Source organism: Schistocerca nitens, chromosome 8 (genome assembly GCF_023898315.1).
Source record: "Schistocerca nitens isolate TAMUIC-IGC-003100 chromosome 8, iqSchNite1.1, whole genome shotgun sequence".
NCBI lineage: Eukaryota > Metazoa > Arthropoda > Insecta > Orthoptera > Acrididae > Schistocerca > Schistocerca nitens.
In genome coordinates this window covers 278,162,024-278,444,896 of record NC_064621.1, presented here as the reverse complement: position 1 = coordinate 278,444,896, position 282,873 = coordinate 278,162,024, and the positions used below count along the sequence as shown (strand labels likewise).

Below are 282,873 nucleotides of genomic sequence, written 5' to 3'. Positions count from 1 at the left end.
GTCCAGACTTAAGGCAACATGAAAGGCAATGCCAAATCGAGGAATACATTACAAACTCCATAATATGAACATACACAGCTGTAATTGGCAGTCAATATTTCAGTACTTCAGTACTTCATCTTTCTTTGATTTACTCTCAATCCATATTCTGTACTCCTTAGACTGTTCATTCCCTTCAGCATGTCATGTAATTCTTCTTAACTTTTCTCAGGGTAGCAATGTCATCAGCAAATCGTATCATTGATATCCTTTCAACTTGAATTTTAATTCCATTTCTGAACCTTTCTTTTATTTCCATCATTGCCTCGTAGATATATAGATTGAACAATAAGTAGGGGCGAAAGACTGCATCCCTGTTTTGCACCCTTTCTCATCTGAGCACTCTGTTCTTGGCTGTCCACTCTTGTTATTCCCTCTTGGCTCTCGTACACATTGTACATTACCCGTCTCTCCCTATATCTTACTGCTATTTTCCTTAGAATTTTAGGTTGTCAAACACTTTTTCCAGGTCGACAAATCATATGAAAGTGTGTTCATGTTTCTTTAGTCTTGCTTCCATTATCAACTGCAATGTCAGAATTGCCTCTCTGGTGCCTTAACCTTTCTTGAAGCCAAACTGATCACCACTAACACATTCTCAATTTTCTTTTCCATTCTTCTGTCTATTATTATTGTTAGCAACTTGGATGCATGAACTGTTAAGCTGACTGTGTGATAACTCTCTTACTTGTCAGCTTTTGCAGTCTTCGGAATTGTGTGGATGATATTTCTGTAAGAGTCAGGTGGTATGTCGCCAGACTCGTACGTTCTACATACCAACAAGAATAGTAAATTTGTTACCACTTCCCCTCAACGATTTTAGAAATTCTAACTGAATGTTATGTATCCCTTCTGACTTAGATCTTAAGTCTTCGAAAGCTCTCTTTGGATCCCCTATCTCCTCTCAATCGACTCCTGTTTCTTCTACTATCCCATCAGACAAATCTTCCTCATAGGGGCCTTCTATGTACTCTTTCCACCTATCTGCTCTCCTCTGCATCTAACAGTAGAATTACTGTTCCACTCTTAATGTTATCACCTCTATATCCTTTTCGATTTCTTCACATTTTTCGTGCAGCCATTTTATCTTAGCTTCCCTGCACTTCCTGAGAACTTAAACAGTATCTTTTAGTTGGTTACTGAGTCTTCTACTCATGGTCATTTCCCCTTTATCCGTCCCCTCCCAGAGGTCCAAATGGGGGACTATTCTGGAGTCGGTTGCCAATGGAGTGATCGTCATCACACTTTCTCAATTACAGGCCACATGCCCTGTGGATACATGTTATTTCCATTTCCTGCAGTGGTTTCCATTGCTTTCTGCATCCTCATGCCATTGATCATTGCTGATTGTTTTGCCTTTAGAGGCAGTTTCCTACCCCAAGGACAAGACAGTGGTCTGAACCTCTGTCTGCTCCTCTGCCCTCTCTGACAAGAACGATGGTGACTTTTTATGCCGGAAGTCTTCCGCCACCAATGCTGATTATTAATCAAAATTTAAGTGGTGGCGGGTTTTGAACCCTGGACCGAGGACATGTTGATTACTAATCAGACACTACCCCTAGACCATGGGTGGAGTGAACTATATTATAGATAAGCCACTCTTACCATTAAATATCAATTAATAAAATACGTGACATTTGACTTCAAGAGATTTTATGACAGCTAATGCACAATACAAAATTCAGACGAGTAAGATGCAATGTAATGGATAACATCGTAGTTAGCTGAGTGTGGGATTACACGTTCACAACTTTCTGCATGCTATTTTATTTATTTATTTATTTATTTATTTTTTCTTTCTTTCTCCTTCCACTCTTACCAGTGTTGTTTTTACATTCTGAAACTTTGTTGTGGTTGTAATACAGTATGTTCTGCAATATTTGATGTTATTTAACGTTTCTGTCTGATTAGAGGATAAAGGATGAAATAAATATTTGGCTGTTTATTTCCAAATGTGTTGTGATTTCAGTGTGTCGTTGGGCAGTAAATTAAGATTACAGCTTAAATTGCTGCCAGTAAACAACGAGCAATTCATTGACATCCTTCCATGTCACAAATATTTCACGTCACAAATATTTCACATGTTGTGCATACAGACACATATTCCCCTAAAGAGTACTTGCTGCAACTGTGATTTTCCTATGACTAAGACATCCATGAACATCAACTTCACACTGTAGCGATCGACAAATAGATAGCCTCATTCCTGGTCGCCCTCACAGTGCCGCCACTCTATGATCATGTCAGTTCCTGCAAAAAGTAGTGTGAAACCTACCAGCTCCCAAGGCACCATCTGACGGGCCTCTTGTGTGGGCCATATCCCATGGCTTCTAGTTTTCTCCCTCCAAAGCACAGGTTATGCATTTTTGTCTTCGACATACAGTACATCCTGATCCAGGACTTTATGTGGGCAACATGTTCCTCGATGTAGCGCAGTCCCATTTCTTTGGCCTTATTTTTGATAAAAAGTTGATGTGGCTGCCCCATATTCGCCTGATGCTCTCCATCTCCTGACACACACGTCCTGGGGTGCAGACCATGCTACTTTCTCCATCTGTGCTGTGCTCTGGTCTTGTCCAGATCAGATTATAGTTGTCAGGTTTATGGCTAAGCAGCTCCTTTCACTCTGCAAATACTAGACCCTGTTCACCATTGTGGGGTGCATCTGGCTAATGGTGCATTTTTCACTAGTCCTGTTGACAGTCTCCTCACAGAAACAGGGATTCTTCCTCTAGAAATACTATGGAGCCAAGTCCTGGTTTCTTATGCAATTGCCATTTGCCAATTGTCTGACCATCTCGTGTACCCATTGCCAACGAGGGATGTCTCCCTCCTGATAACTGTCCATGGGTGGGATTGCCAGTTGGAATGCATCGCACTTCTCTCTGTTGGGATCTCCATTTTCCCTCATTGGAACATGCCCCATGTATCTCCTCCCTCACCACCCACCTTCCCCTTGGATGTTACGTAGACCACAGATTAGGACCAACCCATTCCAGAATCCTAAGGTCTCTGTCGCCCATATGGTTTTTCAGCAACTTGTATGTGCCATCCTTGTAGAGTTCCAGGGTTGTACCATCTTCTACACTGATGGTTCTAACATGATAGATAAGGCGGGATACTATTTCACGTCTCCTACTGGCTTAGAACACAATTTATTGCCGGGATCATGTAGTGTGTTCACAGCAGAGCTGCTAGCCATTCACATAGCCCAACATTTTGTTTCTCAGGCCTCCCTCTACAGTGTTTCAGTTCGTACTGACTCAGTGAGCAGCCTGCAGGCTATTGACCAATGCTGTCCTTGGCACCATTTGGTTTCTGCTACTCGTGACCTTCTCTCTGCCCTAGAGCGTGCCACCTGCTCAGTTGTCTTTTTCTGGGTCCCACGCTATGTGGGCATCCCAGGGAATGAACTGACTAACTGTCTGGCTAGAGGAGCAGATACTTACCCCCTATTCCCTTTCATGAATCCAGCTGCAGATACGCAGATTTACATCATATCTCTCTTCGCCCATAAGTGGAATGACATGTGGTGCACTGATGCTCACAGTAATGAACTCAGCACAATCAAGGTGTCTACAGCAGTCTGGTGCTACTCCTTCTGCTTCTCTCAGAAGGAGTCCACTGTCTTATGCTTTTTACTCATTCGTCATGCTAGGCTCACTCGTTTTCCCCCCTTGTGTGATGAACCACCCCCCACAATGTGGTTGTGGAACCAGACTGATGGTATCTCTTATATTGGTGGAATGTCCTCTTCTTTTGGTCCTTCACCATAAGTATCGTCATCCAGATTCCTTAAATTTAATATTGGCAGACGATTCAAGAATGGTTGAACTTGCCCTCATTTACCTGCGTGGAAGTAGTTTTTGTTTTCAGACACAAAGTTTTGCTTTGTTTCTGGATCAGGGACAGGGTGGTTGTGGCTGGGGACACTCTTCATGTTTTCTTGGTCTGGGACCCATGACTACTACTCCCTGCTAAGACCGCTCTTTTATCCCTCTCTTTCCCAATTTTTTATATTTGGGCTATCCTTTTATCCCTTCTGCTGTGTGTGTTTTAACTTTCTCGTTTTATAGTTTGACTCCTCTCCACTTTTAGTGGACCCCTCTCTCTTCTGTGTATAACTTTGGAACTGCAGAATTGATGTCCTCACCATTTAGTTCTATGCCTCCTTAATCAATCAATCACCATCACCTTGTTGGTGATGGGCAGTGACCCACAGTGTGACTGGCTTTGGCCAGTTCACCTCCCATTTGGACCCCCTTTCTTTGCTTATTCAGTGGAACTGTAATGGATGCTACCGTCACCTTCTGTAGTTGCAATCCCTCACTTCCCTCTTTCCCTGTTCACCCCTCCTACTGTATTCTTTTTGCAGCTCCAGGATACTGCACACCTGCTGCCTTCCCTTGGGTGGGTTTACCAGTTGGGCTCTGCTTCACCTCTCTTCGCTGTGATTTCCATCCTCCCTCTTCATCCTGTTTCCCACATTTTTCTCCTGACCACCCCCACCCCTTTGTTTAGTTGCCTGGCCTGAATTCAGATGGATCTCTCATAGGGTCCAAAAGTCTCTACTATGATGATGATCATCCATTGCTTGTTCGACCTGCTTTTATGGGAGCTTCAGGATGCTGTTGATTTTTGCACCGATTGCTCTAAATCTGCCAATCACTTGGGGCGTGCCGTCATGTCTTCTGTTGGCACAGAATACCATCTCTTGCCTGCCACATGTGGGGTGTTCACTGCGAAACTGATGGCAATTTACCGGGCCCTTTTTTGTATTAAACGGTCATCCCTTATCCAAATTTTGTTATGTATGGACTCAGAGTGGCCCATTGTTCTCTGCCTTTCGTGAGCTTCTTGCTGATCTTGAAGTGCTGCTTTCTCAGTCAATTTCTTTTGGGTTCCCAGCCACATGATAATCCCAGGTAATGAGCTTGGTAATAGTCTAGCTGGGGACTGCCATCTACCCCCAATTCCTGGGGATTTGCAACTTAGCATCAAAGTCATTGCCCCCAGGGGGATCACCGTTCTTTGGTAGGTTCGTGCTTGGCTACCACAGGGATGCAGCCTTTGCAGCATCTTTTCCCTTCCATGCTACATGTCTATCCTCTTGCTATTCTATTATTTTTCCCCCCTCCCTTGGGGAACATTTCCTGGGATGTTGTTGGAAATGTGTCGTGCATATCAGTTGCCGATATCAGAACAGTCTCTCCAATGTCTTTTGTTCATTCTTTCTTTTTTTCATTCCCTGTCTCCTATCCTTCTTCTGCTTTGACTTTAGAGATTCCTCTTTTTCTTCTCCCTCCCTGTGTGCTCTTAAAGGCCAGCCCACGCGCCTGATGCATAACACGAAATTCCGAGCCCTGGTTTGACAGGTAGGGTTTGCATATAGCCTGTGGTACAGGCCAGGCCCGAGGAAGGGTGATTGCCTGAGTTGCCACCTTCCTAAATCGCCGATTGGTCCCTCTGTCTGGTCACCTAATGCTGATGCACCACCTTTTGAGGGGGTGGGGCAGTTGGAAGGAGCACACCATCAGAGACGCTGGCATCATGGGGGATTTTCTCGTGATGAGCCAATCATCTTCGCAATCAGTGTCTATGAATTGTAAACGTGATGAGGATAATGATTCAAAGACCCTTCCCGCTCTACCTCGGTTCCTCGTGTCTCTCATACTGAAGACAGTCAGTCCTTCACCACGGTAAATCCGTTTATTATACAGAAAGGTGTTGATGCAATTGCCAGTCCTGTGAAATCCTGCTCTCGTTTACGGAATGGCGCTTTGCTTTTGGAAACTTCTGATTCTCAAGCAAAACAACTACTTGCAGCTTCGCTCTTCCACAGCTATCTGTTCATGTCGAGACCCATCGAACACTGAATTCTTCCCATGGTGTTATTTATACTAGGCTGCCAATTGCTCTGACTGAGGCAAAAATCCAAATGTATCTCTCTGATCAGGGTGTCATTGCAGTCCATCAGATGATGAAAAAAGTAGACGCATCCTTAGTGCCTACAAGCACCCTTTGCTCATGTTTGATATGGTGCTTCTGTCAAAGATCAAAGCAGGCTATGAAGTTATCACAGTCTGACCGTACATGCCGAGCCTGATGTGCTGCTAGCAGTGTCATCATGACAATCACACTTAAAGGTCATGTTGACATGTTGTAGGGATGCTCATGAGGGCGATTGTCCGCCTCCTTCTCCCTGCTGTATCAACTGCAATGACAACAATGCCACCCCCTCCGTAGATTGTCCTGTGTATCTCAATGAGTGGGCTGCCTAGGAGATACATGTGAAGGAAAAAGTGCCTTACCTGGTCGGTCGCAAGTTGTTGGCTAGTGGAAAACTGTGCGTTCTACATCTGGCACCTACAGTACTGTTCTTTCTACATCTCAGTCCACAGAGGACATGGCCACGCAGACCTGAGACTTCAAATTTAGCATCCCCGTCTCCTCCTCCTCCTCCAGCTGTGCAACACTCCATCAAATTTTTGCCTCACGGGACGAAGTCATGTGTTACACAACCGAAAGGACAGAAGGAGTACTCCTGTGAAGACTTCCTACATCCCTTCAGCCAGCAAACAAGAAGTCAAACAATGGGAAACGGTCTTCCCCTTCACCGACTTGAAGAACTCTTAGACGGTTTTGTCCTGTCATACCCTCACCCATATGACCTTCTTATCACCGGTGCCCACCACCAACCGTTTTTCAGCCCTAGACTCCGTAGACCAACAGAAGGACAATATCAATGCTTCTGTAGACCTCACGGAGCAGGATCCTGCAGCCTTTGAGCCCTGTAGCAATGAGTCTTCAAAGGCTGGCACTCGGCAGCCACCAAGGTGACACCCTGTCATTCTTTCCTCGTCATGACTCTCCTCCAATGGAATGTTTATGGTCTTCAATCCAAGAAAGAGGCCTTGCAGCTGCTCTTAGAATTCCAGTGTCCGCTTGTACTCTGCCTCCAGGAAACAAAACTGCATCCTCCTGACCGCTTTGAGCTTGTGCATTTCCTCCCGGTCTGCTTTGACCTACCCCCTGAGGATGGCATTTCATGTCATGGAGGAGTCATGTTGCTCATCTGGGATGATATCGTAGTCAACCTATCTCGCTGACTACCTGGCTCCAAGTTGTTGCAGTTTGCATTTTCCTTCCTCACTTGATCTTTTCCCGTTGTACTGTATACATCTCTCCATCATTTGTTGTCATCAGGACAGATTTCCTTCAGCTTGTTGGGCAACTCCCTCACCCCTTTCTGCTGCACAACCGGAACCTGTCAGAGAGGTGCCCTCTTGGCGGACCTTAACCTCATCTGCCTCAACACAAGCACTCACGTTCTGTCCAGACTCCACTCAATCCATGTTCTGGTCTCTTGCCGGACTGAGGCGTGCCACGACGATGTGCTCTCCGTGTTTTTAAAAGTCATCCTACTGTGGCAAACTGCATTAGTTACAAACGGTTGCATGCACAGTGTTGTTGCGTTCTTCAGGATGTCAGAAAAGCTAACTGGATTTCCTTTACTAGTTCATTTAACCGTTCCATTCTTTCATCTGTCATGTTGGCCAATCTCTGTTAGCTGTCTGGGACAAAGGTCCTGTCTGACAGTAGCAGATGATGTCGTAGTGGACCCTACTGCTATCCCCAACACTTAGAGCCGCTATTTTGCAGAGATTTCGAGCTCCACCCACCATCACCCTGCCTTCCTCCATCGGAAATGAATGGAGGAGACTCAGGCGATACCCTTCTCTTCTCTGAATCGTGAGTGCTACAACGCTGCGTTTACTAGGAGGAAGCTAGATCATGCTCTCACTTCATCCTGACACTCCGCTCCAGGGCCAGACGATGTTCACATTCAGATTTTGAAGAACCTTTCCTTAATGTGCGAGCACTTTCTCCTTCACACGCACAATCGCATCTGGTCAGGGGGCATGTTTCCCGGAAGCTGTCATATCTGTACCATGCCTGGTAAGGACAAATGCCTTCCTTCTAATTATTGCCCCATTTGTCTCACCAGCTTTGTTCACAAGGTGATGGAACGTATGATTCATGCCTGGCTGGTGTGGTGGCTTTGCAGTTGACCATTTCATTACCTTGTCATGAATGGTTTTCTGTGGAAATACCATACTGTGGCCATGTTTTTTCAGTTTGGGGAAAGCCTATGACACTTGCTGGAGGACTGGCACCCTCTGTACTCTCTACACATGGGGCTTCCAAGGCTGCGTGCCCTGTTTCCTTTTGGAGTTTTAAAAGACCGAGTTTTCAAGATATGTGTGGGTTCTGCCTTGTCAGACACCTTTATCTAGGAAAACGGTGTACCTTGGGGTTACATCCTGAGCGTTGTCCTCTTTGATATTGCCATTAACCATATAATGTCCTGTCCTCTGCCAGGCATCTCCAGCTCCCTTTTTGTTGATGATTTTGCCATCTATTGCAGTTCTCCTCGGATTTGTCTCCATGGGCGACATCTCCAGCTATGTCTTGATCATATTTACTCATGGAGCATTGACAGTGGCTTTCGATTTTCCACTGACAAAGCTGTTTCTGTAAATTTCCAGCAGCACAGCTGGTTTCTTCCACCGTTTCCTTGATCAAGTTTCTCCTCTGTTCGTTGAAACCACAAAATTCCTGGGACTCATGCTCGATAGGAAACTTTGTTGGTCTTCCCATATGTCTTACCTGGCCACCAGCTGTATGTGGTCACTCAGTGTTCTATGTGCCCTGTGCTGTACTTCCTGGGGAGCTGATTGCCTCCATTTCTACCGGTCCCTCGTCCTTTCGAAACTCGACTATGGATGCTTTGTTTATGCGTCTGCACATCCATTCCTCTTATGCCGTCTCAACGCTATCCACCATCGTGACATCTGTTTGGCCACTGGCACCTTTTACACTAGCCCGGTTGAGAGTCTGTATGCTGAAGCTGCTGAACTGCCACTGTCCTACTACCATGACTTTTTCCTCAGCAAGTATGCATGCCATTTGTCTACCATGCATGGCCACCCATCCTGTGCCTCCTCCTTTGATGATTCCTTTGATCGCCAGTATGGGGGCGCATACCTCTTCTCTGTTACCTGCTGGAGTCCGCTTTCGGCACTTGCTACGGCAACTTAACTTCACACTACGTGCAACTTTCCTGGTGGGTCTGAACCCTTCACCACCTTGGCTTCGTAAAGTGGCCCATGTTAACCTTGGCCCTCATTCACTTCCTAAGGACACTACTCCAGCCTTGCTCTGTTGCCTTCAGTTTCACGACCTCCACATGGAACTTCACGATAGTACCTTTGTGTACACCGATGGCTCTGACTGACCGTGGTGTTGGGTGTGCATTACTCATTGGCACCAACTAGTTTCAGTATCGGCTTCCAGAGTACTGCTCAGTATTTACAGCAGAGCTCTTCACCCTGTATGAGGCCATGCTGCACATCTGGAGACAAAGGCTTTTCAGTGGCAACATCTGGTCGACACTCTGTGTCCTGTACACCATCCATCCCATAGTGCAATGGGTCCAGAAAAGCTGTCACTTGGTCACCCTCGATGGAGCCACTCTGATGTTTATGTGGGTTCCTGGTTATCTCTGACTGATGGGAAATGAGGCTGCTGACACTGCGTCTGAGGCTGCAGTCCTCGTACCTCGGCCCACTAGTTCTTCCATTACCTCTGATGATCTCTGTGTTGCTGCCTGTCAGCAGGTGGTGTAACTTTGGCATCACCACTGGCCCTCCCTTCATGGGAACAAGCTCTGGGGAATTAAGCCTTCTCCCATCGGCTTGGATAACCTCCTCTCAGCCCTATCGCCTTCAGGAGATCATTTCAGCTATGTTACATATTGGGCACTGTCTTTTAAGCCATCACCATTTGTTAAGTGGTGCTCCCCATCTATTATGTGTTCATTTCCCTAAACTTCTGACAATTCACCATTTCCTGATGGAATGCCCTTTTTTAACCACTTTCGTTCTCATTTATGTTTACCATCTGAGTTATCAGTTATTTTAGTGAATGACATGCATGCTGTTAACCACATTTTACTTTTTATTCAGTGTAGCAATATGGGGAAAGGAGGTGGCAGGGGTAAAATACAGGAAGCGAAAGTTTATTTACAATTTATACAGAAACCAGATGGCAGTTATAAGAGTCAAGGGACATGAAAGGGAAGCAGTGGTTGGGAAGGAAGTGAAACAGGGTTGTAGCCTCTCCCTGATGTTATTCAACCTTTATATTGAGCAAGCTGTGAAGGAAATAAAATAAAAATTCGGAGTAGGTATTAAAATCCATGGAGAAGAAATAAAAACTTTGAGGTTTGCCGATGATATTGTAATTCTGTCAGAGACGGAAAAGGAATTGGAAGAGCAGTTGAATGGAATGGATAGTGTCTTGAAAGGAGGATGTAAATGAACATCAACAAAAGCAAAATGAGGATAATGGAATGTAGTCGAATTAAGTTGGGTGATGCTGAGGGAATTAGATTAGGAAATGAGACACTTAATGTAGTAAAGGAGTTTCGCTATTTGGGGAGCAAAATAACTGATGATGGTTGAAGTAGAGAGCATATAAAATGTAGACTGGCAATGGCAAGGAAAGTGTTTCTGAAGAAGAGAAATTTGTTAACATCGAGTATAGATTTAAGTGTCAGGAAGTTGTTTCTGAAAGTATTTGTTTGGAGTGTAGCCATGTATGGAAGTGAAACATGGACAATAAATAGTTTGGACAAGAAGAGAATAGAAGCTTTCGAAATGTGGTGCTACAGAAGAATGCTGAAGATTAGATGGGTAGATCACATAACTAATGAGGAGTTATTGAATAGGATTGGGGAGAAGAGAAGTTTGTGACACAACTTGACTAGAAGAAGGGATCAGTTGGTAGGACTTGTTCTGAGGCATCAAGGGATCACCAATTTAGTATTGGAGGGCAGCGTGGAGGGTAAAAATCATAGAGGGAGACCAAGAGATGAATACTCTAAGCAGATTCAGAAGAGTGTAGGTTGCAGTAGGTAGTGGGAGATGAAGCAGCTTGTACAGGATAGAGTAGCATGGAGAGGTGCATCAAACCAGTCTCAGGACTGAAGACCACAACAACAACAATGGGGAAAGGACATTTAATCTTTAGTTAAAGACATCTGTTTGTCTGTGGCATATTTTAAGGTCCTTTCTCCAAGTCCATTTTTAATCTTTTTTTTTAAGTTTCCTCGACGGGGATGCACATGTACTCTTTTTTTAACTCCTTTTTTCTAAGTGTTCCACAATTCTGACATAGGTGTGTATGACCCTAGTTGGTTTTGTGCCCTCTTGGGAGGGGTCTAATAAACTGTGTGTGATTAAGGGTCCTCCTGTGTTGTTGTAATCTTCTTTCCACCTATCACAGTGGGGATCTACAATCTTCTGCTGTCTTTGTATCAGCCACACCAAGTTGACCCATAGTTGTTTACTCCATAATGAGCAACACCCCCCCCCCCCCCACCACCACCACCACCTTTGTAGCTGCTGCTTCTCCAGACAGAAATCCATATTTTGCTGTACCGCCCCTGCCTTTAGGCCATTCACATTAAATATGCCCTTCCACTCTCCTTTTGCCTATTGTTAGCAGACAGCTCTCATGTTGTTACTTTCACAATGAAAGTGGTTTACCCTCCAAGATCTAAGTACCTGAATTTCCTTGCAGAATTAGAGTCCCTCAGTTAACATTGGCATTCTTTGGGGAGGCGTTTGGAGTTGCATCCACATCAGCCAGGTGCCGTCGCTCCTCTTCCCCATGTTTTGTGTGGTCTTTCATGCCATTCTGTTGTCCCTTCTTTTGTGTCTTCTTCCTCTGATGTTGTTCTCATTGGCAGGCTCATGGTATGGTGTGGGGATTGGAATGGGTTGGCAGCAGTGCTGTTGTGCCCCATCTTGTGTAGTGCTCCTGTGGCAGCCTATGCTTTTGCCCCCCCCCCCCCCCTCCTGTTTTTTATTTGTCCTGCAGCCCCAACATTCCTACTGTCTCTTGTTCACCCATTTCCTTTTCCATCAGCTGGACTGTGCTATTGGTTTTGTTCCTCTCTTAGTTTCTGCCACCTTGGGATATTGCAATGATAACATCGCAGTTTGGCCCCCTCTTGACTATTTGGTAGGAAGTCTGCATCATATCTAACCCCTATGGATCTTCTGGACTATTGGAGAAAGCTTAGTTTTTGGAATTCACATATATTTTTGTGGAGATTTTGGTCATAACAAAGGAGTGTGAAATTTGTTGTAAAATTCTGCAACATGCTAATGTATGTAAGTATGCTAATTTCAATGATATTTGCCTATAACTGTGAGAGTCTGTCCAGAATGCCTCCTCAGAAACAAAAAATCAATTGTGCCTTTCCCAACCCGCAGAACCTTAATTGGTGCAGTTTGTCAGAAAACCTGGACACCACAAGACTAAATCAGTTGTTCACCTATGGCAGCCAATAAAACTGGCCACCCCTCAGAATTCAAAGTCTGGCTATAGGCACGATGTCATAACACTGTAGTGTCTGGAAAAAGTGTTGGCTTCTTCTTCAGCTTGTTATAACAGTGAAGACACTGGTAGCTGTGACCACAGCCCAGCCACTGAAACCATGCTGCAGTACATTGGTCGGTGCTCAGTAGACACAACTTTCACAGCCAGTGCTTCTGTGTGTCGACAAGAGGGACATCACACTTGACCAACCTGCCAGTTACACCACCCAGTGTCATTGAACCTACTCCAGATTATGACATGGTCTCTTAAACAGGGGTATTCCACAACTATTAGCATGTGGAAATGGGATTTACACCAATAGGACCAGGTCATCAGCAAGTCATCACAGCTGGGCCATCTGATGACCAACAGCCTGTGTCAGTCGTTGCTACATCTATGACGCTGCCTCCACTGGACCACAAACCAGTGACCACTGTCCAAGTGTCCGACTCCGGCATATTGACATATCCCCACTGCCGTGCCACCATGTAGCCACCATTCACTAACATGCTGTGGTAACTAAGCTGGCACTACGTTCTACAGGGAATGCTTGTGCAGGCACATCTGCAGCTGCACACTGGGGTCCAAGAATAATCTCCCATCATTTGCAGTCTGCCTGTTTTATATGTGCTGAACCTTAACTATTCATGTCCATCAACAAAGTGATCATTCTACTGAACTTTGCCTGCATTTCCTGCTCCACCACCAGCCTTTAGCAGAGAACCACTCACCCCCTCCTATCCTACAATATACACACATTTCAATATTGGCATCTAGCTGCTGGAAATAGTCGTCCAATGAAGCCTTGAAGAGAAGGCAGTACAGAAACAGTGGCATTCAGCACTAGTTTCCAAGTAAGTGCCAGCAACAAGTGTTTTATTTCAGGCCTGTCTCATTGTTCACCCCTTAGTATACCCAAATAGAAAGTATACATTTGTTGTTGTTGTGCTCAGCAAAATGGCGGTCCCATCCCAGAGAAAGCAGCAAACCAGAAGACAATTCAGCATCTACTAAATGAAGTGACTAAAGTTAGAGATGACACACAAGTGTTTTGTGTAGAGAAGTGATTAGTTTCAAGTGTGAAAGAATGGGTATCTGCAGGCATCTTCACTTATCCTTGATGCTGGTACAGCCTCATTGGTGGCACTGTTTTCCAGTAAATCTGGGGAAGATATTTTTATATTCATGGGTAAGTTGCATACATCTGCAGAATTAGGGAATTGGTTTGATGAACAATTAAGTTTGGCTCATTTAAAATTGGTAGGGGTGCCAGGACATACATCATGTACAGGAAGAACACCACCTCATGGAATTTTCTAGTTCAACTTTATGATGTAGCGCATTAGCAGGGAGTATAAATAGAGGGTTTTGTGGACAATAGCAGACAAATCAGTGACAATATGTATGAATTAACAAATGATGATCATACCAATAAAGCCATTTTCCAGAGAAAACAATAACCACTTGATGGGTTTTTGTGGGGCATGGCATCCAAAATCTCACAGAAAGTACACATGGAATTTACAAGAACCCTAGACAAGGCAATTGTAACTGCAGAAGCTTTACAGAGATCGGTTCAGTAACCAGACCTACCTTACGTTGAAGAACGATAACGGAAATAAAAGAAAGGTTCAAGAGAGGGATTAAAACTCTGAGTGAAAGGATATCAATGCTAAGATTTGCTGATGATATTGCTACCCTGAGTGAAAGTGAAGAATAGTTACAGGAGCTGTGGAATCGAATGAACAGTCTAACGACTACAGGATACGGGTTGAGAGTAGATTGGAGGCCAAAAGTAATGAGAAGAAATGTGAATAGCGAGACACTTAATGTCAGAATTGGGGGTCACGAAGGTGAGGAATTATGCTACCTGGGCAGCAAACTAATCCATGATGGACAGAGCAAGGAGGACATAAAAAGAAGACTAGCACAGGCAGAAAGGCATTCCTAGCAAGGAGAAGCCTTCGAGTATCAAACATGGGCATTGATTTGAGAAAGAAATTTATGAGACTGTACGTTTGGAGTACAGCATTGTTTGGTAGTGGAACAGGGACCCTTGGAAGATTTGAGAAGAGAAGCAGTTGAAATGTTGTGCTACAGAACAACGTTTAAAATTAGTTGGACTGATGATATAAGGAATGAGTAAGTTCTCCGGAGAAACGGCAAGAAAAGAAATATATGGAAAATGTGGAAAAGGAGGGACAGGCTGATAGAACATCTGCTAAGACATCCAGGAATAATTGCCATGGTACTAGAGGGAGCTGTAGGGGATAAAACCTGTAGAGGAAGACAGAGACTGGAATACAGCCAGCAAATAATAGCAGTTTCTACTCTGAGATGAAAAGGTTGGCACTGGAGAAGAATTCATGGCAGGCTGCATCAAACCAGTCAGAAGACTGATAACTCAAAAAAACCTAGACTAAAGGAGAAGTGGGTAGTGTTTAATATGGAGATTGTGTGATGTAGGCATGGTGCTCTGGGGCACATTCAACATTTCTGTGTAAAACTCGATATCAGAGGTGCGAGCAAGTGGGGCACTGTGTTCAGAAATGACCAATAGATGGGGTAATCAGTGTGACACTTGCTCCCCTGTGTTAAATGGTACAGGAAGCCGCGTGACCACTGTACAATGCTTCCAGTAAGTTTGAGTAATGAACACTTCAGTGCAAAATCAGTTGAAGACCTTTGTCTTTTTGGCTACATAAAGGAAAAGTCATGTAGTTTGCTGTTGGATTCAGGACCAAGGTATTCGTGGCTAACCAGAGTGTACTGAATACATTGAATTTGATCCTGCCATGATTTAGGTTTAGTGGTATGGGTAATAAAAGTGTGAATTTTCTGGGTTCCACATTGTAAGGTTTCTGAGTGAGAAGGAGAGTCTTCCAAATCTGTGTGGAAGTTCTGCCTTCTGTGGGTGTTAGTTATGTCCTTCTGGGTATGGACTTCTGATTAAACATCACACCAAAGTCAATCTGCAGCAGTGAATGGTAGAGCTGGATGGGATGTTGTTCAGTCTTGAATTTATGGCTGAAAGAGCCAAACACTTGTGGAGCACCGGAGACACTGGGTAAGCCAGTTAAACGGTGTATATAGTCCCTTAGACCCGACTTGTGATACAGTACCAAGAGGACAGGAACATAGGAACTGGTCCACTGATTAATACTGTATCTGTAGTGAGCGCTTGCTAGAGAAAGAGGTTCTGGACCAGGCGCAATGTTTTGTACAACATACTTCGTCATATGTGCAAGAGTTAGATAGTAGCAGAGTAGTGTCATCACTATAGGTAATTTTGGTTTAGAGGATGCGAGGCTATCAGAGTGAACACTGATAGTTAACTTAGAAGTTTCAGAGGATTTCTTAGAAAGGGATTTCATTGCAGAATAACAGAAGCCGAGACAGTCTGTCAATTAACTGCACTGAGGTTAAAGTGTCACATTCGAAAGAAAATGATAATGTAGATATGGGGGAGAATATAATGGTTTGGTGAACCCGCCTGGACCACTACGAGCTACATCACTGATACAACACAAAATTCCCACTGGGAACAAGTTGCCAGTATTCTTGTACAAGATACCATACCATGTCCCCCCCTATTTTCTACTGGTAATGGAGTTCATAGATGAACAGCTTCGGGATGGAATCATAGAAGGAAGTACTAGCCCCTGTTCAGTGTCAGTAGTAACTATACCCAAGAAGTCTGCAGATGGTTCTGCGATGATAACAATTACTAAATCAATGAACGATCACCAATGTGTACCCGTGCGTAATATCACAGTGACATTAGACAATCGGCGGCAATGCCATTATGTGATGACCTTAGATCTAGTAGTGGCTATCACTAGTTTGAAGTAGCAGTGGAAGCTCCACCTAAGACAGGGAGAAGGCAGTGGAGACAGTTAAAAACATTCATATCGTGTGTGGGGGGGGGGGGGGTGTGAGGGCTTTTGTGCAAAACAAGAGAAAAAGATTTTCTTGTTTGGAGAAAACTCGTTCTGCAATGAATGATTTTCCACATTCAACAAATATTGATAGCTGACATTTGTGATCAATTGTAACAATTTAACATTCATGGCATAGGTCATACTTAATCATTGTTTGCATTACGATCTGACTACTGATGGGTTTTTCTCATTTAATAATTAGGATTTCTTGGTATCCTGTCTATGATGATTTTTACTTTTACCTAACCGTCATCAACATTGGTTTTAGCGTATTATATTTTGGAGTGACGCTACCTTCATAAATTTCATATTAACATCTGTTAGAACTTCTTATGGTTATTTTGATCTGTTGTACTTACATTCTACCAGCAAACCTGAGAGTGCTTCATGTGTATGTGAAATGGGTGTATGTCCTAATCTCCATCTCCCCCATTCTCTGTTGATCACATCCTCCTCCCTCTCCCAGTCATTATTCTCCTCAACCTTTGAGTCTTGTTTATTGGTGTTGCAAATTGAAACTTGACTGGAAACTGAAATCGTGTAAAATGAGTGAGTAAATTGTTTGGAATTATTGGTACAGGGAAAGTTCCCATTTGCGCAGTTCAAAAAAGCTGGCGTCATGTTATCTACAAGCTAACCTGCAACCGTTGTGCTGTATTCTGTGTGGGCATGACAACCAACAAGCTGTGTGTCCGTATGAATGGCCACTTTCACAGCCTGTACCATATGGATCCTTCCCACCAACACCAGCTTTTCTGAATTACACGGTTGGGAACTTCCCCTGCAATATATCCTACATTCCTGTAACCCTCCTGGCCTCAGCCTTCGTTAGTCATTGTACTCTCCCATCCACCCCTTGCTCTGTTCCCATTGCAGCACTACATAGCTGTCATTCCACTGTCACACTCAGTCTCTTTACTTCTCCCCTCCCCTCCCCTCCCCTCCCCTCCCCGGATAAGCGGCTAATCCCAACTGTTAGCTGAAATAGGGTAGGAGGAACCAATGGTATGCCAAAAAGGCAGGGAAGTAAGAAATAAAAAGAAGTGAATTCAGAATTATTGCCGTTCTCAATTCAAAAGCATAATTTAACTCTGAGGAGGAAGTGAAAGAATATAGTGTCTATAGTTAATCATAATCAAGGTGAAAGATAAGATAAGAGTGAATGGATTACATATAGTAAAGCATGTGAGGATGAATGATAATGTTAGTACCATCAATCTCTGACAGTTATGGAAATAATTAAGAATATGTCAGTGTAACAGGTGTTGTGGGTATAGTTTACTAGAGGAGATTATTTATGCATTAAAGCCCATTTAGCCAACCTCTACTAAAGTAGTTTCTATTACTTTGTGATTCCTGCCTTTGAGCATTATGTGTAGGCAATCTTGTCAGCGACTACACCTGAAGTATAATATTTGCACATGGACCAGAGTTCATTGCATAAGAAATTGATGGTGCTAATCCAGGCAAGAACCCAAGCCGCTCCTTAGGGCTGGTATAATAAAGGAAGAGTAAGCAACCCACATTTTACATCACTGATACTATTAGAATACATATTATAAAGAATTTGGTCAAAGGTGCAGGACTAAGCAATACCTCCAAAATAGTACCCACTAAGATAATTAATCAAAAGCATCCCAACAAACCCATATTGTTTGTTGTAAAGGGACACATATTTTGAAGTTTTCTCAAGTAATCCTCAGTTAAAATGGAGAAAATAAATAAGAATAGATGTAAAGGTTGCTAAAAATGTAATCAGTGCTGGAAAACACTCAAATACACATGAAGAAACAGCCACTCGTATGTCCAGAGCATATTGTCAAAGCAGTTAATTTAAGGAAACTTTATCTCAAGATGTGGAGCTCCTAGTATTAAAGAAAAATAATGTAAAAAGAGCTTAATGGCAAAAGGAATGGAAATATACCGTATTTACTCAAATCTAAGCTGCACTCGAATCTAAGCCGCACCTGAAAAATGAGACTCGAAATAAAGGAAAAAAAAAAATAATTCATGAATCTAAGCCGCACGTGAAATTTGAGACTCAAAATTCAAAGGGAGAGAAAAGTTTCAGGCCACACCTCCAAATCGAAACAAAGTTGGTCCATTGTAATACGAGACACAATTTAGGTCGAATGAATGACGATACAGCTACAGTAGTTTCGTTCTAGTCTTAAGCTTAGCAATTAAGCTTTACCAGGTAGCCATTGCTATGCGTCAGGTGCTCCGTCCGTATTTATACGGGTACCCTTCCTTTTTCACGTGCTTCGTCTGGTTTGAATCGATTGCTTATTTTGCTTTGATCTGATCAGTGCCGTTCTCTTTGTTATAGGTGTTTACGTCACTCTAAGCTGAAAATGCATTACTGTACTGCGTCATGCATTGTTTGTCGCATTCTGATAGTGCGTGTTTACGGCCTGTCGTCGCTCGCGCCACCGCCACTTACAATTAAGAAAAAAGAGAGAGGAATCGTCTCATTAGCGAAACAATGGCAAGAGACTGCTATTTGTTGTTACTTACACTGCTGCTTTCTTCGATAATGATTAACAAGAACCAAATAATAGACTGCGTATGATAGAACATGTTTTGAATGAGAGTTAGGCGAAAATTTTTTTCCGTTTGAAAATCTTTGCGGCTGCTTCTTTAGTACATCAAATTCTGCACAGAAATTAGAGTCATCTTAGATTTAAAAATCTAGTCAGTTGCCGTGCTTCATTTCTGACTGTATCACTATTAGACATAAGAATAATACGAATATAAACATGACACGATATGTATATTCTTCCGCGTTTGCTGTTGTCTCACTCTAGTTTCGTAGTTTATTAGGCAGACAGGATTTAAATGAGATAGCAGCAAACACGAAAGACATGGCAAAATGTTTTTATTCGTATTCTTTCTTATGGTGAAGAGAATAATGCATGTGATTCACATTTTGTCAGGTTCCTATTAGCAACCATCTCTTCTCACAGGTAGAAAAAAATTCAGAACATAGAGTTGGCCATATTGACAAACATCCCAAACAGTCTTGCCAGTCGGATTTTCGTAGTACATTGAAATTCTGCTACATTCGAAGATGAACAATACGGAGTTTGTATTTACTTCGTTGGATAATGTATGAAAATGCAGTGGTCGAAACTCAGGGTGGAGAAAAAGAAGCTCGTCTTCCACTTCCCCCCCCCCCCCCCCCTCCCGCAGAGGTTTTGGCGCCAGTATATTTAAAGACCAAATATGTCTGCTTGTGTCTGTATATGTGTGGATGGATATGTGTGTGTGCGAGTGTATACCCGTCCTTTTTTCCCCCTAAGGTAAGTCTTTCCGCTCCCGGGATTGGAATGACTCCTTACCCTCTCCCTTAAAACCCACATCCTTTCGTCTTTCCCTCTCCTTCCCTCTTTCCTGATGAGGCAACAGTTTGTTGCGAAAGCTTGAATTTTGTGTGTATGTTTGTGTTTGTTTGTGTGTCTGTCGACCTGCCAGCACTTTCATTTGGTAAGTCACATCATCTTTGTTTTTATATTTACATTTACTTTTCTACACAAATTGTCTTTATCTTTTCCAGATCACTAAGCAAATTCAGTCATAAACTGGAAAGATACTCATTTCTGTCTTTTATTACACACCTGCACCTTGTCAGCTCAAGATTCATAATTATGAGTCGGAAGTTGAGTATTAACTTCAGATGCCTGATCACAAGTCTCTGACTTAGAGTTAACTATTATTAGATGTTTTCTCTGAGACCTTAGTAAGTAGTAACTTGTGCAACAGTAGCCTTATTATTATCCTAATACCTTATCTCAGTGAACTTAGTAATTAATTGCTAAGTTAACTCCACTTTTAGACCCTGATAATAATTAGATATTAATTTGGATATCTGATAAAATACTTGCTCAGTAAGAGCCTTATTAATGTTACTCACTTGCTTACAGAGTTGTTTAGACATTTTCTCAGAGTGTTCCCTTTCCAAATCTTTGCTGTTGTTGGGCATAGGCTCAGTGAAACCCTTTCTTCATTCTCTGTTTTCCTTTCACATCTCTCTCCAATTCTTCTCCAGGCACTCTCTTAATTCTTTAAGCAGTTGAATTATATCAGGTTCCATTCCTACTTAATGTACTGACTACTATACAATTAACAAGTAGGATAAATATCACACCCAAGTATATCCACCACTTACTGACAACTACACAACAAAATTGTGTTTCAGTAAACACTTCAGCAGTAAATATATTTATAGACAAGCTACTGCTGTGCTGAAAACCTGTCAATTTTGTATATCACCACTGCTGTTGAACTGCCACCTCAATGCAAATGACTGCTATACTGCAGACTCTGACTCACCACAGTTGCTACAGTGTGACAGATTGCCAGTGGCTGCTCTCTGTCAGCTGCCAAAGACTGTAGATGTTGACTTGTAGATGTTGACTTGTAGATGTTGACTTGTAGATGTTGACTTGTAGATGTTGACTTGTAGATGTTGACTTGTAGATGTTGACTTGTAGATGTTGACTTGTAGATGTTGACTTGTAGATGTCTCCTTGACTGCTGCTGAAAGACTGTTGGTATTGACTTGAAGATGCCTCCTGCCTGCACTAACATACTAGAAGATGTTGCTCAGACCCCATATGTGGACAGCTCAACTGCACCAGGACAAAGATTGCTTCCAAAGTAAGAGAATTCTCTCTCTCCACACATTTTCCAGTGAACTCAGTCTTCCCCTGACAACCTATCCCTCAATATTTCTTAGTCCTCTTCTCTTCTAGTGGCATCCTGTGCAATTTGGTGGCCACAATTAGATTTCCATCCCTTTATTTACTGTGATACTCTCTTCCACTGGCAACATGTTTTTCTCCTCAATACAGTCTTGATAATTAAGGGCGTACCTGTCTTCAGTAATTCAGAGCCAAGCCAGTGTTCACATTATGATAAAATGTAGTACTCTTTCCTCAGAAGTTAATTAAATTTCTTTCTTCAGAAGTTAATTAAATTTCTTCAAAGATGCCTTCCAATAACATAAATGACTGTCCTTATCAGGAGACTATATTTCATACTAAAATTTATTTGTATGGGATTTCATATCTTCTGTAACTAGAATTATATTCCTATTTTTCTTTACACATATAGATCAGATTCGTTTAGTTGCCTAGTTAAGAAGGGGCCGTCCAGTACATTTATAATAAATCAGGTTCTCATGTAAGAAGTGCTTTTCTGCTTCACTAAAACAGTGGCACATAAACTTGAAAAAACTCTGTTGACCAAGGATACTCTTTAACAGGTCTGCTGCATAAAGTTGAGACACACATCAAAAAAACTTTTCCATCACCTCTGTTCCGAGAGTTCCAGAACCTGTACAGAAAATTGGAATAGAGATCAACATAAACATCATTTCTGCCCTGTTTATTGCTCATGAAAACCACACATACCATATAGTGAGACCTTCAGAGATTGGTCCAGATTGCTGTACACACCTTGCTGGCCGCAGTGGCCGAGCGATTCTAGGCACTTCAGTCCAGAACCACGTGGCTGCTATGGTTGCAGGTTCCAATCATGCCTCGGGCATGGATGTGTGTGATGTCCTTAGGTTAGTTAGGTTTAAGTAGTTCTAAGTCTAGGTGACTGATGATCTCAGATGTTAAGTCCCATAGTGCTTAGAGCCATTTAAACCATGGCTCTAATGCCCAGTAGCACGTCGTCTTGCATTGGTGCATGCCTGTATTCATAGTGGCGTACCATCCACAAGTTCATCGAGTCACTGTTGGTCCAGATTGACCCACTCCTCAACGGCAATTCGGCGTAGATCCCTCACAGTGGTTTGTGGGTCATGTCATCCATAAGCAGCTCTTTTCAATCCATCCCAGCCATGTTCGATAGGGTTCATGTCTGGAGAACATGCTGGCCACTCTAGTCAAGCGATGTCATTATCCTGAAAGAAGTCATTCACAAGGTGTGCATGATGGGAGCATGAATTGTCTTCCATGAAGACGAATGCGATGTGGTTGCATTATGGGTTGGAGGATGGCATTCATGTATCGTTCAGCTGTTGTGGTACTTTCCATGACCACCACAGCATACGTCGGCCCCACATAATGCCACCCCAAATCAGCTGGAATGACTGGAACGGATTGGCTGTCTGAACCCCTCCATCTAATAGGCACTGCTCATGCATGGTTGTTTACATCTCTGGGCAGGTTTAGTGACATCTGTGAACAGTCAAAGGGACTGTATCTGTGATACAATATCCACAATCAATGTCTATCTTCAGGAGTTCTGGGAACTGGGCTGTTGCAAACTGTTTTTTGATGTGTGTGCATCATTTTCCATTACTTTCTTCTTAAATGTCAAGCAGTGACTTACAAGAAAATTTGTGAAATTGGTTGTGAGAGTCTCTAATCAATATCTTTGTGGACTAATGGACTTTCCATTCAGTTTTCTATTTTAAAAGTTTTAACATCTGTATGTAAATACCTGTTATACTGCATGAACAGCCAATCAGTTACAAGAAACTTTAAGAAGTAATAGTCTTTTAAATTCCTGTGTTCAATTTACTGTCAGACACATTTTAATCTAGAATTTTGATCACTGAGTTTCTTACATTTAGTGCAAGGTGAAAGTTCACATGAAGATAATGATTACTTGAATGACCTCCAAGATCAAATTTGAAGTCGAGCAATCAAATGAAACTATTTTTCTCTCTGCTCAGAGTTTGTCACTTTAATGAAAGTTACTGTTTCCTGTTGTGGAACACTTCCCAAATCTAACTCTGGCACTTAAATAAATTTGAAACCCTCTACTATGTATTCTGTCATGTGTTAATTTACAAAATTATCTTGTCAGTTAATAACTTTAAAACTGGTTTCAACAGTAACAAAGTAGAACATCTATCCTTCCAGATGCCTTCAAATATTCCAAGAAGTCCAACTCCAGTATCTTCTGTAGGGTTCAGTGGTACAATTGCTATGCTTATCAGTAGATGTAGTTGACACACATTTAGCTAACATACAGTTTATCTTACAAACATTGGTAACATACAATGGTCACACAAGCTCAAGGCATTATGTAGAACCAATACATTTTCATTTGTTCATTTCAAGCACCAGTTTTTAACAATGGACAATGGTGATGTTGACAACGATGACCTGATGTTCTCGCTGCCATGGACTGTTGTCAGTGCTCTTGTGATTAGTGACCTGCACTGCTGATTTGCTACATTGGTGGAACACTGAGGAACCACCTGCAAGGATCTCCTTCATGCAACATAAAACAGATGGAAAATGCCATTTTAGTACACTCTCATGCAAACACACCTTTTTTTATTTTTTATTTATCTTTTTTTTTATGCGACCCACCATGAATTCCTCTCCTGTGAAAACCACTTCATCTCAGAGTAGCACTTGCAACTAATGTCCTCAGTTACTTGCTGGATGTATTCCAGTCTCTGTCTTCTTCTAGGGTTTCACCCTCTGCAGCTCCCTCTAGTGGAAGTTATTGCATGACATTTTAACAGATATCCTAACAACCAGTACCTTCTTTATGTTGCCATTTCCCATGTATTCCTTTCCTCACTGATTCTATGGAGAACCTCTTCCTTCCTTACCTTATCAACATTCTTCTGTAGCAACCACATCTGTAATGCTTCAGCTCTCGTCACACAAATAAATTTACACAATTAAAGCATATAGTATTATGGTTTACTTTATACGGCTCAAGTGGAAAATAAGGACAGTGGTGCTCACTAAATTTGGAGCAACACAACCTGATACAAGAACCCTGCCTGCTGATAATTACCGTAAGCCACGTTAACCATAGGCCATTCTGCCCACCTGAAGCTGAAATCTGATGTTTAGAGTGTGGATTAACCAAAATGAAACATGTGAAAGGACTGGGCCAGAGTTTTAAGTACACATTTTCAATTGTCATTAAAAAAAGAAATGTATGTATTACAAGAAACAATTTCTGAGATCAGCAATAAATACATTCAACAGCAAGTTAAAAAAAAAAAAAAAAAAAAAAAAAAAAAAAAAGGGGGGGGGGGCAACACTTTGGATACCGGCAACAGTTATAAAATGATACAGGGGCTTTTATGAAATTAGAACTGTTCATAGACGAGTCTATAAAATTGGAAACTTCTAATGTCAAATTACAATCAAATGATGTTATTATTTAAACAACAGACTGTATATATTTTTAAAAAATGGCACAGCTTGGGAGAATGGTAAAGCAAGCACAAGGTACCCAAAGCCAGATTATAATATAATAAAATAATGGAATAGATGATAATAAAATGTTGTAATGCGTGGCTTTTTAAAATGTATTGAATTAATGAGATTAATTTTTTGGCATGAATGACAAGCACAATAAGCTGAGTTATGCCTGGAAATAAGTTCGTATTAGTTCATATTATTTTGTGGGGCAAAGTAGTTTCTTTCTCCACTGTAGATTTGTGCTTACCATTCTTTATAATGCTACATTTGGTCACTGTGTTCACCTTTGAAGTCTTGACCGTGTTCCCATTACGCTTATCGGATCTTCGTAATTTTCCAAAGTACACAGGTGGGCTTCAGTTCTTGTAATTATTGTACTATTTGAAGTAACAACTCACACGACCCTTCTGTTAATAAAACAATACAGTATTTTTCTAATCGGTGCACATATGAAATACATACTCCTCACTTATTCATAGCGACCCCAAAATGGCGGTCTACAATTACTCGCTAAAAATGGCGTGCTTCTCGCTCGTTCACTAGCTGAGCGCGAATCCTTCCTTCCTCCTGACGGTAGGCATAGGCTCTATATGGGCTACCGCTTCATCTTTTCTCTTTGGCCTTTAAAGAAGACGAAAACATAAAAGAAATGCAAAAGGTTTATCACAAGATGACATACCACACTGTCCGTGATGCTGGAACAGACTAAAGACATGTCTAAGTCTGGGCCATCACTGCACCCTCAACACTGTTGCATTTGTGCTGCTCACCGAGATGACTAAAACTGGGTAAATGTCTTACAATACACATTCACTGTGGGTATCACAAAGCAAGATGGTAGAATAGAAAAATAATTCCAAAAGTACTGCTGAGCATGGACTAAGAAACCTAAACAGCAAGAAATTTGCAGCTTGACTTGGCTCCTTTACAATTTACAAAGATAGTGGGAATGAGACAGTTGGAGCCGTGAGACTCTTACTAGACTGGAGCAATCGTGCTTACTTGCAAATATTTGATCTACCCACCTGCAGACAAGGAGAGGGTTTCTCAGAGCCAAAATTCACACTAGGTGAAGATGCAACAAGGGCACTTAATTCTGTGCCCAAGAATCAGCATCCAAGTGCAAGTAGATTACCACAAGGCAATCAATTTGGGATGACCTGAGTGAGCTCCATACTTAGAAAGTGCCTGACCCCAGAAAGCGTCGTACACTCACGAGCTTCCCCATGCCCAAAGTCAGTATTCCTCACCACAAATTCAAGCCTCATGACCCCCTTGACCCTGAGAGAGGAGGACATTGCCACCCAAGCACCGCCAATCTCAGCTCACCTCTCCCCTTGGCAATGCCTTACTTCCTGAACTGCGACACCACTACTATGCCCTAGGTGAAAAGCACACTCTATACCATGGCCACGAACTCATGCGGACGAGGTGGGAAATTTGTAAATAAGGGAGCTGATATGGCTCAGTTTCCTCCACCGAAACTAGTAAAGGGGGGGGGAGGGGTTGTTTAGTTCTTATATGATCTCACAGGGACCAAGGAAGTGCAGAGTACAAAGGATGGGTCCTATGTGATTGATAAAAAGTTTCTCCATAGGACAATCCTCCTTGGTCGAGTGCAAAAGCCTCTTATGTGACTTAAAATTGGGCTTAATGCTCTTGCAACATTCGCACTGCCCCACCAGTCTCCAAATATCCTTATAAAGGGTAGTGCTAGTAACATGTTCCTTAGCTTTAGGAATGGTTTTAAGAATACCCAAGTGGCCACTGATCATGGTGACTAGAAAGTAACGGAATACGGGACCGACAACTTCACTGGCAAACACCTTTTAGATTCATGTTTGCTGGAGTGACTATAACAATGTAGGCCTTTTTGCAGGCTATACACAGTGACCTGTCCCACTTGTAATAACCTCTGTTTAATCCTGGCAATTCTAGGGTCAAGATCTTGCTTTCCCTTCAATTTAGTGAAGAGTTCGGGGACCTCCCTCAACCTCCCTATTGCCCAATCTTCAAAAGATCCCATGCTCCTGGTTATTCTGCACCTCACCTTTGGCCATGTAGCTTATGGCACCTGCCATCTGATTGTCTGGCCCCTAGTATGACTGAACGTGAAACAAAAGTCGAAAATCTGAAGCACTCAGCATGCTATTTGCCCAATCTTCTGGGGATGTGCTGGAACCTAACTCAAGTCCCATATTCCATTACATGATACCATGGTGAGTGCCACTTGGGCATTTATAAAACCACTGCTAAGGTTATGGAATATGTTACTTGCTCTACCCTTTATAAAGATATTTGTTTATCCGTTTCTAGAAGAAACTGCATGTGCTCCAGATAAAACTTAAATTTCTTGAGGGTGAAGAACACTGCCAGTGCTTCCCATTCATTAACAAAATATTTAGTTTCAGGTTGTAACAACTTTCTAGAAGCATAAGCTATGGGACACTGCTCCCCATTTTGTTCTTGCAAGAGAATGACCACTATTCCACAAGTGGAAGCATCCATTTGGACAACAAATGTATGCTCAAAATTGGGAACAGCCAAAATGAAAGGATTACTAAGGACCTCTTCCATTGCCACAAAGGATGCCTGATGACTCTTGTCCCAGTCAAAAGCAACCCCTTCCTTATGGAGGTCATTAAGAGACCACGCTAACTGAGCAAAATTTGGAACAAAATAAAAAAAATTGCCATGCCAATAAACCAAACGTCAGCCTTTTTTTCCCTAGGCACAGGGAATCTTCACAAATTCCTAGCGCAATGTTGTTCAATCCTAATACCTTTGTCAGAAACTAAATGTCCAAGAAATGATATTTGCTGACGTGCCAATGTAATTTTGGACGATTTCATGGTGTACTTGGAAGGAGAGACAGCATTGGTCGTTTTTATTATTTTTTTCTTTTCTTTTCTTTTTTTTTTTTTTTTTAATGCAAAATCGATTTTTGGTCACTTAGTGACCATCTTCAGTGCTGTAATATATAATTTAAATTGGTAGGCACTGGTGTCAACAAGCTTACAGTGATAACATTTCAGGGTGAACGTTGGCTCCCTAAGACACTCCACAACTGCCTCTAAGTGTTTCAGATGATCTGCGAAGGTGGCACTATAAGCCACCACGTTGTTGAGAGAGATTTATATGCATTTAAACTTCTGATTATCCAAGCCACAATCTAAAATGGAGGACAAAACATCCACACCAGTGGACAACCAAAAAGAAACCCTGTTGAATTCATATAAGTTCCAGCCAGTACAGGAGGGGCTAATATGTTTAGACCACTCAGATACAGGGATCTTATAATATGCCTGATTAAGGTGAAGAACCAGATATAAGTTGGCCCCAGCACACCATATAAAACAATTCTGTAAGACAGGCAAGCGTATGGATTCGAAAACAACCTTTTGGCTAACTAATCTATAGTCAACCACTGGACGGAACTCCCCACTCTTGGCTTTAGGTACTATAAATATGGACAATGGAAAGGGTCTGATCACTCAATCATGTAACACACTACCTGTCAAGGAACATAAATTCTTTATTTTCAGAGGGAATAGCCTATATGGAACTTTCTGAACTGGCACCTCATGAGTAAGAATGGTTTTATACTGAATCTTATTTGTTATGCCCAGCTTCTCTGTTAAGACCTGTGCGGAAAGAATGAGAAGCTGTAAAAACCTATTGGCCTCATCTGGTCTGTTACAGGAACACAAGACAAACCTCTCAACAGAATGAAACTTGAAGTAAACAACTCTATCCTGATAATCCAACATTAATCCACTATTCTGGATAAAACTGCACCCTTAAATTGACAGAAAAGTTCTTGGCCATGAGTAAATTGATCAGCCCTGAAAAGTTAACCATGCTTAACTTGGCTCACAATTACCCAACCAGAGGCATCACTTGCCCATTAATAGCTCAACATTGGGAGGAAGGAAACAAGCATGGCAATCTACAGATAGACCTGTGTTCCAGGTTCCACTGGTAGTCAAGACAGGAAACTGAATTGCCAGAATAGGTTATTGGTTAATCTGAGTGCAAATATAAGGTATGGGCTCCCCTACCACAGCTGTAATGTGGTGACAGCATTTTGGGAGCAGGTATCCTATCTTCTTGTGTTTCTGATCGTGTCAGGTTTCCTAAAGTTAAACTTTCAAACCGGTGTAGAAACAACATCACTGGTCAGAAGGATGTCAAATTGCAACAGAATATTATCGGAGAAGGGTGAAAATGAATGGCGGAAGAAAAATAAGATAATTTAATAGTGGTCGATTACAAATGACAAATGAATCCTACAACAATGCTTAAGGTGTATGTTTGATGTTAAACAAACTGTACTACTCAGTGTACATGGGTGTACAGGTGTGATAATGTTAGCTACGTAAGCTTATCCACCGTGACAAGGTCATACCACATTGGATGGGAAAAATCGGTTTTTAATTGTCATGCGGCCAGAAACTGCATAAAAAGCACCAATCACATCAGTTTTTAATTGTCCTGAGGCCAAAAACCACATACAAAGCATCAATCAAAATCAAATTGGATTATTAATTTCCATGTGACTGGCGCAAGACATGTTCAATACGCTGTCCACTGTTTTCTACAACAAGATAAAATCGATAAACTGATTGTGTGTTGTTGGGGTCACGTTCAGAATGTGTTGCGCAATGTGTGCTTTCAATGTAGTTAAGTTTGCAATCGGAACACTGAACACATCTTTCAGATAGCTCCACAGCCAGAAGTCACATGGATTAAGATCAGGTGATTGGGACAGCCAGGCTGTAGGGAAATGGCAGCTGATAATTCTAGCATTTCCGAAATAGTGCTTCAGCAGCAGCTTAACTGTAATGTGCAGAGGTGTGCCATCTTGCATAAAAATGATCCCATCCATACTGTTGGAGAGCTGGAATGATGTGGCTGCACAAAAGACACTCACAGTGCTTACTCGTGACAGTACAGGTAACAGGACTGGAAGTACCTGTCTCTTCAAAAAAATATGCCCCCGTGACAAATGATGCCGTAAACCCACACCACAAAGTAATCTTTTCAGGATGAAGTACTGGTTGATTTGCATGTGGATTTTTCATTGCCCATATTCGACAATTCTGTGTATTGACATATCCTGTCAGATGGAAGTGGGCTTCGTCTGTTCACAAAATCTTCCACGGCCAGTCATTGCCCATTTCTATGCGAGAAAGAAATTCTAAAGCAGAGGTCCCTCTTGCTGGCAGGTCAACAGGAAGCAACTCGTGCGCATGGGTAATTTTGAATGGATAACAAAGAAGGATGTTTCCTAGGATATTATGCCCCGTGCTCATGGGTATGTCCAATGTTCGGGCAATTCTCCATGCACTACACGTTTGCACACCACCACTTGTCTCCTCCTGCATAGCTGTGGCCACTGCTCCCACCGACATCAAATAAGTTCGTTTCCTCCCTCTACCAGGTTGCACACCAAAAGACCCCACCTTTTCGAATTTCCGAACAATTTTCTCCAGACCCATGGGAGTCATCGGACCAATGCCTTTTTTCAAACCCTTTAGTGTCCGGAACATCCGCAGAGTGACATGTACACAGTTATCATTATTTTAATATAGCTTTACAAGCAGAGCGTGATCCGGCATTGAGACAATCATGGCAGACATTGCAGACACAAAAGGAGGAAAAGCTGTGTACCCGGTGCGTTTATATCAACTTCAGTGAGTCGTGCGCATGACAGGTGTCTTCATGTATGTATTCTAACACATACAGTGCCATCTGTTAATCAGTTTTCATACTATTTTTCTTCTTCTGCCATATGTTTTCCCCCTTCTTCGATAATATTGTGTTGCAATTTGACATCACTCTGACCAGTCGTGTTATTTCTACAGTGTTGTGAAAGTTTAACTTTAATTATAATCACCCTGTATTATCAAATATTTGGGTTTTGGTGACCTCTGATTCCAAGGCTGAGACTGTGGTCGAAATTTGCTCAATATACCTAGCCAGAGTTTCATTGGTGGCCTGAACCCGCCAAAAGTGATTTTATTTTAGTTCATTTGGGGCAAAGACTTAATCTCAAAAATACGCTTCCACAGACCCTTCAGACCCCCATTCTTTAGCAAAATTTTGGAAAATATATGGCTTAAAACCTCACGAGTCAAAGGATACAGTAATTGAAGTACAAACCGTGTGACATCCCCAAAGCATTAGCATGGAATTCAAATTTAACAATAAGCCACAAAACATATTCTACCTTGCTTTAGATTCTCCATCAAGAGTTTCTTAATTCTTTGGAGAAAAAGGCTTATATGGTGATGCATTTTACCAAAAACACCCCCAGCTGATTGCTGAAACCCACCTACCACCCGAACACTGTTTTTGAGCGCTACTTGTCCAGTTGAAGATTCCTGCTCACCACTCACCATTCCCATGTCTTTTGAACCAAAATGGCTTATACTAGCTTCTAAATCTTGCACCTCCACATGCAAGTCTTGAGTGAGTTTACCCTGTTCAGAACTAAGTTTAAACTGCTAAACATTGTTCAAATGGTTGTCGCTGTGAATTAGTGAGACTTTGATATTACAAATTTGTTTACGGGTGAGTTGGCTAGTTTCTAAGCAGTGTACATTTTGATGTAACGCTGGTATGGCTAGTTTCTAAGCAGTGTACATTTTGATGTAACGCTGGTATGGCAGTGCCGCAATCACGTAGTGCTCCATCTATGTTGCCTCAATGGCTGCCCAAGGCTGTGCGCAAATGAGCCACTAACTTAGTGACACTTCCATTAGACAGGAGTTGTCATACTCTGGCCTCATACACCAAATGAACTTTCTTAACAAAGGACTATAGTGTGATGCCATGCTTGGCAATACTCCTGCAAATAGGACAGAATTAATTACAATTACCAGTTATAATAAGCAAATAAAATAAAAGAAACAGCAGTGACTCAACAAAATAACTCAGGAAATGGCGAATGCTGCAATAGGGAAATTTCTCTATTTTAACTGAGAAAATCATGCTCTGAATGATCATTGAAATGACACCATGCAGAGTGCAACTTAACATGAAACAGGGCCTTTCATGAAATTATAGTTTTCATAGACAAGTCCATAAACTGGAAGCCCTTGATTTCAATCATGACCAAATTTTATTATAATTTAAACCACAGACTCTATATATTTTTACAAAAGGCACAGTTTGGGAGATCAGTAATGGATGCAAATAAATCAGGTACAATTTCCCATTACCTTTAACAAGAATATTACAAACTTGCCCCAATGGGCTGACTTAAAATTAAAAAAAAAAAAAAAAAAAACACAAAGCTAAGAACAAATATGAATTACCAGGACTGGGCACTGCCTCTACATCTTCAGTGAGAAAAACATTCCAGCACTGTAGCTAACCTCAGAATTCAGTGAGTGAAGAAAAAATTTTCATATTTGGCACTGTGGCCTTTTCTTTTTCCTTGTTTATTTTCCTTGCAAGATTGGTCACAGTTAACAACGCAGTTAAAATGTTTAGCAGAGATAAATTCCTTTAGCATGAGGTTTTTCCTCTTACAAGATTGACTAGTAACACCAAACACAACAAACAGAACCCAACTGAGTGATGGCCTGACAAAATAAGAAATAACTAAAAACAACCTGTTTGCATCTAGGCACCACACCTATGAAATCCAAACACAGCATGAGGTCCCTGAAGCCAGTGCCATTACATCACCCGACATTAAAAGAAAAAGTTTTTTTGGGGGGTGGGCTGCCACATTAAATAAACTAGAGATACTGTAAGTGAAGCTAATGTAACATAGTGACTAAAGCAACTGCAAACTACAAATAAACGAACTTGAGGTATTGAGGCTGAAGCTGAACTAAAACTATTGGAGATTTCAGTACTAATGGCTGGCTGTATGGCACTGCAGTGGATTGCAGATAGTTCACAGAAAAGAGGTCAGAACTTGCCACACTTGCTATAATTTAATGGGCTCTGTGAATCGGATAATCCATGCTAAGGCCATAAGATCGGAAAGTGGGTGCTGAATGATGTTACCCTGGAGTATAGTACCACTCTTGCCTACTAGTTCTCCATAGGCATTACGAGAGCTTGCAATATTATTTGCTTTGTAAACACACTATGTCCATCACCACCACTGGCCCCAGCCCCACCAACACCGTGCCACAGCCTGTGGCTGTCCACTGATCGATGCCGGGAGTGGCCACTGGATCCTGCAACCTGCAATATCATTGTTGCAGGGAGGGGAGGGGGGGGGTGCAATCTATGTGACAATGGACTACTACGTATTTGTGCAGACAGCGGCATGGTTTGCAGGTACACTTGGAGTGTCACATCACAAGGTTGGAGGGGGGGGGGGGGGTGTTGCACTGTGGTCACTGGGAACCATGCAGTGCGGGGAGGGGCCTGGCAGAGGGTGCAGAAGTGTGCTGGTGCTCAGGCAGTTTGTGCTCAGCAGGTGGCACATTGTGCCTGCCACCCAACTACTCTAACACATGACATTGCTCTGTAGCTGACGATGGCTATGGTTGGCATAATGCATACCGTCCTGTGAAGGCACCATAGGCACCTGCTGCTGCTGCCACTGCCTATTGCCGGTAAAGCAGATCACATAGTGCAGTGTAGGCATGTGCTGGTGGCAAGGGGTTGGTGTCAGGTTCTTCAGTGTCGAATCTGTGGCATTGGCACCTCGTGACTTGGGCCAGAGGACAGGTCCAGCAGTGGGAGCAAGGCAGCAGATGTTATAGGCTGATCTCCTCAGGCAGGCATTGGTGTGAACGGCAGGGCAGCCTCTGCACTTGGTTACCAAGTGCTGCCTGCAAGGTTAATGGCATCAGCCAGTGTACTATTATTGTTTCTCAGTGCTACCATGATTTTGATGACTGGTGCTGTACAAGGGCTGAGAGGCTGAGCGTGTATGCCAGCTTCATTCAGTTAATGGCTGCTGTGGTGGCAGCACTGCAAAGGTATACAGAAAAAGACTTCTCCAAGTGCTTCAGCACAAGGTGCATGTTTGTGTACTGTGAGTGGAGTGGTGGCTGTCTAGCGTCCACCCTGAGCATGGTATAATTGCACATGCAGAGGTCCTTCTGCACAAAGGACTTGCACTCGCCATGGTGCTGTTGGGATGCAGGCAGACCAGGCAGTCATGCAGCTGCTGTTCAAGAACCAGGATGCAGGTGGGGGCCAGCAGCTGCTGCAGGTTGATGAAGTTTTCTGGGAGAGCAAGTAGCTGATGTACACAACTTTGGCAGTGGATGCACCCAATTCCGTTTTGTGGGTTACTCGCAAGCCTAGGAGAACTGTCAGCAGAGTCGTAGACCAAGTTACAGATTGACAGGTAAGGGCGGCTTCTAGGGTCCTATGGAGTCTCTTGACCATAGCGTTAGCAGCAGGATGGTAACTAGTCATAAAATGGACAAGTGTACTACAGCTTCAGCGAGTGCTTTAAACAGGCAATATGTGAATTGTCATTCGTTGTTCATTGTCACAAGACCCAGTTGTCCATGAAAGCCTTTGCCACTGTGTCCACCAAATGGTGTCTGACAGAGGCATGGCTTCCAGCCATGAAGTGAACATATAGATGATGTTAAGGATGTAACAGTGGCTCTTTGATGATAGAAGCGGTCCTACAATGTCATTATGGACATGGGAAAAATTATGGTTCACTGGGAGGGGGGGGGAGAGGGAATGATAAGGACATTCACAGGACAGCACCTGGAGCACTGGTGCAGGAAGCAGGTACAGAAAGTGATGGGAGTTGGGAACACTTCTTGTAACATGCTTTAGGGAAAAACCTCTTGTGTTGTGGCAAAGAGCCACAAGGCAGACACAGCTACTATGTTTGGATGCATTCAGTTCCTGACGTAGTTTTTTGCTGGGTGACATGTCATGTGCTACAATGTGAGATCATCTGCTAGACAGACAGGTGGCAGGTGAGAACATACAGTAGTGCATGAGCATGTGGTTATTTAAAATGCCTCAGTTACTTGAAAATTGCACCCAGCGTGTAAAACATGCTGAGATTCATTTTGTGTCTGCAAAACGCCTGAAAGAAGTTGATATTCATCACCAGAATGTGAAGTTCACGAAGATCTTCGTTCATTACAAAGATATGTATTGCACTACATCTTTTTTAAGTAGAATCATATACTTTTTATTTGGCAGTCCATTTCCTCTCCTCAAGTATCAAAGTGCCACCATTCACGTAAAGCTGACATTATTAAAGCACTGTAACACTCTCCTGTACTAGCACATGGTGCCAATGACTGGTATAATGTAACTAGTCCATTTGCTAGAGTCTATAGTCAACAAATGTTAACACAAGAAACATGCATACTGATCATTCAGCGATCTTCAATTGAAGGTTCATATGAGTACACTGTCAGACAGACAGTAGAAATGCTACTCATTTGACATGGTCAAGATAAATGGGACTGCATATCCAGAGTGTATTTCCTTCTTTTTTCCATTTGTTTACTGTGAACTCCAGCAAGCAAACAAGTTACCTCAAGTACCTGCACTATGGTCAGTATGGGACAGTCAGTCAGTTGTGCTATTTTTTAATTATGAATTATGTGAATGGTACACTGTTAGATAGTTTCATGATCAATGGATCATAAATTGTAATGATGTGATATATTAATTTGCAAATATGGCTACATGCTGAACATCTATGTTTTTTTTAGTTAGTTTTTTTAGTTAGTTTTTTTTAGTTAGTAATTCCTTCCCACAACCTTTTACACATTATAGCAACAGAAATTCTTCCATAGAATGGACAGTGTTGCCAAGGAGAAACTTTTCCAATTTGTTTTCAAATTTTACTTTGCTGTCTGTCAAACATTTCACTTCACTGAGTATGTGATTAAAAATTTTAGATGCAGCATTGGACACCTGTTTTTTGCTAAAGAAACCTTAATACGGGGTAATGAATTCACTTTTCCTTCTGGTATTGTAATTATGCACATCATTTTTCCTTTTGAACAGCAATTGATTATTTAAAACAAACTTCATGAGCCAATAAATATACTGTGAAGCAGTGGTCAGAAAACCAAAATCTTTAAACAGATGTCTACAAGATAATCATGGGAGAGGACTGCACATTATTCTCACAGCATGTTTTTGAAAAATGAAGACTTCTTGCTGAAAGATGAGTTACCCCAGTACATTATGCCATATGACATTACTGAATAAAATATGCAAAATATGTCAACTTATTGATTTGTCTCTTCCCAAGATTTACAATTATTTTAAGTGCAAATTGGTTGAACAATGTTTTAGGAGTTCCAAAATGTGTTTATTGCAATTTAAATTCTCATCAGTATAGACACCTAATAATTTTGAAGTTTTCATGCTATTCATCATTTCCTCACCATATGCTACACTTACCACTCGTGTAATACCCCTAGATGTGTAGAACTGAATATGTTCTGTCTTTTAAAATTGATGGTGAGACATTTACAGAATGCCAGTCCATGATACTTTTAAGAACATTGTTTACCACCTCTGTTTCTATATGTATGCTTTTGGACTGATTAAAATACTAGTGTCATCTGCAAAAAGATCTAATTCAGCTTGTTGTATATTGGACAAAATTCTTTTACATATGTGATGAACAATATTGGACCTAACCATGAGCCTTGGGGAACCCCATACATGATTTCTCCCCAGCCAGATTTACACCCCTGGACTATATTGGCTGAATGATTAAGTACAGCTTTCTGCATCCATTTGGTTAGATATGAGATATCCATTTGTTGCTATACCACCAAATCCATAAAACTTTGTGGTGGTCATTGACCACCGGAATAGAGCGGAGTGGTATCTCTGCGCACTGACATGCTCTTAGGACGCAGGTCTTGGCGCGCGCATTAGTTCAGTGTGTGTTTACGTTTCAACCGGTGACGCTCGCCAGGCTTGTTTATGTGTGTATATGTGTAATTGTGCAGTTAGAATAAATATGAGTTTCATACAAGTGGTGTTCAGGTTATTATGGCAGTGACCTGATTCCCATAGTGGTGACCCCGGACTTTTTCGATATGACCGCGGTACGCGCATTTCTCATCTTTCCTCCTGCCACCGTTACGCACCGATGAACCACCACGTGATTTGTGACCCGGAGCTCGCCATGAGTTTGCCTACAATTTCATTCATGGACGAATTGCTGGTAATTCAGCCATCGACGGTTCCGACTACAGTGTTAAACCCATGTGCACAACATAACCCCACTAGTACAGTCGACACACGATGGCCCACACATGTTGCAGTGCAGTTTCCAGACTTCATACCGCAGGTGAAACAAGAACTTCCCTCACCACAGTGCTCAGCAACATCCCGTATGAATATGTTACATACCAGCCCGACACACAACCAGGTACTTTTGCCCGAAGCGCAGACCACTACGTTCCTGACATACCAACAGTATGCGACCGCGTTTGCAGCAGCCACGACGCCTGCGCCTACCGCATTTACTCCCGCACCATGTGTGTCGTGTGGTCAGAGGCCTAACTGCGCTACAGTACAGACACTCGACCCTATACCAGTTTCCGGGCCTCTGCTGCCCCCCCCCCCTCCCATCGCCATCTTCCAACAAAGCCACAGCAGCCACCTGTAGGGCGGTTTCCGAAGCTGCCACAACTACAGGAGGACACCGCTATATCATGGTTTGTGTTGGTGGACAATATTCTGGACATTCACGGAGTGTAGGGAGACGACGCACGTTTCATTTGTTTAATTACCCACCTCCATGACGAACTGGACCTGGTCAGTGACCTATTGCTCTCGCCACCAAGCCAGCCATTGCAGGAGCTCACATCATCGAGCGCTTATCGCGCCTTCCAGCAGAAGCCATCCACTGCATAATTCACGACGTGCCAATAGGGGACCGTACGCCTTCACAACTTTGGCGCCATTTAAGGGCCCAGGTGGGCAAGGAGCAACTCCCCGACCTTGCACTCTGGGCGTTGTGGCTTGTGAAATTACCGCCATACCTCCAACTACACCTGTTGGCTTACCAAAACGCCGCTCTGGAGGAAAAACTACGACTGGTGGACCAGGCATATTCCATCATCAAACATCGCCAGGTCGCGTCCTCCTGTTTTTCCGACACTCCGAATGTTGATGACACTGCCGTTACGTCTACTACGTTTCACCGGCCGGCCGGCAGAGGCCGGGCGCGCAGCTCGCAGCAGTAGAGAGCCTGTATAGGGAGAGAATGGCCAAACGGACGAAAACGAAACGGCGGCCATTTTTCTGCCAAACTGCTGGCGGGACTTTTGAATGGCCAGTAGTGGAGTACACACTCACCGAATCAAAAGCACAAGACAATATGGCGAAATCATTCGTTAAATGCCTTTCTTTACAGCTATAATATACTCATAGTAGCCTACTACGTACAGCACAGGAAAATTTGATACAGTGGCTGTAAAAATTATTCGTTACTTGCATTTATCTCCTTTAAAGTTCGTTTACTAGACATATTGCAATGAAAGTAACGTAAATAAAAAAATATATAGTGTATAGCATTTTTTTGTATCAGAAGTGCATAACGCTAAAGATTTAACGTACCTGTATTACATCAGATGAATGAAAGTCGTAAGCGATTGTTTACTTGTGACATGCAAAAAGTGTGAGACGTTTTAGTACTTCTTGTCACGTCTTCAAACTTTTCGCACAGTCAATTTACAGGTCTGTTTTCAAATTTAGCTATGTATATTGCAAGTTGTTTTATATGTAGTAAAAAGCAAAAACGACTTACTTCGCATAGATAAGACTACTTGGTTGGTATCCACAAAGCTCCTGTTTGATTTATGTCAGCCCTGTTGACTGCGACTGCCCACTGTTTACGTCTTTCTTCGTTGCGTGGAAATGCTGACATGCGAAATCCACCTTCGCCTCTATTGGAACAACCAAATGCAGCGCAACCTGGCATCGTTTACGAACGTCTGCAGAACGAATTACAGATGTCAAAAACAATACTGTACAATTACTAACGTGTTTACTTCAAACATGTAGGCCTACCGACTTCATCACAAAACGCTTCATTATTTCAACTCGTATTTAAGATCGCAAACGCTAATTACGAACTAAAAACGATATACAACTAAATCGAACATGCATGCACAACGCATAACAAGTCTCTCAATAATTAAAATACCTTTTAATCGTTTCCAAAAGTCCTATGAACTTCAATTCAACTCAAAAGCACGGCGAACATAGGAAGCGCGAGAGACGTTTGGCAGAAAAATGGCGCCAAAGCTAATCAACCAATCACAGACAACTTCACCTATGGCCACTCTCTCTGTATACAGGCTCTATACGCAGCAACAGCCGATGGAGCCCCCTATTGGCCAGACGGCCGTACTTGTTACGGTTCCTCGACCAGTTGCCCCGCCCACCTCCACGCGGGCGCAATAGAACATGCCACGTGACGTTGCCGGCTCCCCGGCTCAGGCACAACACCCACAATACCCACTATGCTGGTATCATATCACGTTCGGCGACGCTGCGCGTCCTTGTCGCGCACCCTGCAACCACCCAAGTGGAAAGCGCGAGTCAGAATAGGCGCTACGGCTCGCAGCGGCAGTTTAGTGCGCCAAAACAATTATCGACTGACTACCCTCGCTGCCCACCATGCCGGCAGACTACATCCACGACAGGACGAGCACACTCTACTTCCTCGTGGACACGGGCGCCGATACTAGCGTCATTCCTAAGTCGAGCGCCCCATCTTCGACATTGACGCCCACCGTGCCACTGCGAGCAGCCAATTCCGCAATTCGCGTCCACGGTTCCGCCGAACTCCAACTAAATCTCTCGCCTGATTTACGCTGCACCTGGACTTTCTGCGTCGCGGATGTCGACTGCCCCGCTATCGGTATGGATTTCCTGCATAACTTTAGGCTCTCGCCAGACCTCTAGGCAGCAGCCCTCCCGCATCACGCTTCCGGCAACAGGATACCAGGGATTTTCGCCACCTTCCCCCCGCCCCCTGCCACACACTGTGATACCTTGCCCACCGTGACAGCCGAACGCGCCCATCTCACGACAGCGCTCTCCGCCGTCCGGTCGCGCCTGGCAACCCAGCGCCTCGAGATCACCGACCTTCGCGCCGAAAACGCGCGCCTGCAACAGCTGATCACCGTCACGTCAGCCGAACTGTCCCGCGCACGGGAGGCAGCAGGGGACGCTTCCGCACCGCGGGGATACACCCACGAGAACTCTACCGAGGCGCAGATACCTCCACAACGATGCATTTTCCCGCGGGTCAGTGACATTCCTACCTCTAATGTAGTGCGTGTTACCCCACCTAGTCCCAGTGTGGTTCCCCAGGGTGTCCCGCAGGTGATAGGCGCGATTACTAACGGTACCTGTCACCGTTTGAACACCACAGAAGGCCCCCCAGTACGCAACAAGGCTCGATACCTTAATGCCACCAAATTACAGCATGCAAAAACCGCTGTACAGGAGCTGTTAGATTCAGGTATTGTCCGTCCATCCAACAGCAATTGGTCCTCGCCTATCCATCTAGTGTCCAAGAAGGACGGTTCATTTCGTTTGTGTGGCGACTACCGACATTTTAACGCCAGAACGATTTTAGACAACTACCCTATACCAAACATACAAGATTTCGCCCGACAACTCCACGGTGCACGCGTTTTCAGTGTACCTGATTGCCGAAAAGCATACCATCAGATCCCCATGTACCAGTACGACATCCCTAAAACAGCAATTATCACCCCTTTCGGACTGTACGAATACTGTTACATGCCGTACGGCCTCAAAAACGCCGCACAGACTTGGCAACGGTTTATCGACTCCATTCTTTTCTGACTCCCATACTGTTACGCGTATTTGGACGACATCCTCATTCATCGACTACCCTCGAGGAACACGAACAACACCTATCAACAGTTCTTAGTATTCTCGCCGAGAATGGAGTCCAAATCAACGACGATACATCTCAGTTGCGGTCCGCTAGTGTGACATTTTTGGGCTATGCTGTTTCCGCGGAAGGGACACGCCCCACGTCAGACAGAGTCGCCTTTATACGCGACCTCCTCCTGCCCGAGACTTAACGCGACCTACGTCGTTATTTGGGGATGATAATTTTTTTTCCGGCGGCACATCCCACACTCCGCATCCCTACAGGCTCCGTTGACCGACGCACTCATCGGAAAGAATACTTCAGGGCTCCGCAAGGTCCCGCGGGGCGACGACATGTGACGCGCGTTCGACGCAATAAAAACGGCACTAGCGATCGCTGTCACGCTCGCGCACCCGGTATCTGACGCCCCAGTATCAATCACAGCTGACGCAAGCGACGCTGCTATCGGCGCTGTGTTCCTGCAGCAGGTGGCAGGCTCCGCACAACCACTACGTTTCTTCTCGCGGAAGTTGTCAGCCTCCCAGCGTAAGTGGTCCACTTTCGACCGAAAACTCTGCTATTTACGAGGCAGTCCGGCATTTCAGAGAGCACATTGAGGTTAGGTCAGTGGCGATATATACAGACCACAAACCGTTGGCGGACGCTGTGCGTAATCCCACAACAGACGTCTGTTGTATCAAGGGTGAGGACAACGTTGTTGCTGACTACATGTCACGGGTCGGTACGATCTCGTTTTCTTGGGACTTCGACGACCTAGCTGCCCAGCAACAAGCGGATGACGACATTCAACAGTTACTGAATAGCGAGTCCACCTCGCTCTCAATTGAGCCCCGCGGAATTCCAGGTTCGGCCTTACCAGTCCTCTGTGACGTTTCCACAGGTACTGCCCGCCCCCTAGTACCGGCCGCCTTGCGCCGTAAGTTATTTGCCGTTATCCACGACCTAGCACATCCCAGTATTCGGGCTACGACATGCCTCATAACAGAGCGATTCGTATTGACTGGGGTTAGAGTAGACTGCAAAAACTGGACACGGGCATGCATACCTTGCCAACGCGCTAAGGTCGGCCGTCACGCATACCCACCGTTGCGCTCGTTTGGGGTACCGAAAGGCAGGTTCCGTCACGTCCATCTTGACCTGGTCGGACCGCTCCCTCCTTCCGAGGGTTTCCGATACATTTTATCTATCATCGACCGTATTAGTCCGAGGGTGGAGGCGATTCCAATAACAGACATTACCGGCGACTCTGTCGCACGGGCCTTTATCGCCTCCTGGATGGCGCGGTTCGGTTGCCCATCTTCGGTCACGACGGACCAAGGACGACAATTTGAAGCTGTGCTCTTTGGCAAATTATGCGATCTATGTGGTGCAAACAAATTACGGACAACCGCCTACCACCTGCAAAGCAATGGGTTGGTCGAGCGCTGGCACCGCACATTAAAAGCAGCGCTGATGTGCCACAACAGATCTTGCTCCGAAGCCCTCCCCTGGGTACTACTAGGTGTCCGTTCGGCTTACAAAGACGATTTGCAAGCCTCCCTAGCGGAATTGTTGTACGGGGAACCCCTTGTCCTCCCAGCACAATTCGTCGAGGATTCCGATCCTCCCCCGCAGTCAGAACTTCAGACGCTTGTAGACACTTCTCCGCGAATGTACGCCCCCCGCCCCCACGAGCACACACGGCCCCTCGTGTCTTCGTGCACAAAGACCTACACGTTTGCGATTACGTGATGCTGCGCGATGATACAGTACGACCTGCACTACACCCGCCCTACTCGGGCCCACACAAAATGATAAGCCGCTCGCCGTAGACCTTTGACATTCTGAGCAATGGTAGAATACAAACAGTGTCCGTCCCGCGCCTTAAACCAGCTTGGCGCATCAACGACGAGGCAACTTCAGAATACAACTTCCACCCCGACCACATTCTCGTGCCACCTTCCATCTCTAATACGTCAAACGCGCCGAACCCCCCCGCCGGTACCCGTGACGCGTGGGACGATGCGCGTGATGATGCGTGTGACACCAGTGGTTCGTGTTCTCTCCCCCAGTCAGGGGCTGCAGGAAAGGTCGCTTGTGAAGGTTTCACCCCTCCCTCCCCTCACCTTAGTGTTTCCGTCGACCGGCCATCGCAGACAGACGACGCCAGCGTCACCGTTTTCCACGTCGACGTGTCACCTTTTCCGGTCGAGGACCTGTCTCTCCAGCTACGAGATGGGACACTGTTCCTCCTGCACGTTCCCTCCCGCACATTGGACGATTCAGCCGCCCAGGTTACACTCCTACGCACGTTTGTGGTACCGACAGACGCGGAGGAGGCGGCAATCACCGCTTCTATCGACGAGGACGGTCACCTCTGCATTCGCGTGCCACTCACGGCACACCACGTCCCCACATCGCCGGGCCGCTTGATCCCAGTTTCCCGTTTCGGCCGCCAGCTACGCCCACCGGCGTGGCACCGCGACTTCATCACCACGAACCGATCACCACGCCAACCTACATCACCTCCTCTCACCGTGCTCCGCACTGGAAGGGGGAGAGGGGGGGGGCCTCTGTGGCGGTCATCGACAACCAGAATAGAGCAGAGTGGTATCACTGCGCACTGATACGCTCTTAGGACGCGGGTCTAGGCGCGCGCCTTAGTTCAGTGTGAGTTTACGTTTCGACCGGTGACGCTCGCCAGGCTTGTTTATGTGTGTATATGTGTAATTGTGCAGTTAGAATAAATACGAGTTTCATACAAGTGGTGTTCGGGTTATTACGGCAGCTAAGCGACTTGATTCCCATAACTTCAATTGATCTAGGAAAATACTGGGAGTCACACAATCAAATGCCTTGGATAGGTTGCAGAAAATACCAAGCAGCACTAGTTTATTATTTCATGCTTGTACGCAGGTTCGAATCCTGCCTCGGGCATGGATGTGTGTGATGTCCTTAGGTTAGTTAGGTTTAAGTCAGGCTGTTCCAACCGAGCTCCAGGGAGCCGGAGCGCTCACTGCGACAGCTCGGAGCCCGCGTGGAGGGGGAAAGCGAACTCACTGCCCCCTGGCCGCATGCAGCCGCAACTGACGCAATAATCCGTGTTCAATGACAGCTATGACTAGCCGCGAGGGCCCTATACTTTTCTATTCATTGAGAGGGATGGTCGTCCTCAGTGTCTTGTATGTCATAAAGTATTTAATTCTGGGAAGAGGTACAATATACAACAACATTATACACGTCTTCACGCAGTGTACTACGATCAGGTAGAAGGCGTTGCACGCAGAGAACTGGTAGCCAGGCTTAAGAACGGCATACCAGGAGACGTAAGATTAAAAACGGTTTCGTAATACGGAGGGTATCAAAACATGCAACATAGTTCGTGTTCTGTAATGCGTTTATAATATTCAGGTGAATGAGAGCGGAGAAAACACTACTGAATCTGCAATTCGAGCAAGCTACAGGGTTGCTCACATCACTGCGACGAGTGGCAAGCCGTTTTCGGTGGGACCACTCTTAAAATCGTGCATGGTAGCAGTTTGTTTGCAAGGGAGGTGCAAGCAATTGAAGGGGTTTGTCTGTGGAAGCAAACAATGTCTCGTCGAATCCTGGACATGGCAACGGATTTAGAGACACAGCTCAGGAAAAAGGCGAAGAGCTGTGTTGCATTTTCGCTAGCGCTTGACGAAAGCACCGACACATCGGACTGTGCTCAGATTACAGTCTTTGCGCGTGGTATCGACATGGAGCTGCAAGTAACTGAAGAACTGTTGGATGTGGTACCACTCGATTACACCGCAACAGGACGTGACATTTTTGAAGCTGTTTGTGAATCAGTGGACAATATGAATTTGCCGTGGGATAAGCTCCATTCTATAGCGACAGACGGTGCACCACAAATGATCGGGCGTCACAAAAGCTTTGCTTCTCGTTTGACAATAAACTCAGGGACGAATTTGGGAAAGACATTTTGATTCTTCATTGTTTTATTCACCAAGAGGTACTGTGTGCTGAAACAGTAGAGCTAGGTGGCGTAATGAAAGATGTCGTGAAGTGTGTGAATTTTAGCGGCGTCACGGTATGAATCATCGCCAATTCAAAGGATTCCTGAAAGATAGGGAAGCGGAGTATGGGGATATACCTTACCACAGTAGTGTTCGTGGGCTGAGTCGGGGAAAAGCTCTTGATGTTTTCTTTGCCATTCGTGAGAAAATATCCCTTTTTTGTCTGAAAGATATAAAATGGATATCAGACCTGGCGTTCCTAACTGACATAACTATGCATCTGAATAATTTAAATCAGTCTTTGCGGAGCATTGAAATGCACGACCAGATCAAAGCGTTCATGGAAAAGTTACGTTTATTTGAGAGGCAGATGAGTAATGGACATTTAACGTTCTTCAATGGTCTTGCTTCTTTAAAACTACCTGAAGGTACTACTTTCGGCGATTACCAAGCAAAGTTAAAGCAGCTCATCACGTCGTTTGAAACACGATTCCGAGACCCCACTAGTTTGGAAATAGAACTTAAGGTGTTCAGCACTCAGTTTTCAGTTTCCCCCGATGACTTGTCGTCGTCACTTCAATTGGAGATGATTCATTTGCAAAATTCACCTTTGTTGAAATAGAGGTACTACTACACGTTAGATTTGTCACGATGGTATCGTTCATTCCAGAAAAAAACGTTTCCCAAGCGTCACAACAATGCCGCTCAAATCATGTGCACGTTTGGATCTACATATCGTTGTGAGCAGCTTTTCTCAGCAATGAAAAGAGTAAAAAAGTAAGGAACGATCTTTCTTCAGGATACAACAATGAAGGCCATCCTCCGCATTAACGCTGCGAACACCTGATATTGCCCATCTTGTAATGAAAAGAAGATGTCAAGCTACAAAGGCCCAATAAATTTAGTATGCAATTTCTTGTAAAACAGTCGTATCTTATTTATTTCCTGGTGTAGCATGTCACCACGTCTTAGCAGCTAAGAGTATGAGGTTATCGAACTTGTAAGACGCAGCCGGCACATGAAAACGCTTGCCTTGCCGCCTGCCTCAGCCAGCCGTGCCACGTGCGGCGTGCCGGCCCACTTGAATGGTCACAGCGAGCGACGCGGCTCCCTGGAGCAGGGAGCGCTCCGCGGCTCACAACGGAGCCGACGAGCTGGAACAGCCTGGTTTAAGTAGTTCTAAGTTCTAGGGGACTGATGACCTCAGATGTTAAGTCCCATAGTGCTCAGAGCCATTTGATGCTTGTAAAATTTAGTAAATGGCATTCTCAGTAGAGAAACTCTTCTGAAACCCAAAGTGTGGTTTGCTGAGGATATTATTGTTGCTAAGGTGACATTGTAGAATATATCACCTTCTCAAAAATTTTGGAAAATGATGTCAGCAGTAATACAGTTTAATAATTATTGATGGCCCTCTTATAACCTTTCTTAAAGAGGATTTAACAATGCCAAATTTCACTCTCTCTGGAAAAATACCTCCGTGAATCTTTTAGAGTATAAAAGGTGTCTTGGAAGCTAAGAGCGATCAGTCTTCCGTGTGGTAGCGGATGTGCCAACATGGATTCCTCCAAAGTGCTTAACATCCCTAAGTTATTAGAGATGAAGATAAGGCCAACCAAAGAATGCTTTGGTTTGTGGTTATTGCTGGAGAACCTGAACAATTGTATTGCTGATGTTGGTAGTATAAATTATACCGAGAATGCCACACTCCCTAGCAAGATGAACTTAAGTGTGCTTACTCCCATTACAGGACTGTTCTACAATAGCATTACAGTTGTTAAAATCTGTAATCAAGTGGACTGTCAGGAGCAATTAGAGAAGGGGTGGTCTGTAATGTTGAAGAAGAAGATGTGTCGATCATTTAATTACTATCTACATAGTAATTCTCCAAGTTCGTCACTGTGAGACAGGATGTCAAGGTCAAACTGCGTTTTTCCTACAGTGTGATAACAAGTGGAATATTGGGAAAAGTCAGTAAGGAAGCACCAGACACCATTTCGAAGAAATATAAAAATCCTGTGGCTGTACCATAAAAATAGGAATTAGCTGACATTAAAATGGGTGCTGTGATGGAAGAGTTCCTGGGACACTGGAGCAGTTTAATGTGGACGACTGTTAGGTTTCGGATTTGGTCATAACGCAGGATTTTGCTGGGAATTTTAACAAAAGGCTGTGGCTAAGACATGTCTCCACAGTATCCTTTCTTCTAAGAGTGCTAGTTCTGAAACGTTTGCAGGAGATCCTCTGTGAAGTTTGGAAGGTAGGAGACGATGTACGGAATTAAAGCTGTGAGGATGGGTCTTGAGTTGTGCTTGGGTAGCTCGCTCGGTAGAGCACCTGCCCGCGAAAGGCAAAGGTTAATCTGCCAGGAAGTTTCATATCAGCGCACACTCCGCTGAGGAGAGGAAATTTCATTCTGGAAACAATAAGACAGTTTGGGGTGACTGTTTAATGTAGATGAGCACCAATTACAGAGTAAAGATACATAAAAAATTTATATGTCTGATCACAAGTGCAAGGGTCAACAGTTATCGGTAACCACCTTATTGATTTTAAAAAGTATCCAGATACGTGTGTACGAGGAACTCTAACGCCGTCCTTGGCTAAGGAGCGTGGTATTACCAGGCTGGCGGCTACATGATACAACTACAGAATAGACGTTTGTTCGACCTTATGCAAGGCTGTTTAAGTTTATTAGACTGTAGAAATAGTATCTACAATGTGAGCCACTGCGCTCTGTGCGAATCTCATCCATTGTGTTGTCAGCTAACTAATAACTTCAAGAACAGCTAGTGTGTGGTTTTTAACAATGATCTGCGGTGTGTGTACTGGGGTAAAAAGAATGCCCATAAATTGACAGGCGTAGAAATGGGTTTGCCAGACTCTCAAGACTGAGAAAAGCTTGTAAGTTATGTTCTGTCTGCATACATTTTTAATAATCTTCCTGTAAACTAAGTGGAGATTCTTAACACTGACTCAACAAAGATGGTATCAGTGTTGTACAGATGTTTTATATTAAAATAGGCGAAACATGGTTTTCCCAAAACACCATCAAATACAGATATTGCCGAACTGGGCCTGGTTCCCACAAACAACGTTACTACACAAGTCTTACGGAAAAGAGCCAATGTGTCAACAGACTTAAACCGTGTAACCTCCCCACAGAAATTTTGAAAAAATCAATACTTAATAGAAATGGGAGCCAAGCGTAACCTTCCCGCAAAAATATTAATGACAAAGACAATTAAATAATAATTAGCAATCTGACCGAAGTATAAGCTCCCATAAAATAATGAAACATGATCCCATGACAAAGAAAGTACAGTGTTAATCTAAAGTCAATTAAACCGAAATGTCGGTCTTTGGCCCTGTGCAAAAATCAGAATTAATTTCTTACCTTAATAAAACTGCATGTCAAAATTCTGCTCTTATTCTGGGCGCGGCTTGGAAGAAATGCATTGCAAGTATTTTGTAATCTGACTGAAATTTTTGTTTGAAGGAAATGGAAGGAAATCGAATAATTCTTTGTTAAAAATTGCTTTTAAATCAAAATTATTATTGGGGCGATTCTTTAAAGTTAATTACAATTGATTTACATTACTAGCTGAGCGCGATGCTGCTTAATAATATACCTTGTCCTGAATCTCGACCATTGCGGTGCCGACGCCCGCCGACTGCTCTGCGCTACCACTACTGACATACTCCTCTCCGCTACATAACTCGGCTACTGCTCCCAACAGACTACTGCGCTGCACTCTCGCGCTCTCTGGTCAGAGATTCTTTTATGCCTCACCACCGCTGCCTATGAAACGTACGCGTTTCATAACCCTCCACTGGGGGGGCAAAAATTTGGCAGCGATGGTGAGTCATTTGGACTTGCCATCGTAACAAATTTTTCCTTTAATTAATTAACATTTACAATTTACAAAATATTTAGCTGTACCACATGAATTAAATGTTGTGCGCATGCACCGATTACAAAACATTACAGACAAGACAAAATATAAGTACAATGAGTAGAGAGCGTATCAGCAAATCAGAAAAATGTATATACAAATTACTTGACAAATAACAAAGTGCACACGCACTGTAAGATTCTGTAGCATTTTTTTTTTTTAACAAAATCATGTTGACAAAGGACATGAGTGCACATGCACTGCAGTGGAGAATATATCAGCAAAAGACGAAATGTATATACAATGAGTAACAAATGACATAAAACATAACACGAAATCATAAAAGGTATACAGAATAAGCACAAATCATATTGAAAAATGAGAAAAGTGCACAGGCACTGAAGTTCAGTAGAAAACATATTCTCATAAGTGCACATGCACTGAAAAATTTTTGAACATTTTTATAACAAATAAACGCAAGGGTAGAAAAATCATCAAATCACAAAAAGTATATACAATATAGATGACAAGAGTGCACACATACTGCACTTCAGAACAAATCGAAAAAATGTCTTTAGCATTTACACAACAAATGGCAAAAAATCATGTTGACAAGTGACATAAGTGCTCATGCACTGAAGAATGCTTCAAGTTTTTTACAACAACAACAAAAATCATCGAATCATAAAAGGTATATACAATATAGATGACAAGAGTGCACACATACTGCACTTCAGAACAAATCGAAAAATATCTTTAGTATTTTCACAATAAATAGACATAATGGCAAAAAATCATGTCGACAGGTGACATAAGTGTACTCGCACTGGAGTTCAACAAATCGAGAAAAAATGTATAGGCCATGAACATAAATGGTGTTAGTTAAAAATGATTTTCACTATTAGGATAGGAAAGGAAAGGATTGCATCATGGTTGTAGCACTTTAGTTTGCACACAGCTGCACTGAAAGTCCATATCTTTCCACAGAATCACAACGCTAAGTGATACAATCTGCAGTTCCGTTCCCAGAAGTATTTATCAGCGTATCAAGACACTGAAACGTCGTAGTAATATTCCATGCTATCATTTGGCAGTACACCAGGTACACCAAACAGTGGGACCATAATAACGTCTTCATCGCTTACGGTGGTGGACAGCATGTCGTGTCAACACCACGCTCTTAAGAGGCACACCAACGTAGAATTAGTGCAAAAACCAAATATAGTGCTCCATGATAATGAGGATGGACAAGACAAATGGATGTTACAATAATTTCAGGTAGTTAGGTCAGAAGGTGAAGGACATTAACTAACACACAAGTCTTGATTAGTGATTACATAAGTAGTTTGCGGTATCCATACTCTAGTCATTGAACATTTCTGTACCATGTATTTTAATATTACAGAACATGTTCATAAAAAGTCTTAATTATAGGCACTCAGTGGCCAGCAAGTATTGAATAGTATAAAACATTAGTCATCATTCAGTATTATTCATATCATTAAGAAATCATCATTAGAAAAATGTTAATTACAATCATAGCATTAATAAGCATGGGCATTATAAGTAATTACATTAATTATGGGCACTCAGTGGCCAGCAAGTATTGAATAGTATAAAACATTATTCATCATTCAGTATTATTCATATCATTAAGAAATCATTATTAAAAAAATCAGTTAATTACAGTCATAGCATTAATAATCATGGGCATAATAAGTAATTACATTAATTATGGGCACTCAGTGGCCAGCAAGTATTGAATAGTATAAAACATTATTCATCATTCAGTATTATTCATATCATTAAGAAATCATTATTTAAAAAATCAGTTAATAGCATTAATAAGCATGGGCATAATAAGTACTCTCATTACAATAGACAGTGGCAATTATGTTTTGGTATCATTAAGAAGTCATTATTCAAGTGACATACTATTCAGAGCTGATCAGTATTATTCAGAATTATCATAAACTACTGACATTATATGGGACTGGTAATGCATTTTGTTTTTTTTTTGTGCTAGCAATGCATTGCTTTGGGTAATTATAATGGAAAGCAAGAAGAAATAAGAGAAAAAATTGCTTCTAGGTTGTTCCTATAAATGAAAAAAATGTGTAACGTCATTCGTCATGAGTCAGCTGTAGCAAGGTTATCACTTTATAAATGATAGACACAAATGGGTAAAAAAAATAAAATGCAAGTACTAGAACAGGTATAATAAGTAACAAGTTTAGTAAGTATCATGAAAAGCTTCTCCTGAAAAAAAAATACAAAATGGATTATTGAGCTGAAAGAAGAAACGCAGACTATGCTGAAAAGTAGTGAACTTCGAATTAACAGGTAGTGAAATGTGTATATAAAAAAATGTGTTCCATAGCTGTCCTTTCCAAAATCTTCAGTCATCCTACTATGCAATATAACACCTGCTGTCAAAGCAAACTGCAACAAATACTTAAATAACTACATAGCATAAATACATAACTTCAACATTATCCTCATCTGTAAAGAAAAACTTCATTATCCATATTATCATAACTTCATTATTATCATCACCTGTAAAGAAAAACTTCATTATCCATATTATTATATTCTTCATCATTATTCATCATCAGCATTCATTATCATCTGCAAAAAAAAAAAATCACTTCATTATTCATCACATAACTATTCCTTATACCTAGCATATTACATCACTTAAAACTAAGATGTGTAGTTCTGTCTGACAGCTTGCATCAATCGCTTCGTATTCTGAAAGAAAAAATTAGTTAAGATTGCTATTCTGCGATGTGTATAGTATATTCTTGTTAATGCTTGTTAATCCTAATCCATTTACTCTTCCTCATAAGGTTATTGCATCTTCTTTCGTTTATTCCGTAGGTGAAATTCCCATTTCTGTTTAATGATTTCCTTTACGCATCATTTCTTTCTGAAATTGATGAACAAAGATTAATGTCTTGCATTTAAATCAGATACCCATTAAATAATGACTGGTTAATGGTGACAAAATTAAGCATACAGCATAACATGACAGAAAACGTAATATGTCAAAGGCATAGACAGCGTTTAAAGGCAAAAAGTGTACAGACAATATCATAATGCAGCAGCAAAAAAAGGAAAATGTAAAACAGTCACGATGTTGAGATATAATAGGACAAAATGTCAAAGTCAAATGGTGTGTGTTATACCTTAACTAGTTCACAGTGCATACAAACAAAACATGAGAACAATCGTACATACATAAGAAAGACAAAATGTGACATTCGTTGTGCTCAGCTTGTATATGGTGTCGTTAATAGAAGCGATAATTAAAGACTTCAATGGAGAGACAATTTGATAAAATTAATGCGTCATTACAGCGAATTGCATAATTATTCATAAAATGCGTAAGTTCATCTGGAAAATATGCACGGTCTTGTGTGTAACGACAAGAAGAGCGACCTGCTAACCTTACCTTGCCGGGCACTTGCCAAGAAAAAATACGATAATCATCAATAAGTAGTCATGTGAATATAATTGCATAAGTGGTCATAAAAATGTGTAAGTTCATCTGGAAAATATGCACGGTCTGATGTGTAACGACAAGAAGAGCGACCTGCTAACTTTACCTTGCCGGGCACTTGCCAAGAAAAAATACGATAATCATCAATAAGTAGTCATGTGAATATAATTGCAGAATATTCATAAAAATTAGCAAATAGCATTACGGCGTGATAAATCATAAAGTATGTTCACCCAATAAAGGGTTTTATGTTTGACCAATGGTGGTTGCCTTTCGATTTCCTGGTTCTCAGAGTTTCGACGTGTACAACATTGGGGTGAGGAATGTTGCGAATCCGATATGGACCTGCGTACAGAAGTTCAAATTTACTGCACTTACCTTTAAATTTGCTGGATAAAAAGTGTGTACGTACTAATATCTTCTGTCCAACGTGAAAGTCTCGGCGTCTACAAACCTGTTTTTGCTGTCTTCTCCGGCGCTCTGCGGCACGTTTGATGTTGTTCAGCGCAATGTCAATTATTTCGTGGTGTCGTAATCGACGAGATGTAGGAAATGTTACTAATTCTTTAATTTTGTTTGGTGGTTCAACGTTTTTCAGTATTACAGACGGAGATATCATAGTGGATTCATTTGGAATGGAATTAATTACATCTTGGAATGAGTGTATGTGTGTGTCCCAATTAACATGTCTTTTGTGGCAGTATATTCTACACAGTTTACCAATTTCTTTCATTAATCGTTCACAAGGGTTCGAAGAAGCGTGGTACTTGGATATATAAATCGGAGAAATGTTTCTAGCTCGTAACATGCGTGTCCATATAGCAGAACGAAATTGTGATCCATTGTCAGAAATTACTTTCTTCACATGCCCTACATGAAATAGAAAATGCTTTACAAATGCTTTCGAAACAGTTTTAGCAGTAGCTTTGCGTAACGGAGTGAAAGTAACAAATTTTGAAGTGAGTTCAACGAGCGACAAAGATGTAGCAAAAACCTCTATTAGTTCTCGGAATTGGACCAAAAATGTCTACTGCGGCCATATGTCTTAATTTAACTGGTATAATGGGATATAATGGAGGAATGTGTGAAGTTGTGTCGGACTTAGCTTTCTGGCAAATTTTACATGACGCTAAAACTCGTCGTATACGTTTTTCCATATTTGTAAAATAACAGTTCTGTCTCAGTATAAGAAAACATTTTCTAGCTCCGTAATGTGCATAACTTAAATGAGTATACCAGATTAATTTGTTAATCAGTTCGTCAGGAATGCATAATAACCAATTGTTGCTGTCAGGATGAGAGCGGCGAAACAGAATGTCATTGCGTACAGTGTAGTGGTTCCTAATCGTAACATTATTCTTATCTTGCCAAAGGTGTTTAATTTCTTTCCACACGTTGTCTTTATTCTGCTCTCGTGCTATGTCTTGTAATGATGATGAAATAAAATTTTCAAATGCAACTTGCTGAATATACATGACGCTGAAATTTGCTTTGCAAAAGTTGGTTGCTACGTCTTGCTGATTGTTGCTGAGAGAACGGGATAATGCGTCTGCTATAACATTTTGTGTGCCGGGAATGTGAACTATTGTAAAATCAAATTCCTGCAAATAAAGTTTCCATCTACTTAATCTATAGTGAGTGAATTTAGCTGAAAGCAAAAATTGTATCGCTCTGTGGTCTGTGTATACGGTGGTATGTCTGCCATAAAGAAAATGCCTGAATCTCATAAAAGCCCAAACAACACATAATGTTTCCAATTCTGTGACGGAATAATTTCGTTCAGCAGGTGAAAGAATGCGACTTGCAAATGCGATGTTTTTAATTACTGTAGAACCATCTTCTTCAATTTCCTGAAAAATGTGTACGCCTAAAGCTGTGTTGGAACTGTCGGTGGCAATAGAAAAATTTCTGGTAAGATCTGGGTGCGATAAAAGTGGAGCATTCAACAAAGCATGTTTCAGGTTCACGAATTCAGAATGTGCCTGCTTATCCCATGACCAAATAGTGTTTTTACCTGTTAATTGGCATAATCTAGGTGTATCTAAAGCAGAGTGATGAATAAATTTGCGAAAAAAGTTAATTAAGCCCAAAAAACTGCGTAATTGTTTCTTAGTTGTGGGAACAGTAATGTCACGTAGAGCTTGAAGTTTTTCTGGATCAGGCGCGATGCCTTCTGCTGAAATTACGTGTCCAAGAAATTTTATAGAAGTTTTGCCAAAATGCGATTTACTGAGGTTAATTGTGAGTCCTTGTGTACGAAAAGTTTGCAACAGTCGTTCTAAAATCATATTGTGTTCGGACCAGTTAGCTTCTGCAATAAGAATGTCATCTACGTACGTCGTAATTCTGTCTTTAAGTTCTGTCGGAAGTATTGTGTTTAAGCCGCGAATAAAAGCTGCAGAAGAAATAGTTAAGCCGAATGGTAATTTACAAAACTGATAACAGTCACCAAAACAGAGAAATGCTGTGTACTTTCTGCAATTCGGATGAAGTTGAATTTGCCAAAATCCCGATTTCAAATCTAATGTAGAATAAATAGCTGTACCGTGAAATTTCTGTAGAAGTTCCTCTAATGTCTGTGGTCGATCTGTTTCATTAATAATAATGTCATTAATGTGACGTGAATCAAGTACGAGGCGAAGTGAGCCATCTTTTTTCTTAACAATATGCAGCGGGTTTATATACGGACTAACTGCTGGTTCAATAATTCCTTGGTCAAGCATATCCTGCAACTCTTTTTTAACTTGTTCTCTATGAATATACGGAATGGGATAATGCTTTGCTTTAAATGTGTCGTGCTGTTTCACCTGAAATTCATACATAAAGCCGGACATAGTACCAGGAATGTTGTCGAAAACTGGAGCTTGCTATAAAAGAATTTTGTGTAATTGCTTTCGTTCGTCGTCTGTATTTGCACTGCTTTGTTTAACTTTGTCGGAAATCATCTGCATTACGTCGTAGTCAGTTTCGTCTGGAGTATTATAGTTGTGTACGTACGTATCCGTGAACAATGTGGGATTACAGTCTATGTTACGTGTTGCGGAAATAACCTCTGTGCGATTAATTGTTTCCTCTTCTGTCGATAGTGAATGCTGAAATTCCAAAGCCAATTGCACATTTTCATCCTTCAACATTAAATAAGAATTTTGAAAATCGACCACTGCGTCGTGTTGTATGAGAAAATTAGTACCTAAAATAACGTCTGTTGTCAATAAGGGAACAATCCAAAAATTTGAGTGAAAAGTATGACCTCCAATACAAAATGATAAATGCATCTGAAATTTTACGTCCACTCCTTTACTCGATACTGCTCCTTTTACTTTCGTTTTGCCTAAAGGTAATGTGGGATAGGTATTCTCTTTGTTACACTCGTTAAAAGTTTCCTCATTAATGACTGACATAGGTGATCCGGAATCGATTACCGCTGAAAATTTCGATGAACCAATTTTAATTTCGATGACAGGATGTGAAATAGTTTTCTGAACAACTGGTCTTTCCTGCAAAAGAGTGTCTCTGATATCGTCAAAAGTAATTACATTTTCGCGAACAACATTTTGCGTGTCAAAAGTAGTGCTTGTGTTATTGGAAGATGTGATCTTTACAGTATCTAGTCAAATTCTATCTGACGTGTTACTATTATCAGGAGGATGCTGTGGCATTTCTACTATTCGAACAGTTCTATTACTTCTTCCAGACGTATTACGCTCTGGATGATACCTACTGTCGGGTTCATTCATGAGAATATGTTCTTGCGGATAATTCTGCTGTTGGTATGACCGACTGTTGTTAGATGTACGCTGAAAATTGTGCTCGTCACTTTTACGTCTGTCGTGATAGTCATTCCTATACGGTGCATTGCGATAGGAATTGAAATACTGTCTTCTCTGTACGTAGTTATTTTCTTGCTCCCGTGCGTTACTATTTGTTGGACCGGGGACTATACGTGCACGCGGCGAAGCATTAAAGCCTGGTTGACCTTGTGCATTCCATTGTTGGTTAGGTATGCTAACCGGCTGGTTTTGTCGCTGTTGTGAAAAACCTCTGTTGTTACTAAAATATGGCTCCTGTTGCTGAAAATTCTGACGATATTGATAATTAGAATCTTGTCTGTTATTAAAGTTTTGATGGTTGTCGGTCCTAAAGCGCCTGTTACCTCTCCTATTGAAATTACGTGTCTGATCATAATTGCTGTACGTTTGTTGGCCTTGGTTGTTATACGAAAAATTTTTGTTTACAAAAGAATAATCAGATTGCTGTACTTCCAAGAGTTGTAGCAAATCTCTGAATGCCGAAATATTTTCTTTTTGTTGGCCTGTTAAAAGTGACACTCTTAATGATCGTGGTAATTTAGAGATACATAATGGAATGAGTGCGGATTCACTATAGGGTTCACTTAAATACTGGTTTTGTTGCACCATGTGCTCAAAGAATTGCGTCACACTCGGAAAATTTGAGTTCTCATAATTCGGTAAACTAATTAACTGATCTTTAATTCCGCGCTGTGTCGTCTTTGACCAATACGCAGATAGAAACGCATTCTGAAACTCTTCTACTGAATAACATTGTCTCGCGATCGGTCTCATACGAGTTGCCGGTTCGCCTTCCAAAAAGCTACAAATAAATTCAAGTTTATGCGTAACGGGCCAAGTCGGTGGAAAAGCAAAGCTAAACTGTTGTATCCAATCCAGTGGGTGAATCTGTGTTCTGTCGTTTTTAAACACTTTAAACTTTCTCACTGACAGAAAATGTTTGTAATCGAAATTATCGTCTCTGTGTGATGGAACAGGTTCAGGATTGTAAGAGAATCTGTTGAACTGTGGTTGTTCGGAATCTAAGTCCCGTACTCTCTGTAGATTACCCAAATGATACGCGTTGCGCGAGTCTGACAAATGTTCGCAAAGTGGCGTCTGCTGTGATGTGTTATTAACTGAAATACTTTTTATCTCTGTTACTTCTTGTTATAAACTTGACAACTTTCTACGCAACGTGTTATTAGACGAATCGATCTCATTAATTGTCTGCTGTAAATTTTGAAATTCAGGTGTTTGATTAAATGAAACCGGTGAAGTATCGTCTGATTTACTATCATTATTAGTTTCAATAACGTCAATACGACTGGCCAATTCATCATATTTTTCAGTCAGTATTTTTACCTGATCATCGGTTTTAGTGTCAGTGGCATTAATCTGGTTTTGCAATTTACGTGTAGTTTCGTTCAGTTTTCTAACGTCAGCTTTGACGACATCGGAATCCTGTGTTAGTTCTAATTGTTCGAATCTGTCTGTCACTGTCTGAATATCTGCTGTGTGTGTATCAGTTTTTGATTTAAGGTCAGAAATCTCATGACGTAATTCCGCGTTCAACTGTTCAATGGTATTAATTTTGTCCGATACTGTAGTAATATTGTTGTCCACGTATGTTTTTGCTTTCGCAAACATCTTACGTTTGTCTTCCTGTCTCTGAGCAGTGATTGTTTCCATTACTTGACGTTTTACTTTATTTTGATCATCAATAAATTTGCGGAAACGCGTATCACTGTTTTCTATGTGAAGACTAAGACGTTCGTTAATTTGAGTATTCTGTTGTTCGAATTTCGCGTCAATCTTTTCATCCATTGAGCGCGAAAGTTCTGCTGTCATTGCTTTAAACTCGTCGCGTAATTGTGTAGCTTTTTCAGAGCATTGTTTAGCGACTCCGCTAATTTCGTCTCTGAGTGTTTCTGTTGCAGCTGTTTGCAATTCCCTTAATTCCTGAGCAACAGACTTAATTTCTTCGCTACTTTTTCGTGAACAAGCCTCAATTTCCTCGCGTAACTGTTCCTTAGTGTCATGGCACTGCGCGGCAACGGCTCTAATTTGTTCACTAAGCTGTCTGGAATTGTTGTCTAATTTTTCATTTAACTGTCTGGAATTGTTGTCTAATTTTTCATTAAGCTTGTCTTGTTTTTCGTTCTGTTGTTTGACCTGTTCACTAAGTTTGTCTTGTTTTTCATTAAAGTGTTCTTTAAGATTTTCACTGTGTTGTTGTAGCAATCTTGCCATAAATTGTTCCAGCCTATTATTACCTACACTATTCACTGTGCTGTTTAATGGTGGATCTGGAATTGTCTCGCTTTCTGTAACCATTTGGTTATTCTGTACTTTATAAAAAGGTTTATCAGTCGGATGTGCACTGTCAGACATTATTTCTGAATTAAATAAATCCGTCGTACTTTCAGTACACTGACCATTTTCATTAGAAAAATTTCTCTGCACGTTACTTGAATTTTCCAAACCGGGTGTGTTAACCTGGGCAGCGCTCATTACAATAGTGCGCCCCGCGTCATCAATTGTCGTCAAATTAACAGGGGAGACAATTGAGTTCGTTTGTTCATCAGTAAGATAAAAATCGTCATTAGTGGTTGGAACGCACTGATTGTCAGTGAACGCAGGATTGTCATCATTACACTGCGTGTCACTAGTACTATTGGTCACGTTGTTTAAGTCGGTAATTTCGTTCATAATGCCTCGCGATACACTATTCACTGTCTTTCGTGGCATTTTCACAATAGACACAAATGTTTACAAAAGAAATAAGCACAATGCAAAAGCAACACACAAATACAACAGTGCAACGAATTGCCGTTGACCTGTAGAAAGAAAGTCACAAATTAGTAAAAGCGTTGCGCCAAATGTTAATTATATTTAAACAAATAAGAGCAGATATCTGACTGTTTTTCAAAAAATTCTCACGAAATACGATCCTGGACTGGGTGTCGCCAAGTGTAACCTCCCCACAGAAATTTTGAAAAAAACAATACTTAATAGAAATGGGAGCCAAGCGTAACCTTCCCGCAAAAATATTAATGACAAAGACAATTAAATAATAATTAGCAATCTGACCCAAGTATAAGCTCCCATAAAATAATGAAACATGATCCCATGACAAAGAAAGTACAGTGTTAATCTAAAGTCAATTAAACCGAAATGTCGGTCTTTGGCCCTGTGCAAAAATCAGAATTAATTTCTTACCTTAATAAAACTGCATGTCAAAATTCTGCTCTTATTCTGGGCGCGGCTTGGAAGAAATGCATTGCAAGTATTTTGTAATCTGACTGAAATTTTTGTTTGAAGGAAATGGAAGGAAATCGAATAATTCTTTGTTAAAAATTGCTTTTAAATCAAAATTATTATTGGGGCGATTCTTTAAAGTTAATTACAATTGATTTACATTACTAGCTGAGCGCGATGCTGCTTAATAATATACCTTGTCCTGAATCTCGACCATTGCGGTGCCGACGCCCGCCGACTGCTCTGCGCTACCACTACTGACATACTCCTCTCCGCTACATAACTCGGCTACTGCTCCCAACAGACTACTGCGCTGCACTCTCGCGCTCTCTGGTCAGAGATTCTTTTATGCCTCACCACCGCTGCCTATGAAACGTACGCGTTTCAACCGATTCATATTAAGGAAATCACTCCCCTAAGTACGAGGGCTATTCCGAAAGTAAGGTCCGATCGGTCACGAAATGGAAACGACTATGAAAATCCGATAAAGCTTTGCACAGATGTGTTGGGTAGTGTCTCTAGTATAACCCCAGGTAGCATCACGTCGCTCTTCTCATTTCTGAGCTCGCAGTGAGTGCGTAAAGATGTCTGGAAAATAGTGTCTGCCGCCAAGTACGGGGGCCTGGTGAGAAATTTCCCCTGAAGCTATGCAGCTAACATTACATAACTGTCGTGCTGTTTCGTCTTCAAGACAATTCTCAGCCGCATTCTGCAGGGGCAATGAAGATGCTCCTGCATCGTTTTCAAATGGAAATGTGAGATTACCCACAATACAGCCCGTAATTGTCTCCCTCTGAGTTTCAGCTCAGGTCACATGAACCGCTGGTTATGAAGACAACATTTCGGCACAAGACAACGATCCGTAGGCCAGCGTAGAGAATTGGCGGAGAGCACTGGCGGCTGCCTTCTACAGCGAGGGTATGGGAAAGTTGGTACAACGCTACGATACACGTCTAAGTCGGGTCGGCGACTATGGAGATAAGTAGCTGCAAGGTGTATCTAACTGTTGCAAATAAAACATTTTTGATTTTTACCGTGGTTTCCATTTCGCGACCTATCGGACCTTACTTTCGGAATAGCCCTCGTACAAAGTGCTTCTGCACAAAAATGAAAACTGCAAATGGGGAACATCGAAGTCAAGAAACGAAATCTGGAATATACCGGTACGGCAAGGACAGATACCATAAATTAAAAATATGAACTACATTAAAAAAAGAAGAAGTAGCTATTGCAGATTTGCAATTAAGGTTTAAATATGGCTTTAAACACAGTATATGGAGAAATCGGGATACGATTGGGGGGACATAAGATATCTGCGTTAACAGTAAACGCCGGCCGGTGTGGCCGTGCGGTTCCAGGCGCGTCAGTGTGGAACCGCGTGACCGCTACGGTCGCAGGTTCGAATCCTGCCTCGGGCATGGATGTGTGTGGTGTCCTTAGGTTAGTTAGGTTTAAGTAGTTCTAAGTTCTAGGGGACTGATGACCACAGATGTTAAGTCCCATAGTGCTCAAAGCCATTTGAACCATTTACAGTAAACAGCAATGGAAACTGGTAATGTGTTGCAGTGCAGGTCGAACTTAATGGAATAGAATCTTTACTACGCTGAACGATACACGAAATATTGTTTTACAAAACTCCATCTCCATATGAACTGGCTTAAAAAGTGGTTATATTCCAACTAAATGAGGCGAACTTGATGTAGTGCACCTAGCAACAGAATAACTATTTGTAGAGTTTAAAATCGATGGAATGTCTACATTTAATGACATTCGTTTGCAGAAGTTGTAAAATTCAAGTTCTATACAGAAATTCCTCACGAATGTTTAGAAGAAGAGCTGTTGGCGCACACACAAAAAGATGTCGAGTGCTTTAACAGTTGTGTCATGGAGGAAATAAGGGGCAAAATCAAAGTTCCCGAATGTTCTTCAAAGACGCAGTTCTTAGAAGTAACAGGGCTAATTGTTAAAGTCTTAGAGGTTATGTTTTAGCGGAAGAAAACTGAGCATGTTCTAGAATTCGAGAACATACCTTCTTTGCACCCGTCAAATTACTGGCTGGAGGAAGAAATATCTGATTCGGATGTAGATCTAGGTCATGAGCTAAAAATTAAACTAGATGTTACTAAAACTACACTCACAAACATAAGGAAAGGGTTGTTCGTGTAAATTTACACTCCTGGAAATTGAAATAAGAACACCGTGAATTCATTGTCCCAGGAAGGGGAAACTTTATTGACACATTCCTAGGGTCAGATACATCACATGATCACACTGACAGAACCACAGGCACATAGACACAGGCAACAGAGCATGCAAAATGTCGGCACTAGTACAGTGTATATCCACCTTTCGCAGCAATGCAGGCTGCTATTCTCCCATGGAGACGATCGTAGAGATGCTGGATGTAGTCCTGTGGAACGGCTTGCCATGCCATTTCCACCTGGCGCCTCAGTTGGACCACCGTTCGTGCTGGACGTGCAGACCGCGTGAGACGACGCTTCATCCAGTCCCAAACATGCTCAATGGGGGACAGATCCGGAGATCTTGCTGGCCAGGGTAGTTGGCTTACACCTTCTAGAGCACGTTGGGTGGCACGGGATACATGCGGACGTGCATTGTCCTGTTGGAACAGCAAGTTCCCTTGCCGGTCTAGGAATGGTAGAACGATGGGTTCGATGACGGTTTGGATGTACCGTGCACTATTCAGTGTCCCCTCGACGATCACCAGTGGTGTACGGCCAGTGTAGGAGATCGCTCCCCACACCATGATGCCGGGTGTTGGCCCCGTGTGCCTCGGTCGTATGCAGTCCTGATTGTGGCGCTCACCTGCACGGCGCCAAACACGCATACGACCATCATTGGCACCAAGGCAGAAGCGACTCTCATCGCTGAAGACGACACGTCTCCATTCGTCCCTCCATTCACGCCTGTCGCGACACCACTGGAGGCGGGCTGCACGATGTTGGGGCGTGAGCGGAAGACGGCCTAACGGTGTGCGGGACCGTAGCCCAGCTTCATGGAGACGGTTGCGAATGGTCCTCGCCGATACCCCAGGAGCAACAGTGTCCCTAATTTGCTGGGAAGTCGCGGTGCGGTCCCCTACGGTACTGCGTAGGATCCTACGGTCTTGGCGTGCATCCGTGCGTCGCTGCGGTCCGGTCCCAGGTCGACGGGCACGTGCACCTTCCGCCGACCACTGGCGACAACATCGATGTACTGTGGAGACCTCACGCCCCACGTGTTGAGCAATTCGGCGGTACGTCCACCCGGCCTCCCGCATGCCCACTATACGCCCTCGCTCAAAGTCCGTCAACTGCACATACGGTTCACGTCCACGCTGTCGCGGCATGCTACCAGTGTTAAAGACTGCGATGGAGCTCCGTATGCCACGGCAAACCGGCTGACACTGACGGCGGCGGTGCACAAATGCTGCGCAGCTAGCGCCATTCGACGGCCAACACCGCGGTTCCTGGTGTGTCCGCTGTGCCGTGCGTGTGATCATTGCTTGTACAGCCCTCTCGCAGTGTCCGGAGCAAGTATGGTGGGTCTGACACACCGGTTTCAATGTGTTCTTTTTTCCATTTCCAGGAGTGTATATGCAGAAATGAATAAAGATTTTGTACAAGAATATTTGCTTGTCTAACTCGCCAACCTGCCAAGAGTCCTAAGAAATTTCCTATTTACAATGGTTTATGCCGTGGCGGATTTACATGTAGGTCCACTAGGCACAGGCCTAGGGTGGCACCTAAAGGGGGGGGGGGGCGGCATTTTTTGCTCTGTACTCATTTTAACCTTTTACGTTTTAAAATAACTGCGCTGACAAACGACAAAAATTTTTAATGTCGTTTAACAACTTGCTAATTTAAATAAGCCTTAAGAACGAAATTCGACAATACAAGCTGGGAAATATACGTAGTTTACTTGGCGACTGAATGGAAATTTAACACTGGGTTTCTGTCTGGTATCATCTTCATGAATGTTCAAAATATTTTGAAGTAAATTGTCAGGATGGCAATCTACAACACAATATTTGAAAAATTATTATTCTGAGAATGTTGGTGTCTTCTAATTAAACCTACCGTATTTTCCCCGTGAAAATGACAGGACCCCTGAAAAGCTGTGATAAACGAATCAGCAGTTTCTTAAATATTTTAACATGTGTGGGCCTAAGTATGTAAAACTCGACTTTACTTAAATTTCTTGTAGAAATTACGGGGAAGTATCAAGTCAACCCTCCATTACTGTAATTAATGTCACAGCTTTGTGGTCTTCAGTATCTGAGCTTTGATTTAATGACACCTGTTTAACGAAAGATGTTGATACTGGGAATGTTTTACTTGTTAAACACATGTTAATATGAAAAGAACATATGCAGAATATCTAATAACACGTGAAAAAAATACTTCACAACAGTTTGAAAATTTTATTTATCTATTTACTTAGTTTCTTTTTTTGGCGAAGAAAGAAGAAGAAACAAACTTCCGTTTGTCTCATTTATTGAGCTGCAGCCTGCACGATATCCAAGTTCCCACTCTGTGCAATCGAATGGAACGTGGCATTGCAAATTATATAAAACTTCTTAACTAAGCATTTTTTCTTCGAGGAAAGGTTATTTTTATTTTATGTAGGAACAAAAGGTGCATTTGCGTGTAGACATAACAGCAGTGTTCACACAAATGACAACACATCACATCAACTGCCAACAAGACTACTTAAACTTTGTAGTCTGTCTTCTCTGCCCACAGAAACCGCTTAAGTGTTATAAGAATAAGTGGGCTAAGAGTCGATCCAGCACACCTTGGTGCAATAAATTGAAAAATGATTTGCTTTTTAAATTAGAAAGACAGTGTCAACAATATTCAGAACACATTTGCGTCCCAGCTAAACTTCTAGCGACGCTGGAAACAGAAGACAAAAAAGGGACTGTCCCTTTTTCTTTACGAGACGAATTCCAGCCGGTAGGTATGCTTCTACCGTTTATTGCCAACACAGAAACACGTGACAATGAAATTAAATTATTCTGCATTGTTCGTTCTTTCATAGCACAGTTACGCCGAGTGATTCGAGTTGGTCAGTTCATCGCTCCGTGTTTAAAGGAAATATGTTTGTGCTCGTGTGCCATGTTTAAATTAAAAGATTTCTGCTCATGTGCGGTGTAGTACGGTTGCAACTGGATACAGGTTTTCGTTCTTTCCTTTTACAGTTTTTGTCCTTTGTTTTGACTGTTGGTTGACAATTTTGTAAGTGTCTTAATATGAATAACAGTGACGAAAGCAAACGTGCAGAATTAAAGTGGGGTGGCATTTCGGAAATTATCAAATGAGAGGCGAGAACCAATGTTCTAAAGATGCTAGGCAGAGTTGATAAATTTTTCGCAAAAAATGTTGCAGGTTCGACTTCAAGTCGTACGGATGATATTTCTGTTGTAAAAGAAGTAAATACAGATGAAACAAAAGTTAAAAATGAAGAAAAGCAAATTGTTCCTGATTTCGAGTTTCACGAAAAGCTAAGTGTCGAGATAGGCATTACAAAAAGAAATAGCCCCGTTAGTGATGATCCTGCAGAATGGTGTGTCAATGAACAACAATCGACATTCTCTTACAACGTGGCATTAATCAAAATTGTAACGGTGATTTTTATAATTCAAGAAGATAAAGAGGCGATAAAACCAGATATTTGAACAAAAATGTATTTTACCGTAAACTTTTAATCGGTGAATCAACTTTGCGTGATTTCCTAATATACCCCTTTAGCCCCGGCACGAATCCGCCTGGGGAATTAGTGTCGAGGTCCGGTGTACCGGCCAGCCTGTGGATGGTTTTTAAGGCGATTTTCCATCTGCCTCGGCGAATGCGGACTGGTTCCCTTATTCTGCCTCAGTTACACTATGTCGGCGAGTGCTGCGCAAACATTGTCTCCACGTACGCGTACGCCACAATTACCATGCAAACATTGGGGTTACACTCGTCTGGAATGAGACGCCGGCCGCGGTGGTCTCGCGGTTCTAGGCGCGCAGTCCGGAACCGTGCGACTGCTACGGTCGCAGGTTCGAATCCTGCCTCGGGCATGGATGTGTGTGATGTCCTTAGGTTAGTTAGGTTTAAGTAGTTCTAAGTTCTAGGGGACTGATGACCACAGCAGTTGAGTCCCATAGTGCTCAGAGCCATTTGAACCATTTGGAATGAAACGTTTCCGGGGGGCCCACTGGGGGTCGAACCGCACAATAACCCAGGATTCGGTGTGCGGCGGCGGTGTGGTGAGTAGACTGCTGTAGCCTGTTGTAGGGTTGTGTACCACTGAGGGCTACTGCAGAGATGAAGCCTCTCCGTCGTTTCTAGGTCCCCAGTTCAATGCATACATACATCCTCGTGTAGCACCCGTGCTGTTTTTTGTGTACCAAATAAATTGTTCGGAGGTAAGGCCGCGATTGTTATTAATGGTATTGCAGACTGGAAAAATGTTCCTAATATTTTATCTCATTATGATAATTCACTTGAAAACAAAAATTCTGAGATATCACTCTTAACAAGAAATAAGTCACTTGGAACAATAGGTAACCATTTCGGGTTATACGTTGAGGCAGGGGAAATGTACTGGCGAGTGTGCTGCAAAGGCTCTTTGCAGTAGTGACGAAGCTAACGAGTCGTGGACTTCCCCTACGTGGACACGTTGAAAGATTCCATTCATTATATAGTGGTCAATTTATGATGTCTCATGATCTTATAGCTTTGTTTGATCCTTTTCTCGCAGAGCACATTGAACGATATGGAATCCAGGGTAGGAACATACAAGTTATCTTTATTCAACAATCTGTGATGAAATAATAGAGCTTCTTTCTGAATGAATAAAAAGGATTATCATAAGTGAAATAAAACAGGCCAAATATTTCTCTATAATAGTAGATTCTGCTGCGGATATTTCACATACTGGTCAATTATCTTTCATACTAACATACAGGGTGTCCCAGCTATCCTGTCCACCCAAAATATCTCTGGAACAATAACAGCTACTGGAAAACGGCTTTCACCGGTATCAATGTAGGGCTGGGGCCCATGAATGTACATATTTGGAAACATTCTAAAACGAAAGCATATGTGTTTTTTAACACAAACTTATGTTTTTTTAAATGGACCTCCTATATTTTTTCTTCAGCAATCCGTAGCATGACAAAGCACATACACAATGTCGTTGATTGCATCGCAATATTCCCATTACATCCCGAGATATTGAGACGCGAAGTTGGCGCTTGAAACACCCGACATGCGCTGCTAGCGCACGTCCTGACCCTCAGGCGTGAACCCCATGCTGCCCGTAATCGCGATGTGATTTACATGTGTAATCACACCTCCATACTTATCAAGAGGGACACTTACAGACGTGACCGAAGGCGCCCGACAATACCAAACAATACCCGAAAATGACCCAGGCCGCTCGGCGCTGTACAGTCAAGTCATACTGATAGTATAGTATATTACAACTGATGCGTATTCTTGGCGACTGCTGAAATGTATAGTTATCGTGGAAATATACGTTATCGGAGAGTACGCTTAGATGAAAAAGTGTTAGTAAATAACGTAGTTCAGTTCTGTCGATAAATACGTAAAAGCTTTGCTAATACCGTTAAAAAGAGCTATGGTAAGAGCAGTAGCTGCAGTACAAAAATGTTCAGCCCTTACGTGGATTACAGGTATTGTGTATACTTATTATGCAGCATCTGGCTACACAGACTCTAATGCTTTACTTGTTAACTATTAGATTATAAAACAGATTTGACTTTTTCCACACGAGTCTGTAAAATAATGTAATAGCAAATCCACTTCTGTGTTTGTTCGTCTGTATGTAGTTATTAGTTCGCGCACCGAAATCTCTATTCATTTCCATTTCTTTCCGATAGATTTATGTATTAATACCGAACGTGTTTCTTTATCTGCTACAGATTAAAGTTATTAGATCGTAAAAAGACAGTTTAATTTTAATTTTGGACGCATCTCTGTAAAAGTGCGTATTAATTTCTAATGTATGACACGTTCGCTTCAATTTTTAGATCGTAACACAACGGTTTCGTGTTAAAGAACATATTAATGGTGAATGTATAACAAAAATTCGATGTCTCCTACACGCTCTGCTGAATTTTTAGGCCATAAAAGAGAAGTTATTTTCTTTATGTTCGTTCCTGTTGTCTATCGACAGAAGAATGTGTTAACACAATGCAGTTTTAACTTTGTTTTATCCGCTGCTGTACACCAAGTACATTTCAGGAACCATATTACATTTTGATTGAGCGTGATTAGACCTCTGACGCGTCCTTCAGAAGAACGGATGGCAGAGTACGGAAACAGCTCACAGCACTCTCATCCAAAACGACAATTGTGAAGTGATCGGGTAATAGTTATTATTTAAAACATGTTTTTCCTGGGGGGCGCATATAATATGGTGTGCCTAAGGGTGCAAAATTTTTAAATTCGCCACTAGGTTTACGTGTATATATTATGGGGGGGGGGGGGTGTAGTTGGATGATCTATGAAAAGTAGCCGAAACTACGTAGCTGAAAGCAGAGCGACCATATGTGATCGAAAGTGCTTCCATTTTTACTCAGAAGTTGTTTTCTATCATCGGTACAAGAAATTGTCAATCTTGTGTTTACCATACACATATAAAAGTTGACACATGAGGGAGAGAGAGATGGCAAATACTAAGACAGGTCGATGTGAAATCTAAAACACAATATTCCGGGGAGTTGTAGACGTTATGGGTGAGGTGTGAAGAGCCACATGTCCTGATAATGAGGTCGCATAATCGGTTACAGAACTGGATCCTTGTAGTTTTAATTCTTTAACATATAAACATGCATTCCAGGGGTTGACCTATACATCAACGACGAAGTGACAGATATACAAAATTACTAAGATTGACTGATGTGGAATCATCCAGTCCCCATACAGAGAATTAATTTAGATATTATTGGTGGATGCACATCCACTCCCACCAAACTGGATTGATAAAGCGTTACACAAAATATTAAACGGGATACTGACAGTAGTATTATGGCCTATATCTCGGTGGCGTTCGATATTGCACATCCAGACGACTGTCTGTTCGCCGTAAGGAAATTAGCATGGAAAATTCTACTGAGAGTGAATCTGAGACTGGAAAGAACAACTACGTATGTGATCCAGAGGATCTGGCTGGTTGTGATATAGAATAAATTATGACTTCCTGAAACATATGGGGGACATTGTTCATCGAGCAGACTTATTAAAATTATCGGATTCTTCCTGCAAATAGTGTGCTCGAGGTGAGTAGTACTAGCTCCGTTCGAAATGCTCATAACGTCATCTGTGATTATGACTCCTAAAATATTATATATATAGCTGGACACTTAAATATTGTGGATGTCTATAGTTTTAATGGAATATTCGGTAATAGTAGACTGCAATACCTTGATACTGTACTTAAAAAAGACAATCAAGACCTTTAATAGTGTATAAAAATGTGTCACAACGACAAAAGAGTCGCTGCTACGAAGTTGGTCAGCAACCTTATTAAGCACATTGGTTGATCATAGCTCTTCTTTCCTCTTCGTAGGAAACAGTGTATGAGTGTGTGTTGTGAAACATCTATCGTAATGTAACACTACATAAGTTATCAGAACGCGTTTTTATGAGCCCAATCACTATGGCAAACATGATTCAAATTACTGCACATTTCTGTCGGAACGTTCTCCTAGTAAATCTATTCTCGTCCACTGTTTCAATTGCCGCACAGCGACCGGAGGTGGTGCTAGTTATCAGACGAAGGCCATTGGAAAACAATTCTTTGGTGATTCCCTCATCTCTCAGTTTGCGTATGATTTTTCCCATGGTTATTTGGAGCCAAAGGGTTGGCTCTTCCTGTAGGACGTGCGCTAGCAAGGTGTTGCACGGCTGTCTGCAGGATCACAGTGGCTTCTGTAGGAGTTGCGGCCACACTTCTCGTCATAAATACGGTGGTGACTGCAGTGCTATCATATACGTAGAACGCGTTTTTTAAAACTCCCAATATGCGTGTGTCGTTCGTATATCTGAATCACATTGTAAACGGTCTTCGGAGAATCGGTTTATCGGTACACGGCGCTCAGTCTGAGGTCTCATGTTATACTATCGTGATTTCTGCGGGTCTATGACTTTGTATTTAGAAAGAGTCTATTTTTTTTCTGGTGCACCGTGACCATTTCTCTTCTCGTTAGTGTGTGGCAGTGTCGTACATGATTATTTCATCTATTTACGTGTCTCATAGTGATGTAATATTGCTAGATTTATATATGTGACAGATCTAACCAGTGTCGATATGAGCCTAGAAATGGTTTTGGTCGCTAATTTTTTTTCTTATTTTTTACCCAGTTTAGTAAAAAAACAAATATCGAAAAATACCAGTTATTCACAAATAAAATACGGGATTCTGGTACCAGTTTCAACCGGTGTGTTTTCCCATCCCCAGGAGAAAGCGAATGGAACAACAACCGATGGCGGCTACTAGTGCACATCCCTCTATCCAGCTTGAGAGTGACCGGGAACGCCGCAGAGATGGCGGTTTTCGCTGAAACAACCGGTTTCTGCTTATATCGGTTTTCTTCCATGCCAGTTTAGCCCCATTGTTAACACTGATCAAAACAAGCTGTTTCTGAAATAACTGATTTTGATTTTGTTTTCATACTATTTTCCATAACAAATGTAGAAATGGAACAAAGATTGAAAAAATTGGACTCACTGAGTTGCAAGACACACAGAATCAAAATATTAAATTCAGCAGACAAATAAAAGAAAACTTCAGTCCATCAACTGTTTGCTACTTTTCTCTAAAAGTTACAAGTGACTGAATACTGCAAAAAATCCCAGTATTCTCCTACTGATTCAGATTTTTTGAAACTTTACTAAAAATCGTGTTATAATCGAGCTCATACCACTATTTGGCTTTATCAATCGTCAGTGCTGAAGATTGAAAAATGAGGTTGAAGAACTTCCGAAAGCCCATATCGATGATGTTTCTTTGAATGGTTCGCACGTTGGCACTTGTTGATGGCCCAGCATTGAAATCTGCAGCAATTTTCGGGAGGGTTGCACTTGTGTCACATTGAACGATTCTCTTCAGTGGTTTTTTGGTCCCGTTTTGCAGTATCATTTCCCTGCCGCAGCGACGTCGGAGATGTGTTTTACCGGTTTCCTGATATTCACGGTACACTCGTAAAATGGTCGCACTGGTACGTCCCCACTTCATCGTTCCCTTGGAGATTCTGTGTCCCATCGCCTGTGTGCCGACTGTAACACCACGTTCAAACTCACTTAAATCTTGAAAACCTGCCATTGTCGCAGCAGTAACCGAGCTAACTGTGCCAGATACTTGTCATATAGGCGTTGCCGACCGCAGCGCCGTATTCTGCCTGTTTTCATATCTCTGTATTTGCATATGCATCCCTATAAAACCTCTTATAACCGAGACCAAATAAACGCCGAAAAATACCGGTTATACAGAATTAAAGTACCGGTATCGGTTTTAACCGATCGGTTTTTAACACTCCTTGAACACCGACCGAAAAACCGCCCACAGGGTGCACACCCCAATCTAGTGACGCAGACGCTGTCGTCGGTCGGCCAGAAGGGGGATCGCTCCGGGCGGCGTGATGGCAGTCCAGGGGGGGGGGGGGGGGGGGGGGGAGTGGCGCCGCGCGTCGGATCAGGTTGCAGGCAGTGATGGGAAACAACGCTCTGCTTCTGATGTGGTCCTTGGAATTGGAATTATCGCTGTCAAGAGTTTCACAGATTCGCTCAATGTATCACAAAGATTATTATCTGTTACGTAATGAAATTCATTGGGGGAAGTGGCAACAAAACGACTATTCACGTTGGTGTGTAGAATATACGAGTCTGGCGACATACCATCTGACTTTCGGAAAAGCATCATCCACACAATTCCGAAGAGGGCAAGAGCTGACAAGTGCGAGAATTATCGCACAATCAGCTTAACAGCTCATGCATCGAAGCTGCTTACAAGAATAATATACAGAAGAATGGAAAAGAAAATTAAGAATGCGCTAGGTGACGATCAGTTTGGCTTTAGGAAAAGTAAAGGGACGAGAGAGGCAATTCTGACGTTACGGCTAATAATGGAAGCAAGGCTAAAGAAAAATCAAGACACCTGGAAAAACCGTTCGACAATATAAAATGGTGCAAGCTGTTCGAGATCCTGAAAAAAGTAGGGGTAAGCTATAGGGAGAGACGGGTCATATACAATATGTACAACGACCAAGAGGGAATAATAAGAGTGGACGAACAAGAACGAAGTGCTCGTATTAAGAAGGGTGTAAGACAAGGCTGTAGCCTTTCGCCCCTACTCTTCAATCTGTACATCGAGGAAGCAATGATGGAAATAAAAGAAAGGTTCAGGAGTGGAATTAAAATACAAGGTGAAAGGATATCAATGATACGATGCGCTGATGACATTGCTATCCTGAGTGAAAGTGAAGATGAATTAAATGATCTGCTGAACGGAATGAACAGTCTAATGAGTACACAGTATGGTTTGAGAGTAAATCGGAGAAAGACGAAGGTAATGAGAAGTAGTAGAAATGAGAACAGCGAGAAACTTAACATCAGGATTGATGGTCACGAAGTCAATGAAGTTAAGGAATTCTGCTACCTAGACAGTAAAATAACCAATGGCGGACGGAGCAAGGAGGACATCAAAAGCAGACTCGCTATGGCAAAAAAGGCATTTCTGGCCAAGAGAAGTCTACTAATATCAAATACCGGCCTTAATTTGAGGAAGAACTCTCTGAGGATGTACGTCTGGAGTACAGCATTGTATGGTAGTGAAACGTGGACTGTGGGAAAACCGGAACAGAAGAGAATCGAAGCATTTGAGATGTGCTATAGACGAATGTTGAAAATTAGGTGGACTGAAAAGGTAAGGAATGAGGAGGTTCTATGCAGAATCGGAGAGGAAAGGAATATGTGGAAAACACTGATAAGGAGAAGGGACAGGATGATAGGACATCTGCTAAGACATGAGGGAATGACTTCCATGGTACTAGAGGGAGCTGTAGAGGGCAAAAACTGTAGAGGAAGACAGAGATTGGAATACGTCAAGCAAATAATTGAGGACGTAGGTTGCAAGTGCTAGTCTGAGATGAAGAGGTTAGCACAGGAAAGGAATTCGTGGCGGGCCGCATCAAACCAGTCAGTAGACGGATGAAAAAAAAAAAAAAGTAATGAAAAAAGCTCAAAGCTACACACATCCTTGAACTCCTCTCTTCTATAAACAGCAAAGGGTGCCGTTCGAAGTTTCTTTGCTTCCAAAGAAGAATAGCGTTCAATAGCAGTTCTGAAAGAATTTTCTCGAAACCTGGAAGAGTAAGATGCGCATTTCTCTGGTAGAGAAGAGAGGTTGCAACTAGGTGTCCAGCGAACCTGACTCTTTCTTTCGCCTCGTAACTTATAATATCACACACTCCTTCTGCTTCCTACACTACACCATTCCTCCGTCTTCATTTCTCCCTCTTCTATGATACTCGTGCAAATGTGTTCAGTTTTCATTTACTCCTTTCCTAAGGAGCAAGTTCATGCTCAAAAGCTGTCAGCTGATTTTGTGCATAAGTTGGGCCGATGTCTGTTCTCTGTATCCCTACACATCATAATTTTATGAGACAAAATCGATTTCTTGCTTACAATGGCAGAATTGTTTTGCATTGCTAAAATTCAGTTTAAGCACCACCATTATCTACCAGTTTCCCTTAACGGATGTGGATGTTTGCAACAGACATCTGCAGTCAGCGGTACTTCTCCAAAATTTGGCGAATTCGCTCCTCCATTTCAATAAGAGTTTAGTGCGATAAGATTTCTGTTTCGCTCATCCCTAGGGGAAGAAATCGCAGGGCATTATCCGCGGACAGAATATGCGAAGTGAAGTGGGACCCTGTCTTGCGTAAGAATTAGGTCCTTGTATTTGTCCCATGTGGATATAATACCGTGCACGTAATTTTCAAGCATGTCAAGGTACCATCCTGCGTTTTTTGGGCCCCGAATGAGATATGGCATCGCAACTTTCGCGGACGTCATACCGCACCACACTGTGGCCTTTGGGTGATGTTGACTTTACTCAACAACCACCGTAAGACGTGTATATTTCTATTGTCTATTGTCAAACCACAATTTATGAGAGATGTTTATATTTGATTAATAGGATTATGTAGGAATAATTAATATTTGTCATGTTGGAAATAATTGTAGTAGCAGGGAATGTCTGCACCAAAGTATTGTTGGCAAGAGACACCGCAAATTGATATAATTTAAAAAAGGGCGGGAGAGACCGCGTATGGATACATTTTAAGAAAAGAGCGGGAAAGACCGCGCATTGATACATTTTGTAATGGTAGCAGGGATTGTCTGCACCAGAAAGCATTGTTGGCAGGAGAGACCGCACTTCAGCGTTCGTAGGAAGTCAGTAGTAAGTAGTGATGGGTTAAACTGCGATTTTCTGATATCAGTGATTTCTGTGAATGCTACTTTTCAGTATCTGTTATTCTTAAGTGCGATTTGTCGCAGTTAAGGAACATAGGTCGTGTATCCCTCCGCCACTGCGATTTCTGCTACTTCCACGATTTCTGCGACTTCTGCTACTTCTGTGACTTCTGCGATTTCTGCTACTTCTGCGACTTCTGCTACTTCTGCGATTTCTGTGACTCCTGCGATTTCTGCGACTTACCACTGTATGAAAAAGTTACATCTGTCAACACAGAAAATTGCATCGCAACAAACCTGTCATTGGCAAGTATGTTTTACGTTTTTTCTTCCGTTGGCTTTAATTTTGTATTAAAGAAACAACTGTGAAAATATTAATAGGGTAATTAATATGTAAGTAGCCGTACAGTACCGTAATAGTTCGTATTTAGAAAATGAATTCTAACATATTGTTATGTTCACAGGTACCTGAACTACATTTCAGTCACTCAGTAAAGTGATAACTCAAAATATCATTGTCAACAGATCTGAAGAAATTGCCACTGCGTCTTTAGACCGTTTTCGTCAGACGAGAGGTTAGTTTCTAAGCGTTTCGATGGACTTAATTACTTCAGTGAGATCGTTCTTGCAAATGTGATATTCATTATAGCAAATATTAGCAATCTACACTGTCAATTATATTGCTAGTAATTAATGACAGCAAAAATTGTTTAATAATCCTTGTGTTTTTGCAGACACATTTCTGACTCTGATTACTGGTTGCTGTACGTATCTATCCACATCAAGGCTGTTGGGAGAGACTCGTGAAGATTCAAGACAGCTCTTAGAGGATTTGCAGTTTAAAAGTGAAATAATTGTGAAATAAGTGTGTGAATGATTAAACTGTGTTTTATTGAAGTTGTTGTGCGATTTTAAAGGAATAATAAATGTCAAATACAGTGAGTGAATAATAAAAATCTCATTTTCCACATGTTTAAGCCGTCCTATACCCATAATTTTCCGCCACTTACTTATTGGTAAACACTTGTTGGAGAGCGACATGCCCCCCCCCCCCCCCCCCGCCCTTTCTCCACAATCTTGGTGTGACACTGACCTGTAACATATCCCGAAGTCTACAATATGCATTTTGAGGCTGTTGATATGAAAGTGGGAAGTACAGATCTTCCAGTTAACTCAGGAATAGCTTAAGTGCATTACTTGAAAGTAACACAGGAAAAGCTTACTTATGTAGGTGGTAGTAGTGTCGGCAAAAAGTTCTTGTGTGTGAAGTTGCCATGTAGAACACCAGGTGTAAAACTTTTCTCCCGAGTCTTGAACTGTGTCGGAACAAAAGTGAGGCATTCATATGACTGTTTTCATTTCTCTACACTTATACAGATGTCTGAGTTCTTCTGTGTTAACACTGCAAAGTCCTGTAGGCATGTGGAGTATTAACCAAAACTGTCATATTGGAAGCAGAATCAAACACATTTGTTACGTTACTTGATATTTTCAGGAGAAAAGGGCAATGTTGCTTCTTATTAAATAATACATTCAGAGTCACAGCAGTATTTGACCAACCATAACTGATGCTGAATGTGCATGTCGTCATATAATATGAAAGGCTTATTTCAATAGTGGTACAAGTCCATTACCTCCACTTTTCTGTCTATAATGCTTCTGAAATTAGTGATCCAAACAAACATAAATAAAGGTTAATCTCTAGCAAGAAGCCATATGCTTGAATATTTCTGGTATCTCAACTGCAGATTTTTCAGCGCTCATTTAACTTTACGACTCTGTATCTCAAAATGAACAAAAATGGACTTGTACCACTATTGAAATAAGCCCATCATATGCACACACAGCACATCGATCTCGTGAGGCACAAGGCTCTCATAACGAAGTACGTACGTCGGTCAACAGATGCCACTAGGAAAAGTATGTTAACTGCGCTTTTTAGTTGCTACTTGCGACTCTTAGTTGCGATTTGTCACAGAAATCGCAGTTTGACTCGGTAGCGAATAGCGTAGTATGAACTTTGCTCAACAGATGGGAGTGCTAACTGCGCTTTTTAGTTGCTACTTGCGACTCTTAGTTGCGACTTGTCACGGAAATCGCAGTTGGACTCCATAGCGTACCGCAGAGATGGACGTAGTACGAACTTTGGCCAACAGATGCCACTGTTAACCGCACTTTTTAGATGCTACTTGCGACTCTTAGTTGCGACTTGTCACTGAAATCGCAGAAAGCAGTGCTAAATTCGACCAATAGATGGCTCACGTCTTTGAATGTGAAATACTTATTGCGACTGCTAACTGTGACTGAAATCGCAGTTAGATTCTGTAAAGTTGCTACTGTAATATCTGTGACTTCTCAGTCACTGTGATTTCTAACAGATACGCGGTTTCCTGCCCACCACTAGTAGTAAGCGAGATGTGAAGCGAGTCGGTAGCAGGTCTGAAGCGAGAGGTTGAGAGGAGCGGTGTGCCTGCCAGCCACCAGCTATGATTTACAACAGGTTATAAACAGATGTACATTATTATAAGAGGAACTAATGTTATTGAGTTATTTTCTTTGCGAAACTCAAGACTATCCCATTTGAACATTTGTAAAATCATTTCGTTACCAGCAGCAAATATTTGAAGAAATGTTTTCAGAATATAATTAATTTTTGCCAGCAATGTTGCATTACTGATTACAATCCATCCCAAAAAAACCATCAACGTAAAACATTGCAAAAATTTTATTGTTGTCAAGAAAAAGTTTAACTATGAATTACGTAACTTCAGTCAAATTAATTGAAGAATAACGTCAGCTTTGGTAATAAATACAGCCACTTATTATGACAGCCCACCACCAGCTAATAGAGTATAGTAAAACAGAGTAAGTATATTCATGTCACAGTTCGATGTAGCAGTCAGATGGCGATCCAGTAACAGTAAAAAAAGGTAAGGAACAGTTTTGGGTTATTGCAGATAACGACTGAGGGCCACGACGACGACACATTCTACGTTTCGTCGAAATAATCAGAAAATCACTTTTAATAAGCAGCAATTAAATTTGTATACGAAGATTGAGAAAGAGAATAAATTTCAAAGGGAAGATTTCATTTTTTATTATTAAGCAAGAGATAGAAATCCTAAGGAAAGGTTTCATAGGTTATTGTAGAAGGGAAAGTTTCGTAAAAAAAAAAGAGATATAGAGGATCCTCTATTGTCCAATAATAACTATGCCGGGTAACAAACCCCCCAACATGAAACGTTGCTGCATATTACCGAAAATCCGGACCAGTCTTCATACCAAGCAAGTACCGTCTCCCCATGTTCCAAAAATGATCACAGTATTCCGACGATAATTCGTGGCAGTAATGTGGTTTCCACTGACGAAAATTCAAATACTTCTTCAGAACAGTTCGGGTGTGTGTTGGGTTAAACCACTTTCGCGAGATGTCTGTCTTTGTCATTTCTGAGGATTTAGAGTGAACCACTTGCATATTTTCCTCCCTCCTGTATGTCAAGGACAGATACAGAACCTGTGCCTAAAAGTTTCCAAAGGCAACTCCTTATGATCTTTGCATATATCGAGGCATTACGTTCTTTCAAACTTCGCCACAGTCTCTGCACTTGTACCATGGATCGTTAAACTTCGTACGAGAATGTTATGTTAGCTGCGCACGTTCACGCAAGGTTAGAGTTGCGCCATTGTCCGCCCGAGATCTGAAATGACAAATGTGATATAATGTAATAAATTCTGCCACTATAAGGAACAAAATATATTTTGTTTCAACAAATAATTTAAGCATTAATAAAGCTATGAAAAATTTTCAATATGGAGTTAATTCTCGCTCACGCTGTAGTTTGTTTTTTGCATGCTACAGCTTGAAATGACACAATGAACATTTTGTGCCGGATGAGGATTTGGACCCAGACGCGCACCTTTAATGGGCACCTTCAGGAAATTGGAATCTTGGGTAAACAACAAAACGATCCAACTGCATCGTCCCAAAGAGATCAAATCCATCGAAACGGGGATCTGTGTTCCAATCCTATTCCAGCACCAATATTTTCAACATCTCAAGTTCAAATACATTGAGAAGTACGTGCCCTGTGACCTTACATGACGATTGACTCATTAATAAAATAAAATTTTGGGTGTTGGCCATACGCTGTTCAGCTGCCGTTACCAGCGGTGACCAGCGTTTTTTAGTGCTTGTTAAAAACTGTTACCTGATGTGTGAATCGAACCCAGAGCTTAAGTATTGTTCAAAGTAACGTCTTTTGTTGGCGGTCATCTCCAGTTTTCCTCCTTGACACCCCAACATTAATAAGTGCGCCGTCATTCTAGATTTTAGTCATTATACGTCGATAATGTCTTCCTTCATGTATGTATAATTTTCACCGTCTTGTCTTCTAGCTTGAAATCCGTATTCTCTGCGACATCAACTTCAGAGTGCGAATATTCAAACAAGCTGTAGTCTTATTCAGCATACGCTACAGTGTCTTCATCACTTTCACTACAGTTGCAAGTTATGCGACGAGCTGGCTTCTTTTTTAACTTGATACTTGTGTCAGCTTAGGGAGGGTTCAGCCCCGTTTGAAGATTTTGTAGCAGCAGACTCTATTGATGTGCTTCGCATATCAAGGACGGAGCTGCTCTCCCTGCGGGTGACGTTGACTCATTTCCCTCTTAATTTCTTTATCTCCGTCATGTAGGCTCCCTTTTTTGCTAGGTGCTATATGAAGCTGTCACTTTTCTTTGTAACCGTTCATTATCTTCTCGATTTAAGCGACCGCATAACCTAGTTCAGACATCCTCTCTGCCGTTTGGATTAATTCTGCATTTCTTAAATCCTACGCGCGGATTTTGACCATTATTATTTATTTATTGTTCCGTGGGACCAAATTAAGGAGAAGTCTCCATGGTCATGGAACGAGTCAATACATGAAATTATAACACGATATTAGAAACAGATAAAATGAAATATAAAAAGAACTTATTCAGGTGACAAGTCGTAAAATTAAATAAAGAATATCAACAATGTAACACTGGAATTTGCTTAATTTTTTAGCTCTTCCAGGAGCTCCTCGACAGAATAGAAGGAGTGAGCCATGAGGAAACTCTTCACTTTAGACTTAAAAGAGTTTAGGCTACTGCTAAGATTTTTGAGTTCTTGTGGTAGCCTATTGAAAATAGATGCAGCAGAATACTGCACTCCTTTTTGCACAAGAGTCAAGGAAGTGCATTCCACACGCAGATTGGATTTCTGCCTAGTATTAACTGAGTGAAAGCTGTTAACTCTTGGGAATAGGCTAATATTGCTAACAACAAACGACATTAAAGAAAATATATACTGTGAGGGCAATGTCAGAATTCCCGGACTATTGAATAGGGGTCGACAAGAGGTTCTCGAACTTACACCACATATAGCTCGAACAGCCCGCTTTTGAGCCAAAAATACCCTTTTTGAATCAGAAGAATTACCCCAAAAAATAATACCATACGACATAAGCGTATGAAAATATGCGAAGTAGACTACTTTTCGTGTTGAAGTGTCACTTATTTCAGATACTGTTCTAATGGTAAATAAAGCAGCAGTTAGTTTCTGAACAAGATCCTGGACATGGGTTTTCCACAACAGGTTACCATCTATCCGAACGCCTAGGAACTTGAACTGTTCCGTCTCGCTTATAATATGCCCATTCTGTCTGATCAAAATATCGGTTCTTGTTGAATTGTGAGTTAGAAACTGTAAAAACTGAGTCTTACTGTGATTTAGCATCAAATTATTTTCCACAAGCCACGAACTTATTTCATGAACTACATTATTTGATACTGTTTCAATATTACACACAAGATCCTTCACTATCAAGCTGGTGTCATCATCAAACAAAAATATTTTTGAATCACCTGTAATACTAGAAGGCATATCATTTATATAAATAAGAAACAGCAGTGGCCCCAGCACTGACCCTTGGGGAACACGCCACTTAACAGTGCCCCATTGGGACTGACATCACTACCACTCTCAATATTGCGGAGAATTACCTTCTGCTTTCTGTTCTTAAAGTAAGAGGCGAACCAATCGTAAGCTACTCCCCTTACTCCATAATGGTCCAACCTCTGCAGTAATATTTTGTGGTCAACACAGTCAAAAGCCTTTGTTAAATCAAAGAAAACACCTAGCGTTCGCAACCTTTTATTTAATCCCTCCAAAACCTCACAGAGAAAAGAGAATATAGCATTTTCAGTTGTTAAACCATTTCTAAAACCAAACTGAACATTTGACAGCAAATTATGTGAATTTAAATGCTCTAGTAATCTTGTATATACAACCTTCTCGATAATTTTAGCAAACGTCGATGGCATAGAAATAGGTCTATAATTGTCAACATTATCCCTGTCTCCCTTTTTATAAAGTGGCTTCACTACCGAGTACTTTAATCGGTCAGGAAACCGACCACTCCTAAAGGAAAAGTTACAGATATGGCTAAGTACTGGGCTAACATACATAGAACAATACTTCAGTATTCTGCTAGATACCCCGTCATATCCATGAGAGTTCTTGGTCTTTAGTGATTTAATTATTAACTAAATCTCCCTCTTGTCAGTATCATGGAGGAGCATTTCAGGTAACAGTCTCGGAATACTTTTTTCTAAGAGCGCTATATGATTCCCTGTTGGGACTAGGTTTTTATTTAGTTCACCTGCTATATTCAGAAAGTGATTATTAAATACTGTACATATATGCGACTTATCAGTAACACGGACATTCCCACTACCCACTGATTCTATATCCTCGACCTGTCTCTGCAGACCAGCCACTTCCTTTACGACTGACCATATGGTTTTAATTTTATCCTGAGACTATTGTATCAGCGCTATAAACATCTTGCCACTCTTGTTCCTTAATAAGGTTTACAAAGGTCTCTACAGCAACTGGATCAGCTTTCCTAAACAGCTGATGACTATATTTAACACGTGTTGCAGCACAAAAATCTTTTAGAGTTAAAATTTGTGCATCATGATCTGAAAGGCCATTCACCTTTTTGCTAACAGAATGCCCTTCTAGTAATGAGGAATGAACAAAAATGTTGTCTATGGTTGTTCTACTGTTCCCTTGCACTCTCATTGGAAAGAATACGGTTTGCATAAGATTATATGAATTAAGGAGGTCTACCAGCATCCTCTTCCTTGCACAATCACTTATACAATTAATATTGAAGTCACCACATGTAACTAACTTTTTGTATTTCCTATAAAGTGAACCAAGAACCTCCTCTAGCTTTAGCAAAAATGTTGTGAAATCGGAGTCTGGGGATCTATAAATAACAACAGTTAGAAGTTTAGCTCCGTTAAATTTAACCACACCTGCACAACGTTCAAACACCTATTCAGTGCAGTACTTTGAAACATCGATTGACTCAAATGGGATGCCGTTTTTCACATACATGGCTACTCCCCAACACCGCAAAGAGCTCCTCGAAAAGCTGCCAGCCAACCTGCATCCTGGTAAAGGAAGCCTCTGAATTATCTCCTTATTCAAGAAGTGTTCAGATATACCAATAATTTCAGAGTCAACATCTATAAGCAGTTCACTAACTTTATCTCTAATACCTTGTATATTTTGATGAAATATACTAATCCCTCATTACTCGGATACCTAAGCTTTGTCAAAAGTGGTTCCTTTGTTAGAGAGACTTCCTTTAAGCGGGAATACCTATCAGCTGACTTAAATCTAAAAAAGGTGCAGCTCTAACACCCACTACTGCAGGAATTTTCCCATGAGTGATCCCACCAACGCTACCTATGCTGTCACCTATAAGCTTTGCCAACCTCCCCTTCCCATACCTGTTGAGGTGCAGGCCATGTCCAGTGAAACCCGTCCTGCTGATAGACTCCACCGACACCACTGAAATGTTACCCATGCTTTCTGTCATCAGCACACCCCCAAGTCTCATGTTATTACGCCTGACGGCTGTATTAAGATGAGGCCGATCGTGACGCTGAAACAGTTCCACGAAATGCACATTCGTGTTGCCAGTCTGAGTGGCTATCTTTTCCAGGTCACCATCTATGTCATACTCCCCATCCCTATCAATACTATTACCAGCCCCACCCACAATCACTACCTGATCCTCTTTAGTAAAATCCCTACATAACCCCCCTAGGTTAACAGTCACCTGAGCCAATCCTGCATTAGGCTTCACAATGCTGGTGACCTGGTACTCACTCCCCAGCACTTCCTGCAACTGCTGGCCTACACCTCTGCAATGAGAACTACCTAACAGCAGATCCTTCTTCTTCCTCTTCGACTTTGCAACTGTTCTAGCCACCGCAACTACTGAGGTCTGCTGCATACTTCCTACATCTACAGCTACTAGAGATTCCTCTCCACTAGACTCTGACAGTTGGTCATATCTATTGTAAACACCAATAGTAAAACTATCTGAAAATCTTCTTCTCCTAGCAGATCTCTTGCCAACAGCCAGCTCCCATTCCCCAACCCCCTTCTCCCTCCTCATCCTATCTAGCTCCTCCTGTGCGTTTTTCAACTGCACCTGAAGGGCACAGATCTTACGCTCCTGCTCCTCTATCAACTTACTCTTGCTACATAACCTGCAGTTCCAGGAGAGGATCTCATCAGAATGCCCACTGGCTTCCCCACTGCATTCCCCCCAGTGAAAATACTTCGAACAGGTCTCACACCGCAATCCACTACTCACGAACCTACGGCAAAGCCCACACTTCTCACTCATGGTAAAATTTTACTTTTTCTAAGTTCCGCTACTACAATAAGATGATGTTAAAAACCTGACTACAGTAAACACAAACTACTATTATTAACAGTATTAATAAACAACAAATGTGAATACAACAAAAGACTAATACAGAAAGAGAATCAAACGTCTAATGACACAGTAACGAAGCTGAAAACAGTTCCCAAGAGGTTCTTCTGAAATTATTTCACCAGAAAACACAAAAAAACTCCGGTTGAAGACTACTAAAGTTCCTAAATAAACCACTATACACAAACAATTAATTAATACTTAGCTTTCGATGCGCCGATACAGCTGCAACTGGTCAGCGCGGAATGTAAACACAGGTAAGAGGCTACGTTGCTCGATACGAAACACTCACAAATATCAGGTCACAACACAAGAAAGGCAGAGGTGAATGAAGAAACCACTAATAAGTCACTTATGTTGTAAATATTATCACAAAAGCCGTTAAAATGTGTATCTGAAACCTAAAAATACACTCCTGGAAATGGAAAAAAGAACACATTGACACCGGTATGTCAGACCCACCATACTTGCTCCGGACACTGCGAGAGGGCTGTACAAGCAATGATCACACGCACGGCACAGCGGACACACCAGGAACCGCGGTGTTGGCCGTCGAATGGCGCTAGCTGCGCAGCATTTGTGCACCGCCGCCGTCAGTGTCAGCCAGTTTGCCGTGGCATACGGAGCTCCATCGCAGTCTTTAACACTGGTAGCATGCCGCGACAGCGTGGACGTGAACCGTATGTGCAGTTGACGGACTTTGAGCGAGGGCGTATAGTGGGCATGCGGGAGGCCGGGTGGACGTACCGCCGAATTGCTCAACACGTGGGGCGTGAGGTCTCCACAGTACATCGATGTTGTCGCCAGTGGTCGGCGGAAGGTGCACGTGCCCGTCGACCTGGGACCGGACCGCAGCGACGCACGGATGCACGCCAAGACCGTAGGATCCTACGCAGTGCCGTAGGGGACCGCACCGCCACTTCCCAGCAAATTAGGGACACTGTTGCTCCTGGGGTATCGGCGAGGACCATTCGCAACCGTCTCCATGAAGCTGGGCTACGGTCCCGCACACCGTTAGGCCGTCTTCCGCTCACGCCCCAACATCGTGCAGCCCGCCTCCAGTGGTGTCGCGACAGGCGTGAATGGAGGGACGAATGGAGACGTGTCGTCTTCAGCGATGAGAGTCGCTTCTGCCTTGGTGCCAATGATGGTCGTATGCGTGTTTGGCGCCGTGCAGGTGAGCGCCACAATCAGGACTGCATACGACCGAGGCACACAGGGCCAACACCCGGCATCATGGTGTGGGGAGCGATCTCCTACACTGGCCGTACACCACTGGTGATCGTCGAGGGGACACTGAATAGTGCACGGTACATCCAAACCGTCATCGAACCCATCGTTCTACCATTCCTAGACCGGCAAGGGAACTTGCTGTTCCAACAGGACAATGCACGTCCGCATGTATCCCGTGCCACCCAACGTGCTCTAGAAGGTGTAAGTCAACTACCCTGGCCAGCAAGATCTCCGGATCTGTCCCCCATTGAGCATGTTTGGGACTGGATGAAGCGTCGTCTCACGCGGTCTGCACGTCCAGCACGAACGCTGGTCCAACTGAGGCGCCAGGTGGAAATGGCATGGCAAGCCGTTCCACATGACTACATCCAGCATCTCTACGATCGTCTCCATGGGAGAATAGCAGCCTGCATTGCTGCGAAAGGTGGATATACACTGTACTAGTGCCGACATTGTGCATGCTCTGTTGCCTGTGTCTATGTGCCTGTGGTTCTGTCAGTGTGATCATGTGATGTATCTGACCCCAGGAATGTGTCAATAAAGTTTCCCCTTCCTGGGACAATGAATTCACGGTGTTCTTATTTCAATTTCCAGGAGTGTATATAAAAACTTGGAGAGCGATCTCACACGCAGTCACTCGCTTGTGACGTCACACCAAAGACCTCAACTATCGTCAACTTCCTCTAGAGTTTTTTCACCAATGCTGGGAACTCCTGTTTTAGGTACTGTTGCACACCTCATACCTACTGATGACTCTTTCCAGTCAGTCAAGATTGTTTTCCAGTGCCCCCTGAGCGGTCGTTAGAGTGCCGGATGCAGTGGCTGAAACGAGTGTGTAGCATTTGGTGGGAAAGCTATGTCACGGATATTCCTGGCACTGTCGAACAGCTTCATTGTCCAGGTGGGAGCTCAGACTGTTGCCAGTTGATACCTTTGTCCCTTCTTGTCTTGTCAGGATAGGAAGCAACAGCTTCATAATTTTTAAAAATATGCTATAGTTAATCCACCCTGATGAAGTACAGTTGTACGCAGCACACAAAAGCCCATCTTCAGTCCATGTGCTCCACAAATGCTTAGATTTGTAGTTAATGTGAACAGGAGCAAACTGACCATCAGCGTTTCCGCAGAACATAATGGAAGTACAGGCCTTGGTGGCATTCTTTATTTTCTCGGGATCTTTTATGCCCCTCTTTGTAACGATTTTCGTGGATCCAGCACCAACCACAAGATAAATCTCGTCGTAGTTCCAGATACTGGAACTTGGAATGCCTCCAAGTTCACGATAGAGATGATCAAAATATCTGTTTACAACATTTTCATTGACAGTTGCCCTAGCAATCGATATGTTCTGAAGAAATTTCTGAGTCAGGATACTATGGCGAGTCATAAATGCGTTTAGTCATTCGGTTCCAGGAAGATTATTTCTAAAAATTTCGACTTTTCTTCCCCGCCAGTAATATATGGCTCCACTGTACATCTCAGATCGAATCCGGTGACAGGAAAGCCAGAACTGGAAATTAATTTTCTCTTCTGTTTTAGATGATATGGTAGAATGACCTGGAGTCAAGCGATTTTTGTTTTTTAGGGTTCCGTGCCTCAATCGGTAAAAGCGGAACCCTTATAGGATTTCTTAGTTATCTGTCTGTATGTGTGCCTATTTGACTGTTAGAAACTCTTTTTCCGAGAAACATGTACACGTATCAGGTTTAAATTTGTGTCGCATACTGAGATCAGTGGTCTCTTGGCGGTGAAAAAATTGAAGCTTCTAAGTCAATGCAGACAAAGGATAAGACCAACTATTTCACGTTGTATGATACAAACTCGTCCATCAAAACCTGTAGCGTGCTTCCCGTTGACCTACAATGGTGAAATTTGGCAACGAGTAAGATTTCACAGTACAAGTAAAGGGAAAACATCGGAAAACTGTTAAATTGTATTTCCATCTTACGAAAAAAGTATTTCTTTTGTCATTTGTTGCCCGACGGCAAACCTGAAATTAAAACAGTCAGTAATTGTGTATTCAGGCTAACTTCTTTGCAGTGGTGAAAAACAAACATCAGCCAAAAATGACTTTATTGCTCGTATGACGCTATCGTAATTTATCCATCATCAGATATCCAGGAGCGATTACTGCACATAGATATGGCGTTTAAAGTTGTATGTAAGTGTTTGTTTCGCACATTTCAAGTTGTATGTGAGTGTTTGTTTCGCGCACAACTTGATACGCCATATCTAAATGCTGTAATCGCGCCTGGATATCTGATTATGGATAAATTCCGAAACTCGTCGTATGAGCAATGAAGTCATTCCTTGACTGATGTTTGACTTTTACCATTGCAAACCAGTCAGCCTGAATGGAAATCTATTGTAATAGTGGTCGCCTGCCTCCTGAACGACTTTATGTCACATTTGTTTTATTGAAAATAAAACTTCTTGCAAAGCTTGGAATCCCTGGGACCGATATCTTGCCAGTATCAATGTCGATAACAGGCAAACATGGTAGAGATACGCGATTCTCGGAACGGATGAACTGTTTGTACAAATATTTAAGTTTATACGGAACCCTCAGACGATCGTTTCATTTCATTTCAGTGCGCGAGTTTTACTCGCACCTGCCCCATTTTCATTTTCATCCTCTGTGTATGCCATACCTGAAAAAATTGAATATCGACGTTACAACACAATCCAACAATTAAACCAATAACTGCGACAGGAAAGGTACTAATATGTACAAACTTACTGCTCAGCTGCATTCCGAATGGATAACTTAGATAATTTTATCTGATATAATGTTACAAGCAAAGTTTCTGTTGTATAATTGCAATATTGCTGTGAGCAGACTTTTCTTCTTGACTTTGAAGCCTATTTTTGATCTAAATATATGAAGAAAGCCAGAAATATAGCTAAATCCAAAAATATCTGTAATAATCCAGGACAACTTTGTGACAGCGCCATTGTGTTACTATATTGTATTCAGTACCTTCACATTTTCAGTATATCCATAAGATTCGTTAATGCACCACAGCTACGAGTTTTAACATAGACGTTTTCAACATATAAAACTTTGAACTCACTCACCTCCACTAAACTAGTCTGCTTACTTCTCTGTCATGAAAGTGAAATTTCGGCATAACGCGTCAGTGTCCGTAGCGGCGCTGAACGATGGCTTTGTGATACCATTGTAAAAAGTGGGTAGTTTCCAATTTCTCTAGGAGATGGCAGCGCTCATCACGCACGTAGATCACACAGCCTTGAAGTTTGAAGCATCATGGAATGCCCACGAGATTTAAATAACATCGTGCACGGTATAGGTGTCACTAAGTTTCAGCAACTTCCACAAAGTTGCTATAGTTTATATGACAAGAGAACAACTTAACCAACTGAAGAGACAGGCACAGAACGCTGGCCTCCAAACCTCCGTTGGGAAGACGCACATTATGAAAGACTTAAAATCACCACCAATAGAACTGGAGGCCGGACAAAGAAAAAGTAAGCAGGCAGAAAATTTTAATGACAATGGTAAGTGGATAGAGCCTAATCTGTCTGAGAAAGAAGCCTTCTTATCACACATTTACAAAGTATAACTGACTGAAGGAGTCTACCAAAAATGATAGACACTTTGGACGTCAACATCAAACACTACCTGCCATGTTATTACATACTGGAGACCCTATATGCTGCAGAGTCTGTTACAATGAATAAGAATCGTCTAATGGAGAAACTTGAAACCAATGAAAGGAAGATTTTACGAAAAAACCTGGGCCCCATCAAAGAAGGTGTCAGAATCATAAACTATACGAACATACACAATATGTGCTAAGATACATAACACGCTTTCGAAAGGGGCATGTTTCATAGAATTGTAGTCCAATAAGATCAGCGAGAACTGAAATTTCTCCTAAAGATATGCAGGAGCGTAAGCCACTCCAGGAAAAATTACGAACGCACATAACGTTTGCAATGCAAGAAAAGCCTTATCTGAAGTTAGGGAAGGCGTAGATCCAGGAGAGAAAACGAATGCAGGAGCAATGGCCAGCAGTTACATCTCGGAAAAAGAGGCAATGAGTTGACGTCGTCTCTAGTTGGCCGAGACAAAGAAGAAGAATATTAGCAACAAATATGGCAAAAGATTTGTGGGATTTGAAATCTACACTCATTGTTTCGCATTTTGAAGCATGTCATAATTTTCACTGTATAAACGTGCAGTATAATCTCTATATATACTCGTAAAATGCAACATATCGACTGACTGACTCACTCAGTTACAGACTCAAACCACTAAGAATAGAAACTTGAAATTTGGAGAGTGTGTTGATCTTATACTGTAGGCGTCGTTTAGGAAGGGGTTTTTCGAAATTCCGCCCCAAGGGGGGAAACAGGAGATGGAAATTTCTTGAAATGTTGTCGCTATTAAGGTAGTTTTGAAGCTAGACCTACGAAAATTGGGATTTGGTTTCTCGATCAAAAATAAAGAAATATGTGTTTCATCATTTTTTGAAATTAAACGCCTGTGGGAGAAAAATTGCCTCGTGATGACTGAGTGTTGTGTGTCTTTCATCATCATTTCATCATCGACTCGCAAGTCGCCGAAGTGGCGTCAACTAAAAAGGACTTGCAATACGGCGGCCGAACTTCCCCGCATGGGGACTCCCGGCCAACAATGCCATACGATCATCATCAGTAGGTGAAAATTTTTTCGGAATTTAATTGTAATTAAAGAAATAATAAAGCATTTTTAAAGCTACATCTGTGAAAATTGGTACTCGACTTCTCGATTAGAAATAAAAAATGTATGTTTCATTGCTTTTGGAAATTCAAACCCTACGGAGATGACTTTGAAATATTTCATTAAGAAAGCATATGTGAAGAGAAATCTATGAAAATTTGTATTTGGCTTCTCTGTCAGAAATAAAAAAAATATACATTTTCTAGTTTTTGAATACTCAACCCCTGAGGGGATGAAACATGGATTGAAATGTTTTATGAAAAAATTTCATTGTAAAAGCATTTTTAAGGTATATCTACGACAATTGGTATTTGGATTCTCGGTTAGAACTGAAAAAAAATACGTTTTTAACTGTTTTTGGAAATTCAGCCCCTAAGGGGGTGGAATAAGTCCAGATTATTTCACTGACTCGCCATCGCCCAGCCCAAACCGCTAAGGACTGAAACTTGGAATTTGGAGAGATGAGAGGTACAGAGGCGAGCGAGTGGGTGCCGGGACTTACCCCGGTTCACTGCTAGTAGCGCCAAGTAACCATAACGCGTATGTGCGTAGCATACGAGCATTGCAGCATAATTAAGAATGAAATTAAAAGTTAAACTTACTGTTTCAAACTTTGTCAACATATGCTTTAGTGTAATAATGTTTAAACTGGTAAGAATCCGATTGATTAGGTCAATATTTTACCTAAATACATCGTTTTAAGAAAAAATAAGTGTAGCTAAATAATAAAGCTAGGAAGCCAGAAATTGGTCATAATGCGCAGATGTATGTCAAAATTAAGTGGTACAAGTATCAACACGATTAAAGCAACAATTTGGTCAGCATCCACGTTGTTAAGAAAAATTGAAAGTGCTAAATATTGGACTTAGAAATGTGAAAATTTAAATGACACTTCGGTTCAACATAATAATAATAACTACGTGACCAGATTAAGCTACCTCTAATAGTTTTCGAGTAATTTACTGAAAACTAAATTTGGAACAAAAACGTCCTTATTTGAGGTAGATGAAGTTCAAAATTTGGTTCAAATGCCTATGAGCACTATGGGACTTAACATCTGAGGTCATCAGTCCCCTAGACTTAGAACTACTGAAACCTAAGGACGTCACAAACGTCTATTCCCGATGCAGGATTCGAACCTGCGACCGTAGCAGCAGCGCGGTTCCGGACTGAAGCGCCTAGAACTGCTCGGTCACATCGGCCGGCAGTAGATTATGTTATATTAATGCTAGAAAGTTTTGGTTATAGCACGCGATGAAACCTATTAAACAACACACCTATAACAAGTTTTAGGACCTTGATGTTAATAACAACCAATACATTGTCTCTAAAGTTGTAGTTCAGAGGTCATGTTCTACTGTCAGTTCCGTTCTAATTAATTCTAGAAGGCAAAGTTTTAATTCAGGCGAGCTACAACTTTTTCTGTAATTTTAACCAACTTACCTACATGCATGCAAAAATTACAAAGATTCTAAATTGATTCATAACATTGTTATTAAGTATTGTGTGTCCGAGAAAGCGGCCATTTAGAGACTGCTACCATGGGCATAGAGCGGATGACAGCAGTTGTTACCTTGGTCGTCCGCTGTGCTACTTATATAAATACAGCCCGAGAGGCAAGAGTAGGCTTCACTTCACACCCACCCATCGTAAGATCCACGTCAGTCAAACGCCGGAGTGCGCGCTGCCTCGGATGACGTCAGAGACAGGCTGTTATAAAACGCTCATTTTCAGTAATAACAGATAGTGAACTCGCGAGGACTGTACAGCGTCCTGGATCGCTTAGATTTCGCAAAAGTAACTGTTAGTGTGCCGCCGGTAGTGTTAACAAATCCGCGTGGCAAGCAGTGACAGGTATTTTCCACTTTTGTGGCGAGCATTTATTTTGATTATCAGTAGTCAGGGTGAAAGACAATTTAGTAGGAACTTATTGTAGAGGTCGCCTCTGTACTGCTCATAATGCTGTTTAGGATAGAGTGGTTTAGCATCAGTATGAACATAATGAATACTACAATGTTGTGCGTGTGAAACTTCACCAAATATATGTATCAATTAGAACTCAAAATCTTCATTTGTAATCATAGCCCTGATTCCGCTGTGCAAAATATAGAGAATAGAAACATTTCTTTCAGTGGGCTGGACAAGAATGTGGACTTGCAGAGTGGGCACTATGGTCAGTATGTTCTCCATCACTTTCTGGCTGACCACAGAAATAGTTGCCAGGCTCTCGTAAAAGACGGCGAACAATATCTACAACAATTCCAATTTCCTCCTATGGCATATAATTATCATTATTATTATTAATCAACCCGCCGCCCCACATGTGGTTCGTATCGTTCGGGAAAAGTGAATAGTGAAAGTGATCGGAAACAAACAACGGACTCGGTAGGTACTAACAGGATACCGTAGTGAAATAGGCAGAAACCAGTGCGAGAACAGTGCTAAGATTTACTTGCGAGTGTGGCGAATAAATAGTGAATGTTAGCCACAGTAACCTTGATCGTGACGGAAGGAGGGAAGAAGACGATGCTAGATCGCGGCTGCCACCTGCGCTGAGGTTAGAAGAAGACGGTGAGTCATCCCGGAGCTGCGTGGACCTGCGAGACACCTGCAAGCTGCTGCCAACGCTCATCGGTGCCTAGCCCCCCTCCTAGAGCTACTGCAGTAGGCGATACCCGTCGCCATTCTCATCGCCACAGCTGCTGCTGCTGCCTGCATTACGTCGCGCGCGTCGCATCACGTTTGTTGGTACACCACGCCGGCCCCATTTGTCGAGGTCAAGAAATTAAGTTAAGAATATTTAAAGTATTTGTTAGTTGCTGTTAACAGGCTACTAAAAATGGAGAACTATGTGAAGGCTAAGACGGAACCAGTCTCTGACAATGAATCCGCAGAATTAGAAACTGAATTTAATGAGGATGGTTCCGTCGAACCAATAAATCGAAAATCGGAGTATGATTTGTCAAAAGTGGAATCCGATTTGAATTTCAATGATACTGCAAAGTTAGAACCATTTTCTGGTGACAAAGTAATTGAAATAGAGGTCAAAAAGAAGAAGATAGAATTAATAACGTTATTAGACGATAAAATTGAGCTCAATATGTCTGAAATTCAGCCAGGTCAGGAAATGCGAGAAACTCCTTCTAAATCAGTGGAAATGCCAAGTGGCAATGTAGAGGCTCCAAATTGGATGCAATTACTGCTTGCTAAACTTGAATAGCATCATAAAGAACTGAGGGATAGTAATAAAGAACTAAACAGTAAGATTGAATCCAGTAGTAAAGAGTTAAAGGATAGTAATAAAAAACTGAAAAGTGAGATTGAGTCTAGTAATAAAGCACTAAGAAATGAAACGACCTCAAAATAGAATAGTTTAAATTATAAAATTGATGCTAATCATTATGATTTGCACATCAAAGTAGGATAACAGTTAAATAAACTGCATAGTACTTTAAAAAGCGAAATTGACAAAGTTCGCAAAGATTTCAAAGACGCAGATGAACTTCTTGGAAGGGAGGTTGTCAGAAAGAATAGGCAACGAAAGCAAACTTTGCTGTAATCGATTTGAAGAAGTAACTAGTACAATAAATGCTTGTCGAAAAGATATAAAGAAAGTAAAATCTAATTGTGAGAAATTATGTGAGGATGTGAACAAAAGATGTTCTGACAGAGTGGAAGCAGTAGAAATACAAGCAGAAGAACTAAGTGCTAGTATTACTAACATAGAAAATAGAGTAACCTCTGGTAGTGCTAGTAATAGTATTGTATATCATACGGCTTCAGTTGACGCCGCTTTCATCGGATGTCGTCAGTTTTTACGTTTTCATCCAGACAAACAAATTCACCCATTAGAGTTCTGGAATGATTTTGAGGTTGTTTTGCCTGATGCGTGGTCTGAGCGAGAGAAAATTTCTTTTATAAGAAGTCATTTGTCAGGAGATGCTTTGCGTTGGCCTGTTGACTTAATACTAAGATGCAAAAATCTTTCTGAATTTAAATCTGCATTTCTTAACGAGTACTGGTTTCACAAGAAACAAAACGATGTCTTGAGAGAGTTTTGGAGTGGTAAAATTTTACTCCAGGACGGGAGTCAGTAAAAGAGTTCTCTAGAAACTGGGTTTCACGGCTATCACATCTGACAGAAAAGATGAAACCGGAAATGATTATCATGGGACTAGAAGGTAAGCTGCCTTGGTACTGGCAGAAAAGAATCATTTCCTCACCTAGAGATAATGTGGATAAGTTCACTGAATATTTAGAGCGAGTAGAAAGAGTAGCTGCTGCTGAGGAGTAGATGCAAAACAATGATAGGTCTTTCAACAATCACGTAAACAACAGAAATAATGACAGTGGGAACGTGAATGTTAGAAGGATCGCAATACAAGGTCTAATTATCATACTCAGGTGCGTGGTAGAGGAAGAGGCGGTACACAGTCACCACGCTTTCGCAACAGTTATTATGACGAAGGCAGAAATGTAAATACTGCACCATTGAGACAATATGGAGAGCAAAATGCTACTCTATCTGATACTGTATCAAATGAACATAACAGGTCGCGTGTGGAAAACTAAATCCCGTCTATGGGGAAACTGGTGCTCACAAGAAGGTGACAGTAGCACAGCCAGTAACAAAATCACAGACCACAGTCAGCCAACATAAGCAAACAGAAAACAGGGGTGATGAAATAGGAACATATAGTACCAGTGATGTGTTAAACCACTCTCATAATATAGTTGCAGCATTTTGGATACTTCGGAAAAATAGGTCAAAGGAGAGCAAGAAAACGCTATAGATAATAGGGGGGAAGAAATTAACGGGTTTGAGTCTAATATGGACGAAGATGAGATAAAAGCTTACGTCTTCCACAATGATGGCAATCTGAAGGGTAAAGTTGCGGCAGAGGAAATAGTTTTGCAAAGTTTTAAAGTGGAGGAATTGATGAATGAAGGGGGTAGCAATAATAATAACTCAAGGAACCTGATAGCTGTATTGACTTGACGCAAACTGTAAAAACTGACGACAGTAATATAGGTAGTAATGTTGCGAAGGGTTTCATGTGCTCAGAGGTAGAGAATAGTTTAGCTGATGTGCAGCAAACGGAAGCAGAGGGAGTCGTCAAGTGATATGATTTAAAACTGGTGGACAGGTTGGAAAAGGCAGCTAAAAATGTAGAGTTTGATGAACCCCAGAATCTAAGTGTTAATGTACTTGCAAATGAACAAAACTACATTAGATGGAAACAAATTGAGAAAGCTTTATTAGAAGATGTTTATGAGAAACCTGTTCAGAGTAAAATAACTCACCTACTATAAAAAATAACATCTCAGGAGTAAAAGTACGTTATCTTCTTGACAGTGGCAGTGAAGCAAGTGCTTTGTACCAAGCGTTATTGATTCTATTCCTAATAAGAGTGAATTAACTGTCATGAAGGTAAGTGGTTTGAAAATAATAATACTGGAAAAGTTTCTAGACCAGTACTGCACGAAGCTTTGATAGCCACTGGAATAGGTGACGTGATAATAGATCATCTTTGTTTAATCGTGCTCCGTTTAAGTGTTGATATATTAACAAGTACAGATTTATTAACGAAGTATCAGGGGAGGATTGATTTTGACCAGAACAACTTAGTTTTATCCTTTCCTGACTCTCAGGTAGTAAAAGAGCCTTTTATAGGAAGTTATATAGGAGGTAATAATGAAACCCGGGAACTGTCTATTAGGTTGACTAGGAATAAAGGATACTTATTGAAGATTCTGAATTCAGTAATAATGTGCACGATGCTAATGCAGAAGAGAGCTATATCCTAGAACAAATAGAGGCAATGGTACATACAAGAAATAAATTTCTGATAAACAAAGAGCAGAATTAAGGAAAGTATTAACCAAGCATAGCAACGTATTCTCGAATACACCTTGGTGAAGTTAAAGGGTATGAATGCCGCTTCAATATAAAGCCTGGGGAGGAATTTTTCAAGAATCCTTATCAAATACATGTTTCAAGAAAACAAGCGGTTAAGAAAGAAATTCAACGTATGTTGGCATGGGATGTCATTGAGCAAGCAGTTAGTGAATATAATAATCCTATCGTTGTTGTGCATAAGTGTGATGGAAGTTAGTACTGGATGCGCGCTGGTTAAATGAAACTGTAATAAGAGAGAGTGACCGTCCCCAGAATATGGACGAGCTACTTCAAAAACCCTGAGGAGTTAGGTACCTTACATCTATGGACATAACTTGTGGCTACTGGAATTTGCCCCTGGCGAATGAATCACGTAAATATACAGCCTTTTTGTATGAAGGAGTGTGCTACCAAAAAATGTTCAAATGTATGTGAAATCTTATGGGACTTAACTGCTAAGGTCATCAGTCCCTAAGCTTACACATTACTTAACTTAAATTATCCTAAGAACAAACACACGCACCTATGCCCGAGGGAGGACTCGAACCTCCGCCGGGAACAGCCGCACAGTCCATGACTGCAGCGCCTTAGACTGCTCGGCTAGTGTTCTACCAGTATAAAGTAGTCCCATTTGGATTAAATAGTTCTGTGTGTGCCTTTGTAAGAGTAATGGCTCATGTACTGGGGCAGGAATGATTAGATCAGGTAACTATTTATGTAGTTGGTATACTGTTGGTAACTCCCACTTGGGAAGAATATATCAGTCTACTGGACATGGTGCTAGAAGCTATAGAAAAAGAAGGTTTGAAATTGAAGTTAGAGAAGTCTGAATGTGTAAGGGACAAAATAAAATTCTTGGGCCTTGAAATTAGCAGGAATGGTATATTACCCGATCCCTCCAAATTCCCAGTGATTGAAAAATTTGAAGTGCCGTGAAATAAAAAGCAACTCAGGTCAGTTTATTCGGATTCTACCGATGTTTTGTTACAGATTACTTGTTTACTGCACCTTGTTTACTCAGCTTGTTGATGAAGAATACCCCATGGATTCGGCCTCAAGAGTGCCAGTCTGCTTTTGAAGAATTAAAAAACTATTTGATAAATAGTCCACTTTTACACCTCACAGATTTTTCAAAACTTTTTGTCATTTCACTTGACGCAAGTGCTTATGGGATTGCAGTAGAGGTGTGTCATTTGGAAACGGAAGGCGACCAATAGGTTTATAAAACTATTGCTTTTGCTAGTCGTTCACTGCGACTTGCCGAGCGAAATTATGGAACTTCTGAATTAGATGCACTGGCCATCGTGTTTGGTATGCAGAAGTTTGAGCATTATTTGTTAGGGCACAAGGTGATAATCTATAGTGATCACAAGGCTCTTACGTTTTTAAAAATGTGCAAATTGAGACATCCAAGACTAACCAGGTGGACTATGTACCTTCAGCAGTTCGACATTCAAGCCGGCCGCGGTGGCCGTGCGGTTCTAGGCGCTTCAGTCCGGAACCGCGGGACTGCTACGGTCGCAGGTTCGAATCCTGCCTCGGGCATGGATGTGTGTGATGTCCTTAGGTTAGTTAGGTTTAAGTAGTTCTAAGTTCTAGGGGACTGATGACCTAAGATGTTAAGTCCCATAGTGCTCAGAGCCATTTGAACCATTTTTTTCGACATTCAAATTAGTTACATACAGGGAAAGAACAATCTGGTAGCAGGTGGGCTATCAAGAAGTGCCGAGTTATGCAAGGAACCAGAAATTCCCTTAGCAGATAGGAATGAAGTAAGCATGTTGGCTATACACGAGCTCAGGGAGGAGGTGCCTTGAAGAAAATATTTAAAAACTTAAGAGGGGAGCATAATGATGATGAGCAGTTGAGGTTAGTCAAAAGCCGTTTAGGAGTCCCTAATTATCCAAAAGTTGCACAATATTACTGTTTACATAAGGGAGTTTTATTGTGAAGAAGAAAGTTAGATTCAGCAGAATGGAAAATATGTTTTATTTCACAACTGTGAATCTGCTGATAGATTACATGCATCTACGATATGGCCATTATTGGGCCAAGAAAGGCACTGCCAAATTAAGTGAGAAAGTTATTTCTCATTTGTCATGAGGGACGTGCGGTAAATAGTGTATTGCAGGGAGATATGCACCATATGGAACCAAGTGAACCCATAGAATTACGTGCAGCCGATCTTTTTGGGCCTCTCCTGACGTCGAGAGGAGGATGTATTCATGTTTTTGTGGTGATCGACGGTTTTGGCAAATACGTCAAACTATATCCAATAAAGAGGGCTAATGCCAAAACGCTTGTAGACAAGCTAGAAAAGGACTATTTTGTAAAGATTGGCAAGCCAAAGAATCTCCTATCAGATAATGGTCCTCAATTAGTATCTGAAAAATTTGAGGCGTGTCTTGAAAAGGCCGGAATTCGCCATATAAGAATCGAGGAGTATTTTCAGCAGGGGAATATGAGCCAGAGAGTTACTCGTGAATTAAACAGACAGTGTAGAACTTACTGTGCTAGGAAGCATTCGACTTGGGCCGATCAAATTAAAAATTTTGAAGAAATCGTCAATAATCGTAAACACGATGCCACAGGCTTTGCTCCGTGTTAACTAACGTTAATCAGGAGCCCCATAACTTCATTTCAAGCACGGTTGATTTTCCAGTCCTAACTCAGAGCACTTTAGACGAAAAGAAGGCACAAGCTAGGGCAAATATACATAAAAGAACCTTGGATAGAAAAAGAAGGCATGACGCAAAAGCTTCCACCACTAGTTTTAGCATTGGTGAACTAGCATTGGTCAAAACTAAGGAAAAATCTAAAACAAAAAAAAATTCAGCGGAAACAAAGAAGTTTATGCATGTCTATCTTCCCCCTCATAGAGGCCTTCGATGTGCTCTCCTCCTATCCGCTCTCTTCTCTGTATTTAGTAATGGAATTCCTGTTGCACTCGTAATGGTACCACCACTTTCCTATATGCTGAGTCAGTATTTCCTTCAATAATTTGTTTTTCAATCTCTTCACAGTTTCCATGCAGCTATTTCTATTTCGTCTTAGCTTCCCTGCACTTCCGATTTATTTTATTCCTCAGTGACTTTTATTTCTGTATTCCCGGTTTTCCCTGAACATTTTTGTACTTGGTTCTTTCATTGATCAGCTGAAGTATTTTTTCTGACTTTCTGAAAAACATCATCCACACAGTTCCGAAGACTGCAAGAGCTGACAAGTGCGAGAATTATCGCACAATCAGCTAACAGCTCATACATCCAAGTTGTTGACAAGAATAATATACTGAAGAATGGAAAAGAAAATTGGGGATATGTTGGATGACGATCAGGTTGGCTTTAGGAAAGGTAAAGGCACCAGAGAGGCAGTTCTGTTGTTGTGGTTGATAATGAAAGGAAGACTAAGGAAAAATCTAGATACCTTCATAGCACTTGTTGACCAGGAAAAAGCTTTCGACAGTGTAAAATGGTATAAGATGTTCTAAATTCTGAGAATAACAAAAGTAAGCTATAGGTAGAGACGTATAATATACAACATGTACAAGAGCCAAGAGTGGATAATAACAATGGACGACCAAAAACGAAGTGTCGGATTGAAAACGCTGTAAGACAGGGGTGTAGTCTTTCACCCATACTATTCAATCTGTACATCGAAGAAGTAATGATGGAAACAAAAGAAAGGTTCAGGAGTGGCATTAAAATTCAAGGGGAAAGGATATCAGTGATACGATTCGCTGATAACATTGCTATCCTCAGTGATTGAAAGATCTGCTGGATGGAATGAACATCTAACGAGTACAGAATATGGACTGAGAGTAAATCGGAGAGAGACGAATGTAATGAGAAGTAGCAGACATGAGAAGAGCGAGAAGCTTAAGGATCTACGAAGTAGATGAAGTTCAGGAATTCTTCTATTAGGCAGCAAAATAACCAATGACGGACGGAATAAGGAGTACACCAGACTAGCACTGGCGAAGAGGGCATTCCTGACCAGGGGAAGTTTACTAGTTTCTTACATAGGCCTTAGTTTGAAGAAGAAATTTCTGAGAATGTACGTCTGGAGCACAGCATTGTATGGTAGTGAAACATGGATTGTGGGAAAACCGGAACAGAAGAGAATCGAAGCATTTGAAATGTGGCGTTACAGATGAATGTTGAAAATTAGGTGGACTGATAAGGTAAGAGATGAGGAGGTTCTGCACTGAATCGGAGAGGAAAGGAATGTGTGGAACACATTGACAAGGAGAAGGGAGAAGTTGGTAGGACATCTGATAAGATATCAGGGAACGATTTCCCTGGTACTAGAGGGAGCTGGAGAGGGTAAAAACTATAGAGGAAGACAGAGATTGGAATACATCCAGTGAATAATTGAGGACGTAGGCTGGCATTGATACTCTGAGATGAAGTGGTTGGCACAGGTGAGGAATTCGTTGTGGGCTGCATCAAACCAATGAGAAGACTGATGACTAAAAAGAATCTTAACTATTTGAATATGTCATGTTTTGAATAACTGTTACTCTATGAAGTGATATAAAGTATTTTAAAGTGGGCAGAATTTTAATATTACAATTTCGCAGGTTTTATTGTGTAGCTTTGCTGTCTCCTAATTTTATCCATAACTTCATTACTTTGTCAGTGTACTGTCTTTTAAACTGATCCATAATAATGGACTAAACCTAGAGGCGAAATATATCAACGATTACTTTTATGAGATGCATTTTACTTTTATTCACCTTCCTTAGGCAGCTAAAAATTACCATTTTTAATTGTGTTTACTTTGGGATCTATTTTTGCATCCTATTTTTAAGCTTAATACAAGTACTACCCCTTCAAGTCGAACAGCCTACGTATATCTCATAAATTTCTATTTTATCTTACTGTACTTCACTGCTATTATGCCAGAGTATAAATTCCTGGCGTTCTAAGGGAATAAACCATCTTCTTGTATGCAGCAACTAGAAATACTTCCATTATTCTGAATGGTGATGCGCTACGTAAAATAAGAAATATTTTCTACGTTCTTATTTCAACATGGGATAATGTAGATATGGTTTTCATACGTTTTATGGTACACCATCTGTTCGACTTACTAAGTGCATTCAGCATTTTATTGAAACTGTGTTAATATTTTGTAGCCTGTGGAACTATCCTCAACCGTTGCCCATAATTAACACGTGGAGGATACAGCAAGATTTCACCTTTGTTTTTACTCTTTTATAAATGTACTTAATCCAGTTCTAACCTAAGTTATGTGTAAACATTTACATCATTTTGATGTATTATGTCTGACGTCCACATCCACAAATTTTTAGTGAAATAAGTATTTTGTTATGTTGATGACGCAGTTTCATTTTGGTGCTGGTTCCATCATGTAGCAACGAGATTAATATTTTCCAGACAATGCAAACACCTACATATTTCTAGGGGGCACCTGTAAACCATTAAAAGATCAGTATTGATTAAGTTCGGTCAGTATCTACTCGTCTACTACACTTTTAGCGCTTTAAACCATGAACTATTAAACGAACTTTTTTCATTCATCAAAATTTATACCATGTACACTTATCATTTATTTACCTACCGAGCGCCAGAATGGCCGAGCGGTTCTAGGCGCTACAGTCTGGAACCACTCGACCGCTACGGTCGCAGGTTCGATTCCTGCCTCGGGCATGGATGTGTGTGATGTCCTTAGGTTAGTTAGGTTTAAGTAGTTCTAAGTTCTAGGGGACTGATAACCTCAGCAGTTAAGTCCCATAGTGCTCAGAGCCATTTGAACCTACCGAGCGAGGTGGTGCAGTGGTTAGCACACTGGACTCGCATTCGGGAGGACGACGGTTCAATCCCGTCTCCGGTCATCCTGATTTAGGTTTTCCGTGATTTCCCTAAATCGCTTCAGGCAAATGCCGGGATGGATCCTTTGAAAGGGCACGGACAATTTCCTTCCCCATCCTTCCCTAACCCGAGCTTGCGCTCCGTCTCTAATGACCTCGTCGTCGACGGGAGACGATAAACACTAAATCTCCTCCTCCTCCTCCATTTATTTACTAGTCTCGCTATCTAATTTACTAAGAATATTACATCCTTCCATAGAATTTGAACATTTAATATTTTGATTTTTACTTATTTCATGAAATTTGATGAACTCAACTACTACATTATGTCCACTCCCACTTACACTAAGTGAAATTTTTTAACAGACCCCTCCCACAATTTTTAAGGTCCCTACTGGGGAAATACGCCTTTCGAGGGAGTGGCTGACACCCTATAGTAAATAATGTGAGTTCAACTCCTCTGGTAGGGGGAAGGAATGTAGGGGAAGGCGGGGCAAGATGGGGAACCTAACTTTAAACCCTTACAAAAGGGATAAAATAAACAAATTCAAGTAGGTCTGATTATCATTTGTTTACTTAACCACTGAATTACAATAGCTTGCAAAGAAACCTGCAAACTTGTTACATTTAGTTAAAAATATCACGATTTGAAACATAAACTACCAATTCCCCGTCTTGCCCCGTATGCGGGGTAAGATGGGAAACGTGCATGAATTCATCTCTAAAGCTTAAATAAGGACTGGAATAACGAAATCATGTGACTATAAGGTTTCGAAACATGGTTCTGCGAATTGCAGAATCAGGTATTACGTTTTATTTAGGCCTCTTACTTTCACATAGTACACAAGTGTGGACAGCCTCGTCATCTTCACTTTCTATCCCTGCACAAGTGTCGTGGGCCCAGCGTCCGCAGCTAATACACCGTATGCAGCATCCTTCAGAGAAGTCACAGCAGTATAAACATTCTTCACTCTCAACCTCGATGTCATTCGACCTCAGTTTATTATCCCTTGAGCATGAAGGGGTGGTTAAGAGCCGCGCGGGACTAGCCGAGCGGACTAAGGCGCTGCAGTCATGGACTATGCGGCTGATCCTGGCGGAGGTTCGAATCCTCCCTCGGGCGTGGGTGTGTGTGTGTTTGTCCTTAGCAGTTAAGTCTCATAATATTGCACACACATTTTTTGGGTGGTTAAGACGTCAGTAACGTTCGTCACTTTTTCGTTGTCATTAAGTCCTTCTGGTGGTATCCCATGTTTATTAAACGGCTTTGAGAAGAGTTTTCGTTTACATGCAGCACGTCTGGGGACTCCTTTTCTTTTAATTTCTTCAGATAGTTCACTCCTATAAGGAGGTTCTGTTAAAACAACGGGTTTTCCACGCCTGTCAGATGGTTTCCTTTTGTTTTTTTTATCCACCTTTGAAATAGCTAACACCATTTCAGGGCTGGTAATCTGGAAGTTAGACGAAACAGATGCTTGATCGTCAGTTGTTAATTGTTCAGGTGTTATACGTCTTGACAACATCTCTGGTATTTGGTCTTCCGTTTCTGTAACTTCAGATGTGTGAGCTTGATGAATGTCTGTAGTTGAACAGGGAAGGTAATCACTTTCTTGAAACACATTTCTGTTTACAGGTCAAATGCCTGTTTTCCGAAACCCGTTCACTGCTGTGGACATTGTAGCTGAATGAATGAAGGCTTTGCCGAATAAACTTGCTATCTGATGCAGCGTAACAACTTTTCCAGGATGGGTGCGGAGCCACGATCTTACTTCATCTTCGTAAAATTTACTGAGAGGTTTCATAAATGCCACGTCCAATGGTTGAAGACGGTGTGAGAAGTGTGGTGGCAAACACAGCAAGACAACCCCATTTTCGCGGGCCACATCCATCACTTCTAAATTCTTGGTGTGCGTTTTGTGGCCGTCCAATATGAGAAGTATTGGTCTTTCCTTTGACGCTCCGGTAAATGCAATAAACTTCTTAAACCAAGTCAAAAATAGTTCTTTCTTGCACTTCTGCCCAGGCACCAGGGGGCAGGCCAGTCTCAAACGCTTGTTGCATTCGTTTTCGAGGATAAATTAACATAGGTGATACGTAGCACCCCGACGCTGAAACACAGGTTTATGCAGTCACAGTCTGGCCTCTTTCTGCTGAAGTAACTGCTCCCACCTGTCTGCGTCCTTTCAAAGCACCACCTTTGTGTGACCTTTTGGAATGACTGTTAAACCAGTCTCATCGCAATTGAAAATTCTGTCACCCGTAAACTTGAATGTGTCTAATTGACTTTCTAACAAATCGAAAAACCGTTATACAGCAACTCGATTAAACCCCATTGCTCGTGCGATTGATGTGGCCTCTGGTTTTCGTATTGTTAAGGTAGGATTTCGTGCAAGAAACCCATTTAACCAATCTCTTACAGCAGATTTGGCTGCAGTATTAAATGGATGTTTGATGTTGTTTCGTTCAGCTAGCTGAAAAGCAAGTTCACGAAGTTCTTTAAGTGTTAGGCCAAAATACTGCCCTTCCATCTGTGTTAAGTAGTCTTTAAGTTCTGCCTCTTGTTCTGGGGTAAACACACTAGTGATAGGTCCTAACCTTTTCACAACTGTATAGCCAGGATTAGCACGTTTGTTTGCCACACGTCGTTCAATCGTTGTCTGTGGCACGTTGAACTGTGGAGCAGCCCTGAAAGAACCCATTTGACCTTCTATAACAGCATTTACAGCGCCTTCCATTGACTCCAATGACCAATCTTGCCTAGACGTTTGTCGCCGAAACTTGCGAACCATCTGAAAAAAACACGTGGATCGTACTATTGAGTCAGATCATTCCTGGTAATCTATATCATATAGTAAATACGATATTTCCAATAGTCAGTCGTTAAAGCATAGCAAGAATACTGACTTTGCACGTTTTGTGTATTTTTATTCACCATATAGCCTAAGGCATACTTTGTAATTAATTAGGAAACGTTGGAATAACCATTCTATTTACAATTGTATTCAACGTATAATGTTCTTGTTCAAAACACGCAGCGAGGTAAACACATCAGACGATAAGAACATAATGGTTGGACAAACAGTAGGGGCAAGACGGGGAAGCTCCCCATCTTGCGCCACCCCGTCTTGCCCCCTACCATGTTGTCAGGTTATTTTACGGCTACATGAACACTATTTAGTGAACATTGACTACTGACACAGCAGTTTACTGTTAATAAGACGTACTATTCAGTGCTATATATACAGTCTGGACAAATGTTCACGAAACACGTGTTTTAGGACCTCGAAAGTTGTAAAACATTGCAAATCAGTATAAAAATGGTACGTACCTTGCAAAGCTCACAGAAACCGCCGCGAAACTAAGGTTCAGCAATGTCAACACACTGGAACCTGTGTATTGATGATGTTGACGTAGCTATCCACAGATGGCAGCACTCTAACTGTAGCTTAAGGCCCTTCCCCGTCTTACCCCACCTCCCCGTTTTGCCCGCCTTCCCCTTCAGGGAATTGGATTTAAAAATTTATTTCAAAGGCCCCAGTGAAATCTTTACAAATTTTCTCTCAGAGCAGTTTCTACTGTGCTTATGTGACACAAGTTACCTGCCTTTGAGGGCCAAGGCAGTTCTGTCGGGTTAAACCTGCTGACAAGAGACGCCTTCAGCCCTCTGCTGAAACTGCTAGCCAATTCACGCGGTCAGTTTGAGACAATAGCGTGTGGGGAAGGCAAGTCACGGGTGTGGACTTTGGAGGGTTCTGCAGGGCAGAACATAGCTGCTTTGCTCTCTTGTGATCCGGACCTAACGTAGAACAGACGTCTTTCTCTTAGGGCGGAACCTCTGGCTCTGCGCCCCATCACCAGCCAGGCACAGAACTTAACATGAACAGCCTCCCCTCCTGTTGCCCGCTTCTTTAGTTTGTTCGTCCTTTTACACTGGCCTATGCTTGGTATCTTCCCCTCTATTGCACCAAGTTCCCTGTCATACCATTTAACGTCAGACCTGGACGTCCACCTGATAAATACTGGCAACTGGACCTCCTGTACCTTGTCGACATAACCGAGACGCAACAATTTCCCCCTCTGCCCGCACTTATACGGGAGGATACTATGACCCATCATATTTACATTATAAAAAGATAAAAAAATAATTAAAAACATTTGTTTCAATGTGTGCCTTTCAGAGATGGTTGCCAGAGTTCTGAGCTATCATCCAATACTTCGTTTATAATAACTACTTAGAAATTTGAGCAGTTATTAATTTGCAGTGGCTATTGTAAGTATATTTGTAATCCGTCTTCAGCTAACTTTTACAGCTTTTATGATATTTATAACATGAAAGTCTTAATAAGTGCGCCTTAGTGCAGGAAGCATGCTGATATGTTTGGATTTGTCGTATTGTGAAACTGAATTATTATACAATTATGAGGTATTTCAATATGGCTATCTTCCATATTGTTGCAAAAGCCGCCATTGTACCAGTCAAGCAATGTAGCCCAGCGTGGGTTGCTCGCTACTAATGGTGGAAAACCCTGCTATCGTCCCGTGCTGGGCAGTTCTTTATCGACGCCCATGGCGCATCCGGAAGTTCCCTGCAGCCAGACCCCACTGTCATGATATATTTTAAAACTTCTCTGAGGCTGATTTCTCGAGCATTTGCGTGATGTTACAATATCTCCATTTAATGTGGCATTTACGGACCTTTCTAAGCACCAATTTTGCCATGCTTGAAACTAAACGTATTCTACATTCGCGTCACATCAGTGGTGTAAATTACTTAGTGGTCGTGATGAAGCAGCATGAGCTCATTTGATAGGACATGAAATTAAAATTATAAATATAAAGGCTTAATAAGCACTAAGAAAATTAAAGAAGCAAATGATATGTTAATTAACTGTCAAATAAATATACATAAGTGATGAAATATACAGAAACATAATAAAATGGCGTTAAATTATGCGTCTTTCGCTTGTAAACTGTAATTACAATAGACTATGGGTAAAATTTACTTTTGTCAGTAAGGTTGAAATTGTCCTCAAATGTTCAGTCAGTTATATTAGTTAACACTTTAGTACATCATTTTACTGCTCTTTCACACGCGTATATTTTACAACAGCTTAATTCTGGCGTCAAGTCTCCGTTTTGTCCACACTCCAGAAGCTGCTGTCGATTGTCATGGCTCCAGCCGCCAAGTTCTGCTCCCATAGCTGTGTAGCAAGCTGTCGCATACAGAATGAGATTTTCACTCTGCAGCGGAGTGTGCGCTGGTATGAAACTTACTGGAAAATTAAAACTCCTTTGACTTTCGCGGGCAAGTGCTTGCCCGCGAAAGGCAAAGGTCCCGAGTTCGAGTCTCGGTCCGGCACCCAGTTTCAATCTGCCAGGAAGTTTCAAGCTGTCGTATAGTTCTCAGTAACGAATACTAAAATGAATTCCCACAGATCAGGTTCTGAATTCTCTCCCCAGTTTGGTTATATACAGGGTGAGTCACCTAACATTACCGCTGGATATATTTCGTAAACCACATCAAATACTGACGAATCGATTCCACAGACCGAACGTGAGGAGAGGGGCTAGTGTAATTGGTTAATACAAACCATAAAAAAATGCACGGAAGTATGTTTTTTAACACAAACCTACGTTTTTTTTAAATGGAACCCCGTTATTTTTGTTAGCACATCTGAACATATGAACAAATACGTAATCAGTGCCGTTTGTTGCATTGTAAAATGTTAATTACATCCGGAGATATTGTAACCTAAAGTTGACGCTTGAGCACCACTCCTCCGCTGTTCGATCGTGTGTATCGGAGAGCACCGAATTACGTAGGGATCCAAAGGGAACGGTGATGGACCTTAGGTACAGAAGAGACTGGAACAGCACATTACGTCCACATGCTAACACCTTTTTATTGGTCTTTTTCACTGACGCACATGTACATTACCATGAGGGGCGAGGTACACGTACACACGTGGTTCAAATGGTTTAAATGGCTCTGAGCACTATGGGACTCAACATCTTAGGTCATAAGTCCCCTAGAACTTAGAACTACTTAAACCTAACTAACTTAAGGACAACACACACACCCATGCCCGAGGCAGGTATCGAACCTGCGACCGTAGCAGTCCCGCGGTTCCGGACTGCAGCGCCAGAACCGCACGGCCACCGCGGCCGGCTACACACGTGGTTTCCGTTTTCAATTACGGAGTGGAATAGAGTGTGTCCCGACACGTCAGGCCAACAGATGTTCATTGTGGTGGCCATCATTTGCTGCACACAATTACAATCTCTGGCGTAATGAATGAATGTCGTACACGCCGCAGTACATCTGGTGTAATGTCGCCGCAGGCTGCCACAATACGTTGTTTCATATCCTCTGGGGTTGTAGGCACATCACGGTACACATTCTCCTTTAACGTACCCCACAGAAAGAAGTCCAGAGGTGTAAGATCAGGAGAACGGGCTGGCCAATTTATGCGTCCTCCACGTCCTATGAAACGCCCGTAGAACATTCTGTCAAGGGTCAGCCTAGTGTTAATTGCGGAATGTGCAGGTGTACCATCATGCTGATACCACATACGTCGATGCGTTTCCAGTGGGACATTTTCGAGCAACGTTGGCACATCATTCTGTAGAAACGCGATGTATGTTGCAGCTGTTTGGGCCCCTGCAATGAAGTGAGGACCAATGAGGTGGTCGCCAATGATCCCGCACCATACATTTACAGTCCACGGTCGCTGTCGCTCTACCTGTCTGAGCCAGCGAGAATTGTCCACGGATCAGTAATGTATGTTCCGTAGATTCACTGCCCCGTGGTTTGTGAAACCCGCATCATCGGTAAACAGGTAGAACTGTAACGCATTCTCTGTTAATGCGGATTGACAGAATTGCACTCGATGATTAAAGTCATCACCATGTAATTGCTGATGTAGCGACACATGAAACGGGTGAAAGCGGTGACGATGCAGTATGCGCATGACATTACTTTGACTCAGTCCACCGGCTTTCGCAATGTCCCGTGTCCTCATGTGTGGGTTCATGGCAACAGCAGCTAACACACCAACTGCACCCGCTTCTCCTGTGACGGGCCTGTTACGGACCCGTTTGCGTGCTACGACCATACCTGTTGCATACAGTTGGCGGTAGATGTTTTGCAATGTGCGGCACGTTGGATGCTCTCTGTCCGGGTACCGTTCTGCATACACCCTGCAGGCTTCAGCTGCATTTCGTCGACACTCGCCATAGATGAGTATCATCTTCGCCTTTTCAGAGTTCGAATACACCATGGTCACAGTTCCTACAACACTACACTATTACAGACGTCTGGTAACACGGTGTACTACAGTTAATCTGCTTGCGGAGACGAATGCAGAATAACAATAGCAGCAAGCGCTACATGCGGACACTGCGACAGCTAGACCAAACCACAACAGTGCACCACAGCCACACTCGTAAGCACGGTCGTCATCGTAAACATGTCCCTGCAGATGCTGCTCGCCGACCGTGGCCCGTGTTTGTTACAACACGCAACTGAACGTCGGAGGTTTCAAGCGTCAACTTTAGGTTACAATATCTCCGGATGTAATTAACATTTTACAATGCAACAAACGGCACTGATTACGTATTTGTTTATATGTTCAGATGTGCTAACAAAACTAACGTGGTTCCATTTAAAAAAAACGTAGGTTTGTGTTAAACAACATACTTCCGTGCATTTTTGTATGGTTTGTATTAAACAATTACACTAGCCCCTCTCCTCACGTTCGGTCTGTGGAATCGGTTCGTCAGTATTTGACGTGGTTTACGAAATATATCCAGCGGTAACGTTAGGTGACTCACCCTGTATATATATATATGCGTGTGTGTGTGTGTGCGCGCGCGCGCGCGCGTGTGTGTGTGTGTATCAGCAAACTGGTATGCAAACAAAGATAACATCATCACAGGTTCAAAGAAAGTCAAAACTTAGCTGACAAACAAAAGCCGAACGAAGAGAAAAGAAGCGTAAACAGAGCAATGAGCGAAGCGTTCAATGACTTTGAAAGTAGTATTTTGTCAGCCGATCTGAGTAAAAACCTTAAAAGGTTATGGTCTTAACCTTAAAGGGTAAGCGGTTCGAAATTCTCCATTCCTTCGGTCAGTTACTATGCTAACATGAAACGGAAGATAACAGAGAGAAGGTCGAAACTGTTTCACCATGGAAGATCATAACATACTCCCTGCTTTCAATCATCACACGAACGTCGAAATGGCAGATACTGAGATAAACATCGCGGAATATAAAAGCAACAAGGCATCAGGACCAGTTAACATACCTATAAGATTCTATACAGATTTTGCGAAAGAACTTGCTCCCCTTCCAGTAGCAGTTTATCCTAGATGGCTGGAGCAACGAAAGGTAACTAGCGACTGGAAGAAAGCTCAGTTCGTTCTCGTTTCCCAAAAGGGTCGTAGAACAGATGCATATAATTACAGGCCTATATCTTTGACACCAATTTCTTGTCGAATTATTGTACATGTTCCAGACTGAAGCGCCTTGAACCGCTCGGCCACACTGGCCGGCGATGTTTTATGCTCAAGAAATATGACGGTTTTGGAAGAACGAAAATCTCCTGTATAAAGATCTACATGTTTCCGCAAACAGAGATCTTGCAAAACGCAGCTCGCTCTGTTCCTCTAAGAGATCCATAGCGCTGCAGACAACGGCGCTCAAGTTTATGCCGTGTTTCTCAACTTCGGGAAGGCATTTACTATCGTTCCCACTGTCGTTTAGTGAAAAAATACGAGCTTACGGAATATCGGACCACATTAGTAACTTCTTAGCAGATAGAACTAAACACGTCACTCTTAACGGAACAAAATCGACAGTTGTAGAGGTAATTTCCTGAGTACCCCAGGGAAGTGTGATGGGTCCGTTACTGTTTACAACGTGTATAAATGATGTAGCAGAAAGTGTCACAAGCTCTTCGAGACTGTTGGCAGATGATGCGGTTGTCTACAAGGAAGTAGCAGTGCCAGAAGAGAGTATCAATTTGCAGAACGACCTTCAGAGGATTGATGGATGATGCAGCCTCTGGCAGTTGACCCTGAACATAAGTAACTCTAACATATTGCGCATACACAAGGAAAAAAATCTTCTACTGTACAACTACTCTACCGCTGAGAAAATGCTGGAAACTGTATCTACCGTAAAATACACTGAAGAGCCAAAGAAACTGGTACATTTGCCTCATATCGTGTAGGGCACCTGCGAACACGCAGAAGTGCCGCAACACGACGTGGCTTGGATTCGAATAATATCTGAAGTAGTGCTGGAGGGAACTGACACCATGAATCCTGCATGACTGTCCATAAATCCGTAAGAGTACGAAGGGGTGGAGATCTCTCCTGAACAGCACGTTGCAAGGCATCCCAGATACACTCAGTAACGTTCATGTCTGGGGCGTTTGGTGGCCAGTGGAAGTGTTTAAACTCATACGAGTGCTCCTGCAGCCACTCTGTAGCAATTCTGGACGTGTGGGGTGGAGCACTGTCCTTCTGGAATTGCCCAAGTCCGTCGGAATGCACAATGGACACAAATGGATGCAGATGGTCAGACAGGATGCTTACGTACGTGTCACCTGTCAAGAGTCGTATCTAGACGTATCAAAGGTCCCATAACACTCCATCTGCACATGCCTCAGACCATTACAGAGCCTCCACCAGCTTGAACCGGCCCCTGCTGACATGCAGGGCCAATGGATACAAGATGGTGTCTCCATACCCGTACACGTCCAACCGCTCGATACCATTTGAAATGAGACTCGTTCGACCAGGCGACTTGTTTAGAGTAATCAGCAGTACAATGTCGGTGTTGACAGTCTCAGGCGAGGCGTAAACTTTGTGTCGTGCAGCAGACTAGTGTGCGTTCGGCTCCGAAAGCCCATATCGAAGATGTTTCGTTGAATGTTTCGCACGCTGACACTTGTTGATGGCCCAGCATTGAAATCTGCAGCAATGTGCAGAAGGGTTCATTTGTGTCACGCTCAACGGTTCTCTTCACTCGTCGTTGGTCCCGTTCTTGCATGATCATTTCCCTATCGCAGCGATGTCAAAGATTTGATGTTTTACCTTGCAACGTGCTGTTCAGAAGAGATCTACACCTCTTCGTACTCTTACGAATTTATGGAAAGCGCTGCAGAATTCATGGTGTCATTTCCCGCCAGCAGTACTTCAGACATTAGTTGAGTCACTGTCACGTCGTGTTGCGGCACTTCTGCGTGCTCGCAGATGCCCTACACGATATTAGGTTGGTTGGTTGGTTTGTGGGGGTTGAAGGGACCAGACTACAAAAGCCATCGGTCCCACACGATACTAGGCATGTGTACCATTTTCTTTGGCTCTTCAGCGTAAATTGATCTGACTGTAGTTCCATCAGCAGGTGGGAGTATGTCAAAAGTGTATGTCAGAAGCGATACGAGCCTGCAGACACAAAGAGCTACTCCTGTAAATGTCACGGCAGAAGCACGACGAGCGCGCCAGACCGGGCGGCCTCTGCCCTTCACATGGCGCCTCGTTTGATCACAGCCTACCCGCTTCAAGCATTCGTGCTCGGGCAAGTTATGCCCCATCGCAGAATGTGAGCGAGCAAAACGTCCAATTTGCAGACCTCTGCCATAATTAAGTACAACATCACAGAAGCTCAAGAGGAAAGCAACACTTTCTACAAAAATTTCCGCATCCAGTCGCGTTGGCAGTTCGTGCAGCTGGCCGACGTATGATTTCACTTCAGTTGTTACAAAATCAGGTCCAATGCACACAATGAGTAGCCAAGGGAACTAATAAATATGGATGCACACTAACAAGCAAATGAATGTTTTGAACAGGCTTTAATGACCTACAGGAAACCTGCATTCTCATCCAGTGAAGATCATAGTTCGCTACGACTAAATCATGAACCGGTGCTGTCTGTAGCTCACTGCTTTTGGTCTCGGTATAAAAAGATAGTCTGCTCCAATAATTGTAAACTTAAATTCTGGGTTCGGTTCAGACATCGGGTAATAATTTTAAACGTGCACCTCTGGTACCGCCAGTAGAACAGCGTAGGGCTGCAACGTGGTTCCAAATATACATTAAAGGTGATGCCTATCTATACCCATTGGAGAATAGCCAGTGTAGGTTTTGCCATTGTAGAGGTGGGCGTCACGGCAAATTGAAACTCTGTCAGCAGCAAGCATTCTTACAACAAAATGGTTCAAATGGCTCTGAGCGCTATGGGACTTAACTTCTAAGGTCATCAGTCCCCTAGAACTTTGAACTACTTAAACCTAACTAACCTAAGGACACCACACACATCCATGACCGAGGCAGGATTCGAAACTGCGACCGTAGTGGTCGCGCGGTTCCACACTGTAGCGCCTAGAATCGCTCGGCCACTTCAGCCGGCCATTCTTACAACAGAAGATTCTTTTTATGAATGAGCCAATCGTGATGTAAGGTCACAGGCCATTTATTTCTTATTATACATATACTTCGGTTGTTGAAAATATTTGTGCTGGACTGGGATTAAAATGCAGTTCTCTCATTTTGCCGGATTTGACTCCTAGGGGATGATGTAGGTCTATCATTTCATTGTTTTCTCAGCAGTCCAAAGTAAAAGAAAATGTGTGTGAATTCCTAAGCGACCAAACTGCTGAGGTCATCGGTCATCGGTCCCTAGACTTACACACTGCTTAAACACATATGCTAAGAACAAAACACGCGCCCATGCCAGAGGGAGGACTCGAACCTCGTGGGAGGGGAGGGGGGAGAGGAGAGAGGGGCGCAATCCGTTACATGGCGCCTCAAACCACGCGGTCACTCCGCTCGGCAGTCCACACTCCTCGAGGTGTCCACGGAAGGCGTCCGAATCTTGGTCCGCTATAAAAATGTTCATTACATCATTTCAGGTTGTTGCATATGAACACCAAATTGCAGGTTTAATGTCTCTCCATGCGTTGTCGACGATATCGATCGGTACCGATTTCCATTACCAGTTAGACACAGAATTTTCCACCATTTCACGTTCAAACATGCCACTCCTAGTAGCTGGTGAAAAAGAATTCGAGAGTTAACGTCTCTTCATGTGTAGGCAACAACGATAATATATGCAGGGTTTGATTCCCAGTCAGCACAGAACTTCTCGTTACGTTATTTTAAATTTAGACATTTGCACATCTCGCTTTGGTGAAATAGACTGATATTTAATATCTATTCGTGGTAAGAAAATATCCAGATATGTGACTGTGCTTATAAATGAATATACAGCTTTGGCGTAATACTCTACAACATTTATTATTTCTTTCAAAAACCGGTTTTGGCTGTTATACCATCATCAGGGTCAAAGATAAATATGTGGTTCAGTGAAATTTTTAGCATCAAAGATTTTGAACTACTGCATCTAAAGAGTATCTCCATTTCCAGAGATGAAAAGAGTAAATGTTAGATTTACGGATGAAACAAGAGTAATTACTTCAGTGTAAAGGGGATGTAAGATTATTTAACTAAGATAAAATATGAGACACATTAACTACTGAACTACAAACAAATTATAACAATTGTTTGTAGACGAAAATAAATTGAACAATGAACTTCGGTAACATGTTCGGAGGATATGACTGAACAAAATAATTTTGTCCTTATTAGGCCTAAATAACAAACAGAAAATATATGTGAGTGAGATTAAGCAGGTAAATAAAGGATGGTTCAAATGGCTCTGAGCACTGTGGGACTTACATCTGAGGTCATCTGTCCCCTAGAACTTAGAACTACTTAAACATAACTAACCTAAGGACATCACACACGTCCATGCCCGAGGCAGGATTCGAACCTGCGACCGTAGCGGTCGCGCGGTTCCAGACTGACGCGCCTAGAACCGCTCGGCCACACCGGCCGGCGTAAATAAAGGAGAAAGGAGCGTGTGAGTATGAGGAGTAACTTACAACATGGCCTCGACGTGATTGTGAGTAGTATCTGTAGTTAGAAGTGGTGAGTAAGGGAAATACGTCTTGGTTATTCAGTACCCAGCTTGGGAAACTGGACATATGTTAATTAATTTCCACGATTTCAAGACAGTTCATCTTCCTTTCTTTATGGATTTGATGTAATATTTCACGTTGAACTTTGTAACTCGAAGTTAAGCGCTGTCGGGCGTGGTCGGCACTTAGATGGGTGACCATCCAGGCCGCCATGCGCTGTTGCCATTTTTCGGGGTGCACTCAGACTCGTGATGCCAATTGAGGAGCTACTAGACCGAATAATAGCGGCTTCGGTCAAGAATACCAACATAACGACCGGGAGAGCGGTGTGCTGACCCCACGCCCCTCCTATATGCATCCTCCACTGAGGATGACACGGCGGTCGGATGCTCCCGGTAGGCCACTCGTGGCCTGACGACGGAGTCCTTTTTGTGTACTTTGTAACTATGACCTTCTCTAGGCAGGTGGTCTGCAAAAGTAGAGTCTTCTGTTTTAAATTTCCAACCACTGTGGTGTTCCTTCAAGCAGCTGCGTATTGCTCCCTAAGACTGATCTATATAGACTTCGCCACAATTACAAGTAATTTTATATATTTCAGTCTTTTTGAAAGCTGAAGTGCTGTTTTTACCATTGGATAAAAAGTGTCCAACAGTTCTGGGCACAAAAAATGACGTTTTTAAGTTTCTGGATTTGCCTACATTCAGTGAGACTTTTCCTAAACATGAAATCGTGCAACACTTATTGTATCTTTAGGAGGCCGGTCAAGAGCAGGTAAAGAAGAAGGTACACCTGTTGTTCTGCTTTTTGTGCGTTATGGATTTCACTAAGGTATGAGGGTAGCCCTTGTTTGATGCTGTTTGTTTGTTTACATTTAACTCCATTTGGAAGGTGGGTTCGGTTATGGATAGATATTAGCCGATGTATCATTGAATGAAAGGCAGCATGTTTATGGATCACTAGGCGTTGAGAATTTGCAGGTATTACAATATCTGTGGTGATAGGTTCCCTATAAAATCTAGAAAGTATGAACATGATCAGTGACGTCTGTGGTTAGATGTAAAAAGTTTATGCTGTTGCCTCCAAATTTCATTGTGAATTTTGTACTGTTGCGTTTGGAATTTAGTTGCTTAATTGACAGTAAGGTTACGTGCTGGGTTCGAATCCCCGTCAAACACAAAACTTTTCGTCACGTATTTGCAGGTTTAAACATGCATAATCTTTGTTAGTTGTGACTGAAACCATATTTAAGGTTTTTTATGGTTAATTAACATGCGAAATAGTTGGTGCACTGGATTCCCTGATCGCGGTCCAGTACTAAAATTTTCGCCATATAATTTCAAATTGAAACTTGCTTTTTGAAATGTCATTTATTGTATAAGAGGCAATGAAAAATTTTCCGTTCTATGGCCACACCAACCCCTTGCCTAAATGCTGATGGTTACATGCCTGCATGGGAGTCGTGCTGGGTTGCATATAAGCTGCAGCAACGTCCTCAAACGGAAGCTTTTTGATCGCTCCGTATAATAAATCGAGTTTGCAAGTGTTGAACACTGCGTCATCTCTAACAAGATTGTTTTCTGATATTTTAATTATCGTGGTATTAATTTGCCGTAAGATTGATAACCATTCAGAGCATTTTTTTTCTAACGGTTTCTTATACAGGGTGGTCCATTGATAGTGACCGGGCCAAATATCTCACGAAATAACCATCAAACGAAAAAACTACAAAGACCGAAACTCGTCTAGCTTGAAGGGGGAAACCAGATGGCGCTATGGTTGGCCCGCTAGATGGCGCTGCCACAGTCAAACGGATATCAACTGGGTTTTTCTAAATATGAACCCCCATTTTTATTACATATTCGTGTAGTACGTAAAGAAATATGAATGTTTTAGTTGGACCACTTTTTTCGCTTTGTGATAGATGGCACAAACCTATAAGTACGTGGTATCACGTAACATTCCACCATTGCGGACAGTATTTGCTTCGTGATACATTACCCGTGTTAAAATGGACCGTTTACAAATTGCGGAAAAGGTCGATATCGCGTTGATGTATGGCTATTGTGATCAAATTGCCCAACGGGCGTGTGCTGTGAATGCTGATCGGTATTCTGGACGACATCATCCGAGTGTCCGGACCATTCACCTGATAGTTACGTTATTTAAGGAAACAGGAAGTGTGAAACGTCAGCCACGACCTGAAACAAATGATGATGCCCAAGTAGGTGTTTTAGCTGCTGTCGCGGCTAATCCGCACATCAGTAGCAGACAAATTGCGCGAGAATCGGGAATCTCAAAAATGTCGGTGTTGAGAATGCTACATCAACATCGATTGCACCCGTACCATATTCCTATGCACCAGGAATTGCATGGCAACGACTTTGAACGTCGTATACAGTTCTGCCATTGGGCACATGAGAAATTACGGGACGATGACATATTTTGCACGCGTTCTATTTAACGACGAAGCGTCATTCACCAACAGCGGTAATGTAAACCAGCATAATATGCACTATTGGGCAACCGAAAATCCACGATGGCTGCGACAATTGGAACATCAGCGACCTTGGCGAGTTAATGTATGGTGCGGCATTATGGGAGGAAGGATAATTGGCCCCCATTTTATCGATGGCAATCTAAATGGTGTAATGTACACTCCTGGAAATGTAAAAAAGAACACATTGACACCGGTGTGTCAGACCCACCATACTTGCTCCGGACACTGCGAGAGGGCTGTACAAGCAATGATCACACGCACGGCACAGCGGACACACCAGGAACCGCGGTGTTGGCCGTCGAATGGCGCTAGCTGCGCAGCATTTGTGCACCGCCGCCGTCAGTGTCAGCCAGTTTGCCGTGGCATACGGAGCTCCATCGCAGTCTTTAACACTGGTAGCATGCCGCGACAGCGTGGACGTGAACCGTATGTGCAGTTGACGGACTTTGAGCGAGGGCGTATAGTGGGCATGCGGGAGGCCGGGTGGACGTACCGCCGAATTGCTCAACACGTGGGGCGTGAGGTCTCCACAGTACATCGATGTTGTCGCCAGTGGTCGGCGGAAGGTGCACGTGCCCGTCGACCTGGGACCGGACCGCAGCGACGCACGGATGCACGCCAAGACCGTAGGATCCTACGCAGTGCCGTAGGGGACCGCACCGCCACTTCCCAGCAAATTAGGGACACTGTTGCTCCTGGGGTATCGCCGAGGACCATTCGCAACCGTCTCCATGAAGCTGGGCTACGGTCCCGCACACCGTTAGGCCGTCTTCCGCTCACGCCCCAACATCGTGCAGCCCGCCTCCAGTGGTGTCGCGACAGGCGTGAATGGAGGGACGAATGGAGACGTGTCGTCTTCAGCGATGAGAGTCGCTTCTGCCTTGGTGCCAATGATGGTCGTATGCGTGTTTGGCGCCGTGCAGGTGAGCGCCACAATCAGGACTGCATACGACCGAGGCACACAGGGCCAACACCCGGCATCATGGTGTGGGGAGCGATCTCCTACACTGGCCGTACACCACTGGTGATCGTCGAGGGGACACTGAATAGTGCACGGTACATCCAAACCGTCATCGAACCCATCGTTCTATCATTCCTAGACCGGCAAGGGAACTTGCTGTTCCAACAGGACAATGCACGTCCGCATGTATCCCGTGCCACCCAACGTGCTCTAGAAGGTGTAAGTCAACTACCCTGGCCAGCAAGATCTCCGGATCTGTCCCCCATTGAGCATGTTTGGGACTGGATGAATCGTCGTCTCACGCGGTCTGCACGTCCAGCACGAACGCTGGTCCAACTGAGGCGCCAGGTGGAAATGGCATGGCAAGCCGTTCCACAGGACTACATCCAGCATCTCTACGATCGTCTCCATGGGAGAATAGCAGCCTGCATTGCTGCGAAAGGTGGATATACACTGTACTAGTGCCGACATTGTGCATGCTCTGTTGCCTGTGTCTATGTGCCTGTGGTTCTGTCAGTGTGATCATGTGATGTTATTGATCCCAGGAATGTGTCAATAAAGTTTCCCCTTCCTGGGACAATGAATTCACGGTGTTCTTATTTCTATTTCCAGGAGTGTATGCTGATTGCCTCCATAATGTTCTACCGATGTTACTACAAGATGTTTCACTACATGGTAGAATGGCGATGTACTTCCAACATGATGGATGTCTGGGATATAGCTCGCGTGCGGTTGAAGCGGTATTGAATAGCATGGTTCATGACAGGTGGATTGGTCGTCGAAGTACTATACCATGACTCGCACGTTCACCGGATCTGATGTCCCCGGATTTCTTTCTGTGGGGAAAGTTGAAGGATATTTGCTACCGTGATTCACCGACGCCTGACAACATGCGTCAGTGAATTGTCAATGCATGTGCGAACATTACACAAGGCGAACTACTCGCTGCTGAGAGGAATGTCGTTACACGTATTGTCAAATGCATTGAGATTGACGGACATCATTTTGAGCATTTATTGCATTAATGTGGTATTTACAGGTAATCGCGCTGTAACAGCAAGCGTTCTCAGAAATCATAATTTCGCAAAGGTAGTTGTATCACATTGAAGAAACCGAAATAAAATGTTCAAACACACCTACGTTATGTATTTTAATTTAAAATATCTACCTGTTACCAGCTGTTCGTATAATATTGTGAGCCATATGTTTGTGACTATTACAGCGCCATCTGCCACAAAGCGAAAAAAGTGGTCCAACTAAAACATTCACATTATGTACTACACGAATATGTGATAAAAATGGGGGTTCCTAATTGAAGAAACGCAGTTGATATCCGTTTGACCTATAGCGGCGCCATCTAGCGGGCCAACCATAGCGCCATCTGGTTTCCTCCTTCGAGCTAGACGTTTCGGTCTGTGTAGTTTTTTCGTTTGACGCTTATTTCCTGAGATATATATATGGCCCGGTCACGATCAATGGACCACCCTGTATATTACTGGAAAAAAATTAGCACACCCTTTCAGAGGTTTCCAATTTACTGAAGATTTATTGTTGCAACAGTGCACGTAGAGTATATGAAGTGACTACAGATCAACAGTAGAAGGGGTCCTGAGATACCAGGTATCAACCCATGCTGAAACACCCTTTATGTACGTGTTGTAGCCTTCAAGGGCGACAATGCAAGCGTTGATTCAGGCACCCAGTCGATAGTACGGATGGCGAATACTGACCTGGGATACGTTATGCCACACCCGGTCGACCTGTTCACGTAGTTCTCTAAGGTCGACTAGTCGCACGAGTTACTTCTTATTCCATCACATCCGACATGCTTTCGATTGGAGACAAGTCAGGAGATCGGGCTTCTCAAAGAATTTGGTGCACACTAGCGGAGCACGTCGAGTGTCTGGGCGAGCATTATCCTGTTGGAAGAATATATCATCTTTCTATTGCAAGAACGGCATAAGAATGGGTCTAACAACACTCTGCACATACTGAGCACTGATTAGCGTCCCCTCTAGAAACACAAAAGGTGAACGAGTGTTGTGGTTTATCGCACCCCAGACCATAAGGCTTGGTTTGGGTTCAGTGTGTCTTGGACGAATGCACTGTACGAGACAGATCTCGCCAGGTCTATGTTGTACATGCAAACGACCATCACTTGCTTACAGGCAGAATCTAATTTCGTTTTTGAAGACCACGGTGCGCCATTCCATCTTGCAAGTGAACCTCTGAAGGCACCAGTCCAGCGGTGCAAGTCGATGATCTGGCGAGAGTGGAAGATGGGCTATAGGTGTGCATGCCCATAGTCCCGCTGCTAATAAGTGGTTCTCGGCAGTTCATGTTGATATGTCTGGGCTCACAAGGCCTCTTACCTGTGATGTGGTAGCTGTACGATCTGCCACTGTGGCTTTTATAATACGACAATCCTGGAGCGCTTCTGTGCTGCGTTGACGTTCCGAAATTCGTCTGCGGGTGTGAGAATGTTTGCGCGACCACTGATACCAGCAGCGTTCCACAATTGATGCAGCAGGCTCAACTTGTGTGACAATTTTCCGAAAGGAGTATCCCGCCACTCGGAAGGCCACAATCTCTTTCAGACCCGTCCAATTGGCTGTAGGAAGCATGAGTTCATCTCCGTGGCATGGTTGCCAGTTTGTTTCACATGTTTGCGTCACATCGAGCCATCACGCTGGGAGCACTCCCTATTAAAGCATAGACACAGATGGGGCTCTTGCAGCTATGCCACTATTAGCGGACGACGTTGGAACAATTATCAGTACATTTACTACCGCCAGGTGGCACATGTCGTCATCGGATCAAAATCGACGTCGTCTCTCCGTGTGCACGTTTTTTCAGGCAGTGAAGTAACCATTTTTCACCCATAAGGCTGTACCATCAAGAGAAGACCTGAAAGACAGTCATGTTATGCGGGTTGCATACGAATCAGGTGGTTCAAATGGCTCTGAGCACTATGGGACTTAACATCTATGGTCATCAGTCCCCTAGAACTTAGAACTACTTAAACCTAACTAACCTAAGGACATCACACAACACCCAGTCATCATGAGGCAGGGAACATCCCAGACCCCGCCGGGAATCGAACCCGGGAACCCGGGCGCGGGAAGCGAGAACGCTACCGCACGACCACGAGCTGCGGACACGAATCAGGTGGGACGCAGCTAAGATCGACCGGTGCTATTGAGCATGCTAGTAGCTGCTGGTTAAAATTAAAGTGCAGCTACTAGCGACGGTCCAGGGTGGGCTGCAATTACCGTATGGTACGCTAATCCGTTAGTGAGGAACCGATTTACACTAGAAAACAAATTAGTTCCAGTTGTGGCCACCAAGTGCAAATCTGGCATTGTACATTGTATGACGGTACAGAATCCGCACTGCCATTTGACAAGCCATAACGTGCGTGAGCAGTATAGCTATAGAGAAGAGAAATGGTTCAAATGGCTCTGAGCACTATGGGACTTAACGACTGAGGTCATCAGTCCCCTTGAACTTAGAACTACTTAAACCTAACTAACCTAAGGACATCACACACATCCATGCCCGAGGCAGGATTCGAACCTGCGACCGTAGCGGTCACGCGGTTCCAAACTGAAGCGCTTAGAACCGCACGGCCACACCGACCGGCAGAGAAGAGAGACTGTGCGCTGTTAGTAAAATTGTTTTATGTGAACGACAACAATTATAGTGCTATATAGAGTGAGTATCTCATACTGAAAGGCAGTAAACAAGATAGATAAAGAAGTAGTAAGCAAGATAATAACGAAATTCGAAAACTGGAGCTTGGTGTGGTATCTGGAAGAGGAAGGCGTCCTATCCCGGTCGAAGTTATTGGCGAGGTTGCTGTTGCTGTAACGTGGCACGTGTAGTGCTAGTGTTTGTACAATGTCGAGAGAACTGTCCATCCCATGATCAACAGTACGGAAAGTTTTGTGGTGTATTTTATGGTGGTATCCATACAATATCCAGATGGCGCAGCAACTGAAACCTCATGATCTGCATCAACGTCTTCGGTTCCTGGTACGGATCGAAGTTGAAGACATGTGGCCTGACAATATTCTTTGGAGAGACGAAGCAAATTTTACACTACAGGACACAGGGACTACACAGAACTACCGAATGTGGGGTACTGTTAAACAGAGTGTTGCGCTCGAAGAGCCATTGCATTCGCTGCGTGTGACTGTGTAGTGGGATTGACAAACACATTTTTTCTCGGTTCGTTCTTTAAACTCAGGTGTAGTGTGACGTCTGCACGTTATCGAGACCTCCTTGTAGAGCTTGTGAGTCCTGCTTTGGGAGTGCACAACTGTGTGGAAACCACTGCTTCTATGCAACATGGGGCAGTACCTCATGCCTCTTGCCCAGTGAAAGATTTGCTTAATGCAACCTTCCACGAACATGTTATCTCCAAAGATTTTACAGAGCACGGCCTGCAAGTTTACCTGGTGTGAATCCATGTGACGTTAGGCTCTGGGGATACCTAAAAGAACGCGGTTGGTCTCTATCTGATCTGAAGGTCAGTATAGAGGAACATGTAGCTCAGATTCCACTGGAACTGCGCGAGCAACTATTGATCACGTCGTATGCAGCATGTGCCGACGTTGAAAGTATCTAACCAAAATTGTATCCTTTTATTCTGTGAAATTATCAGTGATAAGATTGTTCTAAATTAATTATTCAGCAAACCTGCATCTGACTGCGTCTGTGAACTTGTTTCTTGCACTCCTCCATTTTGCCAGAAATGCAACATGTATTTGACTCAGCAATCAAGTTTAAGAGAATAATGCCGTTTGTTCAAGTGGTTCAAATGGCTCTGAGCACTATGCGACTTAACTTCTGAGGTCATCAGTCGCCTAGAACTTAGAACTAATTAAACCTAACTAACCTAAGGACATCACATACATTCATGCCCGAGGCAGGATTCGAACCTGCGACCGTAGCGCTCGCTCGGCTCCAGACTGTAGCGCCTAGAACCGCACGGCCACTCCGGCCGGCTAATGCCGTTTGTGCAATGGCATTAAGATGGTACTGGAAAATTAACTTTTGGGCCTGATGTTTACTTGGTTCTTTCATTGGTGGGTAACTTTAGTTTACTACTCATTTTCATATTCCTTACAAGCAAAGGATGTGGATTATGATTCAGGCTGTTAGATTTAAACAAAATGTTGATATATATATATATATATATATATATATATATATATATATATATATATATATATATATATATACTGTTAAAATTTTAAGTCAGACACAAAATCTACTATTTCAAACATTTTCGTAGCACGAATCACTCTTAACAAAAAAATTTTACAAAACACTTACTGCGTCAAACCTTGGACATACAAATCCTAACTCTGAACATTATCTAACAAAAAACCAATTTGAAATGATTATTTATTTTCTCTCATTTACATGCTAAAGGTTGGTCAGGGGCAGCTGTCACCACACGTCTGCTTCCTCTGGGCACCTACCTGCGACTCTTCGGTTTTTTACTGCACGTGCCCAACTCTCTTAACCATCAAAGATCCTCCTACTCAAAGATATTATACTCCTTCCACCTTGCGGTTGTCAACTATCGACTATTTTCTGGAGCTACCCTGATCAGACCTTAGCACATACCTTTCACCATCTCCGGTGCTGATATGAAACAAATTGCGTAAGTGGTAGTTATTAATGAAATCAACATTATGCCTTTCTCACTTGTGAGACCTTTTCTACTTACGTCCCATTCCTAATCCATTACAAGTGGCAACATTTCTATATGTCTTTCTTCTATTCACAGCGATAGATTTGCACTTGGTGGCCAAAACTGAAACTTAATTTTTCCCAGCGTAAACTGTTCAACCATTAACGTATCAGAATATCTACCAAGATTCGCTGTCCTGTAATAATTACACTCCGCACTGAACCTCTATAGTAGCTGAAATTTAATCACCTAGTATATTTGAAAACTATATGAATGATGTTGCTGTCATCTGAAGATTGCTATTAATCGACCTTGATCAGCTCTCTAATACTGCACTCATAGCCGTTGTTTATGATAACCGTTTCAAGGATCATTCGGTATCAGATGGCAGATAAAGGAGCAAGTACTTAAATATGGGGGGCGGCGCGGGCAGAGAGGCAGAGGTGGCACGGGATCAGATACCATGAAGACTGCCGCTTTACTGGTGCTGGTCCTCGTGATAGCTGCGGAAGGGGCGGTGCCTTACCGTCGACCTCTTGTGGAGACACTCGAATACAATGAGGATGCTGACTTGGATACGATGAGTAGAACTTAAGCTGGATCGACACAGGTGATACTATCGACAACAGTAGTTGGAAATATGTTGTTGTACTGTAGCTTTACAATAAAATATTGGTTAGCAAGTCCCTTTTATTTAATACTACAATTGGTCACGATACCACCACCTCTCCTTTATTTTTTTTTCATTGCGAGCTACAAGATATATGTGATAACTTCAAGAGTTTCGCGAAGCACGAGATTAGGTAACAACTGTTGATAACAAGTGAATGCAGTGGGTGTTCGAGTATATTGTCTCCTAATGTGACAGCTTCCCGGAAGAAGCTCGATACTGTACTGCTTTGTCTATTGAAAACTACAGCATCCAAAGACAGTGGTCATGTGTGTGTAGGTTGTGCTTGTGTGTATTTTCTACTTCGGAAGAAGGCCTTTTGCCGAAAGCTTAACTCTATAGCAGCCTTTTCGTTGTGCCTGTCTACTACTCATCGTCTCCTCCATATGGTGAGAAGCAATCTATCCTTTCCATAATACTGTTGTTACTCCATCTTGGAATTCCCACTTTTTATTAAGCAACAAACGATCATGTGACTGACTTGGTGAATATTTTACGAACAGAAAGCAGTACGTAATACTTGTCGGCGAGGAAGAGAAACGAAAAAGGCATGCAGTGCGTCCCATGGTGGCGTAACAGGATTACTATTAGATAGGCTCAGTACTAGGGGAGACGTAGGGCTTGGAATACATTTCGAGCTTCCTCCTCCAGGAAATCCTTTAATAGAGATTTAATATACTTTCTTATCCCGTTTCTACGTTCACGCTCATAAATTTAGGATAATTGCAGAATTTGGTGCCACACAACGTGGCGCTAATAACAAAGCACACAGGGAACACACACGACACAGATCTGTAAGTCCACGGTATTGGTGATAAGTTGAGAAAAAACCGTCCCGAAACACATGTGCTACAAACGGACACTGTTTCCTGCGCATGTACCTCGACATCAATATGGGATATTATCACCATGCACAAGTACACAGGCCGCACAACGGGTTGGCATACTCTGGACCAGGTGGTCGAGCATTTGCTGGAGGTATAGCCTGCCATTCTTGCACCAGTGCTTGTCGGAGCTTCTGAAGTGTTGTAGGGGTTTGAAGACGTGCAGTTATATGTCGACCGAGAGCATCCCAGACGCGCTCGATGGGTTTTAGGTCTGGAGAACACGTAGGCCACTTGATTCGCCTGATATCTTCTGTTTCAAGGTACTCCTCCACGATGGCAGCTCGGTGGGGCCGTGCGTTATCATCCATGAGGAGGAAGGTGGGATCCACTGCATCCCTGAAAAGGCGGACATACAGGCGTAAAATGACGTCCCTGTGACCAGGGATCAGTGGAATGCACCTTGCAGGTCTCCGGGTAAATAAACCATGTCTGTTCAGTCGTCTGTAGACTGTGTGTCTGGAGACAACTGTTCCAGTCGCTGCGGTAAGCTCCCGAACAAGGCTACCTGCAGTACTCCGTGGCCGTCTGCGGGCACTGATGATGAGATATCGGTCTTCTTGTGGTGTTGTACACTGTGGACGTCGCGTACTGTAGCCCCTGGACACATTTCCTGTTGGCTGGAATCGTTTGGAATCGTTGCCATAATCTTGAGATCACACTTTGTGGCACACGGAGGGCCCGTGCTACGACCTGCTGTGTTTGACCAGCCTCCAGTCGCCCTAGTATTCTACCCCTCATAACGTCATCAGTATGTGTTATTTGACCATTTTCAACACACAGTCACCGTTACCACGTCTGAAAACGTCTGCACATTTACTCGCTGCACCGTACTCTGACATGCACCAACACACCTCTGGGTATGTGGACTGCTGCCGGCGCCACCGTGCGACGACCGCAGGTCAAATGCACCGCATGGTCATACCCCGAGGTGATTTAAACCCGCAAACCGCCCACCAGACCGTTATTTCACCATGTGTCAGGATTATCCTTAATTTATGAGCATGAGTGTAGATGATGGCATACACTTTTTGTTTGCGGAAGTCTTTTTCTGAAATTACGAAAGTCACTCCGGAAAAGCAAGGTTGTTACAGGTATGGAATCATGTTCCGAGGTACAGTGTGATATTGTACCTAGGAAGAAATATTGTACTGAAATTTAAAAGCGTTGCAGTCGAGAAAACCTTGTCAGTAATGTATTTAATAGTTTATCTGTTACATTATTACTCTAATATACAGCAGTACTAAGTTCAAAATGGTTCAAATGGCTCTGAGCACTATGGGACTCAGCTGCTGTGGTCATAAGTCCCCTAGAACTTAGAACTACTTAAACCTAACTAACCTAAGGACATCACACACATCCATGCCCGAGGCAGGATTCGAACCTGCGACCGTAGCGGTCGCACGGTTCCGGACTGCGCGCCTAGAACCGCGAGACCACCGCTGCCGGCGCAGTACTAAGTAAGTGATAGCAAATTAACTAGAAATATTACAGAAACTAATTACCAGATAAATACATTTTGAAATACACTCATGAGCCAAACATTATGACCACCTGATTCATAGCCTGGTTATCCGTCTTTAGAAGGAAATACATCATTGATTTTGTGTATCAGGAATCCGACAGTTTGTTGGTAGGTTTCTGCAGGTAAGTGGAGCTAGATGTCTAAGCACAGGTCTCGTAATCCGCGAAAATGACGGGCCGCTGATTTGCGTACACGGTGATGGCGCCCTATAGCGAGTCGCATGGGTTCTATAAGATTTACATCAGGCGAATTTGGACACAGAGACATCAACGTGGGTCCACTGTAATGCTCCTAAAACAATTGTAGCACGGTTCTGGCTCCGAGACACGGATATTAATGCTGCTGAAAGATGACATCGTCGACGGAGAAGACATCAAGCGTGGAGGGATGCAGGTGGTTCGCAGCTTGTCCGTGGCGTGCGTTACTTCTCGCGCCGCGCGGTGTAGTCGCGCGTTAAGCCGCGCGGTCAGAGGCGCCTTGAACGGTTCCTGCGGTTGCCCCCGTCGGAGGTCCGAGTCCTCCCTCGGGCATGGATTTGTGTGTTGTCCTTAGCGTAAGTTAGTTTAAGTTATATTAAGTAGTGCGTAAGCCTGCTGACCTCAGCAGTTTGGCCCCATAGGAACTTACCACAATTTTCCAATTTCTTACGTTTCGAGCCACCGTTCACCTCAATGACGGCGTTTGTGGAGACAACAAGCGACGTAGTGTAGCAAAAATGTGATTCATACGAAGAGCCGACACGTTTCGATTGATCGATTGTCCCATGAGCACTGCAATCGTAATTGACGACGTCGTTAGGTCAACAAGTGTAAACGTAGGGGTGGTCTGCTACGGAGCTCCATTTTCAACAGTGTAGGATGAACGATATACCCCGAAACACTTGTGCGTGCACCGGCGTTGTCCTCTTTCGGCAGAGATACCACAGATCACTATCTTTCCTACTTGTCAGAGCAGACGAACCTCCGAACCTGTAAAGAGTTGAAGTGGTTCAAATGGCTCTGAGCACTATGGGACTTAACTGCTGTGGTCATCAGTCCCCCAGAACTTAGAACTACTTAAACCTAACTAACCTAAGGACATCACAAACATCCATGCCAGAGGCAGGATTCGAACCTGCGACCGCAAGGGTCGCGCGGTTCCAGACTGTAGCGCCTAGAACCGTTCGGCCACTTCGGCCGGCTGTGAAGAGTCGTGGTCGTCCAACCATATAGCACGTAGTGGTAGTTTCACTGTCCTACCTCTTTCCACAGATGCTCACGACTGTTGCATGTTAACATTCAAGCAGCTTCGCCATTTTCGGGATGCTCGTTCACTGGTTCTGCGTAAATAATCCCTCCTTTGTGAAAGTCGTTTATCTCAATGGTTTTCCTCATTTGTAGCCCATATCTTCGCTAGGGTGATACCCTGTCGGTGTCTTCTCCGCTTACATACTTTTGTTACCGCGTCACGTGCAACCAACGTCGCGGTGGGCAGTGGTCATAAAATTTTGTCTCGTCAGTGCAGAAGCTACGGGAAAATACCACAAACTTTCAGTTTCAAGAAACATAAAGTTGTTAAGAGATGAAAGCAACTCATTTCGGTTGCAAATGTCACAATTTCCATGGTATTAATCGACCACACGTTACATACTGTAACTAGTTTTAAAAATAAACTGAATTTTACTCAACACAAAGTTCTGTGACTGAATAATATATTCCAAATAGGTCTAACGTATTATACAATACTTGAGTGCGTAGAACTGAAAAATTTGCAAGTGATGCACAAAACACATGTTTCACAACAACAAAAACTATAGAAAATGCCTGAAACTGCTTATGGCTGTCTCTAATGCTTATTTCTTCATGTGATTCTGAAAACGGTCACCTGATTAAAACGCTGATCAGGAAGCATCATTTGTTCCTAGGTGCACTATCCTCAAGGTAGAACATTCTCCCCTATTATCAAAGTGTTTGGTGATACTTCTGCGATCTACAAGAAAGCATCGTCATCGGCCGATCGCAAGGAAATGTAAGAAGAATTAGAGAAATCTTCCACAGAAAACGCAACTTTCTTTCAAAGTGGATAAGTGGAAGAATGCTCATAAAATAAAGAATCTGAAGTATCTGGTTACGATGTAGCCGCTCAGCATCTGAAGGACATGACATTCTTTATGCAGGATGTTTCAAAGTCTTGGCGACAAACGTCTAGTGGTGATAGACCACGTCATAGAGAACAATTTTTGTGATAGACAAAATGTTGACTGATGCTTACCAATGACGCTAGGCCTGCTTTAATGCTTGTCGTCCCTGAGAAGGCGAAATTTAACGGAACTAGCAGAGTCTACCTACCAGGTGTGCAGCATACTACCATAAAACATCTACGAGTAATTATCCAATGTGACCTTAAGTAGAATGACCACATAAAACACATAATAGGAAAAGCATTTCCGGCCGAAGTGGCCGTGCGGTTAAAGGCGCTGCAGTCTGGAACCGCAAGGCCGCTACGGTCGCAGGTTCGAATCCTGCCTCGGGCATGGATGTTTGTGATGTCCTTAGGTTAGTTAGGTTTAACTAGTTCTAAGTTCTAGGGGACTAATGACCTCAGCAGTTGAGTCCCATAGTGCTCAGAACCCCCCCCCCCCCCCCCCTTTTGAAAAGCATTTACCAGACGGATTCATAGCAAGAATGTTAAGGAAACATAATTCATCCATGAATCAAGTGGATTATAATTTGCTTGTTCGACTGATTGTTCATCAGTCTGGTATCTTTACCAGGTAGGAGTGGTAGAAGACCTAGAGAAGATCCATCGAAGAGCGGTGCGTTCCGCCACGGGTTCGTTTAGTCGGAGGAGGAGGACGATTTAAACGTCCCATCGACAACGAGGTCATCAGAGAGGAGCACAAGCTTGGATTAGGGAAGGATGGGGAAGGACATTGGCCGTGCCCTTTCAAAGGAACCATGCCGGCATTTTTCTCAAGCGATTTAGGAAAATCACGGACGCGGGATTGAACCGTCTTCCTCCCGAATGCGGGTCAAGTGTGCTAAGCACTGCGCAACCTCGCTCGATCGTTTAGTCGGCTCGAGATCGGTACAGAGATGATAGATAGTAACAAGCTCCATTAGCAGACGCTACAAAAGAGGCGCAGTACATCACCGAGAGGGTTACTACTTAAACTCCGAGAGAGCACTTTCCGGGGAGAGCCGGGCCCCATATTACTTCCTTACGAAAAGACCGCAACGAGAAAATTCGAAAAATTAGAGCTAATACAGAGACTTATCAGCAACCATTCTTTCCACGCGCCACTCGCGAGTGGAACAGGGCATGGGGGAGGGGGGTCATTTAGTGGCACCAGAAGTACCCTCTGCCACACAAAGTTAGGTGGCTTGCGGAGTATGATGTAGACGTAGACATACAACAGTAGCAAATTGACAGAGTTTCAGCAAGAAAATCGTATCGATGAGTGTCTCTAAGCGGAGAAAGTTATTTTGGAACAGAATCAGGAACTTCAGTTTTCCTCGGCCTACCTCCTTTCATCTGCTTTGCATATAGAGCATGTTACTGGATGATAAGCAAAACAGTCTCAAACGACATGCGTCACATGCCTACACAAGTTTCTTTGCGGTTTCAGTGTATATTACTGCAAAGTACGCTGGTTGAATCAAGAGGCATGCATGGAACGATTTTTCGATTTCTGAAGGAAAATGGAAAGAAGGAACGAAAATTAGAAAATGCAGAATGGATTTCAGAACTCGAATTGTAAGTCGACATGACTGCACATTGCCCACGGTAATGCGTTGAAAGGTGAGAAACAACTTATTTCTCATGTGAAGGGGATACATTTAAAAAGAAAATCGCATTGTGAAGTGCACACATCATGACAAAAACACAGCCTATTTGTATAAACTCACTGGTGTCAAAGAAAAGGCAAATTTTGAAGATTTCGTTGTGGTTCAAAATGGTTCAAATGACACTCAGCACTATGGGACTTAACTACTGAGGTCATCAGTGCCCTAGAACTTAGAACTACTTAAACCTAACTAACCTAAGGACATCACACACATCCATGCCCGAGGCAGGATTCGAACCTGCGACCGTAGCGGTCACGCGGTTCCAAACTGAAGCGCTTAGAACCGCACAACCACACCGGCCGGCTTTCGTTGTGGATTTCAAAGAACTACAAGGATAGTTTTCTAGACGTTTTGAGAACACTGCCAGTCTTCCATCGGTTTTCGAACTGTTTTCAACAGTGTTTGCCGATTCACTTGAAATAGACCCTGTGCGTGTGTAGATGGATCTGACCCATCTGCAGTGTAATTCCCGTTTAAAAGAAAAATTGTTTTACGTCGAAACTGTCGGAGTTCTACTTTGTTTTTCTGAGGAAGAGCTACGATTGAGCAAGAGGTTGCTATCAGGACACAAAACGTAGATCAGCATATGTGTGTCAATGGCTTTTTCCGACTATGAATTTAAAGAAGTAATGGTTACGTGGCAACCTTTGTGCCGGAAATCTGTGGAACTGTTTTCATCTATCCTTATGCCGACAGCTTGTACCAATAGAAACTTTAATTTGTCTTGAGCATGCCAAAAATAATTAAGTAATACTGAAAATTTGTTTTGTGATGTGATCTGTGCTGTTGAGAAACATGGAATATGAAACTATGCCCTATGCAAGGCGTTCAGTCTTTCTTGCACAAATGCATTTGCATCTAAATGAGGCGCGTTCGCAGTTTCCCCCTCTTCCCCCCCCCCCTTCTGCCGCTCAGACAATGTGACATCGTTAGGGGTAAATGTACAGCTGAGAGGACACAGCTCGACATGTGTACAAGAGCACTGCATTTGTGGAGAATTCTTCGCCTTCCCTGATTTAAGAGATGAATGCTGACGGACTTCCACAGTGACCTGCATTCCTAGCTGGTAGAATATGGACGGAGAATTACGTACTGTCTGGGCCATACTGCCATAGAACTATGGAGACATAAGCCCGTGAAGTATAAGGTATTTTATCACCTTGAGCAGTTCACTTTCCCTTTCATTGTGGGATAAGAAAATGCATTACACGAACCTATGGATCGGTAACACGCTACTAGAGGTCCCAGTATTTACAAAAACTAAGTTACATAGACAAAATTTTGAATATGGAACGTGAAAAGTAGAATAAAGTTACTTCAATAAAATCAGTTTTGATCACATGTAAGTTATTTATTTCATTCGGTGACAATTTTTGATCTTACTCAGTACAAAAAGAGTAATACACTTCCTTAGAGGTCAGAGAACTTGAATGCGATCATAAGAATAAAATAGTATACAAGTAGCGAAATGCAGGAAGATCTGCAGCGGATAGGCACTTGGTGCAGGGAGTGGCAACTGTCCCTTAACATAGACAATTGTAATGTATTGCGAATACATAGAAACAAGGATCCTTTATTGTATGATTGTATGATAGCGGAACAAACACTGGTAGCAGTTACTTCTGTAAAATATCTGGGAGTATGCGTGCGGAACGATTTGAAGTGGAATGATCATATAAAATTAATTGTTGGTAAGGCGGGTACCAGGTTGAGATTCGTTGGGAGAGTGCTTAGAAAATGTAGTCCAGCAACAAAGGAGGTGGCTTACAAAACACTCGTTCGACCTATACTTGAGTATTGCTCATCAGTGTGGGATCCGTACCAGATCGGGTTGACGGAGGAGATAGAGAAGATCCAAAGAAGAGCGGCGCGTTTCGTCACAGGGTTATTTGGTAACCGTGATAGCGTTACGGAGATGTTTAATAAACTCAAGTGGCAGACTCTGCAAGAGAGGCGCTCTGCATCGCGGTGTAGCTTGCTCGCCAGGTTTCGAGAGGGTGCGTTTCTGGATGAGTATCGAGTATATTGCTTCCCCCTACTTATACCTCCCGAGGAGATCACGAATGTAAAATTAGAGAGATTAGAGCGCGCACGGAGGCTTTCAGACAGTCGTTCTTCCCGCGAACCATACGCGACTGGAACAGGAAAGGGAGGTAATGACAGTGGCACGTAAAGTGCCCTCCGCCACACACCGTTGGGTGGCTTGCGGAGTATGAATGTAGATGTAGATGTATGGCTGACATCCCTTGGTGACGGCAGGAGACGGTGGCGTGGAGCAGGTCTCTCTGAGAGCTTTTTTTTTTTTTTTTTTTTTTTTTAATAGCCAGCTATCCTAGCCACTTTATTTTAAACAAAAATGAAGAAAAAGGAAAAAGGGATTTGGGATGGTTTGTTTGTCTGCTTTTTTTATTTTTATTCTATTTTATTTTTATACAAATGGATAAAAGGAAGGCCGTTCCTCTTCGGCTACATAAACAGAATAATAGGAAGTCGTCCCGTTACGACAAAGGATGCTCCATACTATAGCCCGCTGCGAATTTTTCGATGACTGTCTTCTCGTTGCTGTGTTGTTTGTTCAATCTCATAAAAAAAGGAACTGGGAAGAGGTGCTATGGTTATCTTCTCATGTCATCGATAATCCAGCTGCGAGGCGGATTATGGAATGCGCTCCAAAGAAAATTAGAAAAGTGCTGTTAAGCGCACTGCAGAATAAGGCTCAGTTGTTAGTCTTTCAAGAGCAAACGTTCCACCCACTGCTTCCGGCATAACGTTAGAAATAGCCAATTATTATGAAACATGACTACATTCTGTGGAATCAATTTTCAAAAACACATAATAATTAGAAGTTTGGCCACAGAATAAAAAGCGAAGAAGGTTTTAAATATTATACAGAGTGAAAAGTATTTAAACCGACAAACTCTTGGAGGTTGTAGGGGACGTCAAAACAAATAATTTTCCCTAATGTCATCTTTTCCTATGAGGATTATTTAAACCGGTGGAGGCCGTATTACGCTCTTCAGTTGTTAGAGGCCGTATTACGATCTTCAGATGTTAGAGGGCGTATTACGCTTTTCAGTTGTTGGCAACTGCTGTCCACCTGTGTAGTAGTGCACTGTCTCTGTTTACTAATGGAGCGTTGCACCTGGAGTGAATGGTTGGTGCGTACTACGTAGCGCACCACAACGGACGAGCTGCACAGCGGGTTTATCAACAACAATATCCTAATCGCCGTATCCCGCATCATCCGACCTTTGCTGCTGTGTACCAACGTCTGCGTGAGACCGGGTCATTTAGCAGATTACCTGGACAGGGACGCCGTCGCACGGTAAGAGCGCTGCAATTTGAGGAATCTGTCTTGCGGCATGTGGAACGGTATCCTTCAATCAGCACTCGTGCAATTCCACGTAATATGCTGACGAATCAGACGAATGTAAGAACAGTTCTTCGAGAGCAATTGTTACGTCCATTTCACTTACAGTGTGTCCACAACTGGATCAGTTGATTATCCACCCAGAGCACAGTTTTGGCAGTGGTACCTGGAACAACGTGAAATGCATCCTACATTTCCATTCTCTGTGTTTTTTACCGATGAAGCAACGTTCGGGCATGATGGAGTCTTCAAAATGCACAATTCGCATGTTTGGAGTGAGGATAACCGTCATGCCACAGTTACTAGCACTCATCAAGGGCGGTTCTTCGTTAATGTTTGGGTCGGTGTTGTTGGGGACTGTTTAATTGGGCCGTATCTGCTACCTAGGCCATTAAATGGCAGGCACTATTACAATTTTCTCGCCAGAGCATTGCCAGAATTGCTGGAAGGCGTCCCGCTCCCTAAAAGACAACGCATGTAGTTCCAAGATGACGGGGCGCCGGCACATTTCAGTCGTCGTGTGCGTCGATTCCTGGACCGACGGTTGCCAGAAACGTGGATTGGCAGAGCTGATCCTGTACCATGGCCTGGTGGATCCCCAGATATGTCCCCTCTGGACTAATTTGTGCGGGGAGAGATGCGCAACCTTGTTTAACAACTCCTGTCGCATCAGAAGAGAATCTGGTTGCCCGGATAGTAGCAGCAGCAGAAACAATTCAGGATACTCCTGGGGGTTTTGCTCGTGTCAGACAGAACATGATGCGACGGTGTAACCTTTGTTTACATGTCAATGGAGGCATTTTTGAAAATCTACTGTAACTGAAATTGGGTTGTGTTATTGTGTTGTCACTGGTTCATAAAAAAATGGAAAAGTGTTTGTTCGTTTAATTAATTTCCCGCCAGAGAAATCTTCCTCTACTGGTTTAAATACTCCTCACAGAAAAAAAAATGACATTTGGGAAAAATATTTGTTTTGATGTTCCCCACAACCTTCCAGAGTTTGTCGGTGTAAATACTTTTCACCCTGTATAAAAATCGTGTTTTATAAACAGTTCAAAATCAGAGAAGATATTGTTATCCAATGACATTGATTCACTTAAAGACAAATCAAAATCAGAGAAGATATCGTTATCCAATGAAATTGGTTCATTACACGTTAGCTACCCTCTGCTTGGAGGTATCATAGGTGTAAACGTACCAAAGATGGTTGTTAGAACGCCAACTAGTAACCAAGGACACTAAATATGACTCTGCTTTTGAATTTTCTAAAATGCACAGCATTTACATAATATGTAAACCATCCTTAGCCGTTTATTCTATGATCAGACTCCTAATAATTATAATTTTTTCTAAATAGTTCTCACTGAATGTAGTCATGTCTCACAACCGCTGGCTATTAGTGATGTTATGCCGGAAGCAGCGGACATAGTTTCACTGTTAAAGCACTAGCGCATGAGCACTATTCAGCCGTGCGGTTCACGCGTCTCCAGAATAGCCTGCTCCATGCCACCATCTCCTGCTGTCACCAAGGATATATCTGCCATACTTTTACATTATTTTATTCTTATTATTGTATTTAAGTCGTCTTACCTCTAAGAAAGTGTATTACTCTTTTTCACAGAGTAAAAGGGTCTGATGATGATTCTATAAGAGATCTAAATCGGTCACCGAATGAAACACGAGTAAATAACTTACATTCGATCAAGACTGCCTTATTGAAATAAGCTTACTAAAATTTTATCGATCACTGTTCCAAATAATTCTGAATAGTATTACTCTAAATATGAGCGGCAATCAAAATGTTTTCCTGTGAGTGCGTTGCTGCAGCATACATGCAATCCAGCGTGACTCCGACGCGGGTGTATAAACACCAACATTTAGGCAAGGGGTTAGTGTGGCCTTTGAACGGAAGCTTTTTTACCGCCCTTTATACTTCTTGTATTCCACTTATAAACGCACACTGCTGATCGTTAAAATTGTAATACCGTGGAGGCGGTACGCAAGAAACGTCAAACTAGTGTAAGTATACTATTTGCTTGGATATGCAAATGATCAGCCTTTCAGCAGGATCGCACGAAGCAGATAGACATAGCGTCACCTATCTTTTGTGAGTAAGAAAAGATCACATAGCGGGGTGTCTCCTTCAGAAATCGATTTTAAGTCTTTGTTGTTTGTGAAAAGATCGTGTAAAAATGTTTCAAATGGCTCTGAGCACTAGAACTTAGAACTACTTAAACCTAATTAACCTAAGGACATCACATACATCCATGCCCCAGGCAGGATTCGATCCTGCGACCGTAGCAGTCGCACGTTTCCGGACTGAAGCGCCTAGAACCGCTTGGCCACCTCGGCCGGCGATCGTGTAAAAAGAAGAAACGTCTACAACTACGTTTCGAATTCAACAGCGGCATGTCGAGAACCTGTTTTGTCTCTCCGGGTGATTGCTGCTGGTGCTGATAGGGATGCCGTGACTGTAACGCCAATATCGAATCGGTGAGTTCAGCATGTCATACACAAAGGCATAGGACTGTACGTAACGGCTCCACGCGACGAGCGTCCGAGATGACAAATACATTGTTCGTTCACATATCTTGAGTCAGGAAATGGGCCTGTTTGCTGCACGACAAGTACCCATACAGATAGTAGTGACGACTGTGACACCACGGACTAAGAGCACGGCGACCATTGTTGCGGCTTCCCTTGGTTCGACAGCTGAGAGAGGCGTGTCAACAGTGCTGCGCCAGCAACAACGTCGGACACAGGAGTGGCACCACGTCGTATTTCCAGATAAGTCTTCGTTCTGTATACAGCATCGTGATGGACGTATCCATGTGAAGGCACCCAGAAGAACGAACATGCATTATTCGTCATCATGTGGATCCAGCGTCTGGAGAGATGGCTCAAGGTACCGTTTGGTGCGCAACACAATCATCTCTGGTAACACCTAGCCGGCCATCTCGACAAAAACAGTTACATTTCAGGCCAGTTGATGTGCTCTGCCTTACAAGTATCATTACCTTATCTGTCATGAGGATAACACAAAAGCGCATGTTCCCTGTGCTGGCTTGAACTACCATGACGTAGAAGGTGTTCGTTCGATCGTTCTCCGTGTCTCTCACCTCCTGAAAACATCTGGTCATGGGTTGACAAGTGACGTGCACGCCACCACTTGCTAGCCACTGTGGTTACTGTACTCTGACACAGGGGTCATGCAGTATGGAATAACGTATTCATATGTGCCACCTGAGGTTAGTTCGATATCCAGCCAGGTTAGAGCCATCGTTGCTGCCAGAGGTGGCAGCTAGCTCTATACGTACTAAATACTGTGTCACCAAATCACACATAAATTGAATCATGTGTTACTTCTACTACACTTTATGCGTACAACAAGCAAAAGTTTCTGTGCTTCCCAGTGATGCAATTTTCAATAAATTTTTCAGCGTAGCTTGTCACAAGGTAAAAGACATTTTCCTTCGATAATCTGTGTGCGTGGAAGGACGCTACATTCGCTTCTCGGCAGTCTTTCAGGTGGCAGTTTACGTATGGATAGGAAACGACAGCTTGTGGAATAAGCAGCAGTGGCTGCTTACTGAGTCACGTTGAATACGTTCGCTGCAGCAGTTCACAAGTAAGGAAAAATACAACATTTTCGTACTTGAACATATCTCGGATTTTTATCCTGTTGGCATTGTTCAGATGAAGCACCATTTCAGCACGATAACTTGATGTTATCCTCACGTGTGGGTGACATCGGAAACGCGACACGATGGCAATAAGTCAGCCTTCCGAAATATTGCAACATCTATACTATTCAGTGCAGTATGAGTTAAGAAGATGCATTATATTAGCAGTGAGGTTGGAAGTGACCTGTGGCTTTTAACACCGTCTCTGGGACCTTAAGCAGGTCAGTTGCAGCCCAGAGCTGCTTTCTCAAGCCAACGGGATTGGCTGATGTGATTAGCTCTCCCATACCACCCCCCCCCCCCTCCATAAAATTGTGATTTGCGGTTTGGACTAGTGGAGGACATGTAAAGGGCATTGATATCGAACTTGGTGAGTCAGTTGGATTAATCCGGCACCGACTATTTCCGAGGATTGTAAATCATAATAATTATTACCTTATGCATATCATAGGATTTGAGTAATAAATTATAGCGAAATAATCGGGTAACAAGTCTTAGGATAATGCCCCAACTCATTTTTTCTTATTTTGCCTGAGGTTGGGGTAGGTGAGCGACCTCTACTGATGATAGTTCATAATGCTTGCAACATAGTGTACAGAACAAGAGCGATGAATCTCTCTGATGGTTAGTGTTCCGGGATAAACCTGTTAACGATGCGGACTGTCCCAAATTTCCTGACCAGTAATATGCCCAGAGAAGCGAGATAGAGAGATGGGAAGGGGGGGGGGGGCAAGAGAGCTGCCAATCAGGCAGACTGTTACACGAACTACTTTGTCCTGGTTCTTCCGATCGCCACCAGGTCAGATTATAGGTACACATAAAAGCAGCTCAGAGACACGCTATTAGATCTGTCACGGTATGTTCAATAAAAACGCGAGCGATACGGAAAAGCTGCGTGAACTGAAATGGGAATACCTGGACGAAAGAAGTTCTTTTCGCGAAACACAATTGAAGCGTATAAAAATGGTTAAAATGGCTCTGAGCACTATGGGACTCAACATCTTAGGTCGTAAGTCCCCTAGAACTTAGAACTACTTAAACCTAACTAACCTAAGGACATCACACACACCCATGCCCGAGGCAGGATTCGAACCTGCGACCGTAGCAGTCCCGCGGTTCCGGACTGCAGCGCCAGAACCGCTAGACCACCGCGGCCGGCAGGAAGCGTATAGCAAGTTGCCTTTGCAGATGGGGCTACTTCTGGTACAAGGTACCTTCAGCCCTGCACCCTATGGTGGCTTGCGGATTATGTATGTAGATACAGCTATGCTCCGCGGTTCCAGACTGCAGCGCCAGAACCGCTAGACCACCGCGGCCGGCAGGAAGCGTATAGCAAGTTGCCTTTGCAGATGGGGCTAGTTCTGGTACAAGGTACCTTCAGCCCTGCACCCTATGGTGGCTTGCGGATTATGTATGTAGATACAGCTATGCTCCGCGGTTCTGGACTGCAGCGCCAGAACCGCTAGACCACCGCGGCCGGCAGGAAGCGTATAGCAAGTTGCCTTTGCAGATGGGGCTAGTTCTGGTACAAGGTACCTTCAGCCCTGCACCCTATGGTGGCTTGCGGATTATGTATGTAGATACAGCTATGCTCCGCGGTTCCGGACTGCAGCGCCAGAACCGCTAGACCACCGCGGCCGGCAGGAAGCGTATAGCAAGTTGCCTTTGCAGATGGGGCTAGTTCTGGTACAAGGTACCTTCAGCCCTGCACCCTATGGTGGCTTGCGGATTATGTATGTAGATACAGCTATGCTCCGCGGTTCCGGACTGCAGCGCCAGAACCGCTAGACCACCGCGGCCGGCAGGAAGCGTATAGCAAGTTGCCTTTGCAGATGGGGCTAGTTCTGGTACAAGGTACCTTCAGCCCTGCACCCTATGGTGGCTTGCGGAATATGTATGTAGATACAGCTATGCTCCGCGGTTCCGGACTGCAGCGCCAGAACCGCTAGACCACCGCGGCCGGCAGGAAGCGTATAGCAAGTTGCCTTTGCAGATGGGGCTAGTTCTGGTACAAGGTACCTTCAGCCCTGCACCCTATGGTGGCTTGCGGATTATGTATGTAGATACAGCTATGCTCCGCGGTTCCGGACTGCAGCGCCAGAACCGCTAGACCACCGCGGCCGGCAGGAAGCGTATAGCAAGTTGCCTTTGCAGATGGGGCTAGTTCTGGTACAAGGTACCTTCAGCCCTGCACCCTATGGTGGCTTGCGGATTATGTATGTAGATACAGCTATGCTCCGCGGTTCCGGACTGCAGCGCCAGAACCGCTAGACCACCGCGGCCGGCAGGAAGCGTATAGCAAGTTGCCTTTGCAGATGGGGCTAGTTCTGGTACAAGGTACCTTCAGCCCTGCACCCTATGGTGGCTTGCGGAATATGTATGTAGATACAGCTATGCTCCGCGGTTCCGGACTGCAGCGCCAGAACCGCTAGACCACCGCAGCCGGCAGGAAGCGTATAGCAAGTTGCCTTTGCAGATGGGGCTACTTCTGGTACAAGGTACCTTCAGCCCTGCACCCTATGGTGGCTTGCGGATTATGTATGTAGATACAGCTATGCTCCGCGGTTCCGGACTGCAGCGCCAGAACCGCTAGACCACCGCGGCCGGCAGGAAGCGTATAGCAAGTTGCCTTTGCAGATGGGGCTAGTTCTGGTACAAGGTACCTTCAGCCCTGCACCCTATGGTGGCTTGCGGATTATGTATGTAGATACAGCTATGCTCCGCGGTTCCGGACTGCAGCGCCAGAACCGCTAGACCACCGCGGCCGGCAGGAAGCGTATAGCAAGTTGCCTTTGCAGATGGGGCTAGTTCTGGTACAAGGTACCTTCAGCCCTGCACCCTATGGTGGCTTGCGGAATATGTATGTAGATACAGCTATGCTCCGCGGTTCCGGACTGCAGCGCCAGAACCGCTAGACCACCGCGGCCGGCAGGAAGCGTATAGCAAGTTGCCTTTGCAGATGGGGCTAGTTCTGGTACAAGGTACCTTCAGCCCTGCACCCTATGGTGGCTTGCGGATTATGTATGTAGATACAGCTATGCTCCGCGGTTCCGGACTGCAGCGCCAGAACCGCTAGACCACCGCGGCCGGCAGGAAGCGTATAGCAAGTTGCCTTTGCAGATGGGGCTAGTTCTGGTACAAGGTACCTTCAGCCCTGCACCCTATGGTGGCTTGCGGATTATGTATGTAGATACAGCTATGCTCCGCGGATCCGGACTGCAGCGCCAGAACCGCTAGACCACCGCGGCCGGCAGGAAGCGTATAGCAAGTTGCCTTTGCAGATGGGGCTAGTTCTGGTACAAGGTACCTTCAGCCCTGCACCCTATGGTGGCTTGCGGATTATGTATGTAGATACAGCTATGCTCCGCGGTTCCGGACTGCAGCGCCAGAACCGCTAGACCACCGCGGCCGGCAGGAAGCGTATAGCAAGTTGCCTTTGCAGATGGGGCTAGTTCTGGTACAAGGTACCTTCAGCCCTGCACCCTATGGTGGCTTGCGGATTATGTATGTAGATACAGCTATGCTCCGCGGTTCCGGACTGCAGCGCCAGAACCGCTAGACCACCGCGGCTGGCAGGAAGCGTATAGCAAGTTGCCTTTGCAGATGGGGCTAGTTCTGGTACAAGGTACCTTCAGCTCTGCACCCTATGGTGGCTTGCGGATTATGTATGTAGATACAGCTATGCTCCGCGGTTCCGGACTGCAGCGCCAGAACCGCTAGACCACCGCGGCCGGCAGGAAGCGTATAGCAAGTTGCCTTTGCAGATGGGGCTAGTTCTGGTACAAGGTACCTTCAGCCCTGCACCCTATGGTGGCTTGCGGATTATGTATGTAGATACAGCTATGCTCCGCGGTTCCGGACTGCAGCGCCAGAACCGCTAGACCACCGCGGCCGGCAGGAAGCGTATAGCAAGTTGCCTTTGCAGATGGGGCTAGTTCTGGTACAAGGTACCTTCAGCTCTGCACCCTATGGTGGCTTGCGGATTATGTATGTAGATACAGCTATGCTCCACGGTTCCGGACTGCAGCGCCAGAACCGCTAGACCACCGCGGCCGGCAGGAAGCGTATAGCAAGTTGCCTTTGCAGATGGGGCTAGTTCTGGTACAAGGTACCTTCAGCCCTGCACCCTATGGTGGCTTGCGGATTATGTATGTAGATACAGCTATGCTCCGCGGTTCCAGACTGCAGCGCCAGAACCGCTAGACCACCGCGGCCGGCAGGAAGCGTATAGCAAGTTGCCTTTGCAGATGGGGCTAGTTCTGGTACAAGGTACCTTCAGCCCTGCACCCTATGGTGGCTTGCGGATTATGTATGTAGATACAGCTATGCTCCGCGGTTCCGGACTGCAGCGCCAGAACCGCTAGACCACCGCGGCCGGCAGGAAGCGTATAGCAAGTTGCCTTTGCAGATGGGGCTAGTTCTGGTACAAGGTACCTTCAGCTCTGCACCCTATGGTGGCTTGCGGATTATGTATGTAGATACAGCTATGCTCCGCGGTTCCGGACTGCAGCGCCAGAACCGCTAGACCACCGCGGCCGGCAGGAAGCGTATAGCAAGTTGCCTTTGCAGATGGGGCTAGTTCTGGTACAAGGTACCTTCAGCTCTGCACCCTATGGTGGCTTGCGGATTATGTATGTAGATACAGCTATGCTCCGCGGTTCCGGACTGCAGCGCCAGAACCGCTAGACCACCGCGGCCGGCAGGAAGCGTATAGCAAGTTGCCTTTGCACATGGGGCTAGTTCTGGTACAAGGTACCTTCAGCTCTGCACCCTATGGTGGCTTGCGGATTATGTATGTAGATACAGCTATGCTCCGCGGTTCCGGACTGCAGCGCCAGAACCGCTAGACCACCGCGGCCGGCAGGAAGCGTATAGCAAGTTGCCTTTGCAGATGGGGCTAGTTCTGGTACAAGGTACCTTCAGCCCTGCACCCTATGGTGGCTTGCGGATTATGTATGTAGATACAGCTATGCTCCGCGGTTCCGGACTGCAGCGCCAGAACCGCTAGACCACCGCGGCCGGCAGGAAGCGTATAGCAAGTTGCCTTTGCAGATGGGGCTAGTTCTGGTACAAGGTACCTTCAGCTCTGCACCCTATGGTGGCTTGCGGATTATGTATGTAGATACAGCTATGCTCCGCGGTTCCGGACTGCAGCGCCAGAACCGCTAGACCACCGCGGCCGGCAGGAAGCGTATAGCAAGTTGCCTTTGCAGATGGGGCTAGTTCTGGTACAAGGTACCTTCAGCTCTGCACCCTATGGTGGCTTGCGGATTATGTATGTAGATACAGCTATGCTCCGCGGTTCCGGACTGCAGCGCCAGAACCGCTAGACCACCGCGGCCGGCAGGAAGCGTATAGCAAGTTGCCTTTGCAGATGGGGCTAGTTCTGGTACAAGGTACCTTCAGCTCCGCACCCTATGGTGGCTTGCGGATTATGTATGTAGATACAGCTATGCTCCGCGGTTCCGGACTGCAGCGCCAGAACCGCTAGACCACCGCGGCCGGCAGGAAGCGTATAGCAAGTTGCCTTTGCAGATGGGGCTAGTTCTGGTACAAGGTACCTTCAGCCCTGCACCCTATGGTGGCTTGCGGATTATGTATGTAGATACAGCTATGCTCCGCGGTTCCGGACTGCAGCGCCAGAACCGCTAGACCACCGCGGCCGGCAGGAAGCGTATAGCAAGTTGCCTTTGCAGATGGGGCTAGTTCTGGTACAAGGTACCTTCAGCCCTGCACCCTATGGTGGCTTGCGGATTATGTATGTAGATACAGCTATGCTCCGCGGTTCCGGACTGCAGCGCCAGAACCGCTAGACCACCGCGGCCGGCAGGAAGCGTATAGCAAGTTGCCTTTGCAGATGGGGCTAGTTCTGGTACAAGGTACCTTCAGCCCTGCACCCTATGGTGGCTTGCGGATTATGTATGTAGATACAGCTATGCTCCGCGGTTCCGGACTGCAGCGCCAGAACCGCTAGACCACCGCGGCCGGCAGGAAGCGTATAGCAAGTTGCCTTTGCAGATGGGGCTAGTTCTGGTACAAGGTACCTTCAGCCCTGCACCCTATGGTGGCTTGCGGATTATGTATGTAGATACAGCTATGCTCCGCGGTTCCGGACTGCAGCGCCAGAACCGCTAGACCACCGTGGCCGGCAGGAAGCGTATAGCAAGTTGCCTTTGCAGATGGGGCTAGTTCTGGTACAAGGTACCTTCAGCCCTGCACCCTATGGTGGCTTGCGGATTATGTATGTAGATACAGCTATGCTCCGCGGTTCCGGACTGCAGCGCCAGAACCGCTAGACCACCGCGGCCGGCAGGAAGCGTATAGCAAATTGCCTTTGCAGATGGGGCTAGTTCTGGTACAAGGTACCTTCAGCCCTGCACCCTATGGTGGCTTGCGGATTATGTATGTAGATACAGCTATGCTATAGACTTCGTTGAGTCAATAGCTTCCTGAAATTTCACGTAAGGTGGTAGCACTGTTCTGTAATTTCATTCTTTACAAGTAAGTGGTTCCCTGTGTTATATCCATTTCTATAAGGTCGTTGCCTCATCTGAGTAAAATCCAATACTATTTGGTCTGCAGTTATTAATTATTTTAGTAAATGTCTTGTACAGTACTTATTGAAGAGTGATTGATCTATAGTTTATATGCAAGTAGGCATATAGTTATTGATTCTCTCGGGGCTCATGTTTAAGTCTTCACATACATACAACGAAGAATGTTTGTGGCATGCACTACAAATTATTTTTGTAATGTACATATACCCGCAGATGCAAATAGCTTCACAGTATTGTGAAATATTACTGGTCAAGCAAACAAACGTAATTTAGTAGGTGTCGTCGCTGTAATTTTGCAGAGACATGCAGAGCATCGAGGACTAATTTTTAATTAAAATAATTTGTAGCTGTATAAGATGCGTACAACTGCCAGAAACTAAACTAAGTGTAATTACAGCTGCCAGGAGAATACGCCGATATTTACAAAGAAGAATAGGAAGAATTAAAAAGATATTCTGAAAGAAGAGAAGTGGAAAAAGGAAAACAAGCAGTATTATTACATTATTTTTTAAAACTGAATCAAAAGATATAATAACTACACAAAACTGATTTCTTCTACACACAAATGATTTCTTCCAGTCATGGTAGGAGAAACGTGAGTTTTTTTTTGCCAGCACAGCAAATACAACTTTAAGCGAATCATATCCTCTGATTCAGTAAACGGACACGAAACAGCAATATTTCATTTGAATTTGTTTATATTCTCAGGACAGCCTCCAGATGCTTATTTCTTACTAATAAGATAAGGGATTGGATCATACGGCCAGCACTGCAGTTCAAATCCTGATCGTTGGTGTAATATGTTTGTGTAAGCAGAGAGGTAATATTTGAGTCTGACAGGAAACATGATCCATTTCGCTGCTAGAAGTAAATTGATCGTGATTGTTTAATGGCTTCGAACAGAGTGAAAATATTACGCTAGAAACTCTTAATATTTCGGTTGTTTCGATTTTTATTTGTAGATACTTCGGGAACGTCTGTTGACACTGGACCATAATCTTTTGTTTCATCAATGCTTGGTGCATAAACACGTCCTTTTACTTGAATTTTCTTCCTGTGACTATGTCTGGCATTTCCTGTAATCACTGTCTTCTGAACACCCGACGGCGGGTAACATCTTATATGAAAACAACAATTAGTATGTAATGAATGTTATCCCTGTAAAATCTGACACTCCTGGAGGAATTTCCCACGCGAGAAAAGATTGCCATAATCTCTATATTATCTTGAACTTGATATTCTCACAAGACTGGGGATCACAGAGATGTATAGATAAAAGTATAAACCATAATCTCTACATGTGCTCATGCGATAAAATTACAAATATCATAACAAGAGGGGGTGTGTCGGACTTGTAGCACTTTTTAAAACTCGTCTATGAACTGTAATGATTATTCAGGCCCGAAATATTACACGTGTACTTCGGTTGAATCATGTCAGAAAGGAAAAGAAATGGGCGCTATGTCAGAAGCCAATTCACATGCTGCGAAAGAAATATGAAATCACTGTATCACCGTTTCCTGTTTACTTTGTATTAACATGTAATTCGAGATCAGAAAGTGATTTGTTCAATTTTATCGGCATAAATGTCAGTTTTAATGCTATCAACGAACGGTTGAGGTATCTGGTAGAAGACATAGAGAAATAATTTTGCTTTCATGATATATTCAAAACGCTATTCCCCGTTTCATAAACTAAAAACAAATTAAAAATTCGAAGATGTTCAAAATTACAGTTAAATTTTAATTTATAACATCACTTCAGTTAGTTTCTAAATTAGACCAAAGGTATTGTACACTATCGTTTCGTATTCAAGTATATGATGCTGGATAAGCTACTAAATACCTAGGAAAGCTAAACCTCCCACGTACTATTTTTTAGTGTTAAAATAAGTATTTCTGTCAATAAAAGAGGCATACAGCATATGCAGCTAAATTAATTCTCTCTTTCATTGAGATCTTCAAGTGAGTTTTTAAGCCCTTAACTTTCCAAAGAAATAAACTTGCAGCACTATGAACAGATCGAATGAAAAAGGCTTGTCTAGACCGATATATTCCAATACTTTGAATAATCCATTCCCTAACATTTCTGTGTTTCACCCTTTATAACCGATCAGACAGAATATTATGACCAGCTTTCTAATAGCCGGTATGCCCACCTTCGGCACGAATAACAGCGGCGACGCGTCGTTTCATGGAAGCAATGACGCCTTGGAGTCCGCTGGAGGCATTCGGACCACATCTGCAGCACAAGTCATCTAATTCTCGTAAATTCCGTGGAGGGGGCGATGAGCTCTGACGCCACGTTCAATCACATTCCACATGTATTCGATAGGTTTCAGTTCTGGTGAGTTTGGTGGCCAGCGCATTAACTGAAACTCACCACTGTGTCCCTCGAACCACTCCATCACACTCCTGGCCTTGTGACATGGCGCATTATCTCGTTGAAAAACGCCATTGCCGTCGAGAAACACGGTCGTCGTGAAGGGGTGTACGTTGTCTGCAACTATTGTACAGTACTCCTTGGCCGTCATGGTGCCTTGCACCAACTCCACTGGTCTCATTGATACTCGTGTAAATGTTCCCCAGAGCACAATGGAGCCGCCACCAGCTTGTCTTCTTGCCGCAGTACAGGTGAGAAGAAGCTATTTCCCTGGAAGACAAACGATTCACACCTTCCCATCGTCAAGATGAAGAAGGTATCGGGATTCATCAGACCATGGAACGCTCTGCCACTGAGCCAACGTCCAGTGCTGATGGCCCCGTGCCCGTTTCAATCGTAGTTGCTGATGTCGTGGTGTTAATGTTGGCACATTCAAGGGTCGTCGGCTGCGGTGGTCCGTCTTTAGGAGTGTTCAGTGCACTGTGTATTCAGACACACTTATACTCTGCCTAGCATGAAAGTCTGATGTTAGTTCCGCCACAGTTCGCCGCCTGTCCTGTTTCACCAATGTTCCCAGCTTACGACGTCCGACATCTGTAATGATGGGTTGAGGGGTGGCCGTCTGCCTCCACGATATCTGTATGTGGTTTCACTTTGGTTTCGCCACGTATTAAGGACAATTACCACACTACTCATCGAATCTCCGACAAGTCGTGCCGTTTCCTAAATCCTCATGCCGAACCTCCGGGCAATCACAGTCTGCCCTCGGTCAAACTCAGAACTCAGATACGTCACGTGTTTTCCCCATTATACACAGGGACAGCATGCTCACTGATACTATATGCATCGTGTATGTGCCTGACTAGGAGCCATTTCTTTCCAGGTGAGGCAGGACGGGTTTCTATATCGAAGTAGGTCGGTGGTCATAATGTAATGGCTAATCAGTGTACGTCGGCAGACTGTTCTTATCGGATGCGGTTGATAGGTGATCTGATGAAAGTGGAATTTGACAAATAAGGATATTCTTTTGTTGTCATATTGTGCGAGGAATATATTTACTGGCTGCTAAAGATCGAAAACCTCATGATAAATTGTAGACACTTTTTTCTTAAGATTAATCCTGGGCAACGACGCACAGAAATCCAGAATCAATCTTTCGCACCACAGTGAACAGTATGATATTAGATAAACTTCTGACATGTTGACAGAAACAAATTTTATTTGCTGATTTAAGTGCAGTGTTAAGATTCAGGGCAAATTAATTAATGTATGATGTATAAGAAAAATGCATGTAGGAATATTCAAGAAATTGTTTCGGATATAACATTTGGTTAACACTTGCAAAAAAAAAAAAAATGACTGACGCGGCCACCCTCTAAAAAATTCAAGACGGTCAACTCACGGGTTTTGAGTGCAGTAGTAATTTGCGTGCATTTCCCGATGCTCCTATTTATACGTGATTAATCGTATTAGACACTTTGGAATGGAAACAATTTGTTGATCCTCCTTTAGCGTGCCACACAGGTGTAGTCAGTTGTGGCATCTGCACATATAACTCGTGAATTAATGAACTGTCATTCGTGCGCAGTGAATCGAAAACTGCGTGTATAGTGAATTGGAATAGGTTTCCCCGCCTTTTGCAAGCAGTGAACTGCGATTGCGCTATCCTTGCTCGCTTTACAGAGCAATTTGGAGCGTTTTCTATCGTCCATGTCATCCACCGAGCAATACAGCATTTACTGTATACAGCATCGTCTGTCTATACAAATTCCCGTAATAAAACAGTAATACCATCGCGTCTGTTTGTCTGTCTGAACAGTCGGTCTCCAAACCTACTAGAACAATTTCCATGGGGTTTTCACAGGTGACATGAGCGTAGCTCGTGGCAACATACAGGCTTCATTACATCAAAATCCGATCACAAAAAAAGATATAGTAATTTAAAGTTTCACCTCGTGTCTCTCTGTTTGAACACGCTAATCTCCAAAACAAAACTACAAAATCAAAAAATGTTTTGCTTCACCTCGGTACAGAGAGTTTAGGAACCTGTACAGAAAATTGGAATAGAGATCAACATAAACATCATTTCCGCCCTTTTCATTCTCATGAAAACCACACATTGCATGTTGTACGACCATACAGCTAGACCTTCAGTAGTTGTGGTCCAGTTTGCTGTACACACCAGTACCTCTAGTTGCCAGTAGCACGTCCTGTTGCATTCATGCATGCCTGTATTTGACGTGGCATACTATCCACAAGTTCAGCAAGGCACTGTTGGTCCAGATTGTCCTACTTCTCAACGACGATTCGGCGTAGTTCCCTCAGAATGGTTGGTGGGTCACGTCGTCCATAAAAAGCCCTTTTCAATCTATCCCAGGCATGTTCGATAGTGTTCATATCTGGAAAACATGCCGTTATCCTGAAGAAAGTTATTCACAAGATGTGCACGATGGGAGCGTGAATTGTCGTCCATGAAGACGAATGCTTCGCCAATATGCTGCCGTTATGGTTGCACCATCGGTCGGAGGGTGGCATTCACGTATTGTACAGCCATTACTGCTCCTTCCATGATCACCAGTGGCGTACGTCGGCACCATATAATACCAACCAAAAGCAGCAGGGAACCTCCACCTCGCTGCACTCGCTGGACAGTGTGTCTAAGGCGTTCAGCCTGACCGGGTTGCCTCCAAACACGTCTCCGACTATTGTCTGGTTGAAGGCATATGCGACACTCATCTTTGAAGAGAACATGATGCCAGTCCTGATTGGTCCATTCGGTATGTTATTTGGCCCATCTGTACCGCGTTGCATGTTGTCGTTGTTGCAAAGATAGACCTCGCCCTGGACGTCCGGGATGAAGTTGCGCATATAGCCTATTGCGCACAACTGAGTCGTGACACGACGTCTTGTGGCTCCACGAAAAGCATTATTCAACATGTTAGCGTTGCTGTCAGCCATAATCCGTAAGTAGGGGTCATCCACTGCAATAGTAATCCTTGCGCTGCCTGAGCGAGGCATGTCATACACAGTTCCTGTCTCTTTGTATCTCCTCCATGTCCGAACAACGTCCCTTTGGTTCACTCCGAGGCGCCTGGACACTTCCCTAGTTGAGAGCCCTTCCTGGCACGAAGTAACAATGCGGACGCGATAGAACCGCTTTATTGACCTTCTAGGCGTGGTTGAACTACAGACAACACGAGCCGTGTACCTCCTTCCTGATGGAATGACTGGAACTGATCGGCTGTCGGACTACCTCCGTCTAATAGGCGCTGCTCATGCATGCCTGTTTACATCTTTGAACTGGTTTAGTGACTTTTCTGAACAGTCAAAGGGACTATGTCTGTGATACAATATCCATAGTCAGAGTCTATCTTCAGGAGTTCTGGGAACCGGGCTCATGCAAACCATTTTTTGATGTGTGTAAAAGACGATTTTTCTCGGGGTTTTCACAGATAGCTCTATCGTAGCTTGGGACAACATATGAATTCTTTTTCATAAAAATCCGAATGTCCAACGGTCTCGGAAATTCAATTCGGTACGGGACTTCACAGGTTAGTAGCATACCTCAAGGGTGTCCACCCATAAAAGTTGTAAAGCGCACTACCCAGAATATTCCGAGAAAAAGGGCTCTAAAGTCTTACGTGCAGTTAACGTACCAGTCACTTTACATACTCTGGTACGCCCGTAGCGGCATCGCTTGCCACGTGGACAACCCATCTTCCATCCTGTCTTGGAATAACATTTGATTTGTTCTTTTTTAGTTGTTTTAAAAATTATGGCAACTTTTAAACAAAGTTAATGACCTAAAATATTATCAAAGAAATCATAAAGAATTTTATTTTATTTATGAAATTATTGTTGCAGGTAATAACATAAATGTGAATCACAACTGATATTTTCTTTCTGAAAAATTGAATAATTTCAAATGTTTTTTGTTGGGGGTAAATTAAAGCTTTAATTACTATTGTCTTTAGGGGGTAGGACGTCAAACGGGCAGACTTGGAGCTGCAGAGGCACCTAAGGACATTTTAATTTCCACTATCTACAGTTTTACAAATAATTTCATACAACTGTGTCAACATGACCATTAAGCATTCAGGATACACACTCATAGCAGTGGAAGTTCAAAAACATAATAAAATTAAATTTTTTACATGTGAAATTTCGTCATTTTTTCACGTGCTATTGGCTGCATTTGTTGTTGTAGGTACACTTTTTTCGTGAGTAGGAGAGATTCTTCGATGAATTTTGCGCAGCATACAAACCATACTTTAAGGTATATGAATCTTCTTCCTTTTCACTTTCCTATGATGCACTCTTCTTGATTTTATCACCTACAAAAATGATTTATCTGCTTTCAATACACGCTCTGTGTCTATCACATACAGAGCTTTGATGCCATTCACTCCGGAATTAATTCCCATTTTCTCTAAAACATATTCCCTGCTTTTTACACCATCATTAAAACGTGAAACTGCATCATAAACACCAATAGCAAGTGTATTTCTTCCCACAAAAATGGTTTTTGGCAATATTTCCCATACACAGTTGTTAAAACTTTCATTTGGGTTTTGCGTACCGCCATGGAGACATTTCTTCAATAAGTTTTCATTTGCAATATCCCTGAATATAAGTTTGATAGCTTCCATTACAGAAGTTAGTAGAGAATTCATGTGATGATATTCTTCATTATGTATGACAGACGAATGCTGTGCAAAGGGGTGTGGTGCATTATCTTGGTACACTTAACGCAAAATAACGTGTCTTATAATCTCTCAAATATATATGTTTTATACATCAAACTATTCCAAAAGATTTGCGCTACAAAAGAGGCAAATTTTTGAAAAACCAAATTTTTAAAATTTTTGACGTCCTACTCCACTTAAAACGTTATTGCAAATCTGAAGATAATGTAAACTGTGCAGAGGTTAAAAATAATCGTTGTAAATTTGACGAACCAGTTTTTTACTTAGAAGAGTATAGTTGTTGCCCTATTGTACATACAAACAGGTAGGGCAGGAAGTGTCAAGAACCTCATGGAACTAATCGGCTAATGGTCCTCACCTGCAGAGTACGATACATACAGCTGTACCCACGCGTATTCCTCTAGAAACTCGAACGAACGTGCCAGATCGTTATTGACTTTCACAGAGATTGTAGAGTTCTGTTCTGTATAATGTGTCGGAATTTTTAAAATATTGCGAATTAAAAATGTCTGGTTATGAAGACATCGTGAAAGTATCAGAAGATGAATAACGTTTAATTTATCTTCATTAAAAATTCATTTGCACTTATTAATATTTTTAAAAACAATATTAGCTATAATTCTAAGTTTATGTTAGGTAGCTGTAACAGTCGCTCCATAAATAAAATAAAATTCTTTATAACTTAATGGATATTATTTTAAGTCATTAACTTCATTTGAAAGTTATTACAATTTTTAAACAATTAAAAAGCAAAATAAAGAGTGATCGAAAGGTAGGATCGAACCTAGATCGCCCACAAGGCAAGCGCGGTCGCTACAGACATGACCATTCCGCTGTCCTGCCGTAATGTATGAAGCGTCCTGTATATGCGCTGCATGTAAAACTTTAGAGCCCGTTTTCTCGGAATCTTCTGGCTAGTGTGCTTTACACTTTTATGGTGGACTCCCTTGTGGTATACTTCTTACCTGCGAAGTCCCATTCTGAACAGAATTTCCGAGACCGCAAGGTTCCCTTATCGGTAGTTCAGAAGTGCACCTCAGTGACACGATCATCACGACGTAGTACACCAAAGACTGGTCAGATGGTGCTGTTAGTTTCGTAATAAACTAAAGAACGAATAGGTGCCGTGGTTAGTTTTATTAACTCAGTAGCAAATGTATTGAATATAATGCAAATAGGGAAACATATTTACACTTTGAAAAAGTTATTTGAATTTCGTCATATTTGTAGAAATGCTTTTATTACTTGACATACTCAACATAATACGGTTCAATTCAGTGAATACAGTGCTCATACAATCCTCAACGTCTTTAATTCGCACTTCGATGCCAATATTATTGAATGAGAAAATGACTCTGTCTTCTACGTTTTCACGCTGAACCGATTTCGATGAAATTTGATATAGTGACAGCTTGAAACCTGAGGGGTGCAGGGGCGGGGCAGAGTGGACAGGTGCACGTCACGAGCTATGATTACCCGAATTGTCACACACATGAGGGCAGCTGACGTTATTGCGTGGACAGCAGCTTGCTTACTCACCATCGCTCATCATAACAAAGCTACTGATATGAGAGTGCAGCGTTAATAATGGCAGTGGTAATCTTGCTACAAATACTCGATTATGTTAAAATAAATTGCATGATTGCTTACAGGTGGGGGGAAACTTAGAGGCCAACGTCGACAGTCATAGTGTACAATATCGTGTGGGACAGTAATGGGATTCATAATCGGCCATGGCCTTTCATTCACCTAAAGTAATGTTGGGTAAATCACAGGGTGACAAAGCTAAGTGGTGGAGTTTTTTTATGCATACGTTTAAACACACTTGAGCAGAGAGAACAATGTGAAAGGTGCATGGGGTCATCACATTATATTTCGAGTATATTTCATAATCATTATTCGATACTCCCTATAAAAACATTACCCTTCCCAAATGGGGTGATTGGTGTGCCTCTAAGATACAGATAACCACACTGTGGATGCAGCGACATCAGAGGAGTATCTGTAGAGACGTCAGAAAAACATATAGGACAGCAGCTTTTTCAGTATTTGCAGGGACAATAGTCTAGGTGTTTGATCGGGGTTGTAACATTTCCGCGACCGTCTGAACGCAGTGAGAAACTGCAGCCGTTATATTTCCTGAGACATGCAGCTAGACTGTATGCTGTTATGATGATAACGTCCTATTTGGTAAAATATTCCAGAGATAAAATAGCCCCTATTCAGATCCCTGGGCCGAAAATTGTCTTCAGTAGAAACGAAAGTGGTGTCCTATGGGTCGAAGTGGTATGTTGGATACTTTAACTAGGTAGGAAGGTCGGAGAACCTAAAAATGGAGATAGATAAGTTGAAGCTGGATACAGTGATAATTCATGAAGTGCTGTGGTAAAAGGTACAAGCCTTCTGGTCTAGTCAGTACAAGCTTATCAACGGAAAACCAAATAAGGGTAATTGATCAACAGCTCTGATAATGAATAAGAGAATAAGAACGCAGTTAAGCTGGTACGGACAGAATAGTGAACGCATTATCGTACCCAAGGTAGACTCGAAGCCAACACCCACTACACGAGTACAACTTCATACGCCTATAGCCGACTGGCTCCGCAGATGATGAATGAAATTTAATTATGGGGACTTGAAATCGATAATAGGAAAAAGACGGGTGGGAAGAATAGGTAGGAGGACATGCACTGGGGGAAATAAATGAAAGGGGAAGCCGCCTGGCAGAAATTTTCGCATGATAATTTAATAACTGCTAGTAATTAGTTTAAGAATCATAAAAGTAGGGTGTGTACATGAAAGACGCCTAGCGTGAGGAGACGTTTCAGACAGATTAGATAATCGTAAGACGCAGAATTCGAAACCAAATTTTAAACTAACATGTTTCCAGGACCAGACGTGGACACTCACCATAATTATTTGGTTTTGAACTAGAGATTCAAATTGAGGACACTCTAGATTAAAACTGACGTAGATAAATAGAGAGAACCAGTAGTTGTTTGGAGTTTCAGAGAGAGCATTAGGCAACCAGTGACTGAAGCAGGAGAAAGGAATACATTACAAGACGATCAAACAGCTTTGAGAGACAACAGGCAAAAAGGCAAGATGCAGTAGACATTCTTGTGTAACATGCAAGATATTGAATTTAGCTGACGAAAGGGGAAAATACAAAAACGCAACAAATGAATGACACAAAAGGTATTACAAATGCCTGAAAATGAGATTGACGGGTAGTAAAACATGGCAACGTAGGAATGAGTGAAGTGAAATGTAAAGTTGCAGATGCTTGCTGCGCTACCAAACCCTTGGATTCTAGCACAGATTTCGCAAGCCCAGACGGCCTAAACAAAAAGAACTTGAACCTGTTTGCGGACGAGGTAAATGTTACTTGGGATTTTAGTTTGATTTCCAATTCAGAATTCGAGCGAACATGGCAGGGGGTCAATGATATGTTTGGATTCTGAGAAAATGTTGTAGGGTTTCACAACACTAATAGGTAAAAGATTTAAGAGAAATAAACTCAGAGATTTAGTCTTAAATCAGAATGGAACAATATTAAGGCAATGGCAGCCTTCAGTGACTTTACTCGATGAAAGAAAGCCACAGGAAATGAAAACAAGACATGATCAACTGAGACGGAATCGGAGAGAGAGTGCTGGTCCATGAGAAGAGCAAATCAAGGTGACAAAAGAGGGGGAGGGCAAGGCTTGATGAATGTTCGTACATGGCTGGCGGAGTTGGTTTGTAGTAGAAGTTGCAGTTCATCAACACACCAAGCGAACGAAACAGCAGTAAATCGAACAACAGTGCTATGTTATGTTCAAAGAAATGAACAGTTGAACTGTGTATGCCTGTAACAAGTTGTGGTCCCAAACGGCGACAAAGCTACAGCTGCTGTTCGGTCCCGGAGCCCAAACGGAATGGGGGACGTATTGACCTTTTCTGGTCTGACTGGCAAACAGAATGGGGCGCACGTGGGGGCGGCCAGACCCTTTCCCGAGCTGTCTAGCACCACATTCCGGTAAGCTTGCACTTTCAAAAAATAGCGCTATAACAACTGCGTGGGAGGACGAGGGCATAAGGCCTACTCGCTGGGCCGTAATAACTGTCCATATTCTTTCTGCCACACTGGTTTCCTATACCGGCACAGCCTCCACCATCGAAATGGCGCATTCGCTGTATTTTTTGCCACGACGCTCGTTTAACCTTTGCATGTTTTTAACTGTGGACTCAGGCCGCGGTGGCAGAGCGGTTTTAGGCGCTTCAGTACGGAACCTCGCGACTGCTGCGGTCGCAGGTTCGAATCCTGCCTCGGGGATGGATGTGTGTGATGTCCTTAGGTTAGTTAGGTTTAAGTAGTTCTAAGTTCTAGGGGACTGATGACCGCAGATGTTTAGTCCCATAGTGCTCAGAGCCATTTGAACCATTTTTTGAACCGTGGACGTCATTTTCAGTAAATTATTAACTCCTCTCATGACGACAGCAACTAAAATGCGTTTCCAGATTTCGGTTCATCAGTATGTGACGAATCATTATCGTAGAGCTCCGCTTCTCTCGGAAAGTTAACGGTGTAGTTCCTAACTAGCAAACAAAACCTTCGTTAGACGGATGTTCGAATATTGCTAGTTAGTCTGATATCCATTCCCGATGGGGTTGCTAGACAGGACCGGATCCAAAGAAGAAAAGCACTTTTCGTCACAGGCAGATTCATTTCATTAACGGCGGAAGATTATCGGAGACGTCCTTCCAACTCCGATGAGGCGTTATGCTTAATGATGTGGTTTACTTTTAAAATTCCAAGAGCGCACGTTTCTACAAAGGTATTACCCTCTCCTACGTATATCTTGTCTAAAGGCTGTGAAGATAAAATCAGAGAAATTCGAGCTTATGCATCAGCTTACCAACAATCGTCCTTCCCATGAACCATTCCCGACTGGAACTGGAAAAGGGGGGGAAGTGACCATTTTACACAGAGTACCTTCCGCCACTCACCATGAGGTAGCCTCAGGAGCGTAGATGTAGACACATTCACATTTGAGATTATATTTTTATTTATTTGATGCCCTGTGTGGGCAATTTAGTAACTAGCAGCACCGAATTTGTGTAACGTCTGTGTTCCCAATCAGGTGTGTGATAATTTAAAGAGTTTTACGGCCCGCTTACATGTGTATCTACGTCTATACTCCGGAAGCATCCTGAACTGTGTGGCTAGGCTACTTTTTGTACCGCTTTTATTTCCCCGTTTCGTGTTCCAGTCACGAATGGTTCGCAGGAGGTAAGGCTCGAATCTCTAATTACGTTCGTGGTCATTTCTGCAGATACACGTAGGAAGAAGCAATGTACTGGTTGGTTCTTCTAGGAACGTACACTCTTGGAGTTTTATCAGTAAACCACACCATGATGCAGAACGCATATTTTGCAGCATCTGCCGCTGGAGATGTCTGAGCATCCGTGACGTTTTCGCGGTTGCTGAACGACCGTGTAACTAAATGCGCTGCTCTTCTTGATATCTTCTTCATGTGCTCCCTCAGTCCTACCTGGTAAAATCCGAGACAAGCAATATTAAAGTACTGACTGAACGAAGCCTTTGTAAGTTGCATCCTTTGTGGGTGGACTACACTTCTTGAGGATTCTTGCAATAAACCTCAGTCTGACATCGGCCTTAAGTACGATTAGTTTAATGCGGTCGTTCCACTTTAAATCTCTCTGAACGCATGCTCTTAGATACTTCATGAATGTGATTGCTCCCAGTCATTCTTCAGAAATCGTGTAGTCATAAAACAAAGGGTCTTTCTGTCTTTTCTATGCAATACGTTACATTTGTTTATGTGATGGTCAACTGCCCAGTCCCTGTACCAAGCATAAATCCTCTGCAGGTCCTTCTGCAAATCAATACGATCTTCTAGCGTTGCGACTTCCTGTATGCAACATCGTCAGTCGCGAATAGCCTCATGGAACTCTAAGTGATTTATAAATACTGTGTTATAACTCTCCCTTGGGTACGATGGCATTACTTTTACGCTTGAGGAGTTTTCTCCGTTGAGAATGGCATGCTGTGTTCTGTTTGCTAGAAACTTTTCACTCTAGCCACATAGTGGGCCTCATATTCCATATGCTCCTATTTTCTCATTTAGGCAGCAGCGCGGAAACAGTCTTGCGAAAATCAAGGAACATTGCATCAAATCGGACACCGCTGAACGAGCTGGATTTGATATTTTCTTCCTGAACCCATGTTTATTACTACAGAGGAGATTTTTGTCTCCGGAAGTGTCATAATATTCGAGCATTAAACAAACATCCTCTAAAACTCTACAACAGACCGACGTCAGAGATGTAGGGCCCATTGTTTTGTCTGTCTGTTCAACGAATCTCCCTGGAAACGAGAATGATCTGCGCTTATTTTCCAATCACTAGCAACGTTCTGCTCCTTCAGCGACCTACGGCACACTGTTACTAGAAAAAGGAGCAATTGTTTTCGTATATTCCACGTGCAATCTTATTGGTATTCCATCAGTCTCAGTGGCCTTCATCTGTTGAGTGATTTCAACTGCTTTTCTATCCTATGGTAACATGTTTCGATAGGTGCCATTTTGACGTCTGTGCGACGACTGAAAGAACGAATCATAGTCCTCAGTGAAACAGTTATGGAAAAAGGCGTTTAGTATTTCAGTTTTCTCTGTATCACCGTCCGTTTCAATGCCATTATGATCAAAGACTGTTTGGACAGACGGCTTCGACCCATTTACGGTACTGATTTAACGCTAAACCGTAACTTATTTCGATTTACTGTCAACTTGGTAGTTACTTTCGAATTCGTGGTACGCTTCACTCGTGTGTCTTCTTACGCTAATTTTGGTACCGTTCACTTATTGTTTGTCTGTGAGCTGTGGCTACATTTAAATTTGCAGTGAAGCTCTCATTTCTTTTGGAGCAGCTTTCTAACACGGTTATCGATCCGGGGTGGGTCTTCCCCATTCCTCACAACTCTACTGGACGCATGCCTGTCTAAGGAGTAGTGTACAATACTCTTGAACTCTGTCCATTGAAGCTCAGCATTCTCGGTCCTGAAGAAGCATTTTTGGCTCTGACCGCTCAAGTAACCTAAAACGTATATTTGACATATACACCGCTTCCATCTGTATATGAACCTTTGTTTATGGGAGCACGACCGGTTTCATGATATTAGATAACATCCTCAAGTGTACAAACGTCGTTAAAACAGTAAGCCCAAGAAAGTGGAGGAGGGTAATCAATCTTCGTTAAACAAAATGATGTTATCAGCAACAAGCAGGGGGTCACGAATCAAATTCATCAATTGGGAAAATTGACGTGTTAAAAGAGAATTAACATCGTATCAGGAAGCGGCGGAAGGCATCCCTCCAACCGCTCGCCGTACAGTCACACTCCAGACTCCTATTGAAGATTACAGAACATAGCGATGTGATTTAATATCACAAAACCGTTCGTGTTGCCGTAAATAAAGGTTCATATTCAGCTGGAAGTGGTGTATCAAATATGGATCACTTCAGCTGCAGATGGCCGCAGCATAAAACTATTTGTAAATCTGAAATGCGTTGTTTGTCGCTCTTACCAAGCAGAAATATATTCCTATGTTTGTATTACTATCAACATTCGTACTGAGTGATGCTGTACCGGGGCTGTTATTAGTGATTCCCTGTTAAAAACTTCGATACTACTGGTGACCAGGTGATCTAACACGTTGTCTTCACGTCTCGCGAAAATGCTTTTCCTTTTATCGACTATTAATGTTGTTTCATGACCACAGCTTCAGGCGGCCACTCTATTGTGGCGAAATGTTCGCATGGGGCTGTTCTCTGGGGTTGTTCAGTCGGCTGGTGTAAATCTTTCTATTTGACACCACTTCGGCGACTTGCATACCATCGCGATGAAGATGAGAGAGGATTACTAAAAGACAAACACCTAGTCCTCGATAGAAGAGAATCTCCGACCTGTATCTAGACGCAGCGAGACTAACTACTTTTTACGTCTTCTTTCTTTCGGTTTGTCTCTTCGTCTTCCTTTCGTCAATGGTTCTGCGCGGATGTCGCATGACACCTTTCAGATCGAATCGATGAGAACTTTACCCAGCTTTTATTTTTCACTACACAGAGTGGCTAGCCTCCTGAGAGAACACGCCGAGCTACCATGTCGGCAACCAGCACACCGCGAAATGTGAATTGTCTATTGTGGCAGCAAAGTGCAACAACATTTGCCCGCCTTCAGCTCCGTACTGATTGGTGTTATTTTCTCAGCTGAGGTTGAACGGCATCAGGAATGAATCAGAACGCTGACACCACTACGATTTTGACCTTCTCCTGTGGCCTAAGTGTCCTGTACGTCGTTGGTTGCAGCCCGAGCTGATCCGGAAGTACGGCTACCCAGTGGAGGAGCACTTCGCGACGACGAATGACTGCTACATTCTGCGCATGTACCGGATCCCCTCCAGCCCTAAGGCCAAGGACCCGTCCGGCTACCCCATCCTGCTCGTCCACGGCCTCGAGTCCAGCGCCGCGGACTGGGTAGTCATGGGGCCCGACAAGGCTTTTGGTAAGGCGCCGCATCAGCAACAACGCGCAGACCTGTCGGCTTACAATCTAAATTGTTTGGTTAACTGCTTCTCACAAAAGGGTCACATAAACACAATTGTTCTATAAATATAAACCGTCTCATTCGAAATTCTTTTTGCCCAGCATCAATCGAGGATACAAAGAAAGTATATCTCTAAATATACAGGGGGTGCACAAAAATAAGCAAGCACGAAAAACACATTACCGCCCCTAATACGGTGTAGGGAATCCGTTGGCATTCAAAGAGCTTCGACACGAAATAAAGAAATACAGGCGCCTTATGATTTACAAGGGTATCTCATACCATTATTCCTGAAGAATGATGCCAAGTTCAGGTAACGATTCTGGATGTCGATAGCGACCACGCGCCGTTCTCTACAAAGAAGACGACAAATGCTCTACGGTATAGAGATCCGGCGAATGTGGTAGCCAAGGGAGATCCGATGGTTCATATTCGTGCTCACAAAACCAGTACTAGACGATGGACAGTTAGTCTTGTCTTGGAACACAGCATCACCATTGGGGAATAAACACTGTACCATGGGATGGACCTGATCAGCCAAAATGGTCACATAATCCTTGGCAGTAACCATGGGCCCTGCTTAAGGCCGCGGGACAGAAGAGGTAGTTGGAATTGTTCAAAAATGGTTCAAATGGCTCTGAGTACTATGCGACTTAACTTACGAGGTCATCAGTCGCCTAGAACTGAGAACTAATTAAACCTAACTAACCTAAGGACATCACACACATCCATGCCCGAGGCAGGATTGGAAGCTGCGACCGTAGCGGTCGCGCGGTTCCAGACTGTATTGCCTAGAACCGCACGGCCACTCCGGACGGCAGTTGGAATTGTGGAACGGTGCCAAAAAGGGGCTGTCAGTTACACTTAAACACATATAACTTTATTTAGTTGTCCAAACAATACAGCAAAAATTTTTGAACTTAGTTATTGGCTGAATAGGCCACACTACCTTATGCCTTAAGGACTTAAATTTAAAAACGGCTGAAAGCCATTAACTTAAAATTCAGACTCAAAACAGAATATTTAGAAGGCAGAAGGCCTCACATAAGTAAGTTCTATAACTTGGCTGAAGGCCCAATAACTCTAACACTTGAGAAGCAAACAAGTTTAATTTAAAGACGGCTGAAGGCCCATGATTTAAAACTGCAGGTAAAATTAATTGAAAAAAACACACACACACACACACACACACACACACACACACACACACACACACACATGGCAGATGGTTTTATCTTCAATTAGGCTGAAGGCCCCACACAGTCTGATACTTGAAAGATATGAACTTTAATTTAAAAACGGCTGAAGGCCGATTTCTTAAAACAACTAAAATAATTTTTAGTAGGCAGAAGGCTCAAAGCTTTATCTTTAAACAATACTTTACAAAGACTGAAGGCCCAAACAATGTAAGATTTAACAATTAAGGAATTTAAATTTAAATTTAAAAGCGACTGAAGGCCCATTATTGAAAAACACAACTACAATAAATTTTCAAAAGTCAGAAGGCCCAAAGCTTTACCCAAAAAAATATTTTACATGAGGCTGAAGGCCCAAACAACGCAAGACTTGACAAGTAAGGAACTTTCAATTTTAAAGCGGCTGATGGCCCATTATTTGAAGCCCAACTAAAAGCATACAAATTCAAAGCATCGGCTATAAGCCATTAAAATACACAGTCTAACACCAATAAGGAAAGGCAGTATGGACAGAGGCGCTCAGAAGTTTCCGGGGGTCGGTCTGCACTTGAAATATTAACGTTCGCTTAGGGGAGACAGGTAGTCGGCCCAACTACATCCGATCTGTCGGCAGCCCAACCAAGAGAGTCAACGGACCCACCGACAAGACGACTTGCTTTCCACCCGACCAGTGCATAAGGAACTCCAAAGCTAAAACGTAAAAAGCGTAGCCGCCCACAACCAACTATGCATAAGCTGCCAAAACAACACACACCTGTTGGACAGCGACAACACGGTGAGGAAAGGACACTGCCTTAATTTTACGTCAGCGGCCAGGGCAGGTAACCGGAACGCTAACGGCCACAAGGCAGAAAATTCCGCTGGTGCACTTGGACTTCAAATAACAAAAATATAGTTAAACTGTACCGGATAGTGGCCAAACCTTCGCTAACTCGAACACTCGCTGTTGCTCACGGGAATACCCCCAACAGCCAACCGTGAAAAAAAAAAAAAAAGGTTCAAATGGCTCTGAGCACTATGGGACTTAACTTCTAAGGTCATCAGTCCCCTAGAACTTAGAACTACTTAAACCTAACTAACCTAAGGACATCACACACATCCATGCCCGAGGCAGGATTCGAACCTGCGACCGTAGCGGTCGCGCGGTTCCAGACTGTAGTGCCTTTAACCGCTTGGCCACCACGGCCGGCAGCCAACCGTGAAAACCAACGGCAAAATGTTAACGGTCTGGCTTCGGTAATTAAATCACCACTCAACTTTGATGTACTGGGTAGGTGAGCCACGAACCTCGTAGCAATGGGAACAGCTCCTACACACTCCGACGCTGCTTAGAGACCGCCAGTGGGCCCAGCCCACTGTGCCGCGCGGAGATTTCCTGGCTGATTCTCATTAACCGACCGACTGCCACACATCAGCACGGCGAAAGCACTAAAATAACTGAGCGGTCGACATCACAATCTATCACACAGTTTCACGAACACTTGCATGAAGGACTAGAAAATACCAACGACAGTGACTGTGCAATAACAAGGACGAATCACGAGTCGGCACACATAGGCAACCCATAAGCGATCGCCGGCCAACATACACGTCGTCCGACAAGACAACCGACCGACGACCAACCAAGGTGGTCCGCACTCAAGTGATATGTATCGGCAACCGTCGGCCGAGTCATGGCTGTCCCGACCTCACTGCAGCCACGGTCCGACTGAACTGCCGCGTTCTAAGTCAGACACTGCCAGCTCCGAACTCCACTGCTAGCGCGTTCCAGCTAACTGGCAGAGCCGAACTAACAACACACGAGAACCGGGAAGTAAAAGCAGTCAGCAAAGATAATACGCCAGGGCTTATATCGATAAACGCCGCTGCTGCCGCTGACGGGCCGGCAAGGCGGCAACTCAGTGACACCAGTAACTGAAATTAACATAACGAGGTGGTAGTACAGTAAAAACAGGATGTCAAATGAGATATGGCACGGACACGAGCCACGCACGGCTCACCACAATATGCCTGCCCAAATCAACACCGAGCCCCTGCCTGGTTTCACTATGGGACTTAAACTCGCCCAGAAGTTGGACATAGTGTGAAACAAGACTTGTCCCACCAAATGACGTCCTTCCATTTGTTCTGTATTGGTGCAACGTGCCACAAGGGCGCAGCTGTAGGTACATCATTGCTACGTAGTCCAGGTTTTATGGCTTCGACACCACGTCTTACTGTTTTGGACGTTCGCATCCCTGATGAGTCGTTTTGCGATTCCAGCTCGTCCTGAAAATCTGATCTTCTGGAGGTCCCTTCAGGTTGTGTTAATGGTGACAGAGTTCGAAGTTGCGACATTCAAACCTGCAATGATTCTGAGTTCTGGTCCTCTCTATTTTTCGTGACAATCCTATTCAGTGAAACTTCCTTGCAGATTAAAACTGTGTGCCGGACCGAGATTCGAACTCGGGACCTTTGCCTTTCTCGGGCAAGTGCTCTACCAACTGAGCTACCCAAGCAAGACTCACGCCCCATCCTCACAGCTTTAATTCCGCCAGTACCTCGTCTCCTACCTTCCAAACTTCACAGAAGCTCTTCCGCTCCGCGAGCCTTGCAGAACTAGCACTCGTGGAAGAAAGGATATTGCGGAGACATGGCTTAGCCACAGCCTGGAGGTTGTTTCAAGAATGAAATTTGTAATGGACTGACAAGGCAGCCAGTCCACAGTGACGGGTAGCCGAAAGGCACACGTACACACACGCCGACTGGCGTTAAGTCTGAAACAGGATACGTGATGGAAGCTATAAAGAAAAGAACGGAGCTCCTCGTATACTTAACTTTAATTTCTTGTTGTACATTGCTCTTGATAATACAAGTGAGACTCTCTCCATATAAGGTTAATGGCGCCTTGCTAGGTCGTAGCCATGGACTTAGCTGAAGGCTATTCTAACTGTCTCTCGGCAATTGAGAGAAAGCTTCGTACGTGTAGTCGCTAGCAATGTCGTCCGTACAACTGGGGCGAGTTCTCGTACGTCTCTCGAGACCTGCCGTGTGGTAGCGCTCGGTCTACGATCACACAGTGGCGACACGCGGGTCCGACATGTACTAATGGACCGCGGCCGATTTAAAGCTACCACCTAGCACGTGTGGTGTCTAGCGGTGACACCACAAAATTTTCCCTCTATAGCGGAGTGTGCGCTGATATGAAAAGAGACTCGAGTCCCGGTCCGGCACACAGTTTTAATCTGCCAGGAAGTTTCATATCAGCGCACACTCCGCTGAAGAGTGAAAATTTCATTTTAGAATTCTATTCAGTGACCGCCTGCCACAATCGCTCATTAGATATTTTGTGCGCGTTGTGAGTTAGCGGATGCTGTTCTTCCACTTTTCCTTTCTGCGGTATAAATCTTGGATACGGTGCTTCTTTGAAGCAGCAAATACTTCGACTACCTTGGTTACACTTGTCTCCGGCATCACGCACTCACAACAGCACAAAACACTGTTTTGACTACAGCTGACATTTGGAACGTATTGAGGGAATTGCACAGATATGAAATTACAATTAAATCAACTCCATTAGCTGCTGGCGGGCATTGATATACGTCAACGGTGACACTTGAAAATTTATGCCCCGACCGGGACTCGAACCCGTGATCTCCTGCTTATGTGGCAGACGCTCTATCCATTTGAGCCACCGAGGGCACAGAGCATAGTGCGACTGCAGGGATTTATTACCAGCACACTCCCCGTGAGACCCACATTCACACCTTATCGTCCACACGCTACATTCGTAGTGCCCCTGCCCATTACACTCATTACTAGCGGCAGACAATCCACCGAGTCCCGTAAGTGTTCAGGCAAATCGTGTGCATCCGAACTGAAGAAGGTCATCAGCCGGTTAGCCTTGAACGATATGAAGATGGCATCTGCTCTTTCGGACATATACTCGACAAGCTGATCTGACAGGAACCGATGTTACCTCTGCGGCAAGACCATTGACTTTGATCGCTTTAGGAGGACAAATATTGATGTAAGTGTAGGTCAGCTTGCGAGGATTGAACGCTCCTGACATGGTGCCCTATCGCTTCTGGTATTTTTGTGCAGTCCACACCATGAGTCGCTACCGTAAAAAGGACTAAAGACAACGTCGGGCGCTGCTCGAAGATCTGGGTGCTTCAAATTATGGTTAGTGACTCTCTAGTTCTCTTACTGTAACTGGCCTCTGTCACATACGTATTTTGTAGAAATGATGTCTTCCATCTGTTCTTGTACGGTGTAGATAGCAATGAGCTACTTTACAAAAACTACGGTTTAATATTCGTCTGTCAGCAATGAGAAATTTTAACTTAGTGTGAAACCACAGTAAATCAAACTGTATATTTATCTTTGCACCGTCAATTTAACACCGCGGTTTTTGTAATCTGTGACAAATACTGTAAATATCTTTACTCTGTATTCAAATAATTGAACGACATGCTCTTATCCTAGTGTTATATGTGTAAAATAGCTCACATATGTACGTACTAAAGCATGGGGGGCAGGTAAAATTTTTGTAGTAAAAGGATACAAGTGAAATCCCACTCTGTGTTGCTCTACGGTAAACGAAAAGGAAACTAATTACAAGATGTCACGAAACAGTTATGTTCATGTAGGGTGAGGCTGGAGGGGGTTGTTTTGTGGAAGGAGACCAGACAGCGAGGCCATCGGTCTCATCGGATTAGGGAAGGATGGGGAAGGAAGTCAGCCGTGCCATTTCGAAGGAACCATCCCGGCATTTGCCTGGAAATCACGGAAAACGTAAATCAGGATGGCCGGACGCGGGATTGAACCGTCGTCCTCCCGAATGCGATTCCAGTGTGCTAGGGTGAGGCTGATTTTTATGTTGTAGGCCTACATTATCTAAATGACCTTTTATGATACGTGAAAGAAAAGAGAAGCTACCCAAGTGGTGTGAGATATTTTCAGTAGTGAAATAATGCATTAAACAGTATTATTTCTTCTTAAGTTTCGCTAGTGTTACCCAATGTACAAAAATGTTTTTATAGCTCTAAATTTTATGATAACTGAATTAACAATAACCAATAGTAAATCATTATAGAGAAAACATGAATCATATTCTTCTTAATTCACAGTATTCTTGATACAAAGAAATCACGAATTGTGATATAAAACTTATCATTTGTATTAACCTGTTATTCCAGCATGCGAACGGAAAATGCTACGAAGTATTTTTGTGTCTAATACACACAAACGTTGGAATGTTTATTTTCCGATCTCAAGATAGTTCTCAAAACCACAAGAAGTGTACTTGTGCCCTTTTGCTTCTGATCCTCTCCATTATAATCCTAAGTAACAAGCGAAAATGGGCCTAAACTTTAATAAATTTTACATCAAAACTGTATACTATCCAGATGTTTCATTTGAAATCACCCTTTAAAGCGGTAGTATGTTCTCAGATTTATTTTAAAATAACTTGAGATATACTTACTTTCACTTTGAGTGACTACTCAATAGAACAGTAAAAAAAAAAAAAAAAAAAAAAAAAAAACTGCATGTCACAACATCCTACAACCACGTAGCACAATATCCGCGCCGACTGTTCCTTTGAATGCTGAAAGTGGTTGCTTCAGTGCAACACATTCGTAGCGCTATACCACTTGATGTCTTGTGTCAACATCTGTGGTTTCAGGCTAAAGTAACTCGTACATCAAACCAAATTAATAAGTGGTGGTTTCAAGTATTTGCTTGCAGCATACATTCTGGCAGACGCTGGCTTCGACGTATGGCGTATGGCTTGGAAACGCACGTGGCAACAAGTACTCCAGGAACCATACTACCATTAACCCGGACGACAGCGAGTTCTGGCAATTCAGGTAAGCTGTAAACTGAGGTGTGTTGTTACGTTCTACGACTTCCGTCTGCCTAGCCATTACTTAACAAGGGCAAAACATGTACTGCCTTGGTGTCTTCAGTGCTTATTCGCAACAGATATGATTAAAAAACGGCTTAAAGAATCCTTTCAACTTTCCTGCATCGCTACTATCCTTCATCCTGACGATGACACAATCCTTTCAACTTTCCTGCATCACTACTATCCTTTATCCTGACGATGACACAATTTTTGAACGTATTATTCATTACTAGTAAAAAGGAATAGTAATGTTCATAATTACAGAACTAAAATGAAGACTGACTTTCATTACACGTCACTAAAATTTAAAAGTAAACCGAAAAAGTTTATTCTAGCAATTCATAGTCTTCAACAGTTATTAAACTAAAGTATGTGTCACCATTGTGTATACACATCTGAACTGGTACTCTGTGTATCCATATACTCAAATTAATAACCTGGAAGACACGTGAACTAATTGGTTCCACTTTGGTTGCGGATAACATGTAAACAATAACCATATAAATAAACAATGTTAAGATGTTCCACGTGTTAGTTGGCGTCCCAGTATTCAACTGCATTGAGCACAGACAAAAAAAATTATGAAATTTTTTGCTGTCTAGGATTTAATCACTATGATGCGACAGAAAAGAAATTTATATTGCAATGGTAGAAAAGGTATGATTACGCGTTGTGAACTGCTAAGTGCACCAGTTACTAAAACAGTTGTCATTGTCCTTGACGATTTCAAGATTTTACCTTGTTTAGGACGCTGAGAAAATGTACACTACTGGCCATTCAAATTAGTACACCAAGAAGAAATGCAGATGATAAACGGGTATTAATTGGACAAATGTATTATACTAGAACTGACATGTGATTACATTTTCACGCAATTTGGGCGCATAGATCCTGAAAAATCGGTACCCAGAACAACCACCTCTGGCCGTAATAACGGCCTTGATACGCCTGGGCATTGAGTCAAACAGAACTTGGATGGCGTGTACAGGTACAGCTGCCCATGCAGCTTCAAAACGATACCACAGATCATCAAGAGTAGTGACTGGCGTATTGTGACGAGCCAGTTGCTCGGTCACCATTGACCAGACTTTTTCAATTGTTGAGAGATCTGGAGAATGTGCTGGCCAGGGCAGCAGGCGAACATTTTCTGTATCCAGAAAGGCCCGTACTGGACCTGCAACATGCGATCGGGCATTATCCTGCTGAATTGGAAGGTTTCGCAGGGATCGAATGAAGGGTAGAGCCACGGGTCTTAACACATCTGAAATGTAACGTCCACTGTTCAAAGTGGGGTCAATGCGAACAAGAGGTGACTGAGACGTGTAACCAATGGCACCCCATACCATCACGCCGGGTGATACGCCAGTATGGCGATGACGAATACACGCTTCCAATGTGCGTTTACCGCGATATTGCCAATCACGGATGAGACCAAAAAATGGTTCAAATGGCTCTGAGCACTATGGGACTCAACTGCTGTGGTCATAAGTCCCCTAGAACTTAGAACTACTTAAACCTACTAACCTAAGGACATCACACACATCCATGCCCGAGGCAGGAATCGAACCTGCGACCATAGCGGACGTGCGGTTCCAGACTGTAGCGCCTTTAACCGCTCGGCCACACCGGCCGGCGGGATGAGACCATCATGATGCTGTAAACGGAACCTGGAGTCATCCGAAAAAATGACGTTTTGCCATTCGTGCACCCAGGTTCGTCGTTGAGTACACCATCGCAAGTGCTTCAGTCTGTGATGCAGCGTCCAGGGTAACCGCAGCCATGGTCTCCGAGCTGATAGTCCATGCTGCTGCAAACGTCGTCGAACTGTTCGTGCAGATGGTTGTTGTCTTGCAAACGTCCTCATCTGTTGACTCAGGGATCTCGACGTGGCTGCACGATCCCTTACAGCCATGCGGATAAGATGCCTGTCATCTCGACTGCTATACGAGGCCGTTGGGGTCCAGCACGGCGTTCCGTATTACCCTCCTGAATCCATCGATTCCATATTCTGCTAACAGTCATTGGATCTCGACCAACGCGAGCAGCAATGTCGCGATACGATAAACCGCAATCGCGATAGGCTACAATCCGACCTTTATCAAAGTCGGAAAATTGATGGTACACATTTCTCCTCCTTACACGAGGCATCACAACAACGTTTCACCAGGCAACGCCGGTCAACTGCTGTTTGTGTATGAGAAATCGGTTGAAAACTTTCCTCATGTCAGCACGTTGTAGGTGTCGCCACCGGCGCCAACCTTGTGTGAATGCTCTGAAAAGCTAATCATTTGCATATCACAGCATCTTCTTCCTGTCGGTTAAATTTCGCGTCTTTAGCACGTCATCTTCGTGGTGTAGCAATTTTAATCGCCTGTGGTGTAGTAATCTCTTTGTGTTTTATAGTTTAGCAAGCATATGACCCCTTCAGTTTCCGCAGATCATGACTGTAAACATTCACTAGATTGAGTCCACACAGTTTAATTTTAAGCGTCATTTCGTTCAACCAGTTTTGTTGAACTCTTTAAGATTCACTGTAGGGTGTTCTACTATTCCACTCTATACAAAAATGCATTTACCTGTATAGATGAAGATATACTTTATTTATTTTTTCGTTATTAATGTTTTCCAAGAACTTTGTAGTCCACCTTGTAGATACTGGCAGGTTTTTCATTCCATTAAATACGACACAAATCGACACTCTTGTTGTCAATAACAACATCATATAAAATCACGACATGCAGTCACAGTTTGAATATACACTGTCATTTGAATGTATAATAATAGTGGGAGCAGTACCAGCTGCGCTTTTAACGAGAGGGTACTGAAACGAAAGCCACTGAATTTTTATGTAAACTTTTAAGGCGTTTTAAATAAAAAAGTTATTGATATTCTAAATCTTTATTCTTCATGCTTGCGTATTTGCAGCCCTCTGTCGCTAGAGGGCTCTTAACTGTAGCGTGGAAAATGGTAGTGTGTAACGTAACTATGTCGGTGCGTGAGAATGCTGTAATCAAGTTTCGAATTCTAAGAGTTTGTCTACACATGGAACACACTCTCCTTCGGCATGACAACGTCAGACTACACACGAGCGCTGCGACATCTGCAACAATCTAGCGCCTTGGATTCACGGTCACGAATCAACATCCATACAGTCCCGACTTGATCCATCCGATTGTAAGCTGTTTCTAAAACTTAAAGAACACCTTCGAAGACTTTACTTTTATGGCGAAGATGCGATGCAAGCAGAGGTGATGTTGTGGCTCCGTAAACGAAGTCAAACATTCTACAGTGACGGTATCAACCAACTAGTCTCTCGTTGGGAGAAATGTGTTCGTCGCCAGGATGACTATGTTGAGAAATAAATATGTAAAAATGAAAAGTTGTAGAATGTTAATGTTTGTTTTATGTAAAAAGTTTGAAGAGCTATCACGTAAAAATTCCGAGGCTTTACTTTTCATCCTCATCTCGAAAAAATGAACTAGTGAAAAACTGAAGCCGGCCGCGGTGGTCTCGCGGTTCTAGGCGCGCAGTCCCGAACCGTGGGACTGCTACGGTCGCAGGTTCGAATCCTGCCTCGGGCATGGATGTGTGTGATGTCCTTAGGTTAGTTAGGTTTAAGTAGTTCTAAGTTCTAGGGGACTGATAACCACAGCAGTTGAGTCCCATGGTGCTCAGAGCCATTTTGAAAAACTGAAGCAATTTGAACTGTTATGTACACACATCAGAAACAGTTTAGCATCACCTCGGTTTCGAGAGTTCAGGAAATTGGAAGAGAGATCAACATAAACATCATTTCCACCCTTTTTATTTCTCAAGAAAACCACACATTGCATCTTGTACCACCATACAGCGAGACCTTCAGAGGTGGTGGTCCAGATTGCTGACCACACCGGTACCTCTAATACCCAGTAGCACGTCCTCTTGGATTGATGCATGCCTCTATTCGTCGTGGGATACTATCCACAAGTTCATCAAGGCACTTTTGGTCCATATTGTCCCACTCCTCGACGGCGATTCGGTTTAGTTCCCTCAGAGTGGTTGGTGGGTCACGTCGTCCATAAACAGCCGTTTTCAGTCTATCCCAGGCATGTTCGGTAGGGATCATGTCTGGAGAACATGGTGGCCACTCTAGTCGAGTGTCGTCGTTATCCTGAAGGAAGTCATTCACAAGATATGCACGATAGGGTCGAATTGTAGTCCATGAAGACGAATTTCTCGCCAATAGTCTGCTAATATGGTTGCACTATCGGTCGGAGGATGGCATTCATGTATTGTACAGCCGTTACGGCGCCTTCCATGACCACCAGCGGCGTACGTCGGCCCCACATAACGTCACCCCACAACAGCAGGGAACCTCCACTCTGCTCCCCTAATTGGACAGTGTGTTTAAGCCGTTCAGCCTGACCGGGTTGCCTTCAAACAAGTCAGCGACGAATGTCTGGTTGAAGGCATATGCGATACTCATCGGCGAAGAGAACGTGATGCCAATCCTGAGTGGTTCATTCGGCATGTTGTTGGGCCCATCTGTACCGCACTGCATGGTCTCGTGGTTGCAAAGACGGACCTCGCCATGGACGTCGGTAGTGAAGTTGCGCATCTTGCAGCCCATTGCGCACAGTCTGGGTCGTGAAACGACGTCCTGTGTCTGCACGAAAAGCATTATTCGACATGGTAGCGTTCATCCACTGCAGTAGCAGCCCTTGGGCGGCCTGAGCGAGGCATGTCATCAACAGTTCCCGTCTCTCTGTATCTCCTCCATGTCCGAATAACACTCCAAGACGCCTGGACACTGCCCTTGTTGAGAGCCCTTCCTCGCACAAAGTGACAATGCGGACGCGATAGAACCGCGGTATTGACCGTCGAGGCATGGTTGAACTGCAGACAACACGAGCCGTGTACCTCCTTCCTGGTCGAATGATTGGAACTGGTCGGCTGTTGGACCCCCTCCGTCTAATAGGCGCTGCTCATGCAGGGCTGTTTACATCTTTACGCGGGTTTAGTGACATCTCTGAACACTCAAAAAGGACAGTGTCTGTGATACAACATCCACGGTCAACGTCTATCTTCAGGAGTTCTGGGAACCGGGGTGATGCAAAACTTTTTTTGATGTGTGTATATTTATGTTACTTTAGTATGCAAACATTAGTCAAAACATTAGTTCTGATAAGTAATATTTAAATAGTACCAAAGAGTAGAGGAAAGGGGCAGAAAACAGGAAGAGATGCGAAACACACTCGACTCTCGACTGATGTCAAGTAAATTACGTAAGGGTGTTTCCAATGCAGTAGCAATTATAAACCGCCGGTCAGTCAGTTTTTATACTGATGCTGTATGTCGGCTTTTCTAGTTGTTAAATGATGCAACTAGAGTCCTAGTCTTATATTATTCTTACTTCGCCTGTCATGTGTTATTTTGCCACAAAGGTAGCAGAATTCCTCCTCCTCGTCTACTAAGTGATCTCCAGCTTCGATGCTCAGTTTTTGCTAAACTTATTGTTGCTGCTCCTAGATATTTTCGTCTTTAATTGGTTCACCTTGGGTCCATATTCTGCGCTCAGCAAATTATCTACTCAGTTTCAACAAGGACATCATTCCGTCCTCATGATACGACTGATATCGCTTACCTGAACTTTAACACCATTTTTCAACCTTTCTTTACTTCCATTGTTTATTTTCCGATACAAAAGAGGAGGAAGATTAAATAACTGTTTCACGCCCTTTGTTATCCGAACCCTCACCCCTCAATGTGCTTGTATAAGGCTACTATCAATATTTAGTTGATTTCAAATTCTATATTTTCCACTGTAGTAGGTGTACAAATATGATTGATGCATGAACGGTACCGTAAACTCACCAACTTGTTAATGTGTCCACCAGATGCCGTTACGAGTGCCGCGTCATGACAAAATGGCGACGAACGAAGAAAAGAGATTTTGGATATTGGAATATGCGAAATGTTATCTGTTACAATAGCGCAGGCTGCATTCAGGAGGAACTAAGGGGAAGAATCTGCATGTAAACAGAGCATTGTGCATTGATATCCACAGTTTATGGACACTGGTTGTCTCTATAAACAGAAAAGTACCGGTCGAACAAGTGTTCTAGACGCAACCGTAGAGAGCACGAAGGAAATTTTCGCACGCAGTCCAAAAGACTACAAGGTCCATCCAAGCCAGGAACTTGGAATACCGCAGTAAACTGTGTAGAAAATTCTGCGATGGCGGGTACATTTCAAAACGTATCGTCTGCAGCTCGTTTAACAATCAAATGCGGAAGATTATGGCCGCCATTTTCAATTTTGCATCACAAAGCAGGATGCACTTGAGGATGAACATTTCGCATCCAAACCGATTTTCGGCAACGAAGCAACATTCCATTTATCTAGAAAGCTTAATCGCCACTACATGAGAGCGTGGGACAATGAAAGTCCTCGTGAAGCTGTGGCGCACGAACGAGATTTGCAGTACGTTAATGTTTTCTGTGCGGTGTCACAAAGGAACTGCATGGGTTGTTTTTCTTCTGCGACTAGACTGTGATGAGTATCTCTTGCCTTGATTTAATGCAGTTGCGTTTGTTTCCGCAGCTGACTTCTAATTCGAAGATGTTGGATTATCGATGTTCGTCTCTACCTAAGCGACGAACTTCTGCTTCGTTGTATTGAGCGTAGCAGTAATGATGATGTGTCTCTGATCCTTTGGCATCCCGGATCGCATGACCTAAAGTCTTGTGACTTTTTCCTCTGGAGTGAACATTAGGGATCGTATCAGAGTACCACCTTAGATTAGATTATATTTAATTTTTGTTCCATAGAAACGAAAATGAGATGATTCTCACGTGTGTGAAACTTTTCACAAAGTATAACATAAAAAAACATGGAACATTCACTCACTTCCCTGATAATTTGTCAGGAGACGGAGCAGTTCAGTCCGTGGTTGAAACTGCTGATGGAATTGCTAGTGCAACTACTGCCGCAGGAGCTTCCATAGTGACCGGACTCTGATAAGACGAGGAACGAATCGCAAAGCAGCCGGGTCTCTCCGGTCGGCCGAGAGCGACGACAGCGCGCCGCTGAAAGCAAACAAAAAGGCACCAGGAGAGGAGGACAAGAAACAGCGATGCCCAAGGGCGGAAGAACAAGTCCAGAGAATAAACCAGGATCAAACCTACAACGTAGCGAATTCGGAACCAATCAACGATGTGTAGCGAGATCAATACTGTAGCACAGGGAAATCACGACACACTGAGCGTCTGCGCTGCTGGCTTTAAAGAGCGGCCGCCAGGTGCACGAGGGGCTTGTCTACATAGACAGCGCTGCAGTGGCTACAACAACGCTGGTAGAATACGCCAGTGCCTCCTAGCGGCCGTCGCCGAGGTCCATGCCTTCCATCAGGCGTTCAAATTCGCGGACTGGGATACCAAAGAAAGGATGTGGCTACGTTAAGGTATGGAAAGAAATACGCTACCACTTGGGCGTGTGTGGTGTTATCAGAGGGGCACTCATCGAACATTTATAGACTCCAAATGCAAACTTGGTGGGTTTACTGTTATATTCATGCATTACTTATATTTGTACTTGTACTACTTCGGAAGATACAAAGTTTTTAAAACGAACGAACCATTTATACTCGCCCTGTATAGAGTGTATGTTGCCCGTCTTTCCCTACTTAGCTTACTCAAATGTTAAATCGAAGAATACTTTCTCATTTGCGACTGGCCGTATAAACATGGATTTTCGCGTTGCATTGCTGTTAATTTATTTAGTCATGCGACTTATTTTGTAAACCGAATTTTTCACATACGAGTGTTGGAACTTTAATAGTGGCAACTATTTATTCACAGCTCGTACAAAATACATATGTGTTTCAAAGTTTTACTGACCTTCAAAGTCGCGGTTCTCGGCGCGCAGTCCGGAACCGTGCGACTGCTACGGTCGCAGGTTCGAATCCTGCCTCGGGCATGGATGTGTGTGATGTCCTTAGGTTAGTTAGGTTTAATTAGTTCTAAGTTCTAGGGGACTTATGACCACAGCAGTTGAGTCCCATAGTGCTCAGAGCCATTTTTTTGACCTTCAAAGTAGTCACCAGCATTGTGTATAATCCGTTGCCAGCGATGTGGAAGTCGTACGATACTCTTAGTAGTGCGAGTTGTGTTGACAGTTCGAGCGCTGCGATCTGTTGCCCGACGAATTTGTAGCAGTTCTGAAACGAATGCCGTGAAGTGTTTCCTTCAGTTTAGAAATCGAGTTGAACTCACGAGGGCGTAAGTGAGGGGAGTGCAGTAGGTGGTATAGCACTTAGCAGCCCCATCAGTCAAACAAATCAGTAACAGTTTGCACTGTATGTGCTTGAGCATTGTCGTGCAAAATGATGATCAGGTCCTGCAGGAAGTGTCATCACTTCTGTCTCTAAGTTGGTCGTAGGTTGTGTTCCAAAAACGAAGAGCATAGAGACAGAAGTGATGACACTTTCTGCAGGACCTGTCCATCATTTTTCAGGTCAGTGCTCAAGCACGTACAGTGCAAACTGTTACTGATTTGTTTGACTGATGGGGCTGCGAAGTGCTATACCACCTACTGCACTCCCTTGACATAAGCCCTCGTAAATTCAAATCGGTTTCTAAACTGTAGGACACACTTCACGGCATTCGTTTCAGAACTGTTACAAATTCGTCGGGTAACAGACCTCGCCGCTCGAACTGTCAACACAACTGGCACTGCTAAGAGAATCCTGCGACTTCCACATCGCTGGCAACGGGTTATACACAATGCTGGTGACTACTTTGACGGCCAATAAAACTTTGAAACACGTACCTACTTTGTACGAGCTGTAAATAAATAGTTGCCACTATTAAAGTTCCAACCCTCGTATTTGAAGCCAAATTTGTAGATGTAAGTAGTAGTAGTAGTAGTAGTAGTAGTAGTAGTAGTTCTATATCCTTCAGTTTTGAGGTACGCTGAACGTTGTCGACAACAAGGAAACTAATTGGCCCCACTACAATGAAGTTGTGGGAGACAACACCCGGCATAATCCAGTTATCATCTTCTATTTTACGTGTGCTCTCATTATTTTCCCCTCTGATGATCCTTCCACGGCCAATAATTCGATATGGGATGTCCCAGTAACCTGTCTCCTTTTTATGGTAAAAGTTTTCTGTAAATTTCGTTTATGCATCTGTTCTTTTCCCTACATATGACTGGTTTTGTCTGCTAACCTCTTCATCACAGAATGACACTTGCACCTCCAACGTTCTCAGTTATTTGTTGGGTATGTTCCAATCTCTGTCTTTCTCTAGATTTTTTACCCTCTACAGCTCGCCCCAGTACCATGGAAGTTATTCCTTGAAGTCTTAACACATGTCCTATCACACTGGCTCTTGTTCTCTTACACGTGTTCATCTCCTCGTCAATTATGTGCTGAATCTTGCCATTTCTTACCTTATCAGTCCACCTGATTTTCAACAACCTTCTACTGCTCCTCGTCGCAAACGTCTAGATTCTTTTCTCTTCCGGTTTTCCCACAATCCATGTGCTCTAAAAGAACATTTTCAGAAATTTCTTCCTGAAATTAACTCCTATATTTGATGCTTGTAGACTTCATTTGGCCTGAAATGCCTTCATCTGTGCTAGTGTGCTTTGAATGTCCTCCTTGCTTCGTCCGTCATACTTTAGTTTACTTCCTAGGCAGCACAATCCATTCATTTAATCTACATCGTGGTTACCAATTTTGACTGCAAATTTATCAGTAACCTCATTTCTGCTGCTCCTCATTACTTTAATCTTTCTTTGGATTACTCTCTGTCCGTATTCTACACTCATTAGACTGTTCATTCCATTCAGAGTGTCCTGTAATTCTTTCTTACTTTCACAGGGGACAGAAATGTCATCAGCGAATCCTACCATCGATACCTTTTCACCTTGAATTTTAATAGCATTCTCGGCTCTTTCCTTCATTTCTGTCATCGTTTCTTCGATGTCTAGATTCAACAGCAGCGGAAGAAACTACGTAATATTTTACACACTTTGGATATGATTATTTAGTAATAGAAATCTTTTATTGAAGAAATCTTCCTTCACCTATACAAATCAGCTTTTTACATTTTCCTCTGACCATTCTGTGTAAGCTTGTACCTAGTTATTAAAATTTCTTTACTTCTTCCAGTACTTCAGAAAATTATCTGATGTATAGAGAATTTATATTCTAATTAGACAGCAAAGTTTAGGTTTGACACTGAGCTCACTCACTTGGTTAATATCTGTAGACGAGTCCGACAAGGATGCGTTCTGCCACAACTGTTATTAAATTTGTTCTCAGAGTTATAGGTGCTGGCAGATGCTGAATGTTTTTAAATCACACTGAAATTGTTGGTACTTGATAGGTCCCTCCACTCCCTGATAAATTTGAGTAGATAGCATATATGTAGTTGGTTACGTTTACAATATTTGGTCGTAGAGCAATTTTAAAACGAAAACCCCAGTTACATAAATCTACATCTACAACTACATGAATACTCTGCATATCACATTTAAGTGCCTGGCAGAGGTTTCATCGAACCACCTTCATAAAATTTCTCTATTATTCCAATCTCGTACAGCGCGCGAAAAAAAACGAATATTTTCGCATTCGAGCAGAAAGTTGGTGATTGAAATTTAGTGAGACGATTCCGCCGCATCAAAAAAAGCCTTTGTTTTAATGATGTCCAGCGAGGGAAGCCACTACCCGGACGAGCACCCAAGACATGGGACAGCAGCTAGTCGAGTATATCCACGGAAAGAGACAGACTAGAAGGGCAACCCTAGTAAGCAGAAGACGAGGATGATAATACACTACCGCCCAGGAATATATATCTAGAGTGTAACTAAATTTATCTGGATTTAGTTCCGTCAGAATCGGAAAATGAAGGTGGGGTAGATGCCGGTATGGCAGAAGATGTAGAGCAGGAAGTAAACAGAGATGAAGAGCACCAGGAATCAGTTGCAGAACCGACACTGGAAAAAGTTAAAGTTAGTATCAAGATTCTTAAAAACAATAAAGCTCCGGGAGAAGGCAATATTACAGCAGAAATGATACAATATGGTGGAGAAAAACTAGTAAGGGTTTTGCATAAGATTATAGTGGAAATATAGCGGAAAGAAAATATACCGAAACAGTGGAGTACAGCAATACTCTGCCCTATACATAAGAAACATGACAAAGCTGACTGCGGGAATTGTAGAGGAATTGCACTACTCTGTATAGTGTATACAGTATTAGGAAAAATCACGGCTGGGCGGTTACGAACATACGTAGAAGAGTATCTAGGAGACTACCAGTGTTGTTTCAGAACTAATAGATCCATTACAGACCAGATTTTCTCTATCAGACAGATCCTTGAAAAGTGATATGAGTACAACATCGATGTCCACCAACTGTTCATTGACTTCAAACACGATTATGATAGTATCAAAAGGGATCAACTTTGGAAGGCAATGCAAGAGACAGGAGTCTCTAACAAACTGATAAGATTGGTCCAAATGACTTTGAGAAGAACAGTATTCAAAGTAAAGATCGAGGGCATTTTATCAAAGGCATTTGAAGTTAACCAAGGACTGTGGCAGGATGATGTGCTTTCCACTATTCTGTTTAATGCCGCCTTGGAGAGTGTAATGCGAAAGACACGAAGCAACAACCCTGGACGTACACTGTTTAATAGAGTGACTCAGGAGTTTGCATATGCGGATGATATTGATTTGTTATCCAGGAGGAAACAGGACCTGGAATAAAAGCTTGAAAAAGTAGAAAAATATGGTGCGGAGATGGGGCTGACCATTAATCAATCAAAGACCAAGTATATGCTAACATCTAGGAAAAGATACAGTGAAGAAGTAAGAAGCATGACTTTGAATGGAAAAGAATATGAACGCTGTGAGAGCTGTAAATATCTTGGGTGACTGGTAACTGACAACAATGACATGAGAGAAGAAATACATGAAGGATTGCAGATGGTAACAGGAGACACTTTGCACTGGTTAAAGTGTTTAAAGCAAGGAGCCTTAGTAGGAATCTGACGGTGTACTATACAGTAGTTAGACCAATGGTGTTGTATGGTTCGGAGACCTGGACTATGACAGAAAACGATGAGGAGTTGTTGCTGAGATGGGAAAGGAAGATGCTTAGGAAGATCTACAGGGCAGTGAATGATAGCAATTTTTGGAGAACCAGAAATAATAACGAGATCAGAGAGCTGTACAACAAACCAGATATCGTGACTTAAACAAAGACTACGTTGGTTGGGACATGTGGAAAGAATGGTGGAGGACAGCACAGTCATGAAAGCTTTCCAAGGTAAACCAGATGGACGTCGTATGGGGCAGAGCAAGGGCCAGATGGCTAGACAACGTGGAAGAGGACTTGAGGAGAATGGGACTGAGAAGATGGAGAGCCAAGGCAGCCAGCAGAAAAAAGTGGGCGTAGGTTGTCTGGGAGGCCAAGGCCCTACTAGGGCTGTAGCGCCAAGGAGTAGTAGTAGTAGTTCCGTCAGTATGTCAGAAGTGTGTTTTCGAAGAGATACCAGCCTGCAGACACAAAGAGCCATGGCCCAGTGCAGAGTGACAGCGAGCAAAGCGTCCGATTTGCAGATCTCTGCCATAATCAAATACACCACAGAAATTCCAGAAAAAAAGCACTTTCTGCAAAAATTTCTGCATCCTACTCCGTTGCCAGTTCGTGCGGCTGGCCGACGTATACTATGTGAGCGAAAGTATCCGGACACCTGGCTGAAAATGACTTACAAGTTCGTGGCGCCCTCTATCGGTAATGCTGGAATTCAATATGGTGTTGGCCTACCCTTAGCTTTGATGACAGCTTCCACTCTCGTAGGCATACGTTCAATCAGATGCTGGAAGGTTTCTCGGGGAATGGCAGCCCATTCTTCACGGTGTATCGATGTTGGTCGGTGAGGCCTGGTACGAAGTCGGCGTTGCAAAACATCTCAAAGGTGTTCAATAGGATTCAGTTCAGGACTCTATGCTGGCTAGTCCATTACAGGGATGTTATTGACGTGTAACAACCACCTGTATGGACAGGTGCTCGACCTTCTTGAAAGATGCAGTCGCCATCCCCGAATTGCTCTTCAACAGTGGGAAGCAATAAGGTGCTTAAAACATCAATGTAGGCCTGTGCTGTGATAGATCCACGCAAAACAACAAGGGGTGCAAGCCCCCTCCATGAAAAACACGACCACACCGTAACACCACCGCCTCCGAATTTTACTATTGGCACTACACACGCTGGCAGATGACGTTCACCGGGAATTAGCCATACCCACACCCTGCCATCGAATCGCCACATTGTGTACAGTGATTTGTCACTCCACACAACGTTTTTCAACTGTTCAATCGTCCAATGTTTACGCTCCTTACACCAAGCGAGGCGTAGTTTGGCATTTACCAGCGTGATGTGTGGCTTATGAGCCGCAGCTCGTCCATGAAATCCAAGTTTTCTCACCTCCCACCTAACTGTCGTAGTACATGCAGTGGATCCTGATGCAGTTAGGAAATCCTGTGTGATGTTCTGGATAGATGTCTGCCTATTACACATTACGACCCTCTACAACTGTTTGCGGTCTCTGTCAGTCAAGTCTGTAAGCTTTTGTGCTGTACGTGTCCCTTCGCGTTTCCACTTCACTATCACATCGGACACAGTGGACCTAGGGATGTTCAGGAGTGTGGAAATCTCGTGTATAGACCTATGACACAAGTGACACCCAATCACCTGACCACGTTCGAAGCCCGTGAGTTCTGCGGAGCCCCCCATTCTGCTCTCTCACGATGTCTAGTGACTACTGAGGTCGCTGTTATGAAGTACCTGGCAGTAGGTGGAAGCACAATGCACCTAATATGAAAAACGTATGTTTTGGGGGTGTCCGGATACTTTTGATCACATAGTGTATGATTTTACTTCAGTGGTTACAAAATCAAGTTGAATGCACTCACTGAGTAGCCAAGGCAACTAGCGAATGTCGATGCAGAGGAACAAGCAAATGAATGTTTTGAACAGGCTTTTATCAACCTACAAGGAAGCAGAATTCTCGTCCAGTGTAGACCATCGTTCGATACGACTAAGTCAAGAAGCAGCGCTGTCGTCATCTCAGTGTGTTGGGTCGCGGGACTGGGAATCCTCGGGGATTTCATCGACAGAGTTCGGGAAACATCACGTGACAACGGCACAATCTCATCGAAGAAAATAGTAAACGAAGAAAAATGTATAGAAAGGATGTATAAAAAGGTGGTCTGCTCGAATGATTGTAGGCCTAAATTCTGGGTTCGCTTCAGAGATGGGGTGACCTTTTTAAACGAGCACCAACAGGCCCTCTTCACCTCTGGTACCGCCAATAGAACATCCTGAGGTTTCTAAATATACACTAAACGTGATACACATCGGTACCTATTGGAGAAGGGCCGGTGTAGGGTTTTCCATTGTAGAGGAGAAAGTCAAGGTAAGTTGAAACTCTGTCATCAATAAGCTTTCTTACAACAGAAGATTTGTTTTGTTAATGAGCCAGTCATCGTGTAAGGTCACAGGCCACGTATTTCTTATTGTACATGAACTTAGTTTGTTGAAAATATTGGTGCTGGACTGGGGTTAAACCGCAGTTGTCTCCTGTTGCCGGGTGTGACTCTTAGGGGACGATGTAGCTCTATCATTTCATTGCTTTCTCAACCGTCCAGACTCCTTGAGGTGTCTACAGAAGGCGCGCGTCGCGCGTCCGAATCATGGTCCAGTATAAAAATGTTCATTGCATAGTTTCAGGTTGTTGCATATGAACACCAAATTGCAGGTTTCATGTCTCTCCATGCGTTCTCAACGACGTTGATCGGTACCAATTTCCATTACCAGTTAGACACTGAATTTTTCATCATTTCAGGTTGAAACATGCCGCTCCTAGTTGCTGGTGAAAAAGAATACGATGGCTAACGTCCCTTCGCGTGTAGGCAATAACGATAATTTGTGGAGAGTTAGATTTCCAGTCAGCGCAGAACTTTTCGTAACGTTATTTTCAATTCAGACATTTGTACATCTCGCTAGTGGTGAAATAAACTGATATTTAATATTCATTCGTGGCAAGAAAATATCGAGATGTGTGACTGTTATTATCAATGAAAACACACTCAGCATTGGTGAAATACTTTGCAACATTTATTATGCCATCGTCAGGTACAAAAATAAGTGTGTGATTCACTGAAATTTTGTAGGATCAGAGATTTTAAACTAGTGCTTCTATAGAGTACCTCCTTTTCCAGAGATGAAAAAAGTAAACGCTAGATTTAGGGATAAAACAAGAGTAATTATTTCAGTGTAAATGCGGTGTAAGATTATGTAGCTGAGATAGAATACGTGACATTATCTACTGAACTATAAACAAATTACTAGAACTGTTCATAGGAGAAAATGAATTGAACAGTGAACTTCGGTGACATGCTCTGACGGCGTGGCTGACCAAAATAATTTTGCCCCTAATAGGCCTAAATAACAGACAGATCATATATACTCGTGAGATTGAGCAAGTAAATAAAGGAAAACAGAGCGTGTGAATAAGACGCTAATTTAAAACTTAGCCTCGATGGGACTGTGAGTATTATCTGTAGTTAGCAGTGATGAGTACGGGAAATGTGTCTGATCGTTCAGTACCAATCTTGGGCAGATGGATATATTTTCATTAATTTCCACTATTTACGTACAGTTCATCTTCCTTTCTTTATGGATGTGGTGTAATACTTCATGTTGCACTTTGTATCTGTGGCCTTCTTTAAGCAGGTGGTCTGCAAAAGTAGTCTTTTTTAAATTTCTAACTTCTGTGGGGTTCCTATAAGCAGCTGCGAATTGCTCTGTCAGACTGACCTATACAGAATTTTCCACAATTACAAGTAATTATATATAGTCCACTCTATTCCAAAGCTGAAGCTCTGTCTTCGCCATTGGACAAAAACTGCCCAACAGTGTTGTACGCATAAAATGATGTTTTTAAGTTCCTGGATTTGAGATTTCTGTCTACATTCAGCGAGACTTTCCTCCCTCAACATTGTATTGGTCCCCATTTATTGCATTCTTGATGGTGGTCCATCAAGAACAGAGTAAAGAAGACAGGACACCTGTTGTTTCTGCTTTTTGTGAGTTATGGAGTCCACCCAGGTAGGAGGATAGCCATTGTTTGATGCTATTTGTTTGATTACATTTAATTACATTTGGAAGTTGTGTTCAGTCATGGACAGATATTAGACGAAGTGTCATTGAAAGGAAGGCAGCATGTTTATGGGTCACTGGGTGCTGAGAATTGGTAGGTATTACGATATCAGCGGTTGTATGTTTCCTGTAAATCTAGAAAGTAAGAATATGATCACTGATGTCTATCGCTAGATCTAAAAGAATTATGCAGCCCCTCCCCCCTCAAATTCAATTGCGAATTTTATTGTGTTGTGTTTAATATTTAGTTGCTAAGCTGAAAATCTGGTTACGTGCTGGGTTCGAATCCCGGCCATACTTCTATAGAGAAGAGAGAATGTGCGCTGTTAGTGAAATTGTTTTATGTGAACAAGACCAATAATATAGTGCTATATAGAGAGAGTGTCGCCGATTCAAAGGTGTGAGGAGATATGTGTTGTCATTAAATGGTTTAAACAAGATGATAACATAATTAGAAAACACGAGCTTGGTGTGGCATCTGGAAGAGAAAGACGTCCTACCCCATTGGAAATTATTGATGAGGTTGCTGTTGCTGTTACGGACTATGCAGCACGAGCCCCGTGTAGTGCTAGTGGTCGTGCAGATTCAAGAGAATTGTCCATCCAATGATCAACAGTACGGAAAGTTTTGCGGTCTATTTGACACTGATATCCGTGCAAGATCCAGATGGTGCAGCAACTGAGGCATCAAGGTCTTCAAATGGTTCAAATGGCAATGAGCACTATGGGACTTAACTTCTGAGGTCATCAGTCCCCTAGAACTTAGAACTACTTAAACCTAACTAACCTAAGGACATCACACACATCCATGCCCGAGGCAGGATTCGAACCTGCGACCGTAGCGGTCGCGCGGTTCCAGACTGTAGCGCCTAGAACCGCTCGGCCACTCCGGCCGGCCATCATGGTCTGCAGAAACGTTTTGAATTTGCTCTTCGGTTTCTGCGACGGACCGAAATTGATGACATGTGGCCTGGGAATATTCTTTGGAGTAACGAGAAACGTTTTACACTACAGGGTACAGTGAATGCGCAGAACTACCGGATGTGGGGTACTGTTAATCAGCGTGTTGTGCACGAAGAGCTGTATGTGACTGTGTAGTGTGGATTCACAAAGAATTTATTGTCGCTCCGTTCTTTTATGAGAATACAACCAGAGTTTCCTGTCAGGTGTAGTGTAACGCCTTCACGTTATCGAGACCTCCTTCGTGATTCATGGTTTGGAAGAGCGCAATTGTGTGGAAACCATTGTTTTCATGCAAGATGAGGCAACACTTCATGTCTTGAAAGATCTGCTTACTGCAGCCATCCACGAACGTTCTATCTCCAGAGGTTTTACAGAGGCATGGCCTGCAAGTTTACATCTGAATCCTTGTGACTTTTGATTTTGCGGATATCTAAAAGAACCCGTTTACCAGGGCCACGGTTGGTCTCTACCTTATCTGAAGGGCAGTATACAGAAACATGTTGCTCAGATCCCGCCGGAACTGCACGAGCAGCTATTGATCACGTCGGATGAGATCAGATGCAGGATGTGCCGACGTCTCCGGTGATCATATGGAACAGACTGCGTAAGTGGTAGTTATTATTGAAATCAACATTACACCTTTCTCACTTGTGTGAGCTTTTCTCCTCACGTCCCGTTCCTAATCCATTACATAAGGCAACGTTTCTACACGTCTTTTTTCTGTTCACAGTGACAGATTTGCACCTGGTGGCCGAAAATGGAACTTAATTTTTTCCCAGAGTAAGATGGTCCCGCATTAACGTATCAGAATATCTACCAAGATTAGCTGTTATACGATAATTACATTCGACACTGGACCTCTACGAGTAGCTGCGCTTTAATCGCCTTGTACATTTGAAAACGATATGAATGATGTTATTGTCATCTAAAGACTGCTATTAGTCGACCTTGATCAGCTCTTGAATATTGCAATCACAGCCGTTGTTGACGAGAACCGTTTCAAGAAGCATTCAGTATCAGATGGCAGATAAAGCAGCAAGTACTTAAATATGGGGGGCGGCGCGGGCAGAGAGGCAGAGGTGGCACAGGATCAGAGACCATGAAGACTGCCGCTTTACTGGTGCTGGTCCTCGTGATAGCTGCGGAAGGGGCGGTCCCTTACCGGGCGGTCCCTCACCGTCGACCCATTGTGCAGACGCTCGAATACAATGAGGATGCTGACTTGGATACGGTGAGTAGAATGTAAGCTGGATCGACACAGGTGATACTCTCGACAACAGTAATTGGAAATATGTTGCTCCACAGTAGCTTCACATTAAAATATTGGTTAACGAGTCCCTTTTATCTAACACTACAAGTGCTCACGATACCACCGCCATTCCTTTATTTTTTCCCATTGTGAGCTTCAAGATATATGTGATTGCTTCAAGAGTTTCACAAAGCAAGAAATTAGGTAACAAGTGTTGGTAACAAATGAAAGCAGTTAGTTTTCGAGTATATGGTCTCTTAATTTGTTAGATTCCCGGAAGACGCTCGACACTGTACGGCTTTGTCAGCTGAAAACCACGTGTGTTTAGATTGTGCTTGTGTGTGTTTTCTACTGTGGAAGAAGGCCTTCTGCCGAAAGCTTATCTCTGTAGCAGTCTTCTCGTTGTGCCTGTCAACTACTAATCGTCTCCTCCATAAGGTGAGCAGCAACCTATCCTTTCGATAATACTGTTGTTACTCCATCTTGGGCCGGCCGCTGTGGCCGAGCGGTTCTAGGCGCTTCAACCTGCTGTTACAGTCGCAGGTTCGAATCCTGCCTCGGGCATGGATGTGTGTGATGTCCTTAGTTAGGTTTAAGTAGTTCTAAGTATAGGGGACTGATGACTTCCGATGTTAAGTCCCACGGTGCTTAGAGCCATTTGAACATTCGATCTTGGAATTCCCATTGTTTAATAACTGGCATGATGAATGTTTTATGAGTAGAAGGCAGTACGTAATACTTGTCGATACGGAAAAGAAACGAAAAAGAAATGCGTTGCGCCCCATAGAATCGTAACAGGATTACGATTAGGTAGGCTCAGTAGTAGGGGAGATTTATACCTTGGAACACATTTCGGGCTTCAGCCTCCATCCAGTCCTTTAATAGAAGTTTAATGTACTGTCTGACCCCATTTCTACATGATGGCACACACTTTTGTGTGCTGCAGTCTTTTTCTAAAATTACAAAAATTACTCCGGAAAAGCAAGGTTTTTCCGGATGTGGAATCATGTTCCAAGTTACAATATGGTTTGGTTACCTAGGAAGAAATGTTCTACCAAAATTTAAAAGCGTTGCAATCGAGAAAACCTTGTCAGTATTTATTTAATAGCTTATCTGTTACATTATTACTCTAATATACACCAGTACTTAGTAATTAACAGTAAATCGAGTAGAACTACTACAAAAACCAATTACCAGCTAAATACGTTTGGAAATACACTGACGAGCCCAAATATTATGACCGCCTGCTTAATAACTTATTTGTCCTTCTTTTGAACGAAATACGTAACTGATTCTGCGTATCAGGGATCCGACAGTATGTTGAAAGTTTGTGAAGGTATATGGCAGTAAGACATCTTCGCACAGGTCGTGTAATTCGCGAAAATAACGGGCCACTGATTTGCGTACGCGGTGATGGCGCGCAGTAGAGACCCGATGGATCCCATAAGATCTACATCAGGCGAATTTGGTCGCCGAGACATCAACGCGAGTTCACTGTAACGCTCCTCGAACCACTGTAGCACGGTTCTGGCACCAAGACACGGACAGTTACGCCGCTGAGAGATGACATCGCTGTCGGGAAGGGATGCAGGTGGTTCGCAGCTGTCAGCGTGTCTTCGATTACTACCGCAAGTCCCACGCAAGCGCAGTAGAATGTCGCCCATAGCTTAATACTACTACTACCAGCTTGCGTCGTTCACCTCGATGACGGCGTTTGTGGAGACGACCAGCGGCCTAATGTAGAGCCAACACATTCCCATTGATCGGCGGTCGAATCACGATGGTCCCATGATCACTGCAAACGTAATTGACATTTAGGGTGCTCTGTTGCGGAGGTCCATATTCAGCAATGTAGGGTAAACGATATACTCCGAAATACTTGTGCGTGTTCCAGCGATGTGCTCTTTCGGGAGAGATGCCACAGATCACCATCTATCCTACTTTACAGAACAGACAAGCCTCATAATCCCACGTTCTGTGAAGAGTCGTGGTCGTCCAATCATTTAGCGCGTAGTGGTAGTTTCACTGTCCTTCTACCTCTTTTCATAGATGCCATAGATGCTCACGACAGTAGCACGTGAACATTCGACTAGCTTCGCCGTTTTCGAAATACTCGTTCACAGGCTCTACGTAATAATAACCTGTCCTTTGTAAGAGTCTCTTATCTCAGTGGATTTTCTCGTTTGCAGCCCATATCTTCGCTAGGGTGAGCCCACGTCCGTGTATGCTCTGCTTACATACTTTTGTTGGCGTTTCACTTACCCACAAAGTCACCAGGTGCAACCAATGTCTGGGTGAGCAATGGTCATAACGTTTTGGCTCATCAGTGTAGAGACTATGGGAATATACCACAGATTTTCAGCTTCAAGACAGATAAAACTATTATGAGATTAAAGCAACTCATTTCGTTTGCAAATGTCACAATTTTCATTGTAATAGACCGTCTTCCGTTTCAAGATACAAGATGGTGTGCGACCGACGAAGTATGGCTTAATCGCCCATGCGTTGGATGCTGTAATTAGTTTTAAAAATATACAGCATTTTATTCAGAACAGAAGTCTGTAACCGAATAATATATTCCAAATAGGTTAAATGTATTATACACTATTTAAATGCGTGGAACTGAAGATATTTGCAAATGATGCACAAAACACATGTTTCACAACAAAAACTGTAGAAAATGCCTGAAACTGCTTATGGCAGTCTCTAACGCTTATTTTTTCACGTGATTCATAAACCGGTCACTTGATTAAAACACCGATCAGGAAGCATCATGTGTTCCTAACTACACTATCCTCAAGGTAGAATACTCTCCCCTATTATTAAAGCGTCTGATGACAATTCTGCGGTCTGCAAGAAACCATCGTCGTTGTCCCACTCTCTTATAATGGGTATAAATGGAATATAATGAAACTTCCTGGTAGATTATAACTGTGTGCCGGACCAAGACACGAACTCCGGGCTTTCCTTTGTACGGAAAATTGCTCTACCAACTGAGCTACCCAACCACGATTCACGACACGCCCCCACCGCCTTAATTCCGTCAGTACCTCGTCTCCTACCTTCATATCGCACACACTCCACTGCAGAGTGAAAATTTCGTTCTGGGAACATCTCCCAGACTGTGGCTAAACCATGTCTCCGCAATAACCTTTCTCCCAGGAGTGCTAGTGCTGCAATGTCTGCAGGAGAGTTTCTGTGAAGGAAGGAGGAGATGAGTTACTGGGGGAATCAAGACTATGTGGGCGGATTGTCAGTCGTGCTTGGGTAGCTCAGTTGGTAGAACTCTTGCCCGCGAAAGGCAAAAGCCCCAAGTTTCAGTCTCGTCCCGGCACACAGATTTAATCTGCCAGGAAGTTTCATATGAGCGCACATTTAAGTGCAGAGTGAAAATTTTATTCTGGAAAATAATCCTCATAAAATAAAGAATCTGAAGTATCCGGTGACGAGGTTGCGCTCAACATCTGAAGCCCATGATTATACAGGATGTTTCAAAGCCTTGGCAACAAATTTCTAGAGGTGACAGACCCCGCCGTAGAGAACAACATGTTGACTGATGCTTACCTGTGACGCTAGGCCTCCTTTAGTGTTTGCCGTCCCTGAGACTGTGAAATTAAACCGAACTAGCAGTCTACTAACAGGGCGTGCAGCATACTACCTTAAAATATCTAGGAGTAATTATCCAGAATGACCTTAAGTGAAATGACCACATAAAACAAAAATCAGATGCCATACGGATTCATAGGAACAATCTCTAGGAAGGAAGTGGCTTACAATGCGCTTATTCGACCGATGGCTCATCGGAAAGGTCGGACTGATAGAAGACGTAGAGAAGATCCAACGAGGAGCTTCGCGTTTGGGTACGGGATCGTTTAGTCGGCTCGAGAGGGTCACGGAAATGCTCAACAAGGTCCAGTGGAGGTAGCCGGGCCGGCCGGAGTGGCCGAGCGGTTCTAGGCGCTACAGTCTGGAACCGCGCGACCGCTACGGTCGCAGGTTCGAATCCTGCCTCGGGCATGGATATGTGTGATGTCATTAGGTTCGTTACGTTTAAGTAGTTCTAAGTTCTAGGAGACTGATGACCTCAGAAGTTAAGTCCCATAGTGCTCAGAGCCATTTGAACCATTTTTGAGTTAGCTGGTCGCTGTGGCCGAGTGGTTCTATGCGCTTCAGTCCGGAACCGCGCTGCTGCTGCGGTCGCAGGTTCGAATCCTGCCTCGGGAATGGACGTGTGTGATGTCCTAAAGTTAGTTAGTTTTAAGTAGTTGTCTAGGGGACTGATGACCTCACATGTTAAGTCCCGTAGTGCTTAGAGTCATTTGAACCATTTGAACCAAGGTCCAGTGGCGGTCGCTACAAGAGAGGTGCTGTGCATCACGGAAAGGATTACTACTGAAATTTCGAGAGAGCACTTTCCGGAGAGTCGGGCAACATCTTACTTCCTCTCACATACATCTCATGAAAAGACCACGACTACAAAGTTCGAAAGATTAGAGGTAATACAGAGGTTTACCAACAATCATTCTTCCCACGCGTCATTCGCGATTGGTAGATGGCATTGGGGGCGGGGGGGGGATCATTTAGTGGCACCAGTAGTACTCCCCACCATACAGACTTAGGTGGTTTGCGGAGGATGATGTAGACGTTGACATACCATCTAACCTAGCAAATTGATAGGGTGAGTTTCAATAAGATAACCATATGGATGAGTATCTCTAAGCGGAGACAGTTATTCTTGAACAGAATCAGGAACTTCAGTTTTCCTCGGCCTACCTCCTTTCATCTGCTTTTCACGCAGAGGTGGTGATGGGATGATAGGCAACACACATTACATACAGACGCCACAGAGTGCCTACTTCCAGACGACTCTCGGGGGCACAGCCAGTCTCAAACGACTCCTAGGGAAGCGTCAGCGGACATTTTGTCTTTAACAAGACTTGTTCCGCCTAATGCGATATATCACCCCTAGGAATTTGTCGCGACGACTCTGAAACACCCTGTATATTCAGCGACAGTATTAACAAACGCTAAGGAATGGGACGAACGTGAAACATTAGTAGCTGGGAAGGTGAAAGGAAGACTTAGATTTATTCGAAGGGTTTTGCAAAAGCGAAGGAAGAGTGCCTGTTGAAGAAATCGCATACAAGGCGCCAGTGAAACCTATTCTAGAGTACTGTTCCTAGGTTTGCTCAGTGGATTCGCATTCGGAAGGACGACGTTTCAAACCTGCGTCCAGCCACCCAGATTGTCTGTGATTTCCCTTATTCACTTAACGCAAATGCCGGGTTGATTCCTTTGAAGTGTCATGGCCGATTTCCTTCTCCGGCCTTCCCTATCCGAGATTGTGCTCCTTCTCTAAGATCCCTTTGTCAACGGGACGTTAAACACTTATCTCCTCTTGCTCTTCCTGCCTATCCCTAGATTTGGAGTTTTTATCAGGTAGGGATAGCAGTAGGCATCACACGGATTACGGGATGCGGTGTTAGTGTCTTAACAGACCATAGGATCATAATAGACCGGTACGGTTAGTAAGAGAATCTACGATATACGCTAGGAGAAATGAACGGAAATGTTTGGAAGAAAATTGAGGTTAATCGCGTGAAATCATACTGGATATGTTTAAAGGTTTCTTGTTAAGGGTAGATTGTGCAAGAATTCTGCTGTCTCAGTCGTATAATTCACTTATGCATCATGCGAATAAGAGAGATTAGGAAGCATATGCAGATAATTGAACGGTGACTTTTCTGTCACCCTATTCTTAAATGAAATGGGAAGTAACTCACGCACTAGACAGTGTCCTAAACAGGATACAAATGAATCTAAATGACACGTTGTGCCACATCAGCAAAGTGACTTGAGTCATTCACCTCCAAAGCCAATATTTACCACGCTTCGTTAAGTAGATTAGCTCGAACAATTATTTAGATGTGACTTCTGAGTATTACCACCTCATAACCATAGACTCACAGATGGTATCATAATAAAAGTGCGCCCATCACTTACCCAAAGGCTCACGATTTCACAGTCCTTCAGCCACTTTCAGTAGATAGTCACAGCAGTAGCACACAAACAGCAGACCAGATTAGTTGCTGCCAAGACTCCAGTTTCCAGGCGCCAGACCAAAATAATCTGCCCTTTCTCGAAATCGTTTATGTCAGTAGATTTCCTGTAGTCATTAGAATAATTCAACGTTCGTCTGCTCCGTTTACGTAATCTTCTTATTGCATCACATGCGGAATCCACTCTAGCGGTAGGCAGTGATTGTATTGTTTTGTCTCATCAGTGTGTGTGTGTGTGTGTGTGTGTGTGTGTGTGTGTGTGTGTGTGTGTGTTTGTGTTCACACTGTATCGTATACCGTTGGTTGCTGCTAACTGTTATTTGCTCAGTGTTGATATTCCTTTAAGGCAGGGTAAGCCAAGGTGTGCAAAACTGCACGTGTGCACGATATGCTGCATATGTATTCCGTCTCGGCACTATGCCATTGTCTCGGCTTTGCTCGTTTCTTCTCGGAAATACGCATTACAGTGTGACATTTCATCTAGCAGCGCGGTGCGGTATTTTTCGGTAGGCAAGATTTTCTTCAGTTCAGCAAAATCGCTGTGTCAGTGCTGTTTATCCTTTGCTGTTTGTTTATTGTACAAAACAAATTCGCAAATCCAGTGGATATTCGCAAAAAGCAAGACAGTCTAGCGATCTATCGTTACACGTCCTTAAAAATGAGTGGGAATCAGAAAGAGGATAATTTTCAATATCTGTTATGCAGTCCCATAAGTGACAGGTAAAGACAATTACAACTCCATGCAGAAAGAATTTAAACATACATTTGATGATGAAAGAGCAAAAAATTACAACAATCGACCCATGAGTTGTACGTGATTAAATAGTCTGTAGGTCAAAAGCACTTTGTGCTAAATTTGCAGGCATGGCGCGTGTGATGAAATTGGCTGCACCAATAGTAAATTTTCTGAAGTTGCACCTATTAATACACTGTCAGTGGCATTATTTTTTGATGAAATTGAACGAAGATTATGGGGACTATTATATATTATACCAAAGTACGCAGGTTAAGTTCATGGAATCCATGGAACGAACTTTCGATTGCTGAAGGAAAATAGAAAGAGGGAACAAAAGTTAGAACATCCAGAATGGATTACAGGACTCGCATTGTAAGTCGACAAGCCTGCACATTGCCCACACTAAGGCGTTGCGAGATGCGAAGCAACTTATTTCTGATGTGAAGGGGATACGTTTAACTAGAAAATCGCATTGCGAAGGGCACAAATTATGACTAAAACGCGGTCTATTTACCTGAAAGCACAGGTGTCAAAGAAAAGGCGAATTCTGAAGAATTCGTTGTGGCTTTCAAAGAATTATAAGGATAGTTTTCTTGACGTTTTGAGGACAACGTCAATCTTCCATCTGTTTTAGAACCGTTTTCAACACTGCTGATTCAGCTGAAATAGCCTCTGTGCACGTGCAGATGGGACTGAACCATCCGCAATGTAATTTCCGCTTAAAAGACAAATTGTTTTACGTCAAAACCGTCTGAATTCTACGTTGTTTTCCTCAGGAAGGGCTTCAGTGTCTCCATAAAATGGTTGCAAACATGACGCAAAATTTAGATCAGCATATGTGTGTCAATGGCTTTTTTCGACTATGGAATTAAAGAAGTCACCGTATGACGACAGCTTGTACCAAATGGAAACTTTAGTTTGTCTTCAGCATGCCAAAAATAATTGAATCACATTGAAAATTTGTTTTATGTGTGATCTGTGCTGTTGATAAATATGGAATATGAAACCAAGCCGCATTAAAGGCATTCATTCGTCCTTGCACAAATGGATTTGCATCTAAATGAGTCGCGTTCGCAGTTTTCCCCTCCACCCCCCCCCCCCCGTCTGCCGTTCAGACAATGTTCCCCTCTTCCCCCCCCCCCCCCCTCCTCTGCCTTTCAGACAACGTGGCATCGTCAGGGCAAATGCGCAGCTGAGGCGACACAGCTACACAGGCGTGCAAGTGCAAGATATCCCACGGAATGTAGTCACGTCTCAACCATTGGATATTAGTGATGGTATGCTGGAGGCACTGGGTAGAGCTTTCACTGTTAAACTACTAGCGACTAAGCCCCATCAGCCGTATGGTCAACGCATCTGGTCGACGCCACCATCTCCTACTATCACCATCGATATATCAGCCATACTTTTACGTTACTTTATTCTTACGACTGTGTCTAAATCGTCTTACCTCTTAGAAAGTGTATTACTCTTTCTCACAGAGTAGAAGGGTCTGATGATGATTGTATATGAGACCTAAAACGGTCACCGAATAAAATAAGAGTAAATAACTTGCTTTCAATCAAGACTGCTTAATCGAAATAAGTTTATTAAAGTTTTATCGATCACTGTTCCAAAAAATTCTGAATAGTGTTACTCTAAATAAAGGGTCAGTCAAAATGTTTCCCTCTGAGTACGTTGCTGCAGCATACATGCAACCCAGCGTGACTCCGACGCGGTTGTATGAACACCAACATTTAGGCAAGGTGTTCTTGGATTCCACTCATAAATGTACACTTCTGTTCGTGAAAATGTAATACAGTGGAGGCGAAATGCAAGAAACATCAAATTGGTGTAAGTATATTATTTGCTTGAATATGCAAATAATCAGCCATTCAGCAGGATCGCACAAAGCAGGTAGACATAACGTCATCTAGACTGAAGAGCGAAAGAAACTGGTATACCTGCCTAATATCGTGGAAGGCCTCCGGCAGCACGCTGAAGTGCAACAACACGATGTGGCACGGACTCGACTCGTGTCTGAAGTAGTGCTGTAGGGAATTAACTCGTTGAAGCCTGCAGGGTTATCCATAAATCATTAAGAATACGAGGGGGTGGCGATGTCTTCTAGACAGCACATTGTAAGGCATCCAAGATATGCTCAATAATATTCATGTCTGGGGAGTTTGGTGGCCAGCGCAAGTGTCTTAAACTCACACGAGTGTTCCTGGAGCCACTCCGTACCAATTCTGGATGTGTGGGGTGTCACATTGTCGTGCTGAAATTGCCTAAGTCTGACGGAATGCACAATGGACATGAACGGATGTAGGTGATCAGACAGTATGCTTACCTACGTAGCACCGGTCAGAGCCGTATCTAGGCGTATCAGGGGTACTATTCACTCTAACTGCACACGCCCGCACCAATACAGAGCCTCCACCAGCTTGAACAGTCCCCTGCTGAGATGCAGGATCCGTGGATTCATGAGATTGTCTCCATACCCGTACATGTCCCTCCGCTCCATACTATTGGAAACGAGACTCGTCCGACCAGGCAACGTGTTTAAAGTCATCAACAGTCCAATGTCGATGTTGACGGGCCCAGGCGAGGCGTAACTGCGTCCTGCAGTCCAAGGGTACATGAGTGGGCCTTCGGTTCCGACAGCCCATATCGACGATGATTCGTTGAATGGTTCGCACGCTGGCACTTGTTAACGGCCCAGCATTGAAATCTGCAGAAATCTGAAGAGGAGTTGCACTTCTATAACGTTGAACCTTTCCCTTTAGTTGCCGTTGGCCCCGTTCTTGCAGGATTTTTTTCCGGCCGCATAGATGTTGGAAATTTGATGTTTTACCGGATTCCTTATATTCACGGTACATTCGTGAAATTGTCGTACTGGAAAATCCCCTCTTCATTGCTATCTCGGAGATGCTGTGTCCCATCGCTCGTGCATCGACTATAACAACAAGTTTAAACTCACTTAAATTTTGATAACCTGCCATTGTAGCAGCAGTAACCGATCTAATAATTGCAGCAGACACTTGTTGTCTTATATAGGCTTTGCCGACCGCAGAGTCATGTTCTGCCTGTTTACATATCTCTGTAAGCGAATACGCATTTCTATACCAGTTTCTTTGCCACTTCAGTGAATCTTCTGTGTGAAAGGGAAGGTTACACAGCGAGGTTTCTCCTTCAGCAATCGTTTTTAATGTTAATTGGTTGTGAAAAGATCGTGTAAAAAGGAGAAACGTCCAAAAGTACGTTTCGAATTCGACAGCGGCCTGTCGAGAGCGTGTTTTATTGTTCTGCGAGATGCTGCTCGTGTTGGTCGGGATGCGGTAACTGTAATGTGAATATCAAATCGATGGTTTCAGTGGAGTTACACACAAAGCCATAGGATTGCACGTGACAGCTCCATGCGACGAGCGCCCGAGATGATAAATATATTGTTCGTGTCACATATCTTGAGTTAGGAAATGGGCTTGTTTGATGCACGGCAAGTACCCAACGCTTGTGACACTGCGTACTATGAGCACGGTGACTATCGATGCTGCTTCCTTTCGTGCGACAGCTGAGAGAGATTTGTCAACAGTGCTGCGCACAACAACAACATTGTACACTGGAGTAACACGTCGTATTTTCAGATGAGTTTTGGTTCACTATACAGCATCATGGTCGACCTATAGATATGGAGGCACCTAGAACAACGAACATTACCAGATTGCATTCGTCATCATCATGTGGGCTCAGCATCTGTCGAGATGATACCGCGTGTCGTTGGGTGCGCAACACAATCACCTCTGGGTACACCTAGCCGATAATCTGGACAGAAGCCATTACATTTAAGGCCAGTGAATGTGGTCTGCCTTCTAGGTATCTTGACATTATCTTTTATGAAGATAACACACAAGTGCGTGTTCCCTGTGCTGGTGTTAACTACTACGACGTAGAAGGTTGTTCTATCTATTGTTTCCGTATCTTTGACTCACTGAAAACATGTGGCCTTGTGTTGCCAAGTGACATGCACATCACCACTTACTTCTCACTATGTCTGATGTACTCTAGCACAGAGGTGAAGCCGTCTGGAATAATGTACTTCTATGTGCCATCTGAGCTTAGTTCGATATCCAGCCAGGCTAGAGCCATCGTTGCTGCCAGAGGTGGCAGCTCTGTGCGTACTAATTGTAGCAACACATGAGTCACCAGATCACGTAGAAATTTAATCGTGTGTTATTTCTACTATACTTTATGCGTACAATAAACAAAACTTTCTGTTCTTCCCAGCGTTTTTTCAGCTTAATTTGTCACAAGGTAGCAGGCATTTTCCTTCGATCATCTATGTGCGTGGAAGAACGCTACATTCGCTTCGCAGCAGTCTTTCAGGTGGCAGTTTACGTATGGATAAGAAACGACATCTCACTGAATACGCAGCAGTGGCTACGTGCTGAGTCATGTTGAATAGGTCCGCTCCAGCACTTCACAAGTAAGAAAAAAAAAAAGAAGCCTTTTGGTACTTGAACTGCGCCCGGATTTTCATCCTGTTGGCATTGTTCAGATGAAGCATCATTTCAACACGATATCTTGATGTTATCCTCAGGTGCGGGTGTCATCAGAACCGCAAGAGGATGGCGATAAGTCAGCCTTCCGAAATATTGCAACATCCGAAGATGCCTCTCGGCAGAAACCGCGAGAACAGGTGAAGCCCATCATATTCCAGCAAAACCTTGAGATTACAAATTACTAGCATTTTCACAGTCTTATTTTCTCTGAGGACAATATTCGTTCTTGGTTTCCACAAAAAATCCTAATATGTTCAACAATATGACTGACGTATTCGAAATAACCGAATACTATCTTTGGCCTCCGATTTTTTTTATTTTTTCACTATTCCAAGTATCACCAATTGACGGAAGTATTGTTCCACAAAACACGAAAGCCTGTGAGCTTCTCTTCTCTGACAGCCTGCTGAGGAGACATAAGATACGGCAATATGTCTAGCAAGAAGGGTGAGTCTGGGACAGATCAGTGTCGCTACAGGAAGAAGAAAATGCCATTCTGCCCACCCAGACATGTCAACTAGGCAAACAATTGATAAAGTAAGGCTTTACTCGCATTTCATAATTTTATGAACGGCTTGAATGAAGTTTTACTATACTATTCAGTGCAGTATGAGTTAAGAAGATGCATTATCTTAGCAGTGAGGTTGGAAGTGAACTGTGGCTTGTAACACCATCTCTAGTACTGAAGCAGGTCAGTTGCAGCCCAGACCTGCTGTCTCATGCCCACGGGATAAGCTGATGTAATTAGCTCTCCCATTCCCCCCCCCCCCCTCCCTCGCTCCAGAAAACTGTGATTTGTGGTTTGGACAAGTGGAGGACATCTAAGGGGCATTGATATCGAACTCGATGAGTCAATTGGCACCGACTATTTTCGAGGACTTTAAATCATAATAATTATTACCTTATGCATATCCACAGATTTGAGTAATAAATTAAAGTGAAATAATCGTGTAACAACTAGTAGGATAATGCCCTAAATTACTTTTTTTTATTCTTCCTTGGGTTGGGGTTGGTGTCTGACCTCTGCTGCTGGCAGTTCATGATAATTGCAACATAGTGTACAGAACAAGAGCGATGAATCTGTCTGATAGTTAGTGTGCCGGGATAAACCTGTTAACCATGCAGGCTGTCCCAGGATTCCTGACCAATAATAGGGCCTAGAAAAGCGAGAGAGAAGGGGGGGAATAAGAGAGCTACCAACCAGTTTTTCTTTGCCAGCACAGCAAATACAGCTTTAAGTGAATCATATCCTCTGTGTCAGTAAATGGACATGAAATAGCAATATTTAATTTGAATTTGTTTCTATTCTCAGGACAGCCTCCAGCTACTTATTTCTTACTAATAAGGTAAGAGATTGTATCTCACGGCCAGCACTGCAGTTCAAATCCTGATCGTTGGTGTAATATGTTTGTGAGTGTAAGCACAGAGGTATTATTTGAATCTGACATTTCGCTGCTAGAAGTAAATTGATCGTGGTTGTTTAATGGCTTCGAATAGGGTGAAAAATATTACGCTAGAAACTCTTGGTATTTCGGTTGTTTCGATTTTTATTTGTAGATACTTCGGGAGCGTCTGTTGTCACCGGACCAGAATCTTTTGTTTCGTCAATGCGTGGTGCATAAACACGTCCTTTTACTTGAATTTTCTTCTTGTAATTATGTCTGGCATTTCCTGTAATCACTGTCTTCGGAACAACCAACGGCAGATAACATCTTATATGAAAACAGCAATTAGTGTGTGATGAATGTTATCAATGTAAAATCTAACACGCTTGGAGGAATTTTCCACGCAAGGCAAGATAGCCATAATCTCTAAATTATCTTGAACTTAATATTCTCACAAGACTGGAGGGCACGGAGATCTATGTATAGATAAAAGTATAAACCATAATCTGTACACCTGCTCATGCGATAACATTACAAACAACATAACAAGAGGGGGTGTTTCGGACTTGTAGCACTTTCTAAAACTCGAACATGAATTGCAATGACTATTCAGGCCCGAAATATTACACGTCTGCTTGGGTTGAATTATGCGAAAAAGGAAAAGAAATGTGCGTTATTGCAGAAACCAATTCTCATGCTACGAAGGAAATATGAAATCACTGTATCGCCATTTCCTGTTTATTTTGAGTTAACATGCAATTCGAGATTAGAACGTGATTTGTTTAATTTTATCGGCATAAATGTCAGTTTTAATGCTGTCAAGGTAGAAGAAACGGAAAAATAATTTTGCTTTCCTGATGTATTAAAAACGTTGTTCCTCGTTTCATAACCTAAAAACAAAATAAAAAAATTAGTTTCTAAATTAGACCAAAGTATCGCCCACTGTGGTTTCATATGGAATTTATGATGCTGGTTAAGCTACTTAATATCTAGGAAACCTAAACCTCCCACGTACTTTTTTTAGTGTTAAAATAAATATCTGTCAATAAATGAGGTATACAGCATATGCAGCTAAAATAATTTCTCTTTCCTTGAGATCTTCAAGTGAGTTTTTAAGCCCTTAACTTTCCAAACAAATAAACTTGCAGCACTAGGAACAGATCGAATGGAAAAGGCTTGTCTAGACCGATATATTCCAATATTTTGAATAATCCATTCCCTAACATTTCTGTGTTTCACCCTCAATCACCGATCAGCCAGAAAATTATGACCACCTACCTAATAGCCGGTATGTCCACCTTCGGAACGGGTAACACCAGCGACGCGTCGTTTCATCGGAGCAATGAGGCCTTGGAGGTCGCTAGAGGGGTTGGGACAACATCTGCAGCACAAATCTAATTCACGTAAATTCCATGGAGGGGGCGATGAGCTCTGACACCAAGTTCAATCACATTCCACATGTATTCGATTGGTTTCAGATCTAGTGAGTTGGGTGGCCAGCGCATCAACTGAAATGCACCACTGTGTCCCTCGAAACACTCCATCACGCTCCTGGCCTCGTGACATGTTGCATTATCTTGTTGAAAAATGCCATTGCCGTCGGGAAACACGAACGTCGTGAAGGGGTGTACGTTGTCTGCAACTATTGTACAGTACTCCTTGGCCGTCATGGTGCCTTGCACTAACTCCACTGGTCTCATTGATACTCGTGTAAATGTTCCCCAGAGCACAATGGAGCCGCCACCAGCTTGTCTTCGTCCCGCAGTACAGGTGAGAAGAAGCTATTTCCCTGGAAGACGAAGGATTCGCAACCTCACATCGGCAAGATGAAGAAGGTTTCGGGGTTAATCAGACCATGAAATGCTCTGCCACTGATACAACGTCCAGTGCTGATGGCCCCGTGCCCATTTGAGTCGTAGTTGTTGATGTCGTCGTGTTAATATTGGCACATTCAAGGGTCGGCGGATGGGGTGGTCCGTCTTTAGGAGTGTTCAGTGCACTGTGTATTCAGACACACTTATACTATGCCTAGCATGAAAGTCTGATGTTAGTTCCGCCAAAGTTCGCCGCCTGTCCTGTTTAACCAATCTTCCCAGATTACGATGTCCGACATCTGTAATGAAGGGTTGAGGGGTGGCCGCCTGACCCTACAATGTCTGTATGTGGTTTCACCTTGGTTTCGCCACGTGTTGAAGACAATCACCATAGTACTCCTCGAAAACCCCACAAGTTGTATCGTTTCAGAAATCCTCACGCCGAGCATGAGGCCTACCAGCTACGCCGTAGTAAGTATCCATATTCGTTCTGGCGCACTAGTTTCCTATTTCGGCACAGCCCCCACCGTCGAAATGGCGGTTCTACTGTATTTTTTGTCACCCACGAGCGGAAAGACGTTCACTTAACCTGTGCATGTTTTTAACCGTTGAAGCCATCTTCAGTAAATTATTAACTCCTCTCATAACGACAGCAACTAAAATTCGTTTCCAGATTTCGGTTCATCAGTATGTGACGAATCATTATCGTAAATCTGCCTTTCTTTCGGAAATTTCTTAATGGTTAAATTCGTGACGAGCATACAAAACCTTTGTTCGACCGATTTTCGAATAGTGCTATTCAGTCTGGAACCAATTCCTGATGGGGTTCCTAGACTGGACATCCTCAAGTGTACAATCGTCGCTAAAACAGCAAGCCCAAGAAAGTAGATCACAGCAACCAATCTTCGTTAAACCAATCTTTGCAACAAGCAGGGGGTCACGAATCAAATTCATCAACTGGGAAAATCGACGTGTTAAAACAGCATTAACATCGTATCAGGAAGCGGCGGAAGGCATCCCTCCAACCGCTCGCCGTACAGTCAACGCTCCACACTTCTGTTGAAGATAACAGCACATAACTATGTGATTTAATATCACGAAACCCGTAAATAAAGGTTCATATACAGCTGGAAGCGGTTTGTGTATCAAATATGATCACTTCAGCTGCAGATGGCCGCAGCATAAAACTATTTGTAAATCTGAAATGCGCTGTATGTCGCTCTTACCAAGCAGAAATATTTTCCTGTATTTGCATTACTATCAACATTCGTACTGATGCTGTACCGGGATTGTTATTAGCAATTCCCTGTTAAAAACTTGGATACTACTGGTGACCAGGAGAGCTCATACGTTGTATTCACGTTTCGCGTAAATCCTGTTCCGTTTATTGACTCTCGAGTGATGTTTCATGACCAAAACTTCAGTCGGTCTGTCTATCGTGGCTAAATGTTCGCATGGGGCTGTTCTCTGGGGTTGTTCAGCAGGCTGGAGTAAACCTTTCTATTTGACACGACTTCGGCGACTTGCACGTCTTTGCGATGAAGATGAGACAGGACAGCTAAAAGAAAACACCCAGTCTTCGAGAGAAGAAAATCTCCCACCTGGATCTAGACGCAGCGAAGCTAACTATCTATTTTGTCTACTTTCTTTCGATTTGTTTCTTTGTCTTCCTTTCGTCAATGGTTCTGTGCGGATGTCGCATGACATTTTTCAAATCAATTCGATGAGAACTTCGCCCAGCTTTTTTTTTTTTTTTTTTTTTTGCACTACGCAAATTGGCTAACCTCCTGAGAGAACACGCCGAGCTACCATGGCGGCAACCAGCACACCGCGAAATGTGAACGGCCTGTTGTGTTAGCAACGTGCAACAACACTTGCCCGTCTTCAGCTCCGTACTGATTGGTGTTATTTTCTCAGCTGAGGTTGAACGGCATCAGGAATGAATCAGAACGCTGACACCACTACGATTTTGACCTTCTCCTGTGGCCTAAGTGTCCTGTACGTCGTTGGTTGCAGCCCGAGCTGATCCGGAAGTACGGCTACCCAGTGGAGGAGCACTTCGCGACGACGAATGACGGCTACATTCTGCGCATGTACCGGATCCCTTCCAGCCCCAAGGCCAAGGACCCGTCCGGCTACCCCATCCTGCTCGTGCACGGCCTGGAATCCAGCGCCGCGGACTGGGTAGTCATGGGGCCCGACAAGGCTTTTGGTAAGGCGCCGCATCAGCAACAACACGCAGACCTGTGGGCTTACAGTCTACATTGTTTGGTTACCTGCTTCTCACGAAAGGGTCACATAAACACAATTGTTCCATAAATGTAAACCTTCTTATTCGAAAATCTTCGTGCCCAATATCAATCGGGGATACAAAGAAACTCTATCTCTAAACAAACAGCGGGTGGACAAAAATAAGCAAGCACGAAAAACACATTACCGTACCTAATACGGTGTAGGTTCCATAAATATAAACCTTCTTATTCGAAAATCTTCTTGCCCAATATCAATCGGGGATACAAAGAAACTCTATCTCTAAACAAACAGCGGGTGGACAAAAATAAGCAAGCACGAAAAACACATTACCATACCTAATAAGGTGTAGGGAATCCGTTGGCATTCAAAGAGCTTCGACTCGAAATAAAGAAATACAGGCGCCTTATGATTTAAAAGGGTGTCTTATACATTCCTGAAGAATGATGCCTAGTTCAGGTAACGATGCTGGATGTCGATAACGATCACTCTCCGTTCTCTTCAAAGTAGACGACAAATGCTCAACAGTATAGAGATCCGGCGAGTGTGGTAGCCAAGGGAGAGCCGATGGTTCATTTTCGTGCTCACGAAGATGGACAGTTGGTCTTCTCTTGGAACACAGCATCACCGTTGGCGAATAAACACTGTAGCATGGGATGGATCTGATCAGCCAAAACGGTCACATAATCCTTGGCAGTAACCATGGGGCCCATCGAATACCACTATATGCCTGTCCAAATCATCACCGAGCCCCTGTGAGGTTTCACTTTGGGACTTAAACTCGCCCCAAAAGTTGGACACAGTGTGAAACAAGACTTGTCCCACCAAATGACGTCCTTCCATTTGTTCTGTATTGGTGCAACGTGCCACAAGGGTGCAGCAGCGATTGGACACTCGTTGCATGTAAGAATTTTTTCTGGCCGGCCGTCCGAACAATGCACATCCGGCACTGGCCGGGAAAGGGGAGACGTTCCGTGACCGTCAATCAAAGCGCACCCATCTATAACTGTGTCTAGCAATGTAGTGTATGCATTCATTTGGACTGTGTATAGAGCGAAGCAGAGCAGAATTTAGAGCGCGTTTCGTGGCTGCCTACACCATTGCTACATAGTCCAGGTTTTATGGCTTCGACACCACGTTTTACTGTTTCGGGCATTCGCATCCCTGATGAGTCGTTTTGCGATTCCAACTCGTCCTGAAAATCCGATCTTCTGGAGGTCCCTTCGGATTGTTTTAGTGGTGACAGAGTTCGAAGTTGCGACTTTCAAATCCGCAATGATTCTGAGTTCTCGTCCTCTCTATTTTTCGTAACGGTCCTATTCAGTGACCGCCTGTCACAATCGCTCAGTAGATATTTTATGCGCGTTGTGACTTAGCGGATGTTGTTTTTCCGTTTTCCCCTTCTGCGGTATAAATCTTGGATACTGTGCCTCATTGAAGCAGCAAATACTTCGGCTACCTTGGTTACAGAAGCACTCACCAGCAGTACCAATAATTTGCCCACGTTTACTTGTCTCCGACATCACGCACTCACAACTGCACAGACACTGTTTTGACTACAACTGACACTTGCATCTTATTGAGGGAATTGCACTGATATGAAATTACAATTAAATCAAGACCATTAGCTGCTGACTGGCGTTGATATACATCAAAGGGGACAGATGAAAACGTGTGTCACGACCGGGACTCGAACCCGGGATGTCCTGGTAACATGGCAGAAGCCCTATCCATCTGAGCCACCGAGGGCACAGAGGATAGTGCGCTCCCCGTGAGACCCACATTCTCAACATATACTCAACACACTACATTCGTAGTGCCCCTGCCATTATACCCATTACTCGCGGCAGACAATCCACAGAGTTCAGGCAAATCGTGTGCATACGCACTGAAGGAGGTCATCAGCCGGTTACCCTTAAACGATATGAAGATGGCATCTGTTCTTTCGGACCTGGACCATTAGAAAGGCTGAACGGCGAAGAATTGACTCCTTCGAATTGTGGTGTTGGAGGAAACTTCTTAGAGTTTCATGGACTGCAAAGAGAACCAACAGATCAATATTGGAGCAAATTAAACCAGATTTCTCCCTGGAAGGTCTAATGTTAAAACAAAAACTGACCTTCTTTGGACACACAATGCGAAGGCATGCCTCGCTGGAAATAACATTAATGCTGTGGAAGATTGAAGGAACTAGAAGAAGAGGATGTCAGAGGATGAGATGGATCGATGGCATCACGGAAGCAATGTGTTCCAACCTGGAAGGTCTACGGGAGAAAGTGCAAGACAGGAAAAAGTGGCGTGATTTGGTTCATGGGGTCACGAAGAGTCGGAACCGACTAAACGAATAGAGAGAGAGAGAGAGATGTGGACGTAATGTGCTGTTCCAGTCTCTTCTGTACCTAAGGTCCATCACCGTTCCCTTTGGATCCCTACGTAATTCGGTGCTCTCCGTTACACACGATCGAACAGCGGAGGAGTGGTACTCAAGCGTCAACTTTAGGTTACAATATCTCCGGATGTAATTAACATTTTACAATGCAACAAACGGTACTGATTACGTATTTGTTTATATGTTCAGATGTGCTAACAAAACTAACGTGGTTTCATTTAAAAGAACGTAGATTTGTGTAAAAAACATACTTCCGTGCATTTTTTTATGGTTTGTATTAACCAATTGCACTAGCCCCTCTCCTCACGTTCGGTCTGTGGAATCGATTCGTCAGCATTGGATGTGGTTTACGAAATATATCCAGCGGTAATATTAGGTGACTCACCCTATATATATAACGAAGTGAATTTAAAAATGCTGGTAAGTCGCAAAAGTAATGCAGATGCAGATGGTACTGAATCCTTTATTGTGCTCTTGACGCGTTTCGGGCATAACCCATCAACAGATGATAATATACGCAAATAATGATATCTTGCAATGCAGCGTAATCAAATGAATGAGATTATATAACCCGGGATGAAATTAATTGTGCACCTTTTTGAAAAACATAAATACACACCATTTAAGATCACTACAAGCACTGATAAGGACGTTGAATAATGTTCATACAAAGGTAAAGCAAAAGCTGAGTTGTCGTGTACGAAGAGTAGAGCTTACCAATATCTGACTACGATTGCAATGTCGAGGTGCCGCTAACGGAACCATAACGATATCTTTTATCGCTAGACGGCAGTACTTCTGATGACGTATAAACTGACATATTAGCATGAAATAATAAAAGTCTAGTGAGCACTAGTGTGCACGAAGGTAAATTGTAAAATACACTACAGTAGTGCAAATCATTACATTTCCAACAGCGTCATATAGAACCATATTACGAGATTTGTTCATAATTTCAGTAGAGGGCGCATCCGATGCAAAGTTAAGTAAAATAATTATTTCTAAATAAGGGAAAGTTAATAAAAATTATTTCATTTTTACCAGAGCAGTTGCATAGGGTCTGTAGTAACATACAATGCAATAGCACTTATTTCGTTGAACAAACGTAGGGTTAAATGCCATCTTTACCTCTGTAGTAACATTTCTGACAGACATTTCAGTAATAAAAGTACACACAGTCGTTAAAAAGTCCATAAAACGTAATTAAAGGTAAACCAAAGATGGCGGCTTGGGACTCATTGCTTTTTCCTGTCCACAAGTAAAGCACTGAAAAAAAATCAAAGAACGACCTACGTCTGCTTGAGATCTGCTCATTTATTATATGTTATGGGTCTGCCTGATTACTCACATATATTTCAGTTTCTTCTAGATTATCCAGTAGTATACTTTTATCACCAAAATGCATAATGGACATGTAATCTTCAATGTTTTTAAACTGATGTTGGTTCTTCCTTAAATGAAATCTCAACACACTTACACTACTTGTGTATCTGTGCTGACCTCCCGGACCTCCATACCGCATCTGCATGTCCCAATTCGTCGAGGATGACATGACCGTAATTTTGCTTTTTTTCACTAGCAAGTAAAATGAGTAAAATTATTCACGAGGATGGTTTCTGCATATGATTTAAATTATAGTAATGATGAGTAATATAGAGGGTGATTCTTATTAACTGTTAAAAACCACCGAAGCGACTTCGATGACATTGAGATAAGTAATTTAATACAAAACACAGGGCACCGCAAATGTCGGGTAATCCCCAAAAGTGGATGACAAATGTTGAACGTGTGACGTCACCAGACGACGTTCCTTGCCGCACGTGCAGCCGTTGAGGTTATCGGTCTTCCGCAGGCGATCATCCCAACCCATTTCTGGTATCAAGCCGGTGTGGCTCCGCGCCTACGTGAGCGACTTCAGTGATGGGGCTCAGGCTTCGAATATGCGACTAGCAGGCAGTTTTCTTTCGTTGTCTGAGACAATTACGTGTTTTATTTACCGGTATTGCGGCCTCTGCAGGTTTATTGTAAAGTACAGTACAACAAAAACCTGCCTTACTGCGTCACAAGTAAAAGAGATTAAGCTTCCAAATTGTGTCATTACCAGTAAATGACCTACGTTTTCTATTAATTTAGTCATATTGAGTGGTAATAGTGATCTGTAATAATTACTTGAGAGAGTAAACTTCTTAGCCTAGATCACTTGTGATCAATCTTTCATGTAGGTTACCGGTTCCGGTAAGCATGATTCTCATCTTCGGAACTCGATAAAAGGTTATTTGTGTCTCCTATACTAGCAGTCTAAGTACCTTACAAAGGTTCACAGAGAGTACTTGTACAGCTGGTGTAGGAAACATATAATAAACTTTTATCGAGGTCCGAAGATGGTAACCGTCCTTAACAAAACCGGTAACCGAGAATAAAGGCTGTTTACAAGCGATTTTGACTAAGTAGTTCACGTTCTACGTTTTCTTTACTGCATAATATCTGAAAAAAAAAGCTTGATCATCCCTTCACGCACGCGCTCGAAAATATCCTCGGTGTTTTGGATGTGACGTCATATATCCATCATTTGTCATCCACTTTTGGGGATTAGCCGACATTTGCAGCCCCATGTGTCTTACATTAAATTACTTGCCTCAGCATACATCACTAGGAGCATTTTGAAACATTTGTATGGATCACCCTGTATATATTGTTATCAGTTCCATATTTAATTGGCGTTTGGAGGGACATCTGGTGGCAGTGGTGAGGCCTACGAGCTGGTCAGCTACAGAGGAGGCGATATTTGAGGAGGGGGGAGGGGGTAGGGGGGAGGGGGGGTGACACAGTGTAGTAACCAGCCACCGAAACCCCGTAGAGCAGGAAAATCGGACCCAAACCTATACGTATGTTTACGTACCTCATCACAATCTATACGTCTGTGCGACGTATATTCTATGCACTGACTTCTTGTGTCTGTATCTGAAGGCTAATCTCAGGCTCTTCTTAGAGATTTTATGGTTTTCACCGATAGAGTGATTCACGATGAAGATTTGTGTACATAATTTATTACCGCTACCCCAGACAATTCAAATTCTGAAGGTGGCAGGGGTAAAATACAGAGAGCGAAAGGCTATTTACAGTTTGTACAGAAACCAGATGGACATGAAAGGGAAGCAGTGGTTGGGAAGGGAGTGAGACAGCGTTGTAGTCTATCCCCAATGTTATTCAATCTGTATATTGAGCAAGCAGTAAAGGAAACATAAGAAAAATTCGGAGTAGGAATTAAAATCCAAGGAGAAGAAATAAAAACATTGAGGTTCGCCGATGACAGAGACAGCAAAGGACGTGGAAGAGCATCTGAACAGAATGGGCAGTGTCTTGAAAGGAGGATATAAGATGAACATCAACAAAAGCAAAACGAGGATAATGGAATGTAGTAGAATTAAGTCAGGTGATGCTGAGGGAATTATATTAGGAAATTAGACGCTTAAAGTAGTAAATGAGTTTTGCTATTTGGGGAGCAAAATAACTGATGATGGTCGAAGTAGAGAGGATATAAAATGTACACTGGCAATGGTAAGGAAAGCGTTCCTGAAGAAGAGAAATTTGTCAATTGTAGATTTAAGTGTCAGGAAGTCATTTCTGAAAGTATTTGTATGGAGTGTAGCCATGTATGGAAGTGAAACGTGGACGATAAATAGTTTAGACAAGAAGAGAATAGAAGGCTTCGAAAGGTGGTGCCACAGAGGAATGCTGAAGATTAGATGGGTATATCACATAACTAATGAGGAGGTATTGAGTAGAATTGGGGAGAAGAGAAATTAGTGGCACAACTTGACTAGAAGAAGGAATCACTTGGTAGGACATATTCTGAGGCACCAACGGATCACCAATTTAGAATTGGAGGGCAGCGTGGAGGGTAAAGCTCGTAGAGGGAGGCCATGAGATGAATACACTAAGCAGATTCAGAAGGATGTAGGTTGCAGTAGGTACTGGGAGATGAAGAGGCTTGCACAGGATAGAGTAGCATGGAGAGGTGCATCAAACCAGTCTCTGGGCTGAAGACCACAACAACAACAACCCCAGACAAATTATCCTGCCTTGCTCGGAGCTATCCGTGTGAAGCAGGGCAGACCTCAAGTTTGAAGATAAACGCCAGACACTTAATGCAGGTACATATTTTGTAATTGAAGAGATAATGCTCATAGGGCACAGTGCGCACTTGCAGGGTATAGAAAGCCGAACAGTGTCACGGTAACATTTTCATTTCATTGAATGACCAGTTCGACTATTCTTTTGGATATCTTCATTGTATAATCGGGTCTACCATTTTTTAAAGGACATCCTTAGATCCATAAATTACGAATTACGGCAATGTACAGATCGTCAGTTGGCGAAAATTCGGTTTAATCTAAAGACTTTTAACTTAAACTTTGCCAGTTGCTGATCCGTATTTCACGGTAATTCGTTGTTAGTGGATCTGAGGATGACTTGATAAAGGGTCGACACCGTTTATCCAATAAAAGAAATAGTGATCCAGACGGTTTCTGTCTTTCTATATAGTTAGATATTTTACATTATAACTACTTGGTGTAATTAAATAATGCCAGGTTAACGGTTGTTTCCATACTATACATTTCATTCGTTTATGTTGATGGGTGAGTGACCATCCTTACATAACTGCCTCGTAAGGATCCACTGACATGCCTACCAGCTCATGTAGCTAATGAACAGTAACGGTAACGTCACAATTCATTGAAACATTCACCATGTTATTTTCGCTTCCGGGTATCACCCCATGAAGGATGTCCTAGATTCTGTTTGCTAAGAAATCTTCATGTCACTTACGTGGTCTGGATAGTGTATGTGTGCTTCTGTCAAATGTTTTTGTATAGTCGTTTGGTTGAAGATGAGGTGTATACATAGAAACATGTTGCTTCATTAAATAATTTACATAAAGTCAATAAATTTCGTGATCAGTAGTTTCTCTGAAGAACGTCTTGTTATTTTTGAAATAGTCACCGTCGACTGGAAGTCAATTCGGTTTTAAATCGACGGCATTTAACGTCTCGAATTCAGCGGCTCATTACTGTTGCGAGGACGTGGAATTCATCCACGAAGGTGTTGGTTAAGAACTCTTATGTTCTCGAGTCGCTAGAGTCAGTTCGGAATCATTATTATAGACAGATAAAATTCAAAGGTGAGATGCACTATTCGTGACTTTCTCATAAGGAGTGCGTTATGCCTAAGGAGAAAACTCGCAGTCACTTTTGTTACAATAAATTTCTTGATATTCCATATCGTAAGTATAATTGGCAGTGCAATCGTCTTAGTCATTAGGACGCATTGCATTCCTTTTCAAACTTCAAGCTTGACGTTTCGATTATGACGCATCGTATTCCCTTTCAAACCTCAAGCTTGACGCTTCGATCACTCTATTGGGATCCCAATCAGGGTACCACTGTTGCCTCTGTCTGGCTGGACACTCCGTCACGAACAGCATTCGAATCTTGGAGAAGATAACACTAGAGGCATCGAAAAGCCGAGCCTTGGAGATGTTAAAAGAGAAATACAATATGCCTAACGACTCAGATTTTACCATCACAACGACCAGGAAAGCCTACCGGCTTACACATAATTTACTATCATCTGTTTCCGTTTGGTAGAGCACGTTACAATGTGTAACTCGGGCATTCAGATCTGAAGACGGATTCTGTTAAACAGAAATGGTCGCTATTTATTGTATCCTTGAGCTCTAGGGAATAGATTTGTTGGGACGTCGCGCTTTTCTTTAGTTGAAGAGGGAATATAACTGAAATGCTCCATAATCTATACTCAAATGTACTGCATCACATAGAGAAAATAATGTCCACCAAGATTCTTCTCACAAAAGATCGTGGCGATGTAATGACATCAAGTTTTCCTGTAGAGGCGCAGCGATAGGCAGTCATTGTGGGCTCCAATCGTGAATCCGTCAGGGAGGAGATATGCTTATATTCTTCAGTAGACACCCTTTCATAGCTTTGAACTAAAAATCCGTCCGAACAGGCCTCGCGAGATCCAACGGTACCGCCGTGTTATACTCAGCCGATAGGCGTCACTGAATGCCGATATGGAAGGACATGTGCTCAGCAAACCGTCTCCGGAGCCGCTACTTCACAATCAGGTAGCTTCTCAATTGGCTTCCCAATGGCAGAGTGCACCCCGCTTGGCAACAGCGCTCGGCAGACACAGATGGTCACCGATCCAAGTGCTAGCAAGCCCGATAATCTTCACTTAGGGGATCTGACAGGAACCGATGTTACCTCTGCGGCAAGACCGCTGACTCTGATAGCTTTAGGAGGCCAGATATTGGTGTAAGTGTAGGTCAGCTCGCGAGGATTTAACGGTTCTGACATGGTGCCCTATCGCTTCTGGTCTTTTTGTGCAGTCCACACCACGAGTTGCTACCGTCAAAAAGGCTAAAGAGAACGTCGGGCGCTGCTAGAAGATTTGGGTGATTCAAATTATTGTTAGTGACTCTCTAGTTCTATTGCTATAATTGGCCTCTGTCACATACGTATTTTGTAGAAATGATGTCTTCCATCTGTTCTTGTACGGTGTAGATAGCTATGAGCTACTTTCCAAAACTATGCTTTAATATTCGTCTTTCAGTAATGAAAAATTTAAACGTAATGAGAAAACACAGCAAATCAAACTGTATGCACCATTAATTTTATACCGCGGGTTTTGTAATCTGTGACAAATACTGTAAATATCTTTACTCTTTATTCAAATAATCGAACGACATACTCTTCTCCTAGTGTTCTACGTGTAAAATAGCTCACAGATGTACGTACTAAAGCATGGGGAGGCGGGTAAAATTTTTGTAGTGAAAGGATACTAGTGAAATCCCACTCTGTGTTGCTATGTGGTAAACGAAAAGGAAATTAGTTACAAGATGTCACGAAACAGTTATGTTCATGTAGGGCGAGACTGATTTTGATGTTGTATGTTATCTAAATGACCTTTTATGATACGTGAGAGGAAAGAGAAGTGACGCAAGCGGTGTGAGATATTTTCAGTAGTGAAATAATGGATTAAACAGTATTATTTCTTTTTAAGTTTCACTAGTGTTACCCACTATACACAAATGTTCTTACAACTCTAAATTTTATGATAATTGAATTAAAAATAACCAATAGTAAATCATTTTAGAGAAAACATAAATCACGTTCTTCATAATTCACAGTATTTTTGATGCAAAGAAATCACGAATTGTGATCTAAGACTTATCATTTATATTAACCTGTTATTCCAGCACGCGAACAGAAAATGCTACAAAGTATTTTTGTGCCTAATATACACAAACATTGGAATGTTCATTTTACGATCTCAAGATAGTTCTCAAAACCACAAGAAGTGTACTTGTGGCCTTTCGCTTCTGATCGTCTCCATTATAATCCTAAGTAACAAGTTAAAATGGGCCTAAACTTTAATAAATTTTATATCAAAACTGTATACTACCCAGCGGGTTCATTTCGAAATCGCCCTTAAAAGCGGTAGTACGATCTCAGATTTATTTTCAAATAACTTTAGATATACTTATTTTCACTTTCAGTGATCTCCTCAATAGGATCACTGTAAAAATAACTGCATGTCACAACATACTACAATCACGTAGCACAGTCTCCACACCGACTATTCCTTTGATGTTCCTCTGAATGCTAAAAACGGTTGCTTCAACATAAAACATTCTCAGCGCTACCAGAGTTTACCACTTGATGCCTTGTATCAACATCTGTGGTTTCAGGCTAAAGAAACTCGTACCTCAGATCAAATGAATAAAGACCTGGTTTCAGGCAGACACCACTGGTGTGGTTTCGTGCAGAAACCACTGGAACTCAGAGGGTTAAACTGGAAATTTACGGTGCAGGCTTAGTATACGCCTAGAATAAGGTAGTTGAGAATGACTGCATATTGTCTAAAGGCTAATTAAACTAGGGATTACATTTTACTAAGTATTCTAGTTAAATTTAATAATAGTCACTGAATAATTTTTGATGACTAATTTATTGGAATTAGTCGTAAAAACCAGAACATCAAATAAATTCCTGTTTACGGAGTGAAAACAGTTGACCTACTAGCTTTATCTTTGAACAGGAGTTTTGTAGTAATTTGTATAACGTTGTACTTTTTCGCAGCATACATTCTGGCAGACGCTGGCTTCGACGTATGGCTTGGAAACGCACGTGGCAACAAGTACTCCAGGAACCATACTTCCATCAACCCGGACTCAAGCGAGTTCTGGCAATTCAGGTATGCTGTAAACTGAGGCGAATTGTTACGTTCTACGACTTTCGTCTGCCTCACCAGTACTTAACAAGGGCAAACCATGTACTGCCTTGGTGTCTTTAGTGCTTATTCGCAACAGATATGACTAAAAAACGGCTTAAAAAATCCTTTCAACTTTCCTGGATCCCTACTATCGTGACTGACGATGACACAATTTTTGAACGTATTATTCATTACTATTGTAAAGGAATTGTAATGTTCATAATTACAGAACTAAAATGACGAATGGCTTTAATTACTCGTCGCTAAAATTTAAAAGTAAATCGAAAAAGTTATTATAGGCAATTCATTGTCTTCAGCAGACAAAAAATGTACATTACTGTTATTAAACTAAAGTATGTGTCACTATCGTGTATACACATCTGAACTGGTACTGCATGTACCCACATCTTGAAATTAATAATCTGGAAGACACATGAACTAATTTTTTCCACTTTGGTTGCAGGAATCAAGCAAACAAGTACCATCTAAATAAACAATATTAAGGTATTCCACGTGTTAGTTGGGGTCCTAGTATTTATCATCATTGAGCACAAATAAGAAAAGTACGAAATTTCTTGCTGCCTAGGATTTAATCACTATGATACGACAGAAAAGAAATTTATATTACGATGGTAGAGAAAGGTATGATTACGCGTTATAAACTTCTAAGTGCCCCAGTTACTAAAACAGTTGTCCTTGTCCTTGACGATTTCAAGGTTTTACCTTGTTTAGGTCACTGAGAAAATTGTGTTTTATAGTTTAGCAAGCATATGACCCCTTCAGTTTTCGAAGCTCATGACTGTAAACATTTACTACGTTGAGTTCACACATCTTAATTTTAAGCGTAATTTCGTTCAAGTGGTTTTGTTGAACTCTGTAAGATTCACTGCTGGGTGTTCTACTATTCCTCTCTATGCAAAAAAAAAAAAAAAAAAAAAAATGCTCTTACCTGTATAGATGAAATTGTACTTAATTTATTTCTTCGTAATTAATGTTTTCCAAGAACTTTGTGGTCGGCCATGTAGATACTGGCAGGTTTTTCATTCCATTAAATACGACACAAATCGACACACCTGTTGTCAATTACATCATATAAAATCACGACATGCAGTCACAGTTAGAAGATACACTCATTTGAATGTATAATAATAGTGTGAGCAGTACCAGCTGCGCTTTTAATGAGAGGGTACTAAATCGAAAGCCACTGAATTTTTATGTAAACTTTTAAAGCTTTTTAAATAAAGAAGTTATTAGTATTCTACATCTTTATTCTTCATGCCTACTTATGTTCAGCCCTCTGTCGCTAGAGGGCTCTTAATTGTAACGTGGAACTTGGCGGTGTGTAACGTAACTATGTCGGTGCGTGAGAATGCTGTAATCAAGTTTCGAATTCTAAGAGTTTGTCCACACATGGAGCACACTCTCTCCTTCAGCATGACAACGTAAGACTCCACACGAACGCTGCGACATCTGCAAAAATCCAAAGCCCATGAATCAACATCCATACAGTCCCAACTTGAGCCATCCGATTTTCAGCTGTTTCCAAAACACCTTCGAAGACTTTACTTTTATGGTGAAGATGCGATGCAAGCAGAGGTGAGGTTGTGGCTCCGTCAACGAAGTCAAACATTCTATAGTGACGGTATCAATCAACTGGTCTCTCGTTGGAAGAAATGAGTTCATCGCCAGGATAACTATGTTGAGAAATAAATATGTAAAAATGAAGATATAAGATGTAGAATGTTAGTGTTTCTTATATGTAAAAAATCTGAAGAGCTTTACTTTTCAGCCTATTACATCCTCATCTCGAAAATATGAACTAGTGAAAAACTGAAGAAATTTGACGTGTAATGTACACACATCAAAAAAAGTTTGGCATCACCTCAGTTAGAGAGTTCAGAAAATTGGCAGCTGATCTTGATTCGAATTCTGGAATATTTCCTTCGCGTTCGTTGGTGAAGGAATTTCGAAAGGCTGTGTACAGTAACTCTGCTTTGGCAGCACTGTCGCCGATAATATTTCCATTGCTATCGCGCAGGGCAGGCATTGTCTGTGTCTTGGCGCTAGCGTACTTTACATACTACCAGTACCTCAATGGATTTTCTGGTAGGTTTCGAGATGAAGTTTCGTTATGGAAACTACTGTGAGCATCTCGCATTGACGTCCGCGTTAAATTACGAGCTTCTGTAATAGATCACCAGTCTTGAGATTTTACCTTTGTTTAAATATGGCATGTTTTGTTCGTTCTTCCTGCAACATTGTTTTGACCCGTTTTTGTTAATTTATTTGGACAACTTCTTTGAATTTAAGCCACATCAATTTTACACTTACATTGTTAATTTAGAAGGAGTGGAGATTGTCTCTCAGGAAGGCATCAAGTAAATTTTTATTTGATCCTCTGAACAGGTATATTTTTCGTTCATTTTTCAAACATTAGGGCTTACAATATTCAATTTCACTACAACAACCCCTGTTCACTAATCAGTGTATCAGTTTCGATTATTAGCTCAGGATTATTTGTTGCTAAGAGGTCAAGCGTGTTTTCGCATCCATTTGCCATTCGCGTGGACTCATGAATTAACTGCTCAAAGTAATTTTCAGAGAATGCCTCCAGCACAATTCCGGATAATGTTTTATGCGTACTTCTGGATTTAAACATGTATTATCGCCGATATATCGAAGGTAAATTAGAGTCACCATCAGCTACAATTCTATGAGTCGGGTACTTGTTTGAAATTAAACTAAAACTTTCTTTGAACCTTTCAGCAATTGTCTCATATGAATTATTTTGTTCCGGTTGCGCAAAGTACCTCTGCCCATACTAACTCAATGGAACTTCAATTTCGCAACAAGCTAAACTATTTCTAACAGAAACAAACACATCACCGCCAACTGTGTTTAGCTTATCCTTTCGGAACAAGGTTAGTTTCATCGCAAAAATTTCGGTTGAACATATCTCCGGCTTTAGCTAGGTTTCAGTGCCTGTAACGATTTAAGCGTCAGTGCTTTCGATTAACGCTTGGAGCTCTGGTACTTTCCCAACACAGCTACCACAGTTTACAACTATTATACCGGTGGTTCGTATATCTACGTTCTTCCTGTGTTCAGCCTGCATCCTTTGAGACTGAAGCTATTTGTGTTTTCCGGAGATCTTCTAATTTAAAAAACCGACCAGTCCACACCACTCAATCCCTGCTGTCCGTGTAACCGCCTCCTGCGTTAGTGGACTCCTGACCTATTCAGCGAAAGCCGAAACCCAACCACCCCACGGCGCAAGTCGAGGAATCTGCAGCCTACAGGGTCGCAGTACCGTCTGAGCCGCTCATTCAGACCTTCTACTCGGCTCTGTACCAGAGGTCCGCAGTCGGTCCTGCCAACACGTAGCCATTTTCACAGAGAAAGTGTATCTTACTTGTGGAATTGGTGACACATTTCATTTCATGCCGAGTTGCAAGGAACATGATACTTGAGACACCCAAAAACTGAACTACAGTAACAAAATTAACTGATATTTCACATCAAGCAAACCATGTGGCGCACTGTTTTCCTTGTGCAGTTGGCACGAGATCGGCTACTACGACCTGCCGGCGAAGATCGACTACATCCTGGCCAAGACGGGCCAGAGCGACCTGTACTACGCTGGCCACTCCCAGGGCACCACTTCCTTCTACGTGATGGCGACAATGCGACCCGAGTACAACGACAAGATCCGCGTCATGTTCAGCCTGGCTCCCGTCGCCTTCATGGACCACATGTTCAATCCACTCTTGCAAATTGTGTCGCAGTTCATAGATCAAGTGGAGGTAGGTATCACATTTCACCTTTGGTGGTCGTTCTACATTTATTGCTTGGTACCAATAAAATTTTGTCCTGTGTGTTGTAGTATTAACGAAAGTCTTCTTACTTTAATGTTAACTAGCTCGAGGAAGCATCACTGAACATGTGAAATGGTCTGAAATTTACATGTCCTTCAATCCTAAGAAACAGATTCTGTAATGAGCCGTAACTAGGGATCTGAAAATGTAGCACGTATTTTTGGCCAAATTCGTGTCTATTTTTGGCGAAATTCGTATCTAAGTTATTTTAGATTGTAAATGATTAAGACGTGCAAATTAAAAAGATAGTCACGCCACATGTCTCAAACGAAGCCTTAGTGCTTTAAAATTGACTGTTAGAAAAAGTGGATGAATGGAGAGCATTTGACCGGTATGGTTGCCTTTGCAAAATTAAAAAAAAATTTCTAAAGTGATCGCTCGTTTTCCTTCTTTTCGCCCTATTTAAGCTTTCAACACATGACTATTTCTGTTGACAGGCAGCAGCATTTTCTTGCCGGCGAACAGAGTCCGTCCCCGATTTCAGTTGTTTCTCGACATCGTTTTTCCTATCCGGCTCAATTCGATAATCACAAAATGTGCAGAATATTGATTTCGCCCTTTTGTGGGCATTCAAAACGTGCGATCCATATGTGACAACGCTACAGACACAGGGGGACAATAATTAAACTATATTAAATAAAATCGTAATAATTTCTGAACGGTTTTCCTTAGTCCGTTCAAACGTTACGGGCAGCTGCGGGGAATGATTGGAATTAGTATTCACGGGACGGTTTGGTGTAATGGCGAAGCCCACTTTCATTAGTAGAGGTTCGTCAATAAGCAAAATTGGCGGATTTGTGGGACTGAGAATGCGCATTTCGTGATCGAGAAGTCACTTCACCCTCAACAGGTGACCGAGTGCAACGTCCAGTCACGGAATATTCGGTGCGATATTCCTTGAAGGCACCGTGACTACTGAGCGGCTCGTGAAGGTTTTGGAGGATGATTTCATCCGCATCATCCAAAGTGATCCTGATTTCGACAAGATGTAGTTCATGCAATGCAGAGCTCGGCCCCATCAAAACAGTTTGTCGCGGAGGAGCATTTTGGGGACCGCATTCTTGCTCTGGGGTACCCAGAGGCCATTGGCATGGGTCTGGATTGGATTTCATATTCGCAGGACCTGAAGACATGCGAATCCTTTTTTTTTTTTTTTTTTGGGGATGTACTAAAGACAAGGTGTACAGCAATAACCCATAAACCATTGCTGACCTGAAAACAGCCATTCAGGAGGTCATCGACAGAATTTCGCTATTCGTATGCGCCACACCATTGCCAATAATGGCAGGCATATCAAACATTTCGTAACTGTAATACGAATATCTGTTGTGACGTTTACATGTTGAATAAAGTGTGTGCACGCCGTAGTTTTGTAACTAATTCTAATTTACGTTTTATTTTCATATAGTTCAATTATTATCACCCTGTACAATTGACAGTGTAAGTGGTGTAGAAGTAGAACCGAAGAAAACTCTATTGGGACGTTAGGGGAAGACTTTCGGTGAGATCGAAATACGTTGGCAGGTTTTGTTTCCCGATCGCTATGGCGAAGAATGCGGACACTATAAATTTTCATTACGCCACAAGCGCAAACAAAATAGAATTACCAAAATAAGAAAACAATGAGGATCACACAGCAGAAAGCATTCGGTAATGGCTACCGCGCAATGACTTGTTGATATTGACAGTGTCGTAAATGAGGCACTCGCCATTCAGGCCCGACCACTACCTATACAGGGTGGTCCATTGATCGTGACCGGGCCAAATATCTCACGAAATAAGCGTCAAACGAAAAAACTACGAAGAACGAAACTTGTCTACCTTGAAGGGGGAAACCAGATGGCGCTATGGTTGGCCCGCTAAATGGCGCTGCCATAGGTCAAACGGATATCAGCTGCGTTTTTTTAAATAGGAACCCCCATTTTTATTAGATATTCGTGTAGCACGTAAACAAATATGAATGTTTTAGTTGGACCACTTTTTTCGCATTGTGATAGATGGCGCTGTAATAGTCACAAACATATAGCTCACAATTTTAGACGAACAGTTGGTAACAGGTAGGTTTTTTAAATTAAAATATAGAACGTAGGTCCGTTTGAACATTTTATTTCGGTCGTTCCAATGTGATAAATCTACCTTTGTTAACTTATCATTTCTGAGAACGCATGCTGTAACAGCGTGATCGCCTGTAAGTATCACATTGATGAAACAAATGCTCAAAATGATGTCCGTCAACCTCAATACATTTGGCAATCCGTGTAATGACATTCCTCTCAACAGCGAGTAGTTCGCCTTCCGTAATGTTCGCAGATGCATTGACAATGCGCTGACGCATGTTGTCCGGCGTTGTCGGTGGATCACGATAGCAAATATCCTTCAACTTTCCCCACAGAAAGAAATCCGGGGACGTCAGATCTGGTGAACGTGGGGGCCATAGTATGGTGCTTCGACGACCAATCCACCTGTCATGAAATATGCTATTCAATACCGCTTCAACCGCACGCGAGCTATGTGCCGGACATCCAACATGTTGGAAGTACATCGCCATTCTGTCATGCAGTGAAACATCTTTTAGTAACATCGGCAGAACATTACGCAGGAAATCAGCATACATTGCACCATTTAGATTGCCATCGATAAAATGGGGACCAATTATCCTTCCTCCCATAATGCCGCATCATACATTAACCCGCCAAGGTCGCTGATGTTCCACTGATCGCAGCCATCGTGGATTTTCGGTTCCCTATTAGTGCATATTATGCCGGTTTACATTACCGCTGTTGGTGAATGACGCTTCGTCGCTAAATAGAACGCACGCAAAAAATCTGTCATCGTCCTGTAATTTCTCTTGTGTCCAGTGGCAGAACTGTACACGATGTTCAAAGTCGTCCTGGTGCATAGAAATATGGTACGGGTGCAATCGATGTTGATGTAGCATTCTCAACACCGACGTTTTTGAGATTCCCGATTCTCACGCAGTTTGTCTGCTAATGATGCGCGGATGGTTATAATTAAGGTGTAGCTTCTTACAGAGTCCAGTGTGGGCTGTAATTATTTTATGACAGCTAAACTTGGTAGATATTGTAACGCGTTGACACGGAACCGATTTATGCTGGAAAACAGTTAAGTTTAATTTTGGCCCGTAGCTGTAAATCAGGTGCTGTGAGTACAAGAAAGACTTATACAAATGTTTTCATGTGCAATGGGTTAGGAATGGGACGTGGGCAGAGAAAGTCAGACAGCTAAGGAAGGTATAATTCGCTTGTACTCTTAACCGCTTACTGAAGTTGTTCAATATGAGCACCGGAGGCATCGACCAGAGGCTGTACAGCCCCAGATTTGCACCTGGTGGCCAAAATTGTAATTGTTTTGTTTCCAGCGTAAATCGGTTCCACATTAACGCATTAGCATATCAACCAAGCATCGCCACCATACAATAATTACAGTCTTCAAGGGCCTCCGTGGATAGCTGCACTTTGATTATAATCACCTGTTAAATTCACATTTATAGCTGGTACGAATTTCTCAGCTCGCTAGCCAAGACGACGTGACAATTGCCCATCACGAGTCTGAATACCATCTGGTGGTGCTGCGGATTCATGGGGGGGGGGGGGGGGGGTGGTAAGGAAAGTACGGAAGGGAAGCAAAGACGAACCGGAAATTATTCCAGCGAAGTTATTCCAGCAAATGAGGAAATATACGGAAACAAGCTATTTTGACCAAAGGCAAATTGTTATGGTCCAGTGCCCGGTAAAGAACATCTCGGAAACGGCTAAGCTTGTTCGTATGATACAGTCGTGAATATCTACACTTAGGTGGCGAAGTTCGTGGGATAGCGATGCTTACATATACAGATGACGGTAATATCGCTTACACAAGATATAGAAGGGCAGTGCTTTGGCTGAGCCGTCATTTTTACTCATGTGATTCAAGTGGAAAGCTTTCCGACGTGATTATGGTCTCACGGCGGGAATTAACAGACTTTGAACCCGGAATGGTAGTTTGAACTAGACGCAAGGTACGTTCCATTTCAGAAATCGTTGAGGAATTCAGTGTGCCCACATCCACAGTGTCAAAAGTGTGCTGAGGATACCAAATTTCAGGCATTATGTTTCACCATAGACAACACAGTGGCCGACGGCCTTCACTTAACTATCGAGAGCAGCGGCGTTTGCGTAGAGCTGCCAGTGCTAACAGACGAGCAACAGTGCGTGAAACAACGGCAGAAAACAAAGTGGACGTACGACGAAACGTCTCCGTTAGGACAGTTTGACGTTATTGGGCTATGACAACAGACGGCCGATGCGATACCTTTCCTAATAGCACGACATCGCCTGCAGCGCCTTTCCTGGGCTTCTGACGATATCCATTTCGCACTAGACGATTGGAAAACCGTGGTCTGGTCAGATGAGTCCCGACTTTAGTTGGTAGAAGTTGATGTTGGGGTTCAAGTGTGGCGCTGACACCACCAATCCATGGAGCCAAATTGTCAACAAGGCAACGTAGAAGCTGGAGGTTGCTCCATAATTGTGTGTGCTGTGTTTACATGGAATGGACTGGGTCCTCTGGTGCAACTGAACCGATCATTGACTGGAAATGGTAATATTCGGCTACTTGGAGACCATTTGCAGCCATACATGTACTTCGTGATTCCAAACGACGATGAAATTTTTATTGATGACAATATGCCGTATCACAGGGCCACAAGCGTTCGTGATTGTTTGAAGAACATCCTGGACAACTCAAGTGAATGATTTGGCCTCCCAGATCGCCCGACGTGAATCCCATCGAACATCTATGGGACATAGTTGAGAGGCCAGTTTATGCACAAAATTCTGCACCGGCCACACTTTCGCGGTTAAGGACGGCTATAGACGCAGCATGGTGCGATATTTCTTCAGGAGACTTCCAACGTTGAGTCCATGCCACGTCACGCTGCTGCACTAAGCGGGACAAAAAGAGGTCCGACGTGATACTGAGAGGTATCCCATGACTTTTGTCACCTCAGTGTATGTAAAATGGTTGAATGACGATTAAACCACGACTGCACGACAAGGAGTTGGACATCCACGCCTCATCACAGAACATCGAGGTCGGAAGCTTTCCCGCTCTATAATTGTGCACAGAGGCCGATCTGAGGCAAATACACTGGTACAGGTACAAGGTGTCTGGTGTACACCGCTCAGTACGTACTGCTGAACGTGAGGCGCAACAGTAGACGACCCATACGTGTTCACTTGTTGGCCCAACGACATCTTCAATTACAATCGTAACGATAATCGAGACTGCAGCGTGGATTAGTGGAAACATGTCACCTTGTCTCTGAATCACGTTATATCAGGTCTATGGTCGGGTCCAGATATACCGTCAAATAGGCGTACGGCTGTTTCAAACATGCGCCACGCTGTGGAAGCACGGTAATGAAGCAGTAGTATGTCATGGGGGACATGCAGGTGGGCTTCCATGGGTTCTGTGATAGTAATCGAAAGCACCATGACCGTTGTGGACTAGAGGAACGTTGTTGCAGAACACCAGTATCCTTCCCTGATGGATATCTTTTCCGCAGAGATCGGTGTTATCCATACGAGAACGGAACAGTACAGGGAGTCGTTGGTATCTTCCGCCATGCACTGTGCAGTCACATAAGCATCTTATAGGTAGATATGCAGATAGTTTTTCCGTAAAACTAACAGTTGTCTGTTGTTCTTCAGTTCAAAAAAGTACCTAAGAGTTCATATTTACATTGTTTACCTATAAATCAGTGCTGAAATTATTATGCTCAATTTCTATTACCTGTTTTACGAGGGCTGTGAATCTGAAATCCTAGAACAAGCTCCCATGACTCTTAATAAACATCAGGTGAAATAAGACGAAGATAAGTACACCTTGATATTCGGACAGTACTTCTGTAAAGGCATAGATATCTGGCAAGAATGTGTGTGAAGGATTTGTGCATCATAATGACATCGAACCTTCCCACTGTCTAGGCCTCGGTTCTCTGTTGTTGACGTTACTGCTGTCAAGAGTAGTCCCAGAAGCGAAGTGTTAATGGCTCTGAGCACTATGGGACTTAACATCTACGGTCATCAGTCCCCTAGAACTTAGAACTACTTAAAACTAACTAACCTAAGAACAGCACACAACACCCAGCCATCACGAGGCAGAGAAAATCCCTGACCCCGCCGGGAATCGAACCCGGGAACCCGGGCCTGGGAAGCGAGAACGCTACCGCACGACCACGAGATGCGGGCTGAAGTGTTAAATCCACGAGATTATGACTAAAAGAGTAACCCGTTTTTTTTTGCAGGTGCTTCTTCAGATGATAGGAATGAATGAGTTCAACCCGAACAGTGAGTTCATGCAGCTCGTAGGGGAACTCATGTGCAGTGACGAAGCTTTCACTCAGGATATATGCGCCAATATCATGTTCATGATTGGTGGGTTCAACGAAGAAGAACTGAACAAGGTAAGCATACAAGTTTTCAATAGCGTTAAATTTCTTGAGAAGGTAAAAAGCTCGAGATACGCGCCGTTCAAAGGACATTAAGTAGATATAATTAAGAAGTGAACTGTGACCTTTCCTGTTGTTAGATGTGGAGGCTGTATCAATAACAAGAAAAATATAGTTTGTAAACTACCCCTCCTCCCATATACTTCTGGGAATAAGTAAAGCGTTTACTTAAATTTCCGGCAAATGTATGAATAAAGATATCAGATACGCTGACAGCTATTAACTGAACTGTGTATCTAAACTGACATGTGCACTCAATTCTGTATACACTGCCAGCCACATTAATGTGACCATCTCCTACATTCGACTTCATTGTGCACTAACCAGTCACAGGCGGCAGGTGGCACCACCAGCAGTGGAGGGTACATGAAACATGTTGGCCGAACGCTCGCAACAACGCAGTAGTCGTATTGCGTGACTGGAGCGATATATCTGACGTCCAAAAGGCCATGATCATTGCCTTTGGGGCCAGGGGTGGAAGCAGTTTCGAAACGGCTTAGTTTCTAAGTTGTTCGCATGCCGCTGTTGTTAAACTATACCGCGCACTAATGCAGTAGCCGTAACTAGATAACACTATTTCTTAAACGAACTGATATTATTATTCGTTCATGAGAGTTTTATGTTGAACTGCACACTAGCAGAAAAGGAAATAATAACACCCATGAAGTCATAAAATTAAAGTCTTATTCACAGATTACTTGTATGCTACGTATGATCAAATCATGGAATTGTAAACATATGCTAGAGTACAGTGGACAAAAATTCCGTTATGTAATGTACAGGGTTTCGCAGCTGTTGTCATTAAAGAAAAATGTTCTTGGCTGGTAGGCCACGTCACGCTGATGTTCATACACTCCTGGAAATTGAAATAAGAACACCGTGAATTCATTGTCCCAGGAAGGGGAAACTTTATTGACACATTCCTGGGGTCAGATACATCACATGATCACACTGACAGAACCACAGGCACATAGACACAGGCAACAGAGCATGCACAATGTCGGCACTAGTACAGTGTATATCCACCTTTCGCAGCAATGCAGGCTGCTATTCTCCCATGGAGACGATCGTAGAGATGCTGGATGTAGTCCTGTGGAACGGCTTGCCATGCCATTTCCACCTGGCGCCTCAGTTGGACCAGCGTTCGTGCTGGACGTGCAGGCCGCGTGAGACGACGCTTCATCCAGTCCCAAACATGCTCAATGGGGGACAGATCCGGAGATCTTGCTGGCCAGGGTAGTTGACTTAGACCTTCTAGAGCACGTTGGGTGGCACGGGATACATGCGGACGTGCATTGTCCTGTTGGAACAGCAAGTTCCCTTGCCGGTCTAGGAATGGTAGAACGATGGGTTCGATGACGGTTTGGATGTACCGTGCACTATTCAGTGTCCCCTCGACGATCACCAGTGGTGTACGGCCAGTGTAGGAGATCGCTCCCCACACCATGATGCCGGGTGTTGGCCCTGTGTGCCTCGGTCGTATGCAGTCCTGATTGTGGCGCTCACCTGCACGGCGCCAAACACGCATACGACCATCATTGGCACCAAGGCAGAAGCGACTCTCATCGCTGAAGACGACACGTCTCCATTCGTCCCTCCATTCACGCCTGTCGCGACACCACTGGAGGCGGGCTGAACGATGTTGGGGCGTGAGCGGAAGACGGCTTAACGGTGTGCGGGACCGTAGCCCAGCTTCATGGAGACGGTTGCGAATGGTCCTCGCCGATACCCCAGGAGCAACAGTGTCCCTAATTTGCTGGGAAGTGGCGGTGCGGTCCCCTACGGCACTGCGTAGGATCCTACGGTCTTGGCGTGCATCCGTGCGTCGCTGCGGTCCGGTCCCAGGTCGACGGGCACGTGCACCTTCCGCCGACCACTGGCGACAACATCGATGTACTGTGGAGACCTCACGCCCCACGTGTTGAGCAATTCGGCGGTACGTCCACCCGGCCTCCCGCATGCCCGCTATACGCCCTCGCTCAAAGTCCGTCAACTGCACATACGGTTCACGTCCACGCTGTCGCGGCATGCTACCAGTGTTAAAGACTGCGATGGAGCTCCGTATGCCACGGCAAACTGGCTGACACTGACGGCGGCGGTGCACAAATGCTGCGCAGCTAGCGCCATTCGACGGCCAACACCGCGGTTCCTGGTGTGTCCGCTGTGCCGTGCGTGTGATCATTGCTTGTACAGCCCTCTCGCAGTGTCCGGAGCAAGTATGGTGGGTCTGACACACCGGTGTCAATGTGTTCTTTTTTCCATTTCCAGGAGTGTATGTCGCAAAACATGGGAGATTATTCTGAGAGGTCGTCGTTGACTTCGGTCGGTGCATCATCGTCACCGAAAACTACCGTATCATTAAGAAAAAAGAAAAATACAGTGGATAAAACACTGAAGTACTCGAAGGACCAAATACATCTGATGAAGCGACAGCAAGATGTTATCGAAGATGACGACGCTAGTTACTTCCAAATGTGTCACAGGTCTTCAATGTTCTACAGAACTTGCTAAAATGTATTACTATTCAGTGATATGAATAAAACTTTTCAGGGACTGCATACGACCGAGGCACACAGGGCCAACACCCGGCATCATGGTGTGGGGAGCGATCTCCTACACTGGCCGTACACCACTGGTGATCGTCGAGGGGACACTGAATAGTGCACGGTACATCCAAACCGTCATCGAACCCATCGTTCTACCATTCCTAGACCGGCAAGGGAACTTGCTGTTCCAACAGGACAATGCACGTCCGCATGTATCCCGTGCCACCCAACGTGCTCTAGAAGGTCTAAGTCAACTACCCTGGCCAGCAAGATCTCCGGATCTGTCCCCCATTGAGCATGTTTGGGACTGGATGAAGCGTCGTCTCACGCGGTCTGCACGTCCAGCACGAACGCTGGTCCAACTGAGGCGCCAGGTGGAAATGGCATGGCAAGCCGTTCCACAGGACTACATCCAGCATCTCTACGATCGTCTCCATGGGAGAATAGCAGCCTGCATTACTGCGAAAGGTGGATATACACTGTACTAGTGCCGACATTGTGCATGCTCTGTTGCCTGTGTCTATGTGCCTGTGGTTCTGTCAGTGTGATCATGTGATGTATCTGACCCCAGGAATGTGTCAATAAAGTTTCCCCTTCCTGGGACAATGAATTCACGGTGTTCTTATTTCAATTTCCAGGAGTGTATATAGAGCGTTGGCATGCCGCCATTGTTAAACTATACCGATCATGGCAAAATGGCGATATCAGAAACTGGTGCCGAGGAAACTGTGGTGTACCATGGGTCACAGATGATAAAGGTAAACGATGGTTGCTGAGATGTGTACGGGCGAATAGATCTGCAGTTGTTGAATAACCGATCGCCCAGATGAACCAAGGGTCAACCAACAGTGAACATTGCTGTGTACGGACATCTGCAGCAGGCGCCTGGTTCGTACGCTCGTGCTGACTGCCGTTCGTCAACGACGAAGGGTGGAATTTGCACGTCAGTACCGCAACTTGGAGGTGAGATGGGTGGCGACATGCGGTGTTTACAGGTGAATCACGTTTTACTCTCCATCGGACAAAGAAAACACCCTACAACAATCGTCCGAGTGGTTCAGGCCGAAGTAGGGAGCGTTATGGTCTGGGGAATGTTTTCAGCCATTCCCTGGGTGATCTCATCACTCTGGAAGGCCCAATGGATCAACATAAGTACGCACCTATCCTTGGGAACCATGTTCACCACTACATGAAGTTTGGTTTTCTTCAGAATAATAGCAACTACTAGAGGACAACGCCACGTGTCACACAGCTCACAGCGTACCTGTCTGGTTCGAAGAACACATTGCCACCAAACTCCCTGGACTTAAATCCAACTTAGATTCAGCATGCGTCTAATCGTTTCCATAACTGTGGTCATATATTCTGAGTGGATATGACCGCGTTTAGTTTTTTAGCTGCCACGATAAATATATGTAAAAGCTTATAAAGGTAATATTCACTATTTGCCAGCAGGACTGCATCGTTAGCATACCAAATGATTTCTATTTCTTCATCCCCAATTCCGTAACCACTACCAACCAATACCTTCTTTATCACCTAATCCATCACTATACTGTAAAACAGTGTTCATTCAGAGTCACTTTGTCTGGTACCAGTATTAACAGCTATGCTGCTAGTTACGCTGGAAGTTGAAAGCAGGAAGCAAGAACCAATCCCAGTTCATTATTTTGGAGCGCAACGATTCAATTATGTCAGGTAAACAGAGCCACTTTCCATTAGTCTAATTAACTCTGGAAATATTTACCCCACTAACGTTTACAAGTAGAAAACGATTTTTTGCAGTTTATCTACGAGGGACGTCAAATAAGCAATGAAACACAATACATATGTTTTTGGATGAAGTCCGCCTTTAGCAAAATACAATTTTACTTTTTATCCCAAACATGTTTCACTGTGGTTGCAGCGTCGTCAGTGCAATGGCAGTGAAACGTGTTTGGGATAAAAAACCAAACCGTGTTTTGCTAAAGGCGGACCCCATCCAAAAACATATGTATTTTTAAAGCAAACACGGACAAAAGAGCTTCAACATCAAGATGATTAATGAAACATATTTTTTTCCTCTGCCAATTTCGATTAAAAAATATGAATTTGTCGTGGGACTTCGTTGAATATTCACGCTTCAGCTCCTATAGTTTGATGAATTTCCAATACATGGCAGTGCTGTAAGTAGCCTTCTAAATGATATCTGTGACAGAGTTGTGTTCCAAGCAGATAGCTGTCATTGAGTTTGTACTGATGGAAAACCAGAGCATCGCAGATATTGAGAGGCTGTTGCACAAAGTCTACGGAGATCCGGCAGTGAACAAAAGCACGTTGTGTCGTTGGGCGAGGTGTCTGTCATTATAGCCACGAGGTCGCGCAAACCTGTCCGATCTCCTGCTTGCCCACTGGCCGCACACAGCTGTGACTCCCGCAATATTGGAACATGCGGACACACTCAAACAGCTCGCTGCACAACTGGACGTCTCCGCTGGTAGTCCTCACACACTCGTCCACGAGTTGGGGTACTCAAAGGAGTGTGCATGGTGGGTTCATCGCCGCCTAACAAGAAACGACTTCAGCGTGTTCGTCGCCACAAGAACGTGGAAGAACTTTTCCTTCTCCGTGACAATACAAGGCAATACTAATTTTACTTAATTTGTCTCTGATAGTTGTCCAACTCCCTTAGGGCAAAGGTCAGTGTTGCAACTCAAGGCGTTCGCCTGCATTTTATCTGATATGTGTCCGTATTTTTTTACAGACGATGCTGCCCGTGATTCTCGCCCACGCTCCAGCAGGCGCCGGTAGCAGGCAGTTCATCCACTACGGACAGGAGATCAAGAGCGGTGAGTCAACTGCTAGTTTACGGAGGTTACTCTCGAGGGGAAGGAGGTGGTACGCCATCAGTATAGGCCCAACTCTCCAAATATCAAGGCTGTAAAACGAGTGCCTTGAAGTGCTTCCTTCTCCTTAGGAATCAAGTTGAAGTCAAAAGGGCTTAAATCCTGGGAGTGTAATGAGCGATACCGCACGTTCCAGCCCCATCGATGCAACAAATCAGTTACCACTTACGCCAATGTGCCCGACAGTTGTCCTCCAAAATGATGGGCATTGCAGCAGAAAATGTCGCCGCTTCACTTTGTAGATCAAGGCTCGGCCTCGTATGGCGCAAGTTGTGACTGATATCGATCTTTCGGGCTGGAAAGTGCCGTACCACACACCACACTCGCAGGAATTAAGCCCTTGTGATTTAGAATTGATGCCTAAGGTCAAGGAAGCACTTCATGGCATTCGCTTCAGAACTGTTAAAGAGATTCGTTAGGCAACAGACCGCTCCACTCGAACTATCAACACAACTGGCACTGCTAAGTGTATCCTACGACTAGCATGTCACTGGCAACAGATTGCATACAAAGCTCGTGACTACTTTGAAGGATATGTGTCTAGACCTTCGTTTTCACATCACTACATCTTCAATTGAACATCTGTGTAACAATAAATCCAGAAGAGCTAACAATCCTGAGACATACACTAATATGACAAATTTTCTAAAATTATTTAAAGATTTTTCTTTAAATTTAAGAATCTATTAACAGTTTTTACAAGAGATTATTAAAATATTTGTACTAATATATCTAAAACATTACAGCTACAAAGCTCCGAACTTCGTACCCAGCATTCCTTGTCTGTCAAAACAGAACACCGCTAAAAGAAGCTATACCGTAGAATACAACAGCCAGCTTCCAATATGGTGGATGGCTTCTAAACAAATTCTACCATAGTGATCCACTGGTAAGGTGACAGTAAATGAAAAACTATTAACATCTGATTTGCAGATATTTAGAGTAATTAATATCAATTAAAACAACGACTTTCTATGAAACACATTACGTGTATTGAGATCGACTTGGTGATCGATTGTAATTTAGTTACTTCAGAACGCTTTTTAAAGAAAGTGCCGGGAAGCAAGCTGAACTGTGCTCTCACATCAGGTTTTGCAGGGTTAGTTACTAGTTCATCAAGCGAAAATTTAGGCTATAGTGAATAAAAAACTTCGCCACAAACTTCTTCTGACACTGCGAATAGGAGGTGGTTGTGACTTCCTATACATTTTAGTAACTCTGGGAATAATTTATAAAAGAGAAACCAAATGGAAAAGCTGAATCGCACGAACAAAGCTGACAAAGTAAGTTTGGAAAACAGTAGATATGCAAAGAGGCGGGTAATATCTGGCAATTTTATGTAGTACCGAAAGTGTTTGTCATGTTAGATCAGAACTATCTTTCATCAAGCGAAAATTTAGGCTATAGTGAATAAAAAACTTCGCTTCCGAACCAATCGACTAAGTGTATATCAGTGCTCGCAGTTAATCGTGATTTACAGAAAGAGCGAACAATTCAGTAGAACTGCATCACAGAGTTGAGAAGGATCCTAATCTCAACAGTAATGGAAAATACGTAGGCAGTTAGAAGTGATACATTTGTGTATGTGATAAGGGCATTGCCGATAAATCTCACCGCAAAATAATAACACTGGAACTTTCGATCTGATGGCACCGAATCAAAACTTTATCCTCCCAATAAAATTGCTGTGTAATAAACAGTTTACCACGGATGTTAACAAGTACAACGCATTATAAAATTAAGTGCTTTATTAAAAACCGGTTACAAAATGAGGAAGAATAAATGAGCCACGCGGTTCCAAACATTGCGAACGGATTGTCGGCAGGAGTTTGAAGGTCTTACTATGACCATCGTCCCAGTAAGACACACGTGACAGCAGATATAACGCTTAACGACTAAATTTTATCACAAATTTATTATGTCAGGGACGAAACCGAAGAATAAAATATGCATTGCTTGTGGTTGACGCTTAGGTCGAAGATCAGTTTTCGTGTCACGTACGTGGCCTCTGGACGCTTTTCGTTGTTCTAATAATGTGCGAAAGATCGATACTATTACGAGAAGATCCGAAGTGAGGAGCATACCGGTAATACCAAAGAGCTGTAACACACGCACTTACATAAGGCCTTATGCGACTGAGCTTATTCTTTCCTAGGCACTTTAATACTGATTAACCGTGATTAGAAATTTTGGATAAGATTATCACAGGTGAGAGTCTAATAGCTTAGGGTAATGTCCTGAAACAGAGAACCAAAGTTCGAAGGTTTAAATAAAACCATTATATACAAGTAGATTTGATGTGCAATAGGAGGATTATCAGCACAGCATGTAACCTGTGGTTTCGTGAAACACTACTGTCATAAGTTACAGTATCTTTTCATGTCAACATTGTTCTGCCAGTTTTCTGATGTCTTCGTCATTTTCCCCATTTTATGAAAAGTAATGTATTTCCACAACAAAACAGAAAAAAAATATATGATGGTACTTCAAGGCTGCGCAATTGAACAGGTTACTTCAATGTTAGCCGAATTCTTGTATGTATAATCATAAAATCTATGTAGGAGTCAAATGATTACCTAATTATTTAGACTGAAGTTTGCTAAGCAATTTCATTTACCCACAGCAGCGAAGTGGTAATTTGCACTAATCCATATATGAATGCATCATTTGGCAGCAATTATGTATTGATAAAATTCTTTCGAGCTCCCAGCCGCATACAGCTTTCGGCCAAATACTCCACGGCAGCGTTATGCTTTGATTGTTTTTGGGTTCCTGCTACCGTCCTTATACAGTCACGCTGTCTTCTGTGACGTTACTGGTTGCCACCAACGCCATACAACGTAATGCTTTCGTTGCACGCCAACCGCACACGCGTCAAACTCCCGATGGTCGAATCCCAAGCCATGCTTAGTTGAAGGTTGGTGTCTTTATAAAGGTGTTATCACAACTTTGTGATTACATCTTCAACAAAGACGGCAGTCTACAGGTAAGCACGCCTCGCGGTACTTGGCCATCGATTGGTCGAAGTGGGCGTTGGAGGGGGAACCAGTGACGTTATAGAAGGCAGCGCTACTTTATAAGAACGATAGGCAACCGAAAAACAGCCACCACTTGACAATGACTGATGAATACTCAGCCGAAAGCTCGCGGATTTTAAACCACTTGACGCAGCTGGAATGTCGAGAGAATTTTATCAACATAATCCATGTCCTACACCTATAGAGTTCGAAGGACAGAGTACACACATACGAATATATATTAAAATACGTCCTTTCTGTAATTCTCTTCGAACTTTGACCCACAACGTTTGTATAGGTATCAAGTGAAGTTATTGTTCCGTTATGTGAGAGAAAATTACACACAAGTCTGTATATATTACACAGCTCGCTGATTTCGTTCAATGGCCATGCCAAACCCCGAAAGCGCGGCAACTCGCGGGAGCGTCACACAACACATCCGCTCCACCGCCCTACTCCAGCCAGATTCCCTCTGCCCGCGCTCCATGCGGCAGAGTTAACACTACCAACGATCCTAAACACTTTGGTTCTCCACAGGACCTATCGATGTATTCGTTCGATAGCACAGTTTTCCCTAGCCGGCCGGGATGGACAAGCGGTTCTAGGAGCTACAGTCTGGAACCGCGCAACCGCTACGGTCGCAGGTTCGAATCATGCCTCGGGCATGGGTGTGTGTGATGTCCTTAGGTTAGTTAGATTTAAGTAGTTCTAAATTCTAGGGGACTGATGACCTCAGAAGTTAAGTCCCATTGTTCTCAGAGCCAGTTTTCCCTAGGCAAGACCCAGTGTAAAAATACAAATAGTATTTACAAAACAAACCAATTATACATCGACATAAATGCATAAATATATACATATATATACAAATACTAAAACAATTACAATATACAAAGACACAGAAATGTCATATCTCAGGGTAACAAAATAAGGAAAAAACTATAGTACAATAGATGGAAATAGAAGGATATGCATTTCCGGCGTTACATGTGCCCCACATTGTCTGAGGATGTTCCTGTAACGTAAACAGACTCAGAAAATGTCCCAAAAAGGAAAAAAACAGCATATGCCTATGCTCAAAACATCAAGAAAATTTAGCATTAGGCTAATTAACCATAAACCAATTTTTAGACCATAATAATTGAGTGGAGACACTCGTAACCTTATTCCACTCTGTCATCTTACACAAAAGAAAACAGGTTGACAACATATTAAAAATCATAGAAAACGTAGAAAGTGGTTCATCTGTTCTAAATCAGCAGAAGTCCTAACAGTATCAAGAAATGAAATACTATTTACAAAATTAATCAGAGTACATGGGCATAAAACAGGTAAATCAAAATACGCAAATTAATAATTAATTATATAGAACACACATTTTATATAACGTTTTCATAATTAATATTCTCGCCACGAGATTTCACTTAACGCTAAACAAGAAAATAATATACAGCAGATCGACAAAAACATAAATATTGACAGCATAATTCTTTCACATCAGCTGTCCGGGAAGAAAAACAACTCCGCCTTCCGTACCCGCAAGTACAAAGAATGCCGAGAGCGGCACAAGAGCCGACAGCGGCTCTGCCTCGCCAATATTGTTGCGCCCGCCTGTGCGGCACGCTTGATCTCACTTGCCTGTGCAACGGCATTTCCAGAACGTCCGTTTCACTGAATTCTTTCGGAAAAACTCACTCCCGAGTAATCTCAAGGAGTCCATTAACACTATCACAGTGGATAACTCAACATTGTCCATCATCACACGCATGTACTAGCCTGAAACTTAAAACAGCGTCTAAGTACATCGGCAATGACTAGTAAATCACATATTCATGAAATCTTACAGCTAGTTACAAAATCATATTTACATTCCTTAATCTACTGTGACTTAGCTGAAAACTTAAACTAGCAGCTTCGATTTTTCAATTGATTAATAATCAGTTACTCTTAAATAATTTAGTCAAAATTAATTACATATTAATTACAACTTCTTTAATGTCCTCTTGGTCAGGCAAAAGCATGGCAATCTAGCAAATCGTTAAATATTACACTCTATATTTACATACTGTACAAATTACCCATTCTGTGGTATTAATCAATCGTAGGTTCGTACAATTTCAAGTCTACAATGTTCCGTATACCTAATAGTTTTCCAGAGCTTGGATACTCTAAGCAATAAGCATTTGTGTGAGGTATACCAATTACTTTTTATGGTCCATTATAAACAAACATAAATTTAGAGATTTCACTGTCTATCTCGCTCGATTTCTCATGAGCTTTTGCAAGTACTAAGTCTCCGAGTGCAAACTTAGTAAAACGCGCTTTAGCGTCATGATGACGTATGCGAGCATCGGCTTTTAGCTTCATTATTTCTCGCAAACGATCTTTTTTCACACCAATACTAATGTCAATCCGTGGAGGGAATTTGATTATCTCTTCCACTAAACTTTTACTTCTGTAATCTAACAGGATTTCCTCTGGAGAAAATCCCGTAGACTCATGTCTCAAGGTGTTCATAATTCTTTCAAATTCTGCTACATATTTGCCCCACGGCAAAGTCGGCCTAGCTCGCGCATATACCTCTCAGCGGGATTTCCAGTAGGACAGTAAGCTGAAATATGGATCACTTCGGCCCCATTACTTGCAATGCCTCCATTCCACAACTTAGAAGTAAATTGTGCCCCATTGTCTGATAGAATCGCCTTGGGCTTACCAATATGAACAAAATAATCGTTCACAAGCTTGCTATAGACCGCTTTGGCTGTAGCTTTCCTAATCGGGTATAGTTTGATGAACTTGGAAAAAGCTTCTAGCACTACTAAAGTGTAGGCAAAGTTTCCTGATGACTTGGGCAAAGGTCCGTACAAGTCCACGCACAGTAACTCAAAGGTGTCGTTAGGCTCTATACTTTGCATAGGACCACGACTCGTACAGTTGGTAACCTTCACCTTCTGACATAAATCGCAAGTTTTCACTCTGTCAGTAACGCGTTTTAACATGTTAAAATGCACTATTTCACTCAGCTTTTCCGTACATTTCTTTGGTCCACAGTGACCATACGCCAAATGGTAGTAGTCTATTATTTCCGTGACGTATTTGGTGGGCCAGCATACCCGCCAAATATTACTATCTTCACCCTTACGTATGTACAAGATATGATCGTATATCTTGTAATACTTCCTTAATTTCTCTCCTTCTGGACTCCTTCATATCGGATTTTCACCATATTTAAAGAACCGTCCTCGTTCTGATGACGACGTATATTCTTACAGACGTTCACTATTAATTTACGTCCCTCAACTTCTTTGAAATAGTATAATTTAACCATTCCATCCGACTCATCTTACAATACATCTTGATTTGACTCGGGCAACCGCGATAGCGCATCCGCTACGCAATATTCGGTCCCTTTTACGTAACAAAAAAAATGGCTCTGAGCACTATGGGACTCAACTGCTGTGGTCATAAGTCCCCTAGAACTTAGAACTACTTAAACCTAACCAACCTAAGGACAGCACACAACACCCAGCCATCACGAGGCAGAGAAAATCCCTGACCCCGCCGGGAATCGAACCCGGGAACCCGGGCGTGGGAAGCGAGAACGCTACCGCACGACCACGAGATGCGGGCTTTTTACGTAACAGATGTCATAGTTAAATTGCTGTAAATACAGCGACCACCTAGTCAGTCTTTCGTGAAGAAGTTTACAGTTCTTCAGATAAGTGAGCGCCTTATGGTCTGTATGAATAATCACCTTACGGTCCCATAGGTAACCCTTGAACTTCTTGAATCCCCACACGATAGCGAGACACTCCTCAGAAATCGTGTAGTTTCGCTCACTTTTTGATAAAGTTCGACTCGCGAACGCTATCGTCCGGTGTTCCTTATCCTCTCCTTTACCAACTTCTTGGAACAGTTGTACCCCCACCTCGTAATTCGACGAATCCGTTCCCAGATTGGAGGGTAGCGATAAATCAGGATGAAATGGTATGTTAGATCTTAACAACTCGTCTTTTAATCTCTCGAAAGCGGCCTGACATCCGTCAGTCCACACAGACGGAACATTTTTGCGTAAGAGGTTATTCAAATTTTCATCATTAGACACTTGCCCTTTTACAAATTTACTGTAAAATCCTGTGAGCCCTACAAAACTTTTTAACTGTTTCCTAGACTTGGGTGGAGGACAATTCCTTATTGCCTCTAGTTTCACTGGGTCTTTCGAATTTCAGTTCCTGCTTCACAAATTCGCATTTCCTTAGCTTTAGAGTCATTCCGCCACGGCGCAATGCTCTAAAAACTTCATCTAACAGGTCACAATGGTCATGCCAAGTGGCATTGGCCAACAATAGGTCGTCAACATATACAGTTTATCTTGAACTCAAAGCCGGCCGTAGCACTTTATCTGTGGCCCTGATGAATACGGAACAGATATATTAAGTCCAAACGGCAGCCGTGCGGGATTAGCCGAGCGATCTGAGGCGCTGCAGTCCTGGACTGTGCGGCTGGTCCCGGCGGAGGTTCGAGTCCTCCCTCGGGCATGGGTGTGTGTGTTTGTCCTTAGGATTATTTAGGTTAAGTAGTGTGTAAGCTTAGGGCCTGATGACCTTAGCAGTTGAGTCCCATAAGATTTCACACACATTTGAACTTTTTTTTTCCAAACGGCAGTACTCTATACTGATTACACCTGCCCGCAAACAAGAAGGCGTTGTATGGTCTAGATTCTTCTTCAAGTTCTATTTGCCAGTAACTAGCCGTCAGATCGAGGCTAGTCATGAACTTAACGTCATGAAAACGTTGCAAAATCTCCTCCATACTCTGTGGTCTGTCTGTCTTGCGTTGAACGACCCTATTCAACGTGCGTGCGTCAATCACAATACGCACACTACCATCCCGTTTTGCTACAATGACCAAACCGTTATTGTATGGACTCATACTTCTTTCAATCACTCCCCATTCGATCATCTTATCTATCTTCCGTTGCACTGCTTCCTTTTTGGACAGTGGTATAGCATACGGCCTCACGAAGAATGGTTCGTGCGGAATTACATGCAACTTGCATTTATGTCCTTCCACAAGTCCCGATTTGTCTGAAAACACACTCTTATTTCTCATTATTACTTCATACAGGCCTCGTCTTTGTTCGTGTGTTACGTTTGACACACCGTCTACAATACTTTCCAATTCACTTTCTACACTATTGCCAATGCCAAGATTCCTCACGTTACAGTAGCTCAAATTCATACCTACGTCAATGGCATTCGGCCAGTTAAGAATGTGTATAGGCTGGTATTGCCTATGCACACCATCTCCTGCCTCGTCAAAACTAACTACTATTGTTTTATCTTGTGACGTACATGTCAAAGTTTTGCTTTCACAATTAATCACTGCACGGTACTTTTATAGCCAATCGAACCCGATAATTACTTCCGTAGTTATGTCTGGCACGACGACAAACTCTTGTTCAAAGCGTGCCCCACATATATCAAGGTTGACAAAAATCTGTTTTGTGACCGGTTTACTAGCCTTCCGAGTAGCAACGATAATTTTCACTCCTGTTACTGGCATAACTACGATACCAGGTCTGTCTTTCAGTAACTCAAATATTTTCCCAGATACAGCACTCAGTTCTGCACCGGTGTCAATCAACACATTTAGTTGTAGGCCGTGCATATTAACAGACACTATTATCTGTCTACACTTATCCCCGACTGTTTCTTTATTTTCCCACAATAAATCCTCGTCTATATCCAGGTCATTTAAAAAAAAAAAACCATCTGGCTTTGATCCTAAATCCGGCTTATCTGGCGGCTGTTTCAGCCTCTATTCACATACAGTTTTAATTTCAACACGTTTGTCCTGAGGCTTAGTCTGTAGCTTCGCCTCCAATACCGAAACCTTTTCCTGTAACTAGACAACTAGTGAGTGTTGCTTTGCTATCAATTCACTAATTGTCACTTTTGTTGATTCCTCTTTAGTCAGATTGATCTCATCTGCCAATCTACCTGGAGGAATGTGCCCAGTAGTATCAGCAATTACTTCCTCTGGATCTGCGCAACCCACACTGCTACCGTCCGATCGCATAACGTCAGCTCTAACCTCATACACGCAGCAATCTACGTGCTTTTCTACCAGTCGTGTCCGGCTATCACTAAAATTCTCATCATCTTTCTCCTTAATACTTTCGCAATGTTTAAACTGGAGTTTTGCGTCGGATGTGTCGGCCACTTCTACCACTATAACTTTCGGCAAAGTCTGCCGGTCAGGGCCAGAACTTTCCGTCACTACTTCAACATCCAACTCCTGCAGGACGAAACACGATGAATCTTGCTCGTGCTCCCCATTAACATCAACTATTTCTGCTAAAGTCTGCCGGTTAGGGCCAGAACTTTCTATCACTTCACAAACACTATCTTCCTGAGGGACGAGACGCGGCAAATCCTTCCCGCGTTCCCCATAAACACTTCTCCCGTACAGGCCCCTATAATCTCTTAGTTCGTCGTATAAGCGACCGAACAGCCTTAACCAGACCTCATCCCTCTCTGCATCCCCTCGCTCGATGACGGACGTGTTATCCGACATCTGATCTTCTCTCAACAATTGCGAATCATTCTTAAACTCAATCTCCAGTTCCGCTGTGGGTGTTACAGCTGCCACTTTATAATCGACTTCCGGAACACTACTTAAATTGTTCTTACTGACAGTGAATGTATTTTCTACTGCCGTGTCTACAGCTGATCTACTACTTGTGTGCGCACTCCTTTCTCTTAACACTGGCACACTCTCCCGCCGTCGATTATTCTATACGGAATTTTCATAACGACGACACCTAGGTTTTCTCCTGTTATTGGGACGCCAAAATTTTTCCACGCCCGGTCGGCCCCTCACCAGCGCGGCTAATGGTTTCCCTGTCTCGTCCCAGCAGATACGCTCCCCGGATGCTGCTGAGGCGGCTTATCACACCCTCTGGCGTTATTACTATTCTGCGAAGCCCGTATCACGTTAGTATGATAATGGTTTCCGTCATTCCTGTTATTATTCGCATTGTACCGATTGTCATTACGGTCCGAACCATTATTGTTTTTGCTGCCATGGATGCGGTATGCATTATTCCCATGGTTATTGTTGTTGTGGTTGTTGTGGTACCCGTTGTTGTTACCACGGCCTCTACCACTGTCGCGATTATTGCGCCAATCGTCCTCGTCCTCAACTCTTTCCAGGAAATCATTGATTGTCTTGTAATTGCTTCCTACGTAGCGTTTTGTATCATCTGGAAGCTTCTTGTAGAGTTCCCAGACTATTTCGGATTCCGTGCGGCGATCTCACAAATATTCCAACTTGCGGATCCAGCTCTCACAAAACTCCTTCATCGAGCCACGCGAATTCGCATCGAAAGGCCCCGATACGACAAATTCGCGCCGGACACTTTGTTGTTTTTGCTCTGACCAGTATTCAGCCAGAAACAAATTTTTAAACTCGTCGAAAGTCAGGTTCGTAATGTTGAGGTTTAAGCCCCAACGCTTGGCTTAACCAGCCAACACGTCAATAACCGCATTAATTTTTCTCTCATTAGTCCATGATCTGGGTAAAACTCTTTCACAATTTTTAATGAAATCCGTCGCGTGTATACCACCTTTTTTCAAGAGGTCAGACAGCTCCTCTTTCGTCAACAATTCCGAACTACGTGCACAGATTGGCACACAGCTCAGTTTTTCGTCAAGTTTCTTTTCTAATTCCGACACTCCCGTAATTACTTGGCCAGTGGGTGTCGCAAGCGTTTCCACTTCCCTCTTTTTCTCTTTGCAGGTATTAGCCTGCTTCCTCACTTTAGTATCAACTTCGGACACTAAAGCCTTTAAAGTTTCCACCTTATGTTGATCCTCTTTTTTCACTAATTGAATTTGTTCCGTCACCTTATTCTCGATGATCGAAGTAACTGCTTCTCCTACACTTTTCTCGATTCTGCTAATTTCGGAATCAAAACGAGTATTTATACTCGCAATTTCCGCCTGAACGCCAATCACTTCCTGTTTAAGATTACCGATTTCGGTATTAATTACAACAATATCTTCTTTGATTTTATCAACTTTTGTGTTAACAACTCCAACATTGTTGTTAACAACATTAATAGCTTTGTTCTGATTGTCTAGCTTCTTGTCAATTTTTTCAGACTGAGCTTCTTGCTTGGCAGACAGAGCTTTAATTTCTGCCGATTGACTCTTGATTTCGTTAATCAAAACATCCAATAAATCAGTTGAATTCCCGGAAACTACCGGTTTTACTTTCGTCGCGGCTTCCTCTTTAATTGTCCCCACGTATTCGTCATCAAGGTGTTCAGATTTGATTTTCGCTTCAGATTCCGAAACATTTTCTATAGTTTGGAATTCCATTTCTGCTCTTTGTTGCGTTTCGGCGGTCGCGTCTTTCATTCTAGCCGCCTGCCCCTGAACAATGGGTTTCACGGTGCGCGTTTCCCACTGTTCGACCGATTGTTCCGTACCCAAGTCTACCAAATTCTGGTAACTGTTGCCTTCACTCATTTTACAAATTTTCAATATAAATGTCAAATCTCAAATCTAATTAGGATTCCTCCCACTACTTATTCTCGCTGACGTAACGACCTGCTCGTAACCATTACTTTGTTACGAGATTTTCACAATGCAAAATTCGTGTCCATAACAACCTCAAATCCGAAGATTGTCCTGTCACCAGGTCGCCACGTGTAACCTCCTCCTCACTTATCGACCTTAATGACAGTGAAAACTTAAACCACGTGCACGAAATGGAAATTTGGGAAAAGCAATCGTCATCGAAGTTAATTTGTCGGTAAAGAGGGGGCAAAGGGTTACGTCTAAATGAAAGGAAAAATCAAATGAATCTGGTGGAAATTAATTTTGAGAAAAGCGTAAAATTAATAAAGAAAGTAAATGTGCGGTCGTTACATTAACAATTAATTGGCGTTAGTTAGATATTTGAGATTTGGGGAAGATTACGGTCGCCAGTCCTATGGACAACTACTATAATAACTGAAAATGAAAGATTAATGCACATATAATTAGCACTAAAAGCGTGGCAACTGCAGGTTGACACGTGTTGTGAGACAACTGAATATTTGTGAGAAGTAATAAATTTCGCTACACTCTGACTTAATTTAGCAAAAGAATTAATAAAATGGGACAATTGAAAGTTAATTTAGTGACTGAAATTAATAGTGAACTTTGTTGCTGAAGCACTACGAAATTCAATAAAATAAGGTTAGTCTTGGGCTACCTCAACAATCATTTCAAAAGCTACTTGAATCAACGCAATTTAGAAATAAGAGACTTAACTTTGAACCTGAATTAAATGATTCTGAACAATTAACAATAGTAAAATTTAGTACGTACCAAGCTGCACTGCAGTCACAGTTAAGCTAAAATATGGTAACAAAACTCGCACTCTTAATTTGTGGTTGTGTAATCTAAATATTGTAGCCAGCTATGAATACTTTAACTGAACTTTACAATTAAAGCAGTGAAATGGAATGATATTACTTTAATGCTGGCGTTCGAATTTGAACGACACTCGGGTTCATTCCGGAAAAGGAAGGGACCCTGCTTGGTAATGCAATTGGGACAATGAGCAACAAATGTTCATGCTAAGTTGCTGTAATTTTGTGAATGGAACAATTTTAAAATCTGAGGTCTGCCATACAGTTCTAAAACTTTACGTGCTTCCAGTCTTTCTTGTTGGTTGATTGAAGGTTTGCAGTCGTCGATCGGGGAGGTAGCAACAGACACTCATTGTCGGTCGTCGCTGTTGCAGAACCTGGATGTTGGCGCGCCTTCTTCTCGACACGGTCACCAGGCGAAACGGGCTCTTGATGTGCGCAAGCTAATGCTTCCCGTCCGCGACACCGTGTCAGAAACTATCATAGCAAGTCGAGCGCAATTACATGCTGCCAAACCCCGAAAGCGCAGCAACTCGCGGGAGCGTCACACAACACACCTGCTCCACCGCCCTACTCCAGCCAGACTCCGCTCTGCCCGCGCTCCATGCGGCAGAGTTAACACTACCAAAGATCCTAAACACTTTGGTTCTCCACAGGACCTATCGATGTATTCGTTCGATAGCATAGTTTTCCCTAGGCAAGACCCAGCGTAAAAATACAAATAGTATTTACAAAACAAACCAATTATACATCGACATAAATGCATAAATATATACATACAAATAGTAAAACAATTACAATACATCAAGACACAGAAATGTCATATCTTCAGGTGACAAAATAAGGAAAAATCTGTAGTTCAATAGATGGAAATAGAAGGATATGCATTTCCGGCGTTACAGGTGGAACAGATCTCTATTAGAGTATTGTTGCTTATCATGCAAAATTATTGATTTCTATTTCGTCTACACCAGGAGTGTCTAACATTTTATATTACCTGCGCCACGGTATATGGGCGAGACAGTGAGAGAGAGAGAGAGAGAGAGAGAGAGAGAGAGAGAGAGAGTGGCGGGGGGGGGGGGGGGACGGCAGGCGGCATCGCGGAAGGGTAGCAGGAGTTTCAGATTCAGAATACTAATTTTACCATAACTTTACATATACGGAACCTGAGGACTTTCTTACTTTAGCGATCGTTTGATAGACGCTCATCTCTTGGGCCGCACTGATACTCATTCGTTTTTGGACACATGCGACACGCGGGTCGAGGGTTGGACATTCATCGTGGAGCAAAATTACTGGGACTTGTGTAGAACAGACGGGAAGACATAACTGCCATTTGACTGCATGATATGCTTTACTACACGATCAGGATTTCAGCCTTACGCCATTGTCAAGTGTCACATGTATGAAAAATCGTATGATTTGTGTGGAACGAAAGTTTTCGTCAAAATGTTGAAGCTGCTCTTGCAAGAAATTTAGTTACAGCCACATTATCGAGTATATGTTCTCTCGTCGCGCTTCCTCAGTCTGACAGTGCTTGCCGCTTTACGGTACGCGTGTTTACTGTTCCAGGTCACTTCCGCCAGTACGACCATGGAATGTTCGGCAACCTGGAGAAGTACGGCAGCTTCTGGCCGCCAGACTACGACCTGAGCAAGATCACTGCCAAAGTGGCGCTCTTCTACAGCAACAACGACTGGCTAGCGGCTGTGAAGGTAACCAACGGCTGCGCCTCGTACATCTCTGCTGCATTCTGTTCACACACCTGCTCCTCTGCGGCTTTTTTGTGTTATCGCAATTCTGGTGGATGCTGTCAAATGGTTTCCAGAGAAAAGTTCCATTAGCGGACGGTAAATAATGATTGTCACCGAGCGAGGTGGCGCGTTGGTTACGGTATAGGGCTCCAGGTCTCACTCTAATCAGTTAAACCTGCTATCTTCCTTAAAAAAGCTACAGACTTACGCTCTTTCGGGTCATACTGATCAGTTATAGTATTTGAAAGACATGACTATAAATTGTGAAAAATTATTATAATTTTAAATGTACCCTGGTAGTAGGATTGAGACAGGAGAGAGACTGACTTCTGCAACAAAAAACAACTCAAGTATCCAAGTTGCTGAGAAGAATATTATACAAAAGAATAGAAAAGAAAACTGAGGAAATGTTACATGATGATCAGCTTGTCTTTAGAAAAAGAAAAAAAGGCACTGGAAGGACAGTCCTGACGTTGCGCTTGATAATGGAAGCAAGACTGATCAAAACCCAAGACACCTTCATATGATTTGTCGACTTGTCAACAGTGTTCGAAAGTGTAAAATTGTACAAGATGTTTCAAATTCTCAGCAAAATAGGCGTAAGCTATAGGGAAAGGCGGATAATGTACAATGCGTAAAAAACCAATAGGGAATGATAAGAATGGAAGACAAACAATGAAGTGTTCTGTTTGAAAATGTTGTGAGACAGGAGTGCAGTCTTTCGCCGCTACTGTTCAATCTATACATCGAAGAAACAATAGCGGAAACTAAAGAAAGATCCAGGAGAGGGAAAGGATATCAATGATAAGATGACATTGGTATCCTGAGTAAAAGTGAAGAAGAATGAACAGGCTAATGAGTACAGAATATAAATTGAGGGTAAACTGAAGAAACACGAAAGAAACGGAGAGTAGCAGATTTGAGATTAGCTACAAACTTACTACAAAAGCTGATGACCATGAGGTAAATGGACCTAAGGAAATGTGCAGCATTGGAAGCAAAGTAAGACGTGACAGATGAAGAAAGGAGAACATGAAAAGCAGACTAGCACAGATAAAGACAATTCCTGATGAAAGGAAGTCTCCTAGTATAAAATGTAGAACATTAAACTCAGGAAAGAATTTACGAGACTGTAGACCTACGTGTGAATCATGGACTGTGGGGAGACGAGAAAAGCGTTTCAGCAATGGCGCTTTAGAAGAATGTTGAAATTTTGGGGATTAATAAGGTAACTAATGGAAAAGTTTACCCGCAGAATCGTCGAGGAAAGAAACGTATTGGAGATCACTGAAAACAAGGGACAAGAAAACAGGGCATCTGTTGAGACGTGATGGAATAACTTTCTTCGTTCTAGAAGGAGCTGTAGAGGGTTCTAGAATGAGCTGTAGAGGGTTATACTGACTGTAGAGGAAGGCATAGATTGGAATGTACCCAAAAACTAAATGAGGCTGTTGAGTGCAAGCGCTACTCTGAAATGAAGAGGCTGGCACAAGATACGAAGTGGCGGAGCGCCACATGAGACCAGTCAGAAGACTGAGGGAGGAAAAAGTCGCCTGCTGTCTGCCTCACACTTTAGTTGACGTCAGTGAAATAATACGACAACGAGTGACACAAATACTAATCGCTAGCGAAATGAAGTGGAACGCCTACAACTGACTACATCCAGAAAAAGAAATTCCCATAGAAGCCACTGGTCCACCAGAAGACGACAGTCTGTGCCCTGTATAGGAGTCCTGGAAGAAGATAAAATTGACAACACAGATAAAAGTTTTAATTTTACTTTTATACCCGGTACTCTCTTGCACTAAAGCTCAACCGTTTCACATTTCGTTCTTCAATTTCAATGTCTTTGTTTTGTAGTTTCTTTTAAAATCCTTCCATAGCAACAACCTTAAGACTCTTACATTTTCGAAAGTTTCATTTCTGTCATTAATATTTCTTTTATATTTAGGGAAGTATTTCCTACCACAGTTTTATAAACTTCGTAAGCGATGTGTTTTAAACCAGCTGTATTTTTATTTTTACGTGAAGACTTGCATTTTATTAGTAAGAAATCAAGACCACCGTGATTATCTTGTATGTTGGCATCTAAAAAATCTTATTACCAGGGACAGCCAATTGAGAACCGAACACTCACCACAACGGGACCCTTCCATGACTGCATTTCAAAGTAATAAGTACACGCCTTGAGATATTTATCCCAATTGGACACGAGACGATCAGTTACTGTGTCATGGAACGCGGTCGGCTGATGACGAATCCACAATGTCATCCTCTGCTGGACTTCCTGTTCCAGCTGAGATCGACGTCCAGGTACGTCTTTCTTCAGCACGCCAAATATGTGACAGTCACACGTTGAAAGATTCTGGCTGTACAGAAGATAATGTAGTGATCTCAGCCAAATCGCTGAAGCGTAGTCTTCGTCCGATTGACAGTGCGGGGGCGGCTGTTAACGTGCAACAGGATGATTCCGTGACAGCATTCCGAAACCTCGAGAGCAAACGGCACAGCCAGCAGTGGAAACATTCCACACCTCTCCCACCAAATAAATACGAAGCTGTTCACACAAATTCCGGTAAGATCATGATGCCTTTTTTTCTTGGACTGCAAGACCCCTCTTCTCGTTAAATTCCTCGAGCCTGGAACAACAATCAACGGGCAGCGCTATGATGACACTTTCCAGAAATTTCGACCCGACGTAGATTCAAAACGTCCTCGAATGCTATCGAACAGAATCGTCCTGTTGCATGATAATGCACGACATCACACTGACAATTGGACGATGGCTACACTTCAGCGATTTGCTTGGGAAACACTTCAGCATTCTCTGTACAGCCCGGATCTTCCAGCGCGTGATTTTCACGTCTTTGGTGAGTCGAAGAAAGACACGCATGGACGTCGCTTTCAGTCGGACGAGGAAGTGCAAGAGTGGGTATAGTTGTGAATCCGTCGGCGGCCGACCGCTCTCTGAGAAACAGTAATTGGTCGTATCTTCTCGCAGTGGTATAAATGCCTTAATGTGTGTGGTGATTACTTTTGAATGGAGCCACTCCGTTGTTCCGTTTTGGTGGGTGTTCGGTTTTCATTTGACTGCCTCTCATAAAATGCAGACAGGTGTTGTAAAACATCCTTGAATCCTTTTGTCAGTACAATCGAAATGCACGCTTTAGAGAGCCTGAACAACTACGGCGTTGGTTGCGGGTTGTTCACGTCGATGTGGAGACTAACTGACACTCTTCTCTTTACCAACTGTGCAGTATGGATGTGTGTCATTAACGACCATTACTTAAAAGTTTTACTTTCCAGTTATTGAATTTTGTTGGATGTGCATTCAATTTCTGTTTGTTGTTGCAGGATGTGGACAGACTGTACGACAAGCTACCAAATTGCATAGGCCGCTTCCTCGTATCGCTGGATTCATTCAACCACCTCGACTACGTATGGGCCATCCACGCTAAGGAACTAGTCTACGACAAAGTCATTAGCCTCATGAATAGATATTTGTAAATTACTTCGCTGACGAGAGACGCAAGCGCCTACATTCAAGAGCATACGGAATAAGGATGCCTACTCACACGTTTATCAGACAGAATATTTTGTTTCATTTCCAACAAGAATAATTTCCAGCTGTATTAGCTTATGTATTGAGACGCGTTGTCCTGTGAATTTAAAGTTTCTAACAAGAAAAATTTCGATATACGTTAAAAATACAAATATTCCACTTTGTGTTCTGATGCTGTTTCATGCTTTCGTTCTCAAGGAGTATATCAAGGACTGTTACATCTTTTAATATTTTAAATCGTTTATCCACATATCAACGTAGTAATTATCAACCACTCGGAAACTCCTGAATATTTTACAACTCAGTACCAAATAAAAATTTTTGTGTTAGCTGCATCGTCAACAAGATTTTATTTACTGCTACTGTAACCTGACCTGAAGAAATTAGTAGAGCCTTTTTCTACATTCGCAGTTCTCTTGTGAGAATTTTCCTGAATTTCTCTGCTGCAACTTATTGTAGTCAATGTATGTTGCTCCCTTTGGAAGAGCGATTATGATTATTCGCTTCGTAACGCGTGGATTATTGAGCAGGAAGTGAACTTATATTAGCTCTCACCACATGCTTTAATCCAGGGTGTTTTCATAAAGATGATACTAAGCTTCAGCGATGATGGAAGAGGGTGAATGTATCTGTTCTACATAAGGAATCTGGTCACAGAAATAACTGTTTGGAAGGCTTCAGCGAAAAATACAAAACTTTCAAACTCATCGTTGAAATCCCGATTATGTTGAAATTTAAGTCGACAAGTGTTCATAAGAGTTTCATTAATCATTTACAACATTTGCTCAAAATGGTATCGCTGTGAATGTACAGCAATCACGGCGCAGAGTTCCATCGTACCATTTAAAAGTACCTGGGGTTGTTCGAGGAACTTCATAAGTAGCGAAAATTACTGACAGATCATTTTAAGGGACCGTTCACGAAACCGTACATCCTCTTTCTAATCATCGTTCAGAGAACATCTGATGCACGTTTTTGCAAGTAATACCTGCAGAGAGGAGTGGGCCTTTTATCAACCTGGAACCGGCCGTGGTGGCCGAGCGGTTCTAGGCGCTTCAGACGGAACCACGCGACTGCTACGGTCGCTGGTTCGAATCCTGCCTCGGGCATGGATGTGTGTGATGTCCTTAGGTTGGTTAGGTTTAAATAGTTCTAAGTTCTAGGCCAGGCGACTGATGACCTGAGATGTTAAGTCCCATAGTGCTCAGAAGCATTTGAACCATCAACCTGGAATCGTATATGTGCACGGAGATCAACTGGAATATATTCCAATAACGTGAGAAAGATGTTCTTCAGAAACGCACTCCACAATCACGCGATCATTGGTAATACCTGTCCACAAATTCTATAGAAAATTTGCATTTATGGCTCTTCACAATAGAATTTTGAGGACCGCAACTACTGAGCACTAACGTCCTTCCATGAAACAGGCTTCATTCAAGAAATGCGTAAGTGCATTTAATCCAATATCACCATTTCGACGGAAGGTTAAAAGGCCTCAAGATAAAGTGAAAGAGAATAGTAGAGGTGTAGCTTGCGTGGCACCAATTTCCTGTGCAACTGATCGAGTGTTGACAGAAAGTTCAACCAAGCTAGCAAACACACTCTTTCTGTCGGGAATCCGTACTGGCACCGTTTCATACGTTTAATTCTCTACAGATTCAGTTTGTCTGATCATGTAAACTAGCACACAGAAGACATGCTTGGATGTCAATTTATGTTCTTAGTCGTCCACACCACTGGCGGGTATATAAATGTTTAGACTTATAATTCCCTGTGACAGGTAACAGGGGCACCAGAGCGAATTAGTGTTGTTGGTGATCAATTTGTTACCAAGCGTGGTAGCGTGGATAAGGGGCATAACTAGCGACAGATGTCAAGCAGTCACTGCGAAGGACATAGAGATACCACGTAATCGTGTGAGATAGATCAGCACCTGACAATCTGTGCGTCTGTATTTGGACGGCTGACCGAATCGTGCAGTACGCAGATTTGTGGAGTATTATGACACCATAGTGGCCCAATGCTGGACTGCTTGGGACCTTGAGGGCAGGAATGCCCGTCGTCAAGCTTCCAGTCTACGGCATATGACGACCAGAAGGGAGGAACGGCGTGCAGTGCACGAAGTACATCGTAACCCACTCACATCTGCGCCTGTCATTTGAGAATAAATGATGGAGACTCTGCGACATTTGTGCCTTACCTCGCACCGCTGGTCGGAGACTAGCTGCAGCGAGCCTCGGGAACTAACGTCACATGTTCGGGATGCCGTTGACGCCACAACGCAAACGGCTGTGTTTGGAGTGGGAGCATCGACTGCTGATTCAATGTGTTTAGCGATGATTCGCGGTTTTGCACGACCCTAGATGACCGGCGTTGGCGAGTCTGGCGACGACCTGAGGAGAGTTTTAATTCGAAAGTTTTGGAGAAACACAGCTGTGTTACTCCTGGTGCCACACTGTAGGGAACCATAGAGTATGACTTCAGGTCACTGCTGGTGTTGACCGAGGGAACAGTGGTGGCACAACGGTATGTCATGAACATCTGGGGGCTTCATGTGTTACCCTTCGTGCGACAGTAACGCGGCAATATATTTCAAGTGGGCAATGCTAGCCCACACGTGGCATGTGTCTCTGAACCTGTAAGTAGGCTGTTTAGGTTTTTTTATTGGTAACGCCACATAGCGCTCTGTATGAAAATCACTGGCTGTGCTGTGTGCAGTCTGTGGCTGCTTTGCATTGTTGTAATACTCGCCATTGTAGTGTTGGGCTGTTGGCTGTTAACACCGCGTAGCGTTGTGCAGTTGGAGGTGAGCCGCCAGCAGTGGTGGATGTGAGGAGAGAGATGGCGGAGTTTTGAAATTTGTAATACTGGATATCATGAACTGCTATATACATTATGACTTTTGAACACTATTGAGGTAAATACATTGTTTGTTCTCTATTAAAATCTTTCATTTGCTAACTATGCCTATCAGAAGTTAGTGCCTTCCGTAGTTTGAATCTTTTATTTAGCAGGCAGTAGTGGCGCTCGCTGTATTGCAGTAGTTCGAGTAACGAAGATTTTTGGTGAGGTAAGTGATTTGTGAAGCGTATAGGTTAATGTTAGTCAGGGCCATTCTTTTATAGGGATTTTTGAAAGTCAGATTGCGTTGCGCTAAAAATATTGTGTGTCAGTTTAAGCACAGTCCTGTATAAATTGTTCTAAGGGTACGTTTCAAACCGTCTGCGAGATGTTGAAGATCTGCCCCCAGCATATAGGTGCGGGATCATTTTGGTGTGGCGTTTCGTGATGCAAAGGCCACTAGATAAAGTGCGACGGACTGTTGGCACGACGCGGGCCGCAGTGGCCGAGCGGTTCTGGGCGCTTCGCTTTGGAGCCGCGTGACCGCTACGGTCGCGGCAGATCAAGATCCACAGGTAGGTTGCCCATATACCAGTTTAAAACAACATGAAAAGCCGCGTAAATAACCATGAATGTGAGCATCACGTAAAGAGAGAAAAGAAACTTACTCAAATTTATCAACAAAATCTCTGAAAAGTGAAGATGTATTTACATTAAATGTCGTTAATAATTCGAAACTGAATTATTTGATTGTGAGCTTATTGTTCTGAATAAAGGTTATAAATACTTCCTATGTATGAAGCACAACTGAATAAAATTTTCGGCAGAGAACTGAGAATAGTAGTTTTCAAAAGAAAATTATATTAAAAAGTAGTCATCTGTAGGTCTCACTGCTTCCCATCCAAAAGTGACGAAAATTATAAAACAAAAACATGAGAGTTCCTGTATGGTAGTGGTACTTTTAACGTAGTCATTTTGGCTGTAAATATCATCAGCATTCATGTGAACTTTTTCAGGGAAGTTAAAATATGACATATGGACACTCATTTATAAAAGATTTGGTATAGACATATGTCAGTATTATTATCCGTTTCATTGCAGAAAACATTTTTTTTTTATTTTCTGAGGCATGAACACTAGGTTCTCTTCAGCCTTGAATTGGAGAAGGTTCGAGAGAGTAATTTACAACTTTACAAAGGTCTCCCATTCGAACAAAATGAAGTAAAACTCGTGGCATACGCAGATGATGTAGCCTCACTCAGTGAAGCAGAAAAAGAGCTGAAGGACACGTACTGATCTCTCAGCCACAGTGCCAGCAAAATGGGACTGTTGACAAACTAAGAGAAAACAGAGTATATGGATATTGGTCGAGTTATAAACCGAAATCCACACTTTGACACTGACCACCATTCTAGATTCAGAAAATTTCATCAGTTTAAATACCCTGGAGCGCGCCTCAGGAGTGGAAGTATCACAACATTGGATATAAATGAGAGAATAGCCTCAGGATCAAGATGGCTGTATCCTCTCAGTAGACTACTCAGAGGTAAAGCTTTGTCAATCACCACAAAGATGAAGATATATGACACCATCATCTGCCCATTAGTACTGTATGGTTCGAAAAGCTGGACGCTTACCAAGAAAGAAAGAGAAAAAGTGAATGTTTTTGAAAGAGAAGTGACGAGAAAAATCTGGAGACGTGTGGTGGAGAATGACATCGGAAGAGTTCGAAAGAACCCTGAAATGTATTAATTAATGAAGCAACCCACTATCGTTCAGAAATTGTGAAATAGGAGACTGCAATGGGTTGAGCATGTGACTAGAATGGAAAACAACAGATTTCCTAAGAAGGCATTTGAGGGCACGCTCCAAGACCATTGTGCCCACATCGCAGGCGGTGGAGAGATGACAAAGAGAAGGACGTCGCAGCATTAGGAATCAACGCAGGGCGGAGAGAGACAGCGAGAAACAGAAGAAGATGGAAGCGGATCGTTGATGCAGCGCGTGGTCTACAGGGCCTGTGATCGCTGAAAAGAAGAAGATGATGATGAACACTAGAACAGTGGTAATCACAGTACTGATTTCCGAATGCACTGTTGGCAGACAAACGACATTTCAAATTTTACAAGTAGAGATAAAATAGCAAAAAAATGGTTCAAATGGCTCTGAGCACTATGGGACTTAACATCTATGGTCATCAGTCCCCTAGAACTTAGAACTACTTAAACCTAACTAACCTAAGGACATCACACAACACACAGCCATCACGAGGCAGAGAAAATCCCTGACCCCGCCGGCAATCGAACCCGGGAACCCGGGAAGCGAGAACGCTACCGCACGACCACGAGATGCAGGCAGATAAAATAGCACTACACTGCTTATCAAATCATTTTACATTGTAGACCACACTATTTTGTTACAAAAACTAAGATTTTTGCCATTAATGGTGTATCTGAAAAGTGGTTACCATAATGCCTAACAAAAAGAATGTGGAAAAGTGCATTACATATCTACACAACTGTAGTTGCAACATATTTTCATGACCGAGAAGAACTAGTTAACTGAATTCGACAATAATTATGTGTCATAAAGCTAAATGACCTTCCATTAAATATACAGTAACAATTCTCGGTTCTTTTAGCACAGGATATGAGCAGTATACCCAATCTCAACAGATAAACAGCTTCATAAGGAACCATAAATATGGCCTTTAAAAAATATTCACAGATGTTTTGCACCATGGCCTGTATCTCGATTCTTTTGAAAGTTTAGCACACTCAGTTCTACAAACCAACGGTTACAACACCAATATAGTTAGAAAACATGAGCGACGGTAAACGCACAGTGGAGTACACTGAGAACATTAGAGTGCGTATTTTTTAAAAAAAAAAAAAACTAAACTCTGCCCGCACAGTCCAGGAAGGCCCAACGGTACCGAGCGACCGCCGTGTCATCCAGAGCCCACAGGCGTTAACTCGATGCGGATATGGAGGGGCATGTGGCCAGCACACCGTTCTCCCGGCCGTATGTCAGTTTACGAGACCGGAGCCATTACTTTTCAATAAAATAGCTCCTCCGTTTGCCTCATAAGTCCTGAGTGCACCACTCTTGCCAATAGTGCGCTGCAGACCTGATAGTCACCCTCCAAGTGCTAGCCCAGACCGACAGCGCTTCGGTGATCTGACGGGAACCGGTGTTACCACTGCAGCAAGGCAATTGTCTTGAGTACACGTACTTATGAGAATTTCAACTGAGAAATTCAATCTTCGGAGTATTAAGCAACACTTCACAGAAGCTTTTACATTTCGTGTCAATGCAAATCATTGTCATTCAATAATGGCCATCGACATTATAATGTTTAGGAACAAAATATTACACGTCACAGAATAAGATGTTGTGCTTATGACAATTATATAGAGCAGGGCTTCCCAACGTGAGGTCCGCGGACCCCTTACGGGTCCGCCGGCTCTTTCTAGGGGGTCCGCGGCCACATTTCACCAAATCGTGTAAAATAATGAGTAAAATTATTGAATAAAAATGTAAAAATGAAATTCATCATTATTTCTTTTTTTTCCTCTGAAAAACATGTGTACTTTTACTTCAGGTCGTATTCCCAAGCAGCCTTTCCGGTTCCTAAGTGAGAAAGAATACACAGTTTAGTGCCGGAGAATGCGGCTTCTCTGATCGACTGTTTCGCAACAATACGGGGGTCGTTTGTGCTAAATTTGTGGCGATTCGTGACTGAGTCGTTCATTTGAACGACTCTAAATAAAGAATTGTAAGAATCGAATTGTGATACGGACGAATCGTCGTTCAAAAGAATCGTAAGAACGATTGCGTGTTTCCGAGTCGTGACGATTCCAAGTTCCAACGATTCATCGATTCTTAGTACGCTATGCTTCGAAGGCAACTTCCGAATCATGCCGAGGATGGTAGTCAAGTGGAGGATGCGTGTGAACAAAGGAAGTATACGATTGAATCCTACTGTTTAGAAGTATGTCGTCTTCTCACGTACATAGTAGTGACAGCAGCAAGTTCTCAGACAAATTAAAAGCAAAATACCTATGCTTTTATTTAGAAGAAATTAAAGTTAAGCTAAATTTGCTGTTGGGAGGGCTGTTAGCTGCGTTATGACTTACAAGGGTGATGTGGACTTGGAAAGACATCTTAGCACTGAAAAACAGGATGATATGAGCCAAACCACGTCTACCTCTCTGCTAAATTTTGTTACTATAAAACAGACGTCTGTAGTTAGATACGTTCAAGCCACACAACCAAACTGGCGTACTACGTAATTTTACACCGCCTTTCGCACAAATCGACTCCTCTTTCCTGGCATACTGAATTAAAACAATAGATGCAATCAAATCAAACGTGACCTTTCATCAATTAAGGCATTATACGTATAAATCGAGAATCACACTTGTAACATCATATGCATGTTTACTCATAAATAAACTATTTCTGGCATATCTTATCATCTGTGAGTAACATGTAGAACTTTTTGCATTTCGTAAGAATCGTGCCATCGCAGACTAGAATGAATCGTGAAAGAATCGTGAACGAATCGTAGGAATCGATTCGCAATGTGAGATTGAATCGTAGGAATCGAATCGGGAAAAAGAATCGTGTTGCCCAACTCTTAGTTTGTGCGCCGGCTCACGGCGCTAGATGCGCTGAAACCTTTTACGCATGCGCGGAGCGAGCTTTGTCGGATTTATTAAGTGAAAAGGCTGCAAGTACTCCATTGGTTGCAATATCCTGTGGAAGTGGAATAACCAATAAGTGTAAGTACGACGAAAGCTATTTAGAAATGGGCTTTATGGAGACAAAAATGGATAAAGCTCAGTGTGTAATTTGTGCACGCGTCCTTCCGAACAGTTCAATGGTTCCAGTTAAATTGCACCGTCATTTTTAAGGTATTCACCCGGTTTTCCAGGCTAAAGACATCGATTTTTTTCAAAAGGAAGACTGCTGAACTAGCTGCTTCTCAGCATTGCATGAAAATTCATGCAATAACAATTAATAAAAATTCATTAAAAGCTTCTTTCTTGGTTAGTTACCGAGTGGCAAAAACAGGCAAAGCTCATACCATAGCAGAAAATCTCATAAAGCCGTGTGTTAATGATATTGTTTCTTGCATGCTAGACGAATTGGGAACATGGCACGTGCATTAAGAAGTTTCCAGTTCCCATGGGTTTCGCTCTGAAATTTAAAGTTTTTAGTGCTCTTGACTGACGAGGGGTCCGCCATGGATTTTCGACTGAAAAAGGGGTCCGCCAGCTGAAAAGGTTGGGAAGCCCTGATATAGAGCATTGTTTAAAGCGACCATCTCCCACCATTCTTGTCATTTTGTGCTACGTTCTCATGCTTGTATAAAATGTAGTTAACGGGATCTACTTTCTAACAAAACATTTATATTTTATATGTATAAATAATTTGTTATATACATATAAATGTATAACTGTGTTGTGACAGAAAGTACTCTCTGTTAATACAGTGCTTACTGCAGCTGCTATTGGCTTGTAAAGGCATGAACAATACTACAATCAAACTCCTTGTTAATGATCTAATGATATGAAAAGCCCAACAAATAACCGAGATAAATTTTAAAGATATCTGAAACACTTTCTTCTAAACTATTACGCCTGTCGCATGGAAATATTTCAGTTCAGAAATTAGTAGCTTCTGCAGCATGAAAGAATTGAAAACTTACTTTCTTTAAACTTCATGTTTTTTCGAATCTATATCGGTCCATGCACGACAATACACGGTACCAGTATGTTCCAAAACGCCACACTCGACAATGTGATTTTTCAGAGGGTCATACCTCGTGTTCTATTGATCACAGAAATGAAGGGCCAAGTCTTTTGGATAGCTCTTGGCCTAGAAGTCATTTGTATATTATCGGAGGAAAGGCTAACTGTAGCTATCCTATGCTACAGGGTCAAAATTTAAACATTTTGCAGTCCCTCCAGCTCAGGCGAACTGAGTAGACCGGTTTGTTCTTTTGCATTGGTGTGGATAAGGGGCAAATGTTTTTGATAATCTTTGGTCTAGAGACCCTTTGTACACCTACCGGAAAAACGGGCATAATATAGGTATCCTACAATACAGCGTCAAAATTTAAGCACTACACATTTCCTCCAGCCCAGGCAAATCGAGAAAATCGGTTGGTTCTTTTGCATTAGGTATGCTCTACGGGTCTCAGACGGCCTATAGAAGCACCATTTGTTCGTGGGCAGTTCCTGAGAAAATTCCAAAAAATCCCGAAAGAAACCATGATTTTTTGGCACGAAAAGCACCAACTATATTGACAGCCATTTCTATAATTTCTACGAATAGCAGATGGTCAAATTTTTGCCATGCGTTCTTAAAACGATATTCTCGGTGGAAATATTCTCGATGAGATTCGAATATTTTTCGATACCGTTATTCATTATCCATATCCATAGATTCAAAATTTACCGTACTTACGCACAAAACAGCAAAACCCAGTTTTTAGCAATTTTCTAAATAACTAATAATAGCAAATAGTTCAAATTTTAACTGTTAATTTATTAGAAATTCATCTAGAAACGCGATTTTTCAGTTTTCGAAAATCTGTATCCATTATTAAGACAAATAGATAAGGCATGCTTTGTGGGTACCCGAAGTACCAACTGTGGGGATATCCATTTCTATAATTTCTGTTCATGGCAAATAGTCGAAATTTTTTACAGATGTACTTAAGATGTACTTTCTGGCAATCTTGAAGAGGAGACAGCAGCAGTGGGAACGAAAGAGAGAGCAGAGAGAGTGGAAATGAAAAATATAGATGAATGGAGACCATACGTAGACTTCGGTGTTCTGGACCCTACCAGACCGGCACACTTTGTACCGAAAAGTTTTAACCCGTTGGTGTAGGGGAAACAGGAAATAACGCAGATTCAGTAAAATAATTCTAATAACATTTTTACCCTCTTAAGATACGAATCATAAGCCAGGCGTTTTCGATGAATTGCAATCGATGAACAAAGTATACAAAAATCCTGTAAAGCAGACGATTGTGTGTTAACCTTATATTATGCACACTTATTTTTTGTTTATACGTGTCAAAGTACATAAATGTGTCGAAATATACAAATAAAATGTCGAAACGTTACTGGCCTATAGAGTTCGTTTTATATTCATATAAGCAGCATAACCTACTGCAGTAGGGAAAAGAAGGGAACAAGCGGAAAAATACCCCTATCTGAGTACAAAAAAGGAGAATATGTTCCTTTCTAAAAGACTCTGACAGAAAAGAGGGAAACCAGCTGCATCAGTCGTCATTCCGTATTCCTCAAGAAACATTTTGGCATGCGAAAGTATTCGCGCTTTTTCTGCTGCACGAAATTAGAGAGGTAGTGACGGTGGAAGTGCGAGGAGGAATGGCAATGCGAGAAAAGGAGAGAGGAGGCCGTGATGGTGGGCGATAGTGTTACGGAGATTAATGAAGACAGTAGCAGTGGGATCTAAAGAGAGAAGATACAGTATTAGTGGTCAGTGGGAGACAGCCAGCAGCCTTGCCGCAGTGGTAACATCGGTTCCCGTCAGATCACTGAAGTTAAGCGCTGCTAGCACTTAGATGGAAGACCGTCCAGTCTACCGATCCCTGTTGACAAGCGGTGGCGAGGCGAATTGATGAGCTACTTGACTGAGAAGTAGCGACTCCAGTCACTGCCGGGAGAGCAATGTGCTGACCACAAGCTCCTACATATCCACATCGAGTGACGCCTATAGACTGAGGATGATACGGCGGTCGGTCAGTAATGTTAGGGTCTTCCGAGACCTATTCGGACGGAGTTTTAGAGTTTTAGGGAGACAATGGCTGTCAAAGGCAAAGAGAGAGGATGGAGACAGAAGCAGTGGGAGCAAGAGAGAGGTGAGAGTGGTAATGAAAAATATAGATGAGTGGAGACCATATATAGACTTCGGTGTTTCGTTGTACCGAAAAGTTTTTAACACGTTGGTTTACGGGAAAAAATTGAACCCCCCAGAATATTTGAGGTGCTGAGGTATTGTAGAGGCAGTGACAGTGGGAAAGAAAGACAAAAGGAGACAGTGTGAAAGGGGACAGTGGCGTTGGGTATACTACAAATCAGTGGGAGAAAAAAGGCAGTGAGTTAGACACATACATAGGCAGTGGCAGTGAGAGGGAGACGCTGAATACGGATGATTAACTACAAAGAGAGACTGGGTAAAAGGATTTAGAATGGTGTAAACCAATAATGAAGACAATCGGAAGTGACCTTGTTTAGTGACGCATAAATGAAATCTAAGTTGAGGTGTTTGGGAGGGAATATGAACTGAGTCACCCCAGTATGAAGTACTAGCCATCTTGATGGGTAATTTTACCAGAGCGTACGAATTCTGCATCTATGACTGAACTCTGTATTCTTCGAACGGAGACAGTGCAGCCATAGCAAACCAAGACACTAACAGAGACGCCAGTTATAGCAAGTCTCGAGCAAAGTCAGTACTTACTGAAATACTTTTTAGAGGTAGGTAGGACATTCTCTACGAATACGAATCAAATGAGAAACTAATTCTACAGCAAACTCAAACATTTGTGGGTAATGGAAAATATGTTACATGGGACAGGAAATTTTCAATTTTATTAGCCAACTGTCAGCGTGTGGACAAGACAGGCCCTATATCGTACTGAATTTAAACTGTCAGATATATTTATTGACTATATACATAGCTATTACTTCGAACCTCGAACGCGACATACAGGAATCTACGTCTACGTATGGCGCATGTCAGGGGGTTCCTTCTGCCACCACTTATTACTCGTTTCCCTGTTACACTCGCAAATAGACGCAAGGGAGAAAACGTCTATATGTTCTAATTTATCTTATCTTCGTGGTTGTTACGCTAAATGTACGTTGCCGACAGTAAAGCAGTTCTGCAGTCAGCATCAACTGCTGACTCTCAAAATTTTCTCGATAGTGTTTGGCTAAAAGAACGCTGTCTTCTCTTCAGGGATTCCTGTTTCATTTTACGAAGCATCTCCGTAACACGAGTGTTGCCCATTACGTGTGTATTATTTGAAGTCTCCTGAGCGGGCGCGTCAAGTTTCTGTCACTTCCGACAGACAGCGTAGCTGCAGGACAGTTTCAAATTGCGTCTGTAGGTGATGTACGTTACAAGCAACGTGCCGTCGTTGAATTTCTCACCGCAGAGAAAGAAACTGTGGGGAACACTCACAAACGCTTGTGCAAAGTGTATGGAACATCTGATGTCGACTGAAGTACAGTTACTCGCTGGGCACAGAGGATGCGGTCATCAGAAGGCGGTTCGGCTAAGCTCCACGATTTGCAACGGTCGGGGAGACCATCCACGGCTGTCACACCTGACATGTTGCAGCGAGCTGAAGTTGTCATTCGCGAGGACAGACGCTTTGCGACTCCGCAATTGGAAGACATTTTGAGGACAAGATGAGGTGATTCACACAGTGTAGTACTGGCTCCGCCACCAGGACAAGGATTGGTACCGACAAGTCACACACACACACACTTCTTTCGCGCTGGAGGAAGGCCATAGAACGGGATGGAGATCACGTGGAAAAATAGGGTGTGTAGGCAAAACACCGTTCTTTCATGTGTGTAATTATCATTGTGTTCACTAAAGAATTGTTGAAGGAAAAAAATGCGGTGCATTACTTTCTGGGCAACCCTCCTACTTGTGTGTTGATCTGTTCTACCACTAACAAATCTAGAAGTATGTCTCTAATTTTCTTTGATGTATTTATTCAATCCGACCTGAAGAGGATCCCAAACTCTCAAGCAGTACTCAAGAATGGGTCCCACTAGTGTCATATAGGAGGTCTGCTTTACAGATGAGCTACACGTCCCTGAAATTTTCCCAATAAACCGAAGTCGACCATTCGCCTTCGCTAGCTACCCCCTACTTGCTCATTCCATTCCATTTCATCATGCTTTGCAACGTTGTGCATAGGTATTGTATCAATGTGACTATGTCAAGAAGTACACAACTAATGCTGTATTCTAACATTACAGGATTCGTTTTCCTACTCATCTGCATTGACTTACATTTTCATACATTTAGAGCATGCTGCCACTCACCTCACCTATTAGAAATTTGGTCTAAGTCATCTTGTATGCTTTTAGAGTTACTCAAGGACGACGTCTTCCCTTACGTCAGAGAGCCATCACCAAACAACCTCAGAATGCTGCTCACCCTACCTGTCAGATCATTTATGTACATGGGGAATACGAATGGTACTCTCACACTGCTGTGGAGCACTCATGACGATATACAGGTCTGCGATGAATTCTTGACATCGAGGACAACGTGTTGGGTTGTATTATTTAAAAAGTCTTCGAACCACTTACATATCTGGGAACCTATTCTGTATGCTCGTACCTTCGTTAATAATCTGCCGTGGTAGACCGTATCAAAAGCTTTCAGGAAATCTAGAAATATGGAATCTGCCTCTTGCCTTTGATCCAAAGTTCATAAGGTTATAGTCCGAGAAGATGGCATGGTGAGATGCTTTCTAAGTCAGTACTCATTTAAGGGCTGCACCTTTCCCATATCAGGGAAATTTATTATTTCCGAACTGCGAAAATGCTCAAGAATTCTGCAACAAGCCAATGTTAAGGATATTGGTCTGTAATTATGCGAGTCCGTTCTTTTGCCCTTTTTATATGCTGGAGTCACCTGCCCTTATTTCCAGTCTCTTGAGGCTATGCAGTGGGCGAGAAATTTTCGATAATGTGAAGGTAATTAAGGACCATAGCCGCTGTAAGACGGCCAGACGCCGGTATGTTTGTGGGATCCTCCTGTATGAATGATTTCTGAAACCCGAAATTATTGACACACCAGACGTGTTAACGAGTGACTGGATAGCAGCCTTCGACCCGCTTAGCGATTTTATGTAGAACCAGAATTTTCTCTGATTCTCGGCAAGATCTTTTGTTAAGATATGACGGTGGTAGTTGTATGCTTCTCACACTGATCTTTTTACAGACGCACGGATTTCTGCTACCCCCTGCCTGTCGTTATTTGCGCGTTCTTGTTTGAACCGAGAGTGCAAGAGTCTCTGCTACTTCTGCAGTCTCTTCTTTCCTCATTTCAGGACGTTAAAGGTGTATCTGTGTTATGTGCATTGAAGCTTCCTCTTTTTGGTGTTTTACATAATTAGCGTAATTAAATAAACGAAAATGGTAAAGTCTTACGCCGCCACATAGCCTCTTCTTCAAGAACATGAAGAACATGAATGTATGGTGCAGTGATACACTGCAGTAAAGTTTGTAATTTAATATAAGATATTAGAGAAACGCCTCGTTTTCGCGTAGTAGGCAAGAAATGATGATGAAAATTTCTTTCAGCACCAGGATTTGGGCACTAGCGCAAAAACATGTAGTTAGCGACGTCGATTGTGATGGCAGTGATGGATCTTACGCAGTGTCTACGTTTACCGTACACGTGTGGCACTAGAATCGCAGTTTCATTCTTCGATCGCTAACAGCATAATGTGAATTATGTCTCGTCTCTGTAATTCGCAAAAGGATTCTGTAACTGTGAAATGCACCGTGTCCACTACACTAACATGTTTCATCTCTTTGCTTGTCAGTGCTGTTTGCACTTCAACTGTGGCGTCGATAGTTACGATGCCACAACGTAGGTGCTCGCTCTCGTAAGTTGGCACTACGAGAGAAGACTGACTACGCCGACCACAGCGCCCTCTGCCCGACGCTCTGGAGCTCAGGGAGTGCCGTCTTCTTTTCTGGCCCATTTCATCAAGAGCAGGCGGCCTGGAAATATCGCTTCTACTACCCAGTGGGCTAGCTTGCTATTGAGACTTTGTATTAGTTACGTTCAATTAATCACGAGTATTTGTTAGTTTTGGGACTACACAGAACAGTCATCCTAACTTCACAGGATTAGACATGTACTACAGCTTCACACCTACGTCCTCATCCTAGCCAAAGTTATGTATGCATTTGATATTTACTTGTGTTTTTGACTCTATTAAAAGTGTTAAAGTTACATACAGCGCCGAAGTGCTTCACCTCTCCTGCTCCTACTTGCTTCCTTCACTCTCGGCCTATATTACAGAAGCAGTTCACAGGAGCAGACACACGCACCGCCTATCCAGGCGGAATACAAAATCAACGTATCTGCATTTAACCGAGAATCGACGCGGAAACTAGTCCTCCAGCTACAATAATGTAAGTCTCCCCCCTGCAAAGGTCCAATATAAGGACTGAAGAAGTCGACTCCTGGACAGTGATTACGACGGAGGAAGTTCCATATCACTTATTTTTGCAGAGTCGTCGTGTAAACCCCTGCCATTGTAACTAGTGCAATTTTTGTAGCTCCAACCCCCCAACCTGAATCCCCATTTAAATAATGTGCTCATAAGCTGGGTAAGATACTGTACAGCTGGTCTGAGGTTATTGATGTTGCTATTATACATCGTGCAACGCATTTTAAATGTATTCGAGATTAAGGCAGGCGTCAGTTTCGGAAACTTGTCACACGCGAGTAAGTCATTTGCGTTTAATGACACGATGAAGAAATTGAAAGGAAAATAGTTTGGGAAAAAAATGAAACTTTATTCAGCCTATGATTCAAATTGCGATACAATCGACTCGAGTCAGAATTGTTATCTTTACATGAAATAAAGAAAAATTTTGTAAAAAAAAACAAAAAAAAATTAGCTTCAAAATTTGATTGTGAATCCTGGTAAACACATCATCGGTTAGGAAGACTGGCAAAGGAAAGAGGACAAACCTAATTAATATCGAACTAAAAGTACAGAAATGAGAAAAGATAAAACAGAAATCTATATTACCGGGTAGGAATATATAGCACCGTGGTAAGAAAAGGGAAATCGTCCACAGTTGTGGTCGCATTTCTGACCGGAAGAGAAGTAACAAAGTGCCATCAGAATCACAAACTCGATTGCTCGTGTTTTATATAGGTAGTAGCTCAATACGGCTGCCAGCATTTGTAGAATACGACACGTCACGTAGGATTTCCCGACTAACTTACTGACTGCGCTGACTAAAACTATATAGAGCATCCCTTTAAGAATGGTTAGTATTCAGGAATATGACAGGAATGATGATTCGAACCAAAATAGTGCTCTAAAATGAATGCCTTAAGAGCACTTGTTCATCTTCGACTCTTATTCTGTGAACCACATCTCTTCTACTGAATAAGTGCTCATAGCTCGTATGGTTTGCATTTTAGGGCATTTGATAGAAAATTTTTTCTTGGTTTGGTCCATACTATCCCCCTCCCCCCCCCCCCAAATATGGAAACCAAAGTGCTTTAAGTAGATGCGAGCTGTTTCATATTATTGAAGGTGATGAAGTGCTCACAGCTCTTAAGATATGGATTTTAGAAGTCATGTTTACTGGACTCTTTTACCTTGAATGAGCTTTCCTGTTATATTCGTGTATACTGATCATTCCTCTTGGGACACTCTTCATTCGTAACAACTGTCGGAAGCGAGCGTGAGAAATCATTTCCCTAAACAACAGAGACTAACAATATGTTGAAGAGTAAAAAAAAGATGACTGTCATTTCGGCATCGTGACAACCTAAAAAAAGTGAAATGCAGTTCTGACATTCTGCTTCGTAGTGGTATGGAAATTTATAAAGCTCAAAACATAGAGGTGGAATTCGGCGGTGTAATATGGAATAGAAGTACCGTACCGGAAATGTAAGAGGAATAATGTTGAGGTGCCGAGAGAATGAGTAACTTAAGTTATGTACAAAAATAAAAAATAATAACGATATAAAAAATAATAATAGAGGAAAATCACGTTAAGATCATGAGTATAAGGCAATAGTGTATGAAGGTCTATTGTCTTCTAACTTTTGTTTCAGTGGAGCTGTCAGAAGAAGTATAAATATTAGCTACAATATTACTGTTTATTGCCGAATCTCACATAGTATTTCTTTGTAGAATTCACGATATTTTAGAAGATAATTTAAATGGAGCCTACGGCAGCTTGGTAAGTAGCTCAAATCGAGAGAACATCAAGGAATAACGAATATAATGACGGAAAAAACCGAAACACCAAGAAGGAGATGTACAACGTAAACGAAAGTTGGTATGCATGCTTCTGCATCTGAAACATGACGTAAGTCAAATTTCACGCAAGTCGCATTAGAATGCAAATCAGGATGCAAATCAGATTCCTATAAATACACGCTGTAACGGTCGCGAGCGTCAGTTACTTTTGAGATTGGACGTGGTGAGTTGATGTTAGTTTAGAAAACTGTTAAGAGTATAAATATGCCATGATCAGCACCTCAGTGAGTTTAAACGAGGTCGTGTAAAAGGGCTACGAGAAGTTGGATCTTCCATCTGCGATACTGCAGAAAGACTTTGCAGAAATGTAGCCACTGTACACGACTGCTGGCAGCCGTGGTCGCGGGAAGGTACGGTCGGAAGACGACCGGTCTCCGGACGGCCCCGTGGACTGCCGAGAGGGAAGACCGTAGTGTGCGGAGTATGGCTTTGGTGCATCGCAAGGCATATGTAGCAGCAATCTGAGCAGCAGTTGGCACTACTGTGATACAAGGGACTGTTCAAAATCGATTACTTCAAGGACAGCTCCGAGCTAGGCGCCCTATAGCACGCATTCCACTGACCCTAAACAGCCGCCATTTGTGACGTTAGTGGCGTCAAGTGAGTGACGGGTGGAGGTCTTTTGTGTTTTCTGATGACAGCTGGTTCTGCTTAGGTGCCGGCGATGGCCGTACGGAGAATGCCAGTTGAGAGCCAGCAACCAACCTGTCTGCTTGCTAGGTCTAACCTGCAGTTATGGTCCGGGGAGCGATCTCGTATGACACCAGGAGTACTCTTGTGGCTATCCCAAGCACCCTGACTGTAAATTTGAACTTCAACCTGGCGATTCGAACAGTTGTGCTGCCATTCATAAACAGGTTTCAAAAATGGTTCAAATGGCTCTGAGCACTTTGGGACTTAACTTCTAAGGTCATCAGTCCCCTAGAACTTAGAACTACTTAAACCTAACTAACCTAAGGACATCACACATATCCATGTCCGAGGCAGGATTCGAACCTGTCGCTAGGTTCCAGACTGTAGCGTCTAGAACCGATCGGCCACCCCGGCAGGCATGAACAGCATTCCAGGGATTGTTTTCCAACAGAATAACGCTCGCCCACATACCGCTGTCGTAACCAAACATGATCTACACGGTGTCGACATGTTGCCTTTGAGTGCTCGTCAGCAGATCGGCCCACATCTCGAACATCATCGGACGACAACGTCATTAACCTTAAATATATTGAGTGACCAAGTGGAACAGCCTTGGAAATCCATCCCACAAACTGTCATCCACACAATGGATGCACGTCTGCATGCTTTCATTCAACATTCTGGTGGCTACAGCGGTTTCAATGCACCATCGTTTCACATTTCCAATGACTTTTCTCATGCTCACTTTAGTTTCTGACCTTGCAATGTTAATCACTTAAACACGTTACCCAGAGAAATATATTACCAGAATTTCACTACCCTACATTAATAGTTTTTTGGTGTTGCTGGTTTTTTCGTCCGTGAACATACACTATGTCATCAAAAGTATCCGGACAGCCCCAAAAACATACGTTTTTCATATTAGGTGTATTCTACTACCAACGACTGCCAGGCACTCCATGTAAGCGACCTCAGTAGTCGTTAGACGTTATGAGAGAGCAGAATGGGTCGCTCCGCGGAACTCACGCACTTCGAACGTGGTCAGATGATTGGATGTCACTTGCGTCATAGGTCTGTACGCGAGATTTCCACACTCCTAAATATCCCTAGTTACATTGTTTCCAATGTGACAGTGGAGTGCAAACGTGAACGGACACGTGCAGCACAAAATCGTACATGCCGACCTCGTCTGCCCGCCGCGGTGGCCGAGCGGTTTTAGGCACTTCAGTCCGGAACTGCGCGACTGCTACAGTAGCAGGTTCGAATCCTGCCTCGGGCATGGATGTGTGTGATGTCCTTAGGATAGGTTAGGTTTAAGTGGTTCTAAGTTCTAGGGGACTGATGACCTCAGATGTTAAGTCCCTTAGTGCTCAGAGCCATTTGACCTCCTCTGTTGACTGACACAGACCACCGGCAGTTGAAGAGGGTCGTAATGGGTAATAGGCAGACATCTATCCAGACCATCACACAGTAATTCCAAACTGCGTCAGGATCCACTGCAAGTACTATGACAGTTACGCGGGAGGTGACAAAACTTTTCATGGTCGAGTGGCTTCTAATAAGCCACACATCACGCCTGTAACCGCCAAACGACACCTCGCTTGATGTAAGGAGCGTAAACATTGGACGATTGAACGGTGGAAAAACGTTGTGTGAAGTGACGAATCACGGTACTCAATGTGGTGATCCGGTAGCAGGGTGTGGGTATGGCGAATACTCGGTGAACGTCATCTGCCAGCGACATTAGTGCCAACAGGAAAATCCGGAGGCGGTGGTATTACGGTGTGGTCGTTTTTTTTTTCTTGGAGGGGTTGCACCCCTTGTTGTTTAGCGTGGCACTATCACAGCACAGGCCTACATTCATGTTTGCAGCACCTTCTTGCTTTCCACTGTTGAAGAGCAATTCGGCTATGGCGACTGTATCTTTCAACACGATCGAGCACATGTTCGTAATGCACGGCCTGCGGCATAATGGTTACACCACAAGAACATCCCTGTAATGGAAAGAGTCCTGACCTGAGTGCTATAGAACACCTTTGGGATGTTTTGGAACGCCGACTTCGTGCCTGGCCCCACCGACCGACATCATTACCTCTCATCAGTGCAGCACTCCGTGAAGAATGGGGCTGCTATTCCCCAAGAAACCTTCCAGCACCTCATTGAACGTGTATGCCTGCGAGAGTGGAAGCTGTCGTCAATGCTAAAGGTGGGCATACTGAATTCCAGCATTACCGATGAATGGCGCCACGAGCTTGTAAGTCCTTTTTAGCCAGTTGTCCGGATACTTTTGATCACATAGTGTACGTGCGTGCTTGAGAGTGCGTCACAATGAGTTTCGGAGATTTACATCCATCTTGAAGACTTCAGTTTACTGACATTATTTCTTAGTTCAAACAAACTGCCATGAAATGCTCCAAGGTAACAGAACTTACAATTAAAAACATAAATGGACATTGAATTTTTAACAGAAGTAGACTTATTTGAAGAGCTGCAGCATAAAGACGTGAGATTCATTGAAGACATGCTAGCACTGATCTTAATACAACAATTCAGAATTAACAATCACCTCTGCAATACTGGACATATAACTGAAATCACTTGCAGCAATCTTGCCCTACTGCTTATTCTACCTGCAAGCCTCAAATCAATTGTTTAGGAAGCGTCTGATCTCTTTCAGCATCACATGATAAAGCCTGAGTATATTCGTGCCTTTTTCCTAAAACTCTCATACACAAACAAACAGAACAGTGAGAAAAGCTGCATGATGCACCTCATATTCTTGTGAGACGGTACGTATTAAAAAAATGGACAAAAGATTATTACAGTTAGTCAGACTGTTTCTTAGTTCCTGATTCAACTTCCAGGGCAAGGCATTCTTTCAATCATTCGGTTGAAACAATGTACTCTTCCTCAGCTGTTATAAAGCCATTGAATCATCGAAGTATAAAGATAGCGCAAGATCTATTGTCACATCATTGTCCTGTATAGATGTTATCCTTAGAAGATAAAAGTTGCACGAAAGATTTTTTGGCACTGATCGCTGTATGTTAACAATACTGCTGCACCCCCCGGATATAGCATAAAGCACAAATCTGACAAAACTGCAGGTATTTCAGCAGTAGTTGAGAATAAGCGTATGCTATCATAGTTTTAACGTCAAGGAAACTGAATCTAATGGCTTTGTGTACGTAGGGTTAATGGTGAAGACATTTAGTCGAAGATTGTCTCCTGAGTTTGGAGTTACGCCAAAGTTAACATAAAAAGTACCTATCATGGTGGTTTAATCATAGTAGTTTACCCGTGGTCTAGGGGAGCTGGCACGGTAGCTCAGCGTGTTCGGTCAGAGGGTTACGTGCCCTCTGTAACAAAAAAAATGAGTTAATCGATCATCAACGAACCTAAACGGATGTCTTACGACGTCCGCCCCGAGCAGACACAACGAACAAAAGCGAACAAAATGAGATTAAAAAAAAAAAAAAGGGGTAGTGTCTTCGATCCATAATTAAATCGTATTCGGTCGCGGGTTCGATCCCCGCCACTGCCTAAATTTTGATAAATAGTCAGCATTGGCGGCCGAAGATTTCCGGCATAAGAAGTCAGCCTCATTCTGCCAACGGCCTTGTCAAAGAGGGTGGAGGAGCGGAGGGGTGGGAAATTGCCCCTAAAGGCTGGAGAATCAGCAATGATCAACGACATGAGGATGCAGCTGGCAATGGAAACCACTGCATTAAAGACACGTAACGTGTATCCACAGAACATGTGGCCTGTAATTGAAGAAGTATCATGATGATCTCTCCATTGGCAAAAGATTACGGAATAGACCCCCATACAGATCTCCGGGAGGGGACTGCCAAGGGGGAGGTTACCATGAGAAAGAGATTGAATAGTCAACGAAAGGATAACGTTCTACGAGTCGGGGCGTGGAATGTCAGAAGCGTGAACGTGGTAGGGAAACTAGAAAACCTGAAAAGGGAAATGCAAAGGCTCAATCTAGATATAGTAGGTGTCAGTGAAGTGAAGTGGATGGAAGACAAGGATTTCTGGTCAGATGAGTATTGGGTAATATCAACAGCAGCAGAAAATGGTATAACAGGTGTAGGATTCGTTATGAATAGGAAGGTAGGGCAGAGGGTGTGTTACTGTGAACAGTTCAGTGACCAGGTTGTTCTAATCATAATCGACAGCACACCAACACCGACAACGATAGTTCAGGTATACATGCCGACGTCGCAAGCTGAAGATGAACAGATAGAGAAAGTGTATGAGGATATTGAAAGGGTAATGCAGTATGTAAAGGGGGACGAAAATCTAATAGTCATGGGCGACTGGAATGCAGTTGTAGGGGAAGGAGAAGAAGAAAAGGTTACAGGAGAATATGGGCTTGGGGCAAGGAATGAAAGAGGAGAAAGACTAATTGAGTTCTGTAACAAGTTTCAGCTAGTAATAGCGAATACCCTGTTCAAGAATCACAAGAGGAGGAGGTATACCTGGAAAAGGCCGGGAGATACGGGAAGATTTCAATTAGATTACATCATGGTCAGACAGAGATTCCGAAATCAGAAACTGGATTGTAAGGCGTACCCAGGAGCAGATATAGACTCAGATCACAATATAGTAGTGATGAAGAGGAGGCTGAAGTTCAAGACATTAGTCAGGAAGAATCAATACGCAAAGAAGTGGGATACGGAAGTACTAAAGAATGACGAGATACGTTTGAAGTTCTCTAACGCTATAGATACAGCAATAAGGAATAGCGCAGTAGGCAGTGCAGTTGAAGAGGAATGGACATCTCTAAAAAGGGCCATCACAGAAGTTGGGAAGGAAAACATAGGTACAAAGAAGGTAGCTGCGAAGAAACCATGGGTAACAGAAGAAATACTTCAGTTGATTGATGAAAGGAGGAAGTACAAACATGTTCCGTGGAAAATCAGGAATACAGAAATACAAGTCGCTGAGGAATGAAATAAATAGGAAGTGCAGGGAAGCTAAGACGAAATGGCTGCAGGAAAAATGTGAAGACATCGAAAAAGATATGATTGTCGGAAGGACAGACTCAGCATACAGGAAAGTCAAAACAGCCTTTGGTGACATTAAAAACAATGGTGGTAACATTAAGAGTGCAACGGGAATTCCACTGTTGAATGCAGAGGAGAGAGCAGATAGGTGGAAAGAATACATTGAAAGCCTTTATGAGGGTCAAGATTTGTCTGATGTGATAGAAGAAGAAACAGGAGTCGATTTAGAAGAGATAGGGGATCCAGTATTAGAATCGGAATTTAAAAGAACTTCGGAGGACTTACGGTCAAATAAGGCAGAAGGGATAGATAACATTCCATCATTGGGGGAAGTGGCAACAAAACGACTATTCACGTTGGTGTGTAGAATATATGAGTCTGGCGACATACCATCTCACTTTCGGAAAAGCATCATCCACACAATTCCGAAGACGGCACGAGCTGACAAGTGCGAGAATTATCGCACAATCAGCTTAACAGCTCATGCATCGAAGCTGCTTACAAGAATAATATACAGGAGAATGGAAAAGAAAATTGAGAATGCGCTAGGTGACGATCAGTTTGGCTTTAGGAAAAGTAAAGGGACGAGAGAGGCAATTCTGACATTACGGCTAATAATGGAAGCAAGGTTAAAGAAAAATCAAGACACTTTCATAGGATTTGTCGACCTGGAAAAAGCGTTCGACAGTATAAAATGGTGCAAGCTGTTCGAGATTCTGAAAAAAGTAGGGGTATGCTATAGGGAGAGGCGGGTCATATACAATATGTACAACAACCAAGAGGGAATAATAAGAGTGGACGATCAAGAACGAGGTGCTCGTATTAAGAAGGGGGTAAGACAAAGCTGTAGCCTTTCGCCCCTACTCTTCAATCTGTACATCGAGGAAGCAATGATGGAAATAAAAGAAAGGTTCAGGAGTGGAATTAAAATACAAGGTGAAAGGATATCAATGATACGATTCGCTGATGACATTGCTATCCTGAGTGAAAGTGAAGAAGAATTGAATGATCTGCTGAACGGAATGAACAGTCTAATGAGTACACAGTATGGTTTGAGAGTAGATCGGAGAAAGACGAAGGTAATGAGAAATAGCAGAAATGAGAACAGCGAGAAACTTAACATCAGGATTGATGATCACGAAGTCAATGAAGTTAAGGAATTCTGCTACCTAGACAGTAAAATAACCAATGACGGACGGAGCAAGGAGGACATCAAAAGCAGACTCGCTATGGCAAAAAAGGCATTTCTGGCCAAGAGAAGTCTACTAATATCAAATACCGGCCTTAATTTGAGGAAGAAATTTCTGAGGATGTACGTCTGGAGCACAGCATTGTATGGTAGTGAAACATGGACTGTGGGAAAACCGGAACAGAAGAGAATCGAAGCATTTGAGATGTGGTGCTATAGACGAATGTTGAAAATTAGGTGGACTGATAAGGTAAGGAATGAGGAGGTTCTACACAGAATCGGAGAGGAAAGGAATATGGGGAAAACACTGATAAGGAGAAGGGACAGGATGATAGGACATCTGCTAAGACATGAGGGAATGACTTCCATGGTACTAGAGGGAGCTGTAGAGTGCAAAAACTGTAGAGGAAGACAGAGATTGGAATACGTCAAGCAAATAATTGAGGACGTAGGTTGCAAGTGCTACTCTGAGATGAAGAGGTTAGCACATGAAAGGAATTCGTGGCGGGCCGCATCAAACTGTCAGTAGACTGATGGCAAAAAAAAAAAAAAAATTCCCCAAGAAACCTTCCAGCACCTGATTGACCGTGTATGCCTGCGAGAGTGGAAGCTGTCATCAATGCTAAAGGTGGGCATACTGAATTCCAGCATTACCGATGAATGGCGCCGCGAGCTTGTAAGTCATTTTCAGCCAGTTGTCCGGATATTTTTGAGCACATAGTGTACGTGCGTGCTTGAGAGTGCGTCACAATGAGTTTCGGAGATTTACATCCATCTTGAAGACTTCAGTTTACTGACATTATTTCTTAGTTCAAACAAACTGCCATGAAATGTTCCAAGGTAACAGAACGTACAATTAAAAACATAAATGGACATCGAATTTTTAACAGAATTAGACTTATTTGAAGAGCTGCGGCATAAAGACGTGAGATTCATTGAGGACATGCTAGCACTGATCTTAATACAACAATTCAGAATTAACAACTCACCTCTGCAATACTGGACATATAACTGAAATCACTTGCAGCACACTTGCCCTACTGCTTATTCTACCTGCAAGCCTCAAATCAATTGTTTAGGAAGCGTCTGATCTCTTTCAGCATCACAAGATAATGCCCGAGTATATTCGCGCCTTTTTCCTAAAACTCTCATACACAAACAAACAGAACAGTGAGAAAAGCTGCATGATGCACCTCATATTCTTGTGAGACGGTACGTATTAAAAAAATGGACAAAAGATTATTACAGTTAGTCAGACTGTTTCTTAGTTACTGACTCAACTTCCAGGGCAAGGCATTCTTTCAATCATTCGGTTGAAACAATGTATTCTTCCTCAGCTGTTATAAAGTCATTGAATCATCGAAGTACAAAGATAGCGCAAGATCTATTGTCACATCATTGTCCTGTATAGATGTTATCCTTAGAAGATAAAAGTTGCACGAAAGAGTTTTTGGCACTGATCGCTGTATGTTGACAATACTGCTGCACCCCCCGGATATAGCATAAAGCACAAATCTGACAAAACTACAGGTATTTCAGCAGTAGTTGAGAATAAGGGTACGCTATCATAGTTTTAACGTCAACGAAACTGAATCTAATGACTTTGTGTACGTAGGGTTAATGATGAAGACATTTAGTCGAAGATTGTCTCCTGAATTTGGAGTTAAGCGAAAGTTAACAGAAAAAGTACCTGTATGGTGATTTAAACGTAGTAGTTACAATACAGTATTCAACCGGAAGAATTGGTGAAAATCGAAAAGTTTTTGTTGGTAGATTTCTCGCGATTACAAATGATCTCGGTAACAACAATCTAATGGAAGACTTTTATCAGTTGCACACTTTTTCCCACAGCTAATTGATGTTCTGGACTACTGTGAGTATAGTTTGACATGCTTAACACGGAGATTTACGGGAAAGACTTCATTTCAGGAGGGAATTCCAAACAGTTGAAACTACAGTGGTTGTATTTATATGTAAACGCTTTTATCTGGATTTTTCCCACAGTACTTTTTCTGATAGCGGTAATGATTTCTGCAACGAGGCTTTTATAACGAGATAATGAACTTGTTCAACTGAGTACTTTAATGATTTCAGTACGCCTGTGGGTTAAAAACAGTTTCATAAATGATACTTAACTGAAGGGTGTGTTCTTATTATTATCTTATCAGTGATCACCGTTAAAATTACGCCAACAATACAAAACAGGTTTATCTGCATATCGTGCTGGGTCTGTGATAGCGGAGCGATACAACGACGTAAATCAACTCTCCATGTTATCAGGTACACTCGAGAGATTCTGTTTGTTATGTACGTGGTAGAATTTATCTCAAAATTCTAACTCCATTTAATACGACTTGGCTTTGTTTACTCCTTTGTAATCTAGCAGTGTGCCTTTGGACCCTTTAGTTCTTTGGAATTTAGTTTATATCTAACTCAAATTCATTCGGAATGTTGATTGCATTCACAACTGATAGTGTCACAAAGCTCATGATAATTTGTGAATTAGTACAGAAAAATGTCTTGAGATCAGTCGGCATGGCATCCGGAAATATTATTGGGTTTACGTTAAATGAACCCTGAACTTTTCAGTGCGGGAGCACAATTTGTATCGGATGCCTGCCAGTCAACTGTGACAACAGATAATAGCAATATTTCGTCAACGCTACTTTTTTCTGTCGCTGGTAAGGTACCATGATCACTCCTTCAACATTTTCTGCTTAGTAACAACAATTCACCATATTTATGTGGTGTCACCGCCAGACACCGCACTTGCTAGGTGGTAGCTTAAATCGGCCGCGGTCCATTAGTACATGTCGGACCCGCGTGTCGCCACTGGCAGTGATCGCAGACCGAGCGCCACCACACGGCAGGTCTCGAGAGACTTACTAGCACTCGCCCCAGTTGTACGACGACGTTGCTAGCGACTACACTGACGAAGCCTTTCTCTCAATTGCCGAGAGACAGAATAGCCTTCAGCTAAGTCCATGTCTACGACCTAGCAAGGCGCCATTAGCCTTAGATAGCTTGTATCTAAAGAGTCTCACTTGTATCGCCACAATCTCCAGATGTCTCATCAAGAACGATGTATACAAGGATGTATTAAAAGTTAAGTATTCAAGGAGCTACGTACTTTTCTTTATAACATTCATTACGTATCCTGTTTCAGACCTCACTCCATCCTTCGTGAGTTAGCGCGTGCATCTTGGCCGCCTCTTTCAATTAGTGTGCGTAGTGTTGGCAAGTCTGCCGACACTACAATTTATATGCTGTTCAACGATTTCGTACGATATATAAACGTAACACTGCCAATCAGAAGGCGTAGTGAAGTTGATCCATGCCAATCGGTCTGTAATTTTAAACAAATATACGTAATATGCTGTATAGAATGTCCTGTGTAATCCGAAAAAAGCCTTCAGAATCTTCGACTGTTGAATGAAGATGGCGTTTTCAGACACTGAAGGCGTACCCCACTGTTGGCTGTTAACGAAGATACGGGGATACACAATATGTTCGAACATATGTGAGTGTCCCGAAGACTTAAACAATACAACCCGGTATGTTGTCCTCTATGGCGAGTGTTTCAGAGACCAGGATATCGTCAGGAGTGACCCAGGGGACTTTGATGATGCTGTGGTGTACGTGAAGGTGGGAACTGTAGGAGGTTACAAGATGATTGATAAATGGCGCCTTGCTCTAAATGCAGAAAAATGTAAGATGTGTTAGGAAATACAATCCCGTAATGTTCGAACGCACCATTAGCAGTGTGTTGCCTGTACAGTTACATCAATTGAAAGAAGAGCGATATGAATTGGGACGAACACGTAAGGACGGTAGCGGTGAAGGCGAAACATTGACATCGGTTTATTGGACGAATTTTAGGAAAGTGTGGTTCATATGTAGAGTACTGGTAGTAGTACAGGCACCCTCCCCCACACACCGTACGATCACTCATATAAATACATCAGCTACACCATTGCAATTTCATAACCACTTCTACAACCCTTTAGATCACATAACATCAACGGATACGAAGAAAGTAAATTGGAAAAAGAAAACACTACATGGCAAGCACCCGTATCATCTAACACAGCCACACATCGATCAAGACGCATCCAACAGGTGGCTAAGAAAAGGCAATACATACAGTGAGACGGAAGGATTCATGATTGCAATACAGGATCAAACAATAAACACAAGACATTACAGCAAGCATATCATTAAAGATCCCAATACCACAACAGATAAATGCAGACTTTGCAAACAACAAATAGAAACAGTAGATCACATCAAAAGTGGATGTATAATACTAGCAAATACAGAATACCCAAGAAGACATGACAATGTAGCAAAAATAACACATCAGCAACTTGCCATACAACATAAACTAATAAAACAACACGTTCCCACATACAAGTATGCACCACAAAATGTACTGGAGAATGATGAATACAGAACCATTATAACAGATAAAACAACACCACATAACAAACCTGACATCATACTCACCAATAAAAAGAAGAAATTAACACAACGAATAGAAATATCCATACCCAATACAACAAATATACAGAAGAAAACAGGAGAAAAAATTGAAAAATACATCCAACTGTCTGAGGAAGTCAAAGACATGTGGCATCAGGTTGAAGTTGACATCATACCAATTATACTATCAACTACAGGAGTCATACCACACAATATCCACCAGTACATCAACGCAATACAGCTACATCCAAACGTATATATACAACTACAGAAATCTGTAATTATTGATACATGTTCAATTACCCGAAAGTTCCTAAATGCAATGTAGCATATATCGTACAGTTAAAAGGAAGTCACGCTTGATCAAGGTCCACGTCATTTTCCATTTTTAACCTGACCTAAGGTCTGAGAAAGGAAAGAAGATACTACTACTAATAATAATAATAACAATAGCTATCCTGATTTTAAAATCTGTGTTAGAAACTGTCAGTGTCAGCTAAGCAATTTCTAACGACTGGAAATGGAACGTGGAATGTTCTGTTCTTGCAGCTGATGAAATTATCCACTACAATACCTAATCTAATTTTAGAAACACGTTCATGCTCTATTGATAACAGTGCTATATGATTAAATGTCTCTTGGCCTAACGTATAGATCTTAAATGCCTTTTGATTAGTGCTATTTTATTAAATCCTCTCTCATTTGAAGTGACAATCACTGCAATGCAACATCCAGGAAAACATAATGTAAGCTAAAAGTATAAATCTCATTTACAACAAGAAATGCAAGCCATTTGTTAAATGTTGTATCTGTCGATTCCGGAAAAATATAGCTGCACTCACTGACTCAAACATTTGTACTTCTTTGATAAGATTTTCATATCATCAGGAAAAGGTCGAATTAATTTCTTAATCGTTTCACTACTATCCAAAGTTGTACAGCTGTCATCACAACAATTGAGGACACAAATTCTATTTTTGGACAATGCATCCATATAAGGTGAATGTAGCCCTCAATTTTATTCTGTGTTTTCCCATGTACACATATTTTCAGCGGTTAAGGATTGGCTAGGCCCCTGAAAGTTGGTTTTATTACATCTAAAACAGAAAGTGGCAAACCATGTTTGTGGGTGTATGGCTTTTCCCTGACTTGCACCACGATAAGTGACAAAGAGAATATTGAAGATCTGTGGCAATTTTGTGAAAGAATATTGCCCACAAGTCTTGCTGTATTGTTTTCATACTATGTAAATTCTCCTTTATAGCTTCTCCATAATGTATTAGTAAAATGTGAATTTCCTTGTCTGTGTGTCTGTTAACACCTGTCAGTGACTTTCCACCTTCTAATTTCTTTCCTTTCATTTCTTTCTACAATCTGAGGAGTCTACGTCCTATTCGGTTTTGAACATGCCCCATGCATTCCAGTTTTTCAATTTTAGTTTGAGGGTCATAAATTTTGCTATCTAAAACAGTCTTAAAAGCACTGGAATCTCTATGACCTAGATACTTCACATACCTAACACCCTATTGTTCGACTCCTCTTTGGAATGTTAGTTTCATTCCAGCTGCTTCCATCCCACCACTTGGCCCTTGGTAATTCTTTCTGCACACTTTCTTGTGTTCCTGTTGCCACCTTTCTTCTTCACTGTCATCATTATTCTTTATTGTGTCAGACTAAGAGGAATATTAGCCCATTACCTGGAAGATTTTCCCTGTATCCACACTAATGACAGATGATACACCATGTTCCCTCTCAATCCAGATTCTATCACAAGAGACACACAGATCTATCTTCACTAAACAGTGTCATTATTTACCTTCACTGTTAATATCTACAGCTTCCTCAACAGCTTATTCCATGTCCTCCTTGCATTCAACTTCAAGAACACTGGGGAGTGTTCTGTTGCAATCACTGAATCTAGTCAAAGGTGCAGGCATATTCATCAAGCCACAAAATAAATTTGTGCCTTCTCTGCCTACAGCTAAGCATCTCATGGCGCAACACAATCTTGTATTCGCCGAGTACGCCTTTCTATTGAGAGTAGAAATCTTGAACTGAACATAATATTTGCAAACTTCACACAAATCATGTATCTTACTTACAATGTCTTTGATCCACAATTACCACATGAACATGAAATGTTAATTATCTGGGCAAGTATTTCTAAGTCCACTGGAAAGCTCGTCTTTCGCAGTGTACACAGCATCATCAATTCTTTCACTAATTTTATTCTTCGATGAACTCAGTGAGTTTGTCGATAACTGTTCTTTACACTAAGGAGTAGCATCTGTAACACTATTTTATTTAAATTTCCTTTACCTTTTACACGTAAAATTCGACATATCCTCACTTTTTTGAATATGTCTCCATTGTTATGACCCATTTCGAGCAAAACTGTTTGAGATACGCAAAACTAAAAACTTAAACAAGTTTGTAGCACACACTATTCAAAAACACACGTTGTAAACAAAGGAAGAAGCAAAGTTAATCTTTCTCACAGCCTTCTAGACTCATCTGCAGTTCGCTTCGATTGTGTGAACGAGAAATTAACGCACAAAAAATTTCTAGCTTAGAGACTGCGTGGATCACAGCATATAAAGAGGGGACGTGGTATGCACAGACTCCAAAACAACATTTATTTAAACATATTTATAGCCAGAATTCGATTATCAAACTTTGAAACGTTAGTCTTAAAGATTCTATCTAATAAATTACATAATAAAAATTCGAACTTTTTTCGCAGTTTTGCCTTACATCTGCCTGTAAACTAACTGAATAACGTACTTCATTACTATTTGTAGCATGTAATCGTACTAAGTTCAGAGTACGAGCTACACAGGTAGCAAATGTTTCCAGCGGATAAAATTTTCGCTTATACAACTTCTTTTGGCCCAGCCATGCCTGATCCATTATCAAAGCACTGACCACGACAGTGATGTAAATCAGTTTCATGCTTGTTAAATGCATCTACGATTTCTGAAAATCCATTTATGAATCGATTTATGAATTTCCAATCTGCATTCCTCTTTGTCAATAAAAGCCTTAAAATCAGGGTTTTCGGCTTGGTCTTAGACACAACTGAAATAGCATCGGAAATAAATGAAAAACCAGAGCTTCCTGCCTTTCTTCCAAGATTTTATTTAAAATACTATCCCCACACAATGACAAAAGCTCATTCTGTGTTCACCAAGGTAAATAGTTTGTTTCTCATGACAGCTTTCAACATAAATTGAATATTCTATTAAAATTAACTCAAAGTAATTATCTGGCTTTCCTAACTGGTGACTGCTTCCCCAAAAACGCAGATTTCGTGAGACCATAAGATAATAACGTCTAAACAGCTAAAAGGTCTTTTCTCTCAGCAATAGTTTCTCGAATGCGGAATATAGACTGCTACCTATTAGAATTTGTACATAACATCTCCAAGCTAAATAATTGTTTTTATACACAAAACTGTTCTCGTGACTAGGAAGAAGAGAGTAGAATTCTTTCCAAGTTGTTTTCGTTTAGTCAAATCCCTTATCTAGTTTAGCTAACCTAGATGTAACAGGCTTTTTGCTGTAATTCTGAAGTAATAAGGATAGCCAAGAGAGGAGTTCCCTCTGGCTGTCCCTCCATCTATTTCTATTTCAATTTGTTGTTAACATATTTGGAATACAAGTGATGCTTGGGAAATTTTCTACTTTGTCTTTAAACTGTTTAACTGTTGGAGGGTCTATACTTGAAACGCCCTTTCTAACGCTTCTGTCTCTTCACTATTACAAAATGGATATGGGAGTTGCCCAGGATCACTTGAATTCCAGTCACAGCCTATACGCCCATCAGACTCAGGCGTTTGGTTGCTTTCCTCTCCTTCATCAAGCGACAAAATACTTGCATCAAGTGCAGTTAGTTTACGTTTTTTCGCAGAACAAATTTCTGCTACTGCTGAAGTTAAAAGTATTATGTCCTTTCAACACCAGATTAGCTTTTAGCGTAATGTAGCTACTCAATTCGTTTTTATTTTCTACAGGTCTTACATAAATTTTTCATTGTGTTTACGTTTTTATGAGCGCTTCTGTGCGCTAGGCTTATGTGCATAACCCGACAGTATCCTGAAACAATATTTAAAATAGCTACTAGAATATGTTTAAATGAATAAGGAAAGCTTTAAATAACTGTGAAAGTAACAGCACTAAATTAGTTTTTAAATTTTGTAACATATCTCAGATTAAAAACAATATATATAGAACTACCTAATAAATTAACAGATCTGTGTAGTACTTGGACAAGTAAAGAAGCCCAATTTTGACGAAAACAACAACATGCACACTGCCGTCACTCCTGATAATAACTTAATAAATGGAATCGAGCGCCGTACTTAATTCTGAAATACACTGTATGTAAAGCACCATGTGTGAATATTTGGTCATCAGTATTGTTACCAATGCAGTTTTTATGAAAACTGAAAAATGACAACACTAGACTCTCTAAATTGTTATAAGCTTGTTGTCAATGGAATGAACGCTATTCTTGTCACAAAAGGGGCCTTAGAAACTCGGCAAACCAATATTTAAATGTATTTAATCTCTAGAAACGTCATGATTGTCACTGATAAACGTGGCAGGCTCTGGAGGTGGTGATTTATCGCTTAGTTTGGCGATAATGGTGTTCAGTTTATGCCGCAGTCCATTATCATTATGTGTTGCAGGATAAATTTCCGTAGTTAGAAGGCTTGTGCAACTTTTCTCGAGTCTTGTTATAGACTAGCTCAGGGAACGAAGGGGTAAGCTTATGGTGGCCGTGGGTCGAGGATTGTTGCGCAGGGAACATCTCCAGCAGTGCTGACAACGTTTGCAGCTTACTCTGCATACTGACCACTTACTGTAAAGGAAATGATGCACGGAAGTAAGAAAATTTCGTGAAATCGCAGTACAGAAACGTACATTTTCACACGTGGAACTTATTTGTAACAATGGAAGTGATGTAAAACTTAATTAATGCCACATCTCAAGGTCAAACAATAACCATAGTGTTGTGTAATAGCTACTGCAGCACCACTCGGTGTTAGCTTACGAATCCTGTCGACGATGCCAAGCAATAGTGGGGTAATAGCCCCAAGAGAAGTTGAACAAGTTATAATGATTTTGAGTTGCGTCGATTTATTTTCTGTTATTTCAGACTCGTAAGTTAACAAAATCATCATCAGCAACACTGACCATACTTGCTTGTACGATCATCCAGCACAGACAGTTTGGCAAAGATTTCAGTCCTATAAAAATCGCAGTTGGATAAAGAATAAAAGTAAATGTAGAGATATAATTCTTCTCGCGTCCCCCCCCCCCCCCCTCCCCGCAAAAAAAAAAAAAAAAGATTCCGGATCCTGATGTTTGTCAGGTTTGCTACACTAATGGGCGGCCCTGTCGGCTGGTATGTAAACGATTTATGTTGCAGTTATCTGTGTAAGGCACAATGATCACCAGAGTGCACTAGTTTGTTTATGTTTAGTACTTTTAAGAGGCGTGATTTGGTATATGAGGAGCGTGAGAAATGTCAGATGTTGAGTGATCACTGTAAATGATTTGGTGCCGCCGCGAACTCGTGTGCGACTGCATTATTAGTATTTGACATTTAGAGATGGGGCTTCATTATGGGTACCCATTCGGCCCCCTGGTCGAAACATAGAGAATACAGACCTGTGGAGCATTGAGATGTGACACTGGACTGATGTGAGAAGATGAGGGAAAGCACACTCATCCTAAACGTTCCTGTAGACCGTTTGACCACTATAAGAGGGGGTTGCTGTACCTTACGCCAAGCAGTTTGTAGCCCATTCTTGTCTGCAGGCGCCATCTGACGACAAGTAATGGACTACCTCCAACATTCTGTGTTGTTTGACATTCTGACACCGTTGGTCAGCGAGTAGTTGCAGCCAGACTGGAGAAGGCGTAGGATGCCGTTGACGTTACAATACAGACGGCAGCCTTTGGAGTGGTGCCATGATCGGGAAGCATGGACTGCTGGTTGAATGCAGTCCGTGATGAATCGCAGTTTTGTACTACCTTGGATGACTGCCGTCTGAGAGCGTCGCACTGACCTGCGTAGAGATGTTCCGTTCTTCCAATATTTTGGAGAGGCTCATGACGTCATGGTGTGGCGAGCTATTGGGTACGACTTTAGGTCACAGGTGGCGCTGATTATTTTAACTTTGACGGCACAACTTTATGTCGAGGATACCCTGCATCCTTGTGAGTTATCGTTTGTACACCAATGTCGCGGTGCTATTTTTCAAGAGGATAATGCTCGTTCACACCTGACGCTTGTCTCTATAACGAGCTATCTGCGTGCTGTTAAGGTGCTCTTGTGGCCAACAACATACCGACATCTCTCCCCGCTAGAAAGTGTGTAGCACTAGCTTGGACGTCCCTCAGTACGTCGAGGAACAGTTACAACACTTAAGGACCAGATTGCCTCTGGAGAGGATATAACGCCTCTAGAATACCATTTCCGACTCCATCCAGATCAGAAGGGGAACAACGTCAGAGTGGTAAGTGGGTTCATACTACCAAAGTACCTAGACAACTCAAAAACCCTGATCGGGTCAGACCAGTCCCGATTTCAATTGGTAAGAGCTGAAGGCAGGATTCGAGTGTAACGCAGACTCTGTGCATTCGGGGACTCAAGTTGTCAACAAGGCACCGCGCAAGCTGGTGGTGGCTCCACAATGGTGTGGGCTGTGTTTACATGGAAGGGACTGGGTCCTTTGGTCCAACTGAACCTATTATTTACTGACTGCAGTCGTTCATGGACTTCGTGTTCCCAAACAACGATGGAATTTTTTTCTTGGATGACAATGCACCATGTCCCTGGACCACAGTTGTTAGCGACTGGTTTGAAGAACATTGCGAACAATTCGAGCGAATGATATGGCCACCCAGATCGCCCTACAAGAATCCCATCGAAAATTTATGAGACATAATCGAGAGGTCAGTTTGTGCACAAAATCCTGCACTGGCAGCACTTATTATGGACGGCTGTAGTGGCGGCAGGTTCAATATTTCTGTAGGAGGCTTCCAACGACTCGTTGCGTCCATACCACGTCGAGCTGCTGCACTACGCCGGTAGAAAGGAGGTCCAATACGATATTAGGAAGTGGGAGGAGGAGGAGGAGATTAGTGTTTAACGTCCCGTCGACAGCGAGGTCATTAGAGACGGAGCACAAGCTCGCGTTAGGGAAGGATGGGGAAGGAAAGCGGCCGTGCCCTTTCAAAGGAACCATCCCGGCATTTGCCTGAAGTGATCTAGGGAAATCACGATATTAGGAAGTGTCCTATGACTTTTGTCACCTCAGTGTATTTTACTAATTACTTGTCGTGATGCGGAGCAGACATGCACCTAAGATTATTATCCAAGTCTCAACATAAAATCAATCAATATAACATAAAATAACTTCATTAGCAAATCGCTTTATTTACAATCGTTTCCCACCAAAGCCTACGCTGAAGCGCGAAAGAAACTGGTATAGGCAAGCGTATTCAAAAACAGGGATATGTAAACAGGCAGAATGCGGCAGTGCGGTTGGCTACGCCTATATAAGACAACAAGTATTTGGCGCAGTTGTTAGATCGGTTACTGCTGCTACAATGACAAGTTATCAAGATTTAAGCGAATTTGAACGTGGTGTTAGGGCGATGGGACACAGCATCTTCGAGGCGGCGATGAAGTACGACCAATTCACTAGTGTACCCTGAATATGAGGAATCCGGTAAAACATCAAATCTGCGACATCGTTACACCGGAAAAAAATGTTGCAAGAATGGGACCAACGACGATTGAAGAGAATCATTCAACTTGACAGAAGCGCTTCCCTTTCGCAAATTGCCACAAATTTCAATGAAGGGCCATCAACAAGTGCCAGTGTGTGAACCATTCAACGAAACATCATCGATATGGGCTTTCGGAACCAAAGGCCCACTCGTGTATCCTTGATGACTGGACGATGTAAAGCCTTACGCCTCGCCTAGGTCCGTCAACACCAACATTGGACTGTTGATGACTGCCGGCCGAAGTGGCCGTGCGGTTAAAGGCGCTGCAGTCTGGAACCGCGAGACCGCTACGGTCGCAGGTTCGAATCCTGCCTCGGGCATGGATGTTTGTGATGTCCTTAGGTTAGTTAGGTTTAACTAGTTCTAAGTTCTAGGGGACTAATGACCTCAGCAGTTGAGTCCCATAGTGCTCAGAGCCATTTGAACCATTTTTGTTGATGACTGGAAACATGTTGCGTGGTCGGCCGAGTTTCGTTTCAAATTGTATCGAAAGGACGGACGTGTACGCGTAAGGAGACTGTTCAAGCTGGTGGACGCTCTGTAATGGTGTGGGGCGTGTGCAGTTGGAGTGACACGGGACCCCTGATACGACACGGCTCTGACAGCTGATACGTACATAAGCAGACTGTCTGGTCACTTGTATTCATTCGTGTCCATTGGGCATCCCGAGGGACTTGGGCAATTCCAGCAGCACAATGCGACACCCCACACGACCAGAATTGCTACAGAATTGCTTGACGAACACTCTTCTGAGTTTAAACACTTCCGCTGGCCAACAAACTCCCCAGACATGAACATTATTGATCATATCTGGGATGCCTTGCAACGTGCTGTTCAGAAGAGATCTCCAACCCCTCATACTCTTACGGATTTGTGTGCAGGATTCATGGCTTCAGTTCCCTCCAGCACTACTTCAGATGTTAGTCGAGTACATGCCCCGTCGTGTTGCGGCATTTTTGCGTGCTCGCGGGGGCCCTACGCAATACTAGGCAGACGTACCAGTTTCTTTGGCTCTTCAGTGTATCTCATACAAAGACTGTATTACAAGACTGATAAATGTTGTAACCTAAGAAAAGGTAAAAAATTATGACGAATGAAATAAGCGTCTCACTGCAAAGTTTGGTTACTGCTAGTAATGCCTTAAACGATTTTTGCGCGATCGGTAGGTCGCCCCATGGTCTCTAGTAGAACATCTTTGCCTTAGGAGGACGTGGTTCGCGCGGATATCGGTGGCGACTGCAGTGTGAATGAGGCCGGGAAGGTGAAAACAGTTTCGCTCGAGGTGATGCGGCCGAGTTGGAACCCGGCGGCGATCCGAGGAGTGTGCCGGCTGTTGGTGGTTGGTGCAAGTTCGGCAGTTAACAGTCACCGGCTCTGAGCGTGTTAGCGACACCACGAAGAGACCCTCAGGCGGGTTCCTGGATTGTGAACCAATATTAAATGTGTTATAGCCGGCTGGAATCCTTTGGACGTGTGGGACACGTTCCTGGAGAGGGAGCGTGTTATGTGCTTTAGCGACCGACGACCCGGAGAACGGAGGTGGACCGTCGCTTTGTTGAATTTGTGTGTCTGCTCCACGCTGTCATTCCTGGATCGTTTTAAGGATGTGTCTGGTGCGCTACCGATTTGGTTTATCAGATGCGAATGAACCGAGCATCGGAAGTAACCATAGCTGTAACTGCCATTTCCTGTACCAATACTGTGACTCTTTGGTCAGTAGTTTTCTTGTTGTTTTCAAGGTTCACGTCCGGTTCCATATCAGAGATCTGATTATTGATCCCACTACTGCCTTCGCTACGGTCGCAGGTTCGAATCCTGCCTCGGGCATGGATGTTTGTGATGTCCTTAGGTTAGTTAGGTTTAACTAGTTCTAAGTTCTAGGGGACTAATGACCTCAGCAGTTGAGTCCCATAGTGCTCAGAGCCATTTGAACCATTTTTAGCCACTAC

The 282,873-nt window shown here is 42.9% G+C and overlaps 1 protein-coding gene and 2 non-coding genes across 4 annotated transcripts; 2 read left to right on the top strand and 1 right to left on the bottom strand.

Annotated features, from left to right (window-relative positions):
- Window positions 1–99,887: 99,887 nt before the first annotated feature.
- Trnaa-cgc (transfer RNA alanine (anticodon CGC)) lies at window positions 99,888–99,961 on the top strand. The gene has a single exon. It is a non-coding gene; the product is annotated as a tRNA-Ala (tRNA).
- A 22,571-nt stretch (window positions 99,962–122,532) lies between these two features.
- On the top strand, window positions 122,533–245,184 carry LOC126199208 (lipase 3-like). 2 transcript variants are annotated; one of them, XM_049935989.1, is made up of 9 exons: window positions 122,533–122,618; window positions 183,748–183,794; window positions 200,361–200,556; window positions 211,149–211,263; window positions 214,838–215,084; window positions 221,464–221,622; window positions 226,957–227,041; window positions 241,112–241,254; window positions 244,648–245,184. In XM_049935989.1, the coding sequence occupies exons 1-9, from the start codon at window positions 122,549–122,551 to the stop codon at window positions 244,798–244,800; spliced, it is 1,215 nt and encodes a 404-aa protein (XP_049791946.1). In that variant the 5' UTR covers window positions 122,533–122,548; the 3' UTR covers window positions 244,801–245,184. The 2 variants fall into 2 exon arrangements, with proteins under 2 accessions (XP_049791946.1, XP_049791944.1); XM_049935987.1 differs by lacking the exon at window positions 122,533–122,618 and having other exon boundaries at window positions 183,634–183,794.
- On the bottom strand, window positions 161,920–161,994 carry Trnas-aga (transfer RNA serine (anticodon AGA)). The gene has a single exon. It is a non-coding gene; the product is annotated as a tRNA-Ser (tRNA).
- Window positions 245,185–282,873: the final 37,689 nt, after the last annotated feature.

What these genes read in the sequence shown, in the direction of transcription:
- LOC126199208 (XM_049935987.1), top strand. Translation starts at nt 183,663, where the DNA reads ATGAAGACTGCCGCTTTACTGGTGCTGGTCCTCGTGATAGCTGCGGAA. An exon ending in AGGATGCTGACTTGGATACG is followed by an intron (nt 183,795 to 200,360) that starts GTGAGTAGAATG and finishes CGTTGGTTGCAG; the next exon opens with CCCGAGCTGATCCGGAAGTA. An exon ending in GGGGCCCGACAAGGCTTTTG is followed by an intron (nt 200,557 to 211,148) that starts GTAAGGCGCCGC and finishes ACTTTTTCGCAG; the next exon opens with CATACATTCTGGCAGACGCT.